Raw genomic sequence first — 288358 nt, forward strand, 5'->3', positions numbered from 1 at the left:
TTTTGGGAAGGAGTCCTGACATCACACAGAACAATGAAACACACTCACCTCATTACCACTTAAAACAGAGGACAGAGGTCTGCCCTCAGGTCGTCACATAAAACACACTCAATTACAATATTATATGATAATTAATTAAAACCCTCAGCTGCCGACAGATATTGTTGATATACATCGATGGGGACAGCTGAAAATGTGTGCTCCGACCGGGACTCGAACCCGAGATCTCCTGCTTACATGGCAGACGCTCTATCCATCTGAGCCACCGAGGACAGAGGTGACTAGTGCGACTGCAGTGGCTCATCCCTCGCACGCTTCGCGTGATCCCGCTGTGTATCACGCTTCCACAGCGTTGACTCACCAGGGGGCTCCTCGCGATGTACGAGAAACCCGTGAGTCAATGGGCGAGAACTTCGGATGTATTTTTGTCCACCCTGTCAACCAGAAGTTCTGAGGGCTTTCACGTTACCTACGACGTCTTGAATATTCGAATGATCTACTGGTAATTGGGATACTGAATAGTTCTTCTACAAATTCGTCGATTGTAGCGGCGTTGTGTGTCACATATCTGTGACATCATCAAATTTCCTGTTAATCACCTGACACAAAACGAACGTAGCGGAATGTTTGAGCGAATTTTTTTCATGAGGAGCTTATCAAAACCGGCCGCAACTTTGTACACAACACACACTGCCTTTCAGGATTCACCCAGCTAGTCTGATCGGGTGAATTTAACACACTAAACAATATGCAGTTGCGAGGCTCCTTAGTGCAGCAGATAATTCATCAATTTATACCTGCATAACTGCTACGCTCGAAGCATGGAAAAAGATTGCCGCTACTGATCGTCAGCGGTACCGTAGTGATTCGATGGCAGAATAGGGCCGATTCGACAACTAGGGCATCTTCGGGAATTTTTTGTTTAGATGGAAAGATGGAACGAGACACATCCAGGCCTGTTAACGTTCCTCGCAAATGGAAGTAATACAGGGTAACGCTGGAGTGCTATGTGTATACATTTGTTTCTCTACAAACATCAACTGGCGACACATGTTTACAGAAACTAATTTTAGACCTTAAATGTCTGAGCCCGCGGCAGTAAACCCTTCGCTGGCATAAAGATACTTCCCTGGATCCCGAGATGACCCTCTGTCATGAAAGATCATATACACTATTTAATCACAACATCCTGGTCTCTGGAGGGACTGTCAGTAGTGAGAGGAGATGCGTTGACACCCAGCTGACCAGCTCCGATCGCTAATGAGATGTCAACTCACTGCCAGAGGAACTACATTGGAGACCATTATGACTTGAGGCAGTAGTTCTGTTTCAGTCAAATCCGAAACGACAATTCTGAGCTATAGATGGTTCGTTAGCTGCAAGATGGGATACGGGTAGTGACTCGGGGAAGCTAATGAAGATGCTTTACCTTTTGCATCACAGTCCCATCTGATAATGTTGGCAGCCCGTGTGAAAGTCGACATCCTCCACCTTAAAACACTGCCGGCCTAGCCAAGGACGGTGGCAGGCATCTAGTCGTGTGAACGACAGTATGTGAGCTTTCTGGCTTGCGAGTGCACTGTAAACTGTGAACGCAGTGGGAACACTGGGGCGCGTGGTATTAGCAGTAGGAGGTCAGGCAGCTTTCGATAGCATTGTTTCGGGCAGCGAGGTTGTACACGAGCGACTTCAGCTGTACTGCGACCATAATGTGAGAGATGAGAACAGTTGCTCGTTGTCTGCCAAGTTCCTTTCGTTCTCTGTGCAATATTAGGCAATGCTATTTTTATGGTTATTATGAAAATGACGTCAGACTATAAGCACTCCGTGTTCAGGCCACAAGTGGCCCATCGGGACCATCCGACCGCCGTGTCATCCTCAGATGAGGATGGGGATAGGAGGGGCGTGTGGTCAGCACACCGCTCTCCCGGTCGTTATGATGGTTTTCTTTGACCGGAGCCGCTACTATTCGCTCGAGTAGCTCCTCAATTGGCATCACGAGGCTGAGTGCACCCCGAAAAATGGCAACAGCGCATGGCGGCTGGATGGTCACCCATCCAAGTGCCGGCCTCTCAGACAGTAAGCATCCTTCATAATTCCTACCTCCTGCCAGTCGAGAGGTCGGAACAACGTACGAGGATAAGCTAATAGTAAGTCCCAAACTGGGATAGCGACATTAGAGCCGACTTTACCGGCCTGAAATTTTGTTTCTTTTTGAACATACTGGAACATACTATCGCTCGACAAAGCGTTACAAGGCTGCAGTATAGAATTCTCGTGACACCGACCGCTTCTAACGAGTGATCTCTCGAAATATAACAAGTTTATTAAGTTCCCTAAATTGCAGCATACCACAAGAACGGTGTGTCCTGGTGGTGGCGAAATACCACTAGATGGGGAGACAGTGTGCCATCTCTGGATAACCTGGGCGGTCAGGTTATGATCTTTTTTTCCTTTGGTGTATTCCCGTATGCATTTGAACAAAAATTTCCATGAAATTCAGCTCTAATCATATATGGGCCAATTTCACTATGGACGTGTATTTCGGACTGTCCCTCGGCCCACAAAAACCGCGTTATTCTAGTCGGGTACACACTCAAAGCACACCTGCCACGTTGGTCTGACTGCATATCGTTGATCGTTGGAGGGGGGGGGGGGGGGGGGGGGGGGGGAATACTGTGTTTCGGCTACCTTCCACGAGACATGTGCTGCCGCCTTCCAGACACGTATAGACGCGGAATTCAGAACGCATGCTGCACATGTAATATGCTACACATGTAAATTGAAGGTGGATGGGGGGAGAAAGGAAAGGAAAGAGAAGGAAAAAAATGGTTCAAATGGCTCTGAGCACTATGGGACTCAACACCTATGGTCATCAGTCCCCTAGAACTTAGAACTACTTAAACCTAACTAACCTAAGGACAGCACACAACACTCAGCCATCACGAGGCAGAGAAAATCCCTGACCCCGCCGGGAATCGAACCCGGGCGTGGGAAGCGAGAACGGTACCGCACGACCACGAGCTGCGGCCCGAAAGAGAAGGAATTATTGATGTCAGCTACATCTGAAAATTACGCGGAATCAGCGGCGACGAGTGAAAATGTGTACCGGACGGATTTTTTTTTTCTCATTTCGTTCGTTACTGTTCATTGCATTTGTTCGGGGCAGACGTCCCACGTCACCCGTTCTAATTGAACGTCGATCCACTCACTCAGATTTTTTCTTTTTAAGGGGCTCCGGAACGCCCTATACTTGCAATGTTAAAATAACGCTTATAAATTACATCTTTCCTCACAAAGTATTTGAGGTAGGAAGTTGAACTTTTTACAGATTATTTATTGGAATATGGGCTACAACTTAACACAGGGATTTTACAAAATTTTAGTTCAGTTATTAAAGATGATTTTTTTTCAATTGTAATGAAAATTCACAACATTTTTTTGCAATTTTTTATTTATATATTCAAAAATATACAGTTTTTTGGAAAAAGGCTGTGTTAAATTATGCAGAAGGTACTGTGTAACACTTACAGAAAGTTTGAAACAAATATGTTTGGAAGATCCTTAGAAAACATGTAATTAGTATGAGAAAATAAAAGTTTTGGGAATCGAGCGACAAAGATTGGATTAACTTTTTAGTACATTCCAGGTCCATAGGATGGATTATCTTCATCCTCTGCAAACTCCTCCTCCAGCTTCCTCTTGTTCCTCCTCCTGTTTACTCTTGCGTGTATTTCTAGACTCTTCACAGCCCTGTCTGCAGCCCGAAGGAGTTCCTTGTCTAAAGCAAGCATCGCTCGTTGTTGTGTTCGTAGATTTTGCTACCATTTTCTTCAGTTGCAGTTACTGCAACACTGTTCCAAAAGGTGGTCATGTATGAACACTTATCACATTTCAGTTGTATTTCACTAGCAAGTCCTACGTGCTTTATTATGGAGAGTTCCAGACCAACTTCACTACAATGAATACATCTTACACAGTTTGAAAAAATTCCTTTGAGAACCGACATATCAAATATTTCATTCACATCCGATTCGCCCATAAAACATTCATAGTTTTCACTCATTGAACCAAGCTTCTTCTGTGAAGTATTTTCTTTCCCACTTTGACTGCTATGGGCAGGTGTACTTCAGAGGTTAGGTTCACTCACTTGGTTATCGTCTTTATTGTTTACAGTAATAACACATACCTTTGGCTTTCCAACATTTCTCCTTTTCTTAATAGCCTTCAGAGGATTTCTAATAACTTTACTTTTACTCATTATTATACTTCAACAAAACAGAGACTCAAGAAACAGAATTAATTACGAATATTTTCGAGATAGCGACAGAGTAAATAAACATGAAACAATCGACAATCACACCAGCGATATATATTGAACCATCACAGGTTAGCCACAACATATATTTTATCTCACATCACTAAAATGTACCTGATGAACACGGACGTTAATAATAACACCATTTGACAGCAGTTTAACAGCGCCACAGTGGGTCACGCCCATGTAGAACACATTTTTAAAAAAATTTAAAAATAGTTGTAGTTTCGGAATTGAATAAATTATATATCTATTAAAAGGTAATAGTCTGTAGATTCAGAAAACGCAAAAAAGTAAAAATTGAACTTTTCATGATTTTGAGCCTTTCCGGAGCCCCTTAACACAGGACAGCTAACCGTCCGGCCGCACACGCTGAGATACGGAGTAGGCGTGGGATTCGAACTCGGGATCTGCTGCTTGCTCGGCAGGTGCGTTAGCCACTGCTCCATCCGCGACACAGTGCTACCGCACCACAGAGGGCTACTTCGGCGCACCCGGCGGCCGACCCACACTCCCACCTTGCGCCACCTATCCCCAGCCCCTGGCAGTTTCCTCCATGCTCGCTACTCTGAGATTCGCGCAGGATATCGGATGTACTTGTGGAGCCATTGCTTAACCAGGAAAACCAATTATATGAATTCGTGGTGTCTGTTCTTTTGGACAAGTCCGAAAGAACAGATTCTACGCGTTCATATTATTGGTATGCTGTACTGTGGCGTTTGGGACTTATTTATTGAGTCACCCTCGTATTTGGGGATGTGACTGTGGAAAGGGAAACTGTTAGTAGATTGTAAAGGGAGCAGGAGTTAAAATTGCGTGCGGACATTTGGGATAAGGAATTTGTATGGGTTTCGTTTTGTTTTCTATTTATGCGAAAATTGGAACCTGAAAAATCCAGAAAGAACGACGACAAGTAACAAAGTAATCACAAACTGCCAACCCTCTTTCTCCATGTGAGCTCTCTCCCTGACGAAACCGAGCGACATAAATGCGGGACGCCAAGTACCAAGCAGTATTAAATTTTTGAGCGACGTGTCGCAAAAACCTACAGATACAGAGGTTGAACAAACATTACACAGCGAGAATGTATTCTTGAAAGCAAATGCTGATAATAGTCAAGTCTGCAGACTGCGCTGTTGTATTTGATCACGAGCAGCACATCACCAGTGTTCTCCAAACGTACCAAGTGTCAGCCGTGGTCAGAATAGCGTTCCGTGCAGTAGTGAGACCATCATGCCGCAGATTAGGGAACTCCAACTTGGCAAATGGTTGGTGTTCATATGGTCGGTGCTTCCGTTTGGCGTTTCAAGAGGCACCGTATCGCATATTGAAGCCGCATACGAGAGGAGCGCAAAAATATCTCCCCCTAAGTCACAACGTAGAAAAATATGTGTGTTTAGTGATCGTGACAGACGGTCATTGGGGACGATTGTGACGAAAACAAAGAAGATGTCAGTTGCAAAAGTCACTGCAGAACTGGATGTAGCACTTGCGAATCCTGTCAGCAACGAAACAACACGAACAGAGCTCCGTAAACAGGGAATTCCAAAACCATTCATTAGTGATTCAAAAGCCCGTGAATGGTAAATATGGTGCCAAAGCCACAAAGCCTAACTTATGGAGCAATGGAAGAAAGTCATTTGGTTGGATGTCCATTGTTTCACGCTGTTTTCAACCTCAGGCCGAGTTTACGTACCAAGAATAATACATGGCGAGAATTAGATGATGATTTAGGCAGCCATGCCGTGGCATTCCATGGGACCCGTAGCTACTCTGCGATGTCACATTACAGCCAAGTACTAAATGACCATCACATGATACAGTGTTAACTCCTCAATGGTGATGCTGTGCTCGAAGACGACAGGGTGGCTCTCCACACAGTTCGCATCGTCCAGGACCACTTTTCGTGAGCACCAGGATGAGTGCTCGCGTCTTCCCTGGCCGCCACAGGCACCAGACCTCGGTATTATTCAGCCTCTGTGGCCTACTTTGGAGAGAAGGCTACGTGATCACTACCCACGTCCGTCATCGTTACTTACACTTGCAGGAAGAATGATATCAGATTTCTTGAAAAGCACACAGGACTTTTATTCATCCACACCTAGACGACTGGAAGGTGTTCAGAATGCCAACGCTTTTCCTACAGCGTATTAGGCATAGTAATGTATTGTGTTTTTGATGTTTCCGTATTTTTTTTCCGCCACAAGCGCAGAGCTTCGCCAACCGGACCGTGGAAACCACGTCTACGCGTCTCAATATGCGTTGGACCCTGGCGACACGTACAGAAAGTGCGCATTGCGCTGTAGTGTCATGTCACGTCACAGGAGCTATACGTGTCTCAATTTGCGCTTAGCCTTAAAGTGCATTAGGAGCGCTGCTGTAGGTAAAGGTAAGGTTCATGCCTTACACTACGACTGGGCTATTGGCCTTGTAAGGTGTCAGGCAAATCCGACACCTTCCATGAAAACCCTGACATGATAAGGAAATCCAGTAGTATGTCACATAGCTCCGACTAATCGTGACATTAAATTAACCAAAGTAATACGAGTAACGAGTGAGCAAATGGAATACCACAGACTAACACAAGAATGCCTAAATGCATGTCATACATTCCCACTGTGAGATAGACCCAGTTCCGCGGGGAGAAACGAGAACAAAAGCCGAGAGCAGAACCGTGTTAAGCTGGAAGGCCCTACGATAAGGGACGGACACCCACGTCGCCAGCTAACCGCTAGGACCACCCCCCAGCCCATGTTAAAAGCTAGAGCCCTCCAGAAGAACAGTATAGATCTTACGATAACACAAAAAGGGCTACCCCAGCCGCAAGTTTTAGCGTGAGACATTTTCGCGTCTCTGTTACGTCAGGACCACCCCCCAGCCCATGTTAAAAGATAGAGCCCTCCAGAAGAACAGTATAGATCTTACGATAACGCTAAAAGGACCACACCAGCTGAAGTTTTAGATTGAGACTTTTTCGCGTCTCTGTTACGTTGCAAACTTTAAAAACATTGCCCCACCACAAAAAGTATAACGTTTCTCATTGGATGGACAGAATTTTTGTAGACGAAGCTTAAGGTTAACATTGAGACCCTGATTGGTCAGATGAAAACACTGCCAGATAGTTTCTTTAAACCAACTTCGGTAAATTGTAGTAAGGAGAAGTTAGGAGAGAGTTGCTTCCGAGACGGCGAGGTGAGCGGAGCTGTGCTGTCTGCCGCTCCCTGACGAACACCGACAAGGTAATGAACGCACGCGATGCCGCATAACAGCGCATAAAGCTTCACTCAGAACTGCAGAAGTCTCATCTGTTACACCCCCTTTTTGCGTAATACTAGTGTCGATCGTCAATAAAGCTCATGGTGTTCACATTTGCCACTTGAAGTAAAAATCTGAAACGCGATGATTTTTCTGTTATATAGTTATTGAGAAGCCAAATCAGCCACTGTAATTTACGACAAGTTAGATAAGTAATTAAAGATAAATGAGGGTCACTGTAGACCAATTTGATAGTTTTCTCTTTTGTGAAACTTAACTTAAACCTAGATTATAGATGTGATATGGCATAGGTCATCCTTCGATCCATTGTAGAACTTGGAAACCCATTCACGGAATATTCGTTCACATTTTTGTTGAACGCAGTTGGCTTTTACCATCCTGTATTAAAACATTTCCTTTTATCAATAGTGCAATTTATAAACAATGTTTTGTGAGTAGAATTAAATTTCCAATGGTAAACTTAACTGCTTTTTCGACGTTATTTTACCAGCTAACTAAAAATAGGAAATCCTTGAACCCCTTCCACTAAATTTAGTTAGTATTAAGATTCTTTTACAGGGAGTGCAGTGGAGCTGACGCTGAAATCATTAAGTATTTGGTTATATCATCGCTAGTCTCACTGAACTCTTCTGAACTCTACATGACATGTGTGGTCTGGCATCTCCTTACCAGCAACAGGTCCCAGGTTCAAACTAGTCAGTTCCCTAAAAAACACGCTCAGAGCGTCGTTGCGCGAAAGTGGTAGGGAGACACGATATAGAACAAACAGACACCACGCAGAATGTTAGAGCCTGACTACAGGGAGAGTACAGCTTTTCTTCGCCGTGGCACTAGGAGGAGGAGGGTGTCGGGCCAGTTGCTCCGTCCGTCTTTTACCCACGGAAAAGATGCCATGCATACATCTCATAGCAGACTGAGTCGACCTGTGGCCGTCCTGAAAAGATTAGAACGAGGAAGTATTTCGGAGCCTACAGGTAATTGAACTCGGTACCTCCAGGTCCCGAGTTTAGTGTTCTACCCACTACAGCCCCACGATCGAGCTACCAGTAGGCTGGGAAATAAAACACATGTCAGTGACGGTGGCCAAATTTTTAGTCGCTATTGAAACAAAAGGCATCGAATAATCCCTTAAGTCGTCAAACTTCCGCCTACAAAGTCCTTCAGTAATGTGTTAAAACTTTACACAGTTGGTTGTCTCGTACACCAGTACTCCTTAAAATTACAAGCTCATGATTAAATCATTATAGAAGTCCAAATGTCACAAATTAAAAGAGTGTTTTAAGTTCATGAGGTGAATTTGACAACCTGATGAATGAATGAATAATCGTATGGCATTGTTGGCCGGGATGTCCCATTCGGGTTCCTCCGCCAAGTGCGAGTCTTATTCGGAGCCACATTGGGCGACTTGCGGCCGGATGAAATGATGATAAGGACAACACAACACCCAGTCCCCGAGCGGAGAAAATCTCCGACCCGGCATCGGAGGCAAGCATGTAACCACTCAGCTAACCTGATGATGACAGCAGTGTCTCTGAAAACGCGTTTTCAGTTTATGTAGGACGTAAAACGGTTGAATGCTATCAGTAATTACTGTTATGTGAAGAGATTGTATCTTGTAATTCTTACGTGATGTACGTACCCAGGGTCCATAAAAACACAGTAACTCTTAGCTACTCTATTCTTTCTATGTTTACTAGGTAACGAATACTACTTTACGTATCAACAGCTTTAGATGCCTGTCGAAGCCTAGCGACCTATCGAAACCATATTGGTGGCGCTGCAATAAAAAGAAATTTCATGTTAGTTGTATTGAGAAGGGAGATAGGGTAGAAGTTTAGTCGTGAAATGAATTCACGTATTGTGAATACATATTAGCGTCAGTTACTTGCAACAAATGAAAATCTTTGCCGGACCGGGACTCGAAACCGGATTTCCCGCTTGTCATGAGCGGTCTGCCTTAACTCCCTTCCCCCTAAAATTTTTTAAAACAATAAAGTTTTTTTGAGAACATTATCAGTCATCTTGTATAATATAACTAAATATATATAATTAAAGAATAGCCATGATCACAAATTTCTTTTATCGGAGTGACCGGTTTCAGTCCTTAAGTATCATCTTCAGACTCTGAAATAACATACGTACAGATAGAGGGATCCTTACAGTATCATATATACACTGAAATACAATTACAAACTACATATACCCAGCACGGCGTGTGGACTTCCATGGAGCAAGCTGCGCCGACCCACGACGCTGAGCTGACTGCTAAATGGATAGGCTGGGAGTGGTCTTAAATAGCACTAGTCCTGCTCGCCGTTCTGTGTATGACATCAGTGTTAACTAATCAGAAGTATAGTGTGTACTATTAGCATAAAATGTATTACAATAGTCTATATTACTAAGATTTGGAGAAGAGTTATTGTTAAAATACTTCGTAAAGTTGCTATGAAATAGCTATTCGTCAAAAATATAATCTGTAGTAAATAATTAGCTTAAAATAAACTAGTCTAGGCTACTCTCAGTTATCCGTTCCGTAAATTACGTGCTGTTTGCAAAGATATATGGAACAACTGTCAAAGGTTGCTACAGCGATAGAGAGAAGCTACTAGCAAAGATACCATTGATAGCCTGTACAGATATCTTTCAAGCACGAAGTAAGATAATTGCAGAACTATAACATTAAGAAATCAGAAACGAACAATAATTTCATTTTAGGCAGAACATTACGATAAACGTATATACGATTGGATTCTTTGGTGTGACGTCACGTGTGCTGCACTGCTGTTGAAATAGCTCGTTAATATTTCATAAATTTTAGACTTCATTTTCTTATTTTAAAGTTTATTTGTGTTAATATTTGCCGTAAAAGTAGTCTTATTACTGGATTTTCATGAATCTCAGTCTTTCTTTCTGTGTTATTAACTCGAGTTGTCTATTATTTGTGAGTGTGCTTTCGTCGTTCGTCAAAGCCTCGCGCCTCAGTAGTGTGTTTACACTTTGCGGCGTGCACTGCAGCTGTAGCGGTTATAAGCTGAGTACTGACAAACTTATTTGTGCTCTGTAATACAGTTATTAAATTTAATAGATTTCAGCGGTGTTGCGTGCTGTTTGTGGCGAAATAACGACTTAATAAACTTTTGTAATCGCTCGCTGTGTTTTATAGAGTTTTCAGCGTGTTGAAATCGTTTAGAAAATTTCGTGCTTTAGTGTTCAACGGACGTTCATTATTCTTTCTAGAGAAATATTTCAGTAAAATTTTCATTCAGTGTTTTAACTTCGTTTAGTGTTACAGTGGCCGTTTTAATTTTTTTGTTGTAGCTAATAATTTTGTGAAGTTTTGCTAGTATTGGTATCGGCTGTGTTGTAGTAGTATTAATTCAAGTTGCTGCTTTCTTAGTAGGCAGAGAATGTCAAAACCATTATTGTTACTTCTTAAATAGTTCTACTGGCGTAACTGAACTTTGGTAACGTAGACGTATAGTTTTTTTCAGTAACTGTAAAATTTTACCATGAGTGAAAAGTGTGGGCTCTGTCGTAGGTTTGTGAGTAGTGGTTTACGGTGTGGGATTTGTTCAAAGTATTTTCATTGGGGGGAATGCAGTGGGGAAGCCAGTGGTCATTTTAGGGAAATCCTCTCCTGGGAATGTAGAATCTGTAGTAGAAATAAGTTAACAGAGGAGCAGGAGAGTAAGATCTGTGACCTTCAGGTGCAGTTACAATGCGCAAAGGAGGAACTAGGTAGGTTGAGGAGGGTGAAGGGTGGTGGAGAATGGGAACTGGCAGTTGGCAAGAAGGTAGCTAGGAAGAGGAGGTATTCTGACAGTTTTACTTTGCACACATGCAATAGATACGACCAACTGTCAGAGTTGAGTGGACAGGAGTCTCGTGTAGCTGTAGATGTAGGTAACCTGCAGCAGTCCTCAGCAATTAGGAGGCCTAGGTTAGTTGCAAAGTCTAGCAGAAAGAAGGTTCTGCTGCTAGGTAGTTCCCACGGTAGAGATGTGGGCCAGCAGTTGCAGGAAGTGTTGGGGAGTGAGTACCAGGTCACCAGCATTGTGAAGCCTAGTGCAGGGTTGGCTCAGGTGACTGAAGGCATAGGGGAGTTATGTAAGAATTTTACGAAGGAGGATCAGGTAGTGATAGTGGGTGGAACAGGGAACAGTCTCGATAGGGACTGGGAATATGTCAGTGGTGACTTGGTTAAGATAGCTACTCAAATTGGTGGCACTAATATGCATTTCGTGCACCTGTTTCAGCGTCATGATCGGCCTCACATTAATGCGGCTGTTAGGAGCGTTGACGTGGGGCTGGGGAGGGCACTGATGGCGGAGGGCATGGGTCACATCTCAGTGGTGCGAGTTGGGTCTATCAGTAGATGGGGTTTCACTAGGCATGGCCTGCACCTCAATAGGTATGGGAAGGGGAGGCTGGCTAAGCTTATAGGTGACAGTGTAGTGGGTGGTGGTGGTGGTGGTGGTGGTGGTATTGGTATTGGTGTCACTCATGGAAAGAAATTCCTGTAGTAGTTGGTGTTAGAGCTGCACCTTTTTTTAGACTGAAGTCGGCTGATAGGTATACCTGCTTGAAGGAAGTGCCTCCAACTAAGGGCTCATCTCCAGAGGATGTAATGTTTCCGAGTAGAGAAGGAATTAGCATATTTCATCAAAATATAAGAGGTATTAGAGATAAAGTTAGTGAACTGCTAATAGATGTCAACTCTGAAATTATTGGTATATCAGAGCACCACTTAAATAATTTGATAATTCAGAGGATTCCTTTACCAGGCTACAGATTAGCTGGCTGTATGTCAAGGAGTTCCTTGCGGGGTGGGGGAGTGGCTCTGTACGTAAAAAACAGTATTTCATTTGAGTCCATAGACGTATCACGACACTGCACTGGACAGATATTTGAAAGTTGTGCAGCATTAGTTTAATTTAGTGAAACTAAACTTCTAATTGCTGTTGTTTATAGGTCCCCTAACTCCGACTTCAGAGCATTTTTGCTTAAGCTAGAGAGGGTTCTTGATTCGCTTTGTAGGAAGTACCAGAAAGTAGTTATATGTGGTGACTTCAATATTAATTTTGTGCATGATTGTGCAAGAAAAAGGATATTGGTAGATCTCCTAAATTCATATGATCTGATGCAAACTGTTTTTTCCAACTAGGGTGCAGGGGAACAGTAGCACAGTCATAGACAATATTTTTATTCATTCTTCATTACTAGATGGGCATTCTGTTAGTAAAAGGGTGAATGGCCTTTCAGACCATGATGCACAAATTTTAACACTATAACTTTTTTGTACTCAAACCAATGTCATATTTTATTGCAAACTACGTAAGGAAGTTAATCCAACAGCAATAGAGAGTTTTTTAAAACTTGTCAAGGAACAAGAGTAGCAAGATGTTTATAGTGCCAATAATATAGATGATAAATACAATGCTTTCCATAACACATTTCTCATGTTCTTTGAGAGTTGCTTTCCATTAGAACATTCTAAATGGGATACTAGCAGTAATGGACAGCCCGGTTGGCTGACTAGTGGGATAAGGATATCATGTAGAACAAAGCGGGAATTATGTCAAAATGTTAGAAGTAGTCACAATCAAGCTACAGTATCCCATTACAAACAGTATTGTAAGGTGCTTAAAAATGTTGTTAGCAAGGCAAAAAGTATGTGGTATGCAAATAGAATAGGTAATTCACAGTATAAAATTAAAGCCATATGGTTAGTTGTGAAGGAAGTGTCTGGTCAGCAGCACAAGGTCGATGATATAAAGTAAGTTCGCAGTAAAAATATTTCTGTTACTGATAAATCAGATGTATGTACAGTATTTAACAATCATTTTCTGAGCATTGCTGGTGAATTAAATAAAAATTTAGTTTCTACAGGAAATCATATAAATTTCTGAGCAAATGCCTTTCCGAGATTGACGTCTGAAATACTCCTCTGTGATACAGACAAGAGGGACATTGAGTCAATAATTAAATCACTGAAGACTAAGGACTCTCGTGGCTATGATGGAGTGTCTAGCAGAATATTAAAGTACTGTGCTGCACATATTAGCCCTGTATTTAGCCATATTTGTAATTTTTCCTTTAGGAATGGTCAGTTTCCTGAGCGATTAAAGTATTCAGTAGTAAAGCCACTTTATAAAAAGGGAGAAAGGGATAAGGTAGATAATTTTAGACCTATTTCTAACCCATCAGTGTTTGCAAAAGTTATCGAAAAGGCTGTGTATGTAAGGTTAATTGATCATTTTACATCACATGATTTGCTATCAAATGTACAGTTCGGCCTTAGAAGTCGTTTGACAACTGAAAATGCTATATTCTCTTTCCTCTGTGAAGTACTGGATGGACTAAACAAAAAGTTTCGAACGCTTGGCGTATTTTTTGATTTAACAAAAGGCATTTGACTGTGTTGATCTCAATTGCTCCAGAAGTTGGACCATTACAGAATAAGGGGAGTAGCTCACAATTGGTTCACCTCTTACTTTAGCAACAGACAGCAAAAGGTCATTATTCCCAATGTTGATAACGGCTGTGATGTGGGATCTGAGTGGGGTGCTCTCAAGTAGGGGGTGCCCCAGGGATCAGTGTTAGGGCCACTCCTGTTACTTATTTATATAAATGATATGCCCTCTAGTATTATGGGTTACTCTAAAGCATTTCTGTTTGCTGATGACACTAGCTTGGTAGTAAAGGATTTTGTGTGCAACATTGACTCAGTTTCAAGTAGTGCAGTACATGACCTCAGTTCATGGCTTGTAGAAAATAAACTAACGTTAAATCATAGTAAGACTCAGTTTTTACAGTTTCTAACACACAATTCAACAAAACCTGACGTTTTAATCTCACAGAATGGGCATATGATTAGTGAAACTGAACAGTTCAAATTTCTAGGTGTTCCGATAGATAGTAAATTGTCGTGGAAATTCCACGTTCAGGATCCTGTTCAAAGACTTAATACTGCCATTTTCACTATTCGAATGGTATCAAAAGTGAGTGATACTTCGACACGTTAATTAGTCTACTTTGCTTATTTTCATTCACTTATGTCATATGGTATTATGTTTTGGGGTAACTCTTCCCATTCCAGAAGGATATTTTTGGCTCATAAATGGGCGGTTCGGCCAATAAGTGGTGTGAGTTCACGAACCTCTTGTCGACCTCTGTTCACGACTCTGGGTGTTTTGACATTGGCCTCTCAATATGTATATTCCTTATTGTCGTTTCTTGTTACCAATATTAGTTCATTTCCAAGAATAAGCAGCTTTCACTCGGTTAATAGTCGTCAGAAATCAAACCTCCATTTGGATCGGACTTCCTTAACTCTTGTGCAAAAAGGGGTGCAGTATACTGCTGCATCCATTTTCAGTAAGCTGCCACTCGAATTCAAAAATCTTAGCAGTAATCCACGCGCTTTCAAATCGAAACTGAAGTGTTTCCTAATGGGTCACTCCTTCTATTCTGTCGAGGAGTTACTTGAAAAATTAAGCTGAGTCTTATTGTACTGCTGATAGCGTTTACTTAAACTTATGGACTGACTTTCTTTCAGGTTCATGAACATTTATTTTTATCTGTTATTACTTTTATGTTGTAAGTTCATGTACTGACACGTTCCATTACCTTGGAGATTTTGCTCCTCAGTTTGGTCCTACGGAACTTGACGTGTAAATAAATAAAACATAAATAATCTATATAGACGTTGAGGCTTGCCGTAAAAACGGCGTCCTCTATCGATGTCACATTCTAAAAAGCTGGCACAAAGTGTTGTAACGACAGCAAAGACGATCTATGTAGACGTTAACGGATGCCGTAAAGACGGTGTCCTCTAGGGATGTGACACGTCAAAAATAAATAGGAAACATGGTAGTGAATATAATAGTCGTTAAAGATTAATCATAGTAATTTGTATAGCGGAATAGCGAAACATGGGGCATTATTTAACAAGCAATCTTGCCTAATACGTAGGAAGGAAACGTAGATACAAAGGGCAGCATGAGGATTTAGATATACAGAGCTTCGTTACATCTTGTGTTAAACACGATATTGTTATAAATTCATATAATAGATAATATTATGTAAAATAATGGTGATGAGGAAGTAACCCATGCAACATTAAAGGATACAAAATCCGTTAAAAGGAGACTGTTAGTGAAAAAACAGTTTGTGAAGAAAACGGGGGGAGGCTGTTGAGGACAAAACATTAAGAATACAGCAGTGATAAACATGAAGAAACTATAACGTCATTAATCATAGAAAAATGCTAATGATAAAATCATGAGTCAGCGTTATTTGTATAAAAAGAAGGTAAACTAAAACAGACTGGATCAAAAAAAACCAAAGAGCAGTCAAAATTCTAACAAGTATTCAAAAAGATCAAAGAAATATTTTTTCCTAAAATCAAGCTGCTCGTTCAATAACGCTAGAGGCTCGTTTCTGTGATGTCCGTTAATTTCTATTTCTTCTAGTGAATTGATAAAGGTCCTTTAGGGGTAATGTAGAGAATTTTTAAATTATTTTGGATTGACCCTTCAGAGTGATCACAGTCTTTTAAATGTTGCCCTAATAAAGATTTACCTCGACTAGTACCTGAAGTGTGTTCTTTAAGACGTACGTCAAAATTGTGACCGGTCTGTCCAATATATTGTTTTTAACAGTCAATACATAAGACTTTATAAACAGCAGAATTTTGATATTTGATGTCATTTAGACTAATGGTATGTCTAAGTCTATTCTGAAGCAAGTTGTTGTTGATAAAAGCTATTGTCAATTCGATATATTTTATAAATAATTTATTTATATTGTCAGAAATATTCCCCATATATGTCATTTTGGAGAATTTTCGATTACCAGCTTCAGAAGTGCCATATGTGTGTTGTAGCTTATTAAACAAAAAATCAATTTCGTTGGGATTGTAATCATTTGCACTAGCAGTTTGCTTTAGTAGTGACATCTCTTTATGGATTCCATCTGAGTTAGTGTTAATTTTAGAATTATATGGATCACTGATTGGAAAAACTCTTTTTTATGTCTGGGTGGATGACAAAAAGCAGCGTTAATGAAGACAACTGTTGCCGTTGGCTTTCTATATATTGAATAATGGTGTTTATTGACCCCTTTTGTGATAGTGAGATCTAAGATATTTATACTTCTCGAAATCTGGCAGAAAACAGATTGGGATTCTGGTCATAAGTAAAGTACACAAGCGGCAAAATACAATCAATACTATCACTGCGCGATAACAATGGCGATGTTACAGATGACAGTGCCACTAACGCAGAGTTACTAAACACGGTTTTTCCAAATTCCTTCACAAATGAAGAATAAGTAATTATTTCAGAATTCGAAGCCGCGCAGGGTAGACGTTCGGTCTAGGGCGCCATGCCACGGTTCGCGCGGCTCCGCCCATCGGAGGTTCGAGCCCGCCCTGGGGCATGTGTGTTTGTGTTGCCGTTGTGTAAGTTAGATTAAGTAGTGGGTAAGTCTAGGGACCGATGACCTTAGTAGTTTGGTCCCATAGGAACTTACCACAAATTTCAAAATTTCAGAATTCGAATCAATAACAACTGCCAACATGACTAACTTATCCTGGGTGTACCGAACCAGCTTAAAACACTTAATAAAGGCAAGGCCTCCGGTCCAGGTTGTTTTCGGGGTGTGCCGATACAATAGCTCCGCGCTTAGCGGTCATAAACAACCGCTCGCCCTTCGATAGATCCGTAACTAAAGAATGGAAAGTTACACAAGTCCCACCAGTACCCAAAAAAGAATTAGAAGTAATCCGCTGAATTACAGACCCATATCACTAACTTTGATCTGCAACAGGATTTTGGAACATGTACTGTGTTCCAACATTATAAATGACTTCGAAGAAAACGATTTATTGACAAATATTCAGCACGGATCCAGAAAGTATCGTTCTTCTGAAACGCAACTAGGTCTTTATTCTTGCAAAGTAATGAATTTTATCAACAGGGAAGATCAAATTGATTTTGGATTTCCAGAAGGCTTTTGATGCCGTTGCTCACAATGGACTTCTAATCAAATCGCATGCCTATGGAATATCGCCTCAATTGAGCAACTGGAATGTCAGAAAGATCACAATTCGTAATAGTTGACGAAAAGTCATCGAGTAAAACAGAAGTAATATCTGGCGTTCCCCAAGGTTATGTTATAGGCTCTCTGCTGTTCCTAATGTTCACAAACGGCGTAAGAGACAATCTGAGCAGCCCACTTATATTCTTCGCAGATGACGCTATCATTTTCATCAGATGATCAAAACCAGTTGTTAACTGAGGTACATAAGATATCCGTATGGCGCGAAAAGTGGCAGTTGTCTTTAAATAACGAAGAATCTGAAGTCATCCACATGAGTACTAAAAGGAATCTGCTAATTTTTTAGGCTACAGGATAAACCTCACGAATCTAAATTCAACTAAATACTCATGGACTACAATTACGAATAACTGAAATTCAAACGATCACATAGGTAATGTTGTTTGGGAAGGAAACCCAAGATTGCGAGTTACTGGCAGAACACACGGAAAGTGCAACAGGTCTACTAGAGAGAATGCTTACACCACTCTGGTTCGCTCTCTTCTGGAGTACTGCTGTGCGCTGTAGGACCCGCATCAGGTGGGATTACCGGATGCATCGGAAAAGTTCAGTGAATTGCAGCTCGTTTCGTATTATAGCAAAATAGGGAAGCTATTGCCATGGATGTGATACTTGAATTATGGTGGCAATCTTTAAAAAAACGTTTTCTGTTGCGACAGGATCTTCTGGTGAAATTTCAATCACCAACTCTCTCCTCGAATTGCGCAAATATTTTGTAGGCGCACCTACAAAGGGACAAATGAACATCATAATAAAATGAGAGAAATTAGAGTTTACATAGAAAGATTTAAGCGTTCGTTTTTCTCGCGCGCTGTTCGGTAGAGAAATAGCTTGAAGGCGGTTCAATGAACCCTCTGCCAGGCACTTCATTGTGAATTGTAGAGTAATCATGTGGATGTAGATCCGGTGATAAAAACTCTTGGGAAAAGTTTATAAAAAAATATCAAAGTAGACATCTTCGCAATTGTCATTACTGAGACAGTGTGATCACTGCACTCTATGAGAGTAACATACTTCCCTGCGGTCAGATGACGACAGAATATGGTAACTCGTATTCAGCGCACGTTCCAGAGAGCAGCGTTATTTTTTTCCTCCCGTGTAATATACTGACGCTTTCATGCTTAACTCACACAGCAATATATCTACAAAACAGGTAATTTTGAAATTACGTATGTAAATGTATGCTCCGAACTTCCTTGTTTAACGCTGTTATCTTTAGCTGTATCCGCTAATTCATGGACCAACTGTCTGAATTACTCACGCTGTTGTATGCCAGAGGCGTCAAAATATATTTTGTGCTTCCAGTGGGGGAATATTAACAACACTGTCCGTATGGCCGCACAACATGGGACGCTACGAACAGCGCCCTGCTGGCCCGTGTCCCTAGGTAGGTAAACTGGTACTCAAGCGGAAATGTTCCACAAATGTTAAGACTTCAAACTAAATTCACTCTCTATCGTTCAATAACCGCTTTACATTCCTCTAAATCAGTATCCATGAATTACATAATTATAATAAACGCTTAGATTTCCTCAAGAACAATTATGGATCACGAAACAGTAATCAGAATGGAATATTAGGTTAATCGATTACAAACTGGAGTAAAAAAAAATGCAAAGTCAGTGTACTGCTCATTAAAAGTGAAACATTTTTGTAAAAATCACATTTATACTTATATCTACTTGCAGTTTGTAATTTTTTTCTATATTGTTTGACGGTTGGTAAAAAAATTATAATAGTTCTTGTTAGTGAGATTACAGAATAATCACATGAAGATCTTCAAAGTATGCCTTCATGAACACAAAATGGCAGGAATCGCCAACAATAAAAGACACTTTAAGCGATATTAAATAATGAAATAATTCCTTGAATACCAGGAGATGTAATGTCACCTTTATCAGTCCTTCTTCAGTTGCTGATTCAACGCTGTTTCTCTTTTAGATGGGTATAACAAGACCGGTGTGCAAAGTTTAAGAACGAATGTAGCTTCCGCATGATGTGTCACCACCAAGTAACTTAGCTCGATGAAGCTTGAATCATACATATAAATAATTGCTACAGTACAGAAGGTCGTTGAAAGAAATCATCATCTTCGTTTCCCCTCTATCCAGCAACTGGTCGGGTTGCGGTATCAAAGGTATTGCGCCACTTTACTCGGTCTTTCGGTTGAAAGAAATATGCTCTGAAAAGAACAGAAATTTCACCTTTATTCGAAGACAGTACCCACACTGAAGTCTCCACTGATGATCCCCTGGGCATTAAAAAAGGACGGACATGGTTCTTAATAGTGTTTGTGATCACCATGGACGGCAATGCGTGCACTGCAGCGTGCTCCCATATGATGGCCACACATTTGGTGAGGTGTTCTTGAGGTACGGCATTCAATTCCTCCACCAGCACGTGGGCGTGCTGCAGAACGCCTCCCCGACGCATCCCACGCGCTTTCGACGGTATTCACGTCGGGGAAAAGGAGAACCAAGTCAATTCGCAGAATAGCCTCCCAAAAGCCCCTCCACCTGCACATCCAATGATGATGATATTTGGTCTGTGGGGCGCTTTTTCACAGTCCAATTTTTTCACAGTCCAATCTAGCCACTGTCACGAATGATGACGGCAACAGAAACACCCAATCCCCGGGAAGAGAAAATTCCGAACACAGCCGGGAATCGAAACCGGGACCCCGTGATCCAGAGGTAGCAACGCTAGCCACTAGACCACGAGCTGTGGACGTAAAATGTGTTGCCGCCCACAACCAAGTCTGCATAAGCAGTCAAACCTACACACATCTGTTGGACAGCGACAGGAAAGCGGCGAGGAAAGGACACTGCCTGGATTTTACGTCAGCGGCCAGGGCAGGTAACTGGAACGCTAAAGGCCACAAGGTAGAAAATTCCGATGGTGCACTTGGACTTCAATAACCAAAATACAGTTGAACTCCCCCGGATGGTGGCCAAACTTTCGCCAACTCGAACACTCGCTGTTTCTCACGTGAGTGCCCCCAACAGCCAACGATGAAAAGCAATAGCACAATGTGAACAGACTAGCTTCGGTAATTAAATCACCACTCAACCTTGGTGAGCCACGAACCTCGTAGCAATCGGAACAGCTCCCACACACTCCGACACTGCGTAGAGACCGCCAGCTGGCCCGGCCCACTGCGCCGCGCGGAGATTTCCTGGCCGATCCACACCAACCGACCGACTGCCGCACACCGGCTAGCCGGAAACTAAAACCACCAGACCAAACATAGTACAAGGTGTGAATATCGATACACACTGCTGCTGCCACACGTAGAAAGAGGAAGAACCACAGCATAACGGCAATAACAGCAGAGTAACAGTCAAGGTTTTAAACCAACGCCTAAACCGGAGCCAGCCCCTCAAACTTAACCCAGGGAGGGGGATAAAAATGGTTCAAATGGCTCTGAGCACTATGGGACTTAACTTCTGAGGTCATGAGTCCCCTAGAACTTAGAACTACTTAAACCTAACTGACCTAAGGACATCACACACATCCATGCCCGAGGCAGGATTCGAACCTGCGACCGTAGCAGTCCCGCGGTTCCACACTGTAGCGCCTAGAACCGCACGGCCACCGTGGCCGGCGGAGGGGGATAATCCAAACTCTGAGCTACTTAACTTGAATAAGGTGAACCCTATATTGCTTACCTGAGCTGTTCTCCTTGACCAACAGGTTTACCGGGCCCAATATGCACATGATAGAGCAAGGCCCCAAAAAACGAGGAGTGTATTTACTAAGATTCCCATCGCGCACCTGGAAATTGCGGACATAAACTTGGTTCCCCGACCAGCCCTTAAAGGATTCCCGATTACGATTTTAACACTCCGCTTGCTTATTATGGGCCTTGAGTATATTATGCCTGGTCCGGCTCCAGTTTTCCTTGATAACAGGTGCATCAATGTCGGCTGGAATGAGATCTTGAATTCCCCACAAGTCCGAAATAGGGAAATTAACTGGATAGGAAAAGATCAAGGAGGCGGGCATAGTTCTCAAGGCTTCATGACTGGCGGTATTAAAGGAAAAACTAAGCCAGGGAAGACTGGTGTCCCATTTCCTGGGGGTTTTGCGATGATAAATAATCAAAGCAGTCTTAAGATTCCGATTAACTCTCTCCGCAAAGGACTATTGGGGATAATATGGGGTGGTGGTGACATAGTTGACACTGTTCTAAAAACAGAAGGCCTTGAAAGGGGCCGAAAGAAAGGCAGGAGTGTTATCGCTAACCAGCTGCTTGGGTGGTCCAAAAACACTAGTTAAATGATTAATAGTGGTGGCAGCGGTAACGTTAAGGCTGGGAAGGAGCCAAGTAAATCTGGAGATCGCATCAATCACAACTAGTACATATCGATGACCCCCTTCTAGTACGAGGTAACGGCCCCAAACAATCAATATAGAACTTGTGCATAGGACAGGACTCTCGTTCGGAACTCAACCAACCTTGTTGAAGAGCAATCCTGGGTTTGGCTGCATTACAAAAGCGGCAATGGGATATCATTTGTCTCACATCCCGGTCCATGGAGGGCCAAGTTAAATGCTCCTTCATTTTTTTGGAGAGTCTTATAAGTCCCTAAATGGCCACCCACCAACGAATCATGAAAACAACGGAAGACCTGATGCACCAAGGTTGCGGGCGAACAGATCTTAGACTGCTTAGCATTGCCCACCTTCCTGCAAAGAACACCCTTCTTAACAACTCTTCCGACAGCTCTTCTGCCAACACACGTTGCTTAATACCGGCCCAAACAGGGTCCTCATCCTGATGCTGAGCAACGTCTTCGAACAAAAGGGGAATTTCACCCAACACCGTACAATAGGGGTTGTCGCCCTCCACCTGCCGCCTTCTCTCACTAGATGTAGCTTCGGTGAACATCCAGCTGAGGACATCCGCAAGGACATTTTCAGAGCCTTTCACATGTTTGACTTCAAACTCAAAGGCCGAAATACGTACTGCCCACCTAGCAATACGGCCAGTTTCACGCGGCCTAGCCAACACCCAGGTCAAAGCTTGATTGTCAGTTTCCAACTGGAAAACCCGACGTTCAAGGTAGAAGCGGTACTTCTCTAAGGCAAATAATACGGCCAAGACCTCGCAGTCGGAAGCTCGGCATCAGTTAACCGACGAGACGCGTAGGCTAATGTCTGTCTCTGCCCCTCAAACTTCTGGAGGAGAACAGGTGAAATACCCGCATCAGAAGCGTCAGTTTGAACAATAAACCTTTTATTAAAGTCGGGTACCCCAAAAACCGGCGGGTTGGCTATCACTGTCTTGATGTGCTCAAAGTCAGCCTCCTGGGCGGGTCCCCAATCAAAACGCACGCCCTTTCGGCGTAACTGATTTAAGGATGACGCCAACTGAGCAAAATTGGGACCAAAACACCTAAAGTAGTTTGCCGTGCCTATAAATTTAGCAGTTCCCCGTTTATCAGTAGGGGGAGGCATTGCTCGCAAGGCCTTACTTAGTCGGCTCTTGGTCAATGGGAATACTTTGACCCGACACTGTATAGCCTAAGAAAGATACCTCCTGCTTACCTAGCGTGATTTTACTAGGCTTAACAGTTAGACCGGCTCGCTGTAATCCGAACAGAACTTGTCGGATATGCTCCAAATGATCCTCAAACGAACGGCTATAGGTAACCAAGTTGTCCAAAAAATTATAGACACAGACTAACTTTAAGTCGCGAAGGATATTATCCAACAAACGAGTAAGCGCCACCGCTCCGGTTGCTAGCCCAAAAGGAACTCTGTTAAACTCGAACAAGTTCCAATCAGTACAAAACGCAGTAACATGTTTACATTACTCAGCCAAAGGAATCTGATAATAGGCCTGATTCAAATCAAGGACAGTAAACCAGTTGCCGCGGTAAACCAAGTAAAAGAATTATGCAGATCAGGTAAGGCTACTGATTCAAGTAAAACCTTGGCATTCAAACGGCGGTAGTCAACCACAGGTCTGAAATCGGCCCCTGATCTTTAGGTACAAGAAATATTGGGGAAGTATAAGCAGAAGTAGAGGGCCTAATCACTCCTTGTTGGAGCATCTGAGATATCTTAGCCTTGAGTATCTTCACCTTCGGGGGTAAGAGGCGGTATGGAGAGTGCCTAACCGGAATATCATCGGACAGACTGATATGATATTCGAGAACGTTAGTGACACCCACGTTATCACTAAGGAGTTGGGGAAAAGTGTGCAACAAATCGCGCAACTGAGAAGCCTCATGGGGCCAGAAATGGGCCAAATGGAATTCATTAGCTGCGGCCTCAACGGCCAAGGCTGCGGCAGTTTACCATACACTAGGTTTAGCGCACTCGCAAAGGCCAAACATCTCCCTAGGAAATTAATGAAATTACACCCCAAAATTAGACTAACAGGCAGTTTCTTAACCAAGGCTAAAGACATAGGCCAGGAAAAATCACCGACCGATATACTCAGTCGGACCCAACCCTGCGGGGGTAACACCTGGCCATATGCCACCTGACATCCCTGCACCGGCGAAGGCCCGAACGAAGTTTTGTAAGATGCCCAAATTCAGAAACCACTCAAAACTTAATAATGAAAAGGAACTACCGGAATCAAAGAGAGCATAAACGGACTCGCCACCTACCCGAGAAGAAACATACGGCAAAAGGGGTGATGAGGGAGCACCCACCCGAGTGCGCCAAGGCCTAAAACTTCGAACCCGAGTCCGCGGCCAACCCGGGGTCATCTATTGGCTCCAGGAGCACGAGGCTGAACGCAAGAGCGTTCCAAATGAGCCGTACTGCTGCATCTGAAACAACGCCGGGGTCCCCTTTTGATAACTTTAACTAACGTAGATAGTCCGGAATCAGCGCCGACTTATCCACCGGAAGCATTCCCTTAAGAACGATTGGGCCTAATTCTTTTTCAGGTAAATCAATCAATAAGGCGAAAGAGGCTGTTTGGACTCTGTCGACATACTGATGTAACTGCTCGTCACCCCACTGCACTTCCAAATATAACGACACTGTAGTTGTTTCCGAACGCCGGTGGTTAACCTTTGCCTAACTACGAGCTCCCTTATTTGCTGCAAGGAAAACTCTTCTGCCATGGCTGGCGAGAGGAGGTTCTGCAACTCGCCTCTAGCGAGCGGGTACAACAACGACAGAATTACTTGGTGCGGAACACGAAAGGCGGCCGCGTGTTGTTCTAGGCGAACCGGTAACCACAATAAGTTCTCCACCCGATGAAATCGCTCTACAACAAATTCAGTAATATCTCGGAAGAAATAGGCTAGAGGATTAGGCAATTTGGCAAACACAGCATCTACCTTGACAGCCGATGGAACAGTGCCACGCCCAGGCTGTTTCTCGCTGATAGTGCGAGTAGCTATATTCAAACTTCCTCCCATCTAACTCCAAACACGTAAGCTTAAACTGTAATGCGCTCACCAAAGTTCCCAACTCAACGGTTAATTTTTTTGTGATGATCCCCAAATCTAACATACTTAAATCGGCTACCCCAGCCAGCTGACTGTCAATAGGTTGGGTTCCCTCTAGAAGAGAAATAGTGTCCTCAAGGCCTTTAATAGCCTCAAACAAAAACTGAATTGCCGCTCCTGTCTCACCGACCACCGCTGGCATGACGTCAACCGGTTGCAGCACGGCAGCGCGCAAACGGGCTACTAATTCCGGAACACTTCCTTCAGTCGGTTGGCGCCTTATTGCCAACTCGTAGACAAGGTGGTCATTCCGGAGCAAGCCGATCCCCGGACACTGTCCGACTGCCATTTTGACAAGCGCCTGAAACAAGTCACAGCCAAAGCAATACGGTACCACCAGACACAAACAGAAACAACAGTGAATCTGACAGCAACTAGAACGGCAAGCACAAGCGCAACCAGGCTCTGTTACCAGTGAAACGCCTGGTTAAATCCGCAGGACAGAACAGATAGTTGGAATTGTGGGAAGGGGCCAAAAATGAGCGGCTGTCAGTTACACTAGAACACATAACATTATTTAGCTGCTGAACTTTACAGCGCAAATTTCCGAGCTTAAATATCGACTGAATATGTCACACAATCTTATGGCTTAAGGGCACAACCTCCTTAATTTTTACAAGGCAGAAAGCGCAAACCTTTATCAAAAAATATTTTAAATGAGGTTGAAGGCCCAAACAATGCAAGACGAAAAGTAAGGAACTTTCAATTTTAAAATGGCTGATGGCCCATTATTTAATAGCCAACTGAAAGCATACAAATTCAAACCATCGGCTATGAGCCATTAAAATACACAAACACCAATAAGAAAAGGCAGTACAGCCAGCGGCGCTCAGAAGTTTCCGGGGGTCGGTCTGCACTTGAAGTATTAACGTTCGCTTAGGGGAGACAGGTAGTCGGCCCGACTATATCCGATTCGCCGGCAACCCAACCAAGAGACAGTCAACGGACCCATCGACAAGATGACTTGCTTTCCACCCGACCAGTATACAAGGGACTCCAAAGCCAAAACATAAAAGGCGTAGCCGACCACAACCAAGTATGCATAAGGTGTCAAAACTAGACACACCTGTTGGACAGCGACAACACGGGGAGGAAAGGACACTGCCTGAATATTATTTCAGCGGCCAGGGCAGGTAACTGGAACGCTAACGGCCACAAGGCAGAAAATTCCGCTGGTGCACTTGGACTTCAAATAACCAAAATACAGTTGAACTCCAACTCGAACACTCACTGTTGCTGACGGGAATACCCCCAACAGCCAACCATGAAAACCAACAGCACAATGTGAATAGACTGGCTTCGGTAATTACATCACCACTCAACTTTGATGTCCTGGGTCGGTGAGCCACCAACCCCGTAGCAATCGGAACAGCTCCCACACACTCCGACACTACATAGAGACCGCCAGCGGGCCCGGCCCACTTCGCCGCATGGAGATTTCCTGGCTGATCCACACCAACCGACCGACTGCTGCACACTGGCTAGCCGGAAACTATAAGCACCAGACCAAACATAGTACAAGGTGTGAATATCGATACACACTGCTGCTGCCACACGTAGAAAGAGGAAGAACCACAGCATAACGGCAATAACAGCAGAGTAACAGTCAAGGTTTAAACCAACGCCTAAACCGGGGCCAGCACGGCTCACACAGCACGTCCACATACACCAACGACCATCCAGGAGTTGCCAGTCGTGCTGGTGGAGGAATGGAACTCTCATGGCCACCACGGGAGCACGTGGTGATCACATACCGTACTGAAAACACTACCCGCCTCCTGCAATGTCCAGAGGACTACCATGAATCGTGGTGACATCAATTCAGTTATAGTTTTGAATAAAAGTGTCTGTTCTTCTCACTGTGTACCCCTCTCTGTTACTTACTATGTAGCAGTTCTATGTACTCGTATGTTCCAAGTTTTATCGAGTTGTAGATCAAGTGAAAGTGACTTTCGTTCTTAAGTTTTGTATACTACTATATTACCAGCATTTCAGGACCGTTTTTTTATTATTATTATTATTTTACCCAACATACTACATTCAATAGTTTCAGGCATTGTCAGATGTCTACAAAGATACAAAAAATTACTGGTTACTTAATTGTAACTACATTGTTTGAGATACTCGCTGTCTCGGGAGTTTTAGGATATCTTGGTATTAAAATTATATACAACTGAATACTGCATAGCGTGTTTCAAAGGCACGACCGTTTGCTCTTGTCACCTCAAAATGCAAACGCACTTCCGAACAATGGAAGACCTCTCTCATCAAAGATGTGTCTCGATTTATCTAGTACGGATGTAGTTGAATGGCAACACTAAGCACTGTTATCGGTTCACTCTGCAGGTCAAAGGTAATGTTCTTCCTCAATCATTCGTGTTACATGCCATTTCTAAGAAAAGGGGGCACGCAGGAGCAAAAAAACTGTGTAAAATTTACATATAGTTTCATTCTGAAACACGATAACATTTTGGCATACCGAGATCGACTGCTCGCCTCTTTTGCATAGTCTTCAGCCTCTGGTAGTGTGACTTGAGGCTGAAACATAAAAAGTTTCGTTTTGAGAAGGGATGGCTATTAGGTCCAGTGAAGTGGCACAATTAAAGTGGCCGAGTGGTTCTAGGCGCTACAGTCTGAAACCGCGCGACCACTACGGTCGCAGGTTCGAATCCTGCCTCGGGAATGGATGTGTGTGATGTCCTTAGGTTAGTTAGGTTTAAGTAGTTCTAAGTTCTAGGGGACTGATGACCTCAGAAGTTAAGTCCCATAGTGCTCACAGCCATTTGAACCAATTAAAGTGTCGAGTCAGCACGCAACGAGGCGGGGCAGCGAGGATAGGTGTGAAAACACACTAGGTGTCTGTCAGATGCTATAGGTTTTTGTGTGTCCAAACCATTTATTAATTGTATTGGACGGGTAAGACTGTGCATTAGTAGGCACTATGGTCTGGTCAGACGTTGCCACGCCGCTTTTGAGTTTCAAAGCAACCTTCCACTCACCGCTGCGGCGTGATGGGCCCTCCGGCCTGCTCTGGGCTCAAAAGATCGATGGGCTTGAATTCCATGTGAACGACCGCTACAAAGCTAGGCTGGACATTAGCCATAACAACTTTACATTGTACAAGAGCGAAAGGATGTTCATAGCTTCCTAAGGTAGAACACTTGGTGGTGAATGAACCAAGGACGCCCATGTTTCCTTTTGGCCAGCTGTGGCATAGTATACGGTTGGTAAGGTGTGGATCAGGGTCGCTGCATGGTGCAACCGACTGCTACATTTCAGCCACCATAAGTTGATTCCTGACAGTTGCAGTAGAGTCGGTGCAGTAACTTCGCATGTCTACCTCAACCGTTAACATAACGCTGTATTGTAAACGTCTCTATGGACACGCATTAGTGTTGTCACACCTCTACAGATGGCCACTGTTTTTCCCTACAGCCATTAGCGATTCACAGTTAAAACCTGGCAACAGCGCTGGCGAGCTGTCAGGGAACTTCTTACACCGTCTCGAGTATAGCTGGCAGCAACTATTATCACTTCCTTATTCTGTCACATACTTCGGCTTATTAGCCCTAATTTGAGGCCGGTGTATTCCATACTTGGGTAAAATGTAAACTTGGGTGACGTAAGTCGACCTGTGGGACGGCAACGCCGTTATTCCTCATCGGCAGTTCTGTACTACACTTCGGAAAACTTCAGTAAATGCACAACATAACCGCAGCCATTTTCCTTTAAGCACTTAGTTCTACCTAAGTTCATTCTTAGTTTCCACAACCGTTTACTACAACAAATCGCAATAAATAATTCTGAGCTAATGTCGAGCATAAGAACGAATACAGGGCTTGAACACTGGGTTACTGTAGCGAGACTGAATACTGCAACTCTCAAATCCTCCAAAAATAAAAGGAAGATATACCTATTTAAAAAATAAATAATAATAATAATAATTCCCTTGACGCCTTTCTGAGGGACAACCTCCACTCCTTCCAAATTAACAATGTAAGTGTAGCTCACATGTGGCTTAAACCAAAGAGAAAGTATCGACAGCAATTGAGAGATTTATACCAAATAATTTAACAAACGTCCGAGTTGATCGCACATGGTACACCAAACAGGTCAGAACACTGTTGCAGAAACAACGAAAAAGGCAAGCCAAATTTAAACAACGCAAAATCCCTAAGATTGGTGATCTGTTACAGAAGCTCGAAATTTAGCGTGGACTTCAGTGCGAGACGCTTATAATAGTTTCTACAATGAAACTTTGTCTCGAAACCAGACAGAAAATATAAAGAGATTCTGGTCGTGTGGAAAGTATGGTAGTGGCAAGACACAATCAATGTCTTCTCTGAACGATAGCAATGGAAAATAGTATCGATGACAGTGCCCCTAAAGCAGAGTTGTTAAACACAGCCTTCCGAAATTCCTTCACCGTAGAAGACGGAGTAAATATTCCAGAATTCGAATCAAGAACAGCTGCTAACATGAGTAATTTAGAAGTAGATGTCCTCGGAGTAGTGAAGTAACTTAAATCACTTAATAAAACCATCTCTTCCGGTGCAGACTGTATAAGAATTAGGTTCCTTTCAGACTATGTTGATGTAATAGCTCCATACTTAACAATCATATACAACCGCTCACTCAACGAAAGATCCATACCCAAAGACTGAAAAGTTGCACAGTTCATACCAATATTCAAGAAAGCTAGCAGGAGTAATCCACTAAATTACAGGCCCATATCATTAACGTCGATATGCAGCAGAATTTTGGAACATATATTGTGTTCGAACATTATGAATTACCTAGAAGAGAACGGTCTATTGACACACAGTGAATACGGATTTAGAAAGCATCGTTCTTGTGAAACACACCTAGCTCTTTACTCATACGCAGTGTTGTGTGCTATTGACAAGGAATTTCCACCCGACTTGTTGTGTGCTATTGACAAGAGATTTCAAACTGATTCCATATTTCTAGATTTCCAGAAGGCTTTTGACACTGTACCTCACAGGCGGCTTGTAATCCAACTGCGTCTCAATTTGCGACTGGATTCGTGATTACCTGTCAGTGTGTTCACTGTTCGAGTAACCGACGGAAAGTCATCGCGTAAAACAGAAGTGACCTCTGGTGTTCACCAAGGTTGTTGTTATAGGCGGTCTGCTGTTCGTTATCTATATAAACGATTTCGGAGACAATCTGAGTAGCGTTTAAACTCAGAAGAGTGATTCTGGAGTCACTCTGTAGCAATTCTGGACAGGGGTGTCGCATTGTCCTACTGGAATTGCCCAAGTCCGTCGAAATTCACAATGGACATGAATGGAGGCAGGTGATCGGATAGGATGCTTAAGTACGTGTCACATGTCAGAGTCGTATCTAGACGTGTCAGGGGTCCCATATCACTTCAACTGCACACGCCCTCCATCAGGCTGAACAGTCCCCTGGTGACAAGCGGGGTCCACGGATTCATGAGGTTCTCTCCATACCCGTACACGTCCGTCCACTCGATACAATTTGAAACGAGACTCGTCCGACCAGGCAACAGGTTTCCAGTCATCAACAGTCCAATGTCGGTGTTGACGGCACCAGGCGAGGGGTAAAGCTTTTTGTCATACAGTCATTAAGGATACACGAGTGGGCCTTTGGCTCCGAAAGCCCACATCGAGGATGTTCCGCTGACAGTTTCGCAAGCTGACACTTGTTGAGGGCCCATTATTGAAATCTGCAGCAGGTTGCGGATGCGTTGCACTCCTGTCACGCTGAACGATTCTCTTCAGTCGCCGTTGGTCCCGTTCCTCCAGGATGTTTTTCCGGCAGCAGCGATGTAGGAGACTTGATGTTATACCGGGTTCCTGATATTCACGGTACACTCGTGAAATGCTCGTACGGGAAAATCTCCGCTTCAACGCTACCTCGGAGATGCTGTATCCCCGTCGCTCGTGCGGCGACTATAAACTACGTTCAAACTCATTTAAATCTTGATAACCTGCCATTGTATCAGCAGTAACCAATCTAACAACTGCACCAGACACTTGTCTTGTATAGGCGTTGCCGACCGCAGCGCCGTATTCTGCCTGTTTACATATCTCTGTATTTGAATACGCACGCTTATACCAGTTTCTTTGGCGCTTCAGTGTATAATGAACAGTTCAAGAGTATCCAAGTACATGTGTTTTATTTATATTGTCCTTAAATCAACATTCTTTTAACGTCCTTCAGTTTATATCATGAATACATATTTTTGTTCCACTTGGAGAGCTCGTAGACTGAGCATTACAAACTCTCTAAAACGTCTGCACATTTTTTTGATGTTTTGATGAATTTGCTTCGTTAATTTCTTAGACCTCTCGGGAGTTGAAATTTGTGAACCCCAGAGGGAAGCAGTTGTTGCAGTAGACGAGTCTGCAAAATACAGGGAAACTCTTGTGACTAATGAAGAGGAATGAGACATTAGATGTGTTTCCGATTTCCTTTGTAAATCAAAAAAGTACTTGATGGATATGCATTTTGGCTAGAGTTTTCAGTGTTCTTTTATTTTCTCTTGTCTACGAAAATTGTTTATGAATCAAAGCGGCTCGTAAAGGAACCAGGGCCGGCCGTTGTGGCCGAGAGGTTCTAGGCGCTTCAGTCCGAAACCGCGCTGCTGCTACGGTCGCAGGTTCGAATCCTGCCTCGGGCATGGATGTGTGTGATGTCCTTAGGTTAGTTAGGTTATGTAGTTCTAAGTTCTGGGGACTGATGACCTCAGATGTTAAGTCCCATAGTACTCAGAGCCAAAGGAACCAGGACATCTTGAACACACCGAGATCACCAGAATCACTCTTCTTCTGCAGTACGTATTCATCGGATGAACGAATGAAGATTTTTATTTTGTTTAGGTTTGCTATTGCTGGTTCCAGGTTGTTCTTATTTTTGAGAGACAGTCGACAGTTATTTCCTTATTCTGTCCTTATAATCGACGGAATTAACCAGCTAGAAAATATGAAATGCACTATAATAGTGTTAACCCAAAGAATTAACCATTCAGAAAAAAATGCTCAATAATACTGTTCTAATTCCACGTGTTCCCCGTTAGACAACGCGGCCAAAATACTAAAGCAAAGACAAATTTGAATGAATGCAAACAAATGAATCTTTTAACAGTGAGACATAGTGAAAGAAAGTCCCAAACGGACAGAACTGTGGACAAGCACACGGCTGCTATACCAGGTGGTTATAATTAAAGTACAGATACTCACAGAGATCCAATGTGGACTGTAATTATCGTATGACAGCGAAACTTTGTGGATATTCTAATGCGTCAATGCGGAACCGATTTACTCTGGAAAACAGATACTTCAAATTTTGGCCACGAGGTGCAGGTCTAGCGCTGCGAATGTAGGAAAGAGGTATAGAAATGTTTACATATTAATGGATTAGAAACGACATAGGCAGGGAAGGTCAAACAAATGAGAAAGGCGTAATGTCGATTTTGTTGTTAACTGCCGCTTGTGCTGTTTGTTCAATATGAGCACCGGAGAGCTCTCCGAGATGCTGTACAGCGCTAGATTTGCACCTGGTGGCCAGAATTGGAACTATTTTTTGTCAGCGAAAATCGGTTCCGAATTAATACATTAGCATATCTATCAAGTTTCCCTGCCGTACGATAGTTACAGCCTATTCTAGCCCTCAGTGAGTAGTTGCACTGTAATTGTAATCACTCAGTGCTTGTTTCCCTTCTGTGAGAGGGAGACTGAGCATGCACACGTTGGATCGTGAACACAATTCAGCCATGAGTGACTCTGCACTGGTTCATGTGGCTCCTTGCCTCTTATTGCCAACTGCAGCATGCACCTAATGCACACGGAAAGTTAGCAGGTGTAGACGTATCAGTAGTTTCTTAATTATAGGGTAGGAATATCTTTGAAGTGAGCACTCAGTCACACAGAGCAGAACTTTTCGCACCAGTATCCATTTACTCCGAAAGTCACGTGACTATGCCGAGGTGTGAGGTTTACCCGCAAACGCTTCACAGATTTTGAATTGAATTTCGTCCCTAGTACTTATAGATCCTGTTACAAAGCTCTGTGGGTTTTGTACCTGCGTCTCCTAGGCGTCTTAACAATGTGCATTCGATATCTGGAAAGAACTTGCCTTAAAGCTAAAGATAAATGCAGACCTTTCGGCTTATTTTGTGACAAGTGTAACAGATCAGAGATGTCACGAGATCTTTTGTTACGAGAAGAGAATGGATAGCCACGCTGTTTTTCAGGTTTTGTATTTCATTTGATCGTATTGCTGAATATCTGTATTTACACTTTCGCTGCGGCGGCATTGCGGAATGGCTTCCAAGCATGTCAAAACAAAAGTGTCCCAAAAAAACACTGAAATAACAAATTAACGATTTACTACACAATGAAATATTTATATGAAAGACAGTTTTGTTTTTCTCTTCCAGTGCCATATGTTTGATCTTCATTCACTTTTCGGGAGCTAGATTTTTTCATTTTGTCCACATTCATTCTCCTTGAAGTACATCTACATCTACAATCATACTCTGCAAATCACACTTAAGTGCATGGCAGAGGATTCATCGAAACACGTTCACAATAATACTCTTATCATTTCACTCTCGAACTGAGCAAGGACAAAACAACACCTATATCTTACCGTGGGAGCTCTGATTTCCCCTTTTTACTGTGATGGTCATTTCTCCCTGTTTAGGTCGGCGCCAACAAAATGTTTTCGCGCTCGAAGGAGCAAGTTGTTGATTGAAATTTCGTTAGAAGATTCCTCCGCAACGAGAAACGCCTTTTTATTAATAATGTCAACCCCCAACTCTGTATCATATCCGTGACACTCTCTCCCCTATTTTCTGGTAATACCAAAAGCTGCTGCTCTTCTTTGAACCTTCTCGATGTATTCCGTCAACTCTATCTGGTAGGGATCCCACACGGAGCAGCAGCACCTCGAAATAGGACAGGCAGGAATAGTAGGTCTGTTACGTCTTCTAAGTATTCTGCCAATAAAACGCAGTCTTTTTTTCGCCTTCAATACGATGTTTTCTATCTGTTCTTTGCAATTTAAGTTAGTCCTAATTGCAATACATAGGCATTTACTTAATACGGCCTTTCGATTTGATTGATCTATCGTGTAACCGAAGCTTAACGGATTCCTTTTAGCACTCATGTGGGTGATCTCCACTTTTCATTATTTAGGGTCAATTGCTAATTTCCTCACCGTACTGATATCGTTTCTAAATCGTTTTGCAATTTGTTTGATCTTCTGATTTACTAGACGATAAACGACCTGAGACACTTCCGCTAACCACCAAATTCCCCAGACATGGACGGACATTACTGAGCATATCTGGGAAGCCTTGCAACGTGCTCATCAGAAGAGATTTCCACCCTCTCGTACTCTTACGAATTTATGGACAGCCCTGTAGGATTCATGGCGTCGGTTCCCTCCAGCACTTCTTCAGACATTAGTCGAATCCATGCCACGTCGTGTTGGGCACTTCTGCGTGCTTGCGGGGGCCCTACACGATATTAGGCAGGTGTATCAGTTTCTTTCCCCCCCTCCCAGTGTAGATACCCACCTCCGTAGTCGACGTCGCTATGGTGACACATGGCTCAGCGCTAAGCCGATTCGAGTCCTGGTGGATGACATTTTCACTGCTAAAATTTGGCCAAAAAGGGGTGGAGAGGCGCCGGCCAGAGTGTCCGAGCGGTTCTAGGCACTACGGTCTGGAACCGCGCGGCCGCTACGGTCGCAGGTTCGAATCCTGCCTCGGGCGTGGATGTATGTGATGTCCTTAGGTTAGTTAGGTTTAAGTAGTTCTAAGTTCTAGGGGACTGATGACCTCAGAAGTTAAGTCCCATAGTGCTCAGAGCCATTTGGACCATTTGAATCCGAGTTCGAATCTCGGTCCGGCACTCAGTTTAATCTGCTCGGAAGTTTCCGATCAGAGCACACTCCTCTGTAGGGTGAGAATTTCATTCTAGGACGCGAAATTTCGGAACATTTTCTGATGATGAACTCGATCCGCTGGCTAAGTCAGATGCGTTGGGAGATGAAATTTATGAAGCACAGAGGGGAGTAGTTTCTTCAGCATGTGAGTCTGAAACACACAACGACTGGTTGGCAACCAATGAAGGAAAACAGGACATTAGATGTTGGGTTTCTGATTCAATTTGCAAATTAGGAAGTGCTTTATGGATGCACATTTCTGCTAGACGTTTTAGCCTTCGTTTATTTGCTCTGTTCCACACAAACTATTTGTGAATCACAGCGGCAGGTAAAGGAAGCAGGAATGCTCGGCACATAAAGGGCCCCAGAATCACTACTCTTCTTCAACACGTATGGAAGGGCATGTTTGACTTTGTACCATTGCATGCGCCTTCTTGTCGCTTTAGCCAACGACGGCATGCATCTAGTGCGCACGGATAGTTGCTCAGGTATGAACCCACCTTTAAAATGTATAGTTTTTTCTACTCCTTTGGTAGACCTCATACAAAATCTTTTTCACATACGATAAGCGGTCATTTCGATTTAACATTTATGCGGTAAGTTGCGTGTCAATGTCATTATTTTTTCCGCACAACAGCTTCTCATTTAAAATCAGGAGGCTAAGAATCGATCCCGAAATCCCCGCATTGATAGCCTGTCACGCTAATGACTTGACCACGAAAGCGACCGTAGCTCTATTACGAAGTATAGACCCCCACTGGTGAATGCAAAACGATATAACTTTATTTATCGTGGCTATTTTTTCAAACATGAATTCAAAAATCTATGAAGATCATACATTCCCGATGATGGAGCTCAATAGCTCTGACAAAATTTTGAAATGACATTATATAACTCGTAAGCTGTTGTTTAATTTATTCTGTAATGTGCTACCAGTTTCTGTGAAAGACCATTACCGGAAACAGATTGATATAACAGCAAGAGTTGCATATATACATAAAGAAGAACACAAAGTCAAAAATATAATATTTTTAAATTCAGAAGTGGGTGCTTTAGAGAATAATTTACACAGCAGCTTTCGGTTTTATGCAGTGTGAACCAGAACTCAATCGACAAACTTTGGGAGGTACTAGTATGGAGGAAAACAAGAAAAAAATGTTAGTAAATATGGGCTCTAAAATGCAAACCTTAAGAATGATAATACCGTAGGATCATTTATCTTCGCTACTGTGGAAAAATTCTCGTCTCCGGAACGAGTGCTCATAACTTTTAAGGTTTACGTTTGAGATCACATATTTACTGGCCTCTTTTTCTTCTTGTACCACTGCTGCTCTGCTGGTCTTTGCTTTCCCTGTTCCACTCGCAAATGGAGCAGAAGATTAGCAACTGTCTGTACCTTCCAAATTAGCGGTAAGTTCTCTAACCTTGCTTAGCGGTCTTTACGCGAAATGTACATTGGTGGCTGTAAAAACATTCTATAGTCTTTTGCAAATGCCGGTTCTCTAAAAATTTTCCGCAGTATTTCGCCAAAGCAATGTCTCTTCTCTCCAGAGACTCCCATATGAGCTCACGAAGCATTTGTGTAACACTCGCTTGTTAAGAACTACCTGTAACAAACCTAGCAGCATGAGTTGGAATTGCTTCGATGTCTTACTTTAGTCCCAAACACTCGAGCGGTACGCAAGAATGGGTAGTACAAATGTCCCGTACGCTGTCTGCTCCATAAATAAGTTTCACTTTCTTAGAATTCTTCCAATAAACCGATGTAGACTATTCGCCTTCGCAACGCCGAACCTCATGTTCCTATTCCGTTTCATATGAATTCACAACGTTACACTTAAATATGTAATCAACTTAATTGAGTCAGGCAGCACGCCACTAATACTGTAATTCAACACTACGGGACTGATGACTGATAACCCTATGAAACATTTAAGATTTTGTTAGTATGCATCAACAGCTACACCATACACTGCGAAATAGAGTTCTTCCGTCGTATTCAACCGCGTTACGAGCAAGCACCATTTATTAATGCAGCTTTGAAGTATTCTTTTGTTAAGACGTAAAAAATTACTAAACCCTTTCGATATGTTTGCCTTTTGGTTTCATTCTGTTTGATGTATTTCTGGCGGAAATTAAATGTCAAGATTCCAAGTGTTCTAATCCCCGTATTTTATACAAGTCAATACTACTAAACACATGCATAATCTTTGAACTCGGCAATGAAACAATGAAAGTGCAGTTCAACAACATCTCTGCACATTGCAGCTAAAATTACTGGGGCTCAGCTGAATTTTATTGTCATTCGCAGCGGTCGTCATTCTGCCTGTAAGCCCTGAAAATGGGAGATGAAGGGGAAGATGCACTTGGAGAAGGAGAGGAAGAGTCATTGGGGGTATGTAACAATAACATCCAATGTTTAAAAGTGACGAAGAAACCTCAGGTTAAATATTTCATGTCTGGGTTATTGCCTACTTTGTTGTCTGCACGTGTGTCTGTTTTGAGTGGTAAGTGATAGTGAAGTGGACAGGAAAGGGGGGGGGGGGGTGTTATGAACAGATTGCGCACGCATATCGCTTACATCTCTTTCCTATGTGTGTTTACCAGTGCACACCATAAAAAATAGGGAATTGTACTTCACGAAAACGTGTTACTATTATTCTGTGAGCTGATGTGCTCCTTCTGTTTGTTTTGATTTTCTGCTACTGATCAGTATCAGTTAATAGGGTCGGACTTTTTTGTTTAAACTGGAAGACAATTATGATGATGTAGTGTAACCTTTAAGGTAGCCCATCGTCAACACCGAGGCTGTTCCAGGGGGAGTACTGGCCCAGTTGCTGTCGGAGTCCGCAGTGGTCTTGCTCAAACAGCCATCCCAGCTTTCATCCATTTCAGTGAGAATGACTCGGGAATTTCAAACTTGTATATGAATCAGATAAAATAACACACTAAATGCGATGGACGGATCCACTGATTTTGGATTCTGTTTGATGGGGAGTGGAACATACCACTATATCGCTCATGTAACCATTGACTGAGCAGTGTCAACGTGTGTTTTTTATTTTTGTATACCATCGTTTTATAAGAATTTGAGCACGTCGCTTCACAATCATACTGAAATCCTATCTGTATTTGTACGAGTTCGAATTCGTTTATTACAGCTGTTTCTTTTGTGTTCTTGTTCTGTACGAGGAACTTTTTAAATGTAATAAAGCATATCAGATTCGTCCCCAAGAGGAATGGTGTTCAAACCCTGTCCCATCAATAATCCAGAATGAGATTTTCACTCTGCAGCGGAGTGTGCGCTGATTTGAAATTTCTTGGCAGGTTAAAACTGTGTGCCGGACCGAGACTCGAACTCGGGACCTTTGCCTTTCGCGAAAGGTCCCGGGGTCGAGTCTCGGTCCGGCACACAGTTATAATCTGCCAGGAAGTTTCTTGTCCCATCACCCTGAGCGGCGTTTATTGCAAATCCCTAAAATACTGCATCCAAATGCCAGAATGGTTCCTTAAATAATGTGTCAGGTGATTTCCTTCGCCTGCTTCGTCAAATTCCATCCATTGTTCGTCTATTTTAGCACCACTCCGACGAGGTGTTTGGCCGTCCTCGTCCTATTTCATCATTTCGATAGCAGTTCGAATGGGAAAATAGTGCTTCACAAGTACATGCAGGGTGTTCCAAAATAACCTTTACCATTTTGATCACGTATATTTCAGAAACGGGGATATGTAGAACGGTGCAGTTTGTGCCATAATGTCTATACATATCTAAACGTTTAGTAGCCGTTCCACAGGTTCCAATATGTGCGCCATTTGTAGCACGCAGAATATCCAAGGAACATTTCAGTTCCTCCCACTAGAGAGAAAGTCACTGAAGAGATCGTTAAAGCTGTTTCCTTTTCTTCTGTTCTTTTTTAAAGAACGATTAAGTGGTTCTACGTAAACTGACTCTCCTAAATTTTGAAAAAACACACTAAATCATGATTTTGTTGGTATATATTGAACTCCATTCTGAGCCACTGGCAGCTTCAACAATGAGTAATAAAGGACATTTCTTCCTCTAGGTATGAACATGACTGTTTTCAAAATTGTGATTGATTGTGGATGACGAATTTCATTAGTGTATATATGTTTCGTAGTATTGCAGTTAAATGCCTAACTCCTAAAATAGATACTTACATGACGACCGCGGGTGAACACCACATATTATTCTTAATGCTCGTTTTTGTGCCATCAATACTTTGAAAGTTTCTGACAGATTAATACTGTATGCCAAACCAAGACTAGAACCCCGTACCTTTGCGTGCAGATGCTCTACCGACTGAGCTACCCAAGCACGACTCAACAGAGTGTCCTCACAGCTGTACCTCATCTCCTATCTTGTAAACTTACAAAAGTTCCATCCTGGAAGAAAGGACATTGCGAAGACATGGCTTATCCGCAGCCTGGGAGAGTCTTCAGAATGAGATTTTCACTCTGCAGCGGAGAGTGTCGTGATATGAAACTTCCTGGCAGATTAAAACTGCAAGTGTTGCAGGAGAGCGTCTGTTGGGTTGGGTTGTTTTGGGGGAAGAGACCAGACTGCGAGGTCATCGGTCTCATCGGTTTAGGGAAGGACGGGGAAGGAGATCGGCCGTGACCTTTCACAGGAACCATCCCGGCATTCGCCTGGAGCGATTTTGGGAAATCACGGGAAACCTAAATCAGGATGGCCGGACGCGGGATTGAACGAGAGCGTCTGTGAAGTTTGGAATGTGGGATATCAGTTACTGGCCGAAGTGAAACTCTGAGTAAGAGTCGTCAGTCGTGGTGGGGAGCTCAGGCGGTAGAGCAGTTGCCCGCGAAAGGGATACGTGTTGAGTTCGAGTCTCCGCCCGGCACACAGTTTTAATCTCCCAGGAAGTTTCATATCAGCGCACACTCCGCTGTAGAGTGAAACTCTCATTCTGGAATCAACACTTTTTTCCAAGTAGTCAGTTACCCCAGATAATTATTCCATAAGACATTACTGAGAAGGAGGTTAATTTGTTTGTTTCCAAAAGTAGCAGCTATACGAAGAATAAAACTAGCTCAAATTAATACCTTGAGAAACTCAATAATATGGTTCTCTCATTTCAGATTGTCATTAATATGCACCCCCCCCCCAAAAAAAAAAAAATTTTGGAGCATTCTACCCTTTTTACTGACTCCTGTTCATGTGCAACATCAGTTTTGGTATGACTCTTCTTGTTGTCGAGAACTGATTATAGTGTGTTTTATGCAGAATTTACGGAGAGTTTTATTGGAAAATCGCCATGAACAGTCTCTTCTGTATCCTTCTCTCTAATTGGAAACACTGGAATATTCTTTAGAAGTCCAGCGTGCTACAGACGGGACACAATTTTAAGTCTGTTGAACAGCTACTAAAAGTTTAGGTGTGTGTGAACATTATAACGCAAACCGCACGTATCTACTTATCCATATTTCTGAAATAAACGTGATCAAAGTTGTAAAGATCATTTTAGAACACCCTGTATATTATCGCTAAGCATGTCATCACTAGTCTTTTCGTGTCGTCTATAAACAGTTTTCACCATTACAGGAAGTAATGTTTTAACTCTCGAGCTGAAGCTACTATTTCCGAATTCGGAGAACTTTATTCGAGTTTTAGTATTGTAATTATCACAGAAAATTCGTCTTGCTCATTCATGAAAGTTCAACGCGTAGAAACTAACGCAGGTTTCTCAAGGGCGTACGAAGAATCCTATTGCACATTTTCAGTGACTCCAAGTGTAGCACTTTTCGCATCTAGCGAATTTTTACAGTAGAAGTATTGACACACCATTGGCAAGTTGTGAAATGCTGCTGATAAAAGCGGAAACTAATCATTTTACATAAACAACGCCTTATTATAAATTTTATGAAAGACTGGAGAATATCTTAATCTGAATGCAGATTACGACAGACATAGAGCTAAACCAAGAAAGAAAGGACGCGGTTAACTGACTGGAAATTCATCGATGAAAATGTCCAAATGTTTTCCTTGTCAGGTGTGTATGCTGTTCCATTTCGCTGTTTTAATGCTTTTATCGGAACGCCACTTAACAATTAAGTGACTAAAAAGGGATGAAGGTACAACACGCCAACTTACAAGTACACTACATGAGTTACGCACATTGTTTGAAGCAGACGTTTAGCTTTTGGCCAAATAATATCTCATTTATGACTCTCGGGAAATTGCTGGTCGTGGCAAAACCTGGATGACCCACGGGTTTTTATTGCGCCGCTAGGACCCACCTCTCTGTCGTTGTGGTTTCGCTTTGATGGTGATCCACATTTTCTTGGACTGCCCGCTTTCAACATCGCCCAGGCAGACGTTTCCGCTGCCTGATACGCTTCCTACACTTTTATCGGATGACATTGCAACGGCAGACTTAGTTTTGAGTTTTATTCGTGCAGGGTTTTTTTATCCCTTGATCTAAGTGTTTGTCCTTTTTTGTGTTGAGTCCGGCCTTTGGCCCACGGTTTTAGATTGTGTTTCTTAGTGTGTCACTTGGTGGTTGGCTTTTCCTTTTTGTTTTCGTGGTCGGCCTACCACTGTCACACTCTGTGTGATTTTAATTCCTTTTGTCTGGTCTCTGTCTGTGTCTTTCTTGTCCTGTTTCGTCCCTTGTCATCTCCGTTGTTTAATTTTACTCTTCGTGGGTGTTTAAAGTTCGTGGAAAAGGGACCGATGGCCCATGAAGTCTGGTCCCTTCAATCCCAAAAACCAACGAACCGTAACTATGTGTTGCACGGTACAATTTCTGCGGCGAATTGAGCATGTATGATCTTTACACTAAGGTGACAAGTCATGAGCTAGCGATATGCACTTACACAGATGGCGGTAGCATCGCGTACAAAAAGTATAAAAGGGCGGTGCATTGGCAGAGCTGTCATTTGTACTCAGATTATTCGTTTGAAAAGGTTTTCGATGTGATTATGGCTGCACGATGGCAATTAACAGACGTTGGATGCCGAATGATAGTTGCAGCTAGACGCATGGGACATTCCATTTCCGAAATCGTTAGGGAACTCAGTGTTCCGAGATCCAAAACGTCAAGAGCGAGCCAAGAATATCAAATTTCAGGCATTAATCCCATAACGGCAACGCAATGGCCGATGGTCTTCACTTAACAACCGAGAACAGCGGCATTTGCGTAGAGTTTTCATCGCCAACAGACAAGCAGTACTGCGTGAAATAGCCGCAGAAATCAGTGTGAGAACTACGAATAACAAATCCGTTATGACAGTTCGGCGTTATTTGGCGTTAATGGGCTATGGCAGCAGACGAGCGACGCGAGTTACGTTGCTAACACCACGACATCATTTGCAATGCCACGCCTGGCTCCTGAGCATACCGGTTGGACCCTAGATACTGGAAAACCATTTACTGGTCAGACGAATCCCGATTTCATTTGGTAAGAGTTGACTGTAGGGTTGGGACGTCGCGCAGATTTCACGAAGCCGTAGACCGAAGTGGTCAACAAGGGACTGTGCAGGCTAGTGGTGGTCCCATAATCGTGTAGTCTGTGTTTACATAGAATGGACTCAGTCCTCTGGTCCAACTGAACCGGTCGTTGACTGGAAATGGCTATGTTCGGCTACCTGGACACTATTTGCAATCATTGGTTCAAATGGTTCAAATTGCTCTGAGCACTATGGGACTTAACGTCTGAGGTCATCAGTCCCCTAGAACTTAGAACTACTTAAACCTGACCAACCTACGGACATCACACACATCCACGACCGAGGCAGGATTCGAACCTGCGAGCGTAGCGGCCGCGCGGTTCCAGACTGTAGTGCCTAGAACCGGCCGGCCACCCCGGCCGGCTATTTGCAGTCATTCATGGACTTCATGTTCAAAACCACGATGTCATGTCACCAGGACGCAATTGTTCGCGATTGGTTTGAAGAACATTCCAGATAGTTCGATCAAATGATTTGGCCACCCAGATCGTCCGACAGGAATCACATCGGCAACATTTTCGTAACTGTGGACGGCGACAGAGGCAGCGTCGCTCAACATTTCTGGAGGGAACTTCCAACGACATGTTGAGTCCATGCCGCGTCGAGTTGATGCACTGCACCGGACTGAAGGAGGTCCGACACCATATTGGGAAGTATCCCAAGACTTTTGTCATCCAAGTCTTCATTCGTTAACATTTAAGATTTTTACAGCCAAATTACCTTAATGGATGGTAGGGCATAGAGATCACCGTATTTTAAATCAGTTTTATGCGGTTGTAGGTGTTTGGTCTAGTGATGTCTCGTGTAGATTGTAGTAGGTTGAACGGATGCCAAAATACGTTTTCTAACAATGCACATCACAGTTAAGGGAAACTTCTGTTACACGATAAATGCAATTCGACCACGGGGCTAAAGCTGTACTAGGGAGCTGACTGCCTGCACCAATACACTGTTACTATTTAGAGCCTTGCAGAACTTCGGCTGCATCCAGCCTCGTATAGCTACTAATTATACACGTAACTGTTTATAATTTACACTTGGAAAATTAAGCCAAAGGCAAATACATGAAGAGGCCTTCCGTTTTGCCCATGGTACATTCCGTTCTAATTCAGCCAAGATACTATTATTAATAATTTGGTGTTTAAAATACACGCGTTCCTTCTTAACTCTAGTGCACTCTGGCGCTGGCTTACTGCGCATTTCCTACGAGAAATATCCCCCAACTTCTTTGCATCTCATTTATACCGACGCTAATGTATAGTGTTACATCATGACACAACACTACTAAACTGACACTCCCGTATTTCCGTGCATGTTGATTCGGGTTTCATAATTCTGCGAGTTTATTTTCAGTACAGAAATAGATGTTCCTAGAGATGAAGAATGGAGTGTCTATATGATGGAAATTGGGTGTGTCTAATGTTACCGAAACTTTTGTGGTGGAATTCGTTATCCGATATCCAGGAGAAAGTGCACGTGCAGCTTATCGCCTTCTTCCGGACGATGAGAAAGGTCCAGTCATTGACATGAGTGACACGGGAGCATCATATGATAAATCTCACCAGACAGCTAGCTGCATAACACTGACTGCAGAGTAAGAGGTGACGAGATGCTCTCGGCGTAACGGTGTGGAGACAGGAGTGGGAGCAGGTCCTTCCAGAAAGAGTACACCATGAAGAGATCGTAAGATTGCTTGACTGTCTCTGGCAAGCAAACAGTTAACAACAGCTGAAATTGGGCAAATGCTACGAACATAGTATCACGATGATGCTAACAGTTTACTGGAGACTAGACTGAGATCTCGAGTTACCACGGGTTATTTACCGTTGACAATGCTGATACCTCACAACTAGGATTGGGATAGGTTTAAGGAAAACACATGGAAGGCGGACCAACATATTTCGTCATTTGTTGTTTCATATAATACAGTTTATTATTTAACAGCAACATTATCATTAAAATTTAAAGACTTATTAAAAGAACCAGAATTCTCAGCAAAACTTAAATAGGCTCAATTCATTAAAAACCAACTTTCACAATTGTACCATTAACAGCAGGGCATGAAAATCGGAAGTACACAGTTCCCAAAAACAAGAAAAGTCACACCAACAGGACGTGGCTGCAAGTAGGTTCAACAAACAATTTTATGATCCAAATGAATTACAATGAGTGCCATTAAATACACTAACAATCTCCAAGCTTAGGTAACCGTTACACAATTAGATAACTCTCATCCAAACACAGGAACGATCACAAGTCACGACACTTATTGTAGCTGAGAGAATGGCGCTTAGCAGTGTATGAGCCTTTAATTAAAAAAAAGGCCTTAAACAATAAAATACACAATCCCTCAAAACAGACAAACTGGGAAGTATAAAATTTAATTATTAATCCCAACCGGTTCACGCCAACCAAAGACTGAAAATGACATTTAATAAATATATAGTTGCCCAAAATTCAAGGTAAGTTGGGAGCACATGGAAATTAAAATGTACTTCCAACTGGTACAACCCAGCAGAAACGTTGATAATAACCATTAATAAATATGCAATTGCCCAAAATTCAAAGTAGGCTCAGAGCTACAGCAAATGGCTATCACAGCCAACAAGGAATGAGCAGCCAAATTTAACAAGTGTAGTAGCTAATGACTGTGAATCAAGGTAAGGTTCGGCAGTTCATATAGATAAATAACAGATCTTAAACTTAGCACGCTGAGAAGTAGTAATGAGAATGCTAGATTTATACGAATAATTACAGAGGTATAATGAATGAGGAAGAACCTCAGGCTCGGCAAACACGCTTTAACCTCCTGAGCTCTTTAAAATCACCAAATAGCTCCAACTATTGGTTTCCGCATAAACGGTGACACTCCGCCGTGGCAGTCATCAAACGATCAACTTTGCCTGACGTAAACCACCATGATGCGACTGCTGCAGCGGCAGACTGCCGGTCAACCAAGACGCCGTGCTGCGATGGAACTGCAGCCGTGCCTAAAAGCAAACACGCCTCTGCTCAGGACCACGGAAAAGGAACTCGTCGTTTGCTGTCAAAGATACTCTGCCAGCACTTATCAGAGGCAACAGTAATCTGCGCAAATAAGGCTTCACGTGAAACTCGCAAAGGAGTAAACAAAATATGAACTGCCGCGCGCGGTAGCCGCGCGGTCTAGGAGGCCTTGTCACGGTCCGTACGGCTCCCTCCGTCGGAGATTCGAGTCCTCCCTCGGACGTAGGTATGTCCATAGCGTCTAAATCTACATCTACATTTATACTCCGCAAGCCACCCAACGGTGTGTGGCGGAGAGCACCTTACGTGCCACTGTCATTACCTCCCTTTTCTGTTCCAGTCGCGTATGGTTCGCGGGAAGAACGACTGTCTGAAAGCCTCCGTGCGCGCTCGAATCTCTCTAATTTTACATTCGTGATCTCCTCGGGAGGTATAAGTAGACGGAAGAAATGTATTAGATACCTCATCCAGAAACGCACCCTCTCGAAACTTGGCGAGCAAGCTACACCGCGATGCAGAGCGCCTCTCTTGCAGAGTCTGCCACTTGAGTTTGCTAAACATCTCCGTAACGCTATCACGGTTACCAAATAACCCTGTGACGAAACGCGCCGCTCTTCTTTGGATCTTCTCTATCTCCTCCGTCAACCCGATCTGGTACGGATCCCACACTGATGAGCAATACTCAAGTATAGGTCGAACGAGTGTTTTGTAAGCCACCTCCTTCGTTGATGGGCTACATTTTCTAAGGACTCTCCCAATGAATCTCAACCTGGTACCCGCCTTACCAACAATTAATTTTATATGATCATTCCACTTCAAATCGTTCCGTACGCATACTCCCAGATATTTTACAGAAGTAACTGGTACCAGTGTTTGTTCCGCTATCATATAATCATACAATAAAGGATCCTTCTTTCTATGTATTCGCAATACATTACATTTGTCTATGTTAAAGGTCAGTTGCCACTCCCTGCACCAAGTGCCTATCTGCTGCAGATCTTCCTGCATTTCGCTGCAATTTTCTAATGCTGCAACTTCTCTGTTTACTACAGCATCATCCGCGAAAAACCGCATGGAACTTCTGACTCTATCTACTAGGTCATTTATATATATTGTGAAAAGCAATGATCCCATAACACTCCCCAGTGGCACGCCAGAGGCTACTTTAACGTCTGTAGACGTCTCTCCTTTGATAACAACATGCTGTGTTCTGTTTGCTAAAAACTCTTCAATCCAGCCACACAGCTGGTCTGATATTCCGTAGGCTCTTACTTTGTTTATCAGGCGACAGTGCGGAACTGTATCGAACGCCTTCCGGAAGTCAAGGAAAATGGCATCTACCTGGAAGCCTGTATCTAATATTTTCTGGGTCTCATGAACAAATAAAGCGAGTTGGGTCTCACACGATCGCTGTTTCTGGAATCCATGTTGATTCCTTCATAGTAGATTCTGGGTTTCCAAAAACGACATGATACGCGAGCAAAAAACATGTTCTAAAATTCTACAACAGATCGACGTCAGACGTCTACAGTTTTGCGCATCTGCTCGACGACCCTTCTTGAAGACTGGGATTACCTGTGCTCTTTTCCAATCATTTGGAACCTTCCATTCCTCTAGAGACTTGCGGTACACGGCTGTTAGAAGGGGGGCAAGTTCTTTTCGCGTACTCTGTGTAGAATCGAATTGGTATCCCGTCAGGTCCAGTGAACTTTCCTCTATTGAGTGATTCCAGTTGCTTTTCTATTCCTTGGACACTTATTTCGATGTCAGCCATTTTTTTGTTTGTGCGAGGATTTAGAGAAGGGACTGCAGTGCGGTCTTCCTCTGTGAAACAGCTTTGGAAAAGGGTGTTTAGTATTTTAGCTTCACTCGTGTCATCCTCTGTTTCAATGCCATCATCATCCCGGAGTGTCTGGATATGCTGTTTCGAGCCACTTACTGATTTAACGTAAGACCAGAAGTTCCTAGGATTTTCTGTCAAGTCGGTACATAGAATTTTACTTTCGAATTCACTGAACGCTTCACGCATAGCCCTCCTTACGCTAACTTTGACGTCGTTTAGCTTCTGTTTGTCTGAGAGGTTTTGGCTGCGTTTACACTTGGAGTGAAGCTCTCTTTGCTTTCGCAGTAGTTTCCTAACTTTGTTGTTGAACCACGGTGGGTTTTTCCCGTCCCTCACAGTTTTACTCGGCACGTACCTGTCTAAAACGCATTTTACGATTGCCTTGAACTTTTTCCATAAACACTCAACATTGTCAGTGTCGGAACAGAAATTTTCGTTTTGATCTGTTAGGTAGTCTGAAATCTGCCTTCTATTACTCTTGCTAAACAGATAAACCTTCCTCCCTTTTTTTATATTTCTATTAACTTCCATATTCAGGGATGCTCCAACGGCCTTATGATCACTGATTCCCTGTTCTGCACTTACAGAGTCGAAAAGTTCGGGTCTGTTTGTTATCAGTAGGTCCAAGATGTTATCTCCACGAGTCAGTTCTCTGTTTAATTGCTCGAGGTAATTTTCGGATAGTGCACTCAGTATAATGTAAGTTAGTTTAAGTCAGATTAAGTAGTGTGTAGGTTCAGGTACCAATGACCTCAGCAATTTGGTCGCATAAAACCGTACCACAAATTTCCAGACATGAAGTAATGGCAAAAGTGGGTACCGATACAGGTTAAAATGAACATACCTCAAAATTAGGCGCGTTAATATAACAGGTCCAATTCCATATAACACAGACATGGGCTTACAATATCAAGTACTCAAAATAAACAAACAACACTTAATTCCAATCAGGCGCGAAGAAGCCGTGACTTTCAAGATTACAACCAGGGTGTTGTAGCTTCCAATCGATACAGGTAGTCGTCGAGGTGCCGTAAACTTTAAGCTTGAAGAGTAAGCTGTTAACCTGCCGGTCAGGTCGCACGCGACGTCCGTGGGTCTTCGCGCCGCCTGCCGCTACCAATCCTTAAGCCAGCCGGCCAGGTTTTCCCCCGACCGATTTAACCTTACGCGGCTTCTCGACACTCGCGTCAGACCGTGTAGTCGTCTAGGAACCACAACTTGCCAACCACGTGCCTTGCAGTCAACTGATATCCAGGCCTCGTCATACAAACAACACGCACAGCTCGACCAAAGACCTTAGCCCACGACACACGATCGAATCGATATCGGCAACCTGAGTACGTAGTGCCACGAGGTAAATGCTATTCCGCCAAGATTAGAGCCACCACGGCTCAAATATACCGCAGACAACGCAGACTTGCATAGTTTAGAGCCAGAGTCAAATGGGCAATGAGTGGCATTCTGTGAGTCTCGCTTCTGTCTGTGACCTCTGATCGATGCCATCGTGTATGTTGATGGCTTGGTGAGGCAACCATTCTCCAACTCCTGGAATGGTGGTGTGGGGAGCTACTGTGTATGATAATAAGGACTGATTTTGTAATTGTTGAAGGCAGGTTAAATTCTCGCTGGTATGTGACAAGAATGGTAAGCCCTGTTGCCGTACTCTTCACGGCCAGGTAATCAAACGGGATATTCCATCAGGATAACGCAAGAACCCACACTACAGTTCACACCACAAACCTCTGAGGGGCGTCCGAATTCTTGGCTGGCCTGGCCAGCCACTTGATTCGTCACCAAGGGAGAGCACGTATGGTAAGCGATGGGAAGATGCACAAATTTATACCAGCCTCTTACCAGCATTATTCACGAACTGTCACAATACGTGTTTCGGGTACGGCAGGAAATTCCTCAAGCTGACGGTCTAAGGCTGTATACTTCCTTGTCACAACGGATACAAGAGCGTGCTAGTGGAGATGTGGGTCACACTGCGTACTGATCTTGATGATGGATATTCGTTCCGAACTGAATGAAGATTTAATCATTTAATATCCATTGTATGATTAACGTCTCTAAAAACTTTGATAGATATTGCACTAACGCTGTTACGTGTTTCTTCTCGCCTCGGGCATGGATGTGTGTGATGTCCTTAGGTTACTTAGGTTTAAGTAGTTCTAAGTTCTAGGGGGCTGATGACCACAGATGTTAAGTCCCATAGTGCTCAGAGCCATTTGAACCATTTTTGGACTTACACACTTCGAACACACTCCCGAAGGTTATTTATCCGACAGTCACTAACTCATTATAGTTGATTACTTACCGCTGGTGAAGACTTCGTTTACCGCGAAGAAGGCCTCTCTACTCCACTGATTCCGGAGCAGATTCAGAAGTGTCAAAGATGCGGAACACGAGTGATGATACAGTATATTTTTGTTTAGTGTGTTTTATTTAATGCCTTGAGTAAAGGTGCGAGTCTCCCACAGGATCCGCACTTTAATTTGAATGACAATGAGTCGAATGTGGTGCTTGCTTATAGTTTTGTGCCTGTCAGGGCTCCTTCCCAGAACAATGGGTGTGAGATTTTAGCGTGCTCAAGAGTGGCAGGTTCACCCCATCACTTTTAGTAGTCACCCAGCCTCAGTAATCCGGTCCCTTTCAATAGAGTCCGTCCCGGTATTTTATAATATATTTTATCTACAGCTACTCTGCCGTGTTTTTATCTATATTTTATATATTGTCTTTTTGAACTTACATATGCCACCGTTGTGTTGTAAATTCTTGTTTACTTTGCCTTAGAGACGTCGGCTGTTTTCCTTATTGTCAAAGTACTCACTCTATCCTTCAAACACCTAGTGCGCTATTACAGAAACAATCTGAAAGTGCTTTGTATTAATAGATACTGTGAAAGTCGTGATTTAAGTTACCATCATTTTTTTTTAATTCCATACAGGTTACTCTCACTCAACTACTAAACTATCTATGAATCCCCTTCAAAAATCAGTTTCCTGATATCCCCACTTAGACTCTTTCTTGAGATATTACCGATTATATGAGGTATCCTTACTCTGCTGAAAGATATTCAATTAAATATTAACTTCGCTGCCGCTTCGGCCATTCCTGAAAGCCCGACTGACAGAACGCAGAGTAAGTTATCGGTTTTTTTTGTGTCCTCCTGGAAAAGAAAGTTTAGCTGTAGCAGGCTTTCCCTTTGTTTCCAACTTAATGAATATTCATTCTTTGCGTTTCTCTCGGGTTTGAAGCACGCTAGCAATTTCCAACACTCTAAACATCACAGGTCGCACAAAATCGTAACCAGATTAGAAAATTGAAATTCTTTATGGACAAAGTTTCCATATTACAGTGTTGAACATAAATTGTTTTTATTTTTTCATTCTGTCGCAGCTCCGGAGAGAACGGAGGGAAGTAACCCAGTTTGCCAGTGCTCTGTGTATTTTGATGTCTGAATGTACCAAACTTTGCTAGTTAACAACATTTAACGGTACACAGAAATACACGAATACCCATTATCACCTAGCATTTGTAAATCGGAGCAAGAATGACTAAAAACTGCGTACACATTTTACACTTGATGTACACCCGTATACAAAAGTTGTGCATGATCGGAGGAAGAGAAAAACGGAACAGGAAAAAGTAGGTAGTTGCTCTAAATGACAGGGAAGATTTATCCACAAACCTATAGGAAGCAGTGCTTACAAGCAGCGAAAAACAATGAACCAGACTCTTAATTTCTCAGCCGTATTTACACTTCCGTTATGAACAGAACATAGCCCCATAGTAAAATAAACAACGTATTTCTACAAAGGCACAGTTTCGATCCCACACATCCATGGATGCCTTGAAATAGGTCAGCAGCACTGAACATTCCACGAAAGTTATGACAAGCCTTTGGCTACAATTACGAGGTAACAAGATGAGTCACTCAGTAACTGGACGCAATTGGACGACGAAACTGAATGGTCTGCAAACCGTAAGGCCGTAAAGCGTTCTTGCTGCCCTTAGAGTTGCAGTTTATTGGCTCTGAGCACTATGCGACTTAACTTCTTAGGTCAATAGTCGCCTAGAACTTAGAACTAATTAAACCTAACTAACCTAAGGACATCACACACATCCATGCCCGAGGCAAGATTCGAACCTGCGACCGTAGCAGTCCCGCGGTTCCGGACTGCGCGCCTAGAACCACTAGACCACCGCGGCCGGCTGCAGTTTATTGACAAACGGTGTATCAGAGACTCAAACAAACCGGTTATTTATTTAGCATGTGGGTTACAGAATTATAGGTTATAGGTACACACATTAAACTAATACAAGATGAGACAAGGTAACATTAAACAATACAACCAGATGTAGATTGGAGAACTAGCAGTGGGTAGAAGAGGAGGTTGAGATAGCCATTTGCTGTTACAGTTGAATATCAGAAGACACCACCAGACAACTGATTGCTGCAGCTGTTGCGTCTATGAGTCTTTTCAGATGACCACGAATTTTCTTTTTGGGCAATCGTGCAGGATGTGGTCCAGTGTTTGTTCCGACGTTCCGTAGTCGCATTGGTCATTATCAGCCATTTCACATTTAATGTAGTGTTGCTTTGACACTGTTGGGGGAGCTCCGTATTTTTCTTGGTTGATTCGCTCCGAAGGGTTGGACTATCGGATCTGTTTCGTCGCTTCTCATAACCATGAAAGGATGTCCACTGATTTCTCCATTCTTCTTTTAGATCACAGCTTTATGGGAAGTCAACGCCAGTGTTTACCCGGCCTGGTTGCTTAGATTTTAGCCGGGCGCCAGACTCCGGCAGCTCATGTCTTCCTTACGGCAATCTAGAGATGCACCTGCTTATTATTCAGCGAGCTGCATCGGAATTATTTAGGATTAATCCTGCTTCTGTTTGCAGAATAATTCTTGTCACATGTTCATTTGAAGGAAAGCGAGTAGCTGGTACATTCACAGACTTATTGTGGGAAAGTCTGCCCCTAGGTGAGTGGTCAGCGCGTCTGAGTGTCCGGCAACTGGCCCGGGTTCGATTCCCGTCCGTGTGAGAGTTTTTCTCTGCTCGAGGACTGGATATTGTGTTGTTTTCATCATCCCCCAGTGTGGCGTCAGCTGAAAAGACTTGCAACTCGACGGTCGAACTTCCCCAGGTGGGGCCTCCCTGCCATCAATGCCATCGTGGAGAAAAGACCAGTTTGGTAAGAACAAAATAATGATGTATGAGTGTAGGAAAGTTCACTTTTTCGTATGTGGTGGAATACTGTTAATGCCAGAGATGATGTAATAGTCTACGCAACTCTTCAGAGGAGCGACTGATTCGGACTTCCTCCTCTTAAACTGTACGGCCGGTCTGTATCGGCCCAGCACGGTGGGTTAATTTCTTGCTGATAGAGATACCCACAGCGTAGTCTGACCATCGAGGTTTCCGAATCTGTATTCTTCATAGTATGTGTGGAATACATTATAGAGGAGGTGTGTAGCGCTTCAGCCGTCAGCATACATTCTTCCCCACTTTCCTTTCTCGGGAATACAATAGACGGTAAAAAGGCTCATGAACCACTTTCTACATTGTGAAGCCGACTCATTTCAAGAGCTTGTTCAGGAATATTTTTTAGGTTGGGTCGTTAGAGAGTAATTATTTAATTGTGATTCATCGCCTTTTACCCCAGTAACTTTTGTTTCTGCAAAAATTTCTCCATGGCAGTAAAAAAACATGTAAAAAAATGGTTCAAATGGCTCTGAGCACTATGGGACTCAACTGCTGAGGTCATTAGTCCCCTAGAACTTAGAACTAGTTAAACCTAACTAACCTAAGGACATCACAAACATCCATGCCCGAGGCAGGATTCGAACCTGCGACCGTAGCGGTCTTGCGGTTCCAGACTGCAGCGCCTTTAACCGCACGGCCACTTCGGCCGGCGAAACATGTAAAAAGCAATTACCAAATTTTTAACACAAACACTGGGTAACGCAACAACAACCTTCAGATGCAAAAGTACTGAGATGTTGTTGCTGTCGTTGTATGAACATCTCAGCATTTCTTTCACCGCATTCTTTGAATCCATAAAGAGATGTATACCGGCCAACTGTTCATCGTAAGTCTATCCACACTGCCGTTTATCACTGTTAATGTGCAGCAAACACTGACGGTAATCCAATTCCCAGACAGAACCCAGCTCTACTGGATGCGAGATAGGGGCTGAAGGGTGAAGTGGGCTTTACTGTTTTTAAACAGCAAGTGCAGTGAGTGCCTGAATAAGTTTGTTTCCAAACAAAACATGCAGCTCTCACCGCCGACTGTTGTGGAGATATTTTCAGTTCATCAGGGACACAAAAATAAATGAGGGTAAGAAATCGAACGATATACAATTACGCTGTAACGAGCCACCCGAGACAACGGATCCGTTATAACAAAATACTCACAACTTTTCTCAACAAAATCTTCGAAAGTTGATCGTTGGAGGTCGGGTTCACCGTGTATAGAACATTCCACAGAGCAACCAAGCAAGTGAAGTAGACAGAATTTTCTTAATTAAATATGTATATTTGGTTACAGAATGTTTACCGAGCGAGGTGGCGCAGTGGTTAGACACTGGACTCGCATTCGGGAGGACGACGGTTCAATTCCGCGTCCGGCCATCCTGATTTAGGTTTTCCGTGATTTCCCTAAATCGCTCCAGGCAAATGCCGGGATGGTTCCTTTCAAAGGGCACGGCCGACTTCCATCCCCGTCCTTCCCTAATCCGATGAGACCGATGACCTCGCTGTCTGGTCTCCTTCCCCGAAAACAACCAACCAACCAACCAACAGAATGTTTCTAGCAAAACGTTTCGGAGACAGTGCTATTGAATATGTCTAATGATGAATATTTACTTCCGTCTGTTACTCTTCCGACATCCTGTTCAGAAAATATACTCTCATTTCTTTATCATTCCTAACTTCTGAAATTTTAAGTAAATATATGTTTTAGCTACAAGTTTTAATAAACATATTTCGTTGTTTTCACTGTTTACTGAAGAAAGGAAATGACACATCCATTCCGCAGAATCGGAAAATTACTTTTCAGCAGTATCTTAGTTTTCGGACCATCGTGCACTTCCAGCTCGTTAAATATAAAGTACACACTTTTAGATGTAAATAGAATTTCTGTGTGTCTGCAATCTCTGCAGCGCAGGTTAAACTTGCGTTTAATTAAACAGTCAGTCATCGAGGGTTTGTTTTGCCGTTCGCTTGCCATTTAAACGCTAAACATTTTAAAATCTGCACTTCGTTGCATCTGAGTTTAAAATGAAATGCAAGAGAAACAGACAATGACTTTCGATGCCGCAGGTGAGAATAATCTGGTGGGTGATTTATTAAATAAAATACCCAACTATAAATTCTCTTTTGTACATTTGTGTTTTATATTATGTGAAGTGCAAAAAAACGACTCTTAGACAATCAGGAGCGTTGACAGTCAATACTCCATAATTTGCTGTAGAAATTTAATTGCAGTAATGCGCAGTTCAAATACGTACTTCGTTTTCGCACATAGTTAGCTTTGTTCTGAGATATATGAATGGTGGACATTTTGTCTATATAAAAACATTACAGAACTATGTAAAGCTTTCAAAATAAAGGAACGGAATATTTGGTTTAGCTTCTCGTCAACGACGAAGACGTTAGGCATTTAACACGAGCTCCGATAGGAAAGAGGAAGAAAATAGACAGTTTCGCTGTCTAAGGACCCATCCTAATATCTGTCTCATTTGTTAATCGATTTGGAGAAACTAAGGAAAACCTAAATGTGGACGGTGGGACGGTGATCTCAATCACGATCTTCCTAAACGCTGGTCCAGTGCCTCAGCCACCTCACTCGGTCCGTAAGGTTTTTAGGAAGAAAAGTTTACAGAATAAAAATGCAGTAGACGTGGAGTTAGATTTTCTAAGCAGAAAATTCTTTAAGCCATTACGATTATACCAACGGGTGATCACTGACCGTAGTGAAGCAAGTTTCACGTGCGACACTATCAATAACGGCGTAAGTCATTGCTATGGTCTAATTAAGACACACAGACACAGGTGTAACAATGTCACCCTTAACTTACTGTAACGGATGGTAAAAGGTCATAATGGCAACATGATAGCAAAACTTCATCAAATTTGACCTCGTTAATTTGTTCAAGTACGCCACGAGATCAGGCAGTGCGTCCCTAAGACAGTTTATGTTATGAATAGGTTATTCTTCATATTTATATATCAAAAAGTTGTACGTATAGTGAGGGGCGTAATAAATGAGAATCTCACGTGGTTCGTAAATTGATTTGAACGTTAGCTAGTGCAGTATCGCTGCATACATATTTTCAGAAAATTCAAATTTCCCTTATTGTGAAGGAAATCATGGTAATCATGGCTTATAGTGAAATTGCGTGCTTATGGAATATCGTCTCAGTTATGTGACTGGATTCGTATTTTCCTGCCAGAGAGGTCACACTTCGTAGTAACTGACGGAAAGTCATCGAGTAAAACAGAAGGGATTTCTGGCGTTCCCCAAGGTAGCGTTATAGGCCCTTTGCTATTTCTTATCTATATAAACGATTTGGGAGACAATCTGACAATCTTAGGCTGTTTGCAGATGACGCCGTAGTTTATCCACTAATAAAGTCATCAGAAGATCAAATCCAATTGCAAAACGACTTAGAAAATATATCTGTATGGTGCGAAAATTGGCAATTGACCCTAAATAACGAAAAGTGTGAGGTCATCCACATGAGTGCTAAGAGGAATCCCTTAATTTTTGGTTACACGATAAACAGTCAAATTAAAGGCCGTAAATCAACTAAATAGCTAGGAATTACAATTACGAACAACTTAAATTGGAAGGAACACCCAGAAAATGTTGTGGGGAAAGCTAACCAAAGGCTGCGTTTTATTGGCAGGACACTTAGAAACCGTAACAGATCAAAAAAAATGGTTCAAATGGCTCTGAGCACTATGCGACTTAACTTCTGAGGTCATCAGTCGCCTAGAACTTAGAACTAATTAAAGCTAACTAACCTAAGGAGATCACACACATCCATGCCCGAGGCAGGATTCGAACCTGCGACCGTGGCTGTCTCGCGGTTCCGAACTGAGCGCCTAGAACCGCTAGACCACCGCGGCCGGCTGTAACAGATCTACTAAGGAGACTGCCAACACCACGCTTGTCCGTCCTCTTTTAGAATACTGCTGCGCGATGTGGGATCCTTGCCAGATAGGATTGACGGGATACATCGAAAAAGTTCAAAGCAAGGCAGCACGTTTTGTATTATCGCGAAATATGGGAGAGAGTCTCACAGAAATGATACAGGATTTGGGCTGGAAGTCATTAAAAGAAAGGCGTTTTTGGTTGCGACGGAATCTTCTCACGAAATTCCAGTCACCAACTTTCTCTTCCGAATGCGACAATATTTTGTTGAAACCGACCTACATAGGGCGGAACGATCACCACGATAAAATAAGGGAAATCAGAGCTCTTACGGAAAGATATAGCTGTTCTTTCCGCGCGCTATACGAGATAGGAATAATAGAGAATTGTTAAGGTGAATGAACTCTCTGCCAGACACTTAAATGTAGATGTAGACATTATAACTGACCAAGCAATCAAAATGGTTAATTTAGTAGGAATATTAATAATTATCTCAGTCATCTCAGCTTCAGTCTTCATCATAGCGCAGTTGGTGTGAAGTACAGAATAAAAGCTTTGAATGAAGGCTTTCATGACTGTATGTTTTAGCTGGTAGTGAATCTTCTTTGACGTATGGTCGTGATCTATGAAAAGCAAGGAACAAAAAAAAAAAAAAAAAGAAATGTTCAAATGGGTGTGAATTCCTAAGAACCAAACTGCTGAGGTCATCGGTCCCTAGACTTACACACTAGTTAATCAAACTCATGCTAAGAACAACACACACACACCCATGTCCGAGGGAGGTCTCGAAACTCCGGCGGGAGTAGTAGCGCAATCCGTGACATGGCACCTCTAACCGCGCGGCCACTCCGCGCGGCAGTTAGGAACAGAAATGTTTCATAGATCACGATCACACATCCCTGATGATTCGCCGTGCGTTATGAAATAACTACTTACATACAGTAAAAAACTAGGCAGGTGCGAGTAGGACTACTAAGAGTTCGGAACAAAATTATGTATACAGATAATTCATCCATTCCGGGGATCGAGAATCTCGACAGTTTTTGCCTGTTATCGACACTGATACGGGCAAGATATCAGTCCTAGGGATTCCAAAATGTTCGAGACTAGTCTGCGAGAGTTTGCTTTAAATACGACTTGAAACGCCATATCTACGTGCGGTAATCACTCCTGGATATGTGAAGATGGGTAAATTTCGAAGCGCGACATATGAGCAATAGTCATTCCTTGACAGATTTTCGACTTTTATCATTGCGATCCAGTCAGCCTAAGTGCGGATCTACTGATTGTTTTAATTTCAAGTTTGAAGTCGCATAACAAATGACAAAAGGTATTTTTTTAGTCTGCTATAATCCCAAATTAATAGTTTTATGATTTTCTCCTTTACTTGTACTGTGAAATCTTGCTTCTTGCTAAATTTCATGATTCTAAAAAAATTGGAAGTACCCTATAGATTTTGGTGGGTGAGTTTGCAAGTATTAAAGTATGTGACATAAACGGCGTATCTTTTGATTGCACTGACTTAGAAGCTTCAATTGTTAGACTGTCAACGGACCATAGACCTCAGCATGTGACGTAAATTTCAACTTAGATACCCCTAACCGCTCCTGAGAAAAAGGCTTTTTTAAGAGTCGGGCAGACAGATGCTAGGTGACCTCACTGCTATTAAAATCTCATGCAGGCAGAATGCACCAAACTTTAAATTAGCATAACGTGCACTACTAGCTAACAAGTTCAAGTAGGTAGGAGCACCGCCACCAACATTATGCGTATAAAGAAAGATTACGCAGCGAGCTGCTCATTTTGAAATCGCATTTGAATAATGTTGTGTATGCCTCGTCTGAGAAAGAGGAACGCGTACCAGCACGGGTGGGAAATCTGTAGTGGCAGGATCGTGGCCGACTGAGGCTGGTTTATCGTTCCACGATATTGCCGCTCCAGGCGACCAGTGCCCAAGAGGCCAGACAAATGAGTGGAGGTACGACTTCCATGTGCTGGATAGCGTAATATACGCTTGCTGGGTAAGAGTTAAACAGCATAACTCACCTTCCGAGTTTTTACAAACGCTACTGAGCTGTCACAAGGCAACTGTTATTGTCAAAAAATGGCAGTTTAGAAACTGAATGAGTAATTTATTTAAAATGAGCATTTAAAACTTTCATTGCCATTGGGGCGCATATGTCCCGCCATAGCTTATCAAATAAAAAGTTTGAATTTGCTGTATGTTATTGTTTTGAATCAACGACCCACTGGTATAGAGAAGCTTGCTAATGATTTGCAGAATTCTTATAATTACAGCTTGCAGCTGTATGTTGAAGATGTAGACAAATCATCCGCTCCATATTTCCGCACCGAATTAGTTCGCGCCTGCAGATAGGCAACCCAGCGGTCAGATTTGCAAAGTGGGCTGGTCTCGCGTCGTCCCGGGTCATTCCTGTGTGTGAACTGCACTCAGGTATCGACGTTTGCCGCGGCATAAACCGTGCTCTTAGTGAGTATCTGCAACGTGAGTTAAAAACTGATGTCTTTCTGTTTTCTTTATGCCCTGCAGTTATTATGAAGTCGTCTTCTGAAACACTGTATGTACTTATGAACAACCCCCACTTCGGTAAAAGAATACCTTTCACTCCGACAAAAAAAATGGTAGTGAAAGTGTTACGGAAACAGTATTGTAAAAGAAATTGGTGGTTTGCGTTGGAAGACTTTTTCACGATTTTCATAAAGATGTAACCTAACTATAATGCCTAGAATCGCTTCGTTCAACCTTTTGTGATTAATAAACTTGAGAACAGACTGCTACAAACTGTTTGCTTAATTTCGTCATGGGCGTGCTTCGTCAGTGATAAACTTTTTGAAGGTCTATCAAAATCTATTGTCGTTCCAAAAATCGTCTATGCTATGCATAACAGGACTGAAGAGGATCTGCATGTAACTTGTGAGTAGAGGCATCCTCAAGCATACCGAATACTGGACTACATTCGATTGCGCATAATATTTACCTATGAAAAAGTTACGTTCTTGATGAATTGCATACGACTTGACGGAAATTCAAAAACAGGCTCTTGTGAGTTGGTGTAACGGAATGCCTTATTAATATCGTTGTATTCACCAAATACTCTAGGCACGCAACGTAAACGTGGCAGGAACGGAACCCCTGCAACCTCAAGTAGTTGCTCTCATTGAGGTAGCTTGCACGCAGCAACCATGCAACCTCGTCGCACAGCCAAATAGGCCATTCAAACCGCGGCAGCACAGATTAGCAACAATTAACAATAATTTATTAAGAGTATCTATACATTACGTGACTTGAGTGTGAAGATGACACAAGGGAGTGTAGTCTATCCACTTCAAAGTTCAGTTGCACTTGATCAGTCTTTGAACACTGCTCCAGTCCTGAATCCGGTCAACGAAGACTAATGCAGCTTTGTAAAATGTCCAGTTGTGTTTCCTGCCCGGCGTCTGTAGATAAGTCCGGATGTTGTCTTGAGACGCGGTGTTGAGCTAACCGCAATACACTCTCTGACTGGAACTGTGCGTCCGCTTACAACCGTGTTCGGCCGGTTAATATTGCTTGGAAGCTATACTGACGGGAAAAAATCTAAAAACCAAGAAGGAGTTGTGCGGAATGAACGAAGGTTAGTACGCATGATTCTACATTTGAAAGATGATGCCTAATCAAATTTCGCCCCAGTCGCATAAGAGAGGCTTGCTTTAGATATATGCTGTAACGGTCGTAAACGTTAGTTACCTGTGAGATGTGACGTGGTGAGTTGACTTTAGTCAAAAATGCCCTAAAGGTGACAAAGACGCCGTTATCAATACCTCACTGAGTTTGAACGAGAGCTACGAGAAACTGGGTGTTCCTTATGCGATACAACAGAAAGACTTGTTAGGAATGTAGCGACTGTACGTGACTGCTGGTAGCGGTTCACGAAAACGCACGGTCGCAAGAAAACCGGGCTCCTGGCGACCACATGGCATTACCGAGAGGGAAGACAATCGTGTTCGGCGTACGGCTGTAGAACGTCGTAATAGATCTGCACCATCAATCTGAGCAGCAGTTGGCACCTCGGTGAGACACGAACTGTTACAAATCGATTACTTCAAGGACAGCCCCGAGCCAGAAACCCTGTAGCGTCCACTCCAATGACCCCAAACCACTACCATTTGTGACTTAGTAGTGTCACACGAGGTCTCATCATAGGGCAGGGTGGAGGTCATTTGAGTTTTCTCGTGAGAACAAGTTCTGCTTAAGTGCCAGTGATGGCCATATGTCAATTAGGAAGAGGCCAGTTGATTGCCTGCAACCAACCTATATGCGTACTAGACACAATGGACTTACACCTGGAGTTATGGTCTACGGTGCGATTTTGCGTGGCAGCTGGAGCACTCTCGTGGCTATCCCACGCAACCTGTCTGTAAATTTAAATGTCTGTCTGGTGATTCGACCTGTTGTGCTGACATCCATGAACAGCATTCTAGAAAGTGTTTTCCAACATGATACCTCTCTCCCACATACTACTGTTGTAACCCAACGTGCTCTACAGAGAGCTGGCATGTTGTCTTGGCCTGCTCGATCACCAGTCTGTCTCCCATTGAGTATATTATGGGACATCATCGGACGACAACTCCAGCGTCATCCACGAACAGCTGTACTGACCGAACAAGTGCAACAGGCATGGAACTCCATCAAACAAACTGACGTCTGGAATCTATACAACACAATGAATATTGGAATACAAAAGCAACTGGAATCACTCAACAGAGGAAAGTCCACTGGACCTGACGGGATACCAATTCGATTCTACACAGAGTACGCGAAAGAACTTGCCCCCCTTCTAACAGCCGTGTACCGCAAGTCTCTAGAGGAACGGAGGGTTCCAAATGATTGGAAAAGAGCACAGATAGTCCCAGTCTTCAAGAAGGGTCGTCGAGCAGATGCGCAAAACTATAGACCTATATCTCTTACGTCGATCTCTTGTAGAATTTTAGAACATGTTTTTTGCTCGAGTATCATGTCGTTATTGGAAACCCAGAATCTACTATGTAGGAATCAACATGGATTCCGGAAACAGCGATCGTGTGAGACCCAACTCGCTTTATTTATTCATGAGACCCAGAAAATATTAGATACAGGCTCCCAGGTAGATGCTATTTTTCTTGACTTCCGGAAGGCGTTCGATACAGTTCCGCACTGTCGCCTGATAAACAAAGTAAGAGCCTACGGAATATCAGACCAGCTGTGTGGCTGGATTGAAGAGTTTTTAGCAAACAGAACACAGCACGTTGTTCTCAATGGAGAGACGTCTACAGACGTTAAAGTAACCTTTGGCGTGCCACAGGGGAGTGTTATGGAACCATTGCTTTTCACAATAGATATAAATAACCTAGTAGATAGTGTCGGAAGTTCCATGCGGCTTTTCGCGGATGATGCTGTAGTATACAGAGAAGTTGCAGCATTAGAAAATTGTAGCGAAATGCAGGAAGATCTGCAGCGGATAGGCACTTGGCGCAGGGAGTGGCAACTGACCCTTAACATAGACAAATGTAATGTATTGCGAATACATAGAAAGAAGGATCCTTTATTGAATGATTATATGATAGCGGAACAAACACTGGTAGCAGTTACTTCTGTAAAATATCTGGGAGTATGCGTGCGGAACGATTTGAAGTGGAATGATCATATAAAATTAATTGTTGGTAAGGCGGGTACCAGGTTGAGATTCATTGGGAGAGTGCTTAGAATATGTAGTCCATCAACAAAGGAGGTGGCTTACAAAACACTCGTTCGACCTATACTTGAGTATTGCTCATCAGTGTGGGATCCGTACCAGATCGGGTTGACGGAGGAGATATAGAAGATCCAAAGAAGAGCGTCGCGTTTCGTCACAGGGTTATTTGGTAAGCATGATAGCGTTACGGAGATGTTTAACAAACTCAAGTGGCAGACTCTGCAAGAGAGGCGCTCTGCATCGCGGTGCAGCTTGCTCGCCAGGTTTCGAAAGGGTGCGTTTCTGGATGAGGTATCGAATATATTGCTTCCGCCTACTTATACCTCCCGAGGACATGAGGAGATCACGAACGTAAAATTAGAGAGATTAGAGCGCGCACGGAGGCTTTCAGACAGTCGTTCTTCCCGCGAACCATACACGACTGGAACAGGAAAGGGCGGTAATGACAGTGGCACGTAAAGTGCCCTCCGCCACACACCGTTGGGTGGCTTGCGGAGTATAATATATATATATGTATATATATGTATATATATATATATATATATATATATATATATATATATATATATATATATATATATATACATTTGCATGCTTTCATTCAACATTCTGGCGGCTACACCGGTAATTAACGTACCAGCAACTCACATTTGCAATGGCTTATCTCGTGCTTATATTAGCCTTTGATCTCGTAATGCTTATCACTTAAATATGTTACCTAGACTAATGTATCCCCAAAATTTCATTACTGAACATTAATTATCCTTTGATGTTTGGACTTCTTCCCGTTAGTGTATTTTCATGGTGTAAGATGAAGTCAAAACATAATCTGTGTAGTGCACGCCACCTACAGTGTCGGACTATAACTGTAGTCCAACACATACAGCATGACACTCATCGATGTGGAAGTTGTTGCCCTCTAACAGCTGAAACGACACTAGCGCCCCTAGAGACAAGAAAGACGGCCGTAAGATTAATGGTTGTTTTTAATAACTTGTCTGGTTAACTGACGAAGTAGTTATTATTGTTTTGCGTCTCTAGCCTTAGTAAATTAGCGAGAGACATGAATGATCATGTAATAAATGGAAAACAGCTTAATCTCACTGATTCAGTGACATGAACTATGACTTAGTGATGAAGCAATACCTTCGGACATGTGTTTAATGCAACTTACTCCGCTGAAAGCAAGAGAACATTTGGTGTGACGTCATAAGCGCGTGACTGCGTGTGAGATCGCTCTCTAAGTTTTCATCTATTTTTAGGTTTCAGATACATATTTTAACTGTTTTTGTGATAATATTTGCTATATAACTGACTTATTAGTGGTTTCTTCATTCACCTTTGCATTTCTTGTGTTGTGGCCTGATATTTGTGAGTGTTTCGTATCGAGCAACTTAACCTCTTACCCGTGTTTACATTCCGCGCTGACCAGTTGCAGCTGTAGCGGCGCATCGAAAGCTAAGTACTAATTAATTGTTTGTGTATAGTAGTTTATTTAGGAACTTTAGTAGTCTTCAACCGGTGTTCTTGGTGTTTTCCGGTGAAATAACTTCAGAAGAAATTTTTGCGAACTGCTTTCAGTTTCGTTACTGTCATTAGACGTTTGATTTTCTTTCTGTGTTAGTATTTTGTTATATTCTCATTTGTTGTTGATTAATACTGTCAATAATAGTAGTTACTTCCCTTGTAGAGCAAGTTTGTGATAATTGTAGTCAGTTTTTAACATCTTCTTATTGTAGTAGCGGAACTTAGATAAAGTTGTTTTCTTGTTTCAATAATTGTAAAATTTTACCATGAGCGAGAAGTGTGGGCTTTGCCGTAGGTTCGTGAGTAGTGGATTGCGGTGTGAGACTTGTTCGAAGTATTTTCACTGGGGGGAATGCAGTGGGGAAGCCAGTGGGCATTCTGGTGAGATCCTCTCCTGGAACTGCAGGTTATGTAGCAAGAGTAAGTTGATAGAGGAGCAGGAGCGTAAGATCTGTGTCCTTCAGTTGCAGTTGAAAAACGCACAGGAGGAGCTAGATAGGATGAGGAGGGAGAAGGGGGTTGGGGAATGGGAGCTGGCTGTTGGCAAGAGATCTGCTAGGAGAAGGAGATTTTCAGATAGTTTTACTATTGGTGTTTGTAATAGATATGACCAACTGTCAGAGTCTAGTGGAGAGGAATCTCTAGTAGCTGTAGATGTAGGAAGTATGCAGCAGACCTCAGCAGTTACGGTGGCTAGGACAGTTGCAAAGTCTAAGAGAAAGAAGAAGGTTCTGCTGTTAGGTAGTTCTCATGGTAGAGGTGTAGGCCAGCAGTTGCAGGAAGTTTTGGGGAGTGAGTACCAGGTCACCAGCATTGTGAAGCCTAATGCAGGATTGGCTCAGGTGACTTTTAACATAGGGGGGTTATGTAGGGATTTTACTAAAGAGGATCAGGTAGTGATTGTGGGTGGGGCTGGTAATAGTATTGATAGGGATGGGGAGTATGACGTAGATGGTGACCTGGAAAAGATAGCCACTCAGACTGGCAACACGAATGTGCATTTCGTGGAACTGTTTCAGCGTCACGATCGGCCTCATCTTAATACAGCCGTCAGGCGTAATAACATGAGACTTGGGGGTGCGCTGATGACAGAAGGCATGAGTCGCGTTTCAGTGGTGTCGGTGGAGTCTATCAGTAGGACGGGTTTCACTAGACATGGCCTGCACCTCAACAGGTATGGGAAGGGGAGGTTGGCAAAACTTATAGGTGACAGCATAGGTGGGGGTGTCGGGATCACTCATGGGAAAATTCCGGTAGTTGTGGGTGTTAGAGCTGTACCTTTTTTAGATTGAAGTCAGCTGATAGGTATTCCTGCTTAAGGGAAGTCTCTCTAACAAAGAAACCACTTTCTACAAAGCTTGGGTATTCGATTAATGAGGGAATTAGTATATTTCATCAAAATATACAAGGTATTAGAGATAAAGTTAGTGAACTGCTTATAGATGTTGACTCTGAAATTATTGGTATATCTGAACACTTCTTAAATAAGGAGATAATTCAGAGGCTTCCTTTACCAGGATACAGGTTGGCTGGCAGCTTTTCTAGGAGCTCTTTGCGGTGTGGGGGAGTAGCCATGTATGTGAAAAACGGTATCCCATTTGAGTCAATTGATGTTTCAAAGTACTGCACTGAAAAGGTGTTTGAATGTTGTGCAGGTGTGGTTACATTTAGTGGAGCTAAACTTCTTACTGTTGTTATTTATAGATCTCCAGACTCCGATTTCACAACATTTTTGCTAAAGCTAGAGGAGGTTCTTGGTTCACTTTATAGGAAATACAAAAAGTTAGTTATATGTGGTGACTTCAATATTAATTGTATAAGTGATTGTGCAAGGAAAAGGATGCTGGTAGACCTCCTTAATTCATATAATCTTATGCAAACCGTATTCTTTCCAACGAGAGTGCAAGGGAACAGTAGAACAACCATAGACAACATTTTTGTTCATTCGTCATTATTAGAAGGGCATTCTGTTAGCAAAAAGGTGAATGACCTTTCAGATCATGATGCACAAATTTTAAGTCTAAAAGATTTTTTTGCTGCAACATATGTTAAATATAGTTACCAACTTTTTAGGAAAGCTGATCCAGTTGCTGTAGAGACTTTTGTAAACCTTATCAAGGAACAAGAGTGGCAAGATGTTTATAGTGCTGATACAGTAGACGATAAATATAACGCTTTCCTCAAGACTTTTCTCGTGCTCTTTGAAAGTTGCTTTCCGTTAGAACGTTCAAAACAGGGTACTAGCACAAACAGGCAGCCTGGGTGGCTGACTAAAGGGATAAGAATATCTTGTAGAACAAAGTGGCAATTATATCAAAACGTTAGAAACAGTCAAAATCTAAATGCAGCAGCCCATTACAAACAGTATTGTAAGGTGCTTAAAAAAGTTATTAGGAAGGCAAAAAGTATGTGGTATGCAGATAGAATAGCTAAGTCTCAGGATAAAATTAAAACCATATGGTCAGTCGTAAAGGAAGTGGCTGGTCTGCAGAGACAGGTCGAGAATATAGAATCAGTGCGTAGTGGGGATGTCCGTGTTACTGATAAGTCGCAAATATGTACAATACTTAATAATCACTTTCTGAATATAGCAGGTGAACTAAATAGAAACCTAGTCCCAACAGGGAATCATATAGCGCTCTTAGAAAAAAGTGTTCCGAGACTGTTACCTGAAATGCTCCTCCATGATACTGACAAGAGGGAGATTGAGTTAATAATTAAATCACTAAAGACCAAGAACTCTCATGGATATGACGGGGTATCTAGCAGAATACTGAAGTATTGTTCCACGTATGTTAGCTCAGTACTTAGCCATATCTGTAACTTTTCCTTTAGGAGTGGTCGGTTTCCTGACCGATTAAAGTACTCGGTAGTGAAGCCACTTTATAAAAAGGGAGACAGGGATAATGTTGACAATTATAGACCTATTTCTATGCCATCGGTGTTTGCTAAAGTTATCGAGAGGGTTGTATATACAAGGTTACTGCAGCATTTAGATTCACATAATTTGCTGTCAAATGTACAGTTTGGTTTTAGAAATGGCTTAACAACTGAAAATGCTATAGTCTCTTTTCTCTGTGAGGTTTTGGACGGATTAAATAAAAGGTTGCGAACGTTAGGTGTTTTCTTTGATTTAACGAAGGCTTTTGACTGTGTTGACCACAAAATACTACTGCAGAAGTTGGAAAATTATGGAGTAAGGGGAGTAGCTTACAATTGGTTCGCCTCCTACTTTAAGAACAGAAAGCAGAAGGTAATCCTCCACAATATTGAGAGTGGTAATGATGTTCAGTCCCAATGGGGCACTGTTAAATGGGGCGTTCCCCAAGGGTCGGTGCTGGGGCCACTGCTGTTTCTTATTTATGTAAATGATATGCCTTCTAGTATTAGAGGTGATTCAAAAATATTTCTGTTTGCTGATGACATCACCTTGGTAGTGAAGGATCTTGTGTGTAATATTGAAACATTATCAAATAATGTAGTTCATGATATAAGTTCGTGGCTTGTGGAAAATAATTTGATGCTAAATCACAGTAAGACTCAGTTTTTACAGTTTCTAACCCACAATTCAACAAGAACTGACATTTTAATCAGACAGAATGGGCATGTTATAAGCGAGACGGAACAGTTCAAGTTCCTAGGCGTACGGATAGATAGTAAGCTGTTGTGGAAAGCCCATGTTCAGGATCTTGTTCAGAAACTAAATGCCGCTTTATTTACCATTAGAACAGTATCTGAAATAAGTGACATTTCAACACGAAAAGTAGTATACTTCGCATATTTTCATACGCTTATGTCATATGGTATTATTTTTTGGGGTAATTCTTCTGATTCAAAAAGGGTATTTTTGGCTCAAAAACGGGCTGTTCGAGCTATGTATGGTGTAAGTTCGAAAACCTCTTGTCGACCCCTATTCAATAGTGTGGGAATTTTGACATTACCCTCACAGTATGTATTTTCTTTAATGTCGTTTGTTCTTAGCAATATTAGCTTATTCCCAAGAGTTAGCAGCTTTCACTCAGTTAATACTAGGCAGAAATCAAATCTGCATGTGGAATGCACTTCCTTGACTCTTGTGCAGAAAGGAGTGCAGTATTCTGCTGCATCCATTTTCAATAAGCTACCACAAGAACTCAAAAATCTTAGCAGTAGCCCAAACACTTTTAAGTCTAAACTGAAGAGTTTCCTCATGGCTCACTCCTTCTATTCTGTTGAGGAGCTCCTGGAAGAGCTAAAAAATTAAGCAAATTCCAGTGTTACATTCTTGATTTCTTTATTTAAACTAACGACTTGTCGCCTGAATATGTTTCTTATATTTCATTTTATCTGTTTCTACAATCCTGTTATAATTTCATGTATTGACTCGTTCCATGACCATGGAGACTTCTCCTAAATGTGGTCCCACGGAACAATAAATAAATAAATAAATAAACAAATGTCATCCTTGAGACGCATATATTTCTGTTGCTGCCTGTTGTTATTATGATACACACTTCCCTTCACATGTAACAGTTTTGTATGGAGTCTAATGACTCGCACATTATTACACTTCACTCTACTTTTAAAGACACGACTATTTTTGGAAATATAATTACTTTTGGTTTAAAAGTGAATGTCTTGAAGATTCTTGATGTTTGTGTCTCAGATGTAGGAGCAACAGTTGGCGAATGAATTTCTTTTGTGTTGAGAAAGAGTTGTATTGCTATTGACGTTTTATTGTCACGTCTGTGTGTTTTCTCTTTAGCTACGGTATTGATGGTTTATTTGGTACTTTAAATAATGTAGATATTGCATTCTATAAATTTTCCTTCTTTCCACGGATGCCTGGAAGCGTATTGAAGAAACCTTCACATTGCTGAGTAAATATACGACGTCTTTCTGCGAAAGGTCCAGTCTTCTGCTTTTTATGACATACCTATTTGTTTCTGAAATAAAACGGCATTCTTCGGTAAATATCCGAAGATTACAGGAGATTCGTAAATAAACTACCCTTTTCAGACTATCCAGGTTCCTTAGGAAACCGAAAAAAGACAAATGTGGTGTCATTTTTTAGTTATTGCCGATTTTAATGCTACTGCATACGCTCCCTATCGTAAAAAATGAGTTACTCATCAGTATAAACGATTCTACACACACAAAAAAAGTTTTGCATTGACCCCAGTTCCTAGAACTCCTGAAGATAGACGTCGACTGTGGATATTGTATCACAGATCACAGTCCCTTTGACTGTTCAGAGATGTCACTAAGCCGCCCAAAGATGTAAATAACCATGCACGAGCAGCGCCTATTGGACGGAGGCGTTGCAACAGCCGATCAGTTCCAGTCATTCCACCAGGAAGAAGGTACACAGCTCGTGTTGTCTGTAGTTCAACCATGCCTAGACGGTCAATATCGCGGTTCGATCGCGTACGCATTGTTACTTTGTGCCAGGAAGGGCTCTCAACAAGAGAAGTGTCAAGGCGTCTTGGAGTGAACCAAAGCGATGTTGTTCGGACATGGAGGAGATACAGAGAGACAGAAACTGTCGATGACATGCCTCTCTCAGGCCGCCCAAGGGCTACTACTGCAGTTGATGATCGCTACCTACGGATTGCGGCCCGGAGGAACCCTGACAGCATCGCCACCATGTTGAATAATGCTTTTCGTGCAGCCACAGGTCGTCGTGTTCCGACTGAGACTGTACGTAATAGGCTGCATGATGTGCAACTTCACTCCCGACGTCCATGGCGAGGTCCAATTTTGCAACCACGACACCATGCAGCGCGGTACAGATGGGACCAACAACATGCCGAATGGACCGCTCAGGACTGGCATCAGGTTCTATTCACCGATGAGTATCGCATATGTCTTCAACCAGACAATCGTCGGAGACGTGTTTGGAGGCAACCCGGTCAGGCTGAACGCGTTAGACCCACTGTCCAGCGAGTGCAGGAAAGTGGAGGTTCCGTGCTGTTTTGGGGTAGCATTATGTGGGGTCGACGTACGCCGCTGGTAGTCATGGAAGGAGCCGTGACGGCTGTACGATACGTGAATGCCATCCTCAGACCGATAGTGCAACCATATCGGCAGCATATTGGCGACGCATTCGTCTTCATGGACGACAATTCGCGCCCCCATCGTGCACATCTTGTGAATGACTTCCTTGAGGATAACGACATCGCTCGACTAGAGTGGCCAGCATGTTCTCCAGAAATTAACCCTATCGAACATGCCTGAGATGATTTAAAAGGGCCGTTTATAAAACAATAAACTGGTAGCCAAGATCGCAGGAATTCTTTTTTATTCCATGATTACCGATTTCGGCGAAACTAAAGCCGCCATCATCGGATTTTAGGACACATACAGGTTACAACATCAAGGCAGACAAAGGTGATATTAATAGTTGCCTATAACACGCAGGCTTTACAACATTGTCATACCTAGCACATAGGCGTCCAAGAGAGATGACATTATAAATGTTAAGTGTCTCCATCACACACAAGCGCAAGCTAGGTACTCGCTTTCAGATGTGTATCTTACGGTCAACTTGGAGCGCTGCTGCCGCAGTGTGTATCATCAATCAGCAGGTGTGTCGTGGGTGTAAGTGTTAGACTGTGTCTTAAATATGTTACACTTCTCTGGTCTCCTCTCTGTAAACGATTGTGTCTCTTGTCTCTTGAGGACACAGTAAATTTTACCAGGGCAGTGAAAAATCTGTTTAGAATAATCATAACAAAAGATTAAGCCTGAATAGAGTCGTACAAGCAGGAAATTACGCAGTGGTCAACTGTTCCAGTGTTCGAAGATGAACGGAAACGAAGAGAAGCTGTTTGTTTGCAAAGCACTCCAAATAAATTTATCGTCTCTTCCCTTGTTGCACTGGTCATGTCGCGACCAGTGTTTTAGATGATCGAAGAACAGTTGATTATGAATGGTAAATAAGAATTTGTTTGCCACAGCTCACCCATGAAATCAGAAAAAGTAATAAAAAGTTCACATCATTCTTCATTATGACATAGTGCGTTGGGTAAATGATTATTTAAGGAAGAGGAAAGTGGAATTATTGCATCATTGGCCGTATTCACTTGGTTAATCACCACACGACTTCTTCGTGTTCTCTTACGTCACAAAGAAGTGCGTGAATAGTGATTTTCATCATCTCAAGGAACTATTGAATCCTATTGTTGGCGGCCTGAGTGGCCGAGTAGTTCTAGGCGCTACAGTCTGGTAACGTGCGGCCGCTAAGGTCGCAGGTTGGAATCCTGCCTCGGGCATGGATGTTTGTGATGTCCTTAGGTTAGTTAGGTTTAAGTAGTTCTAAGTTCTAGGGGACTGATGACCTCAGAAGTAAAATCCCATAGTGCTCAGAGCCATTTGAACCATTTTCTGAATCCTATTGTTTTTTTTTCCTTTATTGGATTTCGATTCCCCCCTGAAGGGGGCGGGCTGGCAGCAGATCAGTGCGCCGCTCTTCAGCCTACAGAATTTCTAAAACTTAAGAAGATAAGAAACAATAAAAACAGGCGATAAAATGGTGATGTAAAATGTAAAAACGGCGGAAAATTGTGGAATGTTAAAACATAAAACTAATGGTGGGCGATGATACTAAATTCACAGGAAACAGACATGGAAAAAGTAGACAGACAATTTAAAAAAATACGGCGACAGTCTGGATTCTGCACGTAAGAGATATAAAAAATCACACCCTGCGACAGCATGATGTCCATTCGCAACTCTTCGGGAAAGATGCACAACACTTAACAATCACTAGGAACACTGCACTAAAGGTTCGGCACGAAGGCAAGGGCAGATGGGAGGGGGGACGTGGACAGAGGAGGGGGAAGAAAAAGGGGGGAGAGGAGAGGAAAATACGAAAAGCACGGGGGGGGGGAGTGACAAAGGGAGAGGACTCAGAGAGGGGGAGCAGGGTAGACGCGAGAGGGAATCGGGAAAGGCAGAGTAAGGAGAGAAAGGAGGCAGTGAGAGGGTAGGTGGGGAAAAAAACGGGATGGGGGGTGAGAGGGGGAGGGGAAGAGGGAGCCCGGGAAAAGGATAAAGGAAAGGAGGGGGGTGAGGATCAAAGTTGATAAGAGGGATAAATGGAGGGAGAGAGGGCATTATCCGGGATGGGGAGTTGACTGAAGTCACCTTGGGAAAGGAGATGAGGGGTGTAGAGATGGAGGGTAGGGGGAGACACAACAGTGAAGGCGTGGAAGAGGGCGGGGGTTGGAGAGGAGAGGAGCAACCAGGGGATGAGGGGAATCAAGGCGGCAGGAAGTGTAGAGTATGAGGATATGTTCAAGGAATAGGGTCGTAGAGAGATAGGAATGAGGTTGTAGAGAATCTGCGTGGGGGATGGGAGGCATATACGGAAGGCGAGGTGGAGTGCATGATGCTCAAGGATCTGGAGGGACTTATAGAATTTGAATCCTACCAAAACAATGATTTTGACACGCCAACATCCAAAAACAGTACGCGAGAACATGTGAAGGAGTGGGGTAGTCGTGGTGAATGACAAAAGTTTCGTGGTGAATCATTGTGAGTACACTTGCTGCTGAGTAATGTCCATTACAATTTCTGTGGGGGACGTTCAATAAGTAACAACACATTTTTTCTCGGTCAGTTTCAGTTCAAAAAATGTAGAATTTGTTGTGAGATATCATGGAATATTCCCGCTTGAGCCTCCATAACTTCATAAAGTTTCGATAGATGGCGGCAATACTGCCTCGGGCATGGATGTGTGTGATGTCCTTAGGTTAGTTAGGTTTAAGTAGTTGTAAGTTCTAGGGGACTAATGACCTCAGACGTTAAGTCTCATAGTGCTCAGAGCCATTTGAACCATTTGAACAAGGGTTTGCAGTAAGCACTTGGATGGGTGGTCCACCGTGCGCTGTTAGCAAGTGGAGTGCACTCAGCCATTGCGAGGCCAAATGAGGAGCTATTTTATTGAGAAGTGGCGACTCCGCTCACGAAACCTAAGAACGGCAACGAGGGTGGAGTGCTGACCACATGCTCCTTCATATCCGCATCCAGTGACGCCTATAGACTGAAGACGACGGGATGGCCGGTCAGTACTGGTGAGTCTGTTCGGACGGAGTTTGTTTTGCAGTAAATACTTTTGCTGTGCTTCGAAAGAACTACTGAAAAACAGTAAGTAGTTTATATCTTTTGCTTTCTTCTGAGAGTCACAGAAATGGTTATCCTTTACGCCTACCCAATGTAAATAGCCATGATTTGGTTTTTACGGATTCGTATCAGAGTATTTACGAATTTCCTGCTCGCTTTAAATTTTTGAAACCGGGAAGAGTTTGTAATTAGTGTTTGGATCGCAGCTTACTATCAACCTTTGTAGCAGAGCCGAGCGGTGTAGGGCAGTGGTTAGCATAGTGGACTAACATTCGGGAGGACGACGGTACAAACCCGCGTCCGGGCATCCTGGTTCAGGTTTTCTGTGGTTTCCCTGGATCACTTAAGGCAAATGCCTGTATAGTTCTTTCGAAAGGGCACAGCCGCTTTCCTTCTCCATCCTTCACTAACCCGAGCTTGTGCTCCGTCTCTAATGACCTTGTTGACGACGAGATTTTAAACACTAATCTCCTCCTCTTCCTACTCCTCTTTATAGCAGACTGAAAAGTTTAAATCTCTTGCCCATTCTTTCAAAAATGGTTCAAATGGCTCTGAGCACTATGGGACTTAACTTCTGAGGTCATCAGTCCCCTAGAACTTACAACTACTTCAACCTAACTAACCTAAGAACATCACACACATCCATGCCCAAGGCTTGATTCGAACCTGCGACCGTAGCAGTCGCGCGGTTACGGACTGAAGCGCCTAGAACCGCTCGGTCACCGCGGCCGGCTCCCATTCTTTCGATCCGTTTCCGTATCTTGAAATCGGATGACGGTAGATTGAGGTTCATTATTGGGCCTCAGAGAGTGGCCACCTTCGTTGACCTTGCCTTTGTGAATCTATCCTACACGATCAGGGACTCACAGGCAGACATTTCCAAGCCCCTTCTTTTATTTGCAATGTTTTTCCTATAATATCCTGTATTTGGACATCCATTTTATTGCATTTACAGTCTGATATTATGAGTAGCCCCAAATTATGGCCAAATTTGAGAGCTTCTCAGATTTCTGTCACCTCCACAGTAAAAACTGAATAACAAGGCAGCAGGCAAGTTGTTTGAATTACACTGTGCAACAGTAAAAATGTAAATTTCATGCATCTAATTAATCCTCTGTGAATTCACGTATGCTGATAACGAATATCATGAAGAAAACTGAAACTTGGCCCTATCTTGTGTTTTACAAAAGTTTGCATCCATAAAGGAAATTTGTTGCCCACATAAGTATAATTGCTACAAATGATAATAATGAAATAATATAAAAATATAATTCAATTTATTATTAATAAAAAATTTATTATGCTATTACAGGTCGTATCAGTTCAGTACCTTACTTCAATATTGTAGGTGGTAATATTTGTGATTTGCCCTTTTTTAAATTAATTTTATGTGACTAACGAAAAACTTTGTAAAGACCGTGATTCATGTAGAGGGGCCTTATAAGAACTTGAGAGGAAAGTTACCGTGATTGTGTGCATAAGTCAAAGGGAGTATTAACGTTGGCCCACAGATTCTTCGAAAGATCAAATCTGAACATTAATTATACTCAAAGTATTTATGGTACTGAATACTTTATTCTACAAGGCACTGTATAAAACACAGAAAAATCTTCACTTTCTTTTGGTTTAATGTAGTAATTTAGTGATCTGATGTTTATTGTATATTATCTTACTCGAGTGATTGTTCACCTCAGGAATTCACATTATTAACAAATTTCCTATCCCTAAACATTTCTATGGTGTATTACTACCTAAATGTGTATTTTGGTGGCTTAAAAAAAGGACATGTATTTCTAAAGCTGGAGGTAAATATTTATTTTCGTTGCTATTTTCATCACATACTGCCAGCCAAAACAAAGGAGGAAACGAAATTAAACTTCGCTGGTTGAAAGGGTATGTGATTTTATTCCAGTGATTACAAAAGAAAGCCACATTACAAAGAACTTGGCAGTATGATACTCCTTATCAGTATGATGTTGCACCCGCTCTGGCGTGGGATGCATCCACGATTCCGTTGGGAAGGTTGTCAGAATCCGTTGTGTAGGGGGAAGTGTCTTTTACTAGTAATGAAAAAGTCCTGGGTCACTGATGTGGACCAAGCCACTGCTTAAACTTTGAATAAAAATAATCATCAATAGCGGGCGAAGGCTTTCGGCATAAGAAGTCATCTCTGTCCTGCTGAAAGTTATTTGCTCTGTCTCGATCGTTCTTTCGTTCAAGAGCAATAAAATGTTTGCTGCTTTTTATTGAAACCGGAATACACTGTCCTCTGTTTTAAAAACGTTGCACAGAAATTACTATTGCGAACAGCAACGTCATTTACATAATGACAACACTAAATGGCATTCACTGTGCAGGAAATTAAATCGAAACGTGAGATGAGAAGCGAAACAACCAACAAAAACTGGAAAGAATCTCACCTGAAAAATTACCGCATAATCAGCAGCAACAGCTCAGCATGAAGAAATCGCGCCAGCTAAAATATGCTAAAGTAAAATTAAACTATTGGGAGAAACATTGGAATGATTTTCTCATACTAAAAAAAATTCTTACTTGAAATGAAATTACTAATCCGTTCACTATAATGACAACGCCGTATTTTAAACTCTTATTTCACAAGAACATAAAACTCACAGAAAACCAAAAACTTTACTTTCTTTACAAAAGTCTTACAAGGTAGTGCTCTTACAATTGTGCAAGTTGAAATGAATTGAACTGAAATGACCTAAACTGAAGTGGAGAGCCGGACTGTTCTGTTGCAAGAATCGCCAACATTATCAGTAACCGCAGCAAAAATTATTACCTTAAAAACATATCCATAATGCAAATCTATTCTCTCTGTTCCATGAATGCTGCGTCTGTAAGTCCTTTCATCAGATTAATAGTTCCTAACATTTTTGTTCAGCAAACTCCTCGTCCAGTAACCACAACGCTTAAAGTTCTGCCAACTCACTCCATGACCAACACTCGACTACTCTCCACTCTACCACTGAGCCAAAGATACACAAGTTCAGAGATTCTACTGTCACTGCCGTAAGTCGACTATTCCACAGGTGTCACACGCGACTGCTTCGCTCTCATAACACGAAATTTCCACTCATTCTGAAACTATCCGAAAATAAATGTCCAGTGCTCCTATGTATGTCCACATTGCACTGCCAACGGCCTTATCAAGACGACGGAGGAACGGACCGAGGTTTGGGGTGGGAAACTGCCCCTAAAAGGTGGAAGAATCAACTATGATCAACGGAGTGAGGACGCAGAAGGCAATGTAAATCACTGTATTAAAGACATACGACGTTTATCCACATGACATGTGATCTGCAGTTGAAAAAGTGGCGTGATGATCTCTCCACCGGCAAATGATTGCTTGGTAACTCCCATTCAGATCTCCAGGAGGGGACTACCAGTGGGAGGTGACTCCAAGAAAAGGATTGAATAACCAAAGATGGTATAACTTCCTAAGAGTCGTAATATATAATGTCAGAAGCCAGAACGTAGTAGGAATCTGAAAAGGGAAATTCAAAGTTTCAAACCAGGTATAGTGGGAGTAAGTGAAGTAAAATGAAAAGCAGACGAGGATTTCTAGTCAGACGAATATTAGGTACATGAGCAGTAAGAAAAAAATTGTTTAACAAGAGTATAACTCGTTATGAAAAGGAAGGTAGGGCAGAGAGGGAGCTGCTAGGAACAATTCAATGAAAGGATTGATCTCATCGATTAGATAGCAAACAAACGAAAACAACGATAGTTCAGGTATACATACCGACGTCGCAAGCAGAAGATGAAGAGCTAGAGAAAGTATATCAAAGTATATCAGGATACTGCGCTGGTGATTCAGTATGTAAAGGGAGATGAAGATCTGAAAATAATGGGAGAGTGGAACGAGGTTGTAGGGCAAGGAGTAGAAGAAGGGGTTGTGGGGCAACCTGAAGCTTGGCAGTAGGAATGAGAAAAGAAGAAAGATTAATTGAGTTGTGCAATGAATTTCAGGTGTTAATAGCGAATACTCTGTTCTAGAATTAAAAGAGGAAGAGGGATCTTTGAAAACGTCCTGGGGACACGGATGGATTCCACCTGAATTACATCACGATCAAACAGAGATTCCGAAACCAGATATTGGATTATAAGGGGTACTTACATCCAGATATAGACTCAGATCATAATTTAGTAATGATGAAGAGTAAATTAAAGTTCAAGAGAATCGTCAGAGAGAATCAGTGTGGAAGGATGCGGCATGCTGAACTACTGAGTAATGAGACGCGTTTGAAGTTCGCTGAGGATGTGGTTACTGAGATAAAGAATATCAATGCAGGTAATTCAGTTGAAGAGGCTTGGACATCTCTGCAAAGGGTAGTCACAGACAATCACAGTTACAAGGAAGGTATCTGCGCAGAATCCTTGGGTGATGGACGAAATTGCTCAATTAATAGACGAAAGAAGGAAGTATAAAAATGTTCAGGGATACAGCATTATAAATCCCTTAGGAATGAGATAAACAGCAAGTGCAGGGAATCCAACGCGAAATGGCTGCATGGAAGATGTGAAAAAATCGAAAAAGAAGTGAGCATTGTGAGGACTGACTCAGCATGTAGAAGAGTGAAAACAGCCTACGGTTAAGCTAATAGCAAGAGCGGGAACATTAACAGTGCAGTTCCACTGTTAAATGGAGAAGAGAGAACGGATAGGTGGGAAGAGTACATTGAAGGTTTTGGCTGATAGAAAAGGAAATTGAAGTCGATATGGAAGAGATAGAGGATCCAGTGTTAGAGACAGAATTTAAAAACGCTCTCGACTACTTTAAATCAAATTAGGCAGAAGGTACTGATAACATTCCATCGGAACTTCTAAAATCATTTGAGGAAGTTGCAACCAAACAACTATTCAGGTTGGTGTGCAGAATGTATGAGATTGACGACGTACCGTCAGACTTTCGGAAAAGTATTGTCCACACAGTGGATAACTAGCACACGGTCGCCTTAACACCTCATGCATCCAAACTGCTGATAAAAATAAGATATATAAGAATGGAAAAGAAAATTGAGGATGAGTTAAATGACGATCAGTTTCGCTTTAGGAAAGGCAAAGGCACCAGAGGGGATTGCAGATGGTAATGGAAGCAAGACTAAAGAAAAATAAAAAGATACGCTCATAGGACTTGCCGACCTACAAAAAGCGTATGGCGGTGTAAAATTTTACAAAATGTCCGACATTTTGAGGAAAACAGGAGTAAGCTACAGGGGAAGAAGGGTGATATACTATATGTACAAGGAGTAAGAGGGAACAATAACATTGAAAGACCAAGACCTGCTTGGTATTGAAAAGGGTGTAACACAGGCATGCAGTCTTACACCCGTACTGTGTGATCTATACATCGAAAAAGCAATGACAGAAATAAAAGAAGGATTTGAGTGCGATTAAAATTCAAGGTGAAAGCATATCACTTATATGGTAGGCTGAAGACACTGCTACCATCAGTGATATTAAAGAAGAATTATAGTACGTGTTGGGTAGAGCGAGCAGTCAAATGGGTACAGAACATAGATTGAGAGTAAACTGCAGAAAGAGATGAGTCGGGAGACGCCGCTTCCGGGACGGGGAGAAAGCCGGCCACGGATGAACTGCGCCCGGCAGATTAATGAGAAGGGTCGGTGTGCAGATCAGCCTGGATGTGGTTTTCAGGCGGTTTCTCACATTTCAAACTCTGTTAGCTGCTGATGACGCTGTTCCACATGAGTACCTGGCATTTCTGTGTACTTCAAGTGATCGCTCAATATCTGATGCTGTTAGAGTCGCTTATATATCCCACCAGACCAGGTAACAACGCTAAACACGATGGACGTTAATGTACTCTGGTGGCTCGTCTACACATCACAGAGCATTGCAACTCTAGTTACTTACATGCGGTGTGTGTGTGTGTGTGTGTGTGTGTGTGTGTGTGTGTGTGTGTGTACGAAGTAACATTTACATCTGGTTGTGTCCTCTGGGTGCTTCACTTTTCTGTGAGGGAGTATATTATGCGTAAATAAATATAGAAATCCTAAATATTTTATTTTACAATTTTTGCTGCACAGTCCTGCGTCTGTGCAGGAGTACTGGGGGGAGCGCAACGCGGCGGACCAGCGCCACGGGCGCGGGTGGGCGCGGCTGCCCAACGGCGACCTCTACGTGGGGCAGTACGCTCGTGGCAAACGACACGGCGTCGGCATCTACGTGTTCCGCGGGGGCGCACAGTACCACGGCGACTGGCGGCAGGGTCTCAAGTACGGACAGGGTGTCTTCCACTACCCGGACGGCTCCCGTTACGAGGGTAAGTCGGCACAGGTACACACTGTGCGCCGAACTAGGACTTGGATTCTGGACAGAGCATTGCGAACGCGTGGCGAAGCCGAAATCGTTCTCCATCACTCACTTCCATCTTAACTCTGCCAGCAGTTCCCACGCTAGCCTCACGCAGGCCAGCAATCGCTGAAATTGGGTAATTCTTGTACTGAGAGTCTCACCGTCACCAATGGCCTTTTCCGCCTACATGTCAGCGATGAAGGTGAGTTTTCTTTTGATAGCTGTCTCCTGTGTGGTTTGGCACGAGAGCGGGGAAAGGGAAGTTGTGAGGGACCATTCTTTTTACGAAAAATTCGAAATATAGTTAGAGAATGTAAGAACAACCAATGACAGTGACTAAAGCAAAATTCATATTGGCTGTTCCTGACGAAGGTCCCCCTCCGTAGCTGGGTGGCGAGCGCGCCTGACTGCCGTGTGACGGACCCAGTGTCGATGCCCGATGGTGTCAGGAATCTTTTGTTGTGTCTAGGAATCCTGGATATTCGGTTCGCTAGACAAACAATCAAACAACTAGTATTAATGAGTTATATTACAACTAGACAAATACTTAACTTTGATAGACGTGTTGCAAGCAAAGGGCGACATACAAAATAATCAGTCTTCTTCAGAATAGACAACCACAGGTCGGTGCTACATAGAGATTTCTAATAATAAACGTTACAATGCGTCGGCTAACGAAGTGGCTAACCTTGAAGCTGCTATCGAGGTGGGCTGCCACCAGTCGGGCGCGGCACTTATGCCCTTTTCACCTAGGCGCCGCTGCTGTCGCATCTTCGTCCTGGAGGGAGGTCGGTCAGCGTGCGTTTGGCTGACCTCTTCTCACAGCCTTCTCTTCTCTGTCGTTCCCGACTGTGTGCGGCGCTGACTTCACGCCGCAACATTCTTCCCCCCTCTCCTCCCCTCCCCCCCCCCCCCCAAAGCGATGGACCATCGACGTATATGGAACACGACAATTGTGGCTTGGGGGGGGGGGGGGGGGGGGAGGAAGAGGCTGGAGCGTGGACACTCAGATGGCCCAGAAGCTGTGGCTGCAGGGGATGTCAGACTTCCAGTCGTACTCCACTATCCGGCCGTCACTCTGGTGGAAATGTCCCTCGGAAAACAACCAGAAGCGTGGGCGTCCACCTCATGAGCCCCTGAGGCCCATTCCAAGATACAGAAGGTGTCGGCCGGTAGGACGAAAGGAGGCGAGGGTTCCGTCTCCATGGGGTCGTCCCACAGTGTCGTTGTGGCACCCTCTGGTGGCTGGTGTGGCTGCGCTGTCCTCGGGACCCTTGAATCTGGAAGAAGAGATACAGAAGGACACATGACAGTGGGGAATTTGATTGCGATGTCGGCGCTGTAATCCGTCTGAGCCTGAAATGAAATACAAGCATGCGCCAAGTAGACGAAGGAGCTCCCCTCGTGCCCACCGTCTGCTGCCACTGAAAACCTGAAAAACATAATATCATGCAGCGCGAAGCGATACTCACGGCCTTCCTTCGGCGCCGGATGCTGAGGAAGGTGGAGCAGGTGGAGCAGTGTATGATGGCGGCGGCCCTGAAACAATTCCTCCAGCGATGATCCATCTCGTGGATGGGAACGATAGGAGGCGAGAAACAGTTGCAGTGTGTTCAGTGCGAAGTTTGGCCATCTGCTGTTTGAAGGTTATAACAAAACGTTCCGCTTCGCCGTTTGACTGTGGATGGAACAGGGCATTAGTTCGATGCTGTATGCCATTGCGTTCACACAATATTTCAATTTCATTTGACGTGAACTGAGGGCCATTTTCCGACCCCATGACTTCAGTCAAACCTTCGAGGCAAAAAATTGAGGACAGTGCTTGATCTGAGCTACATGGCTTTGTCGAGTTCATTGGCACAGCAAAAGGAAACTTGCTATAAGAGTCTATCACAATCAACCAACAAAAGTTCCGAAAAAAGGACAGGCAAAGTCTATGTGCACACCTTGTGGAGCTTGCTGCCAAGGACAAGCAGAGAATTTTTGTGGCGGAGCAGACCGATTATCCACACATGCGTGACACTGTGACGTCATCTGTTCTATTTGGGTGCCCGTACCCTGTCAAGTACAGGGTTTACGCGCTAACTGTTTCGTACAAAGAAGTAACATCAACACTTCTTTTTGCAAAGCTTTGGTGATCAACACATGTGTCTGAAGAGTATGCACACCTCGACTGTTTATGATGCGACCAAGATACTGCTTTAAAGAAGTCACATTTGTCTGGTCTACATTTTAGTCCTGCATCAGATAACACACGAAACAAAGCACGCAAATTTTCAATGTGTTCTTCAGGTGTACGACCTGCTACGACAATATCGTCCAAATAGTTTGACAGTTTCGTACTTGAACAGTCAGCTGTTCCAAATACCGCAGGAAAATGGCGGATACGGAAGCACTGCCAAAAGGCAAAAGTAAATATTTAAAGAAGCCCAAATGACTGTGAACTACACACACTTTTTGAGATTCTTCATCGAGGGGTATTTGAAAATATGCATCGCTCGAATCAATTTTTGAAAAGTAACGCCCAGCGCCTAACCTGTCTATGAGATCCTCTGGGCATGGCAATGGATAAGTGTCAATCTTAGTTTGTGGGCTGATGGTAGACTTAAAGACAACACAGAGGTGAATGCAACCTGAAGCGTTGGGGAGCAAAACCATTGGACTTGCACACTGACTACTTTTTATGGGCTCAATAGGTACGATATCTTGCAATTCTTTAAGTTCACCAGCTACATTGTCCCATAATGAAATCGGAACTCTTCTGTCCCAGGAAAATTTCGGCTGAGCCCTGCCTTTCACAGTAATATGTGCAACAAAGTTGTTAGCCTTGCCTAAATCTTCAGGAAAGAGTTCAGGGAATTCTTTCAGCATTCGAGGTACAGTGTCGTCGACACTGAATGCAGTCACTGACCACAGATTTTCCTGAATTTGAAATCCAAACAAGTCAAACGAATCAAGGCCAAATTTGTTCTCAAAATCATGTGATTGTAGCACAGTGAAAGTCACAGTTCTTGCATGCGAGCAATACATGGCAGGCCAAGTACATTTTCTGAGAACTGGAATGTATTGTCCATTATAAGGTGTCAGATGCATGTTAGTTTTAGACAGGCGTGGGGAGCCTAACAGTTCATATGTGTTACGATTCAACAATGTAACAGAGGCACCTGTGTCCAACTGAAATTTCATATTTTTTCCACTAAATTGCAAATGAAAAATAAGTTCGTTGGACTGGCGTAGCGCCAACGAAACTGTTTGCTTGCTAGTTTTGCTAATGCCTGCAGCAGGCTTTGAATACACTGCAGTGATTACATGGGCCTTGTGACTTGATTTTTTTGAGTGGGAAGAATTCGTATGTTTCTCCCTTTGCAAACATACGAATTGTACATGACCTTTCTTGCACAGGCGTAACATTGTGCTTGTCTGGACAGGCAATCTTGACGTTTGTGCCATAGATAGCACCAAGGGTATGACTTAATTCTATTACTGATGTAGCTGCCTGTCTAGAGAACTGTTTACGCGGCTTGGCGCATTCATGCTGTCGTCGTGAGCAAGGGATGACTCAACCCGACAAATTGGTGGCTGCTCAAATTCATCGGCCGCTATGGCACCTAAATCATACTGATCTATAATTTGCACTACATGATGAAAAGATGGATCTGACTGTTTCAAAATCTGTTCTCTAAGGTTGACATTAATTTCATTGTACATGATTGCATCACACGACATAACATCTGAATATAAAGCACCACAAACACATCTGAATTTTCTTTTCCACATCACACCCTGCAAATCAGTTACCCACTCGCGATAAGTTTGTTCTGACCTTTTCTGGCAATGAAAGAATTGATACCTAGCTGCCACCACATTCACTTGTTTGTCACAGTAGTTAATTAGAGAATCTAAAACCTGATCATAGGAAAATCACTCAGAGTGGCAATAGGAAACAATTTCTGAATGAGGTGAAAGACTACAGTTCCTATTGTTGACAAAAAGAAATGTAGTTTCACAGCACCTGCCACTTTGTGAGCAATTATGTGGGCTTCATACTGCTGCAACCACTCGAGCTATTCCCTTCTTTTTCGTTAAATTGGCGAAAAGGCGGTATGATACTCGGAGCAACAGTAGTTGCATTTTGGTCGGTTGAGCGCGCTGCATTGGGCACTTGGTGTGCCAGCAACTGCTGTACCGTGTTTAGAAGGCTTGCAGTCTGCTGCATCTGAAACTGAAACATCTGTGTTAGCTGCGTTGCATCTACTGCTTGCAGCTGATGCTCCTGCCGAGGGGGTGGGAGAGGTGGATTGCTCATTTTGGAATAGGCAAATGCAATAAATAGACAATTCATGCAATAAAAATAAGCACATAAACAAAGAAAATTTCTGCAAGGTCCTCCTGGAAACACCGAATAGAAAGAACACTATAAGAGACACTGCTAAAACATACCTCTACAAAGAAAGCACAAGGTAGGACTAAGGTGACAGCAAAACACAGAAGCCCATGACAAAACAAAACAGAGACAATCTGTGACAGCCGGTGGCTCTGGGTTGTTGCTATGTTATTGCTCCTAATCGTCAGCAGCAAATTATTCGAACATCCCATCCTCATCACCATGATGGTGTATCTAGGAATCCTGCATAATCAGTTTGCTAGACAAACAAACAACGCGTATTAATGAGTTTTATTACAACTAGACAAATACTAATACTTAACTTTGATAGATGTGGCGCAAGTAAAGGTCGACATACAAAATATCAGTCTTCTTCAGAGTAGACAAACACAAGTCTGTGCTATGTAGAGATTTCTAATGATAGAGGCTACAGTGTGTCAGCTAATAAAGTGGCTAACATTGAAGCTGCTACCAAAGTGGGCTGCCACCAGTCGGGCGCGGCCCTTATGTCCTCTTCACCTAGGAGCCACTGTTGTCGCGTTGTCGTCCTGGAGGTAGGTCGGTCAGCGTGCGATTGGCTGACTTCTTCTCACAGCCACCTCTTCTCTGTCGTTCCCGACTGGAGCACGATGCACTCACCCTCGTCATGTCAATTGAGGAGCTATTTGACCAAGTAGTAGCAGCTCCAACTAACGAAAATTGACGGCGTGCTGATTCCATGTTCCCCCATACCGCATCCAATGACGCTATTGGCGGGAGATGACACGCAATTAGTTGGTGCCAATGGAACCGACAGAAACCAAGGACGGATTTTACGTTCTTAACAAAGGTCATATGGTAAGCTGAGAACTGAAAAATAGAAAAAAAGGCTGTTGTCCAAACATTTCAAAACGGATGTATATAACTGCTAAAGGAAATATATATGTACAAACTTGTCAAATAATGTTTAGAAGGCAGTGAATAACACTTTTTTACTTTATCCTCTGTTTATTTTCTTTGTAAGTGATAAAAAAACACCTAATATTATTTTTCTCGCTAAACAGATGCTGTAGTATACAGAAAAGTTGAAGCATTAGAAAATTGCAGCGAAATGCAGGAAGATCTGCAGCGGATAGGCACTTGGTGCAGGGAGTGGCAACTGACCCTTAACATAGACAAATGTAATGTATTGCGAATACATAGAAAGAAGGATCCTTTATTGTATGATTATATGATATCGGAACAAACACTGGTAGCAGTTACTTCTGTAAAACATCTGGCAGTAGGCGTACGAAACGATTTGAAGTGGAATGATCATATAAAATTAATTGTTGGTAAGGCGGGTACCAGGTTGAGATTCATTGGGAGAGTCCTTAGAAAATGTAGTCCATCAACAAAGGAGGTGGCTTACAAAACACTCGTTCGACCTATACATTAGTATTGCTCATCAGTGTGGGATCCGTACCAGATCGGGTTGACGGAGGAGATAGAGAAGATCCAAAGAAGAGCGGCGCGTTTCGTCACAGGGTTATTTGGTAACCGTGATAGCGTTACGGAGATGTTTAGCAAACTCAAGTAGCAGACTCTGCAAGAGAGGCGCTCTGCATCGCGGTGTAGCTTGCTGTCCAGGTTTCGAAAGGGTGCGTTTCTGGATGAGGTATCGAATATATTGCTTCCGCCTACTTATACCTCCCGAGGAGGTCACGAATGTAAAATCAGAGAGATTCGAGCGCGCACGGAGGCTTTCCGACAGTCGTTCTTCCCGCGAACCATACGCGACTGGAACAGAAAAGGGAGGTAATGACAGTGGCACGTAAAGTTCCCTCCACCACACCGTTGGGTGGCTTGCGGAGTATAAATGTAGATGCAGATGTAGATCTGACCTTTTGACTGCTGATGGAATTTTCATTAAAATCTGTTATCTATTTACATTCTTATAGACGCAAGTTGTGGGTTTCTTCTTTGTTCAGCCGGGTTCCCGGGTTCGATTCCCGGCGGGGTCAGGGATTTTCTCTGCCTCGTGATGGCTGGGTGTTGTGTGCTGTCCTTAGGTTAGTTAGGTTTAAGTAGTTCTAAGTTCTAGGGGACTGATGACCATAGATGTTAAGTCCCATAGTGCTCAGAGCCATTTGAACCATTTTTCTTTGTTCAGCTTTCCGCTCTGAAATATTACGTTTCCCTCATTGGAGAACACTGCTAGGAAAAATACCATTCCCCATGAAACCTTTACAAAACAAAGCAAACAACAAAACAAAGCTTAAGAAGACACAAAAGCACAAAATCCATTAATGTAAAAGATGTGAACTCGGGGAGAAGTGGTTGTAAAATACCCATGTCAGCAGACGAAGTCGCTGTCCCCTTCGTGCGCATGCGGACTCTGCAGCATACTAGAGAATTTTGAGATCCTCACTCGATATAGTCGACTGATTACTTACGTAGTTGACACATTCGCGACGTTCAAAAATGGTTCAAATGGCTCTGAGCACTATGGGACTTAACATGTGAGGTCATCAGTCTCTTAGAAGTTAGAACTACTTAAACCTAACTAACCTAAGGACATCACACACATCCACAGCCGAGGCAGGATTCGAACCTGCGACCGTAGCGGTCGCGTGGTTCCAGACTGTAGCGCCTAGAACCGCTCGGCCACTCCGGCCGGCCATTCGCGACGTGTTCGGCTGTTTATGTATACGCATTTCATGGCACTCACCCACAGCGAGTAGTCACACGTGTACAACGTGCATTCAGGTGGCAAATCTCACCTGCGCATAACGTAGTGTGACAACTTCAGCACAAGTAAGCGTGATCGTGTTAAGTCATATGCGCGACCGACTGGACTGTATTATTACGCAAGGTGGTATGAGCCATCTTCGCCAACTCCCGCCAGACTATGCTAATTTTTTTTCACCCGCCTCCCACACCTGTGCGAAGACCACACGACTCGGTCACTAGTCTACAGCTGTCTGGCATTGGTGCACAGGGGAGTATCAGCAAATCAGGCCGGAAGTGAATAAACTATGGATGCGAAAATGAGACACGCTACGCCACAACGTGCTGTGCCCTCCAGGTTAACACCTCCGTATTGGGACCACGGTCCCTGTAACCGCGGGAGGACAAGTGATTGAGCTTGAAGGACTTTAAGATGTGACCAATGAAGCCAGCGAATCAGCTGTAACTTTTATCTTTCAGACTTCTTATACGAAATGAAGTGATTTCAACACATCCATGGATGAGTCACTACCCTCCTGCTCTGGTGAGATTCAAACACAATAATGCGGTGCTGGTGGCATCAAAAACTTTGAACATCACATTTCAATACAATATTTCTATAGAACAGGACCTTCCTAGCTTTTATTGATTCTGAAAACGCTTTGTGTGTCTATTTAGTTTTTATTCAAGCCGATCAAGATTTCTACATGAGATAGGTTACGGGTTGGGCCACTCCTGGTCTTCAATTTTAACGATCGACTTCCTCTAACTTGCGATGTACCCATTACCTGGTATCATGATTTATTTAATACTTACGATACAGACAGTATAAGTGAAAAACTGCCATACTTAACAGTGAGGAGCGATAGCGATCCTTTTTCTAGAAAATACACTTCTATTCAGTCTGTCGATTGCCGTCTATTACTTCTATATTGTCGTTTTCTAGCATTGTCACCTACGTAAGATCTGTTGAAGATGTAAGAGCAAATGACAGTGAGTTTTATAGTATGTAAACTCAATATTAGGTCCCCAATTCTCGTTTGATTTCATATCCTTAATACATCTATTCATGGATAAGAGTGCCCGAAACTAGTAATCTGGGAATAATAAACAGCGACCAACAGACTGTTACTTGATTATTGCAATAGACTGTAATTTGTATATACGAAAAATGTATTGCTGTTGTTGTGGTCTCCAGTCAGAAGACAGATTTGACGCAGCTCACCACGGTATTCTATCCCGCGCAAGTCTCTACCTCCTTACACACTTACTGCAACCGACTTCCTTTTGAGTTTGCTTACTGTCGTTAGGCCTTACTGACGCTCTACTATTTTTATCACCCTACACTTCCCCCCATTACCAAACTGATGAATCGTTGATGCCTCAGGGTTTGTAGGCTTTTGACACCGTTCCTCACAAGCGACTATTAATGAAATTGTGTGCATATGGAGTATCGTCTCAGTTGTGTGACTGGATTCGTGATTTCCTCTCAGAGAGGTCACAGTTAGTAGTGATACACGGTAAATCGTCGAGTATGACAGAAGTGATATCTGGCGTTCCGCAAGGTAGTGTCATAGGCCCTCTGCTGTTCCTGATTTACATAAATGATCTAGGTGATAATCTGAGCAACCACCTTAGATTGTTTGCAGATGACGCTGTAATTTACCGTCTAGTAAAATCATCAGACGATCAATTCCAATTACAAAATGATCCAGAGAGAATTTCAGTATGGTGCGAAAAGTGGCAAATGGCACTAAACAAAGAAAAGTGCAAGGTCTTCCACATGGGTACCAAAAGAAATCCGATAAATTTTGGGTATACGATAAATCGCACAAATCTAAAAGCTGTCAATTCGACTAAATACCTAGGAATTACAATTGCGAGCAACTTAAATTGGAAAGCCCACATAGATAATATTGTGGGGGAGGCGAAACAAAGACCGCGCTTTGCTGGCAGAACATTTAGAAGATGCGACAAATCCACTAAAGAGACAGCCTACACTACAATTGTCCGTCCTCTGTTAGAATATTGCTGCGCGTTGTGGGATCCTTACCAGGTAGGATTGACGGAGGACATCGAAAAAGTGCAAAGAAGGGCAGCTCGTTTCGCGTTGTCGGGCAATAGGGGTGAGAGTGTCACTGATATGGTACGCGAGTTGGGGTGGCAGTCACTGAAACAAAGGCGATTTTCATTGCGGCGAGAACTATTTAAGAAATTTCAATCACCAACTTTCTCTGCCGAATGCGAAAATATTTTGTTGGCACCCACCTACGTAGGGAGAAATGATCATCAATAAAATAAGAGAAATCGGAGCTCGAACGGAAAGATTTAGGTGTTCCTTTTTCCCACGCGCCATTCGAGAGTGGAACGGTAGAGAAGTAGTATGAGAATGGCTCGGTGAACCCTCTGCCAGGCACTTAAGTGTGAATTGCATAGTAACCACGTAGATGTAAATGTAGATGTAGATGTTTGGGCCTCACGAAGTCGGAAGTCTGCTAGCAGCCCACCTAGCTGGAGGAAGTGGTGTTAGAAATGTGTAAGAGTTCTGAAGGCGGCAGATAGTAATCCGTAGTTCTGAAGGTGACAGATAGTAATCCGTAGTGAAGAAAAAAGTTTTGTTTCCAGAACGAGAAATGACAGAAATTCTAATTTGCTTTCCAATGAGCAGTTGCGGGATGTCGGTTACTTATTTTACGAACTTTTGGGCGAGAGCGAAGCCACGGCGAAGTCTAATTGAAGGAAATTAATTACATTTCTTTTCGTTTCAATTTGAGTTGTTGTGTACTGCGACTGTGGACATGTTGACTTTGACTGTTATTACATTCTGTCTTTGTGTGAAGATTATGTGGTGGAAGTTGTTAGGATCCTGATGGAGACGTCGTATGTACTATTAGTGGTGATCATTTTGCAGTTGTCGTGTATCGGAATATTTCTGAATGCTTTTATTTGGTTACAGGACATGTGTCATTGGTTTCGGACCACTGACATTTTTAATGCTGTTTTACGGGATCAAAGGGAGGTTTGCGACGCTTTTTTAGGCTGGCTTTGTAAGTGTAGTAGTGATGATGATTTTTTCCGGATTCGGCAATAAATGTTTCCCTAGCACATCTTCGGAACAATGCGTCGCCTGATTTGCCTCGCCACCGACAGAGGCCGCTAATATGACTTCTGCGACGGTACGGCGGCCACTAGAACAAAACACAGGAAGGTTCAGTACTGCCCCCACATGCACTATATTCAGTAGAACTCACGTTTATATAAGAATCTCTTAAGCATGTTGAAAACGTAGAAGTCGACACAATCATTATCTTGTCAGACTTAATTTCTGTGAATATAATGTGAAACCACCGTGTAGTCAACAACGCCAACAGCTACTTGGTTCATCAAACCATAAAACAGATGGCAGCGTTAAATTTCCATGGTGTAAAATGTACTTGTCGTGGGGGAAGCAGCACTACAGTACAGGAAGTAGTCAAGTTTTCAACACACTTAACAAGTAATCAGTATGAAATGGGACAAATAAATATGACCAGTTTCCACACACAGATTTCCACCAGGAAGAATCGCTGCAAATGAGGGACAACTGGAACCACTGCAAGGGACGATGCTACGTTGAAGTATCACATCAGTCCAAAATGTTTAGAGACTGGATTAATAAAAAATGTATAAAAGTTACAATGGTGGTTTTAATGTTTTAGGTCTTCTACATAGTCTCCCCCCATTTGAGTACAACACACAAAAGGTTCATACAGCCATGTGTCACATGTGTCAGAGAACACCTTCTTTGGGAATTCGTTCAACTCGCACATCATAATGGTTTGAATGTCGGTTATCGCATCAAAGTGCTGTCCCTCTAACCTAATTTCTGCACTTTGTCGTTTTGTGATACATTCGTATTGATAACGCCAAGTCTCGTCACCCGAGATGATTTTTTTCTACAAAATAATTATCCGTGTTCTTCATTTCAATCCAGTTGCGACGGGCGTCGACGTGACATTGATTTTGTTCAGGATTCAAACTGTGCAGGACAAACTTTGCACGTACTTTTCTCTTCTTCAAAATGTATCTTGAACATCTGGTTTAGAGATGTTGCTTCATTGCAAATTGTAATACAATAGTTTTCTTACGCTACGGCGGAACGTCCACTACTTAACACTGGCTGTGCACTCGTGGTTTGTAGAATCTACGTCTGTTGCTTACAGCCGTTCGTTCAAATTGCCACTGTAGTTACTGCAGAGATGTCGCTTATACGTCGGGAATGAAATCAGCCTCGGAACTTCTGGGCGGACGGAGTGATTCTAAACACTGCATTACGACCGTGCTATAACTCCGGTGTGTGCTTTAGTGTCTATCAGTGCTGTCGTTGTATACCACCCTGCCGGAGTCATCATCATCTGGAACGCTTTTGGCGCTACGTTCTTTCTGCAGGATGCGGCAGGCTAGTAGGAGGGGGCGGGGGCATTATTTTGTATCCATTAGTATTACCGATAACCATGCTATTACTGGAGACGTTTACCATCGAAAGGGTGATCCTGGGATGACCACGACGCCATCGGCTTTCCCGCGGCCACCAGAAAATAAAACCGACACCGACCAGCAGTCGACTCGGCGCAGAACAGGGTGGGCGGTAGAGATCTGAAATGAGCACCGTAAGCTCGGTTTAAACTTACTCGCCGGTCCTATGACATCGTCTCCGAACTCGTTATCTGTGTATGCTCGGAGACTCGACTCATCCTGCCTCGGGCTTGGATGTGTGTGATGTCCTTAGGTTAGTTAGGTTTAAGTAGTTCTAAGTTCTAGGGGACTGATGATCACAGATGTTAAGTCCCATAGTGCTCAGAGCCATTTTTTAGACTCGACTCACGTTTCCGCGCGACCTGTTTATAATCATAAACACATCGCCTGAGTCTTGTCGGCTACAAGTGTGTAAGCGTATTGTCATATCGCTGGCTTAGTTGTGGAGTATCTTTGCGGGCAGCCGCGTCTATAGAGTCGAGCATCGGACACGGAACTGTTATGTTGTGTAGTGTGTACCTCATCATGTGAAAGGCATTGTTAGCATGGAAGTTGACGTGTTGCTGCAAATGATATTATAGTATAGTGATGGAATATTTAAGTGCTTCAGAGGAAAGTGCGTAATGATATAATTAAAAGTGAGCAGTGCCGCCGATGACGTATTTGTGTGTCCTCTCGTTGCGCGTCGCACCGTTCATCAATCATCCGCGCCGTGTTCGGTCTCCAATAATGAACGAATGTGAATCGGTAATAGTATTAGTAGTAATAGTAGTAATAGTAGTTTATTTAGGAACTTTAGTAGTCTTCAACCGGTGTTCTTGGTGTTTTCCGGTGAAATAACTTCAGAAGAAATTTTTGCGAACTGCTTTCAGTTCGTTACTGTCATTAGACGTTTGATTTTCTTTCTGTGTTAGAATTTTGTTATATTCTCATTTGTTGTTGATTAATACTGTCAATAATAGTAGTTACTTCCCTTGTAGAGCAAGTTTGTGATAATTGTAGTCAGTTTTTAACATCTTCTTATTGTAGTAGCGGAACTTAGATAAAGTTGTTTTCTTGTTTCAATAATTGTAAAATTTTACCATGAGTGAGAAGTGTGGGCTTTGCCGTAGGTTCGTGAGTAGTGGATTGCGGTGTGAGACTTGTTCGAAGTATTTTCACTGGGGGGAATGCAGTGGGGAAGCCAGTGGGCATTCTGGTGAGGTCCTCTCCTGGAACTGCAGGTTATGTAGCAAGAGTAAGTTGATAGAGGAGCAGGAGCGTAAGATCTGTGCCCTTCAGGTGCAGTTGAAAAACGCACAGGAGGAGCTAGATAGGATGAGGAGGGAGAAGGGGGTTGGGGAATGGGAGCTGGCTGTTGGCAAGAGATCTGCTAGGAGAAGGAGATTTTCAGACAGTTTTACTATTGGTGTTTGTAATAGATATGACCAGCTGTCAGAGTCTAGTGGAGAGGAATCTCTAGTAGCTGTAGATGTAGGAAGTATGCAGCAGACCTCAGCAGTTACGGTGGCTAGGACAGTTGCAAAGTCTAAGAGAAAGAAGAAGGTTCTGCTGTTAGGTAGTTCTCATGGTAGAGGTGTAGGCCAGCAGTTGCAGGAAGTTTTGGGGAGTGAGTACCAGGTCACCAGCATTGTGAAGCCTAATGCAGGATTGGCTCAGGTGACTTTTAACATAGGCGGGTTATGTAGGGATTTTACAAAAGAGGATCAGGTAGTGATTGTGGGTGGGGCTGGTAATAGTATTGATAGGGATGGGGAGTATGACATAGATGGTGACCTGGAAAAGATAGCCACTCAGACTGGCAACACGAATGTGCATTTCGTGGAACTGTTTCAGCGTCACGATCGGCCTCATCTTAATACAGCCGTCAGGCGTAATAACATGAGACTTGGGGGTGCGCTGATGACAGAAGGCATGAGTCACATTTCAGTGGTGTCGGCGGAGTCCATCAGCAGGACGGGTTTCACTAGACATGGTCTGCACCTCAACAAGTATGGAAAGGGGAGGTTGGCAAAGCTTATAGGTGACAGCTTAGGTGGGGTTGGTGGGATCACTCATCGGAAAGTTCCGGTAGTTGTGGGTGTTAGAGCTGTACCTTTTTTAGATTGAAGTCAGCTGACAGATATTCCTGCTTAAGGGAAGTCTCTCTAACTAAGAAACCACTTTCGACAAAGCTTAGGTATCCGATTAATGAGGGAATTAGTATATTTCATCAAAACATACAAGGCATTAGAGATAAAGTTAGTGAAGTGCTTATAGATGTTGACTCTGAAATTATTGGTATATCTGAACACTTCTTAAATAAGGAGATAATTCAGAGGCTTCCTTTACCAGGATACAGGTTGGCTGGCAGCTTTTCTAGGAGCTCTTTGCGGTGTGGGGGAGTAGCCATGTATGTGAAAAACGGTATCCCATTTGAGTCAATTGATGTTTCAAAGTACTGCACTGAAAAGGTGTTTGAATGTTGTGCAGGTGTGGTTAAAGTTAGTGGAGCTAAACTTCTTACTGTTGTTATTTATAGATCCCCAGACTCCGATTTCACAACATTTTTGCTAAAGCTAGAGGAGGTTCTTGGTTCACTTTATAGGAAATACAAAATGTTAGTTATATGTGGTGACTTCAATATAAATTGTATAAGTGATTGTGCAAGGAAAAGGATGCTGGTAGACCTCCTTAATTCATATAATCTTATGCAAACCGTATTCTTTCCAACGAGAGAGCAAGGGAACAGTAGAACAACCATAGACAATATTTTTGTTCATTCGTCATTACTAGAAGGGCATTCTGTTAGCAAAATGGTGAATGGCCTTTCAGATCATGATGCACAAATTTTAAGTCTCAAAGATTTTTGTGCTGCAACACATGTTAAATATAGTTACCAACTTTTTAGGAAAGCTGATCCAGTTGCTGTAGAGACTTTTGTAAACCTTATCAAGGAACAAGAGTGGCAAGATGTTTATAGCGCTGATACAGTATACGATAAATATAATGCTTTCCTCAAGACTTTTCTCGTGCTCTTTGAAAGTTGCTTTCCGTTAGAACGTTCAAAACAGGGTACTAGCACAAACAGGCAGCCTGGGTGGCTGACTAAAGGTATAAGAATATCTTGTAGAACAAAGTGGCAATTATATCAAAACATTAGAAACAGTCACAATCTAAATGCAGTAGTCCATTACAAACAGTATTGTAAGGTGCTTAAAAAAGTTATTAGGAAGGCAAAAAGTATGTGGTATGCAGATAGAATAACTAAGTCTCAGGATAAAATTAAAACCATATGGTCAGTCGTAAAGGAAGTGGCTGGTCTGCAGAGACAGGCCGAGAATATAGAATCAGTGCGTAGTGGGGATGTCCGTGTTACTGATAAGTCGCATATATGTACAGTACTTAATAATCACTTTCTGAATATAGCAGGTGAACTAAATAGAAACCTAGTCCCAACAGGGTATCATATAGCGCTCTTAGAAAAAAGTGTTCCGAGACTGTTACCTGAAATGCTCCTCCATGATACTGACAAGAGGGAGATTGAGTTAATAATTAAATCACTAAAGACCAAGAACTCTCATGGATATGACGGGGTATCTAGCAGAATACTGAAGTATTGTTCCACGTATGTTAGCTCAGTACTTAGCCATATCTGTAACTTTTCCTTTAGGAGTGGTCGGTTTCCTGACCGATTAAAGTACTCGGTAGTGAAGCCACTTTATAAAAAGGGAGACAGGGATAATGTTGACAATTATAGACCTATTTCTATGCCATCGGTGTTTGCTAAAGTTATCGAGAGGGTTGTATATACAAGGTTACTGCAGCATTTAGATTCACATAATTTGCTGTCAAATGTACAGTTTGGTTTTAGAAATCGCTTAACAACTGAAAATGCTATAGTCTCTTTTCTCTGTGAGGTTTTGGACGGATTAAATAAAAGGTTGCGAACGTTAGGTGTTTTCTTTGATTTAACGAAGGCTTTTGACTGTGTTGACCACAAAATATTACTGCAGAAGTTGGAAAATTATGGAGTAAGGGGAGTAGCTTACAATTGGTTCGCCTCCTACTTTAAGAACAGAAAACAGAAGGTAATCCTCCGCAATATTGAGAGTGGTAATGATGTTCAGTCCCAAAGGGGCACTGTTAAATGGGGCGTTCCCCAAGGATCGGTGCTGGGCCACTGATGTTTCTTATTTATATAAATGATATGCCTTCTAATATTACAGGTGATTCAAAAATATTTCTGTTTGCTGATGACACCAGCTTGGTAGTGAAGGATCTTGTGTGTAATATTGAAACATTATAAAATAATGTAGTTCATGAAATAAGTTCGTGGCTTGTGGAAAATAATTTGATGCTAAATCACAGTAAGACTCAGTTTTTACAGTTTCTAACTCACAATTCAACAAGAACTGATATTTTAATCAGACAGAATGGGCATGTTATAAGCGAGACGGAACAGTTCAAGTTCGTAGGCGTTCGGATAGATAGTAAGCTGTTGTGGAAAGCTCATGTTCAGGATCTTGTTCAGAAACTAAATGCCGCTTTATTTACCATTAGAACAGTATCTGAAATAAGTGACATTTCAACACGAAAAGTAGTATACTTCGCATATTTTCATACGCTTATGTCATATGGTATTATTTTTTGGGGTAATTCTTCTGATTCAAAAAGGGTATTTTTGGCTCAAAAACGGGCTGTTCGAGCTATGTGTGGTGTAAGTTCGAAAACCTCTTGTCGACCCCTATTCAATAGCCTGGGAATTTTGACATTGCCCTCACAGTATATATTTCCTTTAATGTCGTTTGTTGTTAGCAATATTAGCTTATTCCCAAGAGTTAGCAGCTTTCACTCAGTTAATACTAGGCAGAAATTAAATCTGCATGTGGAATGCACTTCCTTGACTCTTGTGCAGAAAGGAGTGCAGTATTCTGCTGCATCCATTTTCAATAAGCTACCACAAGAACTCAAAAATCTTAGCAGTTGCCCAAACGCTTTTAAGTCTAAACTGAAGAGTTTCGTCATGGCTCACTCCTTCTATTCTGTCGAGGAGCTCCTGGAAGAGCTAAAAAATTAAGCTAATTCCAGTGTTACATTCTTGATTTTCTTTATTTAAACTAACGACGTGTCAGCTGAATATGTTTCTTATATTTCATTTTATCTGTTTCTACAATCGTGTTATAATTTCATGTATTGACTCGTTCCATGACCATGGAGACTTCTCCTTAATGTGGTCCCACGGAACAATAAATAAATAAATTTACCACGAAAGAGACTATTTAAGTGCCAGTGTCGTGTAGCGAGTTCGATCATCGCGTTTCCGCATCATCAACAATCAGCCGCGCCGCGACGGTTACGCGCACGCTCGTCTCAGTGATATTGTGGACAAATAATCATCCATTAATTGGTATAAACACTTATGAATCAGAGTGTAAACAGTGCAACCTGTGATTTCTTATCGTCTCAGAATACAGATGTTCATAGCGGACGTAGGACTACGTTGTGTTTTAACGTTGATTGGTTCCCCTTAAACACGCCTGTATATTTCGATAGATAATTTCGGGCAAGTCAGCATCAGTGTGAAGCAGAACAGTACGACTGCCGCGGGATTATCAGGCACGTGGTGTGGACAGGGCGCACGGTCTAGAAGTGAAGAAACAGTTTAAAGTAACCCCCACCCATTAGTACTCCCGGGCGTGTTACGCGTGGACTCTACCAGCATAGAAAGGACAGCGAATACAGGACTGCGCGAGTATAACCGAGGACTCGCAGCATTGCTGCAACACACAGCGCTGCGGGTTCTGTCTGTACGTGGCGGCTAAACACAGGAGTAGGAATTTTGATATTGTTTTCACTAATTGACTAATTCACCAGGAAGCTTTGTGTATATAATTTATAAATACTTCGAGAAAATTGGCTGAAGTATGACGTATTAAAGTCCGTGCCGTGTTTTTCTGTCTGTATGTGAGGGATGATCTCGGAACTACTGTTTGGCCTTTAACATGATTTTCACTGATAGATAGACTGATTCTCGGGGAAAATTTGTGTATTTAATTTATTACAGCTAAGCCAAACAAGTCGTCCTGCTGTAGATACTTGTACTACCTGTGAGAAGCCAGGACAGGTCTCTGGTTATTTACTAATACCGATTGGTTAGCAGCGAATATTATTCTCGTAAAGTAAATATCAACCGCCTTCAGTCACAATTGTCATATTATTTCGATTCAAGATGCATTTAGTGCCTAAGAGCGAAAAGTGGATACATGTACCTAAACATGTTTACTCGCACTTTGCTTCAAAAATCATGTATCTGGAAAAGTAATCGATGTAGATCGTCAAAGCACCTGAAGGTCAGTCCGCAGGGCACTAAACGCATCGTGAATTGAAATGAAATTACAATTGTGACTGAAGGCGGTTGTTCTTTATTTTACGAAAGTATTATACTCGCGGAAGAAACACTGACAGAAATGGATAAAATTAAGGATCTGTGTCAGAGATATATCTGTGCTGCCAGCGATTTGTGTCGACGCATCTGTAGGGTGGTCCATTGATAGTGACCGGGCCAAATACCTCACGAAATAAGCATCAAACGAAAAAACTACAAAAAACGCAACTCGTCTAGCTTGAAGGGGGAAACCAGATGGCGCTATGGTTGGCCCACTACGTAGCGCTGCCATACGTCAAACGGATATCAAATGCGTTTTTTTTTTAAATAGGAACCCCATTTTTATAAGATATTAGTGTAGTACGTAAAGAAATATTACTGTTTTACTTGGACCACTTTTTTCGCTTTGTGATAGATGGCGCTGTAATAGTCACAAACGTATAAGTACGTGGTATCACGTAACATTCCTCCAGTGCGGACGGCATTTGCTTCGTGATACATTACCCGTGTTAAAACGGACCGTTTACCAATTGAGGAAAATGTCAATGTCGTGTTGATGTATGGCTATTGTGATTAAAATGCCCAACGGGCGTGTGCTATGTATGCTGCTCAGTATCCTGGACGACATCATCCAAGTGTCCGGACCGTTCGCCGGATAGTTACGTTATTTAAGGAAACAGGAAGTGTTCAGCCACATGTGAAACGTCAACCGCGACCTGCAATAAATAATAATGCCCAAGTAGGTGTTTTAGCTGCTGTCGCGGCTAATCCGCACATCAGTAGCAGACAAATTGCGTGAGAATCGGAATCTCAAAAACGTCGGCGTTGAGAATGCTACATCAACATCGAGTGCACCCGTACCATATTTCTATGCACCAGGAATTGCATGGCGACGACTTTGAACGTCGTGTACAGTTTTGTCACTGGGCACAAGAGAAATTACGAGACAATGACAGATTTTTTGCACGGGTTCTATTTAGCAACGAATCGTCATTCACCTACAGCGGTAACGTAAACCGGCATAATATGCACTATTGGGCAACGGAAAATCCACGGTGCCTGCGATAAGTGGAACATTGGCGACCTTGGCGGGTTAATGTATGGTGCGGCATTATGGGAGGAAGGAAAATTGGCCCCCATTTTATCGATGGGAATCTAAACGGTGCAATGTATGCTGATTTCCTACGTAATGTTCTACCGATGTTACTACAAGATGTTTCACTGCATGACAGAATGGCGATCTACCTCCAACATGATGGATGTCCGGCACATAGCTCGCGTGCGGTTGAAGCGGAACTGAGTAACATATTTCATGACAGGTGGATTGGTCATCGAAGCACCATACCATGGCCCGCACGTTCACCGGATCTGACGTCCCCGGATTTCTTTCTGTGGGGAAAGTTGAAGGATATTTGCTATCGTGATCCACAGACAACGCCTGACAACATGCGTCAGCGCATTGTCAATGGATGTGCGAACATTACGGAAGGCGAACTACTTGCTGTCGAGAGGAACGTCGTTACACGTATTGCCAAATGCATTGAGGTTGACGAACATCATTTTGAGCATTTATTGCACTAATGTGGTATTTAGAGGGAATCACGCTGTAACAGAGTGCGTTCTCAGAAATGATAAGTTCTCAAAGGTACACTTGACACCCGGATCTTACACTGGCAGGCCCGCATCTCGTGATCTTAAAGTGGTCAGCGCAGCATTACACACGGCTGATCAAATAATGTAGGTGTGAGGTACATAATTCTGAAGTGAAGTACTTGCTAAAGACTCAGATAACAGTAAAATAAAATTGTGAAATTTAAATTGTATCCGCCATTTATTTACGGTTCAATAGCAACCAGGATCGACCCTTACAACAACATAAATGCCTTGACGAATTACGTATTTTGCAGACACACGTACTCATTCCATGCGTCATGTTTTCTTACACCAGCTTCTAAATGCATTCGCAGTATGGATCCTGTGTGTTGTGCTACTAGCGCGCCTCATATGTGAGGGTGACGTTCCAACACACCTACGAAGATTGGTTGTACGATTCTCACCTCAAAAAAACTAGCTGCTACAACCAAACTTGCTGATGGCGTCAGCCCTTCCCTGCACATTCACCACTGAACTCGAAACATTTTACTCAACGATGGATTAGTGGGAAGAGACCTCTGTTTGAAAGGTCTGCATTTTGGGTTGTCATAAAAACGCCTCAATTTGAAAATCACCTCGTCGTCATTCTGGAAATGTCTGACACGCAATGATTTTCTTCATTCAGAAAAAAGGAAGGAGTCACAGCGTATAGTGTCAGTAGAATAAGGGGAAGGGGGGAGGCAAAACATGACATCCCAAAAAAAGCAGCGTAAGTGACTGTGTGCCGTTTATAATGAGGTGAGTCGTTGTAGTTCACCAAAAACAGCCCTCTTGAGTTCATTCCGGCAATGCTTCGTCTTGACAACCTCGTCAGGTGATTTGGGAAGTATGCTGCTGTGACATCTTGCCCCTTACAAGTATACTCGGTTATTTCTGCACCTATCCAGCACCACTTGGCCCATGGTTGTTGGGCCTTTGTCTTCTTCGGAGATGCTGATTCTACATGTCCCCCTAGTTCCTTTGCTCCTTTGTCTCAGGATCATACACTACACAGTGATTAGACAACTAAAGAAGTCATCTCAACTGACCTGACACTTTTTGGATGGGTGCGGCCAGTCGCAGAACGTACTGGTCGGCTACCTTTGTCATATACAAAATGTCACACAAGGTGCTGGAAACGCATCTATGGCATTTATCTTTTCCCACCACATCTCGATTGCGATAAGCTGTTCTTTGAGGACCAGGGTCTGCTCTTGCGATTCCTGGTTCTTCACGAAGAGATGGTTCTCCAGTTCGTTCTTCATCATACAGGCTTGTTCGAGCACACTAGAAATGCCTGCGCCAATTAACCACTGTGTCATATCATGGTTCATGTTGCCGCACACTTCCATCAACTCAGCAAGCATTGTTGCAGCGCAGCTGCCCGTCAGATGTTGCATGGGGGCTTAATTAAATATGATTGAAAATATTTTTAGTAGCTGTTATGTCCGTTTACGCTGTGTCTCGTAAACGGTTGGCCCTGACTAGTATTATTACGCTATCTGACTGCAAAGAACAACAACAAACAATGAAAGAAAATTTTCGTAACACAATTAATTAAGTCCCCAGCAACTATAAAACCTACTAAACCAAAGCACAAGTATAACTGTTCTGTATGTGGGAGTATGACTCAACGCACACATCTGGCACGGTTCTTCTTCAACAAGACAAGAATTTTTAAATACCAATGATACTGACGTGATAAAAGAAAATTAGAAATACGATAATTGCGTAAAGAAAGCAGAATTACACTCTAATGCAAGAACACACGCCAGATGCTTTGTTGACTGAACCTGTAATGACGCATTATTTAGGACACTGAAATAAAAACAAACGGAGTTAGTTACCTCATTTATATTGATGAAAATCATTCTAATCCTTACATTATATCTCAACCAGAACTCTCCAATATCACATCTCAGCAAGCACTGCCTAATAGCACATCTCAACAAACACTCTCTGCTACAACATCTCAGCACAGACTACCACGAGACCTCGACAGGCACTGACTTCTACGAGCTCTCGACAAGCACTGACTTCTACGAGTTCTTAACAGGCACTGACTTCCACGAGCTCTCTCCAAGCACTGACTGCTACGAGTTCTTAACAGGCACTGTGGAGGCGGCTTAATAATACTCTTTGGCGCAATCTCTGGCGCAGTGGCTCAGTGTAGCCACCTTTTATATGCCCCTCCTCCACAGGCCAGAATTTGATGGTATTTTTGCCAGCATTGGTGGTGAAAATACCACCAAATTCGTCCAGAAAAATACAGACAAAAATAAAAGATAATATTAATACCTAAATATCACATAATTAGTTAAAATTTTGGCTTTGCACTGACCTTTCAATAACCTAATATATAAAATACAGTAGGCAATACAAATTCTTTTCATACATGTGGCTTTACATAATAGTTTACACAATACATAAAAAATCAGTTTATACAGATGTTCACATAAAATTCTTTTAATTATTCAAAAAAAAAATAGTTGATAATTCCAGCCCAGCAATGGTCAACAGGTGCAAACACCAACAAGTGACATCATTTCAGCAGAAGCAGTCCATCAGTTGCACCCAGCAATGTTGAGCAGGTGCAGACACGGACAAGTGACATCATTTCAGTAGAAGCAGTCCATCAGTTGCACCCTGCAATGTTGAGCAGGTGCAGACACCAACAAGTGACATCATTTCAGTAGAAGCAGTCCATCAGTTGCACCCAGCAATGTTGAGCAGGTGAAGACACCAACAAGTGACATCATTTCAGTAGAAGCAGTCCATCAGTTGCACCCAGCAATGTTGAGCAGGTGCAGACACCAACAAGTGACATCATTTCAGTAGAAACAGTCCATCAGTTGCACCCAGCAATGTTGAGCAGGTGCAGACACCAACAAGTGACATCATTTCAGTAGAAGCAGTCCATCAGTTGCACCCAGCAATGTTGAGCAGGTGCAGACACCGACAAGTGACATCATTTCAGTAGAAGCAGTCCATCAGTTGCACCCAGCAATGTTGAGCAGGTGCAGACACCAACAAGTGACATCATTTCAGTAGAAACAGTCCATCAGTTGCACCCAGCAATGTTGAGCAGGTGCAGACACCAACAAGTGACATCATTTCAGTAGAAGCAGTCCATCAGTTGCACCCAGCAATGTTGAGCAGGTGCAGACACCGACAAGTGACATCATTTCAGTAGAAGCAGTCCATCAGTTGCACCCAGCAATGTTGAGCAGGTGCAGACACCAACAAGTGACATCATTTCAGTAGAAGCAGTCCATCAGTTGCACCCAGCAATGTTGAGCAGGTGCAGACACCAACAACTGACATCATTTCAGTAGAAGCATTTCCATCTGTAGCACCCAGTAAAGTTGAAGAGGTACACACAGCAACAAGTCACATTAGTTCAGTAGAAGCAGTCCATCAGTGGCACCCAGCAATGTTGAGTAGGTGCAGACAGCAACAAGTGACTTCATTTCCATACAAGTAGTTCATCAGTTGCACCTAGCAATGATGAGCAGGTCCAGAGAGCAGTCCATGATATTCACTATCACCGATCACACTGTTCATCAGAGTATATAAGCACAAATTAAACATGTCCTAGTGGCACCAATCATGTAGAAAAAGTACAAGGAACAGTCCATAATATTCACTATCCCTGATCACACTGTTCATCAGCAGAAATTAAACATGTCCTAGTGGCACCAATCATGTAGAAAAAGTACAAGTAACAGTCCATAACATTCACTATCACTGATCACACAGTTCATCAGCAGAAATTAAACATTCCTAAGTGTCACACATTATATTGAAAAAGTGCAGGTAACAGTTCATAATATTTACCAACACTAATCAGACAGTTCAGGCATGAACAATAGTTTGAATACACATACAAATGCTTTTACAATGCTCTTACACTAAACATACAAATTCTAATAAACACACAAATGATGTCAGATAATTGTCATATTAACTATTACAAATACTCAAATATCAGTAAACCTATAATATTTATGGGTGTCAGTGCAAGCCACTACAAACAAATAAAATAATATTTACGAGATAGGTGGGTAGGATTAGGAAAGGAAAACACACAAAACACACTCATTCATCTTTCGTCCACATTAAGTACTACTGTGTAATTGAATAGTGTTAACTGTGTAAATGTAATTCTGTCAAAATCTGATGTTCATCATGTGTATCAAGTAGTAGTGGCAGCAATGTATAACAGTCAATAATAGTTAAGTCAACGTCATAGTCATCATGTCAAGACCAATGTTTGCAAAGCCAGATCAAAATGTACTGTTGTTGAACAACTGTCAGTGAGCCAAGATATGCAAATACTTCCTCTCTTCAAAAAAAAGTATATACTGCTTAGTGATTTAACAAAGTGTGTATAGACTATCTTCCTTCTACTTTAGTGTTCTAGTCTGCTATCTTCATCCTCCTTGTTCCATAAGACCAACAAAAAAAATATGCATCTCACTTACTTTACCTCTTATCCACCAAAACTCCAATAATCATCAACTTCACACAATCTCAATAATACCTCAATAATACCTCTTCAATACGTCGATACATATAAACCTTATTGCCAATATATGCTCCTCACTCACTTTACCTCTTATCCACCAAAACTCCAATAATCATCAACTTCACACAATCTCAATAATACCTCAATAATACCTCTTCAATGCGTCGATACATATAAACCTTATTACCAATCTCATTTCACTTCCATAACAACTCTTTCCTCTAGTCAGTCTCCTCGAACAAGTACAGATTAAATCCTAATGCAAACCTCATCATCCCATACAATCCGAAGACACATTGTCAACACACAACCTCTGTGTAATCCATCTGAGCCAAATCTTCTACTCATTATGAATTATAAACAAAAGAAATGCATACATGACCTCTAAGAGACTTAGTTCGAATAACTCTCAGTAATTAAGTACGATTACGGAATGTGAATGATCATAATATTTCACAGTGTGTACACCACATCAAGAATTATGGCAGAAGCAAACATGTGGAGTATTTCTTGTGTCAAGTGTCACTTCCTATTTCAATTGCTCGCGAAAAATGCAGTGTAATAATTGTTAATGGTCTAAACCTAGTTTTGGTATGTCATGTCGTTAGCTTCCTTCCTATTAGCATAAATTTATACAGCTTCCATAAAACCTCAGCTCATGTGACTTCTATGAAGTTTCTTGTACTAATGTCGTTCGTCGAATTATAGCAGTTCATTTTCTTCTCTTAAAAATATAAGGCACTGAGCGCAAGCAAAACATGCGATAGCGAGTAAATATACCAGTAGAGAACAGAATGTCAACAAGTGGATGCAGCACAATCCTTACAACGAGACTCTGCCAAGCGAACAATCTATAATTAATGCAATAGTGTGACCTAAACTCTATGTTTATACACAGTATATCAGCATTTCTATATACCAAATTAAAGAGTAGTTATGACAACAAAACAGAAATGTATAAATATGCAATCCATACGCAAAGCAGTAAACATATATTATTTAACATAATAAACAGGTCATTAGCATCATATCAGCATAAGCAAATAAATGTTCATATGTAATCTTAATAAGAAAACATGAAGGCGCAAGCAGATAAATCACAAAGTATAACTTACATACCTAACCACATCAGCACAATAAATCAGGTGACAATTATAATTTAAATAAATAAGCACAGCAGGCACATAATTAAAAAAAATATGACATCAGTGAAAAAGCAGTGCAGCCAAGCGATGCATAATATACACAAGTTACAACCCAGTTCCTTAATAATCATTGTCAAAATCAGTTAACGTACGCAAGCACGTCGCTTCACACGTAAATTCATAGAACATGAAATTAGCACAAAGTATGAATCACGTAATTGCGAGCAGCAAATTACGTCTAAAGTACGTACCTAAGTGGAAATATGTTACCTGAAAAATGAACTCAATTAATAGTTACCTTTTTAGTTTATTAGTTTCTTCTTGGAAATTACATTCTTTCTGAAAATTTCTCGATAGCAAGTCCTCTTGACGTCGGAGACACACAGAATTTACCTGAAGTTCTTAAATATTTTATAGAACCGTATCCTGAAAAATACTGAATGTTAATAACATAATTCATCAAGTCACTATAGCTTTATACTGAATTTAGTCGGAGAAATTAAACTGTGTATTTGTTTACGGCTGTCAGTGCATTCGCACTGAGCGCTCGATCAGCTGTAGGCGCGTGACGTAGGAAGCAATTGTTCGCGGTCAACGACTGCCTTGTGCGGCGCGCAGACTTCACTGTTGCTTTGAGTATGTGCCGCCGCCAAAACACAGCGCGGTATCCTTGTACTCTCCGCATGTTTACATGTAGCTGTGAGTTTCTCAAAAGTATGTCATTCCACAAAAAAATTTTTTTTTAAAGTATTTCATTCCACAACAATTTTTACGTTAGATATATGATGTATTCCTTTAGAGCATCGAGATTTAAGAGTTTCTACTTCGACAGTGTTATCATGAATAATTTTACGAATTCTATATGGACCGTTATAAAGCAGAAAAAATTTGCGACACAAGCCTTTTCCTTTGTGCGACAAACGATGAGACTTAATTAACACTTTTTGACCAACTGACAAGATTTTTGAACGACCAGGACGCTTAGCTGATTTCTCTTTTCTAGCAGCCGCAGATGCAATATTTTGCAGAGCCATGTTCACAACTTCAGCATGCCGCAGTTTCCGTGAAGGCGGAAAAGGAACGATTTCAGAAATGCGATTTGTCGGTGCTTTGTTTTTTAATGTCAGTATAGGCGGTAAAGAAGTTGAATCATTAGGGAGTTCATTCAGAATGTTTTGAAAAATATAAAGATACTGATCCCACGTTCTGTGATTCTGATGACAATAAAGACGACACAATTTATTGATTTCCTTCATCCATCTCTCTGAAGCGTTAGATTGAGGGTGAAAAAGTGAAATGAAGACTGGTTTAATTTTACGACGCTGTAGAGTACGAAGCCAAATTTTAGAACGAAACTGTGATCCATTATCTGATATAACCTTATCAACATGACCAACTTCTTTAAGAAAATGTTTGATGAAAGCGTTAGATACTGAACGAGCTGTTGCTTTGCGTAAAGGTGTAAAACATACATATTTTGACGTCAACTCCACTGCTACGAAAATGTACGCAAAACCATTAGTAGAACGAACCACTGGACCGAACAAATCAACTGCGGCCATCTCCTTTAATTTCGCTGGAATGATAGGAAACAACGGTGCTCTGTGAGAAACTGTTGGCGGCATAGCCTTTTGACATAATTTGCATTTGGCCAGAACAGATCGAATACGTTTTTCCATATTACTGAAGTAGCAATTTTCTCGTAATTTATGAAAGCATTTTCTGGGACCAAAGTGTGCATAACTGAAATGCGTATACCAAATCAACTTATTGACCCACTCATCAGGAATACGAACTAACCAAACAGAGTTGTCGACCGATTTTCGTTTAAAAAGAATGTCATTGCGAACTGAATAGCATCTAGTTTCTCTGGATCAGGAAGAATACCTTCTGTAGAAATAATGTGACCGAGAAATTTCACCTGTGAACGACCAAATTCAGATTTTTCTAAGTTCACTGTAATGCCAACTCTTGCAAAAATACGTAATAATGAATCCAAAATTTTGTTGTGCTCACTCCAAGAACGTTTAGCAATAAGAATATCGTCAACTTATGAAGTAATATTGTCACGAAGATAAACAGTTAAAATTTCTTTTAAACTACGAATGAATGCTGCAGAAAATATAGTAAGTCCAAACGGTAATTTCCGAAGTCACATTTAGGTAAAGTAGTAATATCCGGTTATTGTTCATCTACTGTCTAGATAGATTGATAGTCGAAGAGTTGGTTTGACAGATGCAAAGAATAGTAAAAGAGTAGGCAGCGGTGCAGAAAACTAAAAGGGAAATAGCACCACTACAGCTCGGGGCCCTATGCTCGCTACGGCACATATTCACTTAGAGTAGTGAATCCCCTGAGGACATTAATAGCCGCACATAATTTCCAGTTTGTGTCTTAGTGGCCAATTCGGTGGAAGTGCGTACATAAATTGATCTGACCATGAACATGGATGTATGTCATTCTTAGAATTGCGGAAGATCTTAAATTTCCGAACAGTCAAAAAGTGTTTATAGTCAAAGTTTTCGCCTCGTGGCGACGAAGACCTACCCCGTCTGTCCCAGTCCCAATGTTGATTATTGTCAAGTTCACGCGCCTGGCGCTCTCTTGTTGCATCACGTAAATGAAACAAATTATTTTCTTCAAACCCCTCTGCTAAACTAAGACTTGTCAATTTATCTGAGATCTCCTCAACTCTTTCCGATGAGTCACTTAATTGTTCTTTCTGTTTATTTACGTCTTCCGTAAGTGTCGCGACTCGGGTTTCGGTATTGTCACATTTAGTAGTGAACTGTTCATACTGTTGCGTTAAGTTATTTATTCTGTCATTTGGTACGGATTCCTCGATTCTTTCAAGTATTTCTTCCTTATCGTGTGCACATTGTAAATTTAGCTCTGAAAATTTTTGTACTATCACGCGATCTTTTTCTTCCTGTTCTCGGTCCTCTTCCTCTTGTCTAATCTCTACTGCAATTAATCTATTATTGTGAGAATTCAAAATCGGTCGTACTTCTCTAATTTCTTTCTTTGATTCATCTTTCGTATTTTTTAAACATGTCCCTATTCGTGAATCTAACCGTGTTTCCATTGTTTCCATCTCTATTTTAATTGATCCTATTTGTGAGCATAACCGTGTTGTCATTGCTTTCATTTCTGTTTTAATTTCAGATCTCAAAGTTTCCATCTGTGATCCCAAATGTAATATAGCATCCATCAACTGCTCCATGTTAGCCGGTTCGAAATTCTTTTCGCCCCTAACATTTCCCGCAAAACTAACTTCCTTCTGCATAGCCATAAGGCTATCTGTGTTCGATACTATTTCAGAATCTTCTATCGTTAATCTCGTATTCTGTGAATTTTCTGATTGAGAAAAATTTTGAAATGGTTCCGAACTATTTTCCCGACTTATTACATTGTTTTCCACTTCATTATCCATCATACTGTTTTCCTCTGTTGGCGAGTTCGCCATAACAATTTCGTCATTCTCACTATCCATCATGTTTGCCTTTTTCATAGATCGCGTAATCATTTACAAAACATACAAAAAATTCGTCACTGTACGAAAATTACACACAAGGACTCCTTATCTCCAACAATACCATTCACATGAAATGTTTCCCTCAAACACGATTAACAAATAATTGACATAATTGCACTAGATTGTCAAACGCGTAAACAAGACAACAAATCAAATTCTGAGAAAAAAATACCATTAGAACAATGACAATTACCAAATCTACACATGCAAAATAGACTACAATTACTAACTACAAATTACTACAACAATACTACCATCTACTATTTTTACAATCAGAAGAATCCAAGGGACGATCCGAAGCAGCGGTCGCCACGTGCATGGGGGCTTAATTAAATACGATTGAAAATATTTTTTAGTAGCTGTTATGTCCGTTTACGCTGTGTCTCGTAAACGGTTGGCCCTGACTAGTATTATTACGCTATCTGACTGCAAAGAACAACAACAAACAATGAAAGAAAATTTTCGTAACACAATTAATTAAGTCCCCAGCAACTATAAAACCTACTAAACCAAAGCACAATATAACTGTTCTGTATGTGGGAGTATGACTCAACGCACACATCTGGCACGGTTCTTCTTCAACAAGACAAGAATTTTTAAATACCAATTATACTGACGTGATAAAAGAAAATTAGAAATACGATAATAGCGTAAGGAAAGCAGAATTACACTCTAATACAAGAACACACGCCAGATGCTTTGTTGACTGAACCTGTAATGACGCATTATTTAGGACACTGAAATAAAAACAAACGGAGTTAGTTACCTCATTTATATTGATGAAAATCATTCTAATCCTTACATTATATCTCAACCAGAACTCTCCAATATCACATCTCAGCAAGCACTGCCTAATAGCACATCTCAACAAACACTCTCTGCTACAACATCTCAGCACAGACTACCACGAGACCTCGACAGGCACTGACTTCTACGAGCTCTCGACAAGCACTGACTGCTACGAGTTCTTAACAGGCACTGTGGAGGCGGCTTAATAATACTCTTTGGCGCAATCTCTGGCGCAGTGGCTCAGTGTAGCCACCTTTCAATGTAAGTAACGAATTTCCACATAGTACTCCGCTTTATGAATGGGCTTCGCCATTTTGGTTTTGGCTTCTGTAGCAGCATGTTACGGTACTGTGGCGGGGGGGATTTCAGTGCAAAAGAAACAAAAAATTAATTACGTAACTTTATGTATTCGACGGTATAATTAGAACTTTGTGAATTCCCCTCGTAGTCTATAACATACGTATTTCATTTCAACAGGCTGTGGTATATAGTCACGATAAACCATTTTGTAGGACATATTTGTTGTACAGGCAACGGCAAATACAAATTTGTAGGGTTATTGCTAATTTATTTACATGTTTCCACTAATTTACACATAATTTGGCACTGGAAAAATATCAACGCCATTGAGCACTATATATAATATGGGAACTGATCTGATAAACGAAACGTGTAGAGCCAATTTGTCGATTTTTCGTAGGAAGCACAAATCTTGAATGTTCTAAATGACGTTCTTGTTTGCTAGCTGGGTTTCTATCATTCAGTGTACAGTTGCTGTATGTGTGTAGCTTTCAGTCTTTCTACGGCAGGTCCGTGCTTTTACTTTGTTGATAATGTATCAGTTTGACGGATAACCATATTAATTAGATAAATTAAATACTGATTTGTTGCTACCTATACGTCTTGAGAATCCACGCCACAGTCATGGTGTTCAAAAATCAATTACTGATCGAATAGTAATCTGTGGTAGGTAGAATCGTAATTGAGAAGCAGTGCTGTAACTGTACTAACAGATGCCCAGGGCAAACTTCGATTTTTCATCCCCCACCCACTCTCGCAGGTAACAACTCCCCATTCTTTGTTTAATCCCTATCATTGCTTCGCCTGTTTATTCGCTTAAAGAGTCAACATGACATTACAGTAAACTAGAAGGCCCACATTTCAATAATTTTTTCGTAAGGTACACTTCAAAAAGTAATGCAGCATACAGTCAAACGTCGCAAAGCGAGTAACAATCACACGGCTCTTTTTTCATTGTGTCATGGCCGACCAACGCAAATCCATAGCAAACAAAACAACAAACGCAAAATATACTGTTTACATTTGCGTTGCGCTCAGTCACTCGACATTACGAGAATGGTTCCATTTACAGTTCGGACCCGATAACTTGGCAGTTGGCCGCGGGCGTAAACAAACGAGAACATACCAAAGCCGGTGGGCTGAGGAGCGGCGCGGAGAACAAGGCTGGTAACCTACACCACGGTTTTGTGCTCCTGCGAAAGCACAACTGATGCGTGGTCATAGGGATCGCCGACCGCTTTTGGTGTTTTGAGAGCCGTTCCTGAGGCCCCGTAATGCACCAGCGTTAGTCTCTTCACTCATTTCAAACCTAGAAAACAACGAGCAACGTGTAGTCGAAAGTAAAACAGAGTACGCAAGGCATTTGGTAACGGCTACCACCAGATCGCTTGTTGAGGCTGACAGTGTCGTAAACAAGATATTTCAGACCTAAACTCTGCTTGTGTCTTACATTGAATACATCCTATATCTAAAACTTCCGCGATAGTTGTGGTCGACAAAACAAACAGTCGACCGTGTACCCGGAAGGTACGTGCTATGGCACAGTTACTCAACACAATCCAGTCCGAATCTCAAGACTGCCTTTGAAATATCTCAGTCCGTGTTCTCATTTTAGTGCTCTCCAATACATTCCCAATTCCTTTTCCTCCTCCTTCTCCTCTTGCTTCTTCTTCTTCCATCGCTCTTTTTTTTTACTCTCTCTCTCTCTCTCTCTCTCTCTCTCTCTCTCTCTCTCTCTCTCTCTCTCTCTCTCTTTTGCGTCTCTAAAAATCGCGTTCCCACAGTAACGGTGTCCCCGGCTGCAATGCTGTAGTTTCACCACTGTCTGGGACAGGTAGCTGAACACATTACCATACAGTGACACAAAAGTGCTGCTTTCGGTTTCCAGTCCACTTTGCTTTATACAGGGTGGTTATAAACACTCTGAGGAAGCTTGTAACGGTGTTGCTGGGGAGGTTGTGCTGAGAAATAATTGTTAAGAAAAATTTCGATACGGTGTACTGTTTCCAAGTTATTTAGCATTGAAATTAGCCTCACAAGCAAATTCAAGCAGCATGCAGAAACAGTGTCGCGAAACTGTTCTTCGTTTGGTTTCCTCAGACCGAACAATAGTAGTTTTTGCTCACCTAGCTTAAATTTATAACTCCCTAAAAAGGTACATTTTAACTGACAATGAGCATTTCAACAAGCTGTAACTCAAGGACCCACAGATGTCTGTCCATTAACGCACTGTAGCGCGTGCAAGGGTTCGAATCTGTGCACGCAGCGACCTGATTGGCTAACTTCAATGCTAAATAACTCGGAAACGGCGCACCGAATCCAATTTTTTCGTAACAACTATTTCTCAGCACAAACTCCCCTGCAACAGTCTTACAACATTTCCAAACTGTTTCTGGCCACCCTGTACCCCGAGAACGAGTAAAAAAAAAATTTATTGTACTGTTCAGCCTTGGATCAAACAAATAATATGTTTACCAGTTTCTTCTCCTTAGCAACAGAAATCTGTTAACATTTAATATAAATGTAAGTATTGGAAAAGTCTTTTTAAGCTACTTTTATTGCGCTTGCCCTTGTACGGTAGTGAAACGTGAACGATAAGGAGTTCAGACAAGAAGAGGACAGAAACCTATGAAATGTTGTGCTACAGAAGGAAGTTAAAAATTAAATGGGCAGACTGAATAACGAATAACTCTCCCGGATAGCCGAGCACGTTAACGCGCCAGTGCCGGCATTCGGAGAGGCAAGCCTGCACTAGGTCGAATCAGCCTCGCGTATAAATGAGGGACGGTGAGCTGGCCGAATGCCGGACATTTGCCACGCCGGATATTTGCCGCACTTGCCCCTTCACCACGTAGCGATCCCTCAGGTAAGGGACGCCCTTCCTTGTACTTCCTCTGTCGCCTTTCAAACTGCAGTCTCCACATATTACTCGATACAACCACTATGTAAGGGACCTTCTTCTTCAACATCTTGGCCAAATACAGAGCTTCTTTTCCGAAATCGAAATATTTATAACTTTTGGGAAATGAAAGCAATAACAACGATTATGTCAGTATGTAATTAGTTCCGCCAAGTACAAATATAAATCCCCCTGTCTGTATGGTAGCTTCCTTTCAAGCTTACTGATTACGATCGAAAGAGTCCATCGGCATGGGAGCAACAAGAAAGCAACGATGTAAACAGAATGCGAATGTACGCCAATCATTTCTTTTTGATCACTGCATTCGTGCCTACTTTAATTATTACAACTGCATGCCCAAAAGACAACAAGGAAAGAAGAAATGGTTATGTGAATGTTTGAAAAGAAGAACGACATACTCCATATTAATTTACTCTCTAAAATGCGATATTCCTTGCGGCGAAACATCAGTTAATAAAGCGTAGCAGGAGAAAGAAAACTGGCGTTCTACGGATCGGAGCGTGGAATGTCAGATCCCTTAATCGGGCAGGTAGATTAGAAAATTTAAAAAGGGAAATGGTAGATTAAAATTAGATATAGTGGGAATTAGTGAAGTTAGGTGGCAGGAGGAACAAGACTTTTGGTCAGGTGAATACAGGGTTATAAATACAAAATGAAATAGGGGTAATGCAGGAGTAGGTTTAATAATGAATAAAAAAATAGGAGTACGGGTAAGTTACTACAAACAGCATAGTGAACGCATTATTGTGGCCAAGATAGACACGAAGCCCACGCCTACTACAGTAGTACAAGTTTATATGCCAACTAGTTCTGCAGATGACGAAGAAATTGACGAAATGTATGATGAGATAAAAGAAATTATTCAGGTAGTGAAGGGAGACGCAAATCTAATAGTCATGGGTGACTGGAATTCGTCAGTAGGAAAAGGGAGAGAAGGAAACATAGTAGGTGAATATGGATTGGGGCTAAGAAATGAAAGAGGAAGCCGTCTGGTAGAATTTTGCACAGCGCATAACTTAATCATAGCTAATACTTGGTTCAAGAATCATAAAAGAAGGTTGTATACTTGGAAGAATCCTGGAGATACTAAAAGGTATCAGATAGATTATATAATGGTAAGACAGAGATTTAGGAATCAGGTTTTAAATTGTAAGACTTTTCCAGGGGCAGATGTGGACTCTGACCACAATCTATTGGTTATGAACTGTAGATTAAAACTGAAGAAACTGCAAAAAGGTGCGAATTTAAGGAGATGGGACCTGGATAAACTGAAAGAACCAGAGATTGTACAGAGTTTCAGGGAGAGCATAAGGGAACAATTGACAGGAATGGGGGAAAGAAATACAGTAGAAGAAGAATGGGTAGCTCTGAGGGATGAAGTAGTGAAGGCAGCAGAGGATCAAATAGGTAAAAAGACAAGGGCCAGTAGAAACCAATGGGTAACAGAAGAAATATTGAATTTAATTGATGAAAGGAGAAAATATAAAAACGCAGTAAATGAAGAAGGCAAAAAGGAATACAAACGTCTCAAAAATGATATCGACAGGAAGTGCAAAATGGCTAAGCAGGGATGGCTAGAGGACAAATGTAAGGATGTAGAGGCCTATCTCACTAGGGGTAAGATAGATACTGCCTACAGGAAAATTAAAGAGACCTTTGGAGAAAAGAGTGCCACTTGTATGACTATCAAGAGCTCAGATGGAAACCCAGTTCTAAGCAAAGAAGGGAAGGCAGAAAGGTGGAAGGAGTATATAGAGGGTCTATACAAGGGCGATGTACTCGAGGACAATATTATGGAAATGGAAGAGGATGTAGATCAAGACGAAATGGGAGATAAGATACTGCGTGAAGAGTTTGCCAGAGCACTGAAAGACCTGAGTCGAAACAAGGCCCCCGGAGTAGACAACGTTCCATTAGAACTACTGACGGCCTTGGGAGAACCACTCTTGACAAAACTCTACCATCTGGTGAGCAAGATGTATAAGACAGGCGAAATACCCTCAGACATCAAGAAGAATATAATAATACCAATCCCAAAGAAAGCAGGTGTTGACAGATGTGAAAATTACCGAACTATCAGTTTAATAAGTCACAGCTGCAAAATACTAACGCGAATTCTTTACAGACGAATGAAAAAACTGATAGAAGCCGACCTCGGGGAAGATCAGTTTGGATTCCGTAGAAATGTTGGAACACGTGAGTGAATGCTGACCCTACGAGTTATCTTAGAAGAAAGATTAAGGAAAGGCATACCTACGTTTATAGTATTTGTAGACTTAGAGAAAGCTTTTGACAATGTTGATTGGAATACTCTCTTTCAAATTCTGAAGGTGGCAGGGGTAAAATACAGGGAGCGAAAGGCTATTTACAATTTGTACAGAAACCAGATGGCAGTTATAAGAGTCGAGGGGTATGAAAGGGAAGCAGTGGTTGGGAAGGGAGTGAGACAGGGTTGTAGCCTATCCCCGATGTTATTCAATCTGTATATTGAGCAAGCAATAAAGGAAACAAAAGAAAAGTTCGGAGTAGGTATTAAAATCCATGGAGAAGAAATAAAAACTTTGAGGTTCGCCGATGACATTACAATTCTGTCAGAGACAGCAAAGGACTTGGAAGAGCAGTTGAACGGAATGGACGGTGTCTTGAAAGGAGGATATAAGATGAACATCAACAAAAGCAAAACGAGGATAATGGAATGTAGTCTAATTAAGTCGGGTGATGCTGAGGGAATTAGATTAGGAAATGAGACACTTAAAGTAGTAAAGGAGTTTTGCTATTTGGGGAGCAAAATAACTGATGATGGTCGAAGTAGAATGGATATAAAATGTAGACTGGCAATGGAAAGGAGAGCATTTCTGAAGAAGAGAAATTTGTTAACATCGAGTATAGATTTAAGTTTCAGGAAGTCTTTTCTGAAAGTATTTGTATGGAGTGTAGCCATGTATGGAAGTGAAACGTGGACGATAAATAGTTTGGACAAGAAGAGAATAGAAGCTTTCGAAATGTGGTGTTACAGAAGAATGCTGAAGATTAGATGGGTAGATCACATAACTAATGAGGAGGTATTGAATAGAATTGGAGAGAAGAGGAGCTTGTGGCACAGCTTGACTAGAAGAAGGGATCGGTTGGTAGGACACGTTCTGAGACATCGAGGGATCACCAATTTAGTATTGGAGGGCAGCGTGAAGGGTAAAAATCGTAGAGGGAGACCAAGAGATGAATACACTAAGCAGATTCAGAAGGATGTAGGCTGCAGTAGGTACTTGGAGATTAAGAAGCTTGCACAGGATAGAGTAGCACGGAGAGCTGCATCAAACCAGTCTCAGGACTGAAGGCCATAACAACAACAACAACAACAACAACAACAACAACAGCGGGACAGTGTCCAAAACATGACTGAAAATACGTTCACTAATTAGGGATAAGAACATCTATGATTGACATGTCACCTAAAGTCAACGTACAATTTTAGAATGTTAGAAGTAAAGAAATGAAGTAATACAGAATGCTATGCTAGTAACGTACGTTGTTGTTCTACGTTGTTTAGCTCTGGTATTTGCAGGATCACAGAGAAAGCATCCTAGGTTTTGGAGGGAAAAGCCGTAGTTGTGATGATCTGCAGAAACAAGAAGCACAACTTAGGAAAAATAATGTAATGTGTGTTCCACCTCACAAGCGACATTGTAGCAGATAGTTCCTGTGACTTAGTACGAGCAGAGGTTATATTCGACAACCGGAATAAATTAATAACTGGCTCCTTTTACGGACCCCCGGTCACAGATGAAACAGTTGCTGAACAGTTCAAAGAAAACTTGAGTCTCATCACAAACAGGTACCCTACTCATAGGGTTATAGTTGGCAGTGACTTCAATCTACCTTCCCTATGTTGACAAAAATACATTTTCAGACCCTATTGTAGATAGAAAACAAATTCTGTAATTTTCTAAATGCTTTTCTTAAAAAAAATTTGAACAATTAGTTCACGAGGCCATTCAAATTGTAAATGATTACGAAAACACACTTGACCTCTTAGCCACAAATAATCCTGAGCATCACGACGGATACAGGGATTGCAGTCGCAGCGAAGCTCGATTCCGTAACAAATAAATTTACCAAAACTAAACGTGAAATATATCTATTTATAAAAGCAACTAAAAGTTTGGTTGACGTCTTTCTAAGAGACAGTCTTCAATCCTTCCAAACTATGTAAGTGAACACCATGTGTAGCTTTAGTTCAAAGAAATAGTATCAACAGCACTCGAGAGATTCATACCAAATAAATTAATAAGAGACGGAACTGATCCCCCTTGGTACACAAAACACGACAGAAAGCTGCTGCAGGAGCATCGAAAAAGGCAAGTATAATTTAGACGAACGCAAAATCTCCAAGATTGGCGAAGTTTTACTGAGGCTCGACTCTGGTGCGGATTTCAATGCGAGATGCATTTAATAGTTTGCACAACGAAACTCTCTCTAGACATGTGGCGGAAAATCCAAAGAGAGTCTGGTTCTATGTTAGGAAAACCAACGGAAAAGCTCAGTAAGTACCTTTACTGCGGGTCGGGCGGCGGGTGAGTAGGAGGAGGAGGAGGAGGAGGGGGGGGGGGGGGGGGGAGTCAAGGGACCCAACCCTTCGGAGCAGGTAAAATCGTGGCAAATGTCCGGCGTGGCAAATGTCCGCACACCTGCATGTGGCTTTTAGGCTGTTTCCCACGTCCAATTAGGAAAATATCGGACTCGTTCGTACGTCCCGCCTCAGATACGCGCTACACAAGCATTTAGAAAACCTCCTCATAACTAAAAAAGAAGTTTAGTCTAGACGCAGACACATGGGGTATACAAATTCCGTCCCGCGGGAAATGGTGGCGTCAGAGTGTGCATCCGGCCACCAGCAGTCACAATCATTACTAAAACCCATATAACAATGGCGATGGTGCAGATAAATGGCAAAAATCAAGAAAGATGAAGGAGAAGATAATGAAATAACTAATGAGAAGGTACTGAATCGAACTGGCGAAAAAATAAATTTGTGGCACAACCTGACTAAAACAAGAAATTGGTGCATGGGACACATCGTTAGGAATCATCAGTTTTGTAATGGAAGGAAGTGTAAATTGTAGAGCGATACCCAGATATGAATACAGTGAGCAGACTCAAAGCTGTGCATGTTGTAGCAGCTATGCAGAAATGAAGCTGACACAGATAGACTGGCTTGGAGAGCTCCATCAAAGCAGTTATAGCAAGTTATCATCAGACGATTTGAATACGTTATGTAGTATGTCGTCAAACTACAATTCAACATGCCGGGAGAGGCGCTGACAGTCTTGAGGCTAAAAGTTCTACTTAGACACTATGGCTAATCTGGGTGAGTCAATAACTGAATCGCTTATTTCTAAAAGAAGACAATTCGTGATTAATAAATTATTCAGGAAAAAAGAAAAAAAATTCACAACATTTGTTTGACAATTTAATGGCGAATTTCTTTCTGCTGTGTGAAACAATTCGTTTTCTAAATTGTGGAATTATCTTCTCTGAAAAACATGGTGATTTTTAGCTTATCGATGTCTCCATTTATAGCAATAAGAGAGGAAACATGTTTTTTTTTCCAAGCACAATAAAAATAATTTTAAGAAAATTTGTCTTTCCTGAGTGTCCTGTTAAATAAAAAAATGTATTTAAAACGAAATTTTCACTTTTCAGCGGATTGTGTGCTAATGAGAAACTTACTGGCAGATTAAAACTGTGTGTCGGACCGAGACTCCAACTCGGGATCTTTGTCTTTCTCGGAGAAGCGTTCTACCGACTGAACTTCTGTGGAGTTTGGAAGGTAGGAGACGAGATACTGGCCGAAGTATGAGCTGTGAGGATGCGTTGTGAGTCGAGCCTGAGTGCCGCCACAGTAGTTCAGTGTGTCCAGTCAGAGGATTAGCTGCCTCTGTAATAAAAAAATTTAGTTAACAGATCAACGATGAACTTGAACAAGTGTCATAGGACGTCCGCCCCGAGCAAATACAACGATCAATTACGAACAAAAATGAGATCAACAAAAAAAATGCAGCTCAGTCGGTAGAGCACTTGCACGCAAAAGGCAAGGGTTTCGAGTTCGAGTCTCGGTCCCTCACACAGTTATAATTTGCCACAAAGTTTCAGAAATTGCATTATTACCATACATATTCGCGTTATGAAGTACATTTAAATGACAACCAAATAGCTTGCTGTTTTTCAGTGTTTATGAACGTAAACCACCGAATATGTTTAATATTAACTTTATAGCTCTTAAGTATTCAGGAAATTTCCCTAAGTTTATAGAAAAATTACTACAAAACATTTTTAAAAAGATGACTGATTCTAGACACTTTTCACTCGAGTTCATCCACTTCTGCATTAGGCCAGGTCTCCAGCTAATGAAAGTCTTCATACCGTGAATCTATAATATACTACAATAATTTACCAGTAAGAACTTCCTTTTTCTAGTTTATGCGACTTTCCCATCACGTGCTTCTGGATGAGGAAGCCCAGTGACCTTGTAGGGGAATATGTTCTGGTCTTCACTAATGTATGTGTGGACTCGATGTCTTCTGCTGTAGGGCCTAGGAATAACTTGCCTATATAATCACACTTAAGAAACTATTAGGACGCAAATAATACTTTGTCCTTCTCTAGTACCTTTTCCCATTCTTTCATCTGATGTGACAATCTTTTCGCATAAAGGTACCCATCATGAGTTTAAAATCGGCTGTTTCCTTTGTTTTCGCTGCATTAACTTTAAAGCGGTCAAGGCTTTTGGAATCGATGATAAGTGACATACGTTAAGCACTCGGTCGCAGATTCGCAACTTTCATTTCACGACATCAGAGTCGCATTCATGTGGTAGATAAGAGTACCCTCAAATGGAGAATTAGTCGTAAATTTCGTCATATTTGCCACTGTCAAGGTCAATAACATTATTATAACGGAATGACTGCGAATTTGGCCTACATTGCATTGCCGAACAAGCAGAGTTCTCTTATGTTTTGTGTTTTGGGGACGAAATCCTCAATGTAATGGTATAGAAAAGTATACACTTCATTAGGACCTTTGGCCATCATGAAAAAAAAAAAAAACAGCTTCATCTGTGTAATATGCTGTATCTCAAAATGAAAAACTCACAACTGCCTGAGATAAAAGATTTCTTGCACCGCCAAATGTGGAAGTGGGTGGATGTGCATATACTCAAGCAACAGAGTCAAACAATGTCTTTGTAAATTCTGGACACTTTTCTCACTGCAGTGGAAAGCATTATAAAGCCACGTTTCATGGACAAACATTCCCTGTAATACCTCAATGAAAGCCTTAGTGGCACACAAAATACAACAGGATACAATACTAAAAATGTAATCATGCTTATCTTGTTTCTTTGTCTTGTTTTTTGTTATCATTTGAAAGTTCAGACTCCGAGCTGTCAGTCTTAATATTATTGTGGAATTGTTAATCAAAGTTTACAACAACAATCACCAATTGTTTCAGCATCATTCCAGATCGATCACGTTTATTTCATAAACGTGACAGCTCCTGGAATCGTCCCCTATTAGAAAGGAATGCAGAATTCATACCACCCTCTACTAGTAGAAGGCAATGACAGCATCCCATTTTCTTTCCAGTCGCTGCATCTATGTCTCAATGAACCAAAACCAACAAAATCTGCCTTTTCAGTATTTAACGAGTTATCCCCTTAATAATAATAAGCTTGTAAGAGACTGTTTACAGTGTCGCGTGCTGCTGTGTGTGTTGTCGGGCTCGCCGTGTGGCCAGTGCGTGGTGTGCGACAGGCGACTGGCGGTACGACGCGCGCCACGGCTACGGCACGTACTGCTACCCGAACGGCGACGAGTACGAGGGCACGTGGCACCGCGGCCTGCGCCACGGGCTCGGCACCTACGTGTTCCTAGAGTCCGGCACGCGCTTCATGGGCACCTGGGTCAAGGGTCGCATGCTGGGACCCGGCCAGCTGCTCTTCCCGCGGCACCGCTTCCACGGATCCTTCAAGAACAACACGGTGAGTCGCGGCTGCAGGAATCTGTGAGGAAAAAAAATGCAGGTTTCCTAATCAAAACTGATGTCTTCTGTCCATGAGGCTCGTCCATCACTGCAAGTACAGCGTTCTCCAGCCAACCCAGTTTTTCGCCATTCTTTTGGTTGCTCCGTATGATGCCTTTACACCGAAGATCCAAAGAAACGGGCACACCTGTCTAATATCGTGGGAGGCCCCGCGAGCACCCAGAAGTACCACAACACGACGTGACATGCACTCGACCAATGTCTCAAGTAGTGCTGGAAGGAAATGACACCATGAATCCTGCAGAGCTGTCCACAAATCCATAAGACTACGATGGGGTGGAGATTTCTTCTGAACACCACGTTGCAAGGCATACCAAATATGCTCGACAATGTTCATGTCTGGGAAGATTGGTGACCAGCGGAAGTGTTTTAACTCAGAAGAGTGTTCCTAGAGCCACTCTGTAGCAATTCTGTTCGTGTGGGGTGTCGCATTGTACTGCTGGAATTGCCCAAGTCCGTCGCAATGCACAATGGACATGAATGGATGCAGGCGATCTGACAGGATGTTTACGTGCGTGCCACCTGTCAGAGTAGTATCAGGGGTCCATGTCACTCCAAGTGCACACGCACCCACACCATTACAGAACCTCCACCAGTTTGAACAGTCCCCTGTTGACACGCAGAGTCCATGGATTCAGGAGGTCATCTCCATACCCGTACACGTCGCCGGCCGGGATGGCCAAGCGGTTCTATGCGCTACAGTCTGGAACCGCGCGACCGCTACGGTCGCAGGTTCGAATCCTGCCTCGGGCATGGATGTGTGTGATGTCCTTAGGTTAGTTAGATTTAAATAGTTCTAACTTCTAGGGGACTGATGACCTCAGAAGTTAAGTCCCATAGTGTTCAGAGCCATTTAAACCATTTGAACCGTACACGTCCATCCGCTAGATACAATTTGAAACGAGACTCGTCCGACCAGGAAACATGTTTCCAGACATCCAATATCGGTATTGACGAACCCAGGCGAGGCATACAGCGTTGTGTCGTGTAGTCATCAAGGGTACACGAGTGGGCCTTCGGCTACGAAAGCCCATATCGACGACGTTTCGTTGAATGGTTCGCACGCTGACACTTGTTGATGGCCCAGCATTTAAATCTGCAGTAATTTGCGGAAGGTTGCACTTCCGTCACATTGAACGATTCTCTTCAGTCGTCGTTACTCCCATTCTAGCAGGATCTTTTTCCGGCATCAGCGATGTCGGAGATTTAATGTTTCACCGGATTCCTGATATTTACGATACCCTCGTGATATGGCCGTTCGGGAAAATCCCCACTTAATCGCTACCCAGGAGATGCTGTGTCCCATCGCTCGTGCGCCGACTACAACACCACGTTCAAACTCATTTAAATCTTGATAACCTGCCATTGTAGCAGCGGTAACCGATCTAATAACTGCGCCAGACACTTGTCTTATAGAAGCGTTGCCGGTCGCAGCGCCGTATTCCGTCTGTTTACATATCTCTGTATTTGAATACGCATGCCTATACCAGTTTCTTTGGCGCATCAGTGTATCTTAGTGTTGTCAATTAGCTCCTCTCTTCATCTACCTCTGCCCATTTCCCCACTCGATATTCCTTCTAGTCCATCTTTTATTATGCAAAGTCTGTTGATACATTGTCTACCAGGGACAGCGGCTGGTCAAATATTTATGAAAGAAGATCGCCAAATAGCCGTACGTATTTGAGATGTTATTTTCTTTATTTTGACTGCCAGTTTCGACATTTCAGTATGTCATCTTCAGGCCCCATACGCACTTCATGTTCAGACGTTCAGGTATACCGATAGTGACATAGTGGTGCCATCAGTGTGTGGATAAAGTGAATTCGTTACTCGAGTGCTTCCTTCGAAGACTTGCATGCAACTATCAATCTTGTCAAGTCTTCGAACGAAGCACTCAAATAACGAATTCGTGGCATCCAGACACTGTTGGCATCACTATGTCACTATCGGTATAGCTGAATGTCTGTACATGAAATGCATATGGAGTCTGAAGGTGGCATACTGAAATGCCGAAATTGATAGTCAAAATAAAATAAAATAACATCTCAAATACATACCGCCATTTGGCGATCTTCCTTGATAAAAATACTGTCTTGCAAACTCAACTCACCCAGCTTCGTAGACAATTTCTTTTCCTCTCATCAACTGTTTCCTGTATTTATCTCTTCTTACTCGTCCTACACTACACAATCCCATTCTTATTTTATCTGCCTACTTCATATCTTTCATTCTTCTTCAAATCCACATTCCAAAACATCTAAGCATTGCTCCTCTCTCCTTCGTAGTACCCATGATTTAGCTTCATATAGACCAGTATACGCTACAAAACACGTCCCTAGTCTTCTCTTCAATTGTTTATTTAATGGACCACAGAATTACTCCTCCTTCCATCAAATATCGCTTGCGTAATAGCTCACTTTTTTTTATTTCTTTATTACCTGAACTTACCGGCTTTTTCCATTAACTCATCACAAATTTCCACTTTTACCTTCCTTTCTTGCCTAGAGAAAACCGTTGTCTTACTTTTTTTCCGCATTGATTTTCATTCTGTATTCCTCACAGTTATTGTTGAAGTCTTTTAACATGTTGTTAATTGCTTCATCACTCTTGTAATACCATGTCATCAGCAAATCTAATACTTTTGATTACGCTTCCCCTTATTATCAGATCACTTTTTCTTGGAACCCGTTTTATAATCAAATCATCTAAACAGATATTAAACAGAGTAGCTGAAAGATTACAGCCAATGGCCTTTCCACAGCGGTAACACCGTTTCCCGTCAGATCACCAAAGTTGAGCGCTGTCGAGATTGGCTAGCACTTACATGGGTCACCATCTGGTTTTGTAGAGCGCTGTCGGCAAGATGGGTGCACTCATCCCTGGTGAGGATAGTTGAGGAGCTGTTTGGTTGAGAAGTAGCTGCTTCGGTTACGAAAATTGACGATGTTCGGGAGAGCGGTGTGCTGACCATACGTCCTTTCACATCTGCATCGGGTGACGCCTGTGGCCCGAGGATAACATGGCGTTCGGTCGGTCCGCTGCGCCTTCCGAGCCTTGTTGGGACGGAGTTAGTTGGCTGAAAGATAATAACCATCTGTAACCTGTCTGGTAATTTTAATTCCTTGTGTCATCTCACTTCCTATACTTCCATTTACTTGTTTCGTATACAGATTGCTTATTAGTCGAAATTTATTTCTAGCTAACTTCAATCTGCTTCTGGATATCTAAAATTTTGGTTTACCGAATTCGCCAAAGCCTTTTTCTGAATCAAAAAATCTGTTCAAACTTCCCCACCCATTTCTAGGTATCTTTCCCCAATTTATCGTATCAGTTCAATCGCTTGTCTTTTGCGAAGCCGAAGTGTTCTTCATACAATTCACTTTCATCTTTAAACTGTAAAAGTCTATTAATTCTTAGCAGACTTTTTACTGAATGAGTCTTCAGACTTATTGTACAACGTTCCAAATATTTCATGGCGTTTGTTTTCCTCCGTAGGTACTGTGAACATCATTGTTTTTGTGAAGTCAATCTGTCTCCTTATGTTTCCCATAAACGTTACTGCACAAATGCAGTATTTCCTGCTTTCTTTTGAGTTCAATGGGAATCTCATATTCACCTACTGTTTTTCCACATTTCATTTCCTAGCATCCATTGGTAACAGTTATCTGGAAAGTGCGTGGATCTTACATACTACTTGGGCAGCGGTTGTCTGTCAGACCGTTGAGTAACTACATGAGATACCATATACCACGTCCTATGCTGTATTTCCAAATATTCGGTTCTTTTCACGAATAATAATATATAATTATATAATATAATAATATATAATTATTTTTTGTTATAATTGCAAACAATTATTGTTGGTTTCGTGCTCAGGCTAGAATCTCGCACAAGACTTTCTTATAGAGAGATTCTGCAGCTGTGTTACAGTGCGCGTATCTTCCGAAAGCCTTCTTCAGTGACAAATAAGCAACCTGATCATACCTTCTTTCTGTAGTATTATAAAGTTGAATTCGTTGTTCTCATTGACTCTTTTCTTCTTTGAAGTTCAAGCTACTGATACTACAAGGCTAGATATTATTGCCGGTCGAAAGTGGCAGTCAGTTTTATACAACACAGAAATCTGCGCAGCATATGGATTTGTCTGCAAAACTACATGTTTTACAAGAAACCAAAGAAAAATCTGGGAAGTAGTTTTTGTGACATGTGATTCGGTTTCACTTTTCTTTTTTTTTTTTTTTTTTTTTTTTTTGAATAGGCAAAAATATTTTCGTCCCTGCTATCATTGCCTCACTAAAGCAAGAAAACAGCTCATTATACATCACTAGGAACGTCCTCGAATCATAAGTCAGTTGCTCACTGGTCAAATCCTTAGCTTGGATTTGTTTATCCCTGTTTGCCTAGATGTGATACATACTGTTGTAAAGATACACAATGCCATCTTGCAATTCACATTCTGCAAGCACAGCAACATAAGAGGTTAACTGATGGGCTACATTCTGAAACACTGGCAGAATACCTGAATGTCTACGACCAGTGCTACTGCACAACAATGTAAAACATTTCTTTTTGTTTAAAAAACGACTGTGATATTGATGTTTAATTGGTTACGATAAAAATTAGATATTCACTGACGTTCCTTAAAACGACAAAAAAAAAAAAAAAAACAAGAACACTGATGAAATACGAGCAATGCCACAAACTACACATCATTGTGCATTCACAGAAGCCATTCAAGTGAAATAAGGTAAGAATGTGGAAACTGCTCCAATACAGTTTCTCAGACGAAAGGTAAAAGGTATCAAATATCGGAGACTGTTGGTGGTTAATCTCGAGACTGTCCAGTAGCCGATTTTAAAAGTGTGCAAGGACGGTTTCGCTTCTAAATCCCTGGGCTTCAAAGGGTTAAACACTGACATAGCTAGTGCGGGTGCAGCACTTCCTTTCAGAGTTGCAGCGCGCTGTCGTGTCGTGATATGGTGGAAAACATGAATAAAAACATAAACAGAATGAAAATTCGTGTCCTGCACTCACTGCTGCTAGATGTTAGAGATGTGAGCCCACTGGTGCTGTACACTGTAAGAGTGCTCTATTAGCGCCTCCCCTCAAAAGTAAGGCGATGAAATGTTGCCATCTATTTTCTATCGAGCTTATTATCCTACGCCGAGTACCAAAGCGCTGCAACCAACGCTTTTGCGATATGCGTACAGCTATGGACAAACTCACGTGCGATAGTCACATATGCCCTAGAGGTACCAATCGCACGGAGCGACTAGCCAAACACTGCACTGTGTAGTAGAGCGCAATGTGTTGCATGTGTTGTCCAGGTCACCCTACCAACCCGCCGAATTAAAGTGCGTTTTCTGATCAATCGTTATTTAACATGTTTAGCGAAGAGTCTAAACTTTTGAGAAACCCTCTTTATAAATATTCATTGCAGAACATGTTCGTAAACCACACATGAAATACTTTTACTCCTATGACTACTTGCTAGTTATCACTTAAAATTATGAAAAATTCAGAAGAAAATCAAGTACAATTTTCAAGTTGACGCTGCTCGTCGTTACAGTACCGTGTGCAGCAGCTGTCGTACAAATCTCCTTTTCGTGAATGAAAAGGATGAAAACTCATGTGTCGTAGAATGTCACAACCTAGATGGTAGGTCGTCCGCGAACAACGTAGCATATATAGATACCAAGATCGAAACTAACAGAAACACACCAGAGAGCGAACGTTATGAATGCAAGTAACACGAGCTCAAAGCAGTACCAATGAACAAAACCAGACAATAGGAAAATATTCAAACAAAGATCCAATTCAAAGCCGGGTTCCAGGAGAGAGAAGCAACAGCTGCATTTGTGAATCGCCGCAGCGCAGGCTCCGTAGAAGAGACTCGAACCGCCGATCCGCTCGCCGGGCTGGGAATTTAATTCTTCTAGTGAGCCAATGGCCATTCCCTCGTAATGTGTTTTCTGCAACCTCCGGAGCTGCAGCAGCCAAAAGCAGAACTATCACACAAATACACTCCTGGAAATTGAAATAAGAACACCGTGAATTCATTGTCCCAGGAAGGGGAAACTTTATTGACACATTCCTGGGGTCAGATACATCACATGATCACACTGACAGAACCACAGGCACATAGACACAGGCAACAGAGCATGCACAATGTCGGCACTAGTACAGTGTATATCCACCTTTCGCAGCAATGCAGGCTGCTATTCTCCCATGGAGACGATCGTAGAGATGCTGGATGTAGTCCTGTGGAACGGCTTGCCATGCCATTTCCATCCGGCGCCTCAGTTGGACCAGCGTTCGTGCTGGACGTGCAGACCGCGTGAGACGACGCTTGATCCCGTCCCAAACATGCTCAATGGGGGACAGATCCGGAGATCTCGCTGGCCAGGGTAGTTGACTTACACCTTCTAGAGCACGTTGGGTGGCACGGGATACATGCGGACGTGCATTGTCCTGTTGGAACAGCAAGTTCCCTTGCCGGTCTAGGAATGGTAGAACGATGGGTTCGATGACGGTTTGGATGTACCGTGCACTATTCAGTGTCCCCTCGACGAACACCAGTGGTGTACGGCCAGTGTAGGAGATCGCTCCCCACACCATGATGCTGGGTGTTGGCCCTGTGTGCCTCGGTCGTATGCAGTCCTGATTGTGGCGCTCACCTGCACGGCGCCAAACACGCATACGACCATCATTGGCACCAAGGCAGAAGCGACTCTCATCGCTGAAGACGACACGTCTCCATTCGTCCCTCCATTCACGCCTGTCGCGACACCACTGGAGGCGGGCTGCACGATGTTGGGGCGTGAGCGGAAGACGGCCTAACGGTGTGCGGGACCGTAGCCCAGCTTCATCGAGACGGTTGCGAATGGTCCTCGCCGATACCCCAGGAGCAACAGTGTCCCTAATTTGCTGGGAAGTGGCGGTGCGGTCCCCTACGGCACTGCGTAGGATCCTACGGTCTTGGCGTGCATCCGTGCGTCGCTGCGGTCCGGTCCCAGGTCGACGGGCACGTACACCTTCCGCCGACCACTGGCGACAACATCGATGTACTGTGGAGACCTCACGCCCCACGTGTTGAGCAATTCGGCGGTACGTCCACCCGGCCTCCCGCATGCCCACTATACGCCCTCGCTCAAAGTCCGTCAACTGCACATACGGTTCACGTCCACGCTGTCGCGGCATGCTACCAGTGTTAAAGACTGCGATGGAGCTCCGTATGCCACGGCAAACTGTCTGACACTGACGGCGGCGGTGCACAAATGCTGCGCAGCTAGCGCCATTCGACGGCCAACACCGCGGTTCCTGGTGTGTCCGCTGTGCCGTGCGTGTGATCATTGCTTGTACAGCCCTCTCGCAGTGTCCGGAGCAAGTATGGTGGGTCTGACACACCGGTGTCAATATGTTCTTTTTTCCATTTCCAGGAGTGTATTAACGTCGCCACTCTCCAAGTCTGTCTCCATTTCGCTGGAGCGGCGGGTTATCAGAAACACTTCTTACAGATTTACCCAGAGTCATGAACCTCTTTCAGGCGTGGCACTTCTGTCCATAGCAAAATGCGTTCTGGTTCAATTAAAAAGAACACTGCTTGTATGCCATCTACAATGTTTAAAGGATGTCAAGTTGTTCTTAGCATTGTTTTCGTTATTAAATGCTACTGCAGTTTATATCATTCTCAGGAATAATCAGTTTGTTATATTGTAATGGTATATATTGATCTCATAAATGATGGGAATCACGGAATACGATGTACCACTTCGTAAGTCCATAGAAAGTTACGTCTACTGGTGACACAAAATCCAGATATTCTGTGTACGAGTAATAACCGAACATAATAAATTCGGATGCTTGTGTACCATAACTACGATACCCACTATATTCATACATATTATAAAAATGGATGTATATGTGTGTGAAGGTGTGCATATGTATGTTCCGCAATACATTTCGCTGACAGTATCCACATACGGCGCTAAACGCACTTACAAAATTGTATCATCGTGGCACTCAGAGTTCACGAGATTGAGGTCAGAAACACTGAAATGCGTGAAAAACTACTTCATCATGAATGACATTTAAATTTATTGCTTCTTTGCTAATAACTCACATTGCAACACATTTGGCAGAAAGTATCCACGTATGCTGCTAAATGTATCTACACAAATATGTCATTGTACGGCACATATGACATCAAAATCATTGAGAAGCATGGAAAAACGTCGCATCATGTGTGAAGTATTGATACACATACCCTTTACTACTAAGACGATCCTACAGTCGTGTCAACTTAAGGAAATCGTTGACACCTCGAAGCACCCCTGACAGCTTTTTAACTGCGAAGCGGAAACAGCTGCAGGCGAAAACAGCAGCCTCTGTAGAGGTGTGAAGAGGCGTTGCCACAGAGGCGTAGCCACATGAAGCAGTTCCGTCCAGCGTGCAGGAACTATGTTTCTTAATGTGGGTATTGTGCTTACAAATTTGTACATTGTGCATAATTCTTTGTACGTCTGTTTCATAAATTCCATTTTTTTTATATTACGCAACAAACACAGTTCATATTTTGTTTTCGATCCTTATAGAAAATTGGAAAAATGGATACCAGGGCAATCCTGGAGTTGGCAGCTACGTATATTATAATAAGTCCGAAAAAACATTAACATAACGAACTTGCATTTGCAGTTGCATTTCAGTCCACGTGTAAGGAACCATAAACTACCAAATTACATTCGCTACGTTGGTGGTTCCAGTTGTCACTTGCTTTTTATTCGCGAAGTGGTACATCATGGTTCCCATTGTTTATAACATGAATTTATAACGGTCAGTCACACGATTTGATTCTGATTGGAATGGCATGAAAACTGAATCAGCAATATTATTTAATAAAGATAGACAGCTCTTGAATATGATGGACGTCCTTCAAGCAATGTGTAATCTTTTCTCAAGAACTTAATTCCATAAATATTCATCACTGAATGTGTTCAACGAGAAATACCGATAGATTTTACTCATAAGTATGATGTCCAAATTAATGTTGAGCATTACAACATGAAATACAGTAATGTCACTAAGTGATAGAAGTTATGGAGTGCTAAAGTTTAATAATCTTCCTTTGCATGTAATTTTTCTAAGTTTGATATGTTTCCGTGTTTTTGTGAACTTAATGTGCTGTAAATATTTAGTACATTGTTCACAGGACCACACGTGATTACACCTCTCTCTATGCAATGAACAACATACGCGTGCCACAAACCACAGCAGGTAACTGAAACGCATTTCGTTTTTTCCTTAAGTATTACGTCTGCTTAAAAGAGAATTCTTCTTCTTTTTTACTTAGTGAAAATAGGTTGACTTCTGACTTCCGCAGCCCACAGCTTCATCTCTCTGAACTCTCAGGCAGACGTTGTCTTCTTATTCCATAAGTGCTTGTATTTGTTACAATACATGACGCTGTGTGATCAATACGCATTCTCCAGCACACTAATGACAACTGAGTACTAAACACGTCTTTTTCAACTCTTTTTGGCCGCTAATAACAACAATCCGCTCATCATAATATTTTTCTTTTTTATTTCCGAATTTCGTTCATAGCCCATCATCGGAATACCAGAATTTAATACACACTGTCGAATCATTTCACACTGTTGAACTATTGTTGTTAACGACCAAAAACTTCATACAATGGTCGCGAGGTCCTGAGGTACTTTATGCCGCAAGTTAAACAAAATGACGCAACTGTGCATTATAACTGGATTATTGTCACCTGGCGTAGGTGTTTTAGAACAGCCATGTATAACAAAGACGCCCAAGGTCGCCCGGAAAGAAATAGGAATTACATAAAAAACATTCCGTCACCACAAGAATAACAGTAGAGATCCAAGGCCAGCAACTCAGGTTAAAAAAAAAAAATAATATCGTCATGTAGAAGAACGAAGTGGTTCGTACACTGCGAACAGAAAACAGTTGTCAGGCATGCTACAAAATTCCCTTTCGCTATAAACTGTTTATACTGTTTCTGTCTCTAGAGCCAAAGGAACTGGTACACACACCTAATACCGTGTAGGGCCCCCGCGAGCACGCAGGAGTGCCGCAACACGACGTGGCAATGACTAAACTAATGTCTGAAGTAGTGCTGGAAGGGATTGATACCATGAATCCTGCAGGGCTGTCAATAAATTCGTAAGAATACGCGGCGGTGGAGATCTCCTCTGAACAGCACGTTGCAAAGCATCACAGATACCTTCAATAACGTTCACGTCTGGGGAGTTTGCTGGCCAGCGGAAGTGTTTGAACTCGGATGACTGTCCCTGGAGCCAGCCTGTAGCAATTCGCGACGTGTGGGGTGCATTGTCCTGCTAGAATTGCCCGAATTCGTCGGAATGAACAATGGACATGAATGGATGCAGGTGATCAGACAGGATGCTTACGTACGTGTCACATGTCAGAGTCGTATCTAGACTTATCAGGGGTCCCATACCACTCCAACCTCACGCACCCCACACCAGTACAGAGCCTCCGCCAGCTTGAACAGTCCTCTACTGGCATGCAGGGTCCATGGATTCATGAGGTTGTCTCCATACCCGTGCACGTCCATCCACTCGATACAATTTTGAACGAGACTCGTCCCACCAGGCAACACGTTTCCAGTCATAAAACAGTCCAATGCCGGTGTTGGCTGGCCCATATCGATGACGTTTCGTTGAATGGTTCGCACGCTGACATTTTTGGTGGCCCAGCACTGAATTCTGCAGTAATTTGCGGATTGGTTGCACTTCTGTCACGTTGAACGTTTCTCTTCAGTCGTCGTTGGTCCCGTTCTTGCAGGATCTTTTTCCGGCCATAGTGATGCCGGAGCTTTGATGTTTTACCTGATTCCTGATATTCAGAGTACACTCGTGAAATGGTCGCACGGGAAAATCTCCACGTACTCGCTACCCCGGAGATGCTGTGTCCCATCGCTCGTGCGCTGACTGTAACACCACGTTCAAACTCACTGAAGTCTTGATAACCTGCAACTGAAGCAGCAGTAACTGATCTAACAACTGCGCCAGACACTTGTCTTATATAGGCATATCCGAGCGCAGCGCCGTATTGTGCCTGTTTACACGTCTCTGTATTTGAAAACGCATGCCTATACCAGTTTATTTGGCGCCTCCGTGTATTTTGACACTGTAAGTGTCTATTCTTCCGTGTTGACTGTTTTCTAACTTTAAAGTGTTAATTTTTAAACATTATTCGCGCAGTGGATTTTCGTATCTGTTCGTATGATGTAATCTGACTGCTCTTAAACGTTAGTTAAAGACTCTGCTACATGTAAACTTTAATTTTGATCACTGAAATTCCCAAGTCCATATCTTGAAACAGTTTTCTGTATATCTTCTAGTTTGAAGAAAAATTTGCTTCACGTGCGTGTAATCTGCTCTATGTTACCTTAAAAATAGTCAGCTCAGCTTGAGTGCGTCGATCTTTCCTAGATATTGATTCGTGAGTGTATGATTACACGAAATAGTAGACCTGCAGTTATTCCTTGTGAGTTATCACTTAATTCCCCGTTTGTTTTGCGGTACTAACTGTTATCATCCAAAAATACCATGGACTGTGGACCGTGGTACTACTCAATTCTTTAGAAAATCAAAAATTACCATCTCACCATAGTTACGAGGGCGGTTCAGAAAGTAACCTCCGATTGGTCACAGTGCGGGTTGTGGGGGGAGTAGCGACGCCATCTGTGCGTTCATGCACTCAACAGGTCAGTCGGCATCAAGCCGTGGTCGAGTGAACGTCGTACCTGCGCTAGTTTAGTTTTTGTGGCAGTTTGAAATGTGTGCTGCAATAGAAAACCCCGCCAAATGTGAAGTGCGTGCTGTCATAAGGTTTTTTACAGCCAAAGGATATTCTGCAGCAGCTATTCATCGTGAGCTTTGTGCCGTGTACGGACCAAGAGTTATGAGTGAAGGAGTTGTCCGTGAATGGGTACGTTTATTTAAAAGTGGACGAGAAAACGTTCATGATGAAGAGAGGAGTGGTAGACCATCATTGGTGACTGACGAACTCGTTCAGACAGTTGATGCAAAAGTTCGTGAAAATCGACGTTTCTCAATGTCGGAGTTGTCTACTGGTTTTCCACAGATTTCTAAGACTCTCTTGTACGAGATAGTGACAGCACGATTGGGTTACCGTAAGTTCTGTGCTCGATGGGTGCCCAAAATTCTTACCGACCACCACAAAACTCAAAGAATGGCCTCTGCATTAGACTTTCTGTCACGTTATGAGGACGAAGGAGAACCATTGTTAAACAGAATCGTGACCGGTGACGAAACCTGGATTAAGTACGTGAACCCTGAGACAAAAGAACAATCAAAGATGTGGGCACATTCAAATTCGCCTACCAAACCAAGAAAAGCCTCGCAAGATTTTTCTGCCAGAAAACTGATGGCAACGGTGTTTTGGGATGCCAAAGGGGTGTTGTTGGTTGAATTCATGGAACGTGGTACGACCATTAATCAAGACGTGTACTGTGAAACAATAAAAAACTTACGACAGGCTATACAGAACAAACGCCATGGTATGCTGACTTCCGGTATCGTTTTTTTGCACGATAACGCCCGTCCTCACTCTGCTCGCAGAACAACGGCCCTTCTTGAGTCCTTCAAGTGGGACGTTATCAACCATCCACCTTACAGCCCAGACCTGGCGCCAAGTGATTATCACCTCTTCATGCATTTGAAGAAATGGCTCGGGTCACAGCAGTTTGATGACGACGAAGAGCTCAAAGATGCGGTCACAGGCTGGCTCCAGGCACAAGCGCGTGATTTTTATGCAGAAGGAATTTCAAAGCTTGTGAAGAGATACGATAAGTGCCTCAATCGCTATGGAGACTATGTAGAAAAATAGTGCAAAGATGTAGTTGTAAGATGTATATATTAAAATATTTTTATTTAACTTGGTGTATTTTTTTAAATCAACCGGAGGTTACTTTCTGAACGGCCCTCGTATTTAAAGCAAGTAGGAAGCCCGGGATCACTAGTGATGGACATGCTTGTGATTGTTTTACAATTATAATTTCAGTCAAAACAGACTTTATACTAAACTTCAGTTCGGTCATTTGCCCTCTTACTGATGCAATATACTAATATATTACATAAACATGAATAAGAATCACTTTTTGCGTCCGCAACCACAATCATAGATAGTAGGCACGGTGAAATAATCAATAATAAACAATCGTTGTTGTTTAACGTTATCTCAAAAGACTAGTAATACTATGCACTTCCAACCCAAAGTTACACAGCCACATAATACCACAACTTCATTAAAAAACAAAGATCTTAAAGCATAATAAAACTGAGCTGCATGCATTAAGGTCCACAGTGAAACGTGCTTATACTAAAAATGCAAAGTGGGCCAACCAAGGTCGCAAAACTGGTACACAGGAAAAATAACAAGTTGCACATTCATTAAAGATACACAAATGATTTACATAAGTGTTAAATAAGAATGGCTAGTAATAACTCAACCAGTAAAATGACTTACAGAACGCTAATATTAACAAAGTGGCCTCACTTAACCAACGGAGATAATGACTCAGAATGATTCCCAAATTGCACTTAACTTTAGAGAACAGCATTAAGGCCCACAGCAGTATTCGGAAGCAGTAGCGCCACGGCCGGCAGGCAGTACGAGCGTTCACTCCCCACGGCTTGTGCACAGGCTCACTAGCTTTTTAAAGGTGGAGCCCCTCCACGCCCACACCGGCATGATGGCCAACACAAAAGGTCTACTGCCATCTCTGCATAAGGGTTAGTATTCACTAGAGTGAGGTGTCGCAGGATGTGGGTACTGCGATGTTTGCGTACGTCTGGTTAGGATTAACCATTAATACGCGCTCATCTGGAGATAGATTGGTCGAAATCTGACGAAGGGTAGCGGTTTGAAGGGCAGAGGAAAAAAAGTGCCAAGGCAAGAGCCAAGGGAAAAAAACCTCTGCGAAAGTTAGGTCGGGCGGCAAGAGCAGTAGCGGTTGTCTTGCTGCCTGCGATAGGTTGTGCAAGGATAGGCTTTGTTAGTAGTGGGTATCATGCATGTCGATACCTTGACGTTGTGCGTTTGTGCTGCTCGGCGGCTGGCGTAGCAGGCGGTATATATCTATATATAGTCCGACCGGCCTCACAGTGAGCGCTCCTGACAAGAATCCATAGCCGCACCGACGCCAGGGAACGAGCAGACTTAACAAATGGCCTGCAGCACAAATAGACTGCAAAGAAAACAAGGTCAAATCACAGCCACACTGGAATATATAATAAGCATGCCCGCAAATTCTTATGGATCAATGCTCTAACACTACCCGTCTCCCAGTAAATTAGCAGGAAACTTATAGATCACTTCCAGTTGCCCTAAGGCACTTTCAACATTAAATAAACACACCAAATCCTGCCGTGACAAATGATTAAACCATTAACGCTACGGCTGCCGGGCGCGTACACAACCACAACCAGTCCCAAGACGGTCAATATGTCCTGAAACAAGTTAAAATTTGCATGAAAACCACTTAAACCGCACACTCCACAGATGATGAGAAACGAAATGAGGAACATCAGTCTCCTTAAAATAGCGACTGGGGAACAAAGTTCAGAATCATCTCCTGCAGCTACCCATACCACAATAAGTTTCAACAATCTTCTTAGTTAAACACAGAATAAAAGTGATACGTAACTTGGAGCTTGCAGATTACGAGCTGGGAAGCTGTTCAGCGTGAGACGACGAACCCACCACAGTTCTGCACGTCAAGGCGTCCAATGATCGGCACCGTACATCCGGCGCGACGAAAGACAAGTGCGGCGAGCACTGCGAGGGCCAGGCACCACGGTTAGCGGCGGGGGCTTGTTTTCAGCACTAGGTGGCTCGCTGAACGCCGACCGGAGACTCTCTCGTCACACGTTCACCCGGGAAAGCAGCGGGGGGAGCAGTCAAAGACAGCAAGACAGCCGAATATCGATATCAGCGATGCAAGTAGAACACCCTACCGCCAGTCGCCACAGCTCAGACTGTATCACCTGTTTTCATTATATCCCTCTCTTCTTTAAAAGAAATCTTGTAAGATAACTTACTTCTTCATAGTCAGGCCGATATTACGCCCTCAGTATTCTGTCTAAAATTCTCAATCATGTCACTATTTTTGCAGTACTTCCATATCTCTTGCCGTTGTCCACCCGCACGTCCGCCACTCTCGACGTCCTAAGCCTCTCCCTACACTACCGACCTTGCCTGGCATCCCCTCCAGTTACATTAACTCCCTGCTTCTCATGCTATACCCTCTGCCGACTACGCCAAATTAGATTCCTGTAATTCGCCGATTAGTACAACCTTCTTATGAACAATTTCCTTTGCTTTCCGGTGATTTTTCCTATCAAATTTCAACATAAAATGGAACTAAGTTCAGAGTGGATTTTTAAATATTCACTTACCTACACAACAGTTTCAATTTTTTAATCATTAATAAAAAGTAATCTGACATGAAAGTTTTCCGAAGACATACTCACCTTATAAATCGTCTTGCATATTATGTATCGCTTCAGTAGTTTCTGCTTACAGACGACGCATATGGCACAGTCTTAAAAATGAAGTGAAAGTTCCAGGGATTTGTGAAATACAGATATGACTGGAGTGTAAAGCAGCAATATCGAAACCAATCACTTAGACCCCATTATGCCACGACAGAGGCGGGACATCTATCTTTCTGGGCACTCAAATATGTCTTGTGGCTTCGTCTGGCCGTAAATCGCAGATATTTATCTTTCAAGCACTAACAACGTTTTAAACGTTGCAAATTTCGGATGGCAACCCACGCGAAGTGCCAATGATTGCGAAAACGTATTTGACCTGTTAGCAACAAATAATCCTGAGTAAATAGGGGGCATCACGAAGGATACAAGGATTAGTGACCACAAGGCAGTTGTAACGAGGCTGAATACCGTAACGTCCAAACCCACCAAAAATAAACGCAAAGTACATATATTTAAAAAAGTAGATAAAAATTTGCTTGGCGCTTCTCTAAGAGAGAGTTTCCACTCCATCCGATCTATGTAAGCGTGGACTTACTGTGATTTCAATTCAAAGAAATAGTATCGACGGCAATTGAGAGATATACACCACATAAATAAATAAGAGGTGGTACTGATCCCCCATGGTACACAAAAGGGTCAGAATATTATTACAGAATCGATGAAAACAGCATGCCAAATTTAAAAGAAAGCAGAATCCCCAAGATTGGTGAAGTTTTACAGAAGCTCGAAATTTAGTGCGAACTTCGATGCGAGATGCTTTTAACAGTTTCCATAACGGAACTCTGTCTCGAAATCTGGCAGAAAACCCAGAGAGATTCTGGTCATAAGTAAAGTACACCAGCGGCAAGAAGCAATCAATACCTCCACTGCGACATAAAAATGAAGATATCACTGATTGACAGTGCCACTAAACCAGAGTTACTAAACACGATTTTCCGAAACTCTTTCACCAAAGAAGTCGCATTAAATAATCCAAAATTCTAAACTAGAACGACTGCCAACATGAGCAACTTAGCAGAAGATATTCTCGGTGTAGTGTAGCAGCTTAAATCTCTTACAAAGGCAAGGCCTACAGTCCAGATTGTATACCAGTCAGGTTCCTTGCAGAGTCTGCTGATACAGTAGCTCCGTACTTAGCGATTATATACAACCGTTCGCTCGTCGAAAGGTCCTTACCTACAGACTTGTAAGTTGCAGATGTCACACCAATACCGAAGAAAACAAAAAGCAGTATCCCATTGAATTACAGACCCATATCATTAATGTCGATTTGCAGTAGGATTTTGGAACATATACTGTAGTTGAACATTATGAATTACCTGGAACAAAACGGTTATTGACGAACAGGCTGCCCTGATTCAGAAAATATCGTTCTTGTGAAACACAACTGGCTCTTTGCTCTCACGGCGTAATGATCCTTGCCGACAGGGGATGTCAAATTGATTCCACATCGTTAGCTTTCCAGAACCCTTTCGACACCGTTCCTCACAAGCGTCTTCTGATCAAATTGCGTGCCTGTGGAGCACCGCGTTAGCTGTGTGACTGGATTCGCGATTTCCTATCAGAAAGGTTACACACAGTTCGTAGTAACTGACGGGAAGTTAACAGACGGAAAGTCAAAGAGTAAAACAGAAGTAATATCTGGCGCTCACTAACGATGTGTTATAGACCCTCTGCTGCTCCTAATCTACAAAACGACGTAGGAAACAATCTGAGCAGCCCACGTGCTATTATTTACCGCCTTGTAAAACCGTTAGATGATCAAAACCAATTGCACAATGGTTTAGACAGGATAGCTGTGTGATGATGCGAAAAGTGGCACTTGGCTCTGGATAATGAAAAGTGTGAAGTCATCCACATGAGTGGTGAAAGAAAACCTCTAAATTTCAGTTACAATATAAAGCACATAGACCTAAAGTTAAAATAATTTAAATTTAAACGATCGTATAGATATTGTTGGGGGTAAAGCAAACCAAAGACTGCGATTTATTGGCAGAACTGCTTGCACTACGCTTGTCCTTCCTCTTCTGGAATCCGCATCGGAGGGAACATCTGAAAAATTAAAAGAAGGGCACCTCGTTTTCTACTATCGTGAAACAGGGAAGAGAGTGCCACGGACATTGGGCCCACCTATATAAGGAGAAATGATCTCATGATAGAGTATGAGAAATTAGAGCTCGCACAGGAAGATTTAAGTGTTCGTTTTTTCCGCGTGGCGTTCGAGAGTTGAATGGGAGAGGAATACCTCGACGGTGGTTTGACGAAACCTCTGCCAGGCTCTTAACTGTTAATTACAGAGCAATCATGTAGATGTCGATGCAGATGTAGATGTAGACAGCACATACGGTAGAGACTGGTAATTAGTGGCCATTTACAGAAGCTTCGAGTAATGAAACGAGTTGTGGGTAACTGATATTACTAAAGAGTCAAAATACTACGCTCTCTACATCGTTTCCATGACAGAAATTTGTAAGGAGGGGTTTAACATAACACCGACTAAAACTAAGCACAAGTTCTGGATGGACAAAGATGGTGATGAAAATCACCCGTACTATTTTCAAAGGTACCATTCTGGAATAGTGATTATGTAATTTATGGAAATCTAATGTGAAGCACGCCATCTATTCGTTTGTGTGTGATTATATGAAGGTACCAATCTCATCCATTAACTGTGCCTTTTGTGCTGTACAGAACCCTTTATGCAGGACATATTTTTTATCGATCGGAGGGAAGAATTGACATGTTTTGTCATCGTACGTACATTACCCATGGAGGCTATGCAAATGTGATTGTACTTCTTATGTTTTTTGCAAACAGTTGTTAATTGTAGTAAGTCTTTTATATCTCCTGTAACAGATACGAATATGGGTAACTGGCAATCTGGATAACACAGATTCTGCTAACGGCTTGTGTTTTGTACACTTGTAATACTATTTGATCCCCGTCCGTTGCCGTTGTCCACAACGTAACCAAACGCGATGTCAAAGCGTTACTCCGCTGCAACATGCCACGAGCCCGAAGGTGTGGAACGTTCGACTGACCGCAGCAGAGGAATTAGATAAACCAGAACCTCGGCACCATCCGTTGACTTTGACCAATGACGTAATTTCGTGAAAGAATTGGAAAGGAAAGGGGATGGGAAAGAGAGAGGAAGGAAATAATGACTCCTAGCCACACAGGGCATTGTGGCAATGCAACGGCGAGAGCTGAAAATTCGTATCGGATCGGGACTCGAACCCGGATGCTCTGCCTCGGTCATGAGGACACGGTTTCCGGCAGACCCGACTTCCCAACTTCCCCCTCGCCGCACCACGGCGAACCCCTCGCAGATTTCTGATTCCCAAAGGAGTTCGTACGTTGGCTGTTCATCCGTACGGAAACTTTTTCAATAAGTAGAATTGTAGACATAGCAGACGCCACTCGTATCTATAGGGCGACAAAGACGTCACAATCCCCCGTTTCCAAAACGCAGAAATATAAAAATCAATTACGGAATCGTATAAAATCTTAACGGCACAACCTCATGAAACTAAGGACTTTAAGCAGGAACAAACTGAAATATGAAATGACAACCACAAATATCACGTAAAAACTAAAACAAACAGACGCGATACATGGTTGCTATCAAATACGCAAAAAAAAAAAAAAAATACATTAGCGCAAACTAATCACAACTGGCATCTGTAATATCACTTGATCTACACTGTTCAACATAAAAGCTCCGTACTAATACAAAAAGGTAGCAAATACGAAAACACGGTATCGAAAACACACTTGAAATACGTAGCTCAACTGAATATCCCGACACCAGTGTTGTTGTTGTTGTTGTTGTTGTTGTGGTCTTCAGTCCTGAGACTGGTTTGCTGCAACTCTCCATGCTACTCTATCCTGTGCAAGCTTCTTCATCTCCCAGTACCTACTGCAGCCTACATCCTTCTGAATCTGTTTAGTGTATTCATCTCTTGGTCTCCCTCTACGATTTTTACCTTCCACGCTGCCCTCCAGTACTAAATTGGTGATCCCTCGATGCCTCAGAACATGTCCTACCAACCGATCCCTTCTTCTAGTGAAGTTGTGCCACAAACACTTCTTCTCCCCAATTCTGTTCAACACCTCATTAGTTATGTGATCTATCCATTTAATCTTCACCATTCTTCTATAGCACCACATTTCGAAAACTTCTATTCTCTTCTTGTATACACTATTTATCATCCATGTTTCACTTCCATACATGGCTACACTCCATACAAATACTTTCACAAACGACTTCCTGACACTTAAATCTATACTTGATGTTAACAAATTTTTCTGCTTCAGAAACGCTTTCCTTGCCATTGCCAGTCTACATTTTATATCCTCTCTACTTCGACCGTCATCAGTTATTTTGCTCCCCAAATAACAAAACTCCTTTACTACTATAAGTGTCTCATTTCCTAATCTAACTCCCTCAGCATCACCCGACTTAATTCGACTACATTCCGTTATCCTCGTTTTGCTTTCGATGATGTTCATCTTATATCCTCCTTTCAAGACACTGTCCATTCCGTTCAACTGCTCTTCCAAGTCCTCTGCTGTCTCTGACAGAATTACAATGTCATCGGCGAACCTCAAAGTTTTTATTTCTTCTCCATGGATTTTAATACATACTCCGAACGTTTCTTTCTTTCCTTTACTGCTTGCTCAAAATACAGATTGAATAGCATCGGGGAGAGACTACAACCCTGTCTCACTCCCTTCCCAACCACTGCTTCCCTTTCATGTCCCTTGACTCTTATAACTGCCATCTGCTTTCTGTACAAATTGTAAATAGCCTTTCGCTCCCTGTATTTTACCCCTGCCACCTTCAGAATTTGAAAGAGAGTGTTCCAGTCAACATTGTCAAAAGCTTTCTCTAAGTCTACAAATGCTAGAAACGTAGGTTTGCCTTTCCTTAATCTTTCTTCTAAGATCAGTCGTAGGGTCAGTATTGCCTCACGTGTTCCAACATTTCCACGGAATCCAAACTGATCTTCCCCGAGGTCGGCTTCTACCAGTTTTTCCATTCGTCTGTAAAGAATTCGTGTTAGTATTTCGCAGCTGTGACTTATTAAACTGATAGTTCGGTAATTCTCACATCTGTCAACACATTCTTTCTTTGGGATTGGAATTATTATATTCTTCTAGAAGTCTGAGGGAATTTCGCCTGTCTCATACATCTTGCTCACCAGATGGTAGAGTTTTGTCAGGACTGGCTCTCGCAAGGCTGTCAGTAGTTCTAATGGAATGTTGTCTACTCCCGGGGCCTTGCTTCAACTCAGGTCTTTCAGTGCTCTGTCAAACTCTTCACGCAGTATCATATCTCCTATTTCATCTTCATCTACCTCCTCTTCCATTTTCATAATATTATCCTACACTCTATATACTCCTTCCACCATTCTGCTTTCCCTTCTTGGCTTAGAACTGGGTTTCCATCAGAGCTCTCGATATTCATGCAAGTGGTTCTCTTTTCTCCAAAGGTCTCTTTAATTTTCCTGTAGGCAGTACCTTTCTTATCCCTAGTGAGATAAGCCTCTACATCCTTACATTTGTCCTCTAGCCATCCCTCCTTAGCCATTTTGCACTTCCGGCCGATCTCATTTTTGAGACGTTTGTATTCCTTTTTGCCTGCTTCACTTACTGCATTTTTGTATTTTCTCCTCTCATCAATTAAATTCAGTATCTCTTCTGTTACCCAAGGATTTCTACTAGCCCTCATCTTTTTACCTACTTGATCCTCTGCTGCCTACACTATTTCATTCCTCAAAGCTACCCATTCTTCTTCTGCTGTATTTCTTTCCCCCATTCCTGTCAATTGTTCCCTTATGCTCTCCCTGAAACTCTGTACAACCTCTGGTTCTTTCTGTTTATCCAGGTCCCATCTCCTTAAATTCCCACCTTTTTGCAGTTTCTTCAGTTTTAATCTACAGTTCATAACCAATAGATTATGGTCAGAGTCCACATCTGCCCCTGCAAATGTCTAAAAATTTAAAATCTGGTTCCTAAATCTCTGTCTTACCATTATATAATATATCTGAAACCTTTTAGTATCTCCAGGGTTCTTCCATGTATACAACCTTCTTTCATGATCCTTGAACCAAGTGTTAGCTACGATTAAGTTATGCTCTGGGCAAAATTCTACCAGGCGGCTTCCTCTTTCATTTCTTATCCCCAATCCACATTCACCTACTATGTTTCCTTCTCTCCCTTTCCCTACTGTCGAATTCCAGTCACCCATGACTATTAAATTTTCGTCTTCCTTCACTATCTGAATAATTTCTTTTATCTCGTCATACATTTCACCAATTTCTTCATCATCTGCCGAGCTAGTTGGCATATAAACTTGTACTACTGTAGTAGGCATGGGCTTCGTGTCTATCTTGGCCACAATAATGCGTTCACTATGCTGTTTGTAGTAGCTTATCCGCCCTCCTATTTTTTTTCATTATTAAACCTACTCCTGCATTACCCCTATTTGACTTTGTATTTATAACTCTGTATTCACCTGACCAGAAGTCTTGTTCCTCCTGCCTACTTCACTAATTCCCACTACATCTAACTTTAACCTATCCATTTCCCTTTTTAAATTTTCTAACCTACCTGCCCGATTAAGGGATCTGACATTCCACGCTCCGATCCGTAGAATGCCAGTTTTCTTTCTCCTGATAATGACATCCTCTTGAGTAGTCCCCGCCCAGAGATCCGAATGGGGGACTATTTTACCTCCGGAATATTTTACCCAAGAGGACGCCATCATCATTTAACCATACAGTAAAGCTGCAAGCCCTCGGGAAAAATTACGGCCGTAGTTTCCCCTTGCTTTCAGCCGTTCGCAGTATCAAAACAGCAAGGCCGTTTTGGTTAGTGTTACAAGGCCAGATCAGTCAGTCATCCAGACTGTTGCCCCTGCAACTACTGAAAAGGCTGCTGTCCCTCTTCAGGAACCACACGTTTGTCTGGCCTCTCAACAGATACCCCTCCGTTGTGGTTGCACCTACGGTACGGCCATCTGTATCGCTGAGGCACGGCAAGGTCCATGGTTCATGGGGCACCTGTACAAAATACTAAAACCGACAGAAATTCACAAACCGCGGTATCGAAAACATGGCCTCACTTACATAGCTCAGCTGAAAACCCCAATACCAATAACGAAAGCCAAAATCGAGGAAACAAGCTACACCTCATATCACTTAGACGTAGGATGGTGTACACTAAGATCGACCTGACGAAGATAATTTGCTTTATTCTAACGCTCTGGAGTCTGTGTTTTTGGTATCCTTCTGATAATGCTAGTAAACCCAAGGAGAAAAACTCACGTGCAGCACAGGTATGACGTCACCAGCCACAACACCAGTACTTCACGCCGAGGATGGTATCGAAAACTCAAGTCGGATTGAGAAATCTTCTTGCACCTCACGACATACCACTCTGTACATGTGCTTGAATTTTTAATTCAGACTTCCGTGTAGATATCAATTATTCAAAATGACAGTCACAATCGCATTATTTATTTTGCAGTCAACCGGTTTCAACCCGCGATGGGGTCATCTTCAGGGCAATTTACGCCATCTGGTCGCTCGCTGGAGTCGTTGGTAACCAACCGTGCACAGGCAGGGTGACGACTCCAGCGAGCGACCAAATGGCGTAGATTGCCCTGAAGATGACCCCATCGCGGGTTGAAACCGGTTGGCGGCAAAATAAATAATGCGATTGTGACTGTCATTTTGATTAATTGATTATAAGTAAACCAATCGCTGTTATCTCCACACAACTATGTTGTCTAAAAATTCCGTTTAGGTAACCTCGCCAAAATATATTTGTTAACCCTTTAAAAGAGCACACTGGTCACTTCGGAGTTCTGTTGGTCTCGTGGAGGTGCCAGCTATTTCGTTTCATGTGGAGGAAAATTGAGAAAATTAAGCTCGTATCTCTTAAAATCATTAATGATTTTTACATGTGATAATTATGGTAAAAGGATACACCTTTCTTAAATGTTTACAAGTTTTCGAGTTAAAATTCGGTAAAGTTTGCAGACGAGATAATTTGTCTGCCGTGTAACGAAAGAACCTTCTATCGGATTTCTGTGAACTACAATTCATTTTGAAGCTAAATGTCTGTTGTTGAAGCAGGTATATAACAATATAACAATTATTAATACAACTTTAAAAAACTTTTATTCGTGTATTAAGTTTAAACACAATTTTCAAAAACAAGTCTCACTCATAATAGGCCGAAACTCCTTTCACTGGATATTGATTTCAGTTTTAAGTTTTATGGCACCCCTTGTCTGAAATGTGGATAAAATAATTATATAATAAATATATAAACCCAAGTCGCACTCGGTTGTAACGGGGTGCCTGAAACATAAACAGCAGTTGATTGACAAAGGCCTCGTCATGATTGATGGGTGTTGCTGCTGTTTCTGCTTCCTTTTTTTCTACAGTGCTTCATTGAAGATACCATAAAAAGTTTACTAATATTGTTTTTAAATAAAATGTTGAACAATATGGCATAATTTGTATTTCGTTTAAATTTATTTTTTTCAGTAGAAACATGAAATATGACGAAAATAGCATTAAATTTAAGTTCTACAAATAACAGATCGATACCGCCTCAAACTATACAATATTATCCTTCAATTTAAATTTTGTTTGAGAGTTTTAGTTTGAATAGTTTCTGAGCCACAAGTCTCAGTATCCGGTGATTTTATTTATTTACAGTAACTTGCATCCTTAAAAGAACCTGGAAACACAGCTGCGAATTTGCGAAAGCTTAACTTAACTCCTATTTTAGATGACAGAAAAATGAACCTGAACCAAAAACACAATGTTTCCAGATGTTCGAAGTGAAATGTAACAGACGGTTGCATGAATTAGTGCAGCACGCCTACGTAGAGACGCGGTGGAAGCCTATAAAGCTGTCGTGTATGAAGTTCCCCGACTTGATGGTGTATCAGCGCGGTCTATCCAGCTTGCCTACAAGAAATGGTGCACCACTTTCAGCCGTGCAACACGGCGTTATAACAGTGGTCACAAAAAGATCCTAAACGCCGGGAAGCAGAGACTAGTACCACGCCTCGTCAGTGGTAATCGGTTTAAAGCCCGACAGGAATTATATTACGTAAATTCAAGGTGGACTGGGGAAGGGGGAGGGGGGGGGGCAGGAAAAGAAAGGGAAGGAACTGATGACGTCAGCTGCATCGGGACTTCATGCGGAATGAGCGGCGACGAATGAAAATGTACCCCAGACCAGGATTCTAACCAGGGATTTTCTACTTACTAGGCAGCTGTGTTAACCACTGCACCAGCCGTAACACACTGTTTGTCGCAAATGCGCACACTATCTCAGTACACCTCTCAGCCGACCGACATTCCCACGTAACGCCACCTATGCGCAGTCCCTGTCCATGTCATCCAAGCTCGCTACCTTGAGAGCCCCACAGGAAATGGATCGTAATTGTGCACCCATCCTGAAGGTGGCGGATTCATTGTCAATCGAGGCGAATCAGTTACACTATTGGTCATTAAAATTGCTACACCATCAAGATGACGTGCTACAGACACGAAATTTAACCGACAGGAAGAAGATGCTGTGATATGCAAATGATTAGCTTTTCAGAGCATTCACACAAGGTTGGCGCCGCTGGCGACACCTACAACGTGCTGACATGAGGAAAGTTACCAACCAATTTCTCTTTCACAAACAGCAGTTGACCGGCGTTGCCTGGTGAAACGTTGTTGTGATGCTTCGTGTAAGGAGGAGAAATGCGTACCATCACGTTTCCGACTTTATTAAGGTCGGATTGTAGCCTATCGCGATTGCGGTTTATCGTATCGCGACATTGCTGCTCGCGTTGGTCGAGATCCAATGACTGTTAGCAGAATATCGAATCGGTGGGTTCAGGAGGGTAATACGGAACGCCGTGCTGGATCCCAACAGCCTCGTATCACTAGCAGTCGAGATGACAGGCATCTTATACGCGTGGCTGTAACGGATCGTGCGGTCACGTCTCGATCGCTGAGTCAAGAGATGGGGACGTTTACAAGACAACAACTATCTGCACGAACAGTTCGACGACGTTTGCAGCAGCATGGACTATCGGCTCGGAAACCATGGCTGCGGTTACCCTTGACGTTGCATAACAGACAGGAGCGACTGCGATGGTGTACTCAACGACGAACCTGGATGCACGGATGGCAAAACGTCATTTTTTCGGATGAATCCAGGTTCTGTTTACAGCATCACGATGGTTGCATCCGTGTTTGGCGACATCGCGGTGAACTCACATTGGAAGCGTGTATTCGTCATCGCCATACTGGCTATCACCCGCCGTGATTTTATGGGGTGCCATTGGTTTCACGTCTCGGTCACTTCTTGTTCGCATTGACGGCACATTGAACAGTGGACGTTACATTTAAGATGTATTACGACCCGTGGCTCTACCCTTCATTCGATCCCTGCGAAACCCTACATTTCAGCAGGATAATGCACGACCGCATTTTGCAGGTCCTGTACGGGCCTTTCTAGATACAGAAAATGTTCGACTGCTGCCCTGGCCAGCACATTCTCCTGATCTCTCGCCAATTGAAAATGTCTGGTCAATGTTGGCCGAGCAACTGGCTCGTCACAATACATCAGTCACTACTCTTGATGAACTGTGGTATCGTGTTGAAGCTGCATGGGCAGCTGTACCTGTACACGCCATCCAAGCTCTGTTTGACTCAATGTCCAGGCGTATCAAGGCCGTTATTACGGCCAGAGGTGGTTGTTCTGGATACTGATTTCTCTGGATCTATGCACCCAAATTGCGTGAAAATGTTATCACATGTCAGTTGTATAATATATTTGTCCAATGAATACCCGTTGATTATCTGCATTTCTTCTTGGTGTAGCAGTTTTAATGGCCAGTAGTGTATAAGAAAGCGCTGCGTGTGTTCTTTGGACATGTCACCACTGTCAGGTCGATGTCAGAGCGATTCACAGCAACAGTTGCACAAAGAAGTACACAAGGGAGGGGTGTAGTTTGGCCGGGCCCCGCTGGCGGTCTCTACGCGATGTCGGAGAGTGTGGCGCTGTTCCCATTGCTACGAGGTCCGTGGCTCACCGACCCTGGACACGAAAGTTGAGTTTTTATTTAACCTACCAGCAAGTCAAGACTGTTCACATTGTGTCGTTTGGAGTTCGTTGTCGGCTGTCTGGATAGTCCGGCGAGCAACAACGTGGTTTTGAAGTTGGAAAATTCTAGCCACCCTCCAGTGGAGTTTCACTGTAATTGGTTATTTGAATTGAAGTGCACCAGCGGAATCTTCTGCCTTGTGGCCGTTAGCGTTTCGGTTACCTGCCCTGGCCATTGACGTAAATTTCAGGCAGTGTAGTTTCCTCATCGTGTTGTTGCTGTCCAGCACAGTGTGTAGTTTGACATCTCCGTGTATGATTGGTTGTGGGCGTCAATATCTTCTACGTTGTTCCGTTGAACTCCCTGTTGTGCCCTGGTCGGGTGAAGTGGAAGTTATCTTGTCGGTGTGTCCGCTGACTGTCGGTCGGTTGGGTTGTCCACGAATCGTGAATGGTTGGCCCGACTGCCTGTCTCACCTAAGCGAGCGTTAGTGTTTGAATTACAGGCCGACCCTCGAACATCTGGGTGCCCTTGTGTGGACTGCCTTTTTTTTTTTAAATTTGTTCTTGTTGTTGGTACTTGTATGGCTTCTAGCCAGTTTTGTGTTTTAAATCAGAGTTGTTTTACTCTTAAGGCCTTCATCCTAGTTTAAAGTACTGTTACACATCAGACCTTCGGCATTTTAAAAAGTTTTTGAATTTTTAAGTCTTCGGTCTTCAGCCGATTTGAATTTAACTTGTTTACTTCAACCTAACTAAAGAACTATTTCAAGATAAGGCTTGCCTTTTTAATTTCTGATTATGGTTGCGTTTTAAGTTACTGGCCTTCAGCCGTTTTTAAATTGAAGTGGCTTTCAGCCGGTAATTAAGTCTCAAATATTATAGCTGTGTGTTTAAAAAATTTTTCGGCTCTTGTAATGTTTGATCAAATAATACAGTTGTATGTTCGAGTGTAACTGACAGTCCCTTATTTTGGCCCCTTTCCACAGTTTATTCATTCTATCCTCTCCTGCGGGTTAAGCAGGGCATTTCAGTAGCCTCTGTAAAAACCCTTATTATTAATCTCTTTGAATTCTCTGGTTTTTGTCGTCTAAAACTCGGTGGGGCAATGTTACTGAGAGTAGACCGCCAATGTAGAAGAGCTGATCTCAATCAAGGTGCCTGTTACGATTCTCATGGTATCGTTCAAATAAGTATCCACCTTACTGACACGCATACTCTTGTACCATACTGATTCGCAATATTCAGCCACGCAATATAAAAGACACAAGGCAGCAGAAAGTGTCAGCTTGAATTCCCCCCAAGAAGTTCCAACTAGTTTCTGGACAGCGTTGATCCTAATCTTTAACTTTTCTGCAAGTGGCCAGATGTGACTCCTGAATGATAGTGAAGATAGTATATTTTATCGTTTTTGTTACAGAAGGTTGAGTTTTAGTGGCTGGTTTGCTAAGCGGTTGTTGAGGTGAAAAGCTGTCACTTCAGTTTTTGCAGAGGTAGGGCACAGCCTACAAGTTCTGTAAGAATCACCAAATACTCACAGAACTTGTGGGAGCACATTTTCTCGATGATCGAGGCGCTTCCTTTGAAATGCAATGGCAGTACAATCTTCGCACCAGAACTTCCAGTATACTGTTTCTGATATGTCACTGACGTACAGGTGCACCAAGAATGGGGCCAGGACAGATCCTTGTGGTAGGCCGTTCTTGACTCTATACGATTTGTTCATTTTGTCTTGGAGGTAGACTCGGAAATAGACAAACCTGAATAACTCTTTTTGGACTCATTTCCTCGACGAATTGCGGCCTATATGAATCGTTACAGACGGTGTTTGACGGTATTGGCTTAATGAGTCCTGGGGAATGACTAATCTTTTGTCACCAGAGCCTGTCGCTCCGTTCACCGAACGTATCAGACAAACCTTGCACTAGGGACATTGTATGAGGGTATTTTCAAAAGTGCGCAGAATCACCACCAGATGTCAGCGCTAGCGCAACGAGTTTCCCGTATAATAATAAATCATTCTATATGACTAAACACGTGATTTTTGAGTGTTCTGTGTAGAAATCTACGGTGTGGACCTCTCTCTATTGTTGTTGCAGTATATTGATTTGTGCATACGGAAAAAAACGATATTCGAGCAGTAATTTAGTACTTCGTACAAAAAGGTATTAAAATAAAGTAACTTCGTAACTGTTTTCAGAGTACAATGGGGCCCCTGCTCCTTTGATATTCAGCTGTTCCCAGATGGATAAACGAGTATAATTTTGTTTGGTGCAGCTTAGATGATGATCCACGAAGTGGTCTGCCAAGATTTGCCTCCACCACGAAATTATTGCAAAAGTGCATAAAATGGTAATGAAGAATCGCTGACCGAAAGTGCGAGGAATTTTTAAAGTTGCAAAGATGTCTGAAGTTATAGGCCTGTCATCTAAATAGGCATATCACACTTTAAGAGTGGAATTGGCTATGAAAAAAATAAGTGCTAGATGGACTGTTAACGCAGATCAGAAACTCATCAGAATGGAAATTCCCGAACTATGTGTGACCCGTCTCCAGAGCAAAGAACAAGTTTTTTTTCCGTGGTTTGTGACCTTAGATGAAACTTGGGTCCACTACTGTACCCCAGAAACGAAACAACAGCCACAATAATGGAAACATGTAGATCCACCACCACCACCACCACCACCAAAGGAAGCAAAAGCAATACGGTCAGCTGGAAACTTCATGGCATCACGTTTCTGGGGTGCGAAAGCGACTACTACACTAACCTCCTGGATCAACTACAGCAAAAGGTACGCGAAAAAAAGGTCAAGATTGGCATGGAGGGAAGTCAATTTTCATCAAGACAAGGCGCGCTTACACACAAGAAGTATCTTTGCCATGGCAAAAGTACAGAAATTAAGACACGGATTGTTGTCACACCCGCCTTATTCGACTGATTTCGCTCCATAAGACTTCCATCTCTTCCCCAAGCTCGGTGGACGGTGTTTCTTTTCAAACGAAGAACGGTCAGCCGAAGTTGATGGGTATTTTACAGGCCTGGACGAACCTAATTTTCGAGATGGGATCAAGGTACTGGAACATCGCTACGCCAAGTGCGTTAGTATACAAGAACGCTACGTTGAAGCAAAAAAAAAAACGTTTCAGTAAGGTAAGTCGTTTCTTTCTGTTGCATTCCGAGAAATTTTCAGCCTATCCTCGTACAGTAGTTGTCCACAAAATGGAGAATGATTTAACCAGGAAAATGCAGCAACTTATACGATTTAGTTAATACTCCGGGGTATGCTTTACCATTGACAACATATGTCTGTACTCCCGTACGTTGAATAGCTAGGTATATTAGTTTGACATCGTAAATAAATTTTTGGGCCCATCTATGAAGTTGTCTATTAGTTATATAGGAATATTCAGTTACCTAATTAATATTTCATTATTATATAGGGTAACAGCGTAAATGGTTAATATTTGGCGTATTGAACACCTTGAACATGCACGCAGATGGCCAACCGATGTTCGGTATGCACGTTCTAGAGTTAAGAACGTTTTAAACACTTGATTTAATTAGTGGATAATAACTTCGTCGGTCAATAGCATGTACGAGTAGTAACCGGAATGACGATCACCAAGTCACTACCCCTTTAGAGAATATAGGTGCTGCCACATAATCCTTGAATATGACCGATTGTGGTCAATACTATGTGTATACGGCAGCAGTGATGCCATCACCCGGTCATACACAACTTTTTATTAACTTAATTAATGGCAGTCATATCCATATAAGAATCACGAGAGGGTAACGTCACCTTGCCACAATCTACTGGATACGAAGTTTTGGTTCAGACTAGCCGGATCAGTCTGAATTGATCTTACTCAATGACGTTTAAAGGTATCCTTGGAGCGTTGCTCGCCAAATCACATCATAATTTAACCATTTCCCGTCATCCTCCCATAATTTAGACTAGTTCTTTAAGTACATATTGAACTATGTCGATCAATTATTTTAAGTGTGTTGACCGGAGCGATGTTCACAATAGTTTGCAAGTTTGTTGACTGGAGCGATGCTCGCCATGTCACATATTAGCTTGAAACATAATTCCGCAGTCATTCCCTAAGTTCAGTGGCAGTGATCACCAGGCCCGAGTCCACACACAATTTTTCAGTATGTGTGTGGATCACTTCCAGGAAGGCAAATTTAGTACCCCAATACCGCCACATTATCCCCTAGTATAGCGTTTTCTGCAACTCATAACCATAACTTGGCCAAGAAGCTCAATCAGGCACGTGCATTAGTTTTTGACTTGATTCTAGACCATTTCACGTCAAATATACTAATGTTGAATAATGGCCATTTATTTTATATGGCCTGTATTGCCGGATGTTACAGATTAGATATAGACTAGTTCATAAGTTCAATCATGACCATTTGTGTGCTAACTCAGTAGGATGTTCATTCGTTTTAACCATAGCTAAGCAAGTGCTTAACAATTATGTCTTAAAAATTTCTAGACCTAGTAGTAATAATACCGATGTAGGCTTTATATTATCCTTCCCACTCCTAAGTTCTTTTTAGGTGATTAAACTTCGCGCTTAAGCACAAACATTTTCCTAGATAGGCCATGCCTTGTAAGCACATGATGTCTTCCTCATATCACGACCAATGAATACTTCATAAATGTTAAGGCAGTCGATCTAAGTACGTTCTGCACAGGATAACATATACGCACTTTTCCTCAGCTATACCTTTTATTTCACTTCACTAGTAAATTCAAGGTCAGGAGTTAAGTTTACGTCTTGTAGCAACAAGTAACTATCATACAGTTTATGCGCAGGCGCAAGGTATTGTGTCCGCCTAGGCGGAGCTTGTTGTGTACATAGTTCCGCGTAGTCAGCGCGTACATAACTTTCCCACTAGAGCGCGCCCCGCTGAGCACAACAGCGCAGGCGCAGCACTCGTCCGTCTCCGCACTACGAGATGGCGCTGCCATAGAGACGGACCAAATTCTGCTTCCGCTGATGCGCGTATTAATATGTAACGCAGCCAATGAGATTGCTGCTAACGTAGAACCTTTTCTCCTCATGGATCGCACTCGCGCAGTGATACCTGAACGCGCGAGTTATTAGAGGGCCGTTCAGAAAGTAACCTCCGGTTGATTTAAAAAAATACACCAAGTTAAATAAAAATATTTTAATATATACATCTTACAACTACATCTTTGCACTATTTTTCTACATAGTCTCCATAACGATTGAGGCACTTATCGTATCTCTTCACAAGCTTTGAAATTCCTTCTGCATAAAAATCACCCGCTTGTGCCTGGAGCCAGCCTGTGACCGCATCTTTGAGCTCTTCATCGTCATCAAACCGCTGTGACCCGAGCCATTTCTTCAAATGCATGAAGAGGTGATAATCACTTGGCGCCAGGTCTGGGCTGTAAGGTGGATGGTTGATAATGTCCCGCTTGAAGGACTCAAGAAGGGCCGTTGTTCTGCGAGCAGAGTGAGGACGGGCGTTATCGTGCAAAAAACCGATACCGGAAGTCAGCATACCACGGCGTTTGTTCTGTATAGCCCGTCGTAACTTTTTTATTGTTTCACAGTACACGTCTTGATTAATGGTCGTACCACGTTCCATGAATTCAACCAACAACACCCCTTTGGCATCCCAAAACACCGTTGCCATCAGTTTTCTGGCAGAAAAATGTTGCGAGGCTTTTCTTGGTTTGGTAGGCGAATTTAAATGTGCCCACATCTTTGATTGTTCTTTTGTCTCAGGGTTCACGTACTTAATCCAGGTTTCGTCACCGGTCAAGATTCTGTTTAACAATGGTTCTCCTTTGTCCTCATAATGTGACAGAAAGTCTAATGCAGAGGCCATTCTTTGAGTTTTGTGGTGGTCGGTAAGAATTTTGGGCACCCATCGTGCACAGAACTTACGGTAACCCAACTTGCTGTCACTATCTCGTACAAGAGAGTCTTAGAAATCTGTGGAAAACCAGTAGACAACTCCGACATTGAGAAACGTCGATTTTCACGAACTTTTGCATCAACTGTCTGAACGAGTTCGTCAGTCACCAATGATGGTCTACCACTCCTCTCTTCATCATGAACGTTTTCTCGTCCACTTTTAAATAAACGTACCCATTCACGGACAACTCCTTCACTCATGACTCTTGGTCCGTACACGGCACAAAGCTCACGATGAATAGCTGCTGCAGAATATCGTTTGGCTGTAAAAAACCTTATGACAGCACGCACTTCACATTTGGCGGGGTTTTCTATTGCAGCACACATTTCAAACTGCCACAAAAACTAAACTAGCGCAGGTACGACGTTCACTCGACCACGGCTTGATGCCGACTGACCTGTTGAGTGCGTGAACGCACAGATGGCGTCGCTACTCCCCCCACAACCCGCACTGTGACCAATCGGAGGTTACTTTCTGAACCGCCCTCGTATAACGAGTGTACAGACCTCCGATTAGTCAGTCTGCATTAGTCTGCACCAGTTTGTACCAGTCTGCATTTGTCTGCACCAGTCTGTTCCAGTCTGCATTTGTCTATACCAGTCTATAGTCAAGTTTCAGTCTGCGCCTAATAAGATTACCATATTCCTGTACGTAGCCATGAAGATAAATGTATAGACACTTTGTCAAGTATCAGAGATATGTTGGAATAAGATTAACGTACCAACTTCAGATTGTCAATTGTAAATAGCATCCAGAATCAAGTTAAGTAATTTTATGCTTGTTATTATTTTAATAAATGTGTGTGAAATTTAATCAAGTTCTGTTTAAAGTTGGTCACCGTCAATCTGAGTCTAAGTGTGCAAGTGGCATTTCTATCGTCTGACCTAACAGCAGAAGATAAACACGCCACGATAAGACCACGAGACATATTGCTGACACTCGCCTACTTCGTTAGAGCGACAAGTCAAATAATCTGATGGTGTGTGAATGGAAGGTCTTACACTACGCACACGACATGGCTCATGACGCTACGGTCAGTTCCAGTACAGCACTCGTGGCTGCCGCATCGCGGTCACGAAATGGGGCCGAGGCAGTTCCAGATAAGTTTTGTAATCTGACGATAATTTATGGATTTGTAATTTTAGCTTGACGATGTCCACTATGGACAAGCGGTAGTTACTGTTATTCTGAAGAAGGCTGGGTTATCCCGACTGAAACCTAGGTAAATTCTAGGTAAACGTGGCAACTGAGGCTGTTGATTATTAAAATTAAAATTAATACTGTTTGTTTGTGGTGGCAGCCCTTAGGATCAGGCGCGTACTGGTTCGAGTCCGGCTGCGTGCAGCTGGGCAACTACTTGATGGCGAGGGACCCCGAGCTGGAGTTCGGGGAAGAAGAACCGGTTCGGCCGCCGCCGACAGGCGAGGGCGCCGGGGAGGAGGAGGAGGAGGGGGAGTGGCCGCCGCGTGGGGAGGTGGCGCTGTGGCGCGCGCACTCGCTGCGCCCCTTCCGGCCGGACATCATGCCTCCGGAGCCCGTCTCGCTCAAGGTATGGAGGCAACTGCTTCAGGCCTGTTTCACTAAGCACGAGTCTGATTCCACACTGAAGTGACAAACGGCAGGGGATAGCAACAAGCACATATACTGCTGGCGGTAGTATGACATACAAAAGGTATAAAAGGACATTGCACTGACAGAGATAACATCTGTACTCAGGTGATTCGTGTGAAAAGGTTTCTACCGTGATTAAGGACGCACGACAGCAATTACAGACTTGGAACGCGGAATGGTAGTTGGAGCTCGACGCATGGGACATTCCAATTCGGAAATCTTTAGGGAATTCAATATTCTGAGATTCACAGTGTCAACAGTGTGTCAAGAATACCAAATTTCAGGCATTACCTGTCACCACGGACAGTGCAGTGGCCGACGGCCTTCACTTAACGACTGAGAACAGCAGCGTTTGCATAGAGTTGTCAGTGCTAACAGACAAGCAACATTGCGTGGAACATCCGCTGAAATCAATTTTGGACGTAGGACCAACGTATCCGTTAGGACAGTGAGCCGAAATTTGGCGTCAGTGGCCTACGGCAGCAGACGATCGACGCGAGTCCTTTGCTAACAGCAAGACATCGCCTGCATCGCCTCTCCAGGGCTCGCGACCGTACCAGTTGGACCCTAGACGACTGGAAAACTGTGTCCTGGTCAGATGAGTCCAGATTTCAGCTGGTAAGAGCTCATGGCGCAGAGACCATGAAAGCCGCCCGGAGTGGCCCTGCGGTCTAGGGCAGCATGTCACGGATTGCGCGGCCCCTGCCGCCGGAGGTTCGAGTCCTCCCTCGGGCATGGGTGTGTGTGTGTGTGTGTTGTTCTTAGCATAAATTAGTTTAATTAGACAGTAACTCTAGGGACAGATGACCTCAACAGTTTGGTCCCATAGGAATTCACACACATCTGAACATTTGCGACCATGAAGGTATGGACCAAAGTTGTCAACCAGCCACTGTGCCAGCTGGTGGTGGCTCCATAATGGTGTGGGCTATGTTTATGTTTAATGGACTGGGTCATCTGGTCCAACTGAACAGAACATTGACGGGAAATTGCAACGATTTATGGACTTCATGTTCCAAAACAACGATCGCTAGGTCACTGGGTTACATCTATTCATAACTTGTTTGAAGAACATTCTGGACAGTTCGTGTGACAGATTTCGTCACCCAAATCGCTCTACATGAACCTCTTGAACATTTATGGGACATAATCGAGAGCTGAGTTCGTGTGCAAAATACTGAACCGGCAACACTTTCGCAATTATACATGAACCCCTTGAACATTTATGGGACATAATAGAGAGCTGAGTTCGTGCGCAAAATCCTGTACCGACAACACTTTCGCAATTATGGAAGGCTGTAGAGGCAGCATCGTTCATTATTTCTGCAATGGACTTCCAACGACATGTCTAGTCCATGCCAAGTCAAGATGGTGCACTACGTCGGACAAAAGAAGATCCTACGTAATATTAGTATGTATCCCATGACTTTTGTCACCTCAGTTTATATTGCTCAGTTCAAGGACACTACACACTGTTTGATCAAAAGTAACCGAACACCCTTATGCAGTGCGGTATTGACAACTAGATGTCAGGCTCTGAGCACTATGGGACTTAACATCTATGGTCATCAGTCCCCTAGAACTTAGAACTACTTAAACCTAACTAACCTAAGGACATCACACAACACCCAGTCATCACGAGGCAGAGTAGATGTCAGGAGAGGCGTATCTGCCAGTATAAAAGGAAGCGTTGAGTAGTATGTTGGCAGTAACGAGCTCTGAAACCCGCCGTGCGCATTCCAAGACTCTAGTCGATACGTTTGCTTCATGAAGAAACGGGCATTCCACCAGCACAGGACAGATTTCGGCAATATATCCTGGCATTCTACGAAAAGATGGGTCCTCTACATATCAGGTCATCAGGACGTGGACCACCAACCAGTTCACAGGCCGACAGCAAGGTGATCTGACTTGCTGCGGAAGTAATTCTGCCCGCAGCAGACTGAGAGGAAAACAGGGTGGGGGCGGGGGCGGGGGCCATGTAGCAATTGATACTACTATCATAAACACTCCCCAGAGGCCAGTTCATCAAGGCAGGACATCACATCTCCGCAACAAGATGGTCAACAGGAATAACATGCAAGTGCGATAGTGCAGTGCGTGTTTTATATAAAATTACCGTGCAATGTTCCTTTGCATCGTAATTTTGTAAAACACAGACACTGCAGTATCGTATCTACCCGCCGACAACGGGCAAGTGACTTTTAAGATGCCTTCCCTGTACGGGAATGTATACAATGGATGCACGAGTACAGGCTGCAGATACACAGCTGACGGCATATGGAAGTTGGGTCTGCCCGTGAGTCGCGCTCGGGTAGGCAGATGGTAAGGCGACAGCTCGCGAAAATTTCGAGTTCGAGTTCCGGTCCGGCGCCAATTTTCACTATCGTCAATCCATTATACAGCTGATGATTGTTTCTATTCGCAGCTGAGAATACATTTCATGTACGACATGCAAGTTTTCAACCTGTGCAGCATCCAAGCAATGGATCCTTGTCAGTTAACAGTGGCAGTGGCTGTGTGTTGTCAGCAGAGAAGCAGGAACAACAGAATGGGTCGGGTCGGTCAGGAGAGTTGCGTGATATCGAACGTGGACAGGTCACTGGATGTCACCTGAGTAACGTACCCATCAGGAACATTTCAAGCCTTCTAAAGCTCCCAAAATCGACTGCTGGTGACGAGATTATGGAGTGCAATCGCTGAGGAACAAGCACGTTTAAACCAAGGCCAGGCAGACCTCACGGAGTAATACCCTGCGGCAGTCCGATGGAAGGGTTTGGTTTATGGGGTGTGCCTGCAGGAAGTTACCTGCCCTCATGCGTAGTGGCAATAGAAAAGCACGGAGGAGCTGTTGTTACGGTATGGGGGCGTTCCTCGTGGTGTGATTCCCTTTCTGCATTTAAGAAATGGCTAAACGTGAAAGAATATGAACATATTTTAAAGCATGGTGCATTGCGTACAGCAGAGGATAATTAGGAGACGACAAGTTAACCCTCAGTCCTATATATAAGCGAAATCCCACGTAAAAACAGTTTCAAAGTCTGATTACTTTACAAATGAGTTAATGTTTTAAATATTTAATGTGTTAAATATTAGCCTCTAAACATGTGAGTGAAGAAAGGTTTCGGAAAGCTTTGAAAGTTTGTTTAAAGTTGCTAAGTACTGTCGGTAGAAACACTGGATGAATATAAACAGAGTAATTTCCAGTCCATTTTAAACAAAAGCTAGTTTTTCACGGATCAGAGTGTGTGTGACGTCATTTCTCCTGACCTTTGTGTCGCACAATGATATAATTTTGCAGATACATTCAACTGTATACGTGGATACTGTCTGCAAAATGTACTGCGAATAGAGTAAGCAGTAAGGAAGAGGTAAATTAAAGCGCCATGCCAGATCTTGAAGTTTTACTACATCGACAACAGAAATGTAGTGAACTATAAACCTTTTCCTTCCATCATTTTTTGAAGAGTAGCAGCGAGAAAAATTTTCGAAACGGCTTGCTGGAAGCCGCTAAGTGCTTTCATTCTCGCTTACTGGGTGAATAAAGTCCGGGCATTTGCGCGCTGTCAGTTGCGTTGCATCGAGACAAATACAGTTTCTAACTGCAATAGTTGCCCTAAGACCTCAGCATAAGATTACACCTTTTAACGAGTACATGAAGACAGCATTTTATATTTTAAAATTCGATCAATAGCTATGCGAAATAATGAAAATCAAATTTTGATGCCTCTTGAAGCAGTTATACTGTCAACCTGAAAATTGGTCGGAGTACCGTGCCCCAAGTTCCTGGGATAATATTTTAGCAATATAGATGATTGTTTATGTCACCATGACAATGCACCTTGTCATAAAATAGCAGCTGTAAAGTGATGGTTTGTGGACGATAACATTCCCGGAATCGACTGGCCTACTCAGAGTCCCGGCCTGAACCAATGGAACACCACCGCGATGAGTTAGAACGTCAGCTTTGCTCCAGACCCCAGCATCCGACATCACTACCTTCATTGGTTTCGGCTCTTGAAGAATAATAGGCCCCCATTCCTCCGCAGACACTCGGAACGTCATTAGTGGTGTCGCCAGCAATGTTCAAGCCTCCATAAAGGTGAAGGGTGGACAGATCTCACATCAATGCCCATTAATAGGTGTCCGGATACTTTTGATCAGATAGTGTATTTTTCATCTATCATTCAGTACACTACGACAAGTTGTTGAATGTACTTATTACGCTGCAAAGCGAAATGGCACTGGTTAAGGTGGCAGCACCATCTCGTATAAGCCAGAGGAACAGGGAGGAGATGTAATAACAACACACATTCTCGCATTTCATGGAACACCTCACACGTCTCTACGGCAAAAGCCTTGCATAACAGAACTATTAAATATTGAACGTCACTTTCGTTTCACAACATCTCTAATAGTTCTCGCACGCTTTCACAGTCACACTGATCAGCCAGAACATTATGAGCACCGACTTACTATCGATATAAACCCGTCCAGGGAATAGCAGCTTCACCTGGCGAGGAATGACTCCTAGTCAGACACACGCACGGTGCACTCAGTATCAATGAGCGTGCTGTCCGTGAGTAGAATGGGAAAGGCATGCAATCTATGTGCGTTTGATCCAGAGCAGATTCTCTGATGGCGCGGAGGCTCGGCACGAGTATTTCGGAAACTGCATGACTTTTCGGGTGTTCGAGGAATGCTGTGGCGAGTGTCTTCATCACATGGCCAAACCAAGGTTCAAATGGTTCAAATGGCTCTGAGCACTATGGGACTTAACATCTGATGTCATCAGTCCCCTAGAACTTAGAACTACTTAAACCTAACTAACCTAAGGATCTCACACACATCCATGCCCGAGGCAGGATTCGAACCTGCGACCGTAGCAGCAACGCGGTTCCGGACTGAAGCGCCTGGAACCGCTCGGCCACAGGAAACCAAGGTGAAACCACAACCAGACGTTGTGGGGTTTGGGCAGCAGTTCGTCATTACAGATGTCATATGTGGTAGGCTGGATATCTGGTAAAACAGGACAGGAGGCGAACTGTGGCGGAACTAACGTCAGACATTAATGCTCGGCGGAGTACAAGTGTGTCTGAAACAGACACTTCTAACGATAGGCCTCCGCAGACGACGACCTATGCATGTGCCATTGTTAACACAATAATAATGGCAACTACGACCAAAATGGGCACGTGACCTCAGCACTGGGCATTGGTACAGTGGCAGAGCGTTGCATGGTCTGATGAATCCCGATACCTTCTTCAACATGTCGATGGGAGGCAGCGAGTCCATCGTCTTCCAGGAGAACAGCACCTTGACACCTGTACTGCGTGGTGGAGATGAGCTGGCGGCAGCTCCAGTATGCTCTGGGGAACATTCGCGAGGGCATCCATGGCTCCAGTGGAACTTGTGCGACGCACCATGGAGGCCAAAGAGTATCGTACACCGTTTCAGATCTCTTCCCGACGATCATGTTTCCCGATGGCAGTGACATTTTTCAGCAAGATAATGTGCCATGTGACAAGGCCGGGAGTGCGAAAGAGTGGTTCGAGGAACACAGTGGCGAGTTCCTGTTGATGTTCTGGCTCGCAACTCGCCAGATCTGAACCTGATCGAAGACATTTGGGATGTGGTTTTACGTGGCGTCATATCGTTACCTTCCCCGTAATGTCCGGGAATTAGGTGACTGTGTGTGCAGAAGTGGTGCCAACTCCTTCCAGCGGCCTACTGCGGCCTCAGTGCTTCCATGCCACGACCCCTCGCCTCTGTTATCAGTACCAAAGGTGGACTTGCCGGCTATAAGGTAGGTATCATAATGTTCTGCCTGCTCAGTGTATGCAGGTTGTTACAAAAAGGTACGGCCAAACTTTCAGGATACATTCCTCACACACAAATAAATAAAAGATGTTATGTGGACATGTGTCCGGAAACGCTTAATTTCCATGTTAGAGCTCATTTTAGTTTCGTCAGTATGTACTGTACTTCCTCGATTCATCGCCAGTTGGCCCAACTGAAGGAAGGTAATGTTGACTTCGGTGCTTGTGTTGACATGCGACTCATTGCTCTACAGTACTAGCATCAAGCGCATCAGTACGTAGCATCAACAGGTTAGTGTTCATCACGAACGTGGTTTTGCAGTCAGCGCAGTGTTTACAAATGCGGAGTTGGCAGATGCCCATTTGATGCATGGATTAGCACGGGGCAATAGCCGTGGCGCGGTACGTTTGTATCGAGACAGATTTCCAGACCGAAGGTGTCCCGACAGGAAGACGCTCGAAGCAATTGATCGGCGTCTTAGGGAGCACGGAACATTCCAGCGTATGACTCGCGACTGGGGAAGACCTAGAACGACAAGGACACCTGCATTGGACGAGGCAATTCTTCGTGCAGTTGACGATAACCCAAATGTCAGCGTCAGAGAAGTTGCTGCTGTACAAGGTAACGTTGACCACGTCACTGTATGGAGAGTGCTACGGGAGAACGAGTTGTTTCCGTACCATGTACAGCATGTGCAGGCACTATCAGCAGCTGATTGGCCTCCACGGCCACACTTCTCCGAATGGTTTATCCAACAATGTGTCAATCCTCACTTCAGTGCAAGTGTTCTGCTGCTGTGTGGTTCCATTCCATGATTAATGTGATTTGAAGAGAAGTAATAAAGTGAGCTCTAACATGGAAAGTAAGCGTTTCCGGACACATGTCCACATAGCATATGTTCTTTCTTTGTGCGTGAGGAATGTTTCCTGAAAGTTTGGCCGTACCTTTTTGTAACATCCTGTATACAGTGTACGTGTACGGCCACACGTTTCGCCTTAATTCTGATGGTTCACTTTTTTTGTTAAAAAATAAGTATAATGCGATATGTATCTCGTTCGGACGTAATGACTCCTTTCTTGTGACACATATCAGAATCACTAAAATAGGCCTACGTGGGAAAAATAAGTCATTTTCTTAACGTGAAACATCGGAAATTTACAGCGTTTTCCTTCGTCACTAAGCTGGACATAATAAACTCATTTTTGAATCTCGTATAAATACATACGTCTCAGCCAAGGATAACTGCTGCATACCGAGTTTTTTTTTTGGCAAGCCTTTAGCCATCTGACGCTTTTCTGTGCAGATTACGGACTCTCGGGAGTCGATCCCCGTGGAGGTTCCAGAGGAGCCTGTGGAAGAGGAGCCACCGCTGGAGATAGACGACCAGCTGTTCATGCGGTCGCCGCCGCCTGAGGCCATCGAACCGGAGGAGGCGGTGCCCGAGGAGGGCTGGCCCTTCGACGAGGAGGACGCTCGTAAGTACTGATCACACGCTCAAGTATAACGCAGCTCATTGAAATTGCCACAACAGGGGGGATACCGATGTTGTTGTTGTGGTCTTCAGTCCTGAGACTGGTTTGATGCAGCTCTCCATGCTACTCTATCCTGTGCAAGCTTCTTCATCTCCTAGTACCTACTGCAACCTACATCCTTCTGAATCTGCTTAGTGTATTCATCTCTCGGTCTCCCTCTACGATTTTTACCCTCCACGCTGCCCTCCAATACTAAATTGGTGATCCCTTGATGCCTCAGAACATCTCCTACCAACCGATCCCTTCTTCTGGTCAAGTTGTGCCACAAACTTCTCTTCTCCCCAATCCTATTCAATACTTCCTCATTAGTTATGTGATCTACCCATCTAATCTTCAGCATTCTTCTGTAGCACCACATTTCGAAAGCTTCTATTCTCTTCTTGTCCAAACTATTTATCGTCCATGTTTCACTTCCATACATGGCTACACTCCATACGAATACTTTCAGAAATGACTTCCTGACACTTAAATCAATACTGGATGTTAACAAATTTCTCTTCTTCAGAAACGCTTTCCTTGCCATTGCCAGTCTACATTTTATATCCTCTCTACTTCGACCATCATCAGTTATTTTGCTCCCCAAATAGCAAAACTCATTTACTACTTTAAGTGTGTCATTTCCTAATCTAATTCCCTCAGCATCACCCGACTTAATTAGACTACATTCCATTATCCTTGTTTTGCTTTTGTTGATGTTCATCTTATATCCTCCTTTCAAGACACTGTCCATTCCATTCAACTGCTCTTCCAAGTCCTTTGCTGTCTCTGACAGAATTACAATGTCATCGGCGAACCTCAAAGTTTTTATTTCTTCTCCATGAATTTTAATACCTACTCCGAATTTTTCTTTTGTTTCCTCTACTGCTTGCTCAATATACAGATTGAACAACATCGGGGAGAGGCTACAACCCTGTCTTACTCCCTTCCCAACCACTGCTTCCCTTTCATGTCCCTCGACTCTTATAACTGCCATCTGGTTTCTGTACAAATTGTAAATAGCCTTTCGCTCCCTGTATTTTACCCCTGCCACCTTTAGAATTTGGAAGAGAGTATTCCAGTCAACATTGTCAAAAGCTTTCTCTAAGTCTACAAATGCTAGAAACGTAGGTTTGCTTTTCCTTAATCTTTCTTCTAAGATAAGTCGTAAGGTCAGTATTGCCTCACGTGGTCCAGTGTTTCTACGGAATCCAAACTGATCTTCCCCGAGGTTGGCTTCTACTAGTTTTTCCATTCGTCTGTAAAGAATTCGTGTTGGTATTTTGCAGCTGTGACTTATTAAACTGATAGTTCGGTAATTTTCACATCTGTCAACACCTGCTTTCTTTGGGATTGGAATTATTATATTCTTCTTGAAGTCTGAGGGTATTTCGCCTCTCTCATACATCTTGCTCACCAGATGGTAAAGTTTTGTCAGGACTGGCTCTCCCACGGCCGTCAGTGGTTCCAATGGAATATTGTCTACTCCGGGGGCCTTGTTTCGACTCAGGTCTTTCAGTGCTCTGTCAAACTCTTCACGCAGTATCATATCTCCTATTTCATCTTCATTTTCCTCCTCTTCCATTTCCATAATATTGTCCTACACTCTATATACTCCTTCCACCTTTCTGCTTTCCCTTCTTGGCTTAGAACTGGGTTTCCATCTGAGCTCTTGATGTTCATACAAGTGGTTCTCTTATCTCCAAAGGTCTCTTTAATTTTCCTGTAGGCGGTATCTATCTTACCCCTAGTGAGATAGGCTTCTACATCCTTGCATTTGTCCTCTAGTCATCCCTGCTTAGCCATTTTGCACTTCCTGTCGATCACATTTTTGAGACGTTTGTATTCCTTTTTGCCTGCTTCACTTACTGCATTTTTATATTTTCTCCTTTCATCAATGAAATTCAATATTTCTTCTGTTACCCAAGGATTTCTACTGGCCCTCGTCTTTTTACCTACTTGATCCTCTGCTGCCTTCACTACTTCATCCCTCAAAGCTACCCATTCTTCATCTACTGTATTTATTTCCCCCATTCCTGTCAGTTGCTCCCTTATGCTCTCCCTGAATCTCTGTACAACCTCTGGTTCTTTTAGTTTATCCAGGTCCCATCTCCTTAAATTCCCACCTTTTTGCAGTTTCTTCAGTTTTAATCTACAGGTCATAACCAATAGATTGTGGTCAGAGTCCACATCTGCCCCTGGAAATGTCTTACAATTTAAAACCTGGTTCCTAAACCTCTGTCTTACCATTATATAATCTATCTGATACCTTTTAGTATCTCCAGGGTTCTTCCATGTATACAACCTTCTTTCATGATTCTTAAACCAAGTGTTAGTTATTATTATGTTGTGCTCTGTGCAAAATTCTACCAGGCGGCTTCCTCTTTTATTTCTTAGCCCCAATCCATATTCACCTACTATGTTTCCTTCTCTCCCTTTTCCTACACTCGAATTCCAGTCACCCATGACTATTAAATTTTCGTCTCCCTTCACAATCTGAATAATTTCTTTTATTTCATCATACATTTCTTCAATTTCTTCGTCATCTGCAGAGCTAGTTGGCATATAAACTTGTACTACTGTAGTAGGCATGGGCTTCGTATCTATCTTGGCCACAATAATGCGTTCACTATGCTGTTTGTAGTAGCTTACCTGCGTTCCTATTTTCCTATTCATTATTAAACCTACTCCTGCATTACCCCTATTTGAGTTTGTGTTTATAACCCTGTAGTCACCTGACCAGAAGTCTTGTTCCTCCTGCCACCGAACTTCACTAATTCCCACTATATCTAACTTCAACCTATCCATTTCCCTTTTTAAATTTTCTAACCTACCTGCCCGATTAAGGGATCTGACATTCCACGCTCCGATCCGTAGAACGCCAGTTTTCTTTCTCCTGATAACGACATCCTCTTGAGTAGTCCACACCCGGAGTTCCGAATGGGGGACTATTTTACCTCCGGAATATTTTACCCAAGAGGACGCCATCATCATGTAATCATACAGTAAAGCTGCATGCCCTCGGGAAAAATTACGGCTGTCGTTTCCCCTTGCTTTCAGCCGTTCGCAGTACCAGCACAGCAAGGCCGTTTTGGTTATTGTTACAAGGCCAGATCAGTCAATCATCCAGACTGTTGCCCTTGCAACTACTGAAAAGGCTGCTGCCCCTCTTCAGGAACCACACGTTTGTCTGGCCTCTCAACAGATACCCCTCCGTTGTGGTTGCACCTACGGTACGGCTATCTGTATCGCTGAGGCACGCAAGCCTCCCCACCAACGGCAAGGTCCATGGTTCATGGGGGGGAATCTGGTCCTCCACCTAGCAGCTGCACACGCTGCCCAGAGCTACGGGTGTGGACTCCAGCCGCAGTGATGAATTATATTTTGTCATTGTCATCTACCGATAACGAAATTTTACTTTCGTGCATGGACAGTATATTATGTAAATATATGATTAAATTTGTAGGTGATCTGGGGATATATAGGGTACGAAATCGAATATACAGTGCTACCACATTTGGCAGCCTGGATTGGTATGGAGTCGAACTGAGCTCGGATAACAGATACGGGTACATCATTCCACGCTGCTTCAATCCTATGCCACAGTTTATCAATCGTAGGGGCTTGCATATAGTGGCAATCCATCAACAGATGTTTTCAGTGGATGAAAGATCTGAAGAAGTTGCTGTAAAGGTCAGCAGTTGAACACCGTCTTTATCGACATAAATCGGGAAAACATAGGCATCATGAAGCCTGGGCTATCTCCTTGAAAGATAACGTGACGGACACCAAAAGGACAGGACACAGCCACTGTCCTGAACATAACGTAAATATAACGGTTGGTGTAAAAACTGCCGGCTATGTGGATCAGAGTTGATGGTGATGTGCACCCAGTGGCACCATGACGAATGAAGTTTGGCAACGATCTTTTTCCTCAGGGCCTCCAAACTCCGATACATGCAAGATGATGCTGTGCGCAAAACCGGTACTTGTCTGAAACGTCGACATCGTTCCACTTCTATGTCCAGGGCTGTAGTTGATCGCATCTCGGTCAGCGTGCTTGTCTCTGCTGCCACTTGAAGGGAAGCGAGACTATGGTCACCATCCAGATAGTCCGTAATGGTCCAAACGTCATACAATGAAGGCTTTCACGGCAGGAGTTGTCATCACTTAACATTTCCGGGCTGAGATGCCGTGGTCCATACATAAGACTCTCCCAAGACATAAAAGGGGGGTGATTAAAACATTAATAGACAGGGCGCACAAAATATGTGAACCAGCTCACTTAGATGATGAGATTGAACACCTTAGAGCGACCTTCAAGAAGAATGGGTACTCTAAGAGAGAGATAGATCGTGCACTACGCCCTAGACTGACAACTAGGACGGACGAGGATCGACGCCAACCCAAGGGGAAAGTGTTCTAACCTTTCATCAGTAAGGTCGCTGACCGTACTGGAAATATTTTAAGCAAGTACGATGTGGAAACTGTTTTCAGACCCATTACGAAAATAAAAGAATGTTTAAAATCCGCAAAAGGTAAACGACATCCTCTAGCTACACCAGGTGTCTATAAAATTCCGTGCAGTTGTGGAAAGGTCTATATAGGCACGACAAAAAGAAGCGTCAACACCTGTCCGGGTGAACATAAAAGGAACTGCCGCCTCGGGCATATTGATAAATCGGCTGTAGCGGAACATGTGTTTCAGGAAGATGATCACGAAATAAAGTTTAGTGAGACGACCGTCATAGCAAAGACGTCGCATTATTATGCGCGAATGTACAGAGAGGCTATTGAGATAGCCAAACACTGCAATAATTTTAATAGAAAAGATGAAGGCATTAAGGTGGATAAGATATGGATGTCAGCATTGCAGCAACAGCGTGACAGTCGATTAGTTTCAATTGAGAAAGTTGGCAATGTCAGAGATCACACTGTAATGTTGTTGCTTTAATTTGTTCTGGAAGCGGTGCTGACAGACAATAAAAGCGGGTTAAAAGCTGTGAGCTATCTGAGGATGTTAACCTTGCATTACTGCGCAACTGTTTCACCAGGTATCCAGTCTAGCTTACCAAATTCCCAACCAGGCTAACATTAATTATAATCTTTTAGTACTCATCTTACCATAACCGGTGATATATATATAAAAAGACAATTTAAATAAAAAGTAATAAATCAGTTAATATTTGGACATTTATTTTAACATTGATCATTGTTCCGTTAAAATTTCAGCATATCAAACTTGATTCATAACTAAACTGGTGCCTTATTTAGGATTGTGAAAATGTGAGTTTGTAATCTTACAGAACACATAAAATATGGAGCCAAGATTGGGAGACTGCATACAACACTGCATTCATAAAATAACACACGAAGAACGTTGAAACATATGCAAGAGGAAATTAACCACAACTAACCGAATTAGTTTTCACCCAAAGAAGTTACGTTCGTAGCACAATCCTGTCCGTCATGTAATTACCACACACTGGTATACTAAATTCATATTAACTCTTTGTGAAATCTTCCCGAAAAGAATAACTGAGGGCTACTTTGATGCTTACACCACAAGCTTCACGTGCTCAACTTGGTTTACACAAAGAGTGTAACTCCACAATAATTTTGATAATTAAAATAAATTAGATCGAAAAGCAATTTACAACAGAAAAACCTCGAACTGGTTACTACCGTCTTACTATTAACATGATGGGTCAAATAATTGTATAAGCATGTGGTACTGGTCTCACAAAGTACACCCCACGTGGGTTGAACATAAAGAAAAGTTGCTATATTGAAAAATATTGTCAAGACGAGACGTTATAATCACACGAGCATTCGCATTTAAGATTGATGATCTTAGTTAGAGTTACTGATCAACACGTGGTTCCACTTTAGTCACAAAGTAGTGACAAAGCAACTACTGGAAGATATTCTGAACTTCACACTCGAAATACACTGCGTTGCAATTTAAGATAACATTAGATATTTTAGAGCTAAACCTGAAATAAAGGTGATTAAATTTTCAGTTAGGCTGAACTTAAGAAATCCATTGTCCTACGGACTTAGCAGAGACGCGCTTAGCCGGAGATCTTACCACTTCAGACGCTCGCCGCGGACAGACTGCCGTGGTCCCTTCCTGAGGGTGCCTCCCAAATACAAACGGAAGTGACCAGAGAGGCAGCTTCCTATACCAACATGACAAGGGACGGACAGGACCATACTAAGAATAGAAACCTCTCTGAATTTAGAAAGCGTAGCTACCTGTTCCGACGTTGGTCCTACTGTTCTCTAGCAGACAGGCTTGTCTGCTACCATCAAGCACGCAACTAGAAATGCATTTGCTCATTCATCTTCCCACACAGAAGGGAAGGTGGATGACAGTATCTTATCACATACAGTATAAAAAAGAAAGCGGATGTAGGTTCCGTATGAGACTGTGTGACATGAATTACATATAAACTGTGTTTTAAAGTGTAGTAGTGTGACAGATCGTTCTTGTTTATGTGTAACAGTAACACGTTTCACTGCTCAGTCTTCTCCCAGATAGAGTCAGAAACACCACAGTAAATTTAGAAGTGGAATGCATGCCGTAAATGACAACAGATTTAAGAAATTAACATGAAAGGTATCCAACAGAGACCTTTCAACACCACAGCCGACGTCACGTGATTGACAGCGGCTCCCTCTGGATGGCCTATATATACGGCGCTCACTCGCGCTCTCGTTGCAGTTGGCCGATTGTCCTCGGAGGATGCCTTCCGCAGTCGAAGGCGAAACGTCAGGGGAGAGTCTTATGTGTGGACCACGGCATCTCAGCCCGGAAGTGTTAGGTGATGGTCCAAACGTCGTCCCATGCCCCGTGTGGATACCAGTCTGTCTGGAAACAAGCCCATTCCCTGACGCAATATGCTTGGCATGGCTGTACAGTACTGTACAGCCTATCGGACAATATGTCAGTCCTCTCAGGTGCTAGTCGATTCTGTATGGCGTTCAGTATGGCCCTCCTGAACGCGTCGAATCCATATTCACAGGGCAGTCGGGGGATTCCGACCAAAGCGAGCAGCAATATCACGTAACGATAAACTGCACTCTCGACAGGTCACTCGTGACACGAGGGATAAAGCGATCGTCTCATGAACAACACACATTCAAATTTGTCTTCTGAATTTGAAATCCACTACGTTATCTTTCCTTGTACAGGGTGTCCCAGAGAGAATGGTCAGTACTCAGGATTTGACAAGAACGATCATTCGTAGCAAAAAAGGCTAGTAAACATGGGCTCTAAAGTACATACCTTAATAGCCATGGGCACTTTTTTATCTTCGCTATTGTGAAGCACCTCTGGTCCACAGTTTCACCTCCCAACCTCCCAGAATATGGAAAGCAAAGAGCTTGTAGGAGAAGAAATTTGTTTCACAGTATCGAAGATGAAGAAGAGCTCGTACCTCCTAAATCATTCTTTTTAGAGTGCATGTTTGCTAGACTGTTTCGCTTCGAATTGTTGTTCCCTTCATATTCCTGAAGATTGACCATTACACCTGAAACATCCTGTATACAGAATGCAAATGACGTTACTCCTACCTACTATGCGTGATTCTGCTGGAATACATTTGCATATCTAAGCCCCAAGTACGCCACACGCCATTTCGACGTTTGTTGCATTCCGTCTTCGTGGTGTTGTGATCTTTTAATGGCAAACAATGTATGTCCCTCACTGCCCATGACATCGGCAAGTCTGTCTCAAGGGAAAGTTCTCCTTGTTTCTGCGGCTTTTTAATCAGTAGCTGTAACTTATAATTGGGATACCATCACTTTAATAATGCAATGATTACTTTTTAATCGAAGTTGCACGAGATTCTTACTTCGATTAAAAAGTTGTGCGAGGTTCTGAGCTACACTCCCGGTCCAGAATGAACTTTTAATCTACCAGGAAGTTTTATAATGTTTAATTTTTCGCATCTTACAAGGAGACGGCACGAGCGTGGGGTCGGGGATTTCCGAAATTTTGTGTGGTGAAAGAGGACCCCTAACACCTCACGTGGTTAAAATATTAGGACGCACTACCGGGAAAAATCGATCCAAAGTTTCTTAGGTGCCTTATGAGTATAAAATGTTAGTCCGTTGCCGAGCCCCCGTCTGGCCTAGATGTTTCGCCGGCACGGTAGCTCAGCGTGTTCGGTCAGAGGGTTAGCCGCCCTCGGTAATAAAAAAACTGAGTTAATCGATCAACAACGAACTTAAACGGATGATTTACGACGTCCGCCACGAGCAGATGCAACGAACAAGGCGAACAAAATGAGATTAAAAAAAAATGTTTAGGGCTCAGACTCCTACGCCAGAGGTCTCGGGTTCTATTCCTCCTCTGGCACTTTTTTTTTCTTCTGTTTCATTTTCTTTTGTTATTCCACCAATTATTCAGAAAGTTTCCCAAACCTACATTATCTTTAAAAAATTAGTTACATTATTGAATAAAAATATTTTCTTTTTGTCCAACAACACAATTCATGGCGGTGAGTTTTCCATTTTTCATTGTAAAGTATATGAGAGGAAACATTGGGTTTTTAATCAGAATAACAAATTCGATTGGTAAACATTCAATTATAAATAAGAACTGCAGTGGTAATTATCGTAAAAACAAACAAAGCAATAATTTTTGCGACATCTTGCGCAACATATAAAAGCGGATTTTTTACAATCACAGGGCGTTTTCAATAAATCTGTACAAAAATATGCCCCATTACCATTTACGAAAATGTTTTGAGTTTCTGATAATTTTGAGGCAGCCCAGGCATATTGAATGATGTCTCGGAATATTGGTGACGATAACTGATGGTGAATTATAGAATGAATTTTTATACAGTCTTCCCGGGAATTTATTTCACGATTCTCCTGTAGCAATGCGCTGCAATTTTGCAAGCAACAGAAGGAAAAAAGTGCCAGAGGAGGAATCGAACCCGAGACCTCTGGCGTAACGGTCGGACCATTAACCATGTAGGCCAGACGGCGGCTCGGCAGTAGACTAACATTTTATACTCATAAGGCACCTAAGAAACTTTGGATCGATTTTTCTCGGGATTTTCCGAGTAGTTCGTCCTAATATTTTAACCACGTGAGGTGTTAGGGGTACTCTTTCACCACACAAAATTTCGGACAAATCCCGGACCCCACGGTCGTGCCGTCTCCTTGTTAGTGTTCTTTTCAATTTTTCATTTTCGTACAAAAGGCGAAGTTTATGTTGAGATGAGCATGACACAGTCTACATATGGTTCTATAACCAGAATCAGTGCACACAGCCTCTTCGGAGAATCTGGGAACTTGACTCGTAACGAGCTACAAAAGTCAGGTAAATATTCTTCCCCTATGTCACTCAGAACGGGTTCTTATGGGGAATGTAATTGGCCACCCAAAGAGATTGTCCAGGTAGCTTTCGATGTTATTTTAATTGAAATTTGGGCGAAATTAAGTAAACTGCAAACCTTAGGAAACATCAGCTCAATCAGATAAGGTATGAACTTATTTTTTATACATAATATTTCTAAATTAGAATACGACTAAAAGAACGAGCGTTTTATTCTCTATCTTTTTCTTCAACTACAGGTTACGCCTAGCAGTGGCAGATGAAGAAGCAGAACTACAACGCTGTTTCTTATAGTCGCGTTCTGATTTAGATAAATTATGTACAAAAAACTTAGAAGTTTACGTCTGGTACGACTGCATTAGCTTTTCTTACCGTTTGCAGTTTATTTAATTACGCTTAAGTTTCAGTTACAACAAGGTTACTAGTTACCAAGACAGTCTTATAATCCTTGAACAACCAATTAACTTCCCAATAGCTACGTTTTGCGTTTGACGTACGGGAAGAATCACGTGACTCGTTCAGCTCATTGTGCATCACGTTTCCTCTTTCTCAGAAGAGGGTGAATGAGGTGATTCTGAGCCTCTGGTCGCGTCTGCATCTGCCATCTGAATAGCACTGAAGATCTGTAGGAGTCGTTGAAGATATGTGTCCATACCTCTAGCGTTATGTTTGAATGGAGCACACGGAGATAGAGAATATAATTCGGCACATGTCTAATTTTGCACAACTCTGCCGTCAGTTATTTTGAGGCCCACTGCTTTACGTTGATTCATATAACACAGGAACAGCTGAAATCCAAATACTGTTCTGATGCTAGGTTGGCATAGATGGTGTGAGGCACGATTCCAAAAGTATTATTCTCGAAATCGTGTCCAAAGCAATAAGTCGTCAGGAGCACTATTATCGCGAGTCCTAGAAACATGCAAATCCAAAAATATTTGAAATAAGCAAATTTTGTCACACTTCAAAGTCTGACAACGACGGTGAGTAGCCGGAACGTTGAAAAATGCAGATCTGGCCAGGGTGTCAGAACTCGTAAGAAAGATAGAAAGCCACTGATATGGACTATGACTCACGTTGCGGGTACAACTTAATGGGCTGTAGACGTACTGCAGTCGCGACATCACCAAGGTACCGATGATGATGATGATGATGCCTTCACTTCCTGGCTGGCCCTCTGGGTACGTGTCTACACCTGGAGAAGCCTCAAAGATTATGAATGTTTTTTTTAATTTACTGTTAATTAAAATACGAACACTGAGAGAGGTTTTTCACTGATACCTACGACAGTATTGTTGTTGTTGTTGTTGTTGTTGTGCTCTTCAGTCCGAAAACTGGTTTTATGCAGCAAGACAATACGAGTTATTACCTCAGCCTACATCCATTTGAACTTTCTTACTGTATTCATCCCTTTGCCTCTCTTCACAATAGTTACCCCTTTACACTTTCTTCCGTTATTAAACTGACAATTCCTTGATGCCTCAGGATGTATCCTATCAACCAGTCCCTTCTTTTAGTCAGTCTGCGCCAACAAATCGTCGTGGAACGCAGTACAAAGCTGCATCGCATCCAAGACATACCAGATGTTCGAAATGCCCTCTATCGGATGCACTGTCATGCAGGACACACGTAATCGTACCTTGGGTTACACCGTGTTGGCGGGCCACTTGCCTGGAGCTTATACTAGGGTTCGTCTCAATATCCTGTAGAACACAGTCCTCCAGATCTGGTGTACGCACAGTCCACTGTATCCCTGGACGTTCGTCTGTCTGAAAGGACACATAATCACGCAAACGCCCAAAAAGGTCTTGAAATGTTGTATGATGTGTATCGTGTCTGTGAGGGGTACTTGGTTTGGTATAGCCGTGCTGCCTCTCGACAGTTTTCAATCTGCTTGGCCGTACACAAACACCATCTCGGTTTGTTCCCAACATGAATACCGGACCATTCTGCTGCTTGCAATAAGCTACGTCAACCACACAGCCTGTAACACACAGGGAACACACCGCACGTGGTCGGATGAGCAGTCATTCGTCAGCACCATCTACCGTGGCAACGATGCATTTCTGGACACATGTTCGTGGAGATGTTTGCTTTGTGGGGCGCTCAAATGTGCGGTCATCGGTGCCCGTACAGAGTCCCAATTTTTACACAGGCCTGTTTGGTTACACAGTCCAATCTAGCTTTTGCCCGCTTAGCTGGCTGGTAACGTGCTTACCTCCCATGCAGCGGGCCCGGGTTCGATTCCCGACCGGGTTGGAGATTATGGAAGTAGGGATACTAACTACTGCTTCCCAATACATTTATTCCTTACTGAAATTTGTCATTAAAAATATATCACTTTTTCAAACCAACAGCTCAATTCATGGAATCAATACTCAAAATAAGAATAATCTTCACAAGGATGTAAAGTCATTTAGTCTTTCACAAAAATGTTTGCATTATTCAGGAACACACATTTTCAATAACTTGCCAGCAGCCATAAAAAGCTTAACAACCAATGAAATTCAGTTTACAAAAGTCCGGAAACACCCTTAAAAAAATTCAAATGGAGTAGCAAACAAGGAAACAGAGTCCCTACACACGAGGGACGGGAAGGGGGAAAATTTATAGACTATGCCACCAGCATGGCGGCCATCTTGAAAGACGCCATCTTGGATTCAACTCCAAAATTTCAAATGGGAATGTAGTCATGTGACATATCAAACAGATAGAGAATTTCACCAGAAAAACAATGCCCTTGTTATTTTAAACGTAGCTTTATTCGTTCTCGGGTTATAGCCAGTTACATGTGGCAGCGGTGGGACGCTCGGCAGCATGCGTGTTATGTGCCGAAGAGGCATTACGCCGATGTTACACAGTCCAGAGAGACCACCAACAGTCATAGGAATGGCTCGATATGTTGTCCATTATGTTGGATTGTTAGTGCTATCCTCCGAACCCAGTCCTGATGAACTTTGACCAACACATCTGGCTATATTTGACCACACGCATCAACAATGGTCTGCTTTAGATGATGCAAATCCCGCATTTTCACAGAATAAACCAGTGCTTTGACATGACCCCAAAGATAAAAATCCAAAGGAGTCAAATCTGGTGAACGTGGTGGCCACTCCACAGCACCCCTACGACCAATCCACTTTTGAGGGAACTGCTCATTCAGGTATGCTCGCACATTGTGCCCGTAATGTGGTGGGGCTCCATCATGCTGGAAGAATTCTGGAAAAGTCCCGTCCTCCGTTAACAACGAGGGAAACACTTCTTCATCCAATAACCTCAGATATCCATTGGCTGTTAACGTACCATCAATAAAAAAAGGTCCAAAGACTTTGGTACCCCACACACCACACCAGACCATCACTTTTTGTGAGTCGATCGTTTTGGAAGCATCAAACCAGTGATGATTTGTGTCGGACCAGTATCTGTGATTCTGCTTGTTCACTTCACCATTGATAAAGAAATTGGCTTCATCACTGAACAGCACCTGAGAGGAGAAACGTGGGTTTATCTGCAGCTGCTGTCTCACCCATTCTGCGAACTGTACCCGACGGTGTGGGTCATCCTCGTTCAGGTGTTGGAGCAGCTGAATTCTGTACGGGTGCCATTTGTGCTGCGATAAAATTCGCAGTATGGAGGTACGGCTAACCCCACATTCTTGTGACAGGCGACGAGTACTCCGTTGCGAACTCTTGCTAAATGATGCCAACACGCTCACTGTTGTTGCTTCATCGGTGGCGGATTTTGGCCTTCCAGCCTTAGGTTTATCTGCGACAGAACCTGTTGCTCGGAATTTGGCCAAAAGCTTGGCACCTGCGCTGTGAGTGATGGGCTGTCTTGTTGGGTGACTACTGTTGAAATCCTCAGCAATGACCCGTGTGCTTCTTTCTCCTGATATCAAGATGATTTCAATGCGTTCTTCATGTGTTAAGGATATTTTGTAAGCTGTAAACAAGGAAACAATGATTAAAACATTAGCATGAGTAAATGATACCTAACAGTTAAACACATGTAACATGGGATAGTCACTTTGCACCGTTTCAGACTCCATTTTATGACTTCTCAGTACGTAATACTCACACTGCCGAGCGTCCCACTGCTGCCGCAAGTAATTGGCTATAACCCGAGAATGAATAAAGCTATGTTTAAAATAACAACATCATTGTTATTCTGGTGAAATTCTCTATCTGTTTGATATGTCACATGACCACATTCCCATTTGAAATTTTGGAGTTGAATCCAAGATGGCGGCTTTCAAGATGGACGCCATGTTGGTGGCATAGCCGATAAAGTTTCCCCCTTCCCGTCCCTCGTGTGTAGGGACTCTGTTTCCTTGTTTGCTACTCCATTTGGACTTTATCGGGGTGTTTCCGGACTTTTGGAGCACCCTATATATACCAATCTTTAAACATGGAAACAGAAAAGATTGTAACAACTACAGAGGTATCTCTTTAATCAGCGTTGTGGGTAAAATCTTCTCAGGTATTGTTGAAAGGAAAGTGCGGGTATTAGTTGAGGACCAACTGGATGAAAATCAGTGTGGGTTTAGGCCGATTAGAGGTTGTCAGGACCAGATCTTTAGCTTACGGCAAATAATGGAGAAGTGTTACGAGTGGAACAGGGAATTGTATCTATGCTTTATAGATCTAGAAAAGGCGTATGACCGGGTTCCTAGAAGGACGTTATTGTCTGTTCTACGACATTATGGAATAGGAGGCAAACTTTTGCAAGCAATTAAAGGTCCTTACATGGATAGTCAGGCAGCAGTTAGAGTTGACGGTAAACTGAGTTCATGGTTCAGAGTAGTTTCAGGGGTAAGACAAGGCTGCAACCTGTCTCCACTGTTGTTCATATTATTTATGGATCATATGTTGAAAACAATAGACTGGCTGGGTGAGATTAAGATATGTGAACACAAAATAAGCACTCTTGCATATGCGGATAACATAGTTGTGATGGCAGATTCGATTGAAAGTTTGCAAAGTAATATTTCAGAGCTAGATCAGAAATGTAAGGACTATGGTGTGAAGATTAACATCTCCAAAACGAAAGTAATGGCAGTGGGAAAGAGATATAAACGGATTGAGTGCCAAATAGGAGGAACAAAGTTAGAACAGGTGGACGGTTTCAAGTACTTAGGATGCATATTCTCACAGGATGGAAACATAGTGAAAGAACTGGAAGTGAGGTGTAGCAAAGCTATTGCAGTGAGCGCTCAGCTACGATCTACTCTCTTCTGCAAGAAGGAAGTCAGTACCAAGACTAAGTTATCTGTGCACTGTTCAATCTTTCGACCAACTTTGTTGTATGGGAGCGAAAGCTGGGTGGGTTCAGGTTACCTTATCAACAAGGTTGAGGTTACGGATATGAAAGTAGCTAGGATGATTGCAGGTACTAGTAGATGGGAACAATGGCAGGAGGGTGTCCACAATGAGGAAATCAAAGAAAAACTGGGAATGAACTCTATAGATGTAGCAGTCAGGGCGAACAGGCTTAGATGGTGGGGTCATGTTACACGCATGGGAGAAGCAAGGTTACCCAAGAGACTCATGGGTTCAGCAGTAGAGGGTAGGAGGAGTCGGGGCAGACCAAGGAGAAGGTATCTGGATTCGGTTAAGAATGATTTTGAAGTAATAGGCTTAACATCAGAAGAGGCACCAATGTTAGCACTGAATAGGGGATCACGGAGGAATTTTATAAGGGGGACTATGCTCCAGACTGAACGCTGAAAGGCATAATCAGTCTTAAATGATGATGATGATGATATATATATAAGTGTGTGTGTGTGTGTGTGTGTGCGTGTGTGTGTGTGTGTATGTGTGTGTAAGTACAATCTAACTTCTACGCCATTTCAGTGCAGTAATGTGTTCATTGTAAATAATTATTACAGTAGTTCTATTACATATTTATTACCTTATAAATAAAAGACTTTATTTTAAATTCAGTGCATTAGTTTTTGTAAAATGATTCTTTCATATAGTGTTCATTAAAAAAAATGACGATCATTCCACTTGGGACCTGTGGAAGGTACATTAGCTTATTTGTTTCAGTTGTAAATATTTGTCATGTATAATTGTTTTTCTGACATGTTCCACATCCTGGAGGAACTCCTCACTACGGATCAATTGGAATGAAAGTAAATCTAATCCAATCTAATCGATGAATTTTCTGTTACTAGTTCACCTGCTCGTGTCCTTTCTCAAACAATTGGTTAAATATCCGTTTAGCTTTATATCGTTGTGAAATGGTTTTAACAAGGATCGGACGACGTCGCAAAGAGTGAAGTTTATCATTTAGAATAGTCAATTACAGATAACAAATTTCGCGTTTTTATTTTCTAGTTTGTTTCGCGCAACCGACAATGAAATTGCATATCGTCTTAATATCGCCTGTATGCCACAACTCCCAATGAAACTTTTTATGCTGATGCTTCAATTCAGGAAAATTTTCCGACGCGACTAATTAATATAATTCGGATTATCCTATTTGAAACAGTAGTAAACGGGGGTGTAAGATACTCACATGTCAACGAGCGCACGTCTTAACCGACTCCGAAGTCAGGACTAGCAACTGCAACTTGACTACTGCCGACTTGCTGCTCTTACTGACCACATGCACAGCACGAACAAATAATAAACTTCAAAGATTCTTGCAGGCCAAGACATCCTAACAAACTCAACAAAAATGCCAATAAAGCAACCAATACATATCGAATAAATTTTTTCTGGGTTTGTGACCGCATTGTCAATACATAAAATTACCGCCATTTCGGTCCCTGTTGCAAGTGACCTTCTTCAGACGGTGACAATGGCTGCGGAAGTCTACGTTTATATTTAACCGATATGTTGTGTGAGGTTACAGGACCTCATGCAGGAAGTTCACTTACACTGACAAGAGGAGGCCGCCAATTGCGAAATTCAGATTCGATTCATACTGCGCATAATAAAAGCTCATGGCCAGAGGTGTAATGTGGCAAAGCACCAAGATGCACTTCTCAGCCGTTGTCGAGAAAATCGACAGTTAAAAGAAACCGTTGCGGTGAAATACTCTCTACGATTAATAATTTTCTACAGCGTCGTGGCGCAGCGGTAAGCACTCGGGTTTGTAATCCGAAGGTCGCTGGGTCGAATCTCGCGCCATGCAACCTTTTTTTTTAGTATTTGTTTTTTGTAATTCACACACACACACACACACACACACATATATATATATATATATATATATATATATATATATATATATATATATATATAATTCCCGGCAATCAGTTGCAACAATTATGCATATAATAAGTTGTTGAAATTCGTTTGTCGTGGAAAAACTGGCGACTTCGAACATCATTATGTTTTCCGCAAACAAAGTTGTATTTCACAAATGTTATTAATTGTCTTCATAATGTTAACCACGTATAGTTAACGGAAGACGTAGAGACGATATTCCGAAACGAATACGTATAGCGTAAGTCAAACGTTGGAATTAGAATAGAGACCCCATGAACACAAAAAATTGTTGTGGCGGGTATGAAATATAAACTCCGTTACTCGCTCGTTACCCTTGAAGGAGCCGCTACATAACAGCGTAGTTACCTGCTAACTTCGAAAGAAGGTAGATGCGGTCCCTAGCGCAACTTATAACATCGTCGAAAATCAGTGCGGACGGGAGAGCTTTGGTACACCCTGTTAAAAAAACGGAAAAATGGAGGCGGTACAACAATTGGAGAGCGATCCGCCTTCACCAACATGCATAAGCAATTCATTAATAGTATATATATATATATATATATATATATATATATATATATATATATATATATATGGTGAAGGCGGATCGCTCTCCAATTGTTGTACCGCCTCCATTTTTCCGTTATATATATATATATATATATATATATTACAAAAAACTAATAATAAAAAAACTTGCATGGCGCGATACTCGATCCGGCGACCTTCGGATTACGAACCCGACTGCTTACCGCTGCGCCACGACGCTGTAGAAAATTATGAATCGTAGAGAGTATTTCACCGCAACGGTTTCTTTTAACTGTCGATTTTCTCGACAACGGTTGAGAAGTGCATCTTGGTGCTTTGCCACATTACACCTCTGGCCATGAGCTTTTATTATACGCAGTATGAATCGAATCTGAATTTCTCAATTGGCGGCCTCCCCTTGTGAGTTAGGTAACGTATCCACGTCGATCATCCACCCAAACTTCGATTTACCCAAAATAGATACCTCTAACACAGGCGTAACAACTGCTGCGATATACAGTTTATGATAGTGAGACACATGTAATACACATTATCTTCATATGAGCGGTTTATATAAAATAGCGTGTAACTTTCTATCTCATACTGAATGCTGATTGGTTCGCTTTTCCTTTTCAGTTACGCCTGTGTACTCAGGACAGTGGAACGACATTCAGCATGAATTCCGCCTGTCACGAAGAGCACGTAAGTAAATTACGTTATCCATGTCGTATGACCATGGAGGTATATCTTAGTGAAATGATGAGACTAAGTGACTAACTACTAAGACTGTAGCAAACCCCAGAGGTGTTTGTAAAATATAGCGTGTGGTTACCTAATGTTGCCTCTGCAAAGGAATGCTCACGCTCTATTTAACTCGCAGACATGTAGTGCTACAGAAATTGTTAGTACGTTGTGCTAGCCAGTATGAAATTATTAATAATCCAATTGTCATCTGATATACATACAAAATTGAAAAGAATTTACAGAACATTAAATGTAAGGTGGCAAATTCATCCGCCTTATATTGTGATGGCATCGAATCATTTAAAAATTTCAATAGATAGCATCAGGGGAGAGAATTTTAAGATTACTTGTTTCATTGAATATCACTGTAGTGGCTACATCCACATTACGAATACAACATGTAGAGTAAGATCAAATATTCGCACCCTTATTAGTGGACATTAATATGGGGAGTGTCCACATTTGTGGCGGCTTAAACTCTGTGGTGGCACTTTCAGTGAGGTGTCTGACTGGAGAGGGATGGCAGGCCATATTTCCTCAAGAGCAGAAACCAGAGGAGGTAGGATTCTACATGTTGCGGTCTGCAGCGAAGTGGACGTTTTAACTAATGCCATTGGATTCAGGTCGGGACCTGTGTCAGACCAATCCATTGAAGGAATGTTGTCCACAAACTGTTGACTCACAGACGCTGCTTTACGAGAGGGTTACAAACATGTGTTCACAATATCCCTCAATTAGCATTTTCTTGAGAGCAATGAGGGGACCACACAGTAACCACGAATATCATCCCCATACCGTAGCACGATCTTCTCTACATGCCACTATTGTCACTAGTTGACATGATGGTAGGCAACGTTCTGGAGGCGCTCGCCAATTCCAAACTCTCCTATCGGATTGCAACAGGGTAGAGAGTGATACATCGCTCCAAATCACACTTTTCCGGCAGTCATCGACAGTCCAGTGCGCCGCTCTTTGCACCGCTTAGCATTGACTACAGGTACTGACGAGGAGCTGCTCCATTATTGTGCCCTGTTCTTTTTAACTCCCTACGCACAGTCACAGTGCTAGCTGGACTGCTGGTGGCACTTTGCATCTGACGAGTGGTTCTTCCGCTGATTTCATATGACTTTTTAAAGTCACCCTCCGCATTGCTCGTTGGTCGCTGTCCGTCATTACACTAGGCCAGCCTGGTCTTGCGTTAGCTACGGTTGTTCTTTGCGTTTCCGCTTCGCAATCACATCACCAATTGTTGACTGGGCAGCTGTAGAAGGGCTGCAATGTTGCTGATGGATCTGATATACAGGTAGACTCAGATGACTAGTCCACGTTCCAAGTCACTGACGTCTCCCGATCGACCCTTCTGCTGTAGCTGCTCCTCTGCTGGCAGCACAGTACTTCCCGCCTCCTCTGACAGTGGCGAGTATGCCTATGGTCACATCTAGTGGTCTATCTCGCTTTTCACAGCGGCGTACGGATACTGTTAGGTACACCAGGGCCACTCTTTCAAAGACCGAGACGCTTACATTGCTTCTATTGTACAGTGTGTTGAAACTGAATTGGAGGCGAATATCTGCGTACATATTTCACATTTGCTGTGTCGTACAATGTGGGGTTTACTCTGTATTAATATTAGCCACTGCCTTCCAATTCTATTCACATACAGGGTGTTACAAAAAGGTACGGCCAAACTTCCAGGAAACATTCCTCACACACAAAGAAAGAAAATATGTTATGTGGACATGTGTCCGGAAACGCTTAATTTCCATGTTAGAGCTCATTTTAGTTTCTTCCGCCTACGCTCAATGGAGCTCGTTATCATGACTTCATACGGGATACTCTACCTGTGCTGCTAGAACATGTGCCTTTACAAGTACGTCACAACATGTGGTTCATGCACGATGGAGCTCCTGCACATTTCAGTCGAAGTGTTCGTACGCTTCTCAACAACAGATTCTGTGACCGATGGATTAATAGAGGCGGACCAATTCCATGGCCTCCACGCTCTCCTGACCTCAACCCTCTTGACTTTCATTTATGGGGACATTTGAAAGCTCTTGTCTACGCAACCCCGGTACCAAATGTAGAGACTCTTCGTGCTCGTATTGTGGACGGCTGTGATACAATACGCCATTCTCCAGGGCTGCATCAGCGCATCAGGGATTCCATGCGACGGAGGATGGATGCATGTATCCTCGCTAACGGAGGACATTTTGAACATTTCCTGTAACAAAGTGTTTGAAGTCACGCTGGTACGTTCTGTTGCTGTGTGTTTCCATTCCATGATTAATGTGATTTGAAGAGAAGTAATAAAATGAGCTCTAACATGGAAAGTAAGCGTTTCCGGACACATGTCCACATAACATGTTTTCTTTCTTTGTGTGTGAGGAATGTTCCCTGAAAGTTTGGCCGTACCTTTTTGTAACGCCCTGTATAGAACGAGTGAAAATGACTACCTATGTGCCTCCGTGCGAGCTCTAAATCCCCTTATTTAATTTCTGATAATCCCTCGCGATACGTATACTCGAGGCAGCAGAATCGTATGACAGCCGATCTCGAACAAGATTTTTTTATGTATTTACACTACAAGGATTCGCAGGTCATCGTTGCCTTTCTTCAACTTTGTAAGGAATCACAGGTGACCGCATTGTAGGCAAGTATGATGAAATGCGGAATACGTACGTAGATGTACGAGGAGCTTCGGTAAGCAATGCAACATATTTTTCTTCTCAAAGTACGCGGATTTTACACAGGATTTCAATAAAACATATTATTCGCCACTCTTTTGGCTACAAAGCCAAGTTTTTAAACACAATGTTCGTTAAATGCGAGGGCCTTACGCCAACTCTCTGGGATGGCATGTGTGGCCTCATGGTAGCACTCGACTTGTCGTCGTCGGGGCCAACGTCTTCCTGCACAATAGATGCTTCCTGCCGACGGCATCCGTCATTGAGCACAACAGATGGAAGTCGGTAGGTGCGACATAGGATGGACGAAGGAGGACAGTCCATTGAACTTTTGTGAGCTCCTCCCGTGTGCGCAGATTCTGTGAGGCCCTGCGTTGTCATGGAGAAGAAGTTCGTTTGCATTTTTGTAGCGACCAACACGCTGAAGTCGTTTCTTCAATTTCTTGAGGATAGCACAGTAGTCTTCAGAGTTGATTGTTGCACCATGAGGGAGGGTATCAAACAGAGTCCCACAAGACCGTCGCCGAGACTTTATCGACTGAGGACGCGGCTTCGAACTTTTTCTTCGGGGGAGAGATGGTGTGGCGCCACTCCACAGATTGCCGTCTCGTTACCGATTTGAAGTGATGAAGCCATGTTTTATCGCCTGTGACGATGTTCGACAAAAAGTATCACGATCAGCCTCGTAACGTGCAAGCAATTCCGTACAGATCGTCCGTCGTTACTTTTTATGGTCTCTCGTTAGGCGGCGAGAAACGCGGCGGGACATACCTTCGAGTACTCCAACTGGTGGACGAGTGTGTCAGCATTACCAGCAGAGGCGTCCAGTTGTGCAGCGAGCAGTTCGATTGTGATCCGTCGATCACCTCGAATGAGAGTGTCCGCACGCTCCAACAATGCAGGAGTCCCACGGCACACGGGAGATCGGAGCGGTTTGCGCGACCTTGTTGGAACTATGACAGACGCCTTGCTCAACGACTCATCGCGCTTTTCTTCACTATCCGGTCTCCGTAGACATTCTGCAAGCTCCTGTGAATACCTGCGATGCTCCGGCTTTCCGCCAACACAAACTCACAGACAGCTCTGCTTGGAACGTAACTCCGTTACAGCCGCCACTTTGAGGGCTAACAACAGCACCGCCACATGTCGAAACTTCACCAGACTATAGGGTCTGAAGCGAGAATATTCCACCATGTCCCACAACAAATTGCACATTTTTTCAACCGAAATTCGCCGAGCAAAATATGTGTTGCATTACTTATTAACGCCCCTTGTAGGATGGTTCATCGAACACTTCACAAACGAGATGGTGGCACTTTGGAGATGGACACTTTAGCACCTTCCGAATACTAGATGATCACAGTGGCTGGACTTTTTCATGCTCGAACCTTAATACATCAAGATGTGTCGTTTTGGATGTGGGAGGCAAGTGACCTGAACTCATTTCTTGTGTGAGGGGGACGTGGTCTTGATAGTAATTTTCATCAGCTGGACCTCGTTGTTTGACGGCCTGGCTTACGAAGGCTGGGTTAGACGCTTTGTGTCTATCTATGTCATTTGACCAAGGGAAAACGAACGAGGTGGTGCAGTGGTTAGAACACTGGACTCGCATTCGGAAAGACGACGCTTCAGACCCGCGCCTGGCCATCCTGATAGGTTTTCTGTGATTTCCTTAAACCGCTTCAGGCAAATGCCGGGATGGTTCCTTTGAAAGGGCACGGCCGACTTCCTTTCCCATCCTTCTCTAAGTCTGATGGGACGATGACCTCGCTGTTTGGTCCCCTCCCCCAAATTAACCAACGAACCAAGGGGAGAATTGTAGCATCACCGCCTCTGTGTGATTCTTCACGAGCACTAGGTGGTGAGATGAGAAACCTACTGGCTAGTTTCTAAAGGAGATCCTCCTCTGAAGGTTTTCTAAGCCTGTAGTCTTTTGCCTTTTGGTATACTGCCCTCCATTTTTTTTTAATTGTGATGATATTTTCCTTTCTGGAAAACTTTTAATTTATCTTTAATATATTTTTGTATAATCTAGTCTGACTCTGCCCCTACTATTTTTCCCTACTGCAGCACCTTTCATCTACTGGCGAAAGATGCCGCAGCAGATGTCCCAGTAACCTGGCCTGCCTCTTGTGAGAGCCTTCCGTAGATTTCTTTTCTCACCTCTTCACTAGTACTCATTTTAAACAGTAATATTTCTGAGTTGTATCCTTTTAGTGATGTTGGAGTTCCATAGAGGAGGCAAGCTTAAACCTGCTGCAGTTGGTGTTTAAACACATGCCTTTCATGTCCCCATGCATAATTACTCACATGGAAAATCATTCCAGGTGTCTCAGCTTGACCGCTAACAGATGGTCGGTCCCAATCTCAATTTTCTATACTTCTCTGCCTAGGCAGAACACAGTTTATGATGATTCGACTCGCAATGGCAGTGACGTAGAGACTGGTGGAACAATCATGCGTTTCCTTTGGTCGAAGATGGCGGAGTTCACGAAGTGAATGGCTAACCACATTCGAATCCTGCCTCGGGCATGGATGTGTGTGTTGTTCTTAGGTTAGTTAAGTAGTTACGTAGTTCTAAGTTCTAGGGGGCTGATGACCCATTCGAACCATTTAACCAAAAGGAAATTCCAGAGAGTACCTAAAGTCGCAAGGACGCAATAAACAGTCCAGAGAGCAATGCGAATTGAAAAGCGAACACAACCAAAGCCAATCACTCTACTATGAATGGCAGATCAAAGGCCTAAGAAAATAGCGAGGAATTGATGCGCAAATGTTGGGCCACGGTATTTACTGACTCTCTCGCGTCAGTGGAAGGGGCCAGGTGACAGTCCCGCGGTGGCGACACCCTGCATGAGAGAACGCTGTGATCGTGCCACAGGCCTGGCTATCCCTGACTCTGTCTGCAGATCGATATTCATGCTGGACGAGAAATCCGAATCACTGTCTCATACTAAAACCAACAATCGATGGGTCGTGTGAAGAATCAAAGTGTGTAGGATCTTTGGGAGTGTTAACTCTGCCACGTGGGGCGCGGGCAGTGAGAGTCTGGCGGGAGTAGCGAGTGGAGCAGGTGTTGTGTGACGCTCCCGCGAGTTGCCGCGCTTTCGGGGTTTGGCAGCATGTAATTGCGCTCGACTCGCGATGATAGTTTCTGACATGGTGTCGCGGACGGGAAGCATTAGCTGGCGCACATCAAGAGCCCGTTTCGCCTGGTGACCGTGTCGAGAAGAAGGCGCGCCAACATCCAGCTTCTGCAACAGCGACGGCCGACAATGAGTGACTGTCGCCACCTCCTCGATCGACGGCTTCAAACCTTCAATCAACCAACAAGGAAGACTAAAAGCACGTAAAGTTTCAGAACTGTATGGCAGACCTCAGCTTTTCAAATTGTTCCATTTGCCTCGCAAAATTACAGCAACTTAGCATGAACCTTTGTTGCTCATTGTCCCAATTGCATTGCCAAGCAGGGTCCCTTCCTTTTCCGAAATGAACCCGAGTGTCGTTGAAATTCAAACGCCAGCATTAAAATAATATAATTAGATTTCACTGCTTTAATTTCAAAGTTCAGTAGCTGGCTACAATATTTAGGTTACGCGAGCACAAATTTAGAGTGCGAGTTTTGTTAGCATATTTTAGCTTACCTGTGACTGCAGCTCAGCTTGGTACGTACTAAATTTTACTACTGTTAATAGTTCAGAATCATTTAATTCAAGTTCAAAGTTAAATCTCTTGTTTCTAAATTGCGTAGAGTCAAGTTGCTTTTGAAATGATTGTTGAGGTAGTCCAAGACTAACCGTATTTTACTGGATTTCGATGTGCTTCAGAAAGAAAGCTCACTATTAACTTCAGTCACTAAATTAACTTTCGATTTTCCGGTTTTATTAATTCTTTTGCTAAATTAAGTCAGAGTGTAGCGAAATTTATTACTTCTGACAAACTTTCAGTTTTCACACTACACGTGTCAACCTTCAGTTGCCACGCTTCTAGTGTTAATTATATGTGTAATAACCTTTCTTTTTCAGTTACTATAGTAATTGTCCTTAGGACTGGCGACCGTGATTTCCCCCAAATCTCAAATATCTAATTACCGCTAGTTAATTGTTAACGTAACGGCCGCACATTTACTTTCTTTATTAACTTTACCCCTTTTCAAAATTAATTTCCACCAGTTTCATTTGCATTTTTCCTTTCATTTAGATGTAACCCTTTCCTCCCTCTTTACCGATAGATTAACTTCGGTGACTATTGCTTTTCCCAAATTTCCATTAGGTACACGCGGTTTAATTTTTCACTGTCATTAAGGTCGATAAGTGAGGGGGGAGGTTACACGTGGCGACCTGGTGACAGGACAATCTTCAAATTTGAGGTTGTTCTGGACACGAATTTTGCATTGTGCAAATCTCGTAACAAAGTACTGGTTACGAAATGGTCGATACGTCAGCGAGAATATTCGTGTGAGGAGTCCTAATTAGAGTTGAGATTTTGCATTTATATTGAAAATTATTAAAATGAGTGAAGGCAACAATTACCAAAATTTGGTAGACTTAGATACGGAACAATCGGTCGAACAGTGGGAAACGCGCACAGCGGTACCCATTGTTCCGGGGCAGGCGGCTAGCATGAAAGATGCGGCCGCCGAAACGCAACAAAGAGCAGAAATGGAATTCCAGACTTTAGAAAATGTTTCGGAATCGGAAGTGAAAATCAAATCTGAATCCCTTGATGACGAATACGGGGGGACAATGAAAGAGGAAGACGCTACGGAAGTAAAACCGGTGGTTTCCGGGAATTTAACTGATTTATTGAATGTTTTGATTAACGAAATCAAGAGTCAATCGGCAGAAATTAAAGATCAGGCTGCCAAGCAAGAAGCTCAGGCTGCCGAGCAAGCAGCTCAGGCTGCCAAGCAAGTAGCTCAGTCTGAAAAAATTGAACGAATGCTAGACAATCAGAACAAAGCTATTAATGTTGTTAACAACAATGTTGAAGTTGTTAACACAAAAGTTGATAAAATCAAAGACGATATTGTCGTGATTAATACCGAAATCGGTAATCTTAAACAGGAAATGATAGGCGTTCAGGCGGAAATTGCGAGCATAAATACTCGTTTTGATTCCGAAATTAGCAGAATCGAGAAAAGTGTAGGAGACGCAGTTACTCAGATCATCGAGAATAAGGTGACGGAACAAATTCAATTTGTGAGAAAAGAGGATCAACAGAAGGTGGAAACTTTAAAGGCTTTAGTATCCGAAGTAGATACCAAAGTGACGAAGCAGGCTAACACCTGCGAAGAGAAAAAGAGGGAAGTGGAAACGCTTGCGACAACCACTTGCCGAGTGATTACGAGGGTGTCGGAATTAGAAAGGAAACTTGACGAAAAACAGAGCTATGTGTCAATCTGTGCACATAGTTCGGAATTGTTGACGAAAGAGGAGCGGTTCGACCCCTTGAAAAAAGGCGGTATACACCCGACGGATTTCATTAAAAATTGTGAAAGAGTTTTACCCAGATCATGGACTAATGAGAGAAAAATTAATGCGGTTATTGATGTGTTGGCTGGTGATGCCAAGCGTTGGGGCTTAAACCTCAACATTACGAACCTGACTTTTGACGAATTTAAAAATTTGTTTCTGGCTGAATACTGGTCAGAGCAAAAACAGCAAAGTGTCTGGCGCGAATTTGTCGTATCGTGGCCTTTCGATGCAAATTCGCGCGGTTCGATGAAGGAGTTTTGTGAGGGCAGGATCCGCAAGTTGGAATATTTGCGTGACCGCCGCTCGGAATCCGAAATAGTCTGGGAACTCTACAAGAAGCTTCCAGATGATACAAAACGATACGTAGGAAGCAATTACAGGACAATCAATGATTTCCTGGAAAGAGTGGAGGACGAGGACAATTGGCGCAATAATCGCGACAGTGGCAGAGGCCGTGGTAACAACAACAGGTACCACAGCAACCACAACAACGATAACCATGGGAATAATGCATACCGCAACCATGGCAGCAATAACAATAATGGTTCGGACCGTAATAACAATCGGTACAATGCAAATAATAACCGGAATAACGGAAACCTGTATCATACTAGCGTGATACTGGCTTCGCGCAATAGTAATAACGTCAGAGGGTGTGATAAGCCGCCTCAGCAGCATCCGGAGAGCGTATCTGCTGGGACGAGACAGGGAAACCATTAGCCGCGCCGGGGAGGGGCCGACCGGGCGTGGAGAAGTTTTGGCGGCCCAATAACGGCAGAAAACCGAGGTGTCGTCGTTATGAAAATTCCGTATGGAATAATCAACGGCGGGAGAGTGTCCCAGTGTTAGGAGAAAGGAGTGCGCCCACAAGTAGTAGATCAGCTGTAGACACGGCAGTAGAAAATACATTCACTGTCAGTGAGAACAATTTAAGCAGTGTTCCGGAAATCGATTATAAAGTGGCAGCTGTAATACCCACAGCGGAACTGGAGATTGAGTTTAAGAATGATTCGCAATTGTTGAGAGAAGATCAGATGTCGGATAACACGTCCGTCATTGAGCGAGGGGATGCAGAGAGGGATGAGGTCTGGTTAAGGCAGTTCGGTCGCTTATACGACGAACTAAGAGATTATAGGGGCCTGTACGGGAGAAGCATTTATGGAGAGCGCGGGCAGAATTTGCCGCGTCTCGTCCCACAGGAAGATAGTATTTGTGAAGTGATGGAAAGTTCTGGCCCTAACCGGCAGACTTTACCAGAAATAGTTGATGTTAATGGGGAGCACGAGCAAGATTCGTCGTGTTTCGTCCCGCAGGAGTTAGATGTTGAAGTAGTAACGGAAAGTTCTGGCCCTAACCGGCAGACTTTACCGAAAGTTATAGTGATAGAAGTAGCCGACCCATCCGACGCAAACCTCCAGTTTAAACGTTGCGAGAGTATTAAGGAGAAAGATTACGAAAATTTTAGTGATAGCCGGACACGATTGGTAGAAAAGCACATAGATTACAGCGTGTATGAGGTTAGAGCTGACGTTATACAGTCAGACGATAGCAGTGTGGGTTGCGCAGATCCAGAAGAAGTAATTTCAGATGCTACTGGGCACATTCCTCCAGGTAGATTGGCAGATGAGATCAATCTGACCAAAGTGGAATCAACGAAGGTGACAATTAGTGAATTGATAGCAAAGCAACACTCACTAGTTGACGAGTTACAGGAAAAGGTTTCGGTATTGGAGGCGACGCTACAGACTAAGCCTCAGGACAAACGTGTTGAAATTAAAACTGTATGTGAACAGAGGCTGAAAAAGCCGCCAGATAAACCGGATTTAGGATCAAAGCCGGATGGTTTGTTCTGGAATGACCTGGATATAGAGGAGGATTTACTGTGGGAAAATAAAGAAACAGCCGAGGACAAGTGTAGACAGAGAGTAGTGTCTGTTAATATGCACGACCTACAACTAAACGCGTTGATGGACACCGGTGCAGAACTGAGTGCTGTATCTGGGAAAATATTTGAGTTACTGAAAAACAGACCCGGCATCGTAGTTATGCCAGTAACAGGAGTGAAAATTATCGGTGCTACTTGGAAGGCCAGTAAACCGGTCACAAAACAGATTTTTGTCAACTTCGAGATATGTGGGGCACAATTTGAGCAAGAGTTTGTCGTCGTGCCAGACTTAACTACGGAAGTAATTATCGGGTTAGATTGGCTATTAAAGTATCGTGCAGTGATTAATTGCGAAAGCAAAACTTTGACATGTACGTCACAAGATAAAACAATAGTAGTTAGTTTTGACGAGGTAGGAGACGGTGTGCATAGGCAATACCAGCCTATACACATTGTTAATTGGCCGGATGGTATTGAGGTAGGTATGAATTTGAACTACTGTAATGTGAGGAATCTCGGCATTGACAATAATGTAGAAAGTGAATTGGAAAGTATTGTAGACGGTGTGTCAAACGTAACACACGAACAAAGACGAGGCCGACTTTCCCGTACCTATTGCCATCACAACCATAGGGCATGGGGCAAATATGAAGCAGAATTTAAGAGAATTATGAACACCCTGAGACATGAATCGACGGGATTTTCTCCAGAGGAAATCCTGTTGGATGACAGAAGTAAAAGTTTAGTGGAAGAGATAATCAAATTCCCTCCACGGATTAACATTAGTATTGGTGTGAAAAAAGATCGTTTGCGAGAAGTAATGAAGCTAAAAGCTGATGCTCGCATACGTCGTCATGACGCTAAAGCGCGTTTTGCTAAGTTTGCAATCGGAGACTTAGTACTTGTAAAAGCTCATGAGAAATCGAGCGAGATAGACAATGAAATCTCTAAATTTAAGTTTGTTTATAATGGACCATATAAAGTCATTGGTATACCTCACACAAATGCTTATTGCTTAGAGTATCCAAGCTCTGGAAAACGATTAGGTATACGGAACATAGTAGACTTGAAATGGTACCAACCTAGGATCGATTAATACCACACAATGCGTAATTTGTACAATATGTAAATATAGAGTGTAAGATTTAAGGTTTGCTAGATTGCCGTGCTTTTGCCTGACCAAGAGGACATTAAAGAAGTTGTAATTAATAAGTAATTAATTTTGACTAAATGATTTAAGAGAAAGTGATTATTTATCAATTGAAAAATCCAAGCTGCTAGTTTAAGTTTTCAGCTGAGTCACAGTAGATTAAGCAATGTAAATATGATTTTGTAACTAGCTGTAAGATTTCATGAATATGTGTTTTACTAGTCATTGCCGATGTACTTAGACGGTGTTTTAAGTTTCAGGCTAGTACATGCGTGTGATGATGGACAGTGTTGAGTTATCCACTGTGATAGTGTTAATGGACTCCTTGAGATTACTCGGGAGTGAGTTTTTCCCAAAGAATTCAGTGAAGCGGACGTTCTGGAAATGCCGTTAGACAGGCGCGTGAGATCAAGCGTGCCGCACAGGCGGGCGCAACAATACTGGCGAGGCGGTGCCGCTGTCGGCTCTTGTGCCGCTGTCGGCATTCTTTGTACTTGCGGGTACGAAAGGCGGAATAGTTTTTCTTCCCGGACAGCTGATGTGAAAGAATTCTGCTGTCAATATTTATGTTTTTTTCGATCTACTGAATATTATTTTCTTGTTTAGCGTTAAGTAGATTCTCGTGACGAGAATATTAATTATGAAAAGGTTATATAAAATGTGTAGTCTATTTAATTATTTATTTGCGTATTTTGATCTACCTGTTTTTATGACCATGCAATCTAATTAATTTTGCAAATACTATTCCATTTCTCATTGTGTTACGAATTTTAATGATTTTGGAATAGCTAAACCATTTTCTATATTTTCTATGACTTTTAGTATGTTGTCAACCTGTTTTATTTTGTGCAAGGTGACAGAGTGGAATAAGATTAGGAGTGTCTCCACTCAATTATTATGGTCTAAAAATTGATTTATGGTTAATTAGACGAATGCTAACTTTTGTTGATGTTTTGAGCATATGCATTTCCACTGTTTCTTTTTTGGGACATTTTCTGAGTCTGTTTACGTTACACGAACATCCTCAGACAATGTGGGGCACGTGTAACGCCGGAAATGCATATCCTCCTATTTTCATCTATTGTACTATTATTTTTTTCCTTGTTTTGTTACCTCAAGATATGACATTTCTGTCTCTTTATATATTGTAATTGTTTTACTGTTTGTATATATATATTTATGCACTTATGTCGATGTATAATTGGTTTGTTTCGTAAATATTATTTGTATTTTTACGCTGGGTCTTGCCTAGGGAAAACTGCTATCGAACGATTACATCGATGGGTCGTGTGAAGAATCAAAGTGTGTAGGATCTTTGGGAGTGTTAACTCTGCCGCGTGGAGCGCGGGCAGTGAGAGTCTGGCGGGAGTAGCGAGTGGAGCAGGTGTTGTGTGACGCTCCCGCGAGTTGCCGCGCTTTCGGGGTTTGGCAGCATGTAATTGCGCTCGACTCGCGATGATAGTTTCTGACATGGTGTCGCGGACGGGAAGCATTAGCTGGCGCACATCAAGAGCCCGTTTCGCCTGGTGACCGTGTCGAGAAGAAGGCGCGCCAACATCCAGCTTCTGCAACAGCGACGGCCGACAATGAGTGACTGTCGCCACCTCCTCGATCGACGGCTTCAAACCTTCAATCAACCAACAAGGAAGACTAAAAGCACGTAAAGTTTCAGAACTGTATGGCAGACCTCAGCTTTTCAAATTGTTCCATTTGCCTCGCAAAATTACAGCAACTTAGCATGAACCTTTGTTGCTCATTGTCCCAATTGCATTGCCAAGCAGGGTCCCTTCCTTTTCCGAAATGAACCCGAGTGTCGTTGAAATTCAAACGCCAGCATTAAAATAATATAATTAGATTTCACTGCTTTAATTTCAAAGTTCAGTAGCTGGCTACAATATTTAGGTTACACGAGCACAAATTTAGAGTGCGAGTTTTGTTAGCATATTTTAGCTTACCTGTGACTGCAGCTCAGCTTGGTACGTACTAAATTTTACTACTGTTAATAGTTCAGAATCATTTAATTCAAGTTCAAAGTTAAATCTCTTGTTTCTAAATTGCGTAGAGTCAAGTTGCTTTTGAAATGATTGTTGAGGTAGTCCAAGACTAACCGTATTTTACTGGATTTCGATGTGCTTCAGAAAGAAAGCTCACTATTAACTTCAGTCACTAAATTAACTTTCGATTTTCCGGTTTTATTAATTCTTTTGCTAAATTAAGTCAGAGTGTAGCGAAATTTATTACTTCTGACAAACTTTCAGTTTTCACACTACACGTGTCAACCTTCAGTTGCCACGCTTCTAGTGTTAATTATATGTGTAATAACCTTTCTTTTTCAGTTACTATAGTAATTGTCCTTAGGACTGGCGACCGTGATTTCCCCCAAATCTCAAATATCTAATTACCGCTAGTTAATTGTTAACGTAACGGCCGCACATTTACTTTCTTTATTAACTTTACCCCTTTTCAAAATTAATTTCCACCAGTTTCATTTGCATTTTTCCTTTCATTTAGATGTAACCCTTTCCTCCCTCTTTACCGATAGATTAACTTCGGTGACTATTGCTTTTCCCAAATTTCCATTAGGTACACGCGGTTTAATTTTTCACTGTCATTAAGGTCGATAAGTGAGGGGGAGGTTACAACTTGGCCTGCTTTTCTTGTCTGGTCAGCTTCTCTGGTCACCCTGGCCCAGACTGTAAGGTGTCTCAGCCCTGCCTTCAGGAGCAGTGGCGGGTGTATTTTGTAGAGTTGGTGTACTGAATGGTTACTCTTACGTCCAACTTGATACTCTCTTGCTCCACTCTGCATGATAGTGACGGTCCCCTCTACCTATATCAGTCTAATGCACCAGAGCCTTGGACATCGAATGTGTGGCATTAAACTCTGTCTTGCAGTTGTATTACATACAGCTTCTGTGGTCCTTCTTTGTTGACATTCCACCTGCCTGTTGTCACCTTGACCTTCTTTGCCCAACTCTCGAACTATCAGGAGAAGGCTTCAAAATTTAATTCAACTGTGCCAAGGATATTATTCCATGACGCTTCGCCCGTCACCTTGAAAGTGTTGTAATAAAAATTCTCTATTTTAAACTAGACTGAACTGCATGTGACTGCTTTAGTCTTTAATAAAACTTGCACCTGACTGCGTATTTAACTGAACTGAACTTTATCTGTCTGCATGAAAATATTGTTGGAAAATTAATACTCAAAATACACATCTGACTGCATGAAAGTTTAGTGGTAAAAATAAATGAAAGTCACCAACCTGCATCTGACTTCGTCTGTGGTCTTAGCTCGTGCATTCTTTCCCGTTTAGCCGATAATAAATCATACATTCAACTCAGCCGTAGTGCAATGGCATAGAACTGTCATTCTAGATAACTTTACTCATTTTGGCCCTGTTTGTTACTTAATAAAAATTCTGTCCTGATCAGAATAATTTGCCAACTGTGCAGTGGCATATAGATTATTTTACTCTGATAAATGAAATTATTAGCTTTATTCATGGGAACTTTACTTTAATGTACCTTTTGGTTCAATGCAAGCACAGGATGTGGAGAACGACATAAGGTGTGAGATGAAACTCTAGTTTTATCTAAAAAATATTTATTGTTCAAACTTTTAAGGCACATGTGAAAAACTAAAAAAAACTTCTATAGCATGGATTTACGAGAAAGTTTCACAAAACGCTTATTGCATCAACAATGGGATTTCTATCTAGCTTTTAGACATTATTTAACCAAAAAAAACCTATTTTATTAATTATTCTTTCTAGTTTCCCCAGCTATGTGCCGAGTTTCGCTGAATATATAGCTTATTATGTGCGTAGCGCCAATTCTTACTTTGATGCTGTCACGACCCGGCTGCCTCCTGCAGGCATCTAGCTCCGACTCGAAACACGTCTGCTGTCTCTGCGCATCTCCTCACCACTACTCAAACTTTTACCGCGTGCACCTAGCTCTGTTAGCTGTCAAAGATCTTACTACTCGAAGATGTACTACTCGTCCAACCTTGCGGTTGGGAACTATCGACATTTTTCACTGGCTCTATCCTGATCGAATCTCAGCACATACCTTTCAACCTGCCGACCGAAAAGGTGTTATCATGTCCCTCCATTAGCGAGAACTGAAACAGATGAAACAAGCAGAACAATTGCCTTTTAAACCTTGATAAACTCTCCAGAGCTTCAGAGTCAGGAACCAATTGTCAAACACACAAGATTACCCCACGGGATACAAGTACCTAAAGGGAGTCCACAATCCATCATCTGTTGGCGACCTGACTGGATGAGGTAAGGCATCTTCTATGTCACCAGATTCGTTTGCGTCGGAAAGTAAACCGGTTTTGTGACATATTACAAGTTCCTAATCAGGGGTGAATTATTTACTTCACCTGAGTGCTCCAGAAGCCAGGTTTTTTAATATCTGCGTATTATTAGGCACAATTCCTACGTTTTCGTCAGGGTCAACAGTAGTGTTTTTTTTAAAAAAATCTTTATTCAGAATTGGCTACAAAGATACATATCAACCCACTACCTTACTACATTAGTGGGTCCTAATATTACAGTCATATTACAAATACTGCAGCTTAATTGCTAACACTATAGGTATGTTAATTCTACTCGTACTATTATTTCACCACTACAGGCATTTCTATTCAACTATTACCTGTTGTACGTGTATCTTGGTTGCTAGTTCATTGTGACTGGTTCTCTAAGTTGTTATTTTACGATGTTCATGCAACTATCTATACCTAACTAATCTACACTACCTACAGCGTTACAGGTGTGCCAGTTGTTGTTGTTGGCCATGCCAACCGAGCTAACCCCAGTGGGCACTGGGCTGGCCAAAGACGTTAATCGCTGCAGTGCTATCCTAAGTGGTTTTCCTGTCTTATCCTACAACTAACCTATTTCTTATCTATTCTGTCATTGTCGGTGCGTGTCACGATCGGTGAAAAGTGTGCACACACCCCCCCCCCCCCCCTCACCACAACCCGAGACATGACGGATCCCGGCCGTGAAGCAGCTGGCCAGCTGGCCAAGTCCACGCCCCGGCGGAACAGGATAGGTGCACGGAGTCTGATTCGGGTAATTACGTATTATAGATTGTTCCTTAAAAATTCCTTAAGAACTTTTCTGGATATTGCATCTGAGAGTTTGTTCAGGACGTGAAAGGTGTCCTCATGCCTGTGTAGGTGGTGTGTGTCATGGTTAGGAAGTTGTTGTCGAAGTTCATTTGCAACATCGTCGAATAGGGGGCACTCATACTCAACACAGTCTGGACTGCGTTGCACGGCACCAGTCACTCGTTGGTGTAGCCCGCCTCTCGAACCGACATAGGTATGTCGGGTATGGTCCATGTCCAGTAAGAAAGTGGAGCAGCCCTCTGGTTAGTTTAAGGTATGTAAGCTGTAATTGCTCCTCAATATGTGGCAGCAACTCATACGTTCTTCGCCCCATATCATCATTATCCCACTGCTCTTGCCACAATTCTTTCCCCCTTCTTTTTATTCCAGGATTATCCCCGTTATTTCCACTATTTTTCCCTCCTCTCCTTCTCCACCCTACCAGGTGGCCTGTTCCCTTATTTTTATATCAAAGGGACAGAGCCCCATTAGTAAGAGCAATGCCCCCCCAGGAGTTGTTCTGTATGCCCCTACCAAGTGCAGGAGCATGTTTCGCTGCACCATTCTTACAGCCATAGCAGGTATAGCCCTCGTGAGCCTGTGTGCCCAGACCCCTGACCAGTATCCCACAATTGAGGTTAGGATGCTATTATGGTATAATTTAATTAGGTCAGGTGGGAGATGGAAGCGTTTGTGGCCAATTCCAATTAGGTTGTTTAGCGTTTCTAATGATCTTTGTGTTATGGTGTCAATATATGATTTATAGTTCCACCTCTCGTCGATGACTACACCTAGATATCGGGCCGCGCAGCACCGAAGAACTGGTGAGCCTTTAATTCTAAGAGTTGGATTCCTAATAAGTTGTCAAAGTATGTGGACTTGCTTGGCGCAATTGTCATTTCGGCTTTGTGGCACCATGCCGTCATAATATATATAGCTCTTTCAACTTTAGGTTCTAGGTCCTCGCGGCTACAGCCGCTAACCAGCAGGAGGAGGTCATCTGCATAGGCTATGACCTTTAGCACATCGTTACTGCTCTTTAACTCATCCAGAAGGGGTTCCATGTTGACATCCCAAAGGAGAGGCCCCAGAACAGAGCCCTGAGGACACCCCTTTGTTATCTTCTTCCTAATTCATCCACTAGGGGCCGATAGCCAGACCTCCCTGTCTTCACAATAGCTCCTAAGACAGCCATATAACGGCCCTGGACAATTCTTTTCTGAAAGCAGGAGAAGAGCGCAGACCACCACAGGTTGTCAAAGGTGCCATTGATGTCCACCATGATGGCAACAATGTACCTGTGCGGAACAGAGTCACATACACCTGCAGCCACGGGATTGCGTCAGACGCTGATCGCCCTGACTGGAAGCCGAATTGTCTGTCACTCATCCCACACAACACGTGGTGTGCTCTGTCTGCTAGCAACTTCTCAAAAAGTTCCAGTAAGCAGATGGGTCTGTAAGATTTCACATCTTTAGGGTCTTTATCTTGACCTTTTTTGATATTACCACATTTGCTATTTTCCAAATGGATGGAAATTTTCACAGCCGTAGACACTCATTGTATAACTTAGCGAGAGGTGCCACCAGCTGGCGGGCGAGGAATTGCACCACCTCTGCTGTAATGGCATCTGGTCCAGGAGCCTTCCCCTTCTTAAGGGCCTTTATTTGGGCACCTACCTCCTCTTTGGAGAAGAGATAAACCATGTATTGTTTACGTAGACCTGCTGGTTTTCTCTCCCGACCCTTTGTTTTTCATCTGAGACGTCTTCCTCTCTATCATCAGGCAACAGGACCTGGAGGAGGACCTCAGCAGTTTCCCGCCAAGTCCCAGTCATCTGGTCCCCATCCCTAACGGTAGATAACACCATAGGCGACCTTTTGTTTCCTGTACTAGCTTGTACGGCATACCCCATAGGTCTGTAGCCAATTGGCTTTGTATGTACTTGTCCCAACTCCTCAGCCTGACTGCCCTGAGCTCCTGTTGGAACTGTTCTTTGGTTTCTGTGTACGCTTGCAGCCATCGTTGCTTTTCTTCCCAGATGACACTCATGTGGTAGTACCTCCTCGCCCTCCTTACAAACTGACGCATCTGTCCCAGTTCGGCTGAGCATGGTGAAGGGGAGGCCGCAACGGCTCTCCTCCTGCCTTCACCGCCTTGGTAACTGCTTTCACCAGCACTTCAGCGTATCCCTCTACATTCTCATCACCCTCCGGCAATATCGGTACGTCGCACTCCCTCGCTAAGTGGTCCCAGTCTCACCCCATGTCCCAGTGGCACTCCCGGTCCATTATGGAAAAGGTTATTAAATTATGGCCGCTTGTTGTGACCTGATCCCATACAGCCCAGTCCATTATCCTGTTGCATGATTTGGCATTACTAGAGTAACCTCGATGTTTGTGCCCTCCTCCCTCCGCTGGAGTAGGTGGGGGGAGCGGGGTTCCCTTGCTTGTTGGCGACAACTAATTGCAGTGCCTTAATGGTTTCTTCTGCTTTTTCACCTCCGTCGTCTTGAGTGGCACTGAACCATAGGGTGGACTTGGCATTTATATCTGCTGTCACTATAAATCTGCGCCCCCGCAACGCTGTGGCTACTTGAGTTAGTTTATCCAGGAATTCATCAATTCCTCTGCCATATTGAAAGTGCATATTGACGATATAAAGTACTCCTATGGGCGACTGTAATTCCATGACGTCGCAGTGGTCATCAGAGAACTATGCAAGGACTGTAGTTCTCTACGCCCTATTTGCCACTATGACTGCGGCCCTTGGTTCCACTCCAAAGTGAATTACTTGGTAATTGACAGCCATGAAAGGGATTCACCCAGATTGGGAGTACGGCTCCTGCAGACAGAGGACATCTAAACTCATCTCCTCCACCACTCTGCGGAGTTCCTGCAGGACTAATTCGCTGTTCCGTGTGTTTATCTGTCCAACGCTTAAATGGTTCATGTGGAAAACATGTATGAATATGAGAATCTGACCAGTTCCTACTCCAGTCGTGTGCTATTCTTCCATCAGTGATAACTGATTGATTGTATAGCTCATCAAGATCAAATTTCTCATTTCGTCTCTCAAACACCTTTCTGACTAAGTCCTGCAGGGCCCCAAAGTCAGTGGGAAGATTCATTGTCTTAAGCTCCATCCTATCTACAGCCTCCATTACCAGAAAGGTGATTTCTCCTCCATACTCATGGCCGGCGCACACCACATGCCTTCAGGCTGTAGTGAGGACAGCCGGCTCCTCTAGGCGAGCTAATTGCAGAGCATGCTCCAGGCTGGGGTATACCCTAGCAGGGTCCATTCCCAACCCTCTCTGAGGTGGTTGGCCTGTTGAACTTGATCTGCTCACATCATTCACCTGCACTAGCTCTTTGGTACTCGTTTCGTTATACTTTTTCACTGGCAGACTCTCTACCACAGGATTCCCATGTGGTCGTGCATGATTTTCAGGCGACCTTAGTCCCCGGCTTGGAGGAGAGGGAGCCTCCTTCTGACCGCAAGGACCTGTTTGCACACATGTGCTACTTTTGTTGCTACTGTTAGAGATTGCGACTTTGTGAACTTTTGAATGAATTCTCTGACTATTTGCCCTCATTGCATCCCTCAACCTTTTGCTCGGGGACTTTCTCTTAGGCTTCCTGTGTTCAGGTATAGCCTCAGCCATACTCGGTTCGGACAATAAGCCTTTGCTTTAGAATTCGGTATGTTGGGCAGTTTCTTCTGGTGGTGTTACAGGTCTTCTTTCCTCTCCTTGTGCAGGGGATGCTTATGGTTCAAATGGCTCTGAGCACTATGGGACTTAACTTCTGAGGTCATCAGTCCCCTAGAACTTAGAACTACTTAAACCTAACTAAGGACATCACACATCCATGCCCGAGGCAGGATTCGAACCTGCGACTGCAGCGGTCGCGCGGCTCCAGACTGTAGCGCCTAGAACCGCTCGGCCACCCCGGCCGGCGGGATGCATATCCCAGCTTTGCCACAGTTCTTCTTAACGTGATCCTCAGCCCCACACCTGGAGCAAGCTGGCTTTCGTTCACAGTGCTTAATGATATGGTCCAAGTCGCCACAATTGTGGCATCAGAGAACCACTAAGTAATCTCGGACATTGATGGCATGGAAACCTATGTAGATTCTGCCCATTCTGGTGAGCCTTCGCCACATTTTTCCTGAGACCTCGGAAACGTGATGTACTACATCCCAGGGCCCAGTTTTAAAGCGTAACTTGAACTCATTTTTAAAAGTATCCCAGTCCATGTCATCAAAGTTTTGATGATACATTGTCTCATAGATATCGTAATCTTTTAATGCTACTGGTACGTCATAGAGAATCACCAAAGGGTTTCGCTTTTTTGGTGGTTCGCACTTTATTGCTTTGTTCAGTGTTGTGTTCTTCAGAATTTTCTTTCTGTCATCCTCAGTGGCTACATTAACAATAACAACATTTTTTGTCACCTTTACCTTATTAATTTTGATTTTATCCTTCGCAGGGTCGATGGTAGTAGTAAAGATCTTCTGCACCTTCTTAATACTCTGTACAGGCAGGGGACTCAGGAAGACCGCCATGTCTGGTCTCTTCGAAATATTGGCAATATTCTCTTTGGTGGTTTGCGCTTGCTCGGCCACTCCAGCCCATGTCTTGACCGGTCGCTGACGCAGTCTTTCATTCTCTTTTTCCAATTCTTCTAAACGCCCCTCGAGCTTCGCAATGGCGATAGCCCAGGCAGCAAGTTCATTTTTGATTGCCAGGATTGCAGTCTGGCTAATTTTCCCCATTCTTAACACTAGAGTCCAGTATCTGGTTAATTCTTTGTGTCTCTCTAAACCATTTTCATCATTCTGTCCCACGTCCTCTTGTGAGGTTGGAACAGTAGACACAGACGCCCTCGAAATCCCACTCGAAACACTCACCCTACAGTAGAGTTTGTGCAGCACGTGCCGATAGTCCGTTTATCTGCATAGTTTAGTTTCCACGGTCTTTAGTATGGGCAGGGACTGCTATTGTTGCGTGCGGATGCGAGCCGAGTTGGTGACACTTCGCTCTCAGCTTGTGGATGTGGTGGCTTCAGTTACACGACTTGAGGCTGCAGTGGATGGGCACCACTGTTCTGGGCCGGCCGTGGGGATCCAACGGACGTCCAGCACGTCAGACTCGACCGATCGGTGTTCACCGGTGGCCAACCCAGTTACTGCTCGCACTGAGTTGGACCCCTCACCTGTGGTCGAGTGGGAGATCGCCCCGGGGCGAAACAGGCGGCCAAAAACCTTCCCAGGCGGCCGCGCGTAAGGCCTCCCCAGTCTGTCTGACAAACAGGTTCCAGGTGCTGTCTGTGGCTGACACTGTCGCTGAACCAGACGCTGTCGCCTGTACTGTTTCAGAGGAAACCACTCAGTCTGCAAGATCCAGGCAATCACAAAGGGTGGGGCTATTGCTAGTTGGGAGCTCCAACGTTAGGCGCGTTATGGGGCCCCTTAGGGACGTGGCTGACAGGAAGGCACGTACGTGTTCGTACCGGGTGGAGTTATTCCAGATGTGGAAAAGGTCCTCCCAGATGCCATGAAGAGCACAGGGTGCAGATAGCTGCAGGTGGTTGCTCACGTAGGTACCAATGATGTGTGTCACTTTGGATCAGATGAGATTCTCTCTGGTTTCGAGTGGCTAACAGAAGTGGTAAAGGTTGGCAGACTTGTTTGCAAGACGAAAGCAGAACTGACCATTTACAGCATAGTCGACAGGACTGATTTCGGACCTCTCGTACAGAGCCGACTGGAGGGTCTGAATCAGAGGCTCAGACTGTTCTGCGACCGTGTAGGCTGCAATTGCGCCAAAGGGTGGTTGGGTTTCGGGTTCCGCTGAATAGGTCAGGTTTCCACTATACGCAGAAGGCGGCTACACGGGTAGCAGGGGCTGTGTGGCGTGGATTGGGCGGCTTTTTAGGTTAGAGGCTCTCGGGAAAACACAAGAAGGGCTTCAGTCTCAAAGTGTGCAAGCCGAACACAGGAAGAACGAAGATACAAGAACTAATGGTATAACAGTTGTAAACTGACGTAGCTGTGTTGGGAAAGTACCAGAGCTCCAAGCGCTAATAGGAAGCACTGATGCTCAAATCGTTGTAGGCACTGAAATCTGGCTAAAGCCGGATATAAGATCAACCGAAATTTTTGCGAAGAACCTAACGGTGTTCCGAAAGGATAGGCTAAACACGGTTGGTGATGGCGTGTTTATTACTGTTAGAAGTAGTTTAACTTGCGAAATTGAAGTAGATACTTCCTGTGAGTTAGTATGGGCAGAGGTCATTGTTGGAAACCGGAATAAAATAATAATAGGATCCTTTTACCGACCTCCCAATTCAGATGATACAATTGCTGAAAGGTTCAAAGAAAACTCGAGTTTGATTTCAAACATGTACCAGACTCATACGATAATAGTTGGTAGAGACTTTAATTTACCCCCGATATGTTGGCAAAAATACATGTTTAATTCCGGGGGTACGCTTACAATATCATCCTAAATTGTGCGAAATACGTTCTCTGAAAATTATTTCGAGCAGTTAGTTCATGAGCCCACGCGGATAGTAAACGGTTGTGAAAACACACTTGACCTCTTAGAAACAAAGAATACTGAGTTAATAACGAGCATCAAAACCGGTACAGGAATTAGTGAACACAGGGTTGTCGTAGCGAGGTTGAATATTGTAATCCCCAAATCCTCCAAAAATAAGCGAAAGAGAACCTATTCAAAAAAGCAGATAAAAATTCACTTGACACCTTTGTGAGAGATAATCTCCACTCATTCCAAATTAATAATATAAGTGTAGACCAGATGTGGCTTGAACACAAAGAAATAGTATAGGCAGCAATTGAGAGAAAATAAATTAACTAACGACGGAGTTGATCCTCCTTGGTACACAAAACGGGTTAGTACACTGTTGCAGGAACAACGAAACAAACATGCCAAATTTAAACAGACGCAAAATCCTCAAGATTGGCGATCTTTTACAGAAGCTCGAAATTCAATGCGAGATGCTTACAGTAGTTTCCACAACGAAACTTTGTCTCGAAACTTGGCAGAAAATCCGAAGAGATTCTGGTCGTGTGTGAAGTATGTTAGCGGCAAGAAACAATCAATGTCTTCTCTGCGCGACAGCAATGGAGATACAATAGAAGACAGTGCTGCCAAAGCAGAGTTACTAAACACAGCCTTCAGAAATGCCTCCGCAAAAGAAGACGAAGTAAATATTCCAGAATTCGAATCGAGAACAGCTACCAACATGAGTAACGTAGAAGTAAATATCTATAACTTAAATCACTTAATAAAAGCAAATGTTCTGGTCCAGACTATACACCAATTAGATTCTTTCGGAGTATGCTGATTCATTAGCTCCATACTTGACAATCATATGCAACCATTCGCCCGACGAAAGATCCGTACCCAAAGACTGGAAAGTTGCACAGGTCACACCAATATTCAACAAAGTTAGTAGGAGTAATCCATTAAATTACAGGCCCATGTCGTTAACGTCGATATGCAGCAGGATTTTGAAACATATATTGTATTCAAACATTATGAATTACCTCGAAGAAAACTGTCTATTGAGAGACAGTCAAGATGGGTTTAGAAAACATCGTTCCTGTCAAACACAACTAGCTCTTTATTCACATGAAGTGATGAGTGCTATTGACAAGGGATTTCAGATCGATTCCGTATTTCTGGATTTCCGCAAGGCTTTTGACATTGTTCCACACAAGCGGCTCGTTGTGAAATTGTGTGCTTATGGAATATCGTCCCAGTTATGTGACTGGATTTGTGGTTCCCTGTCAGAGAAGTCACAGTTCGTAGTAATTGACGGAAAGTCATCGAGTAAAACAGAAGTGATTTTTGGCGTTCCCCAAGGTAGTGTTATAGGCCCTTTGCTGTTCCTTATCTATATAACCGCTTTGGGAGACAATCTGAGCAGCCGTCTTAGTTTGTTTGCAGATGACGCTGTCGTTTATCGACTAACAAAGTCATCAGAAGATCAAAACAAATTGCAAAACGATTTAGAAAAGATCTGAATGGTGCGAAATTGGCAGTTGACCCTAAATAACGAAAAGTGTGAGGTCATCCACATGAGTGCTATAAGGAATCCCTTAAACTTCGGTTACACGATAAATCAGTCAAATCTAAAGGCAATAAATTCAACTAAATACCTATGAATTACAATTACGAACAAGTTAAATTGGAAGGGACACACAGAAAATGTTGAGGGGAAGGCTAACCAAAGACAGCGTTTTATTGGTAGGAGACTTAGAAAATGTAACAGATCATCTAAGGAGACTGCCTACACTACCCTTGTCCGTCCTCTTTTAGAATACTGCTGCGTGGTGTGGGATTCTTACCAGATAGGACGGACGGAGTACATCGAAAAAGTTCAAAGAAAGGCAGCACGTTTTGCGCGCTATACGAGATTGGAATAATAGAGAATTGTGAAGGTGGGTCGATGAAGCCTCTGCCAGGTACTTAAATGTGATTTTCATAGTATCCATGTAGATGTAGATAGATGTAGATGTAGACTGAACCTGAAAGTCTGTAGTGCCTCGTTATCGAATTACGTAGGTATATACGAAGGTGATCAAAGCTCCTCCCACTAGCCTGTACCAGAGCCCAACAGATCCAAGACATGAAGGGTAACTAACGTCATATAGGTTCATACAAACACAAATGCAATACAATATCAGAATTTTTTCCTTGTTAAGATACTGGATAGCTGCAGTTCAGTTAGAAATCCATTGCTTCTAGAATATTTATATATTATTTCTATGAATGCTGTTCAGCTGTTCGGTATGTATATCGGACCTTGACCTTTTGAAAGAAAGGCACCATGAATGATTACAGAAATGCTTCAAAATCAGAATCGAGGAAAACGTGAAGTAGAATACTCAATACCTTGTGATAATTTACTCTGTGAACTGTTTATTAAGATACAATATATATATATTCTTTAACCTCACCTTAGGGATGATTAACGCAAAATTAAGCAGATAACAAGCTATTCATTGGGCTATGAGCATTCATTCTTCCCACAGTAGGTTTGCGAATGGAACAGGATAAAACTTCGATTCATTGTACAACAGACAGATTTCTCTGTCAGACACGTTACAGCGATTTGAAGAGTCTATCGTTGATGTCGAAAACAGACACACTGCGTGTGGCTGGCATCGGTATCGATTTTACACGATATCACAGAAACCTTCTTTTTATTTGCAGGTGAGGCTGCATTGGCAGTGGAACCGGGACAAGAAGAAACAGAAGAGGGAATGGGCGACGAGTTCGCCACAACGTGAATTGCAATCACCTTGCAGCACTAGGCTATCGTATTTTCTGTAACTCCTTTACATTTGTTGATCGTTTATTTGAATGACATTTACAAATTCAAGGAATTCGTCACAGATTCTACTTATTAAAACTTAGTTCTGGAAAAAGGATATAGAATATTATCTCGACGTGTTATTCAAACGCCAGACTTTATTCTTGTCTGCTATGCATATGATCTACACAGATGTTTTGTAGATTCTATTTACAAGACGTCAATTTCAGTGATGCACTCTATAATATTATTTAACGAGCTACTAAACTATTTCATTGCTGCTTAGCGAACATCACAGATATTATGTACTATTTCAAAATAAATACGGATTACACGTAATTTGGAGTAAATATTCAACGTATCTAATACATAAAGAAATTTTAGGAAGGGTAACATGAGAAATTGAATATTTAGTCAATCCTGGAGGCGTGATCGGATGCTTATACCACTAGACGTAAATCCATCATAAAATTATGGAGTGAGGAACAGCGTCCGATAGAACTTTTGCGGAAATATATGCAATCAGCAGTTATTTCTGGAAACTGTCCTACACACGGAAAGGTGGAAGGAGTATATGGAGGGTCTATACAAGGGCGATGTACTTGAGGACAATATTATGGAAATGGAAGAGAATGTAGATGAAGATGAAATGGGAGATACCATACTGCGTGAAGAGTTTGACAGAGCACTGAAAGACCTGAGTCGAAACAAGGCCCCGGGAGTAGACAACATTCCATTAGAATATTTTGAAGCGATCCACGAATCGATCCAATTTGTGACTTCTTCATGACATCGGAAGTATTGGTCAGCCAGGCCATGCGCCATTGATCTAAACAGGTGATAGAGGGAGCAATGTCTGGAGAATACGGCGAGTGGGGTAGGACTCCCCATTTTAATGTTTCCAAGTACGTTTTGACCTCTTTTGCTACGTGGGGTCGAGCGTTGTCGTGCTGCAAAATCACTTTATCGTGCCTCTCGCTGTATTGCTGCCGTTTGTCTTTTAATGCTCTGCTCAAACGCAATAACTGCGTTCGATAACGAGCGCGTGTGATTCTTTCACTTGGTTTTAACACCTCACAGTAGACGTCACCAAGCTGGTCCCACCAAATGCAGAACATGATCTTGGAGCCGTGTATATTCGGTTTGGTCGCCGACGTGGAACATGGCCGGGATATCCCCATGATTTTTTTTGCGTTTAGGGTTATCATAATCAACCAATTTTTCGTCCCCGATCTCAATGCGATGCAGAAATCCCTTCCGTTTTTGCCTTTGAAGCAACTGTTCACAAACACACAAACGCCGTTCAACGTCTCTTGGTTTCAGCTCACACGAGACCCAAGTTCCTTCTTTCTGAATCATGTCCATACCCTTGAGACGTTTTCAAATGGCTTGCTGTGTCACTACCACTAATCGTGCCAATCTCTTCTTGAGTTTGAGGCGAGTCTCTAATTCTGCATTTTCGAAAACATTCTCTCTTCTACCAATATGCCGGTCTACGACGTTAAAATCGCCGTTCTTGAAGCGATGAAACCACTCACGACACGTTCTTTCACTAATAGCGTCCTTACATTATGTACTTGAGAGCATTTCATGAGCCTAAGCCGATGTTTTCTTCATATTGAAACAAAACAGTCACACCTCCCACAAATGACGAGAATTAGGCTAGTAAACTGACATTTTCAATCAACAACAACCAAATGATGTTGACACAAATCGACTAATGTTCGAACGAGGTCATGCTGCCAAGCTAAATGCCTGACGTCTGCGATCTCTTTTCTCTCGACCGCTACTTACCGTTATCGCCACCTATCGGCAAACGGCGGAAGCAAAGTTGTACACTTGTAGCAGAGCTCCTTCACTTTGCCTACTACAGATCCCCAATTTTTATGTTGAGTTTATTGACAATCTACTAACTGTTACTCTTCAATACGGCTGGTCCCGGCGGAGGTTCGAGTCCTCCCTCGGGCATGGGTGTGTGTGTTTGTGCTTAGGATAATTTAGGTTAAGTAGTGTGTAAGCTTAGGGACTGAGACCTTAGCAGTTAAGTCCCATAAGATTTCACACACATTTGAACATTTTAACTCTTCATTAATTTCTTCACTAACATCCTCTCACTTTGAGAGTTTTTAAAACACCACTGAACTGTTCTTTTATTTCTGTCATTGCTTCTTCGATGTACATTTCAAATGATAGGGAAGAAAGACAGAATCCCCCCTTCCCCCCTTTTAATACGAGTACTTCTCTCTTGGTCTTCGATTCTTACTGCTCCCTCTTGGTACTAATACATATAACTAGCTGTATATTTTTTTTTCTTGTACCTGTTTTCTGCCATGTTGATCACAAGTCTTCCAGAACTATCAAGCACAAATTCTGGACCCCCTACGTCTTCCAGATCGACACCCATTTCTTCTTCTAAAGTATTTGCAGACAATTCCTCGCCCTTGTGGTGACTCTCAATGTCCTTTGCCACCTATCTGTCCGTCCTCTGCTTTCAACAATGGAATTTCTTCTCCATTCTTGAAACTGACGCTTTCTTTTAATTTCACAGAAATTTGCTTTTAATTTTCTATGTTCTGAATCTGTCGTTCCGATGAACGTTCCTTTTCGATTTCTTCGCGTTATTCATATAGCCTTTTCGCTGTGGCCTCTCTGCACTTCCTACTCACTTCATTTGCAAGTGACTTACATTGCTGTACCCCACTCTTTCCACAAAAAATTTTGTACTTCCTTCCTCATCAGTCTATTGAAGTGTTTCTTCTGTTACCCAAGCTTTCTTCACAGTTTCCTTCTTTTTACCTATACATATCCACCCATCGCTTGTGACTGCCGTCTTTAGAGATACTGTTCATCTTCAACTGATCTGTGTACTTTCCTATTCAATATTGCAGTATATACAGCCTTAGAGAATTTGAAATACACATCACCATCCCTCAATACTTCAGCATATCACTTCTTTACACATTGTTCCTTTCTAACGCTTCTCTTAAGAGTCTTTCTGTCCCTCATGTTCTGCGCTTAAAGTGTGACCTGAGTCTATATCTGGTCCTGGGTACGCCTTATTAACTGATTTCGAAATCTCTGCCACACCATGATGTAATACAGCTGGAATCTTCCCATGTCTCTAGGCCGCTTCCCAGTGTACCTCGTCTTCTGGTGATTTTTGAATGGGGTAGGTGCTACTACAAGATGAGATTAATTGCATGACTCAATTAGTCTTCTTCCTCTGTTGTTCTTACTACCGAGCTCGTATTCTACTGTAACTCTTCCTTCTAATCGCTCTCCTACTACAGTGATCCAAAAAAATGGCTCTGAGTACTATGGGACTTAACATCTGAGGTCATCAGTCCCCTAGACTTAGAACTACTTAAACCTAACTAACCTAAGGACATCACACACATCCATGCCCGAGGCAGGATTCGAACATGCGACTGTAGCGGTCGCACGGTTCCAGACTGAAGCTCCTAGAATCGCTCGGCCACACCGGCCGGCTACAGTGATACAACGTGTTTGAGTATTAGACCTTCATCTCCTTTTATATACTATATTACCAATTTTATATCCTCATATATTTTTCTCTTTTCCTCATCTTTCACTTGTAGTGTCGGTCAGCATGTATACCTGAACTACTCTTGTTGTCTTTGGTTGTCTATCGAGTATGATGAGAATACTCCTGTCACTCAACTGTTCACAGTAACTCACACGTTGCTCTACCTTCCTGTTCATAACAAACGCTATTCCTGTTGGATTATTTTCTGCTTTTGTCGATATTGTCATATATTCATCTGACTAGAAATCCTTATCTTCATTCCATTCCACTTCACTGAGCCCTACTGCATCTAGACTGAGTCGCTGTACGAGGGTGAGTCAAATGAAAACCTTAAATATTTTTTAAAAATCTTATTTATTCTTCAGAAGTGATACAAAGCTGTATCACTTTTCAACATAAACCCCCCCACGCTCAATGCAGGTCCTCCATCGCTTACAAACTGCATAAATTCCTTTAGAAAAAAAATTCTTTTGGTAATCCGCGCAACCACTCATGCACCGCGTGGCGTACCTCTTCATCAGAGAGGAACGTCTTTCCTCCCGTTACGTCTTTGTGTGGTCCAAACATATGGAAATCACTTGGGGTAAGGTCTGGTGAGTATGGTGGATGAGGAAGACACTCAAAATGCAGGTCTGTGATTCTTGCAACTGTTGTAAGGGCAGTGTGGGGCCTTGCATTGTCATGTTGCAAAAGGACACCTGCTGATAGCAATCCACGTCGCTTTGATTTGATTGCAGGCCGCAGATGATTTTTTTAGAAGATCTGTGGATGATGCACTGGTGACAGTGGTACCTCTTAGAAATGTAATGCTCCGAAATGACGCCTTTTTCGTCCCAAAAGAAAGTGGTGGAAGTGAACCCAGGTTTCGTCCCCAGTAACTATTCTTGCGAGGAAGCCATCACCTTCTCGTTCAAAGACCCGAAGAAGTTCTTCACAAGCATCAACACGTCGTTCTCTCATTCCAGGAGTCAGCTGCCGTGGCACCCATCTTGCAGACACTTTGTGAAACTGGAGCACATCATGCACAATGTGGAGTGCTGACCCACGACTAATCTGTAAACGTACTGCAATGTCATTCAGTGTCACTCGGCGGTTTTCCTTCACTATGGCTTCAACACCTGCAATGTTCTGTGGAGTCACAACTCGTTGTGCCTGACATGGACGAGGAGCATCTTCCACTGAAGTAACACAATTTGCGAACTTTCTAGTCCATTCGTAGACTTGCTTCTGTGACAAACATTCGTCGATGAATTTCAATAGGTTTCACACCTTCACTACGCAAAAACCGAATAACAGAACGCTGTTCTTCCCTGGTGCAAGTCGCAAGTGGGGCGGCCATCTTTGTACTGATACTGCGACGGTATGTGTGCATCTGCACTATGCTGTCACCTACATGCCGTTCTGCGCGCTGTTTTTAGCACGCTTACCAACTTACAGTATAACGGTGCGAAATTAAGATTTCTTATTACAAATTTAAGGTTTTCATTTGACTCACCCTCGTACGTGTTATGGCGTAAAGTCAAACACCGCCATGCCAATCGGAAACGATAGAGAAGAGAGGGCTGTGACAACAAAACGTCAGCCAATTACACGCTGACCGACCCCTCTCTAGGACGACAATGCAACAGCAGCGGCCTCTATTTGAAGGGGGACGTAGGCGCCACTCCCGACTGGTCGCGGTCAGTTGAAGAGAAGCTTCAAGACTAGCGACCTGAATAGAAACATCAACTGTATTCGGAATTGTATGTACTGAAGAAGCTTGTTTATTTTGTCTGTCGCCCTTTGCTTTGACACATCTATGTAATTCTCAAAGTTAAGTACTGCCATTTACTTTTTTGTAATAAAACTCATTAAAATGATTTGCTTGAATTGTTGCCTAGCGATCCGAGAAAGCAGCTTTCCTAGACACCCCATATTCGACGACTAGGCAGGATTTAACAGTATACACCTTTTCAGATTTCCTAGCTACCCTACAACATTCTGAATTCCCAAATTCCACTCTCCGATTCGTAAAATCGGTTATTTAATCTTATTTTCATAATCATCTCTTCCTTGGCACACATACGAATGGGGGATCAATCTAGAATCTTTTGGCAATAGAGGGACTATCATGTCAGCTTTTTTTTCTGTTACACGGCACATATGTAAATTACGTGTCTGTAACGGAATGATTTCCATTGCCTTCTGCATGTTCATGCCATTGATCACTGCTGATTCTTCCGCCTTTTAGGGTCAGTTTCCAGCTCACAGTTTCTGGCTCAAGGGCAAGAGGATGCCTTGAAAGTCTGTCCGCTCCTCAGCCGTCTTTCACAATGCCGTTGGCAGAACGGTGGTGACTTTTGATTCCTGAAGACTTCACGATTTTTGCTAACAATTTAAGGAATGGCTGAGAAGCCTGAAATGAAGCAACAAGATTATAAGATCTAACTATAGCACTTAATCAGTTGTTTATTCTAAAAATAAATTTATTTTTTATTGATTTATAAATCAGCCACGAATCACATTAGTTGATTACACTACATTCCTAAAATTCGCGTAACTATCACTAGAATAAAAATAAAGTATATTTTATTGAGTAAGTAATATATTTTATTGAGTAAGTAATATATTTTAATTAGTAGAAATCATAGATTTTGAGTCTCAATTATACTTTTATCCAGATTAGTCGAAGAGTGCTGCAAGTGATACATGTGAGTTGACCTTGCCTCGGGACTGCTGCAATTGTACCTAACGTTTGTCAACACTCAAGTAGCAGCTTCAGTGAAGATGCACCTAAAGCGCTCATTCGTGTCTTAAAAGTCATATCTAGTCTGTGAAAAGGATAGTGTTCACGTTTTGCTGAGTTGTAGTTGTTTTCAACTAGGATAAAGTGGTCCTTCTAGTTTGGTGACAAATCACTACCACAGTTATTTCTGCTGTAAAAATAGTACATCCTTAAACGATGCAAACTGGAATTTTTCATGAAACAGAGTTATGTCTCCACGCAATCAAAGCATCAGACGCTAGTTGGAATACAACCAAAAAAATCGATAGACATCCCCAACTGGGCACGGACGCGTCAAAGTGACAACATGGGAAGTGTTACGGCGGTGAACCATGAAGGTATAAATATGCTAAACCTAATCCTATGGGCTATATAGGATGGCGGATGTCACCTTCAAGTTTTTGACGTAATGGCAACTCCTTTTTTACCTCCATGGTTATTTTGCTAAATAGTTACTTAAAATGACAGTTCGGCAATAAATTACTTTCTGTTTAGAGTCTAGTCTAGAAAAGATCTTGTGTTTCACACACAATAACTTGGATGGGCTTGTTTCGTAATTATTTATAAGTGTTTACGTCAGGGGTCAGAGATATTATTCCATTGAAGTCGTTGCGAGTCAAATCTCAAGAATGTTAGTACGTCTGACTTTTCGTTGCGAATTATTATTCAGTAAAAAAAATTGAAACTGTCTTTATCGTTTTCTTTAGTTTGGGATTTTATTAAATTAATTCCTTTTTATAATCAAGCATTTATATGGGCAGAGACTCAGAACACGAAAACCCCATGGAATAGTTTTCTGCAATATATTTGCACAAAGTTCGCATCATAAGACATAAATTGCTCACGCGAGCATGCTTTCTAATGGCTCTGAGCACTATGGAACTTAACATCTATGGTCATCAGTCCCCTAGATCTTAGAACTACTTAAACCTAACTAACCTAAGGACATCACACAACACCCAGGCATCACGAGGCATAGAAAATCCCTGACCCCGCCGGGAATCGAACCCGGGAACCCGGGCGCGGGAATCGAGAACGCTACCGCACGACCACGAGCTGCGGACCACGCGAGCATGTACATTTGACAAGGATCAGTACTAGTATTGGTAACAGTAGTCGAAACAGTCACTGTAATAACGGTAGTAGCTCAACAGTACGCCAACATTGGTTTATATAGTCCTCCATAGAGTTTTGTATTCAATATTCAGTTGCTTTGAACTTTAACATTTTTGCTAACTGCTCTACTCTTATCACTAGAATATTACCAAATTCGTTCAAAACTGAAAAAAAAGTAAAGAAAACAGTCATAAAACTACAGAGTAGTCTCCAATCACATAAAGTGTAGTTACACACGGTAAGTAATATCCGTAGCGATATACCTTAACACACAGAAAATTTTTCCAGATAGGTTGAAATATGTCATTGTAAAACCTGTTTATGAAAAAGGTGACAAGCAAATCTTCAATAATTATCGTATAGTTTTCTTCCTGACGTTTTTTCCAAAATATGTGATAAATAATGTAGTCAAGAGTAGTCTCACATGTAAGCAGAAGCAACTTACTTAGCACATCACAGTTTGGATTCCAGAAGGATTGCTCGATTAAGAATGTTACATTCACTCACCAAATACTAACAAGTGTAAAGCAATAAAATGTTGCGAACAGGTTTTGTTTGTGATCTTTCGGACGCTTGTAACTGAGTAGATCATGTGACTTCTAGAAAAACTTAACTTTTATGAAATTGGTGACACTGGAAACTAGCACTTCGAATCATAATTAACAAACGGAGTGCAAAAGGTTTGCTGAATAATTCAAGCAATGTAGGAAGGAGAGAAAATTTTAGTGACTGGGGAGGAAACACTAGTGGAGTTCCACATAGTTCACTTTCGGCTCCGCTCCTTTTCCTTATATACGAGGAGCTTTGAGTGTAATGCAACACAGTTTTTTCTCGGCCAGTTTCGATTGAAAAAAGGAGGTATTTGTTGTGGGGCATCGTGGAATATTTCCGTTTCACCCCTTCTAGTTTCATGAATGTCCGATAGGTGGTGGCGCTAAACGTAGCCCTCAAAACTGCAGTCCACAGAGTGGCGTCACACCACCTCTCCTCCGTAGAAAGAATTCAGAACCGTACCGACAGCCGGTAGAGTCACGCATGGCAACGGTCTTCTGCAACTCTGAGGGGCTATTCAGTTTTATATGCTTCCTCGTGGTGCAACGATCAACTCTGAAGTTTGCTATCCTAAGGAAATTGAAGAAACAACTTCATCGTGTTCCGCTCCAAAAATGCAATTCTCCTTCTCCATGACAACGCAAAGTCTCACACACGTCTGTGCACCCGAGAGGAACTCATAGAACTTCATTGGACTGCTGCTCCTCGTCCAGCCTACAGCCCGGACCTCGCACCTTCCGACTTCCATCTTTTTGGCCCAGTGAAGGTTGCACTCCGCGGGAAGCTGTACGTGGTTGATGGGAAGGTTACTGATGCAGCAAGACGTTTCCTCTGACGTCGACAATTAGACGTAACATGCGGACACTCAGGCTCTCCCAGTAAGGCGGCGTTAAGTCCGTCGCATTGAATGGAGATTATGTTGGAAAACAGGGTTTAGTAGCCAGAAGAGTGGGAAATAATTTGGTGTATCGGAATCCTGAATAAAACCAACCTACTGTCAGAAAAAATACTGTCGCAATACTTATTGAACGCCCCTCGTATATGAATGATGTTCTGCTTAAAATTCATCAACCAGAATGCGTACTTTTCGCAGAAGATATTAGTGCTGTAATAAATCCCATTAGAGAGAAACCAACTGTATGAATTGTTAATGACATTTTCAAAGAAAATTGCGAAAATGCACTTATACATTATAATGATTAATAAGAACAAACTCAGCTACATAATAACTAATTTATTGTGCTGCACTGGTTTCTTTCTTAGAACATTTTCAGACTGTCGAGCTATGCTAAGGTCATGATATAAATGTGAGAAGAATATCATGGCTTTAGCACAATTCAGAAACCTGAAGTATTCTAAGAAGGACACTGGTCATTGCACAGTAAATGTGTAATAGTACAGCTGAGGTGGCTTTCATTTGTTATTAAAATTATTGTCAGCTGTGGTGCTCAACATGATCAAGATTGCACTGTATTCTGTTCTGTACAACAAATATAATAATATCAACAATTGATGCAGCACTCCAGGAGTAGTCAGTAAATAGGATCGAATGCTCCAAAATTTTTGGATAAACACTTTGATGAAAACTTGAATTGAAAAAACCATATTACTAAGCTGCTCAAACAATTTCAGGTACTTTTTGCTTTGTACAACTGTTATTCAAGGAAACAAACTAATTAACCACCTAACATATTTTGCATACTTATAACATATTTGGTGTACAACTACAGTCATCTTGTGTGTACCTCAAATAAATGGTTCAAATGGCTCTGAGCACTATGGGACTTAACATCTGAGGTCATCAGTCCCATAGAACGTAGAACTACTTAAACCTAACAAACCTAAGGACTTCACACACATCCAGGCCCGAGGCAGGATTCGAACCTGCGATCGTAGCGGCCGCGCGATTCCAGACTGTAGCGCCTTTAACCGCTTGGCCACCACGGCCGGCTGTACCTCTTCAAGGAGTTAGATAATTTAACGGCATCTTCACACCACCTCAGCTATATTATTATATCTATTCGTTAATGAAATTCAGAAACAATCCATCAGAGCTGAGAAGAATAGTGCTCTGCATACCTACAACACCCTAAGAAAAAATTACATTTCTTACCTACTAATAAAGTTGTCAGTGGCTTAGGAAGAAGTTCAATAAGCATCACCAACATTTTTAGATCGTTTCACCAATAACAAAGCGAAGAAAGTTTCAAATCTAACCTAAAGCTGTTTCATCTGGAGATTTCCTTTGATTCCATAGACGAATTTTTGTCCAAACATTGGAAGCCTGCCAAAAAAAGTAGTAGTTACGTGAGTAGTACCAAAAATAATATGTTAAAACTATCCTGTAAGCTGGTTCATATCACACCATTTCGATAAAAAATCTTTCAAGTCATCTATGGAAAATGAACTACCAGATAGCTGCAGAATGGGCTGCCACATCTTTCTGTTGGAAAAAGTACCCACATAAAAGACTTTCTGGTTTGTCGTATCAGTTTCTGGCAGATAGGAACATGTAAACGTACACCACATTATTTCGGCGACATTCATCAAGTAGTGCTCCGAGCCCAGCTCAAATGAAGTAAGTTTGTCAAAAAGTTACCTACATTTGAATCACTACTGAAATCTATCATGCATTTTGCAAACAACGTCGTTCATTTAGGCAAAGCAGCTCCATGTCGTCTTCAAAATGTGATCACTTCCAACTTGTATGTGAGCTACAGAAAAGTACCGGCAGTTCCGTAATTACTGGTTCGTGTGAAAAATAGTACGCAAAGTTTCGACTTCTCTCGGCAACATGTGTACGTCTTTTAATGTCATGTACAAATCTGAAAATCACCCGGTGTAAATGACCTTACACCTTGCACTGATATATCTTGAAAAGTGTTCCTTAGTCATAATCATAATCCACCTTGCAGACTTGCAACAAAAGAAAGAGCAATAAAAGCAATAGTCAGAAAAATTATTGACTGTTCTTTGGTAAAAAAAATCTATTAACTAATTTAGAAAAAAGGTAAATGCACTAAATTCATTGCAACATGGGATATATAATCATTAATAATAACAGAGAATATGAGAAAGGAGATATGCAAAACTGATAGTCCAAACTTTCCTGAGAGCGCGTACTCATTAGGATTTGAACTGGAAATCACATATTATAAATATTCTCAAATACTGAAGATTAACAAGAATTGCTCTGCGTGTGATTGTCCATTTTGGTGAGAAAAGAATGAGGACGTTAGCTCACTTTACATACTTCCATTGATTAAACTATATTGAATAACTTTCTGGAGTAATTTCACACATAGACAAAATAGTTTAAATGCAAAGAAATGTGCTGTAAGGAATATGTGGTGTCCGTTCTGGAGCATCATCCAGGCAACTGCTTAAAAATTAGGCATACTAACAATAGGGTCACAATGTATTTGCTCTGCTAGGAAGTTCGTTTATAGAACCAGTCACGATTTGAATATCATGGTTGATTCATAAATGTAGTGCTAGGAATCAAAATGGCCTCGCATATCCACAATTTAAGCCAACTTTTGCACAGAAAGCCTAAAAAATTTTCGTAACCCCACCCCCCTATTGTGAATTAAAAATGGTAAAAAAGTTAAATTTTCAAAACAAATGCCAATATTTTCTGCTTGACAAATACTTCTATTCAGTAACCGAATTTATGGACAGCAAGTATCTTCATGTGGTTTGGTTACATTTTTTAAGGTATGAGTCTGTCATGCTGTCTGATACTGTCCTCAATCTTTTCCTAGCTTATGCTAACCACTCCACCTCTAGGTAAATCTCACGCCCAACATTCTCCGTCATCTGTTTTGTTTATTCTAGTCTTGATCTGTCGACTACTATTTCTTCCCTGTGCTACTCCTTCCATCCCCAGATCAACTATTCCTGGGAGCTGTGACAGATATTGCAGTAAATTGTTGGTTGGTTGGTTCATTGGGAGAGGGGACCAAACAGCGAGGTCATCAGTCCCTACTAAGATCTTTCATAGCTTCCTATCCTCCCCTTTTCTTTCTAGTACGACATTTCACACTTTATCTTAGTGCTCCGTCGTCTTGGCCTCAGAGTGCCCAATTGGGGCCGATCGGCCGCCGTCTCATCCACAGCCAATGACGACACTCGGAGTTGGAGGGGGGGGGGGGGGGGGCGGCAGCATACTGTTCTCCCGGCCGTTGCGGACTTTGCAGACTTTGGAGCCGCTACTTCTCATTCAAACAGCTTCTCAGTTCGTATCACGAGGCTGGGTACACCCCGCTCCAGCTCTCCTACCAACGAAAAATCCCTGGCAATACCGGAAATCGGACCCGGTCCCTTCGCATGGCACTCGCCCATGCTGATCACTCAGTTACGGAATTTGACACTTTATTTATGTACACACTTCATTTTTAATATTCTCCGATAGTATCACATTTCAAATGATTACATTTTCTTCGTTCCCCACATTTATGATGATCGACATTTCGTTTCTGTATAACGCTTTGCTTCAGAGATAAGCTTTGAGACACTTCCTCCTCAGTTACATATAAATATCAGAAATCAACTGAGCCCTTTTATTGAACAAGGCGTTCCTGACTATTCTTCTCCTTATATCTTTATTGCTTCGGCCACTCTGTGTAATCTCACTTCCTAGAAAGAATTCTTTCACTTCTTCTGTTACTGTGTGGTTCCCAATTTTGATGCTAAGCAATTCGTTATTCTTTTTCCTATTAAACTTCATTTCCTTTGTCTTTTCTCTGTTACATTTATTAAATTTGAAAGTGCGCTTAAGCAGTCACAGCTGAGGTAACGTGCCGACATCACAAATAGACGACGAGGTAAACTAGATGAGAGAACTGGTTATTCTGTACATAGGGGGAGATGAAGTTTAATAATCTTGGGGAATCGGAACGCCAAATTAGGAGCAGCAACAGAAGACATAATCACGGGAGAATATGAACACGGCGATAGTAATGAAGAGGATAAAGGCTCTTTAGCCCCTGCAGTAAATGTCGAGCTACCAATGAGAAATACACCGTTCAAACATTACAAGAGGAGGAGGAGGAGGAGAAGGAGTAGAAGGTATACTTGGAAAAGGGAGACACACAAGAAGACATCATCTCGATTAAACCAAGATGAGACAGAGATTCCTAAATCAGATGCCGAATGTAAGGTCTACCAGGAACAGACACAGACTCAGATCATAATTTAGCAATACTGAAGAGTCAGTTGAAGTATAGGAAAATGTTCAGGAAGAATTTATGCGCAGTAATGTGAATATTAAACTGTTGGTAAATGACAGCGTGTAATCAAAGTTCTCTGAGGCCGCAGAACTGCGATACCGGATACCACAGTGGGTAGTTTAATTGAGGAGAAGTGGGTATCACTAAAAAGATAATCGCTGAAACTGAAGTTGGGTAGACAGACGTAAGTGTAAGGATAATAACTAGAAAGAAATTTTGTGTAACAGAAGAAATACTTTTGGTGAGCTAAAAATTCTCAATGGAAAAAAAGAATAAAGCAACACAAATAATTTAGAAACGTGTTTAATAGGAAATGCAATGCAGCTAAAGGGAAATTACTGCAAGAAAAACGTGGAAATATTGGAAAGAACGGTCGTCGTAAGGGCAGTTTCAGCATATAAAAACTTAAAGATAACTTTCGAAGAATTGAAGAACAAATATGTCAGAAGTGCATGAGGACTTCCACTGTTGCACGCAGTAGAGAGAGTGGGTAAGTGGAAACAATACGTTGAAGGCCTCTGCGAGGGGAAAAGAGCTGTCTGATAACGTAATGGGGATTGCAAGATAAGAAACCAGGACATTTTCCGTAAAATCTGGGAATAAAGTAATACGTGCTGAACAATAACTAGCAGGGACAAGATATTGGGATATGTGTTAATATGTCAGGAAATAATTTCGACGTTACTATAAGAAGTCCCAGACCGCAACATTTGTAGCGAAAGATAGAAAGGCGGGCGTTGTGTTTAGCTGCCATTCTGAGACGGAAAGATTGGTAGATGAAAGGAATTCGTTTCAAGCCGTATCAAACTAATCAGAAGATCCCCAAAAAATTAAATAAAAATCCAGTTATTAACTAAAAAAATTTTGCATCGCGACGTCACATCACTTCGGAGTTTTTGCACATGCTATCCGTTAAACTATAACAGATTTTGAACATTATTACTAGGAAATTTTTGATGGAGCAAATTGTGGGAAGGATGAAATGTATTCGAAAGAAGTATTCGCATAACATTCGGTTGAGCTATTCTATTCGAACATTCAAACTGCCTCGTAGTGACGTAGATTGTCTGTTCAAATGGTTCAAATGGCTCTGAGCACTATGTGACTTAACATCTGTGGTCATCAGTCCCCTAGAACTTAGAACTACTTAAACCTAACTAACGAAAGGACATCACAAACATCCATGCCCGAGGCAGGATTTGAACCTGCGACCGTAGCAGTCAGATTGTCTGTTACTCCTGATAAAATGCTAGTTGCTTACCTCTCATGCACTGTTGTTGTCACTTCCAGTTCCTTGATATTTTTATAATTTCCCCAAAGACAGATCGTCAGGCCTTGATGCGACCAGGACACCTTTCAGTAAACAACCGCACCGTTGTTACAGCAGCTTGGCAACATTAACGGCAAACGAAAACCACATACCCATTTTAGAGTTTAGTGCTCGTACACATTCAGAAAATGCGACTTGTTTCAGGAGCAGGGTGTCTGACCGAAGACCACAGACTGAAGGCTTTCAAACGCACAGCTGAACAGACGAAGCGCACCTGAGTTATGTTTTTGCTTACATTTGGTACCGGAGATAGACGTCTGTGTGTCCAGCACTCCTGAGGGCAGGACGGTGATTTGTGGTGCTATTAAACAGTTACTATTCGATCAAGTACCACTCATGTTTAGTTGTTGAAGACCGCTTCGAAGTCTCTTTCCAGTTCCACAGAAGAAAGTGCATACACCGACAGAAAAAAAATCAATACACCAAAAGAAAATTAACGTGGAGTAACGAAATTTCGCTGATACATTTGTCTAAGTAACATACTCAAGTGATTAACGCTGCAACTACACAGATTAATGTAAGCGCGAGATAAGCCATTGCAGATGTGAAATGCTGCTACATTAACAACGGTGGAAACGCCAGAATGTTGACTGCAGGCATGCAAACATGCATGCATTGTGTTGTACAGGTGCTGAATGTCAGTTTGTGGGTTGGAGTTCCATATACAGTAAAGGAAACGCATGTGCTTTGAACCGCTAGTACGCGGCGACGAGATGGTGTATTGACTTTGAATGAATGTTGGCAGACTGCCCATACAATGCAGTTCCAGTCGCTATGGAGTGTTGAAGCGTAGAGCATCGTGTGTTCGTTGTCGAGCAGTACTTTAGAAACAATGATTCCGTAGTCACAGTGCAACGTCTTTTCCATGAAAATTTTGAAACTGGACGTAGAGTCGCAGTGCCTGATCGAAATACTGCACTCCGATGGGTTGCAGCGTTTAGAAGTTCTGGATCTGTGATGAAAAAGAAACCACATGGTTTTCCCCGTTCAGTTCGTACTCCGGAAAATGTAGAGCGAGTGAGAACGGCAGTTCTTGCTAGTCTGAAACGATCGGCTAGACGACAGACAGGCTGCAGCGATGGGTATGTCACGTCCTTCGCTTCACCGCATCTTACATGAAGATCTTAAGTTTCACCCGTATAAGATAATGATTGTCCAGCAGCTTAGTGAACGGGATTTTGTGCAGCGCACAGTTTTGTCGCGTAATGGACGAAATTTTTACGAAGATGCAGATGCTACAGTCTTCATGAGTGATGAAGCACATTTCGTGTAGACGGTTATGTCAATGTTCAAAATTGTCGTATTTGGCGCCGGAGAACCCACATGAATTACACCAAAGACCTCTCCACAGTTTAAAAGTAACAGTGTGGTCCTGCATTTCAAAGATGGGGATTGTTGGACTCTGTTTTTTTTTTGAAGAGGAAGGAACTGCAGTTACTGTGCCATCAGCGTGCTACGTTAAAATGTTAAACACCTTTCTTCGTCCAGAACTTGAAAGGCGTCAAGTGAACATGAGAGAAATACGGTTTCAGCAGGACAGTGCCACAGCTCACACAGCATCCGTGGAAGTGGTTCGACAAATGTTCCCAAGACATGTTATTTCGAGATATGGTGATGTTTACTGGCCCCCTAGCTCACCCCATTTGTCGTAATGCGACTTCTTTCTGTGGGAATATTTAAAATCAAAAGTCTCCATGAACAAGCCTCGCACAATCGATGACCTGAGGAATTCCATTCGTCAGGAAATTGAAGCAGTGCCGAATGAAATGTTGGAGAGAGCCATGCGTAATTTTCGGGAGAGGATCCAAATTTGTATCCAGCAAGAAGGACATCGTCTCCAAGACATTATTTTCGAATCTAATTAAAGTATGTATATTTCAAAACTGCATTAAAAAATCTATCACTTAATGTTTGTTTTTGTCATTTTTATCAAACCGTGTCCCAGTCACTCAATAGTGAAAAACATGCGTTTCTTCTGCTGCACCCTGTATGTTGCATTTGGTCACATTACAGAGATGGTTAATGGTGTTTGTGGATGGCGCTGGAATTGTCGTCCAGTGATGTCCTATTTGAGTTCGCTTGGAGGCAGATCTGGTGATCGAGCATATTAAGACAAGACGTGGAGCAAGTAGGGTGCGTGGGATCCCCACGAGAGTGCCCCTGTTGTCTTAGGAAATCGCACACTCCAGGTGTAGGTCCAGCGTGTCTAGTTCACAGACAAGATGGTTGCAGGACGCCAACTGGCCTCCTCCTGACCAACACCTGGTCATCACTGCCACAGAGGCAGAACCAGCTCTCCTCAGAAAACACAACACACCTCCTCCCTGCCCACCACCACTGACAGTGCAAATGCCGACAGGTTGGGGACAGTGGGATGCACGCTACACGGCGTCTGGTTCAGAGCTGCCCTTGAAGTAGCCGAACTGTAACAGTTCGTTGTTCACTGTGGTGCAGCTGCTGCTCAAATTGCTGCTGCAAGTTCAGTATGGTGGGTCAGAGCCACACGCCGAGCACAATCGTCTCCCGTTTCGGTAGCGCCACACGTCCGTCCGGAGCCCGGTGTTCTCGCGACAGTACATTCTCCTGATCACCACTGCCAACAGTGATGCACAGTAGTTACATTACCCGCCAAGGCTTTCAGCAATACCGCAGAAGGGACATCGAACTTCTCGTAGCCGTGTTACACCACCTCGTTCAAACTCAGTGAGGTGTTAGTAATGGAGTCTTTGTCGCCTTAAAGGCGTTCTTGACTAACGTCCAATCTCAAAAGTAGCGAACGCTCACAACCGTCGTCTATGTGAAGCGAACCTTCGCTACTAACGCCACTCTTAAGCGACTGTGGCGAAATTTGAACAGACGCTATCTTTCAAATGTAGATAACGCCTACAAATTCCATCTTGGTGCTACGATTTTGCGGGCTTTCAAATTAACTACGCACCCTCCGACTCAGAGTTGCAATATTAACAGTTTTGGCTGGTTTCGTTGTCTAGGGGCTGGGATACGCAGTTGCCGCATTAGAAGCCAAATACTGCTGAGTCTACAGTATAAAATATGAATAGACACATTAATCGAATGGTCGTAGGTCTCTATCACTCGGCAATTGCGAATTTTGAAAGTAATATAGACATTTATAAATGAAAGATTGCAATTAAATAATATCTGCAGATACTATCTTAAAGACTTTAAATGATGTGTACGATAGCAGAAGTACTTTTGAGAATGCGGTATATTTCTGCAAACACTTATTGGTGTCGATGGTCCAGCAATTAAAATATAAGTTGAATAACAGGGAAACAATAGATTCCTACAGCACGTAATCAGTTATCATCATCAACAACATAGCTCGGAAGACATTCACTTCTAAACGCACACACTGCGTCTTCACTTCAGAAGCCACGGAAACCACGCAAGAGTACAAGTCGGCACTCCGAAGTATTTCCATCTCTCGCGATCACGCGCAAACTGCTCCCCTCCAAGTCTTTCCCGCGACTGCGCGTGCGCCGCGGCGTCCAGCACTTCCCGTGTCGTCTCCCGTCCTGTCCAGCACTCTCCGTGTCCAGTGCCGTACTCCCCGGACTACCCCCGTGTCCTCTCCGGAGACTGGCTTCCATCCAGTCTCCCCATTCACGAGCGCTGTGATTGGCTAGAGCGTTCGCGCCCTGTCTTCATGCCAACGCACTGTCACACAAGCGTAATGAAACACATTCGAAATACCGGATTTACATTCAAATGACTTGAAATTAAATAAATATTCCTACGACTGGACCATAAACGCGCTCTAACACACATTATTAAATACATAAACAATTAAATAAACATATATCAAAAGAAAAGAAGCAAAAGGTAGACCAGGAGCCTTGTGTCTCTGTGTGTAACCTCCCCCTCACTTATCGATCTTAATGACAGTGAAAAATGAAATCGCGTGTACCTAATGGGAATTTTGGAAAAGCAATCGTCACCGAAGTTAACCTGTCGGTAAAGAGGGAGGAAAGGGTTACATCTAAATGAAAGGAAAAATGCAAGTGAAACTGGTGGAAATTAATTTTGAATTAGGGATAAAGTTAATAAAGAAAGTAAATGTGCGGCCGTTACGTTAACAATCAACTAGCGGTAATTAGATATTTGAGATTTGGGGGAAATTATACGGTCGCCAGTCCTATGGACAATTACTATAATAACTGAAAAAGAAAGGTTATTACACTTATAATTAGCACCAGAAGCGTGGCAACTGAAGGTTGACACGGGTAGTGTGAAAACTGAAAGTTTGTCAGAAGTAATAAATTTCGCTACACTTAATTTAGCAAAAGAATTAATGAAACCGGAAAATCGAAAGTTAATTTAGTGACTGAAGTTAATAGTGAGCTTTCTTTCTGAAGCACATCGAAATACAGTTAGTCTTGGACTACCTCAACAATCATTTCTAAAGCTACTTGAATCTACGCAATTTAGAAAGAAGAGATTTAACTTTGAACTTGAATTAAACGATTCTGAACAATTAACAATAGTAAAATTTAGTACGTACCAAGCTGAGCTGCAGTCACAGGTAAGCTAAAATACGGTAACGAAACTCGCACTCTTAATTTGTGCTTGTGTAATCTAACTATTGTAGCCAGCTATGAATACTTAAATTGAACTTTGAAATTAAAGCAGTGAAATGGAATTACGCTGGCGTTTGAATTTCAACGACACTCGGGTTCATTTCGGAAAAGGAAGGGACCCTGCTTGGCAATGCAATTGGGACAATGAGCAACAAAGGTTCATGCTGAGTTGCTGTAATTTTGCGAGGCAAATGGAACAATTTGAAAAGCTGAGGTCTGCCATACAGTTCTGAAACTTTACGTGCTTTTAGTCTTCCTTGTTGCTTGATTGAAGGTTTGAAGCCGTCGATCGAGGAGGTGGCGACAGTCACTCATTGTCGGCCGTCGCTGTTGCAGAAGCTGGATGTTGGCGCGCCTTCTTCTCGACACGGTCACCAGGCGAAACGGGCTCTTGATGTGCGCCAGCTAATGCTTCCCGTCCGCGACACCATGTCAGAAACTATCATCGCGAGTCGAGCGCAATTACATGCTGCCAAACCCCGAAAGCGCCGCAACTCGCGGGAGCGTCACACAACACACCTGCTCCACTCGCTACTCCAGCCAGACTCTCTCTGCCCGCGCTCCACGCGGCAGAGTTATCACCACCAAAGATCCTACACACTTTGATTCTTCACACGACCTATCGATGTAATCGTTCGATAGCAGTTTTCCCTAGGCAAGACCCAGCGTAAAAATACAAATAATCTTTACACAACAAAGCAATTATACATCGACATAAATGCATAAATATATATATACAAATAGTAAAACAATTACAATATGTAAAGACACAGAAATATCATATATTCAGGTAGCAAAAATAAGGAAAACAAATTATAGCACAATAGATGGAAATAGGAGGATATGCATTTCCGGCGTTACATGTGCTTTGTAAAACGCAGTAAATATTTAACCAATTTCTTCATGAATAGTATATATCGGATATAAACAAAGATATAGATGAATAAATATATTTATAAGCATGCTGCAACCGTTTTATCGTGTAACTGTGGAGTACTTATGGCCTGATGCGATCAGTAGTAATCGGCCACTTTGACCTCCAATAAGTCATGTAATATTCAATTCATACCAATTTAGGTTTACACTAATAGGTTTCTAAAGATACGGCGGTCGACAAAATTGGATGAAGCGTTTATACTTTGCAAATTCGTTGCTGCGTGTTACGTGTATAATTAACGGTCAGATACTTAACTTTAAACTAATAAAGATATTGAAAATCTGATCACACCATCAGAATCGTCGTGCAAATAATAGTAATGTACATGTTTCTTTTTGAGGTATAATGATTCATCTGGCTACTACTAATTTCTATACGAACTGTGAAATGTCTGCCATTAAGGTTCCACAAAGTCCGCCATCTTTGGCACTCCCGGCATAGACATCTCCTTCATCGACAAAAAGCACCGTGCTCGTCCCAGCGGAATTCCCAGCCACGCGGCTGGAACATGCGCTGGGGCTACCGCTCTCCTCCGGCTAGCGTTTGCCACCACGTGTCTGCTGCCGGGCACCGGCTTCGACGAGCGTCCTGTGTGGCCGCCCCAGTTCCCAACATACAATATTTCCAGGGCGCCACAGCTCGCACGTTACCTCACAAGTACCATCTAAAAGACGAAAGTAAATTCGTTGTCAGAATTCGGTAGCTGAAACCAATAAAAATTACTTGCATATATCAGAAAATTCATCAACCTTCGTATGTTTACTCGCTCTGAATAAACGAGGGGCGTTCAGTAAGCAATGCAACACATTTTTTCTCTGCTAATTTCGGTTGAAACAATGCGGAATTAATGGTGGAACATCATGGAGCATTCCTGCTTCAGCTCGCGTGGTTACGTGAAGTTCAGAAAGGCGGCGGCGTTGTAAGTAGCTTTCAAAGAGGCGTCTGTAACAGGGATGCAGAGAGTTGTCACTGAATTTCTTTTGGCGGGAAAACAGAGCATCGTAGATATTCGCAGGCGCTTGCAGAAGGTCTACGGAGACGGAGCAGCGAACAAAAGCACGGTGAGTCGTAGGGCTTCGCGTCTATCATCACTGCAGTAAGATCGCGCAAATCTGTCCTACCTCCTGCCTACCGGCCGGCCACACACAGCTGTGACTCCTGTAGTGCTGCAACGTGAGGACACTCTCACTCGAGGTGACGGACGGATCACAAACACCTCGCTGCACAACTGTACGTCTCTGTTGGAAGTGCTGACACACCCGTCCACCTGTTGGGGTACTCAAAGATGTGTGCCCGCTGGTTTCCTCGCCGCTTAATATAAAACTGTAAAGAGCAACGAAGGACGAACTGTGCGGAATTGCTTGCTCGTGACAAATGGTTCAAATGACTCTAAGCACTTTTTTTCTTTTTTTGGTCATCAGTTCTACTGACTGGTTTGATGCGGCCCGCCACGAATTCCTTTCCTGTGCTAACCTCTTCATCTCAGACAAGCACTTGCAACCTACGTCCTCAATTATTTGCATGACGTATTCCAATCTCTGTCTTCCTCTACAGTTATTGCCCTCTACAGCTCCCTCTAGTACCATGGAAGTCATTCCCTCATGTCTTAGCAGATGTCCTATCGTCCTGTCCCTTCTCCTTATCAGTGTTTTCCACATATTCCTTTCCTCTCCGATTCTGCGTAGAACCTCCTCATTCCTTACCTTATCAGTCCACCTAATTTTCAACATTCGTCTATAGCACCACATCTCAAATACTTCGATTCTCTTCTGTTCCGGTTTTCCCACAGTCCATGTTTCACTACCATACAATGCTGTACTCCAGACGTACATCCTCAGAAATTTCTTCCTCAAATTAAGGCCGGTATTTGATATTAGTAGACTTCTCTTGGCCAGAAATGCCTGTTTTGCCATAGCGAGTCTGCTTTTGATGTCCTCCTTGCTCCGTCCGTCATTGGTTATTTAACTGCCTAGGTAGCAGAATTCCTTAACTTCATTGACTTCGTGACCATCGATCCTGATGTTACGTTTCTCGCTGTTCTCATTTCTACTACTTCTCATTACCATCGTCTTTCTCCAATTTACTCTCAAACCATACTGTGTACTCATTAGACTGTTCATTCCGTTCAGCACATCATTTAATTCTTCTTCACTTTCACTCAGGATAGCAATGCCATCAGCGAATCGTATCATTGATATCCTTTCACCTTGTATTTTAATTCCACTCCTGAACCTTTCTTTTACTTCCATCATTGCTCCCTCGATGTACAGATTGAAGAGTAGGGGCGAAAGACTACAGCCTTGTCTTACACCTTCTTAATACGAGCACTTCGTTCTTGATCGTCCACTCTTATTATTCCCTCTTGGTTGTTGTATATATTGTATATGACCCGTCTCTCCCTATACCTTACCCCTACTTTTTTCAGAATCTCGAACAGCTTGCACCATTTTATATTGTCGAACGCTTTTTCCAGGTCGACAAATCCTATGAAAGTGTCTTGATTTTTCTTTAGCCTTGCTTCCATTATTAGCCGTAACGTCAGAATTGCGTCTCTCGTCCCTTTACTTTTCCTAAAGCCAAACTGATCGTCACCTAGCGCATTGTCAAATTTCTTTTCCATTCTTCTGTATATTATTCTTGTAAGCAGCTTCGATGCATGAGCTGTTAAGCTGATTGTGCGATAATTCTCGCACTTGTCAGCTCTTGCCGTCTTCGGAATTGTGTGGGTGATGCGTTTCCGAAAGTCAGATGGTATATCGCCAGACTCATATATTCTACACACCAACGTGAATAGTCGTTTTGTTGGCACTTCCCCCAATGATTTTAGAAATTCTGATGGAATGTTATCTATCCCTTCTGCCTTATTTGACCGTAAGTCCTCCAAAGCTCTTTTAAATTACGATTCTAATACTGGATCGCCTATCTCTTCTAAATCGACTCCTGTTTCTTCTTCTATCACATCAGACAAATCTTCACCCTCATAGAGGCTTTCAATGCATTCTTTCCACCTATCTGCTCTCTCCTCTGTATTTAACAGTGGAATTCCCGTTGCACTCTTAATGTTACCACCGTTGCTTTTAATGTCACCAAAGGTTGTATTGACTTTCCTGTATGCTGAGTCTCTCCTTCCGACAATCATATCTTTTTCGATGTCTTCACATTTTTCCTGCAGCCATTTCGTCTTAGCTTCCCTGCACTTCCTATTTATTTCATTCCTCAGCGACTTGTATTTCTGTATTCCTGATTTTCCCGGAACATGTTTGTACTTCCTCCTTTCATCAATCAACTGAAGTATTTCTTCTGTTAGCCATGGTTTCTTCGCAGCTACCTTCTTTGTACCTATGTTTTCCTTCCCAACTTCTATGATGGCCCTTTTTAGAGATGTCCATTCCTCTTCAACTGTACTGCCTACTGCGCTATTCCTTATCGCTGTATCTATATCGTTAGAGAACTTCAAACGTATCTCGTCATTCCTTAGTACTTCCGTATCGCACTTCTTTGCGTATTGATTCTTCCTGACTAATGTCTTGAACTTCAGCCTACTCTTCATCACTACTATATTGTGATCTGAGGTTATACCTGCTCCTGGGTACGCCTTACAATCCAGTATCTGATTTCGGAATCTCTGTCTGACCATAATGTAATCTAATTGAAATCTTCCCGTATCTCACGGCCTTTTCCAAGTATACCTCCTCCTCTTGCGATCCTTGAACAGGGTATTAGCTATTACTAGCTGAAACTTGTTACAGAACTCAGTCTTTCTCCTCTTTCATTCCTTGTCCCAAGCCCATATTCTCCTGTAACCTTTTCTCCTACTCCTTCCCCTACAATTGCATTCCAGTCGCCCATGACTATTACATTTTCGTCCCCCTTTACATACTCATTACCCTTTCAATATCCTCATACACTTTCTCTATCTGTTCATCTTCAGCTTGCGACGTCGGCATGTATACCTGAACTATCGTTGTCGGTGTTGGTCTGCTGTCGATTCTGATTAGAACAACCCGATCACTGAACTGTTCACAGTAACACACCCTCTCCCCTACCTTCCTATTAATAACGAATCCTACACCTGTTATACCATTTTCTGCTGCTGTTGATATTACCCGATACTCATCTGACCAGATATCCTTGTCTTCCTTCCACTTCACTTCACTGATCCCTACTATATCTAGACTGAGCCTTTGCATTTCCCTTTTCAGATTTTCTAGTTTCCCTACCAGGTTCAAGCTTCTGACGTTCCACGCCCCGACTCGTAGAACGTTATCCTTTCGTTGATTATTCAATATTTTTCTCATGGTAACCTCCCCCTTGGCAGTCCCCTCCCGGAGATCCGAATGGGGGACTATTCCGGAATCTTTTGCCAATGGAGAGATCATCATGACCCTTCTTCAATTACAGGCGACATGTCCTGTGGATACACGTTACGTGTGTTTAATGCAGTGGTTTCCATTGCCTTCTGCATCCTCATGTCGTTGATCATTGCTGATTCTTCCGCCTTTAGGGGCAATTTCCCACCCCTAGGACAAGAGAGTGCCCTGAACCTCTATCCGCTCCTCCGCCCTCTTTGACAAGGCCGTTGGCAGAATGAGGCTGACTTCTTATGCCGGAAGTCTTCGGCCGCCAATGCTGATTATTTATCTAAGCACTATGGGACTTAAAATCTGAGGTCATCAGTCCCCTAGAACTTAGAACTACTTAAACCTAACTAACCTAAGGACATCACACAGATCCATGCCCGAGGCAGGTTTTTAACCTGCGACCGTAGCAGCAGCGCGTTTCCAGACTGAAGCGCCCAGAACCGCTCGGGCACATCGGCCGGCTGCTCGTGACAACTTTTTGTCCAGCATCGTCAGGGGCGGTGTAACACTGGTTCATCACTTCGACCGGAAAACAAAACGGAAATCCATGGAGTGACCCCACACCACCTCTCCTCCCAAGGAGAAGTTCAGAGCCGCACCCTTAGCCGGTAAAGTCATAGCGATGGTTTTCTGGGACTCTGAAGAGGTTGTTCTGTTTGGTGTCCTCCTTCACAGCGCAACTATCAACTCTGATGTGTATTGTGCTGCTTTAGAGAAATGGTGGAAACGATTCCGCGTGTTCGTTGCCACAAAAATGCAAACGAGCTTCTCATTCCCGTGACAACGCAAGGCCTCGCACAAGTCTGCGCACCCGAGAGGAGCTCACAAAACTTTATTGGACTGTTCTTCCTCATCCACCGGATCTCGTAACTACCGACTTCCATGTTTTTGGCCCAATGAGGAATGCACTCCTCGGAAAGCACTGCATGGTTGATGGAGAGGTTGTTGATGCAACAAGACGTTGGCTCCGACGTCGACCAGTGGATTGGTACCATGCGGGCCTTCCCAGTAAGGTGACGAAAGGCCCTCTCATTGAACGGAGATAATGTTGAAAAACAAAGTTATGTATCCAAAAGAGGGGGAACAGTACGGAATCCTGAATAAAACCAAACTGCTTTCAGAAAGAAATATGTGTTGCATTACTAATAGAAACACCCTCGCATTTGGAGTGGCTGTCTTGGCTGCCTCACGTTGTATGCCCTCATTAATTCTTCGCTACCTCATGACGCTTTGGTTGTAGAATGTATGGTCCAAGCGCCGCATAGGATTTTAAAAGTTACACATCATGAACAGTTCATTTATTCTTATCCTTGTCGTGCATATAGTCTGAGGCATAAATTCATTTCAGTTGTAGCAGAGTGTCCCAAGAGAAATGATCAGTGTTCAGGGATATGACACGAACGATCATTCGAAGCAAAAACGTCTGTTAAACGTGAGCTCAAAAATACATAGCCCACCTCAACAACTATGAGTACTTCTTCATCTTCGATACTGCAAGCTCTTTGTTTTCCATATTTTGAGAGGTGGTAGTATAGACCAAAGTGAGAAAAAAGTCCGGTAAACGTGGGCTCTAATGTGCATACCTTAAGAGCTTTGAGCACTTGTTCGTCTACACTAATGTGAAGCATAGATCTTCTGATAGCTCTTAACGTATGCATTTTAGAGCCTACGTTTCCTACACGATTGTTTCTTGTTTTGGTCCTTATTAGCTCTTTCCAAAATATGGAAAGCAAAGAGCTTGCAGCAGAAGATATTTCTTTCACAGTACCGAAGTCGAAGTGTTCATAGCTCTTTATGTATGCATTTTAGAGCTAATGTTTACAGGACTTCTTTCCTTCGAGCAATCGTTCCTGTCGTATCCCCAAATATTGACCATTCCTCCCGTGACGCCCTGTATGTATCCTTCTTCGTTCTAAAATTTTCCCAAACGATATAGCACGAAATGTGACTTGTTTTACTTTGACCTGATAGAACGATTCAACACCCTGAGAAAAAGGGACAGATACAAATTACGTAAATAAAAATGACTGTTCCGCGCGAAACGTACGAATGGTGCTTAATTATTTTTTCACAATAGAAAAAATTAAGTTATGGAACTTTTATGGAAAAGATGGGGCGAGCTTGACTCAGCGGTGGCGGTATATGACCATATACGTCAACTTCTTGGTGACATATCAAAGTGCTACTCTATAAAACTTTTATATAAATACAAGAGTTTTTATTCGTTCAGCCTGATTCGCTGTTATCTACAAGCACGTATCTACCATTCCCGCAGTAACGAATAGCGTACGCGATGATGAAACTTCAGTTTCACTTTAGATTAGCTTTCGATGAGTTTTGATTAAGTAATAGATGAGCAGGTTAAGTTTGTCCCTCTATTCTGACTTGTAATGCAAGGTTGACCTACTTTCTCCAGCGAGAGAGTAATTTCTTCCAGACAAATTACTTGTCAAACTGAGCCCTCCTACCAACCCAATCTGCATATCCAATGAGCCGATAGACGGTGTTCGCCTAATCCACCACAGATCTGAACCGAGTCGGATACAAACTCGCTGATCCTCCAGTTGTGTGAGACGGCACGCTTGCGGCCGGTATGCTGGAACTGCAGCTGCTGCTTCCCTCTCCAGACGCCTTGAATCACACCAGAAATTATGATTACGCGCTTACTTATAGAACATTTTACAAGTGTAATATTTAAGCAGCAGTTATATCTTTTTTTTCTAATTCTAATTGTAGGGACGATGGACTCGGAAGATCTTCCTCACGTCGTATCTAGAGTTCCTTGCGAATTGAGTATGTAAAGTTACATTTGAGCGGGAGTTCAGTGCAGTTCATTTTTCTCTGCTGAATGTCTTGATCGCTATCTTTGTTTCTGATGTTTTACAGTTTTGAGAGTGACTCACGCGGATAATACACTCCTGGAAATGGAAAAAAGAACACATTGATACCGGTGTGTCAGACCCACCATACTTGCTCCGGACACTGCGAGAGGGCTGTACAAGCAATGATCACACGCAAGGCACAGCGGACACACCAGGAACCGCGGTGTTGGAAGTCGAATGGCGCTAGCTGCGCAGCATTTGTGCAACGCCGCCGTCAGTGTCAGCCAGTTTACCGTGGCATACGGAGCTCCATCGCAGTCTTTAACACTGGTAGCATGCCGCGACAGCGTGGACGTGAACCGTATGTGCAGTTGACGGACTTTGAGCGAGGGCGTATAGTGGGCATGCGGGAGGCCGGGTGGACGTACCGAAGAATTGCTCAACACGTGGGGCGTGAGGTCTCCACAGTACATCGATGTTGTCGCCAGTGGTCGGCGGAAGGTGCACGTGCCCGTCGACCTGGGACCGGACCGCAGCGACGCACGGATGCACGCCAAGACCGTAGGATCCTACGCAGTGTCGTAGGGGACCGCACCGCCACTTCCCAGTAAATTAGGGACACTGTTGCTCCTGGGGTATCGGCGAGGACCATTCGCAACCGTCTCCATGAAGCTGGGCTACGGTCCCGCACATCGTTAGGCCGTCTTCCGCTCACGCCCCAACATCGTGCAGCCCGCCTCCAGTGGTGTCGCGACAGGCGTGAATGGAGGGACGAATGGAGACGTGTCGTCTTCAGCGATGAGAGTCGCTTCTGCCTTGGTGCCAATGATGGTCGTATGCGTGTTTGGCGCCGTGCAGGTGAGCCCCACAATCAGGACTGCATACGACCGAGGCACACAGGGCCAACACCCGGCATCATGGTGTGGGGAGCGATCTCCTACACTGGCCGTACACCACTGGTGATCGTCGAGGGGACACTGAATAGTGCACGGTACATCCAAATCGTCATCGAACCCATCGTTCTACCATTCCTAGACCGGCAAGGGAACTTGCTGTTCCAACAGGACAATGCACGTCCGCATGTATCCCGTGCCACCCAACGTGCTCTAGAAGGTGTAAGTCAACTACCCTGGCCAGCAAGATCTCCGGATCTGTCCCCCATTGAGCATGTTTGGGACTGGATGAAGCGTGTCTCACGCGGTCTGCACGTCCAGCACGAACGCTGGTCCAACTGAGGCACCAGGTGGAAATGGCATGGCAAGCCGTTCCACAGGACTACATCCAGCATCTCTACGATCGTCTCCATGGGAGAATAGCAGCCTGCATTGCTGCGAAAGGTGGATATACACTGTACTAGTGCCGACATTGTGCATGCTCTGTTGCCTGTGTCTATGTGCCTGTGGTTCTGTCAGTGTGATCATGTGATGTATCTGACCCCAGGAATGTGTCAATAAAGTTTCCCCTTCCTGGGAGAATGAATTCACGGTGTTCTTATTTCAATTTCCAGGAGTGTAGTTTTATCCGAACTTTTACTTAAAATTTTAGTTACGATATATTGGGTACCGCTAGACAACATACACTACTGGCCATTAAAACTGCTACACCAAGAGCAAATGCAGAAGACAAACGGGTATTCATTGGATAAATATATTATACTAGAACTGACATGTGATTACATTGTCATTCAATTTGGGTGCATAGATTCTGAGAAATCAGTACCCACAACAACCACCTCTGTCCGTAATGACGGCCTTGATACGCCTGGGCATTGAGTCAAACAGAGCTTGGATGGCATGTACAGGTATAGCTCCCCATGCAGCTTCAACACGATACCACAGTTCATCAAGAGTAGTGACTGGCGTATTGTGACCAGCCAGTTGCTCGGCCACCATTGACCAGACGTTTTCAATTGGAGAGAGATCTGGAGAATGTGCTGGCCAGGGCAGCAGTCGAACGTTTTCTGTATCCAGAAAGTCCCGTACAGGACCTGCAACATGCGGTCGTGCATTATCCTGCTGAAACGTAGGGTTTCCCAGGGATCGAATGAAGGGTAGTGCCACGGGTCGTAACACGTCTGAAATGTAACGTCCACTGTTCAAAGTGCCGTGAATGCGAACAAGAGGTGACCGAGACGTGTAACCAATGGCACCCCATACCATCACGCTGGGTGATGTGCCAGTATGACGATGACGAATACACGCTTCCAATGTACGTTCACCGCGATGTCGCGAAACACGGATGTGACTATGACGATGCTGTAAACAGAACGTGGATTCATCCGAAAAAATGACGTTTTGCCATTCCTGCACGCAGGTTCGTCGCTGAGTACACCATCGCAGGCCCTCCTGTCTGTGATGTAGCGTCAAGGGTAGCCGCAGCCACGGTCTCCGAGCTGATAGTCCATGCTGCTGCAAACGTCGTCGAACTGTTCGTGCAGATGGTTGTTGTTTTGCAAACGTCCCCATATGTTGACTCAGGGATCGAGACGTGGCTGCCCGATCCGTTACAGCCATGCGGATAAGATGCCTGTCATCTCGACTGCTAGCATGGCGTTCTGTATTACCCTCCTGAACGCACCGATTCCATATTCTGCTAACAGTTATTGGATCCCGACCAACGCGAGCAGCAATGTCACGATACAATAAACCGCAATCGCAATAGGCTACAATCCGACCTTTATCAATGTCGGAAACGTGATGGTACGCATTTCTCCTCCTTACACGAGGCATCACAACAACTTTTCACCAGGCAACGCAATTGTGCTGTTTGTGTGTGAGAAATCGGTTGAAAACTTACCTCATGTCAGCACGTTGTATGTGTAGCAACCGGCGACAACCTTGTGTGAATGCTCTGAAAAGTTAATCATTTGCATACCACAGCGTTTTCTTCCTGTCGGATAAAATTCGCGTCTGTAGCATGTCATCTTCGTGGTGTAGCAATTTTAATGGCCAGTAGCGTATTTAAAACAAGCGCTCCCTTAAAATAAGTTCATACTTCATTTTCTTCGTCATCGCCATACTTACTGACTGATATGAAAGAACACTGAAGCATGCTTCAGTTTCATTTTTCTACTTCCTTCCGGTCCGTAAATGGTTACACCAAATGTAATTTGTTTTTGTTAGTATACGTTACAGAAATAGCCTCAGTTCTTCTACCTACTTATGTACACTCACCTGCCTCATACTCTGCACACACGGCTGGCCCGAAAATATTTTTCCGCTCAGGCGGTATATTGTACTTGACGTCTCCCCCCACCCGTCTCCCTTTCTACCTCATACACCTTCCTTCAGGTTTACACCTTTTGCTATTGTATCCCTCGTAGATGAAAGGTAGCGTTCAGGTTTTTCACGTGGTGAAATTTGTTTCGATTACTGATGACAGCAGTGAAATGGTTTCAGATGAAAATGTTTGCACCAAGCTGCGAGCCAAATGACTTTTATTTATTTAACTATTAACCTATGATAAAAATTTTGTTGTGTACAGTGTGCCGAAGGATTAATTGTCAATATTCAGGAAGTTGACAGGAACGATCATTTGAAGCAAAAAACTTCATATGGACATGTGCCCAAATCGAATGGACGTGAGTGGGCGGGCATTATCTTGCTGAAATGTAAGCCCAGGATGGCTTGCCATGAAGAGCAACACAATGAGGCGTAGAATATTGGGGACATACAGCTGTGGCGTACGTGTTGCGCGGATGACAACCGAAGGTACCGTCTATAGAAAGAAATAACACCTCAGACCATCAGGCAGTATGGCGGGCGACAATCAAACGCAGTAAATGAAGCAGGCAAAAAAGAATACAAAAGTCTCAAAAATGAGATAGACATGAAGTGCAAAATAGCTAAGCAGGGAGGGCTAGAGGACAAATGTAAGGATGTAGAGGCTTATCTCACTAGGGGTAAGATAGATACTGCCTACAGGAAAATTAAAGAGACCTTTGGAGAAAAGAGAACCACTTGTATGAATATCAAGAACTAAGATGGAAACCCAGTTCTAAGCAAAGTAGGTGAAGCAGAAAGGTGGAAGAAGTATATAGAGGGTCTATGCAAGGGCGATGTACTTGAGGACAATATTATGGAAATGGAAGAGGATGTAGATGAAGATGACATGGGAGATACGATAATGCGTGAAGGGTTTGACAGAGCACTGAAAGACCTGAGTCGAAACAAGTAGGCAACATTCCATTAGAACTACTGACGGCCTTGGGAGAGCCAGTTCTGACAAAACTCTACCATCTGGTGGGCAAGATGTATGAGACAGGCAAAATACCCTCAGACTTCAGCAAAAATAAAAGAATTCCAATCCCAAAGAAAGCAGGTGTTGACAGATGTGAAAATAACCGAAAAATCAGTTTAATAAGTCACGGATGCAAAATACTAACGCAAATTCTTTACAGATGAATGGAAAAACTGGTAGAAGCCGACCTCGAGGAAGATCAATTTGGATTCGGTGGAAATGTTGGAACAAGCGAGTCAATACTGACCCCACGATTTATCTTAAAAATAGATTAAGGAAAGGCAAACCTACGTTTCTAGCATTTTTAAGGGTCGAGAGGCATGGAAGGGAAGCAGTGGTTGGGAAGGGAGTGAGACAGGGTTGTAGCCTCTCCCCGATGTTATTCAATCTGTATATTGACCAAGCAGTAAAGGAAACAAAAGAAAAATTCGGAGTAGGTATTAAAATCCATGCGGATGAAATAAAAAATTTGAGGTTCGCCGATGACATTGTAATTCTGTCAGAGACAGCAAAGGACTTGGAAGAGCAGTTGAACGGAATGGACAGTGTATTGAAGGGAGGATATAGGATGAACATCAACAAAAGCAAAACGTGGATAATGGAATGTAGTCGAATTAAGTCGGGTGATGCTGAGGGAATTAGGTTACGAAATGAGACACTTAAAGTAGTAAAGGCGTTTTGCTGTTTGGGGAGCAAAATAACTGATGATGGTAGAAGTAGAGAGGATATATGTAGACTGACAATGGCAAAGAAAGCGTTTCTGAAGAAGAGAAATTTGTTAACATCGAGTATAGATTTAAGTGTCAGGAAGTCATTTCTGAAAGTACTTGTATGGAGTCTAGCCATGTATGGAAGTGAAACATGGACGATAAATAGTTTGGACAAGAAGAGAATAGAAGCTTTCGAAATGTGGTGCTACAGAAGAATGCTGAAGATAAGGTGGGTAGATCACGCAACTAATGAGGAGGTATTGAATAGGATTGGGGAGAAGAGAAGTTTGTTGCACAACTTGACTAGAAGAAGGGATCGGTTGGTAGGACATGTTTTGAGGCATCAAGGGATCACAAATTTAGCATTGGAGGGCAGCGTGGAGGGTAAAAATCGTAGAGGGTGACCAAGAGATGAATACACTAAGCAGATTCAGAAGGATGTAGGTTGCAGTAGGTACTGGGAGATAAAGAAGCTTGCACAGGATAGAGTAGCATGGAGAGCTGCAGCCGGCCGAAGTGGCCGTGCGGTTAAAGGAGCTGCAGTCTGGAACCGCAAGACCGCTGCGGTCGCAGGTTCGAATCCTGCCTCGGGCATGGATGTTTGTGATGTCCTTAGGTTAGTTAGGTTTAACTAGTTCTAAGTTCTAGGGGACTAATGACCTCAGAAGTTGAGTCCCATAGTGCTCAGAGCCATTTGAACCATTTTTTTGGAGAGCTGCATCAAACCAGTCTCAGGACTGAAGACCACAACAACAACAACATCCCAGTGCTGTCCGGGTCTTATCTAGGCACGTCTTCACTGGTCATCGGGACTCCTAATCATTGAAGACAATTCTACTCCAGTCAATGAGAGTCCAGGCCGAAGACGTGTCTGGTGACGCTCCGGACACAAGTGCGATAGCAAACTGACTTTCGCCCGCCGTACACGCCGACAACAAGGAGTGATGGTCCGAGCTGCCAGTTTCATAGCAGAACCCCTTTGGTTGTCATCCGCGACACCCTTATAGCACAGCAGTTCGTCGACGATATTCTACGCCCCAGTCTGTTGCCCTTCTCGGGAAGCTATCAGGACTCACATTTCAACAAGATAACGTACGCCCATGCATGGTGAGAGCTTCTACTCCCTGTCTTCGTGCTTGCCAAACCCTACTTTGACAAGCAAGATGGCGTGATTCCTCCCCAACTGAGAACGTTTGGAGCATTATGGGCAGGGCTCTCCACCTACTTCGGGATTTGAACAAAATTTGCCATGATGCCCCTCAGGAGGATATCGGACAACTCCATCAGTCAACGCCAACCCGAATAACTGCTTGCATAAGGGTCAGAGGTGGACTAACACATCTAGTAACTTGTAAAGCTGTTTCTCTTCAAAGAGACTGACAATTTCTTTTTCTGTACATGTCCATGACATTTACCGATTTCCATCCTATTCGGATAAGACCTTCGTGGTGCGATTAGTTTCCCTTAGAGTGCAAATGACATTGTACGAGTAGATTAACTGTTCTCTTATCTCCAAAACCGTTAGGAATAGGACATATGTCCATATGAATTTTTACTTAAAGTGATCATTCCTGTCATATGCCAAAATACTGAACATTCCCTCTGTGACAGCATCTATGTGGTCCGGATCACAATTAATAGGGGAAGCTGACACATGTGAAAGTATACGGGAAAGAAGCCAGTAAACATGGCCCGTGAACACTCCCTTTTCATGATAACTCGGTATATGTGCTTACTAGCTGCCATTGAAAAAAAATGGTTCAAATGGCTCTGAGCACTATGGGACTTAACTTCTGGGGTCATCAGTCCCCTAGGGCTTAGACCTACTTAAACGTAACTAACCTAGGGACATCACACACATCCATGCCCGAGGCAGGATTCGAACCTGCGACCGCAGCGGTCGCGCGGTTCCAGACTGTAGCGCCTAGAACCGCTCGGCCACTCCGGCCGGCAGCTGCCATTGACTTCAGCATGAAGTGTTATTCTAGTTGGTACAAATCTATTTGAAATGTAAACTTTTCGATTAAATTCCCATCTAACTGCGCTCGAACTTCTCCCATGCCCTATAGATGGGGACTGTGGCACAAGCATGACATGATGGTACACAGGCAGATTTTTCTGACGACGTAAGACATCAAATGCACCAGTACGGTGAAAGATGGATAGATCGAGTAGGGTCTGACATCAGTTCTCTGGATTTTTCTCTCCCCGGTTCAAATGGCTCAAAGCACCATGGGACTTAACTTCTGAGGTCATCAGTCCCCTAGAACTTAGAACTACTTAAACCCAACTAACCTAAGGACATCACACACATCCATGCCGGCGGCAGGATTCGAACCTGCGACCGTAGCGTTAGCGCGGTTCCAAACTGTAGCGCCTAAAACCGCTCGGCCACTCTGGCCGGCTTTCTCTCTCCGGTCATGTCAAAAGTGAAGACTACAGCACTCGCATTGAAAGAGTTGAAGAACTGAAACAGCGAATTGTACAGTCTTACTAAGATTTAACAGATGATCCGCAGGTGCCGGAAAAAATTCGCATCTTACTGCAGAGACTAGAGCAATATTTCATCCAAATATGAGGACGGCACGTTGAATACCTCATGTAACAGGTACGAGTGTACTGTAAAGTGTAACGTTTAACGTACTGAAACAGTATTGTATTTCTTGTTAGGGTAGGCCTTGGGTCAAATTTGAGCCCAATTAGATGGGGACTTAATCGAAACGTTTCCATATAGAATACGAGACAGAATAGTTCTTCATACTGAAGCCAGTGACAGATCATAACCAACCAATCGCAATTATTTCACAAACGGCTCATTTGCGGGACCATGCTTACTGATATGTTTTCGTTTCTATTATCGTGTACTTTCAGTTATGTCAGTTCGCGCAACTAACTGTCATACTGGCTTGTGGGGCTTTGATTGTGGATTTGATGACGCACAGTACCAAACTCTGGTCACCAGCAGAGTAAGGAACCACGTCCAATTAATTTAAAACAAGGATACTGTCGCGCAACGGAAACATCTTACTTGAATGAATATTAATAGACGTGCTTCAATTAAGCATGAAATAAATGGGTACCACACCACTCACAGATATATTAATGGGAGGATGGACCTTCTGTCGATGAGTGGAAACAGTGGTCATTATAACAATTACATTTATTGTCTTTAAACATGATACTTACCCACTGAAGTATTAACAAGAACCGATGACAAACTGACAAGATATAGCCGGCTGCTGTGGCCGAGCGGTTCTAGGCGCTTCAGTCCGGAACCGCGCTGCTGCTACGATCGCAGGTTCGAATCCTGCCTCGGGCATGGATGTGTGTGATGTCTTTAGGTTAGCTAGGTTTAAGTAGTTCTAGGTCTAGGGGACTGATGACCACAGATGTTAGTGTACAGAGCCATTTGAACCATTTTGAAACTGACAAGAGTTTACATCTCTAAAGTATAATCTTGGCACAGTTGAGCGGGGAGGATGAAACACCGTTACGCTAATAACTTGCGAACATGGCCAGCGACTGAAGAAGTTCTTAATTAAATGTAGAAAGTACACCGAAAGATAGGATATATTCCAGACTCTGTCTTCCTCTACAGTTTTTACCCTTTACAGCTACTCCTGGTACTGTGAAAGTAATTCCGTGATGTCTCAATAAATATCCTGTCATCTTAACCCTTCTTCTTGTTATTTTCAACATATTTCTCTCCTCGCCTGTTCTGCGGAGAACCTCCTCGTTCCTTACCTTATCAATCCACCTAATGTTCAACTTTCTTCTGTAACACCACACCTCAAATGCTTCGATTCTCTTCTGTTCCGGTTTTCCCACAGTCCATGCTTCATTACCATACAGTGCTGTGATCCAATCGTACATTCTCAGAAATTTCTCCCTCAAATTAAGGCCTATGTTTCATAATAGCAGACTTCTCTTGGCCAGGAACGCCATTTTTGCCTATGCTAGTCTGTTTTTTACGTTCTCCTTGCTCCGTCCGTCATCGGTTATTTTGCTGCCTATGCAGGAGAGTTTCTTAACTTCGTCTACTTCATAATCCTACAATTCTGATGTTTAATTTCTAGCTGTTCTCATTTCGGCTGCTTCTCATTACGTCCGTCTTTCTTCGGTTTACTCAAAGTCCTTATCATGTACTCAATAGACTGCTGATTCCATTCAACATATCCTGGAATTCTTCTCATTTTCACCCTGGATAGCAATGTCATCAGCGAATCTTATCATGTACTCAATAGACTGCTGATTCCATTCAACATATCCTGGAATTCTTCTCATTTTCACCCTGGATAGCAATGTCATCAGCGAATCTTATCATGTACTCAATAGACTGCTGATTCCATTCAGCATATCCTGGAATTCTTCTCATTTTCACCCTGGATAGCAATGTCATCAGCGAATCTTATCATGTACTCAATAGACTGCTGATTCCATTCAGCATATCCTGGAATTCTTCTCATTTTCACCCTGGATAGCAATGTCATCAGCGAATCTTATCACTGATATCCTTTCACCCTGCATTTTATTTTCACTCTAGTACCTTCCTTTTATTTTCCATTGCTTCTGCGATGTATATGTTGAACAGTAGGGGCGAAAGATTGCACTCTTGTCCTACACCCTTTTTAATCCCAGCACTTCATTCTTAGTCCTCTATTCAAGTTGTTATCTCGTCGTTCTTACATACATTGTATTACCTGTCTTTCCCTATAGCTCACCCCAATGTTTCTCAGTATTTCGAACATCTTGTGCTATTTTACACTGTGGAACACTTTTTCCAGGTCGACAAAACCTATAAAAGTGTCTTTATTGTTCTTCAGTATTGCTTTCATTATCTACCGCAACGTCAGAAATGGCTCTCTCGTGCCCTTTCCTAAAGACAAACTGATCGTCATCTGACAGATCTTCAATTTTATTTTCTATTCTTCTGCATATTAGTCTTTTCAACAACTTGGTCGCATAAGATGTTATGCTGGTTTTGCAATAATTCCCGCACTTGTTGGGATAAGACGGCCAAAAGCCGTATCGAGAGCAGAAAACTGGATGAGTGACTTAATTGCGTACTAGGCTCCTGAAGGGACAGAATTAATTTTGAGTTTGAACGGCATCTGCGGGTGTGACGAAGGCGCATCTTGGCAAACATGCGGGGCTTGAATAGGGAGGGCGGCGGCAGCAGCGGCTGGAAAATATGGTTTCCTCCTCCCTCTTTGTAATTAATATTCAGGTTCAGACATACTTCCAATGACAACAAAGCTCGTTTCATCAGTCATCTCTTGAGAGATTTCTCTTCTGTCCTAAGCCCTACAAAAGCCTAACATGAAGTATTTATCTGAAAAAGCCTAAGTGAAGTGTACTCTATGAAAATGTCTCTATGAGAATGCACTCTACGAAAAAATCAAGCGTTTCCAGGTGAACGCATTGTAACTCGGCTGTGTTTCTGCCAGATCAGGGATTCGCCGCCCAATGAGCGCAGAGACTGCGAGTTCTGAGGAATGAAAAATGTGTAAATGAGTTAAATAATCTCCCACTCCTTTCTATCTCATTATTCTTAACACAACCGAACAGAAGCGAGAAAATGGAGCCAGGAGACCTCTCCCAATCCATGATTCTGAAACTGACGAATGGCAAACTCGGCACGTAGGGCCCGAATCAAACGCGTGGAACATTCCCGATATGCGGGTTGGTTGTGTCGGGGAAGGAGACCAGACAGCGAGGTCATCGGTTTCATCGGATTAGGGAAGGACGGGGAAGGAAGTCGGCCGTGCCCTTTGAAAGGAACCATCCCGGCATTTGCCTGGAGTGATTTAGGGAAATCACGGAAAACCTAAATCAGGATGGCCGGACGCGGGATTGAACCGTCGTCCTCCCGAATGCGAGTCCAGTGTCTAACCACTGCGCCACCTCGCTCGGTTCGATATGCGGGTGAGCGTTGTCGTAGAGAATGAGAGGCGCAAGCTCAAGCAACTGAGGTCGAATTTTGTGCAACTTTTCTGCGCAGGTTTTGCATGAAGCTACGATAATACACTGCTGTCACACTTGTTCCACATGGGCCTCTATCGGTCATGATGATCTCTTGGTGATCATAAGAAAAATCATCATTTGCTTGAGCTTTGATTAAGGGTGTGGAAATTTTGTAGACATGGAAAATCTGAAACTCTCCACTCATTGGATTGTGATTTCAACTCCGGCTCAACCTCTCTAATCCACCTTTCATGAATAGTGATAATTGGATACAAGAGTCCTAGGCCTTCATGGTCGAATCGATATTCGAGCAAGATTGCATTGTCCAGGAGTTTCCGCTTCTCTTCAGCAGTCAAACAGTGTGGAACCCACATCGCAGAAATTTTTCATTTCTTCAAATCATTTTGTCAGAATACGGAATGCCGCGCGGTGTAGCGGCGCGGTCTTGGGCGCCTAGCTACGGTTCGGGCGGCTCGCCCCGATGGAGGTTCGAGTCGTCCCTTGGGCCATGGGTGTGTGTGTTGTCCTTAGCATAAGTTAGTTTAAGTTAGATTACGTAGTGTGTAAGCCTAGGGACAGATAGCCGCAGCACAAATTTCCAAAAAAGGAAAGAATACGGAATACTGATGCTTGGGGAATTAACGTGGGTTCAGAGAGTTAATCACAAGTTGCACTTCGATCTTCTTCAAGAGCATCTGCCACAAGTTCCATACGTTGTTCATCTGTTGAGGTTTTTGGCCTTCCGGCTCTTGGATTATCGTCTATGCTCAAACGACCACCACTAAAACGTGAAACTGTACTGCTGTCCATTGTAAACTCATACGAACTTCACTTAATGCAATGTGCATTTCTGTCGGGTTTTTGCCGCGTAAGGTTTCGATATTGCTGTACGACGTCTGGTCCTTAGCAGTAACAGTACCTGAGACCCCTGCAGGGTCAATTTCTACCTCTCGCCAATTTTATGTTAGAGTACAGAGCAAAAAACAAAAATACCTGTTTCTTTCTCAAGTTGAGAACTACATCTGACGTAATTTTCATTGTTGTCGCATCAAACAATCCACAGTAATACCAATTCGTGCATTATTTATTAAATGTCCCTGAACACATTGAAATATATCAAAAACTTCACATCGGATCAAAAGAAGTTGTAATTCCAAAATTTACAACATGCTACTCTAAAAAAAAACATTGAAGAAACCTTGTCTCATATCTCGTTTTGGTTGTACAGCGCCACCATCCCAAGGAAGTTTCACCATTTGGAAAAACAAAAAGTGAAAGCTAATGTAAAATGCATCTTTATGTGAAACATCCGTCTGAAGATGAATTTGTAATGTTCGGAACCGGTAACGGCGCTATTTAAATAAATAAATAAATAGCGTTGTAAAAAGTGGCCGGTTGCTGTTATCTTCTATGTAAGAGTCAACCTATATTTTGTGTACAGCCACGGGCTCAGAATGTCAGTTTTGTTTCAAAGTCTTTGCATCAAACATCTGGGGGCTATACATCACGAGGAACAACTTTTCTTAGAGATAAAATGTTCCCTGGTGCTTTCCAGTGGCACCAGGTGTCCTGTAATATTCGCCACCAGTGGGACTTCCAGGATTCACCTACCTAGCAGTGTCTACTAGCCAGGTGTGCTGTATACTATCCACCCCACCGATCTGATGGACTGCAGGAGAACCTTAAGAAATAGGTGTTTCTAAGAGCAGAAAGGTAATTTACTAGTGAAGCAGGAACTTTGATTTTACTGGGGCTGCCCTGTTTCATACAGAGCAGATGACTGGACTATAGGCAACACGCAAGCCATATGCACGCCGCACAGTACCTATGCCCTGCTGCCTCTCTGGGGCACAACCAATACAAAAGGACATCTAGCTTCGTTGGGAAATGTTTCCACTCTCAAACACTTTACAGTGGTGTGGAGTATGGCTGCAGATGTTGAAATACAACATAATAAACTGTGCGGCTTCATGTTCTCGCGGCCGAAAGACTGTTCCATAAAATTTCGGGCGTGCAGACGCATAAATTCAGTTTCTTCTTCTAATATTTTGGCTGAATACCGTCCAGCCATCTTCAGAGTGAGCCGACGTGACTAACACTCCAGCACTTGCTCCGTCATTTTAAACTCGAGGACCGTACCATGCATACGTTACACCTCTTTACCGCCTATCAACGTCTCTGGCGCCTTGTGTATCTTTGGCCGCATACGCAGTAGTTCGGTCCTCGAGTTTAAAAGGACGGAGCGACTGCTAGAGCGTTAGTCACCTTGGCTCACTCTGAAGATGGCTGGACGATATTCAGCCGAAATATTAGAAGAAATAGCTGAATTTATGCTGCTACACGCCCGAAATTTTATGGAACATCACAATAAACTGGCCGTTGCTGTTTACTGCAATAGCTACCAGTAAGCGAAAAATAATCGAATTGCAGAGTAAAACGGATAGGAAAAGGTCAAAAAGTACGTTTAACATCTGAGACAGATCTTCGAACGCTGTTGTTCAGCAGTAATCTTGTAAATAACAGTTTCTTTAGACTTTTAACCAACGTTAATGTTGTCATGGATGGAGCCCTCTCATCTTTTCTTTCACAGCGACGGAAGAGTGATTGGAATCAACTAATCTGTTCCACAGAGTGGAATTAATATTTCATGGAAATACTAACGAAATTATGTCACCCGGTCAGAAGTTTATTTGTATCCAACAGTACAGCATCTTTTAGGGCTGGGCAAACGATACTCACGTTCGAAGTGCCTCGAGATTTCCCGATACCCTGCAGCGCTCGATGCAGTAATTGACTTGCGAGTCGCTAGTGCAGGGGATAGGCAAGAAACTGCGAACTAACCCGAACAATAAGCTATGGCTGTGTTTGAAATTTGACAGTTTGGTGAAACACTTGAGGAAACAGCTTTAAATTCTACCACTACACAAACTCCCATTGTGTTTGAACAAATTTACGATAAGAGTTCTAATACAGCACCGGTATGTCTGGATTTATGCTGATGTTCAAGGAAAGGTAACAAAGACAAAAATATTGTCCTCCGAAAAATATTACTTGACTGAACCCAGTATAATGTTTTACTTGTTTATGAGAGATGGTAATGATTTCCCGTGCAGTTTGCAAATGAGAAATTCAATTCCTGTTCACATATTTCAATAACATATAAAAATTTTACCACATTATAGTCATTGTGAAAACAAGAGGGCAGACATCAGATGTAACAATCAAGACAATTAATCGAGAATTAAACGCCGAATACACTAAATTTATCGTATTAAAGTGAATAATTTTTCTCGCGAGTATGAATTACAGCGGCATGACCCATCTTGGAAACAGACGTAACTAGATTCACGGGACAATCGAAAATTAGAGGACTGGACAGAATCATGATTGCAGTCTTATATTTATTTATTCGTTGCCGTTGTTACGTATGACCTGCAACCTATAAAGGTATTTCAGTGCGTGTTTCACAGCTATTTTTATTGAAAATCCATAGTGCATTAAAAATACAAAGACAGGTCGTTATGACAATACCAACAAAAGTTATTAGAACGCAGGTCGATCAAAAGATCGAATAGAACCCGAGATTTTAGTGAACTGTGACGTAAAAGTGTTCGAACAGTTCGAGCCGTGTTCAAACGCAGTCCTGGTATCTTTGTAAAAATGACACTCGGATCACAGACGCTCAAATACAAATTTCGTCTTTAGAAGTTTTTTTTTCGTGCGCTCCATGTTTATTTCACTACAAGTTTGTCCATTTTGTAAATTCCAGCTATCTGCCACAGACGCGACAATACATGAGTAAGCTCAGGTCAAAAAATACGTATGCTGCATAGAAAATATTGTTTTTCACAATGACTATTGAAATGTACTTAATTTTTTCACAGGTGGATATATATTTGTACACTGCATATCGATCGTCGTGGCGCAAATACTTACATACGTTGAATTTACTGTGTAATATGAAGGCAGTCCTTGATGTACGTGGAATGTGATGCAACTACCTTCGTAGACACACTATTGATACCGTCTGTGTACTGTCTTCACAATCAGGAATTATCGATGAGGTTGCTTTATTTATTTATTTATTTCCTTTATTTATTTATGCCTTAAACCAGTTACACCTGACAGTGAACTATGAGTTTTCTTTTACAAAGGCTTCGAGATACCTGAACATGGCTAATACACAGAATGATCGGCAGTCTCCAGTACAGTCCAGTGATCAAAATACGTGATTGAGATATGAATCACAATGACACTTTCTCCTTTATAACGTGAATGGACACCGAGTTCAGTTGAAAAGCTGATTCATCGAAAATGCTGCCTCACTGATGAATAATGCCGAAATGGCACTGATCCAAAAACTCGATAACAATGGAAGTAATCAGCAACTACTATTTCCTTCCAATGTTGATAAAAGAGAATATAAATTAGCTTTAACAAGGCCGGCGTGTGTGAGGCAAAACTGGGAGCAGAGATTTGCATGAGCGCTGCTTCCAGAGAACCAAAGAAAATGGCTAGCGTTGTAGCTGTGAGGATTAAGGGCTTTGGACATCTGCATACGCGTCGGAAAATCGCATTAGCAGCTGTCTGCGAAGCGCCTTAAGCTAATGTATACGCTGAAATTTCTTGCGTCCCGTTGCTACGGAACATCTTAACTGCTGTCGCCTTGTCACCAGCCCAACTTAACGACCTAAGTGGCAAAGATGCTCGGCAACTTCGTCGGGAATCATAACAACGACTCCTGACCTATATTTCTGAGATAAAACTGCTGCTATAAGATTCCTTTTGCTCTTCCATACAGTTTCTGAGCTACATTTTCAGAAGATCACAGCAGTAGCCTTTGCTTCTTCTTTGTACTTTTTTCCATTTTGGAGAAAAATAGAAGTTTTTGATTTTCAGTGGGTCTGAGTCCTATGTCGTACCTACTTGAGTAGACAACTCACGCCAGCTGTGATTTTCTATTCCGTGAAAAATATCAAAATAAGGGAAAGCTAGATTGCATTGTGCCTCAAAACACTAATTGCTCTGAGAAGAGATAATGCACAAAGCATTCAGCGGGAATTCAGATGATTATGTTCACCTTGCAGTTGAGATGTGGTTCTGAGCGTTATTACTATTATTTTCCCTGTTAAAATGAAAGCAGATGCAGAGATCGCTGTGAGAGAGCGATAAATTGGGTTGTAATTTATCGTGTTATAGAGCAGCACAGTGAGATGAAATATCTCGAAATGTGCAACAGCAAGAATAATCGGACTGCGTACAGCAAACAATTCAGACTGCAGGTTCTAAAAGAATGGATGCTAATACGCATATGATAGCATATTGACGACGCGTAATCGTCACGTCAGCAAACTTTCGCTTGCCACGGGAATTAAACTGCTGAAACTCGTAATAAACTTGTACAAACAATTAGTGATATTTAAAGTACATATTTCGTAAATAATAAGTCATTTTAGCATTTGAACTCTGTTACAAAATTATTATTCGAAAACAAACTAAAAGATAGCGATCTTAAATGCATTTAGACAGAGGAGAGAGCGTGAAGTAAGTAGGACTGGACAGAGCTTCCTTTGTTTCATGTGAAAGAATAACAAAATTAATCCATCCATTCTGGCACATCAAGTTCAAGGATACATATATGTCTCTTCATGCTGCCTGATCAAACGTCAAAATTTAAAGTATAACGACGAAATGGACGCGTTCATTTGGCTATTGGTACTGACCTCAATATACAAATACAACCATGAAAACTAACAGTCTCTCTTTTCCGCCGGTGTAAACGGCTTTCTATTTTTCGGGCTTCCATGTCTTTTTGCCGCTTTGTAGCTGTAAAATAAGCACTTCGGTTAGATAACCATGCTACAGGAGAGGAGAGACGTAATCCCTGCTGCTCTAACTTCCGAAATTTATTCTAAGTTGTATGTAGTCAGCGAACGAACCACAGCTGATTTAACTCTGCGTTCTTTCAGGATGTTATGTAGATTCTGTGGATACGTGCCAAACAAACCAGGATAGTATGGCATAAAGTTGATAAACTTAGTTGATGCTCGTATCAACTACATGTTCAATTTCTAAATAAACAATAGAAAAGAATCGGATGGCAAAACCCTTAAAGAATCTGGATAAAAATTACGGGTCCCAAATCAAGCTTTGCTCACGATAACAGCCCCAATTTTGGGTAGCAACCGAAATGTGAGAGCTTACAACTAGCTTAGCTCAATGAATGCTGTGAATGAGCTTAATAAAAGAGGGTTGACATACATAGCCACCATGAGAATAAATAAAAGCTATTTCTTCGCTAAGATCACCATCACCAAAAAATGACGCCTCAATGATTCACTCTATGAATTCTCCCTTGCTGGGAAAAATACCTTGTTTTCCTCAAAATTAAAAAAACGAAAAGGTCTTGAACACTGTATACTCTATGCACTACTCTGAAGAAATCGATGAAAATGGTACATTTGAAATCAACCTACTTTACGGCGGCACTGATGGAGGCATTGACACGTTGGATCATAAATGCGCAATCGATTCAACACAACGAAAGGATGAGAGATCGTATTTTTGAGTATTTAGTGGAACATCAAACATTTTGTTTTGTTTTTAACATGTATGTTGTGTTCTGTTCTGTACGTCTAGTGGTGTAGTTTAATTGTATGCACATGTGCAGTCCATTAAATTGTACGGGTTGTACGCACATATACGTGTAGCTACACATAAAATCATGTCACACACAACAAAATGACAACACAGCTTATCACGGGCAAATTACAGTCTTTATCATGGAAGTTTTGTTTGAGGGTTTAATCTTGCAATATGAAACAAGTAAAGAGCGGTATGAAGCACGGTACTAGCTTGTATGTTAATAAAATATCTCAGGTTCTGTTTGTATTGCAGTTTCATTGTAATTGATCCTGTTTTAATGTCATGGGTTCGCGTAAAAAAATACTATTGTGTCGGATATTTATCGCCGATCATTTCGGAGTAAGTCGATTTCTGTGAATTGCGTAGCTGAAATAAGAGATACCCGTTATGCGGTAACAACAAGAATTTAATGAAAACCACTATTACTCTTCGCAAATAATATAATTAAAATGCAAACTTTGTAAGTTGTTGCCGCGGCTCTGTGCCATTTAATATTGACATTATTCAAATAAGACGTTGCGGCTGTGCAAATGGTGATATTCTTAAAATATAAGTCATTATTATCCTAATAAGTAGGGATAAAAAATGGTTCAAATGGCTCTGAGCACCATGGGACTTAACATCTGAGGTCATCAGTCCCCTAGAACTTAGAACTACTTAAACCTAACTAACCTAAGGACATCACACACATCCATGCCCGAGGCAGGATTCGAACCTGCGACCGTAGCGGTCGCGCAGTTCCAGACTGAAGCGCATAGAACCGCTAGGCCACTCCGGCCGGCTATGTAGGCATACTAAAGACACATAAATAAAGGTTTTAAGAGCAAATAAACACATCCATTTAACCAAAATGCAACGTAAGTACACTTACAATGTCTCTCACGTCTATTCTCATCGAAGATTATTTTTAAATTCAGTTACGTTGAGTGATAAATGTATTTCTGTACATTTTTTTCTTACGTCTTTCAAGAATCGTGAAAGTCTTAATTCGCAGCACTGTTCGTAACTCCATATGAATTAATATTGTCCTCCTCAGGGCAACTAGTACATTTGCCATGGTAAACAGCTACATTGTTCATAAAAATGCTGTCGCTAATCCAATGGAACGAAGATTCAATTTTATAGAGAGACGCGGTATGTAGGTTGTGCAACTACTCTTGAGAGCAAGGCTAACACATCCTTCAGTGAATAATAATGCAAATCTTGGATGCGTAAAATACTAAAATTGAGATTCCTGACTCAATCATTCCGATGGATGATAAGCTGGAGAAAATAAAATACTGCCGCCTTTGCCCCCAACGCTGGAAGACAGCTAATAAATATGTCGACTGCTAACAGCCTGTTCGAGGAAAATTGGCACTTCTTGCCTTCAAACGAAAAACAAGTAGTTGGGTGAATGAGGTTGATAATGATTACAACGGCCAGTCTGAAATGTACGGAGCATTGTTTTCTAGTTTAATGGTATTTTGCCATATTGTATAAACCTAACTGAAGAGCCAAAGAAATTGGTACTCCTGCCTAATATCGTGTAGGGTCCTCGTGAACACGCAGAAGTGCCTCAGCACGACGTGATATGGACCCTGCTAATGTCTGAAGTAGTGCTGGAGAGAACTGACACCACGAATCCTGCAGGGCTATCCACAAACCCGTAAGAGCACGAGGGGGTGGAGATCTCTTCTGAGAAGCATGTTGCAAGGCATCCCAGATATACTCAATAATGTTTATGTCTGGGGAGTTCAGTGGCCAGCGGAAGTGTTCAAACTAAGAAGAGTGTTCCTGGAGCCACTCTGTAGCAATTCTGGACATGTGGGAAGTCGGACTGTCCTGCTGGAAATGCCCAAATCCGTCGGAATGCACAATGCACATGAATGGATGCAGGTGATCAGACAGGATGCTTACGTATGTATCACCTGTCAGAGTCGTATCTAGACATATCAGGGGACCCATACCACTCCAACTCCCCCCCCCCCCCCCCCCACTCACACACACCATTACAGAGCCTCCATTAGCTTGAGCAGTCCCCTGCTGACATGTACAGTCCATGGATTCATGAAGTTGTCTTCATACCCGCACACGTCCATCTGCTAGATACAGTTTGAAGCGATACTCGTCCGACCACGCAACATGTTTCCAGACATCAACAGCCCATTGTCTGTGTTGAGGGGCCCAGGGGAAGCGTAAAGCTTTCTGTAGTGCAGTCATCAAGGGCACAAGAGTGGGCCTTCGGTTCCAAAAGCCCATATCGATGATGTGTCGTTGAATGGTTCCCACTCTGACACTTGTTGATGGCCCAGCATCGAAATCTGCAACAATCTGCAGAAGGATTGCACTTCTGTCACTTTGAAAGATTCTCTTTGGTCGTCGTTCTTCCCGTTCTTGCATAATCTTTTTCCGGCCGCAGCGATGTCGGAGATTTGATGTTTCACCGGATTCCTGATATTCACGGTAAACTCGTGAAAGGGTCGTACGGGAAAATCTCCACTTCGTGGCTACCTCGGAGATACTGTGTGCCATCGCTCGTGCGCCGACTACAACACCACGTTCAGACTCACTTAAATCTTGATAACCTCCCACTGTAGCAACAGTAACCGATCGAACAACCGCACCAGACACTTGTTGTCTTAAACAGGCGTTGCCGACCGCAGCACCGTATTGTGGCTGTTTACATATCTCTGTATTAGAATAGGCATGCATATACCAGTTCTTTGGCGCTTCAGTGTAGATTTTGTACTACCATGTTTTTATTGAACTATATTTACTTTTCTGATGAAAATATCTGGTTGAGTAAAACTACTAAGAGACTGACAATAATCAATAATTACCTATTAGTAATGTCTGTTATGACGAAATCTCTTCTAATTTTCTAGTTTGACTGTTCTGATTCTGGAAGACTGAGCGGAAGAAACACTTTATTGTAGAAGGATATCTCTATACTCACGACTCATGTTGGATAGACAAATGGTGAGGCGACTGCTCGCGATGAGCGGGAAGTGCGGGTTCAAGTTCTGGTGTGGCACAAATTTTCACTGTCGCATTCCATTATGCAGCTTCTGCTTGTTCGCAGCTACGAATACATTTAGTGTAAGTCATGTTCTATACTTATTGTGAAAATAATGATATTATTTCCAAAGAAATGCAGAATGTTTTTCCCGATTATTCAAGGGTAAGAAAGTTTTTATTTTTTTATTTTCATTATTATTTAAGGAAAGTTGCAGAATTATACAACTGTTTTCATACAATTCTGTCTATATGAGTTTTTAATAAAAATATTGGAAGAAACACTGATGAAAACGTCCTTTTGTTACCCTACATTTATAGTTACACATTTAAAAGTTGAGAATGTCACATTTTGGATAGACGCAACAACAGATTTGCATGAATTGGGGTTGTGGGCCAAACAGGCCCATGTGTCACCATACGCAAGAAATTTCCAAGGTCATGCAAATAGTGAACACTGCGTGCGCTAACAGGATGTACTGCGCGAGATATATATTCATGTGTTGTAGGAACGTTGGGTGGCAATGGCACTGAAGAGAGAAAATGCTTCTCAAATGATACTTATTGTCCATGTGTTATGACACGAGTGCGATTTGGGCTGGCAACTCTTTCTAAAAACAGTTACCCCCATATATTATCTGTGCACTGTGTGCCCCATCAGTTACCTCTGGCAGTCAGTCAAGTAGGTGAATACTATTCGGAAAGTAAAGGAAACGAATGTGAATGAAGAAATGTAAAGTGTCTAAAATTTCTGTCAATATTGTCTTTTATGAAAGACGTCATGTTTCTTGTTAAATTGTGTATGACTTTCCAGAAACGTAATTTAGATCTCGATTGCAAAACATTTGCATGAACTCATGCATACAAATGCTCTATGACCTTAAATTGAAACCAGGTGCCGGCCGAACTGACCGAGCGGTTCTAGGCGCTATAGTCTGGAACTCCGCGACCGCTACGGTCGCAGGGTCGAATCCTGTCTCGGGCATGGATGTGTGTGATGTCCTTAGGTTAGTTAGGTTTAGGTAGTTCTCAGTTCTAGGGGACTGATGACCTCAGATGTTAAGTCCCATAGTGCTCAGAGCCATTTGAACCATTTTTTTTGAAACCAGGTACAAATTACAGCTCTTTTTTTGATAAAGTACCACCAGAATTTCAAGGTGAATTCGAGTTTCGTGGAAAAATAACATAAGATTCACTGTAGCATAGAAGTGTCCTTAAGAACACGATTAGCAAATTTTTAAATACCTTGCCTATAAATTTAAATGAAAGTTTAGGTTATTTAGGTGCGATAGGAGTATTAAATATATTGTACCCTAAAAACTACAGAAATGATGACAAGTGCGGTAATAAGGAAATCACATAAATATGTGCACTAATTAATTCTGCCACATTAATAAAATTAAATTATCTGTTTCTGGACCAGGCATTGTTTAAATGGTATTCAACAGTAGAGGCAATGCAATTATTTTCAAAGAGCTGGTATAGTTCATTTATGTTAATGACGTAAGGGAACAACTACCCTGCACACAGTTAACTGCGAGTGAGGGCTTAGTTGCATGAACAGTATAAAAACAGAAATCAGAGATTGTCATTCTGTGGAAAGAGTTAGTAAGCTTCTGATGATTAATACTGAAGGGTCATCTCACAATGACTTTGATTTTGAACAGGTATTCAGTGTGTGGAGAATGCATAAGAAACTGACGTATTCTAATGTGATGTGGTATGATGTAACACGAAATAATGAAAATCGATATGACAGTTTACTGTAGTGTAGATACGATATCGAGTGTGTGGAATTATGCATTAAAATCAATTTAAAAAATAATAACATTTCATTTAGCACATCACTGTTAGCTTCAATTCATTAAACAAATATTTCAATTTAAAATTGTCATTAATAGTATAATTTATAAAATTTTCTTCTGGCAAAATTTTGCACAAACTTTTCATATTTTTCACAAATGAAAATTTTGATTTGTTCAGTTTTGAAATTTTATTTTATTTTCTAGTGTAAACCCATGTCCACAGGTCGGTACTCCTACAGTGTTATCAACGTTATTCAGGGTCTACTAAAATCGTTCTGCCGTTTAGAACTGCATCCAATCACACAAAGCTACAACAGGTATTATTTACGCGCGAAGAAAAGGTAGATTGCAATTGTCATTAAGTTGTGAAGCAGGTAGAGGGAAGTGTGGTTCGAGGGTTTGGGCCATATGTTGCTCACGTACCCCTGTCTATGTAAGTGCTGACGAGGGAGAAGTATCCCGCACAAGGGGTTTTGGATCTGATCTTTTCCGCTCTACAAGGAAGCGATAGAGCAAAGACAGAGTGCACAATTTCGGCAAGTTCGTATCAGCCTAGACTCCAGAACAGCATGGAAAGTGCGATCGCGCCGAGGAAAGGAAACGATTGCTCGTGCACAGTCTGAGGGATAAGCCAACTCAACTTATGTAGTGATTGTTGAAGTCACAATACTTCTCGTCGTGCTCGCCAATGCTAAATCTACGGTTAGAATTGAAGAGATTTATTTCTCTCGAAACGATAATTCTATAATGAATTAAAAGTGCATCCCAGATTCCGGGAGGGGGCAAGTGGCGGGCAAGTACCCCCCCCCCCCCTACCGCTCTTACGGACGCTTATCCAAACAACTACATTAACGTAAACAAAATGTTTAAATCACAAATGTGATGTAGAAGTGTCATCGATTGTCAGTTATTTAAATTCGGCACACGATCGTGAATTGTCAGGTATTGTCATTTTTAACAAATCTTTCATTTTTAATCCCATCTTGGCATATGAGATGAGGCAGATAAAACTGTTGTATATAAACAAAAAAGTAGTGACCAGTCATCCATACTGATACACATCGCATGCAATTCATCAGGTTGCCTGGGAACTACGAGCGATATGCGATCTCACTTACTGCAAGCCTTTCCCAGTCAGTTAGTCGTCATATGTTACTGACAAGGACTCCTGCCCGAGGGATACACTGCGATTTTGATCTGCTTTGAATATGTTGTAGTGTAGAGAAAATAAGCACACATATTTTTACATGCACCCACACGACCGTTAAGGGAGAACAACACCTCCTTGAAAAAACTTGAGGTTAACATTTCTGTAAGGAAACCGTTAAACGGCAACAGAGACAAAAAGAAAGGTTCAAATAAAAGTGCAATGGTTTGTAATAAACTTTACAGGAATGCATCCAGATTTGTGTAAAAAGTAATCTTACGAAATCTCCACTATTTTGTTTTTCATTTCGATATTGATCTAATAGCAAAACGTGTAGCATCGTTAATATCAAATTCAGTCAAATGTGGTGAAGTGATATTCCAAAGAAACATTTGTCAGAAATAAGCTAGAAATATAGCTGTCCCGCTGTACACGCGCCCGCATGGTTAAAATTGCGTTGCAGTGTTACACGTTCATCCATCGGCCCCCAAAGTTTACAGTTTTTTATTTTCCGTCGGTAACTGTCAGAATATCAATTTTCGACTAATTTGCATAACTTCTTCGTGGTTCACCTTTTTTCCTTAGACGATATTAAACAGTTTTTTTCAGTGGGATGTTCCACACCCTTAACGGCCGTATGGGCGCGTATAAAAAAATGTGAGTTTCTCATTTTGCACTACACTACACCATATTCAAAGCCGATCAAAATCAAGGTGTATCCCTTGGGTAGGCTTAAGTGGGAGTGCAACGGACTGTGCCGCGAAATTTTGTTTCATCCAAAGGTCCAAACTTTATTTGTTTGCAATACGACGTATTTTACTTTTCAATGTGGGCTACGACAATTGTTACCCAATTCGAGAACAGTCTGCACAAGTCACCACCTCCAACGGGTGGTAACTGCCAGTCCTCCTTGCCGGTAATTCGAGTTACTGTCAAAATTTAGAACAGTGGTTATCTTATTCTTCCCGTTTGGTAAAAACAAGAGCAAGATCACCATTAGTCCAGTCAACGAAGGAAAATTAGGGGAAAAAGTTCCTGTAGTCGCAAACTTTCGTACAGTGGGAGGGGGGAGTGTAATGAATAATATACTAAAAAACGTGGGCGGTGAGGTGTGGCGAGCAGGGGTGGGGGAAGCGGGTGGGCGTCTAGAGAAAATATCTCCCAGTACAAAATTTAACTAGATTAAATTTCCTACAAAAAAGGACCTGCTCATTTTTTCTCATGTACAAATAGTTTCCGAGTTGCATGGGATGCAAAAATCAAACATTAGTAAAAGTAGTATTTTGATGATATAAATTATTGTATATTGTTAAATAACGTGGATTAAGAACAAATATTACATGTTCGTTGCACATCTAAGTGCAGTAGAACTGTATTATTGGATAAACTGTGCGGTGAGGAGATAGCAGAGTGTAAAGGCGTGGTTGGAGGTTAGATGTATGAGGTAAGGTAGGACCACAGATTGCAGTCAACACTTCCCTTCTTCACAGGTCTGCGAAATCAAGAATGAACAGGCAATTCCCCATTCTCTCTACCGCACTACGTCACAAAAGGCAGCTATTGGGTGTTTCACAGTGTAATACCGACCCTTCTGCAGTTCGCCTTACAAACCAGTGGCGACGCAGTGTGCAGACATACTCAGGGGTGCTCACTCTCCACAAAGTGTGCTAACACTACTTGAAATACAGAAATCATTACCAATAACACTAACACAAGAAATGTGTATGGATAGACACTAAGTAAATTTCTTCCCCCCATGAACCATGGACCTTGTCGTTGGTGGGGAGGCTTGCGTGCCTCAACGATACAGATAACCGTACCGTAGGTGCAACCACAACGGAGGGGTATCTGTTGTGAGGCCAGACAAACGTGTGGTTCCTGAAGAGGGGCAGCAGCCTTTTCAGTAGTTGCAGGGGCAACAGTCTGGATGACTGACTGATCTGGCCTTGTAACACTAACCAAAATGGCCTTGCTGTTCTGGTACTGCGAACGGCTGAAAGCAAGGGGCAACTACAGGCGTAATTTTTCCCGAGGGCATGCAGATTTACTGTATGATTATAAATAGAATTGGGGAGAAGAGGAGCTTGTGGCACAACTTGACGAGAAGAAGGGAGCGGTTGGTAGGACATGTTCTGAGACATCGAGGGATCACCAATTTAGTATTGGAGGGCAGCGTGGAGAGTAAAAATTGTAGAGGGAGACCAAGAGATGAATACACTAAGCAGATTCAGAAGGATTTAGGCTGCAGTAGGTACTGGGAGATTAAGAAGCTTGCACAGGATAGAGTAGCATGGAGAGCTGCATCAAACCAGTCTCAGGACTGAAGATCACAACAACAACAACAGAAAATTTCCGCACATTTCTCTACAATGCTTGAAGGAAACCAATTTTTATTCTTCGTGTACGGCAGCTGCAGCATTCTTCCAGGACAGACAACTTCCCTCACAATGAGTGCTGCTTGCTTTTCAGTTTGCAAACAGACTGTACCTCGCCAGTACAACTTCCGCCACACTGAAGAGTCTGCTCCAAGTGTAACATGCTGTCAGTTATACATGTATTCGACAAAGTTAATTTCACAGTCTCCACTATCAGAGTCAGCTTAAAGGTATCAAATGTGTCACTCCAGGATCTGAAGGGGCCCAGAGGCTTATATTGGGTCCCTCTGTAACAAAAGTAGGTCACCTAAGAGTTATGAAACTTCAGACATTTCAATACAAGCCAGGCAATGCATAATAGCCGATTACTATTCTAGATTTAAACGTAGTCAGACCTATTCTATCAGACATACTGCCACCCACCCTGCTAGATGTACTGTGGATGTGTGGCAAGTGGCTCGACTCAGGGCAGCTCACTCTACAAGGGACAGCAATTCCTGAACGGAAGAGAGTTGTGCAGTCTGCCAGTAACATAATTCATGGTGGGAGAAGTGCAGTAACTTTCTGGTCATTCATTAATTCACCACCACTTCCTGGCAGATTAAAACTGTGTGCCGGACCGAGAGTCGAACTCGGGGTCTTTGCCTTTCGCGGGCAAGTGCTCTACCACCGAGCTACCCAAGCACGATTTACGCCCCCTTCTCATGGCTTTATTCTGCCAGTACCTCGTCTCCTGCCTTCCAAACTGGTAGAGCATTTGCCCGTGAAAGGCAAAGGTCCCGATTTCGAGTCTCGGTCGGGCACACAGTTTTAATCTGCCAGGAAGTTTCATATCAGCGCACACTCCGCTGCAGTGTGAAAATCTCATTCTGGCTACAGTACTATTTTGCAGCTTTACAATATTCTGTCAACGGTAGACAGCAGCGAAATGCCACATTTACCAATCCAATCCCATTCCCACCAACACTACTGACAACATCACACTTACAAATTCAGCACTTCTTACCTATTGTTTATAGGAACATCTCCTACGTAAAATCTCAGTTAACTACTGCAAGTAAGTACTCATTTACTACCGCTGGTCCCGGCGGAGGTTCGAGTCCTCCCTCGGCCATGGGTGTGTGTGTTTGTCGTTAGGATAATTTAGGTTAAGTAGTGTGTGAGCTTAGGGACTGATGACCTTAGCAGTTAAGTCCCATAAGATTTCACACACACTCATTTAATAAACTGAAAATAACTCCACTATGTAAACACGACCTTACGGAAGTTATTTTGTCTACTTACATAAGAGAGCTGGACAGGAAATGCTGTGGAGGTACAGTTTATCTGTAAACTGAAAAGCGACCGGTGCCCATGGTGGACGATGTCGACTGGCCTTTGCACACACTCCCATGTAGCAGGCACAGTAATAACCACCCATGACGTAGAGAAACAGCTGAAAGGTCTGAAAGCAAATAAGTCATCAGGTCCGGATGGAATCCCAGATCGGTTTTACAAAGACTATTCTAAGACATTGGCCCCTTATCTAGCTTGTATTTATCGCGAGTCTCTCGACCACCACAAAGTCCCAAGCGACTGGAAAAAAAGTGCAGGTGACTCCTGTGTAGAAGAAGGGTAAAAGAACGGACCCGCAAAAGTACAGACCAACATCCCTGACTTCGGTTTGGTGCAGAAACCTTGAACATATTCTCGGCTCGTATGTAATGAATTTCCTCGAGACCCTGCAAACCGTGGTTGAAGGACAACATGCAGATTCCATATTCCTAGATTTCCAAAAAATGTTTAACACCATGTTCCACTGCAGACTGGTAACGAAGAGACGAGCATGCAGAACAGGTTCCCAGCTATGTAAATGGCTCGAAGATTTCTTAGGTAACAGAAGGCAGTACGCTGTCCTCGAAGGCTAGAGTTCATTACAGGCAAGGGTATCGTCAGGAGTGGCCGAGGGAACCGTGATGGGATAGCTGTTATTCTCTATATACACTACTGGCCTTTAAAATTGCTACACCGCGAAGATGACGTGCTACAGACGCGAAATTTAACCGACAGGAAGAAGATGCTGTGATATGCAAATGATTAGCTTTTCAGAGCATTCACACAAGGTTGGCGCCGGTGGCGTCACCTACAACGTGCTGACATCAGGAAAGTTTCCAACCGATTTCTCATACACAAACAGCAGTTGACCGGCGTTGCCTTGTGAAACGTTGTTGTGATGCCTCGTGTAAGGAGGAGAAACGCGTACCATCACGTTTCCGATTTTGATAAATGTCGAATTGTAGCCTATCGCGATTGCGGTTTATCGTATCGCGACATTGCTGCTCGCGTTGGTTGAGATCCAATGACAGTTAGCAGAATATGGAATCGGTGGGTTCAGGAGGGTAATACGGAACGCCGTGCTGGATCCCAACGGCCTCGTATCACTAGCAGTGGAAATAACAGGCATCTTATCCGCATGGCTGTAACGGAACGTGCAGCCACGTCTCGATCCCTGAGTCAACAGATGGGGACGTTTGCAAGACAACAAGCATCTGCACGAACAGTTCGACGACGTTTGCAGCAGCATGGACTATCAGCTCGGAACCCGTGGCTGCGGCTACTCTTGACGCTGCAACACAGACAGGAACGCCTGCGATGGTGCACTCAACGACGAACCTGGGTTTACGAATGGCAAAACGTCATTTTTTCGGACGATTCCAGGTTCTGTTTACAGCACCATGATCGTCGCATCCGTGTTTGGCGACATCGCGGTGAACGCACATTGGAAGCGTGTATTTGTCATCGCCATATTGGCGTATCACCCGGCGTGATGGTACGGGGTGCCATTAGTTACACGTCTCTGTCACCTCTTGTTCGCATTGACGGCACTTTGAACAGTGGACGTTACATTCCAGATATGTTACGACCCGTGGCCCTATCATTTGATACCTGCGAAACCCTATTTTTCAGCAGGATAATGCACGACCGCATGTTGCAGGTCCTGTACGGGCCTTTCTGGGTACAGAAAATGTTCGACTGCTGCCCTGGCCAGCACACTCTCCAGATCTCTCACCAGCTGAAACGTCTGGTCAAAGGTGGCCGAGCAACTGGCTCGTCGCAATACGTCAGTCACTACTCTTGATGAACTGCGGTGTCGTGTTGAAGCTGCACGGGCAGCTGTATCTGTACACGCCATCCAAGCTCTGTTTCACTCAATGCCCAGGAGTATCAAGGCCGTTATTATTGGCAGAGATGGTTGTTTTGGGTACTGACTTCTCAGGATCTTTGCCCCCAAATTGCGTGAAAATGTAATCACATGTCAGTTCTAGTATAATATATTTGTCCAATGAATACCCGTTGATAATCTGCATTTCTTCTTGGTGTAGCAGTTTTAATGGCCAGTATTGTACAATGAAGGACGTCGAAACTGATGGTTTCGTAAACTTTGATATGCCAGTTATGTACCACGTATATTCCTTTATTTTACTAAAGATTACCCACGTATTTTCCTCATTTAATTGTTTTACAGACAGTGATTGCTAATACATCACGTATTTGTAGAAATTAAAATTTAACAATTGCGTTTAACTGGGCTGTGAACTTCGTAGACAGGCAGCAGAGCGGAGCAGACGGAAGTGCACCGTTATCACAGGTTGTAAAAAAAGACGACTTAAGGAAGGACAGCATTCGCCGGAGGCTGTTGTGTACAGTAAAGAGGCGACTGGGACGCCTGTGGATAGCCGAGACAGTACGGACTGGCGGTAACGCGGCATTCAGCATGCCTCGCAAGAGAAGGAGAAATTCTGGAACGCCTGACTGCCGCTCCCACGTCCTTTTTTTCTGAAGAACAGTTACATGTCTCGCCTAGCGAGCAGCAACAGGCTTTGTGCAGAAATGCAGAGGAGGAACGGCGCTAGCTTGCCAGTAGAAAGGAAAAGCTGGGGCCTCTGTGGATGCAGCTAAGAGAGACAGGAAGGCTGAATGACCCTCGACAGAACACGCCAGGGGTGGAGTAAGGTTTTCATAAGTGTGGGACTGCAGTTTTCACAGCCGAAAATACTTGCAGCGGAGCCCTCGTGAAGAAAATCAGATAGTAATCTTGCGAGGTTTAGAGGAAAGTTGATGTTACGTAGAATAACAGGCTTCTTTGAGTCACCGACAGGAGAGACCCAAAACAGTTTCCTTTCTTTAAATGTAGCAACGTAGCCCTGTGCATGGTCTGGTGTAGTACTTACCGGAAAATTATTGGGCAGTGGAAGGCGGTTTCCAACCGCATACGTGAGTAATCTTCATCGTTATTGCGTGGGAGAACGCCCCAGCAAAATGGAGCCTTGGCATTGGATAACTGAATGTAAGATTTTCTGATTCGCTCACCAAGAAGGGGCGAATGTTACGAGGGAGGAGAAAAGACGCTAAAGGGACACTTTAGCCTCTGCTTGCGGTAGAAAAGCTTCAAATTCTGCGAGCAGAATTCATTGTGAATAGTAGTGAACCTTCCCGTCTCCTCTATATCTCTTGTTACACAACCATTCCTTTTACAATAACCTATGAAACCTTCCCTTCGGGTTTCTACATCTTGCTTAATAATAACAAATGAAATCTTCCCCTTGAAATTGATCCTCTTTCTCAATCTTCGCATACAAATTTAAATGATGCTTATTAAAAGTGATTTTCTGATTATTTCGACGAAACATACAATGTGTCGTCGTCGTGGCCCTCAGTCGTTACCTGCAATAACCCAAAACTGTTCCTTACCTTTTTTACTGTTACTGGATCGCCATCTGACTGCTACATCGAACTGCGAGATAAATATACTTACTTTGTTTTACTGTACTCTATTAGCTGCTGGTGGGCTGTCATAATAAGTGGCTGTATTTATTACCGAAGCTGACGTTGTTCTTCAATAGCAAAGCTTACGGTAGTCTTTAATAGCAAAGCTGACATTATTCTTTAATTAATTTGACTGAAGTTACGTAATTCATAGTTAAACTTTTTCTTGACAACAATAAAATTTTGCGAAGTTTTACGTTGATGGTTTTTGAGATGGATTATAATCAGTAATGCAATCTTGCTCGCAAAAATTAATTATATTCTGAATGAAATGATTTTACAAACGTTCAAATGAGACTTACTTTTTACAATAATCTTACAACTAGCAATGCGCAAACATACCTTCAGTAGTCTTGAGTTTCTCAAAAAATTAATTCAATAATATTAGTTCCTCTTATGATAATAGTTAGCTGATGTCTCTGTACATCCGTTTATAATCTCTTGCAAATCATAGCTAGTGGCTGGCAGGCACACCGCTTCTCTCAACCTCTCGCTTCAGACCTGCTACCGACTCGCTTCACATCTCGCTTACTACTGACTTCCTACGAACGCTAAAGTGCGGTCTCTCCCGCCAACAATGCTTTCTGGTGCAGGCAATCCCTGCTACCATTACAAAATGTATCAATGCGCGGTCCTTCCCGCTCTTTTCTTAAAATGTATTCATACGCTGCCCCGCCAGCCCTTATTAAAATTATATCAATGTGCGGTCTCTCATGCCAACAATACTTTGGTACAGACGTTCCCTGCTACCACAATTATTTCCAACGTGACAAATATTAATTATTCCTACTTAATCCTATTAATAACTATAAACATCTTTCATAAATTGTGGTTTGACAATAGACAATAGAAATATACACGTCTTACAGTAGTTAGTTCGTTTTTCAGCTCGAACTGGATCAAGATGGAAGGTTTGCGCTAGGTAGCTTCTCGAGTTTTACAGGTATTATATTCGGTAGAGTCACCATCTGGAGTAGATCTCCGACGATGCAGTGGCTGTGCTTACAGAAGCGCACATAACGAGTTAACAGCAGTCCTGGCGGTCGACGCAACAACACATTTAAAAATCGTAAAATCCGCAAACGGCTTCGGTGTGTATACGTCTCAATGTGCTCAGTGGAAATTATAATTTTTATTAGAGGGAGGAAGACACCCTTCTGGCATGCATAACATTAGCAGCTCAAATTTTTGCTAGTCGCCGTCGTCGGATCGCGGAAACGTATCAGTCATGCTAGGAATGTAGTAACTTTACGCACGAGTCTCTTATCTTGTACTTCTGCCAACCATAGGTCCTTGTAATTGTTTCACACACTTGTGGAAATCTTTTTCAATGAGTAGGGTAATTAAACAAATGCATATTGTGCTTCATTGCAACTACTGCATTTGTTTGTGCCAGGTTTTGGAATAAATAACAGAATTTATGGTAACCTTCACTTTCATTGCGTAAGTATCTTACCTGATTACAAAATTAAACCGTAATGTCACTATTCCGCCACTATTTTGAAGTCTATAAATTCATAATTTAACGTTAATTAAATGTTCTTGTGCAACAACTAATAATTTACCGTATTCATTGGGTACGTACATACTTATACAGATTACATATATACAGGTGTAGGCTGTGGGGCAGTACAAGGTGGGACAAATAAAGGTGGCCCGGACGAGTAGATGAAATTTGCAGCAATTCCATCCATCCTCCATCAGCAGCTTGCTGACCAGGGCCCAAAAGTGCCAATAGATGAAAGGTGGTCAGTTTCAACACCTGCTATAGTCAGGTTAGTGCTGTATTTCCTCTCCTCTGCTGTGTTTCTCTGTACCCTGGAACTCTGTTCTCCGGGTCACAACATAAATATTCTGGCGGGCAGAGTGAGCAGCAATCTACGGCTGTCTGCTGATGATACTGTGATGTATCGTGAAGCGTTGCCGTTGAGTGGCTCTGGGAGTGTACAAGACGACTTAGACAAAATTTCAAGCTTTTGTGATGAATCGCAGCTAACTCTAAATGCAGATGAGTAGGAGAAACCATCCGATATTGTTCGAATATGGGATTGTTAGTGATGGGCTGCTTGAAACAGTCATGGCTGTTACATATCCGAGCGCAACGCTGCGAAGCTATATGAAGTGGGAACGTGCACAATGCGATTGTAGTAGAGAAGGCGATGGTCCACTTCGGTTTACTGGGAGTATTGGGGAAGTGTTGTTCATCTGTAAATGTGACCGCTTTCTTTAGTAGCGCTCGGATGTTTGGGAATCCCACCACGTCAGATTAACGGAACACACTGAAACAGCTCAGAGGCAGGTTGCTAGATTTCTTACCAGTAGGTTCGATCAAAACGAGAGTGTTACAGAAATGCTTCTAAAACTGAAACTTGAATCCATGAAGACGACTTTCTTTTCACGAAACACTGTTGCAAAAATTAGAGAACCAGCATTTGAAGTTGACTACAGTACGATTCTACTGCTTCCAACATACATTTCACGTAATGACGACGAAGGTGAGAGATATTACGGCTCTTACGGAGGCATTACACAGTTGTTTATCCTCCCTATATTTGCGAGTGCAACAGAGAAGGTAATGACTAAAGTGGTAGTCACAAAATTAGGCAGATCAATGTCATCTCACCTTGTTACAGTATTGCCATTTAGTGAAAATTTCAAACGTTAGTAAAAATTACGAAAAAATATTAAACATTTCTATTTTTAGTAAAGAATATGCCGGAGTATCTTCTAAAAGGAAATTCTTGCAAGTCGTCATAAAAAATAAAAAATAAATACTAACGTTACAATAAATTTTCAAGAAAATTTTCTTTCAGTTCACAAATTATTTTATATTCCCGGCAACCACAGCTGTTGAAAGGCATGGTGTTAGGAAGATCTCCGCTTAAAGCTGGTTAAAATGTTATTTGTTGAAACACAACCGGTTTCGCGGCATAAAGCCGCATCGTCAGATGTAACTTACACGGTAAAAAGCAAAGTACAGAGTAGATACTAAAATTAATAAAGGAATGCCTAAAATATACTCACTACATGAAAAGATCATAGGTATACCCATCGCCCCTAGCCATACTATGGCGAGCGAAAGGTGAAGAAGATGTGCTCCTCTCTTTAAAATTTGCCTGCATCTAAAAAGAAAAAGGAAAATATTTTGTAGTAAGCGGACGCTCGAAATTTTTAAAAAATAACATGTATGCTGATACGTACACCTATTGTTAAGGTGCAAAGGTTACCGCAGAGAATCTGCATACCTTTTGAATAGATCATACAAGTAGTTGGAAGAAATGCTAGCTTTATGAAAAACTGATTTATCTTTTAGTTATTTTAAATTCAGGGATGATTTCTATTCACAACAAGTAGGCTTAGCCATGGGCTCTCCACTTGCCTATCGTAGAGCAAGTATTGTCATGTCCAACTCTGAGCAAGAATTTATGCAAAATTCGCTCAACATGCCAGAAGATTGATTTTGTGAAATAGATATGTTCACGATGTTTTCATGTTATATGGTGGTAATAATGCTGAAAGCGACCAGTTTCTTCGGGATCTAAATAGTCTGAACTAAAAGATATAGTTCACTGGGCAGCGCACAGAGAATGACACTTTACCGTTCCGGACCCCCGAAAGCCAACCACGACAGATTTTGTCATACACAGCCAGTCATTTCACCCAATAAAATATAAATCCGCAGCATTCCGAGCCATGTTAAACCGTATGCATGAAGTGCCCCTTACCAGTGAAGCTAACGTGGCTTATGAGGTTACAAAGTATATAGCGTCCGAAAACGGTTACGATCCAGAATTTGTCAACGCACTGAGCATATTGAAAAAGAAAAATCTTCACTCCCGTAGTGGATTAGAGGCGATTTTATAACCGTTAGACCAGCCGAGCAGACAAAGGAGAATAAAATATCTAGGTACAGTATCCGAAAAAATTGGCAGACGTACGGAAACATTATTCCAGCGTATTTTACAGTTTCAGTTCTTGGCAAAAAACTCAGGCACAAGGAAAAAACTGCGATAAATAAATGTAAGGATGCGGGTGTATACTGCATTACTTGCAATCATTGCCCTAAGAAATACACTACTGGCCATTATAATAGCTACACCACGAATATGACGTGCTACAGACGCGAAATTTAACCGACAGGAAGAAGATGCTGTGATTTGCAAATCATTAGGTTTTCAGAGCATTCACACAAGGTTGGCGCCGGTGGCGACTCCTACAACGTGCTGACATCAGGAAAGTTTCCAACCGATTTCTCATACACAAACAGCAGTTCAAAGGCGTTGCCTTGTGAAACGTTGTTGTGATGCCTCGTGTAAGGAGGAGAAATGCGTACCATCACGTTTCCGACTTTGATAAAGATCGGATTGTAGCCTATCGCGATTGCGGTTTATCGTATCGCGACATTGCTGCTCGCGTTGGTCGAGATCCAATGACTGTTAGCAGAATATGGATTCGGTGGGTTCGGGAGGGTAATACAGAACGCCGTTCTGGATCCCAACGGCCTCGTATCACTAGCAATCGAGATGACAGGCATCTTATCCGCATGGCTGTAACGGATCGTGCAGCCACGTCTCGATCCCTGAGTCAACAGATGGGGACGTTTGCAAGACAACAACCATCTGTACGAACAGTTAGACGACGATTGCAACAGCATGGACTATCAGCTCGGAGACCATGGCTGCCGTTACCCTTGAGGCTGCATCACAGACAGGAGCACCTGCGATGGTGTACTCAACGACGAACCTGGGCGCACAAATGGCAAAACGTCATTTTTTAGGATGAATCCAGCTTCTGTTTACAGCATCATGATGGTCACATCCGTGTTTGGCGACATCGCGGTGAACGCACATCGGAAGCGTGTATTCATCATCGCCATACTGGTGTATCACCCGGCGTGATGGTATGGGGTGCCATTGGTTACACGCCTCGGTCACCTCTTGTTCGCACTGACGGTACTTTGAACAGTGGACGTTACATTTCAGATGTGTTACGACCCGTGGCTCTGCCCTTCATTCGATCCCTGCGAAATCCTACATTTCAGCAGGATAATGCACGACCGCATGTTGCAGGTCCTGTACGGGCCTTTCTGGATACAGAAAATGTTCGACTGCTGCCCTGGCCAGCACATTCTCCAGATCTCTCACCAATTGAAAACGTCTGGTCAATGGTGGCCGTATCGTGTTGAAGCTGGATGGGCAGCTGTACCTGTACACGCCATCCAAGCTCTGTTTGACTCAATGCCCAGGCGTATCAAGGCCGTTATTACGGCCAGAGGTGGTTGTTCTCGGTACTGATTTCTCAGGATCTATGCACCCAAATTGCGTGAAAATGCAATCACGTGTCAGTTCTGGTATAATATATTTTTCCAATGAAAACCCGTTTATCATCTGCATTTCTTCTTGGTGTAACAATTTTAATGGCCAATAGTGTATATAGGACAAACTGGTAGGTCATTTCGAATAAGATTCACGAACACCTTAACTTAAATAACCTGCGATCTGCATTAACAGCGCACTTACGCGAAGAGGGACACATCATCACATGCCCTACAGAAAGTTTAAAAATACTTCATAAAAGAAGGAAAAGGCCATATTCTGAATATATTAGAGGAAGTGGACATTTTTAGACAAAGAAAAAAGAAAACGCACTGTTCACGTTGAATAATCGACTGGAATTAAAGCACCATAGCATTCTGAGTAATTTTGATTGTTTGTATGATTAGGTGTTAGTATGTAATAAAGTTCTGTATTGTTCTCGCTTGTAAAGGTAGCGACCCAGCGCTCCTAGATATGAGTATATGACGTCACAATGTCCACATGCATAGCTTCCGTTCCGCGAGACAGCTAGTCTCTCTCTGTCGTACGTACTGGCCGCTCTTTTCCTGCCCTGCAGTGAGCTACCCTGCTGTCACAATGGTAAGACACTGCCACCTGGTACTTTCCACGAAGTAATTCGCATAGTGCCGCGACTAACCATGTTAACAATGCAAACTTTTTAGCGTCAGTCTGAGCCAAAATGTCAGTTCACTATAAAATATTTTATTTCTTTTTAGATGCAGGCGAATTTTAAAGAATGGAGCACGTCTTCTTTACCTTTCGCTAGCCGTAGTACAGACGATATTCTCTGAATAGTATATTTTAACTAGGAGCGGTGGGTATGCCTACGATCTATTACCGTATTCAGTATATTTTAGGCATTCCTTTATTAATTTTAATATCTGAAAAATGTGGAACACTGTACTTTACTTTTTACTGTGTAGGTTTCATCTAACGGTGCGGCTTTAAGCCTCGAAACAGGTTGTGTTTTTATAAACAACAATTTTACTAGCTGTAAGCGGAGTTCTTCCTAACATCATTTTTTTACTTCAACCTGTGGAAAAAAAGAAACACTAAGACATTTGGACCAAAAATATACATAAACATTCTCGACTTTTATAAAGGCAGGTAATTACACATATTTTATCATGGAAAAATTAACTTTAGGTACTTTCAGGCCACTATTTCCTTTGAAGTCGAACAAAATAATATATTTTCTTGTATGGTTATGTGAAACCGCGGAATGTGAAACCCAATCTTTATCGAAGACTATTGTCCTCAGGACACAGTAAGTGCATTGTACACAGAAACTTCGCTCTTGTTGCTCCAATGCTTCTTCATTCCACTAAAAATTTTCATTCAGCATTAAACTTTCTGAACAGAAAAAACCAAGATGCCGCGGTTTTTCCAGAGGTTCAAGGAACCTGAAAAAGTTACCTTTGATGGATCTCTACTGATCGCGAAAAATGCCATAGTGGCCTGAAAGTACCTAAAGTTAATTTTGTATAGCGTATATGGGCATTTTGGTTGGTAAGTACAGTGGTGAAGGGTCTGTAACAGCCGCAAATAAGAAATTTTCGGGAGGCAGGGAATATTCTCGGTCCTATTAAGGCGAGCCTTGTAGCGGAATGTTAGTACTCGCGCATTGTCGCGCAAGGCATCTTTCGCGAACAAATTGCGTTCGTAAGTGACACGGTACAATAATGATGCCTGAGGTGTTACCAAAACTAATGTACGTAGGCATTTGAACAGGTCATTCCCCATCGATGGCCTGGGCGTGGTGGACCGGTTCCCTGGCCGTCACGCTCACCAGGTTTATCGAGTCTTGAGTGAGATGTTCACTCTGCAGCGGAGTGTGCGCTGATATGAAACTTCCTGGCAGATTAAAACTGTGTGCCCGACCGAGACTCGAACTCGGGACCTTTGCCTTTCGCGGGCAAGTGCTCTAGCATTTTTTTTTTTTTTTTTTTTTTTAAACAAGTGCCACCGCCACTTTTCATCCTATTAAAAAAAAAAATCTGGGCCACTTCAGGCGTTGGCTCCTGACTAAACCTACCCCAGAGAGCTGCCTATATACCAGGGGAAATATGGGAAATCAAGGTTAGGGCTATCCTTAAAAACAAAACAAAATCTTCCTTTTTCTGAATTTTATTTTAATTTTTTTGTTTTATATTTATTTATTTATTTTATTTTATTTCATTTTTTTTTTTTTTTTTTTGTGTAATTGATCAGAGGCCTTCTGCGCCCCGCTGGTAATATGTTGAGTCACGTCTTCTCGAAATTGATGTGTTCCGTTCAATTGTTCAGAAACGTTCATTGGTTCAAACAGGAAACCTTCTTCTCTCTTGGCTTAACACTTTCCAGCTGCGAGGCGGCTCGTGGAAAGCACTCCCAAGGAAGTTCGAGAAAAATTGTCTGTATTTTGGGTGACGGACAACGACATAATGACGGTCATTGAGGTATGTCCAAAAATCGAGTACAGAGTCTACAGTTTGTCCAAATAAGTAGTGAATGGCATGTCCGCGAATCCAATTCACAGCATTGGTCTTTGTCCGAGGAAAATAGTCACGTTCCGGAAATAATAATGAAAGGGGAGTAATCCGATCCGGAATGTCCCGCGTTAGAAAAGCCACAATATGTCGAACCAAGTGCCAAACCTCCGCCGCCGGTCCGCAAACAAACCGATGTTCATCAGCGTCTGGCACTCCACACGTGGAGCATAGAGGTGATTGGGCGAGGTGGATACGATGAAGGCGAAATTGGTTGATTTGCTTACCATTGACAGTTATGTACCAGACAGATTGAACATTCGTGTCAAGGTAACAGGCGAACACCGCGCGCCATACATGACGCCAGTCAACCTGGGGGAACTTTAGTTCAATCGGGTTAGGTGGACGACCTAATTGGAGGACATTGTATACTGCCTTTGTCTTGAGTAAAAGCTGTCTTGGTAAGGTGAGGCGTAGATAACTGAGTTCCAGAAAGAAGTACCGTATATAATGGAACTGGGCCGGAACATCCGAGATCATCACTGGGGCTGACAGTGAGACCGGCGAGTATGCCGACAGGAGGAGACCAGTGAGGCTCGTTGGGCAACGTGTCCATACCGTCATCTGGGAGCTGACAAATAGGGCGCGAGCTCTATCCGGCACGTGAAACAGACCTATCCCACCTCGTTCACGGGGAAGAGTAAGGGTCGCATAGTTAACTTTGAACAACATCCCAGAGCTGACGAAAGATGCCATCGCTGCCAACATGCGACGTGCCACAGTAAGCGGGAAAGGTAGAACTTGCGCTACATGGGGAACTCGGGATGCGATATATGTATTGACATATCGAGCTCGTTGGAGAATATCTAGGGATCGAAGGCGATGGTCCATAAGACCTGCTCTGATCATTAAAAGGAGGCGTCGGCAGTTGATGGTGGCTGAACGCCGGAGATCAGATGAAAAATCTATTCCCAAACAACGAATGGTATCAACGGTGGTGAGAGGTGTAACGCACTCCACGGGAAGTCCCGTGCCAATGAACATAACTTGTGACTTACGTACGTTTAAAGAGCTACCCGACGCCTCACCATAAGTCGCTACCCACGTCAAAACAGCTCGAACTTCGTCGGCATTACGTAAACAGATGACAACATCGTCAGCATAGGCCGTGCAACAGAATCGGTAGCGATCTATGGACAACCCTACCAAACGTTGTCTTAGTCCACATAGCAAGGATTCCAAGGAAAAGGCGTACAAAATTGCTAATAGAGGGCAACCTATTTTTATCGGTGGAGTGAGTCTGCCATTGTACAGAATCCTGGATGAGGCACCCCGCAGAAGGCGCATCACTACCGTGATAACGGCGACTGGGAAACCCATATGGTGGAGAACGGCCGTAAGCAACGAATGGTCAACCCTATCAAAAGCTTGACTAAAGTCCAAAGACGCAAGTGCCCCAGAGAGGCGTTGTGCCTGGGTAACGGCGATCATATCCCTGTAGCGGCATAAAGCCGTGCGAATATTGTTGTCGCCTCCCAAAGATGCTTGGTCTGGCGACACAACATAGCGGGCAACGTTTTTAAGTCGTGCTGCCAAAAGGCGAGTGAAGATTTTCATATCACTGTTAAGGAGGGTGAGGGGCCGGTAATCACTGATATTGTTGCCACCGTGCGGTTTATGTACAGGAATAATAATTCCTTCCATGAAAGCGTCCGGCACAGGTACTTCCGGAACATCAGTTCCCGACAGATGGAAGTGAAGGTGGACTCTAACAAATCACGGAAGGTGCGATAAAACTCGAGGGGAAGACCGTCGGGTCCTGGGGAGCGACTGATGGTTCCTGCCCGGATCGCATCGCGGACTTCCTCATCAGTCACCTCCGACATCAAGTCAATCCCCGCATCTCCTGGGATACCACCGAAGTTGAGCTGTGAGACTTCCTCGATCAACTCTGGGGAATGTGGAACTGCGGCGTAGAGCTGCCGGTAGTGGGCGTGAAGCACATTCCCTATGACAGATTGGGTTACGTAGCGACGCCCTTCTTGATCCGTTAGGACGTGAATCAATTTTCGGCGTCGATTTTGTCGTTCTCGGATGATATGGTACATCGACGGATGTTCATGAGGCATGCGATCAGCAGTACGAGATCGTATTATCGCCCCTTCCAAATGCCGTCGCATGAGATTGGAGATTTGGGCCTTAGCTTGGTTCATCCTTGTATGGCGCTCAGGGGAGGCTGGCATCGTGGAGCATTCTCGTAGGATCCTGTAGTAAAAGTCCATAGTGCTCTTCCTCCAGGCGACAACATCTTTGCCATACCGGATTAAAGTTTTTCGAAGAGCAGGTTTTGCACATTGGATCCACCAGGATATGGTAGACGGATACGTGGGTCGGCGTCTATTACATGTGATCCAAGTGTCTTCTATTAGAAGTCGACAGTCAGGTGAATTAAGAAGTGCCGTGTTCAGTTTCCATAAACCACGTCCGTGCCATACTGCCTGTCTTGTGAGAACAACAAGTAAGCCTCATGGTCTGAGAAAGCAACAGGCCAGATTTCAGCCTGTCGAGTGTGTTGAATTAGGGATCGCGAGATGTAGATGCGATCCAGTCGGCTAGAGGAGTGCGCAGTGTGGTACGTAAAGCCCAAAAGATCACCGTGAACATGTCTCCACGTGTCGACAAATTGTAGCCGCGTGACGACTGTTTCCAGAGCTGCGCATGGTGAGTGACGCGGCAATTGATCCTGAGGTCGCTGGGTGCAGTTGAAGTCTCCACCCATGATACAGTCATCGTGTGGTCCCATAAAAAGGGGTGTGACTTCACTCGCGAAGAAGGCATTGCGTTCACGACGGTAGCTGGAGCCCGACGGCGCATAAATATTGATGATGCGTACACCAAAGAGAGTAAGGGCCATACCTCTGCCGCTGGGGAGGTATAGGACATCTTCGGCAGGAAGACCTTCGCGTAAGATGATGGCAACACCACTACCGGTGTCCGAAGCGGGAGAAAGATGCACCGTGAAGCCATGTGGTGGTGAAAAATCGGCGACATGCACTTCCTGAAAAAGCGCAATATCTATGTCCGCATCATAAATCATATCGCGGAGCAGCGCTAGTTTGTGGGGCGCACGAATGGTCGCCAGGTTAATCGTTGCGACACGATAATGCTGGTGTTGGAGTCCCACAGGCACAGGCGGGGCTTCTTCTTCAGGAGCGAGAGGTCGTCGATCTTGCCGGTCCGCTGAAGAGGCTGCTATTGCGGAGAGTTTGCGGGCGCGGGCGCAACCGATGGGGGTGCCCCATCATCAGCAGCATCCACCCCAGTCCCTTCGATCTCCACGTCGTCTGCCCAGGAGACTGATACTGCGGTAGGGCATCGGCTGTGCACGTCATCCACGTGGAGAGGAGACGTAGTTTTCGTCTCATCGGATAGGCTCTCTTCAACGTCGACCTGTGGGGGCGACGGCGTCAGTAAGGAGGGGTGTTCGTTGCCAGTGGTCGCCTGTGGCGGGTCTTTCGCATCAGCCTTTCGGTCATCAAAGATCGGTTTGTCGTCCATCTTCGGGTCTGCATCCCCGGTATCCATCCGTAGAATGGATTCATCAGGGTGTGTACGGTTACGTTTCTTTCTCTTTCGTGTCGACCCTTGTTTTCGAACAAGTCGTTCAGAGTCCGATTGCGGGTGGCTTTCGTCTGACTCCAGACCAGTCTGAAGGAAAGCAGAAGTAGGTACCACTCCCAGATCAACGTCCATCTCAGTAGCATTTTCAGTCACAGTGCTGCGATGATTCGGCAGGTTAGGATCTGGTGTTTGGGGCACCTCAGAAGGAATCTCAGGAGCGGTTGCATCTACCTGATCAGATGACGTCAACGGAGCAGCAAGACTCTGTGTAGACGAGCTACCTTCCTGGGCAACCTTGGCATATGTGACAGGGATCTGAGTCATCACCGCTGGGGACGCTTCCTCGCCGACCGGCGTCTGGATCAGGCGGCGTCGCATGCAGGCGGATCTGACGTGGCCTTCTTGTCCACAACCCGCACATGTTCGGGGTTGGCCGTCGTACATGACAATGGCTCGCACCCCGCCAATGGTCAGGTATGATGGAATAAGTTTTTTCAGTTCAATTTTGACCTGACGTACACCATTAAGGACATGGTAGGTCGTGAAGGTTTGCCATTTTTCCTCTACGTAACCGGTGACGTTACCGTATGGTTGTAACGCAGAGACAACTTCGTCCTTCGGCACTTCAAAAGGTAGTTCAAACACCCTAATCGTGCGTTGACCGTACTCTGCGAGTTCAAGTGTTACAGCTCCGACGTGACCATCAGAGTATTTGAACTTAAGTCCATTGGCATGGCGGCGAATAACATCTTCACGCACCTCGGTGTTTGTCATTTTAATATGAACGACACTACTCGTGATCGAAAAATGGATTCCGATAACGTGGTTAGGATCTAAACGAACTTCTTCACGTATGAACGTTTCAACTTAATGTGCACGAGGTCGCGCATGTTCAGCTGGGAAGGAAACTTTAAGGGTCGCACGGCGGTAAGCGCTCGACATGTTGTTCACGGTGGACGGACGCAAGCCTGAAAGGTACGACGCGGAAGTAAACAACGCCTGCAGCGGAGCACTGGCCGGCGCGCGGGGCCGTCCGCACGCTGCCACGGCTGAGAGCCGACTGACCTTTGCCTTTCGCGGGCAAGTGCTCTACCATCTGAGCTACGCAAGCACGACTCACGAGCAGTCCTCACAGCTTCAATTCTGCCAGTACCTCGTCTCCTACCTTCCAAACTTCACAGAAGTTCTCCTGGGAACCTTGCAGAACTAGCACTCCTGGAAGAAAGGATATTGCGGAGACATGGCTTAGCCACAGCCTGGGGAATGTTTCCAGAACGAGATTTTCACTCTGCAGCGGAGTGTGCGCTGATATGAAACTTCCTGGCAGATTAAAACTGTGTGCCCGACCGAGACTCGAACTCGGGACCTTTGCCTTTCGCGGGCAAGTGCTCTACCATCTGAGCTACGCAAGCACGACTCACGAGCAGTCCTCACAGCTTCAATTCTGCCAGTACCTCGTCTCCTACCTTCCAAACTTCACAGAAGTTCTCCTGCGAACCTTGCAGAACTAGCACTCCTGGAAGAAAGGATATTGCGGAGACATGGCTTAGCCACAGCCTGGGGAATGTTTCCAGAATGACATTTTCACTTTGCAGCGGAGTGTGCGCTGATATGAAACTTCCTGGCAGATTAAAACTGATCGCAGAAGAGCATCTGTGAAGTTTGAAAGGTAGCAGACGAGGAACTGGCAGAAGTGAAGCTGTGAGGACGGGTCGTGAGTCGGGCTTGAGTAGCTCATTCCTTCTTTCGCTGTCGCCGCGGTCTGACGTGCTAGCTGGTTGCTCCGCGTCGCCGGTGTCCTTCCCCGTGTTTACTGTTTGCCGTTGTGTGTTGCTGTGTCCCGAGTGATCCACGTGTATTGTACTTTTTTGTGGTCGTCCTTTTCGTCAGCAACTTGCCGATCTTGTACAGGATTCGGGCTTGACCGGATTCCCTACAGCTGCAGCGCCATGTCTACCACCATCCGGAAAAACACCCTGGTTTTTGGCTTTGACAAAGATACCCACCGAGTTCAACCGACCGCCCTCGAGGTTCATGACTGGCTAACCGAGGTAATAGGCATCACTTCTAATTCTGTGCACACCACCCAGCTCGATTCTGATCGTTATTGCGCGTTTGTCAAGTTTCTCAGTCCAGTATCAGTTTATTGACTTATTGAAAAAATCGGCAAACAAGTCCCCTTTGTTCATCGCGACGTCACCACTAGTATGGTTACTGTAACACGTGCCGATGCCTCGATTCAGACTGTTCGAGTACTTGCCCATAGAGATTGACAATGCTACAATTAAAGATGCACTTTCTAAGTTTGGTGAGGTTAAAGAAATTGTCAACGAAAAGTGGTCGTCTCGCTACAAATTACAATGTTTCAATGGCTACAATTAAAGATGCACTTTCTAAGTTTGGTGAGGTTAAAGAAATTGTCAACGAAAAGTGGTCGTCTCGCTACAAATTACAATGTTTCAATGGGATTAGATCTGTGGACATGGAAGTAAAAATGAACATTCCTTCTCACATCACGGTCGATGGTTATAAAGCTCACATTATATACTCTGGTCAGGCCGCCACCTGCCATATCTGCAATGAATTAGGCCATCTTCCCCAGGACTGCCCCCGCCGAGTTTTTGTCTTGAAAAATAGTCTACAGCCGCGGCGTAGATCGACAGTTAACGAGGTAATGGCAGTAGATACTTCTGGTTCTTCTGCACACCCTGATGTTGATGCTCCCCAGGTAACTACCTCCGAGACCCCGCCCATAGCCGCTGATGCGTTTCCACCACTCGTAGGACGGCAAACTGCCGCGCCAGTTTGTCTTGAAAGTGAATCTCAGCCAAAGAAAAGGCCGCTGGGACATAGTGATGAGCATTCAGATGAGGAAGTATCTCACACGACTCCTGCAGCCCGGAAACCAAAACCATCAAAAGCGGAGGATTTAGTACCAGATGATGTTATGTGGGTCGACTTTGAAGCCAGTGCGGGTGGACTTGAGGGGATGCCGAATTCTGAGACCCCGGGTCATGAACAGGAACCTCCAATCTTGCGTGCCGCGCCCGAAGGACAACAGCCGCTACAACGCGCACACAGTCAGGAAGTGTTGTGTCAGCAACGCTCTGTAGCTGAGACTCGACAACAAGTTCCGGGCGGAAGTACACAAGCGAAAGTGTTTACCAGGCTGCCAGCTGCCGGCGGCAGTGCTGCGACAACGACACCACCGCGTCTGAAGGAATCCACAAAAACTCCGGGACCTCAAAACGCCCCACGACGAAGGCTCAATCCACAGCCAAATCTCTCCGTTCCTCGCAACAAGGGCAATTCCACTTCGTCGCAAGCGGATGTAGTACCCCGAAATATTAGTTACGAAATTGTGAGGGAAGGATTCGGTGATGACAACAGCAAAGAACTCGGCGAAGCCCATCCCCCACAGTAGTAATTCCATTGTTACAAGGTTCGTTCCGTGCTGTCGCCTAAGGTTGCAAAGCTTCTTCGTGTTTCTTTCTGTCCTCTTATCCGGTTATGGTTCTCAGCATTCACTGTGTCGGTTTCGCTTCAACCGGCCTATAATTCACAGTGTATCACTTGTTATGGTCTTTATTAAGCTTCCTGATTCAATAATCCTCCCATGGCTGCTCGCATTATACCATTTTTAATCCTGCAGACGGCACTCTTGAGCTCCATGCCATCGTTTTGTTATACTTTTACATCTCATTATCTATATGCTACAAGTCTACACTATCACCTCCCTTAATATCAATAGGATTACGTCAGAGTTAAAACTTGCTTTATTAAAACAATTTTTGTTTGACTCTGATACGGAGAGGTCGCAACATGCCAAATTAACATTCCCGGCTATGTTGCAATAATCAATTTCGCTCCCGAATTGAGTGCTGGCACAGCGATTTTAGTCAGGGAAGGAATACCTCTAACCGATGTCGAAAAGTTAGACTCTGGACGGGGAATAGGCGTGAACGTTGTTGTGTTGGCAGAAGAGCCAACACCGTGTTACGAATGGAGGCCGAAATGCACGCGTTTTAGCTCACGCAAGCTGGCGTGAGGAGGGAAGGGCTATACTGACGTGGGGTCTGGAACATGACAAGGAATTAGAATTCAGAAAGCGGACGTAGCTGGTTTGATACTTAACTTTAATCCATTAATGATGAACGTCGCTCTTGACGTTACATGATTCACAATATTATCTGTTCAGAATAGGAACTGAATATGGCGCCTTGCTAGGTCGTAGCAAATGACGTAGCTGAAGGCTATGCTAAACTGTCGGCTCAGCAAATGAGAGCGTATGTAGACAGTGAACCATCGCTAGTAAAGTCGGCTGTACAACTGGGGCGAGTGCTAGGGAGTCTCTCTAGACTAGACCTGCCGTGTGACGGCGCTCGGTCTGCAATCACTGATAGTGGCGACACGCGGGTCCGACGTATACTAATGGATCGCGGCCGATTTAAAGGCTACCACCTAGCAAGTGTGGTGTCTGGCGGTGACACCACAAATATCATGGGCGTCAGTGTAATCAATCTGTATGCACCATCTGGAAGTGCACGGGGCGCTGGCAGATCAAAGTTTTTTAAGGAGGATATCATTTACTTATTGCGGAGAGATTCTCCGAACTTGGTCACTGCAGGCGATTTTAATTGTGTATTACACCATAAAGATCAATCCCCCAATTTTAATTATTCCCATGAATTAAACTTTCTTGTCTCCCAAATGAAACTGAGCGACGTATGGCAAGTTAAGTATCCCACGCTTGTGAAATATACGCACATTTCACATAATTCCAGCAGCAGGATTGATAGAATTTATAAGTCGAGTCACGTAGTGAGGAATTTGCTACAAGTGGAAATAACTCCAATCAGCTTTTCTGACCACTGTAGTGCCTGCATAAACTTAGACCGGACACCAACTCACTGGTTTAGGAATCAGTTGAGCATGAATGTCGGCTTTTTAACAGACGACGAGCACGAGGCCGAATTAACGACAGCTTGGGAATTTTGCTTGCGTTCTGTACACAACTTTCCGAGTGTTTTGCAGTGGTGGACCCGCAAGGCGAAGCCCAAATTACGGAAAGTAATTATATCTTACAGTATAGAGAGATCTCGGGCAGTTCACCGTACAATGGAATTTTACTACATGGTTTTACGGGACTTGTATGATCAGACAGATGGCTCAGACAGGCGATTGTCCGACATCAAGAAAATTAAAGCGACGTTGTTAAGCTTAAAGAGAAAACAACTGGAGGGTCTTAAAATTAAGTCAAAAGCCAGATCTGTCAGCGAGGACGAAACGGCAGCGTTATATCATCTGATTAAACACCGCAAGAACCGACGACGGATATTCATGGACGAACTTAGATTAGAAAACGGTACTGTCCCCACTGTGCAAAACGAGATAAGCAGAGAAATCCACAGGTATTCCAGTGCCCTGTATGAGGCAGAAGCAACGCAAGAGGACGATTCGGATGAGTTATTTGCGTTTACAACCTCCACAATCAGGGCCGACGACAACGCCAGCTTATTTTCGGCTTTTAGTCCACATGACGTCTATGAAATAATTCGCGGCTCCCCTAAAATAAAATCGCCGGGCCCTGATGGCCTTCCGGTGGAATTCTATCAACGATATTGGAGTGTCATATGTGATAATTTGACACAAGCTGTTAACGACGTCCTGCGGGGAAAGTTTGTACCACCAGAACTTAAAGAATGTAAAATCGTGTTGATTCCTAAAAATAAGGGATGTAAAAAGATTAACAACTTCTGGCCGATTTCTCTTCTTAATTCAGATTATAAGATTATTGCGAGAGCTTTAAACAAACGAATGATGCCGTTGAACGCAAACGTAATTGGGCAACAGCAAACTTGTGCTCATAAGCGATCAATATTTCAGACTACAGCACAATATAGAGATATCGTCGCTCTGTCGTCTGCCAGCACCATTAATTGCTGCCTCCTTTTTGTCGATTTTTATAAAGCATTTGACCGTGTCAGCCATAAATACCTCTTCGAAACGATGCGGAGGATGGGTTTCCGGCAGGACTCCATCACTGTTTTGCGCAATATGATCACTGGTCTGGCCGCCACGAGCTCCGTCAACTGCCAGCTCACAAGACCCATTACCATCGCAAGGGGCGTCCCCCAACGAGGCCTCCTTTCCATGTTGCTCTTTGTCATCTCACTAGAACCATTGCTGCGGCTAGTACAAGAGCACATGACGGGCATTACGATCGCCGGGAAGTAAACTGCAGTTGGTGCATATGCTGATGGTGTCGGCATCGTCGTGAGGAACAGGGAAGATGTGATTCAACTGGAGGCGGACGTCAGAAGCTATTGTTCCGCTTCTGGCGCAAAAATGAATGAAACTAAAAGCAAATTTCTACGTATAAGGGGCCTTGACGATATCGGCCTAGAATGGGCTAACCATGTTACGGAACACAAATCTCTTGGGACGATACTGACGGTCCCTCCACAAAGGAAGATAACGGCAAACTGGCGAGATGTCTTGCTCAAAGTCAAGGGTGCTTTCATAGATAACGTCCATCGCAGCATGGACCAATTTCAGAGGGTTAAATTTATAAACACACGCATCCTGTCGAGAGCATATTATGTGGCACAGGTCTTTCCACTCCCCACCGTCATAGCCAAACAGATAATGAGCAAGTTGACCAATTTTCTGTGTCGGGGGGAAATATTTCGAGTTGACGTGAAGACTGCGACCCTCGCCCCTCTGCATGGCGGTATGGGTCTGACCGATCTGAACGCCATAGCAACGGCTTTGTACATTAAACGGATGACATCCTTAATCCCAAAGCTACTCTGACACCCTTACGGCTAAGTTGTTTGAGGCAGTAGCGCCGAAAAGCGTACAACCGCCGATCAATGTGCAGAAGATCGACCACCAGCTCTCCCACATCCGCACACATTATCTGGAAAAGAGCTACTTGAGCGAGGTCCTTCTCCAACATCGCCCCTTAACTGCCAAAGACATTCTGGAGCACAGGAAACAATATGAGGGCAAGAACAAAATCGAACAAAAGCATACTGGTATCAATTAGGATGTCCTGTGGGCGAACATCAGCAGCAGTGTACTTCCGTCCTTGGCCAGGTCGACGTGGTACAAAACGGTCAACAACACTATCAGCACAAATGAGCGCCTGCATGCGATTGGGCTAAGTGACACAGCCCATTGTCCAGATTGTCACCAAGAGGATACTGTTCTCCACAGATATACTTGCAGTCACCGCATGGCAATTGGCAATTGGTTCGTCAACAAGTCGCCCGTATAACTAGGACTTCGGAAATAACATAGACACGAACTTACTGCACAGACCAGACGTCAAATATTTTCCGCCAACTAAAAAAATGCCCTCATGTGGCTGTTGGGTCACTATATAAGTCATGTATTCAATCGGCTGACGGGCGACGATTATAGCGAATTTCTGTTACACATGGAAACGGAATATCTTAAAATTAAAAATTACGTGGATCGCCGTCGGAAGTACGGTAATATGCTCCATATGGCATTCAATAGAACAGGGATTGGATAGCTGTTCGAGCTCTCAAACCTTCCTCCGTTTATGTATCAAGCGAATAGTTTGGCTCAAAAAATCAATGTTGATCAATCCAGAATGAGATTGCTCAGTTGGTAGAGCACTTGCCCGCGAAAGGCAAAGGTCCCGAGTTCGAGTCTCGGTCGGGCACACAGTTTTAATCTGCCAGGAAGTTTCAATGTTGATCAATGTTCCTTTAAAGTCGATGTGAGTGGTGACGGCTATGGGGGCGGCACCGAGGCCAGGCCTCGGGCTAATTGACCCCTGACCTCCTTGCCGCCACCTGCCCGCCACGCTCCTCGCACGGACATTGCAGTGGCTTCAGTACTTATGTATAATAAAAAAAAGAAAAAAAGGAACAATAAATACAGAAAAAAGAAGGAAAAAAAGAAAAAAGAAAAAAAAGAAAAAATTGAGCTACATGAAATTATTATTATTATTGTCATTATTACTATTATTATTATTAAGTGGGGACATGTATAAATAAACAGTATAAAATAAATGGACATTGGAGAATAGCATCAAATGAAACAGTATACAGGGTGTTACACAAAGGTACGGCCAAACTTTCAGGTAACATTCCTCACACACACAAAAAAAAAGAAAATGTGTTATGTGGACATGTGTCTGGAAACGCTTACTTTCCATCTTAGCGCTCATTTTATTACTTCTCTTCAAATCACATTAATTATGGAATGTAAACACACAGCAACAGAACGTACCAGCGTGACTTCAAACACTTTGTTACAGGAAATGTTCAAACTGTCCTCCGTTAGCAACGATATATGCATCCACCCTCCGTCGCATGGAATCCCTGATGCGCTGATGCAGCCCTGGAGAATGGCGTATTGTATCACAGCCGTCCACAATACGAGCACGAAGAGTCTCTACATTTGGTACCGGGGTTGCGTAGGCAAGAGCTTTCAAATGCCCCCATAAATGAAAATCAAAAGGATTGAGGTCAGGAGAGCGTGGAGGCCATGGAATTGGTCCGCCTCTACCAATCCATCGGTCACCGAATCTGTTGTTGAGAAGCGTACGAACACTTCGACTGAAATGTGCAGGAGCTCCATCGTGCATGAACCACATGTTGTGTCGTACTTGTAAAGGTACATGTTCTAGCAACACAGGTAGAGTATCCCGTATGAAATCATGATAACGTGCTCCATTGAGGGTAGGTGGAAGAAACTAAAATGAGCTCTAACATGGAAATTAAGCGTTTCCGGACACACGTCCACATAACATCTTTTCTTTATTTGTGTATGAGGAATGTTTCCTGAAAGTTTGGCCGTTCCTTTTTGTAACACCCTGTATAAGAAAATAGAACCAGTTATGAGCAATTGGACATCTGATGAGAACTCCAGAAAACAGAATTAGTAAAAAACTAATACAAAAATTGTAGAATAGCAAGAGCGACATTAAATGGATCACAGAAATTAAGGAAGATATAAAAGAACTTCAAATTACAGTAGATGTCCTAAAAAACAAGACAGAGAAAAGTATAATACTGCAAGACCCGCAAACCAGACTACAAATGAAAATCAATAAAAGAAGTACAGGAAGAGTTGTCTCAGTTGAAGAAAGAAAGAAAATACCTGAAAGAATGAAGAAATATTGGGCAGACAGAAGAGCAAAACACCTTTCATATAAGAATAGCCTCTAATAATTATAGTACCTAAATATCATATTAAGTTATTGTCGAACCAAATTGTATCCCTGTGTAACAACTTGTTTAGAACTTTGTATTTTTGACTACAGTGGTCCAATGAAGGCTATAAAATAAATAATAATAATTATTATTAAGTGAAGCAGGATAAAAAAAGATAGCTCAGTGGTCAGCGTGACGGATATAAAATAAGGGATATGATTCCTGCTTTGGGTGCAGGAGGTCCCGGGTTCAAATCTCGGACAGGCCCTACTTTTCACTTTTGCGGAAAAAAAAGTTGGTTAGAGCGTCGTGCTAATAACGCGAAGGTCGTGGGTTCGGTCCTCCCACAGGCCACTACGCTTTTGCTACTACGAAAAGGAAGCGCCGATTTCAGCTGGCGAGTATGATGACCAAAAGATCATCACTTTGCGAGGAAGTTGACAGAGGATCCGAACCCGACTTGTCGGGAAGCGCTACGGCATTCAGTCGGCAACGGCCATAATATGTTGAATGCACTAGTTCTCATCAGATAAAGAGAAAATGAAAGAAAATGTCCGATTACCTATGTGTAACAAGTTTGGCCCTTGTCAGTACTTGGGCGGGTGAATGCATGGGGAAAAAAAGTAAAAAAAAAGTAGCTCAGTTGGTAGAACACTTCCACGCTAAAGGCAGAGGTCCCGCGTTCGAGTATCGGTCCGGCACACAGTTTTAATCTGCCACGAAGTCTCTTGTCGAGTCTTGATTTCTTTATGTATGGCTTGATGAAATCTCTCAAGTGTCGCGATCTTGTGGAGTTTTAAATGAATCTCTTAAAAAGTGTCGCATAGCTGCTGCAACCAAACAAACTCCCGGTATGTTCTAGCGTGTTGGGCAGTCAACAATCCGTCGGTGTCAGGCATGCGTGGCGTCTAATGGTGCAAACTTCGAGCATCTGTTGTGACATTAGAGCTGTAGTCGTATCGTACACCATGTGTACTCATATGCGAAATAAATGTTTCAAATGAATCACCCTCTTGTTTCCTTTCCGGTCTTCGACCTCTGCAACCACTTACTCGTGACGTTTACGGCCTTGGGTTGCTACGCCCTTCTCAATCCTTATGATATTCGCCACCTCCCCTAGAAGTTCGTCCCACCATTTCTGGGCATCCTGCACACAATGTTTTAGTTTAACAAATTTTATATTTACAAAGTTCGTCCATTGTTTATTCTTACAAGCAGTGTTTTTGATGCTTCTCACATGATTAAATAAAATAAACACTATTTTATTTCAGAAATTACTTTACGGGTCGCAACCAAAGAGAGAAAAGCGCTAATTATTATAGGACTCCAACTAAGGACTTACCAAATGTGAATCGCAATTTCAGAGGTTTTCTATTCCATTTTAACTTGAAATAATTGACGTGTTTTGAATTTGTCTATCATTTTTACATACGACAATTTTATTTCTGCTATTTTGGATGTTGATTTGCCACATGTTCGCTATTTTGGCTATCTTAGACGTTTCCCACGATATTTGTACGCAGGATAACTTTACTTCAGACAGTAGGTTGGATGGTAAGATGTGACAATGACTTCGAGGATGTGCGTGTTCTGGTGTGCTAGGGGTAGGGAGTAGAAATGTGGCCTTACAATTAGACGTTTCCCAAAGCAAAGGTGTATGTCCACTAGCTAGTAAACTTCCGCAAGTCGCATGCCAATTATTTGACGTGAAACACCCTCAGCAAGTAAACTTCCGCAAGTTTCATCAGCTTGGAAAGGTAGCTTCCGCACGTTAGTGTATACATTATAGTGCAACTTGCAGCAACTGCTTGTCGAACTTCTCAGTTGCAGGAAGTTTTCCTTCAATTTGCGGGAACTTTGTGATGTAAACAGATCGAGAACATCAGAGGCGGTGCAAAAATTCGTGTGGAATTGCGATAAAATCCAGTTATTAATCTAAAAAATGCTTCCCTGTATTGTGGTACACAAATCACGTAGACTTTAAAAATATCATGAGAAAGCCCGGGTTCCAGGGTTCGATTCCCGGCGGAGTCAGGGATTTTCTCTTCCTCGTGATGGCTGGGTGTTGTGTGATGTCCTTAGGTTAGTTAGGTTTAAGTAGTTCTAAGTTCTAGGGGACTGATGACCATAGATGTTAAGTCCCATAGTGCTCAGAGCCATTTGAACCATTTTTTTATAATGAGAAAAAAATCTCTCTCGAAAATGCTGCGACAGATTTCGAGACAACAGGCACCGAAATAATCAAGAAAATTCTTAATTTGCGCACGCAGTATGGACAAGAAGTGAGAAAACGAAAAATTGGGCGGAGGGCGGATGATACGTACACAAGCAGATGGAGCTATTTCGATTCACAGAAATTTATTTTTCCCTCCTGTACACCCAAGAGAACACAGGGTAATTTGGTAAGTGAATAAATACATTTTATAAATTGTATTCATTACTTTCATTACAAAGGCGTGTATGCTTACATAGAGAAACACAGCGGAAATTTGAAGACGTCGATGCTGCTGTCTTCTCCTATTTCTGGTGAAACAAAGAAATCTGCACATTCATTTCTCACTTCCTTGGGTAACTGCGGCTAGTTATGCACTTATAGGAGCTCCAGTGGTACATTAGTTTCTGCCTATGTGCCTTTACCCCATTCTCCTTGAGTTTGTGAACCTTGAGCATCAAATGTGCCAAGTGGTGTATGACAGGAATTGCTACTCTCCTCTGTAATTAAAAAGTTTTACAGAGCACAAATTGTCTTGACAGTTTTCCTTGATTTTTCTGGGTTCTTAAATTTTGGAGTTTGTAAGACTAGAAAGCGTGTGAGGATAAGACCAAAAATGATTTCAAACTCGTTTCTTGTTCTAGAAAACCGATAATTAAAAACTCGATTTGATTTTGCATTGACTCACCTCTAAAAGGGTTGTTGTGGTCTTCAGTCCTGAGACTGGTTTGATGCAGCTCTCCATGCTACTCTATCCTGTGCAAGCTTCTTCAACTCCCAGTACCTACTGCAACCTACATCCTTCTGAATCTGTTTAGTGTATTCATCTCTTGGTCTCCCTCTACGATTTTTACCCTCCACGCTGCTCTCCAATCCTAAATTGGTGATCCCTCGATGTCTCAGAACATGTCCTACCAACCGATCCCTTCTTCTAGTCAAGTTGTGCCACAAACTTCTCTTCTCCCCAATCCTATTCAATACCTCCTCATTAGTTATATGATCTACCCATATAATCTTCAGCATTCTTCTGTAGCACCACATTTCGAAAGCTTCTATTCTCTTCTTGTCCAAACTAGTTATCGTCCATGTTTCACTTTCATATGCTTCATACAAACTTTCAGAAACGACTTCTTGACATTTCAATCTATACTCGATGTTAACAAATTTCTCTTCTTCAGAAACGCTTTCCTTGCCATTGCCAGTCTACGTTTTATATCCTCTCTACTTCAACCATCATCAGTTATTTTGCTCCCCAAATAGCAGAGCTCCTTTACTACTTTAAGTGTCTCATTTCCTAATCTGATTCCCTCAGCATCACCCGACTTAATTCGACTACATTCCATTAACCTCGTTTTGCTTTTGTTGATGTTCATCTTGTACCCTCTTTCAAGACAATGTCCATTCCGTTCAACTGCTCTTCCAGGTCCTTAGCTGTCTCTGGCAGAATTACAATGTCATCGGCGAACCTCAAAGTTTTTACTTCTTCCCCCTGGATTTTGATACCTACTCCGAATTATTCTTTTGTTTCCTTCACTGCTTGCTCAATATACAGATTGAATAACATCGGGGAGAGGCTACAACCCTGTCTCACTCCCTTCCCAACCACTGCTTCCCTTTCATGCCCCTCGACTCTTATTACTGCCATCTGGTTTCTGTACAAATTGTAAATAGCTTTTCGATCCTTGTATTTTACCCCTGCCACCTTCAGAATTTGAAAGAGAGTATTCCAGTCAACATTGTCAAAAGCTTTCTCTAAGTCTACAAATGCTAGAAACGTAGGTTTGCCTTTCCTTAATGTAGCTTCTAAGATACGTTGTAGGGTCAGTATTGCCTCACGTGTTCCAATATTTCTACAGAATCCAAACTGATCTTCCCCGAGGCCGGCTTCTACCAGGTTTTCCATTCGTCTATAAAGAATATGCGTTAGTATTTTGCATCCGTGACTTATTAAACTGATTTTTCGGTAATTTTCACATCTGTCAGCACCTGCTTTCTTTGGGATTGGAATTATTATATTATTCTTGAAGTCTGAGGGAATTTCGCCTGTCTCATACACCTTGCTCACCAGATGGTAGAGTTTTGTCAGGACTGGCTCTCCCAGTGCCATCAGTAGTTCTAATGGAATGTTGTCTACTCCCGGGGCCTTGTTTCGACTCAGGTCTGTCAGTGCTCTGTCAAACTCTTCACGCAATATCGTATCTCCCA

At 42.9% G+C, this 288358-nt stretch overlaps 1 protein-coding gene across 1 annotated transcript; it reads left to right on the top strand.

Moving 5' to 3' along the window:
• The first annotated feature begins 37477 nt into the window (after window positions 1-37477).
• LOC126417170 (radial spoke head 1 homolog) lies at window positions 37478-205353 on the top strand. The gene is made up of 6 exons (XM_050085067.1): window positions 37478-37531; window positions 79100-79323; window positions 119946-120189; window positions 154222-154470; window positions 161656-161827; window positions 205277-205353. Exons 1-6 carry the CDS (start codon window positions 37478-37480, stop codon window positions 205351-205353), a joined length of 1020 nt encoding a protein of 339 aa, XP_049941024.1.
• Window positions 205354-288358: the final 83005 nt, after the last annotated feature.

Source organism: Schistocerca serialis, chromosome 8, assembly GCF_023864345.2.
Source record: "Schistocerca serialis cubense isolate TAMUIC-IGC-003099 chromosome 8, iqSchSeri2.2, whole genome shotgun sequence".
In the NCBI taxonomy this organism is placed as follows: Eukaryota; Metazoa; Arthropoda; class Insecta; order Orthoptera; family Acrididae; genus Schistocerca; species Schistocerca serialis.

What these genes read in the sequence shown, in the direction of transcription:
- LOC126417170 (XM_050085067.1), top strand. Translation starts at nt 37,478, where the DNA reads ATGGGAGATGAAGGGGAAGATGCACTTGGAGAAGGAGAGGAAGAGTCA. An exon ending in GAGAGGAAGAGTCATTGGGG is followed by an intron (nt 37,532 to 79,099) that starts GTATGTAACAAT and finishes GCGTCTGTGCAG; the next exon opens with GAGTACTGGGGGGAGCGCAA. An exon ending in GATCCTTCAAGAACAACACG is followed by an intron (nt 120,190 to 154,221) that starts GTGAGTCGCGGC and finishes TTGTGGTGGCAG; the next exon opens with CCCTTAGGATCAGGCGCGTA.